Source organism: Vulpes vulpes, chromosome 8 (assembly GCF_048418805.1).
Source record: "Vulpes vulpes isolate BD-2025 chromosome 8, VulVul3, whole genome shotgun sequence".
Classification (NCBI taxonomy): Eukaryota; Metazoa; Chordata; class Mammalia; order Carnivora; family Canidae; genus Vulpes; species Vulpes vulpes.
In genome coordinates, this window is record NC_132787.1 from 104,444,799 (window position 1) to 104,688,775 (window position 243,977).

General features: G+C 52.9%; 2 protein-coding genes and 1 non-coding gene across 8 annotated transcripts; 2 read left to right on the forward strand and 1 right to left on the reverse strand.

Annotated features, from left to right (window-relative positions):
- Positions 1-97,962: 97,962 nt before the first annotated feature.
- On the forward strand, positions 97,963-106,235 carry ODC1 (ornithine decarboxylase 1). Its single transcript, XM_072767720.1, has 12 exons — positions 97,963-98,306; positions 101,027-101,173; positions 101,259-101,392; positions 101,673-101,846; positions 102,046-102,218; positions 102,485-102,619; positions 102,737-102,818; positions 103,006-103,089; positions 104,069-104,231; positions 104,314-104,426; positions 104,517-104,731; positions 105,220-106,235. Exons 3-12 carry the CDS (start codon positions 101,291-101,293, stop codon positions 105,362-105,364), a joined length of 1,386 nt encoding a protein of 461 aa, XP_072623821.1. The 5' UTR covers positions 97,963-98,306; positions 101,027-101,173; positions 101,259-101,290; the 3' UTR covers positions 105,365-106,235.
- LOC112927801 (small nucleolar RNA SNORA42/SNORA80 family) lies at positions 99,764-99,898 on the forward strand. The gene has a single exon (XR_003236636.1). It is a non-coding gene; the product is annotated as a small nucleolar RNA SNORA42/SNORA80 family (small nucleolar RNA).
- An 8,850-nt stretch (positions 106,236-115,085) lies between the features above and the next one.
- On the reverse strand, positions 115,086-228,836 carry HPCAL1 (hippocalcin like 1). 6 transcript variants are annotated; one of them, XM_026009109.2, is made up of 5 exons: positions 228,582-228,836; positions 141,197-141,282; positions 122,105-122,500; positions 119,505-119,610; positions 115,086-115,960 (listed from the first exon to the last, which is right to left on the reverse strand). In XM_026009109.2, the coding sequence occupies exons 3-5, from the start codon at positions 122,480-122,482 to the stop codon at positions 115,863-115,865; spliced, it is 582 nt and encodes a 193-aa protein (XP_025864894.2). In that variant the 5' UTR covers positions 122,483-122,500; positions 141,197-141,282; positions 228,582-228,836; the 3' UTR covers positions 115,086-115,862. The 6 variants fall into 6 exon arrangements, with proteins under 6 accessions (XP_025864894.2, XP_025864893.2, XP_072623823.1 ...); XM_026009108.2 differs by lacking the exon at positions 228,582-228,836 and adding an exon at positions 227,487-227,862; XM_072767722.1 differs by lacking the exon at positions 228,582-228,836 and adding an exon at positions 203,762-203,913.
- Positions 228,837-243,977: the final 15,141 nt, after the last annotated feature.

The following is a 243,977-nucleotide window of genomic DNA, read 5'->3' on the forward strand; positions in this document are numbered from 1 at the left end:
CTCATCTAATGGGTGTTTGCCACCCACGGTCAGGCTCCGGGGATGCGTGCCTTCCTTGTCACTGCTTGGGTTTGAGCTCTTCTGGGAGTAAACCCTTTAGACTCCGGGAGGGCTGGCGAGTGAGAGGTAGTGAGTAGCATGTCAGGGGGAAGATGCAAGCCCCGTTCGGGACGGAAGTGCTTAACACAGCTCGAGGGTGTGATGGGGCCTCTGTGGCTGCGGGGATGAATGCCAGCTCTGTCCCCGTGCTCAGCCCTGCCCACTGAGCAAGACAGCACTGGGCCAGCCTGAGCCACCAGGCATAGGTGCTAGGACCCTGTTCCCCCCACACTTCTGCTTGGTCCTGCTAGTTGCCCCTCGTCTGATGGCTGGTGAGTCACGGTGCCTAATGCCCCTCAGATCGACACCGTGATTTCATATCACAGCTGTTGGGGAGCTCACCTCCTTGGCATAGGAGAACTTGGGGGGCACTCGGGTGGCTCAGTGGTTGAGTGTCTGCCTTCGGCTCAAGCCATGATCCTGGGGTCCTGGGATCGAACCCTGCGTTGGGCTCCACACTCGGGGTGGGGGTGGAGGTCTGCTTCTCTCCCTCTCCCTCTGCCTCTACCCCTGCTTGTACACTCTCTTTCTCAAATAAATAAATAAGATCTTTAAAAAATAAACAAACAAACAACTTTGGGATGCATCCTAACCTCATGTGATACCAAGTGTTTGAACGACCCTCTTGCATTATTCCCAGTGGGCTGTTGACCCCCGAGGAAATCTGGATCTCCCAGAACACCGGCGCTCTCCGTGTCCCCTCCTGTCATGCCAGTAGACAAATCTCTGAGCACCTGCCTCTTTGTGGCTGTGAGCAGCTGGATGTGTGGGGAAGTCCCAGGTGGGGTCCCAGGTGTAGGCCAGGGTTGCTCGTGCATGTTCCTGCTGAAGGGAGGCTCCGGCCTCCGGCCTCCAGCCTCGAGTCAGACGGGCTGAGGTTCCCAGCTTCTCAACTGAGGGAAGGAGGCATGCACTTCCCCGAGGGGACCCACACCTGGGCTAGATTTGGGGGCCCTTTAGCACCCAACAGCCCTCATCCCTCCCTTACCTGCCCCGTGGCCCTTCAGGCTCTCCGTCCCCTTGCTGCACAGTTGGGCAGGCTTGCTCTTCCTCTTGCTCTAACTGGAGAACGTCGGACGTCCCAGCTGTCCCAGGCTCGGAGGTGAAGCTGCCGTCCTGTGTGTGGGATTGGGGGGGCGGATAGGGAGCTGCCACAGAGTTGGGGGGGACCAAGAGACAAGGAGGGACATGAGCAATCTGAGGCTCAGAGGGCAGGTGACCAGCTGGCCCGAGATGGTCCCAGCCTGGGACCGGGCTTGGACCTGGGTCTCTCGCTCACCCCCTGGCTTGTCCCTGAGGTGCACACACACCTGGGAGTGCAAATCCAGCAGAGTCCCAGCCTCCGTTCCTCCCCCCAGAACTGCCCCTCCCTGTCCCGGCCCCAGATGTGGAACGATGCCCATCTGCCTGGCATGTGCAGATACAGGTCCTCACTCCGACTGCCTCATGTCTCCAGGGGAAAAGCATCCTCTTTAAAGCTATTTAGAAGCATCCTATGATTAATCTTTTCATTAAGAGAAGAATCAGCCCACTTCCCTGTTGAGAACATCCGAATTTTTATCGGGGGCGGGGGGTTTGCTTAAAGTTAGGGTTGCCAGTTGGAAGAAAGAAAGAAGGAAGGAAGGAAAGAGAGGAAGGAAGAACAGAGAAGTACAGATCGCTTGGTGAAATCCGAATTTCAGATAAACAACAAATAATTGTGTAGTGTGTGTCCCAACTCCTGCACGGGACACACTGAAATCCACATGCGACCCGGGACCTGTAGCTCATCTTCTGTGGAGGGTTGAGTGTGTCCCCTAAAATGCACATGTTGAGGTCCGACCCTCCAGCACCTTTGAGTGTGGTCTTATTTGAAAAGGTCTTTTCAGAGGTTATCAAATTAAGATGAAGCCATTAGGATGGGAGCTAATCCAGTACGACTGGGTCTTGATAAATGGGGAGACTTGAACGCAGACATGTGCTCGGGGCAGCGCCATGTGAGGATGAAAGGAGACGTCCCCATGATGCTTCTCCAAGCCGAGGACCACCAAGCATGGCCAGCAAACCACGAGCAGCTGCGGGGGCCTCGGAAGGCCCCAACATCACCCACACCTTGACCTTGGACTTCCAGCCTCCAGACCTGTGATGATGAATGTGTGATGTTGGAGCCCCTCAGTGTGGGGTGCTTTGCTCTGGCAGCCCCCGCAAACCAACAAGGGGGGTGCAGCCCTCACTGGAGCCCTGGGTCCGGAACACAGGGGCCTAGGCCCGGGCTGGGGGCGCCAGGATGACGCACCACAGGTTCACGCTCCTGCCATCCTTCCCGCGGCGCTCGGGGCAGGAGAGCCCCACTGGCTGGGTGGGGCCTGTCTCCTAAGTCGGGACGGAATGGAGGGTCCCCGGCGGGCGCGAGCCGGACCCTCGCAGCTGGGGTGTGGGCCAGGCTGTGCGTGCCCGGGCAAGGCCTGGCCTGCGGCCTCTCGGGTCTCGATTGCGGCTGGACGGAGCGCAGTGGCGGCCCCGGGGACCGGCTGCACCCCAGCGTCTGAGGAAGGACGCGAGCGAGCCTCTCTCACGGCCTGAAGAAGAAAGCGGCCGTGAAGTCAGTGATGCCACATTATTGCTTCCTGGCCGTGCGGGCTGGGCTTCCTTCCCGCCACCAGCAGCCCCAGAGCAGCGGCTCCCGCTCTGGAAAAAGGCTGCGACACGTGTATCCTGGACAGCTGGGGCTGGGAGGGCTTCCTCTTCATTGTTTGAAGGAAGACTCAGGGGGAAATATGGAAAAAGCAGGGGGGGGGGGGGCACGCAGGCCGCCTGACCCGGGAGGTCAGGCCTTGGGGAACGTGGGCCGCCTGGCACAGGCCCCGGCCCCCAGATGCCTGGGGAGAGCATCCTCCCCACCTGGGCCTCGGTCCCGAAGGCCTGTGGAGCTGCTGTTCCTGCAGAGCAAGGGCTGGGTCGTTTCAGGGGAGCCTGGGGGCTCCCCACTGCCTATAGCAACATGGGGGCCTGGGGACCCAAGCTGGGGGTGCCCTGCCCGTCCACGGCCCTCACGACAGAGCTGTCGTGTTGGGCTTTCACTCAGTTACCCCGGGGCAGGGGAAAGGGTGCTGCTGCGAAGGGTGGCGGGCCATGGCTTCTCGGGTGTCCGCCCTGCTCACCCACAGGTGAGCACACTCCCGCACACCCGAGACCAGCAGTCATGTACACACCCCGTGCGCCCCAGCACTGGCACAGAACCTGTACCCCATCAGCTTGCTGCATAGTTATTACCACCTGGAAGTCGCCAGCCGGTTTAAGTCCAAGCCGAAGAACCAGGTGAGTCGGGGCGCCTGGGTGGTTCAGTGGTTGGAGCATCTCCCTTTGGCCCAGGGCGTGATCCCAGGGTCTTAGGATCGAGTCCCACATCGGCCTCCCTGCATGGAGCCTGCTTCTCCCTCTGCCTGTGTCTCTGCCTCTCTCTCTGTGTGTCTCTCATTAATAAATAAGTAAATAAATAAAATATTTTAAAAAACCAGATGAGTCAAAGAAATGCAAACTGCGTTAACGGGTGATGACTGCCCGTTGGGGGGTCTGTTCAAACAGAATAGGGGCGGCCACATGCTCCAACGTTGCGTTCATCATCACTGGGGCCGCAGGTATGGGAACTAGGGGTCCTCCAGGGCCTTTCGACTGGAGACCCCAAGAATATTTATAACCAACCAGAGCACCCAGGCCCCTGGGCTGCATTAGACACGTCCTGGGGGGGCCTATGAGCCCAGCTTCTCCCTGGTGCCACTGCCCTCCAAAACACCACCGCTTCCTTTAGGCTTTGGGATTGTAGAATTTCATCTCCCCAACACCTCTTCTCCCCTTCTTCCAGCAGAAATCCCACAAGTCAGCACATGACCCCCAGGAACAAAAAGCACACAGCCCAGCTTCCCTGGGCCAGGTGTGACCACGCCGCCAAGCTCTGGACAAGCGGCTATGACAGAAGTCGTAAGTTCTGCTTCTAGGGATCAGTGTTTCTTAAGGAGGAAGTGTCCCCTCTCATCTCCTGCCCCCTCCCCAGCGGCTGGAATTTCAGCACAGTGGCCGGATTCCAGCAGCCGTCTTGGGCTTGTGAGGACAAAGGATACACCTGAGGGATGAGTCTCTGGAAGCCGGGAGGAGCCCAGGTCCCGGGGATTTTGTGGGCTCCTGTACAGCTTGACCTTCTGGAACATCGGAGGATGCAGCTTTGGGTCTTTCTGCCTCACTTTGCCAAACAGAATGACTAATATATTCAACTGACAGCAAAACCCACCGCTTTGAATTCCCTTGACGGGAGAGACTGTGTCTCACATGTCTCTGTATTCTTTACAGCATCTGGCACATAGTAAATGTTTTGACTTGATTTGATTTGATCCAACCTTTTAGACGCCTGTGAGCCAGGGAGTAACAAAATCTACGCGGCAACTTCCTGCGGTGTCCAGTGACACTTCCCGCTTTCGTTCTAAAAATTACCTCTTTTAGGTTCCAGACAGGCCCTTGGTGAGGGATGCCAAGCTCCCTCTGGACCCAAGTGATGCCAGTGACAGGTCTGGCTGACCTCACTCCTCAGATCCAGTCTTTCCAGATGGGAAGTTCCCTCCAGGGGCCGCTGAATGAAGCCTCTGCCGGAGGCCGTGTGCAGGCCCAGGCCAGGGAGGACAAGGCCTCCAGGAAGGAAGGGCCGGGGTCAGCAGGCCTTCCGGTGGGGCCTGGGGCCGCATGCACGGGGATAACTGGGCGGGGAGCCCCCCAGCCCCACGCCGCCCTCGCCCAGTGGCCCTGGTAGGGACGGAAGGAGCCAGAGCGTGGAGGCCGGCTCCCCTCGGTGGGCTCTAGACGTGGACGAGCAGCGGCTCTTTTTCTGGCAGCCACCATTTCCCCCTAGCCGGGGGCCGCAGGGGATGTTTTAGATCTTCCTTCATACACACCTGCATTGTTTTCATGCTTCCAAGGCCTATTTTTATGTTTTCAAAGCCGACCTCTGTCATCCAGAAGGAAACATTGAAAATCGATTTTTGAGCGCCCGGGGGGCTCAGAGGTTGAGCGTCCGCCTTTGACTCAGGGCGTGACCCCAGGGTCCTGAGATCGAGTCCCGCATCCGCCTCCCCGCAGGGAGCCTGCTTCTCCATCCACCCGTGTCTCTGCCTCTCTCTCCCTCTCTGTGTCTCTCATGAATAAATAAATAAAATGTTAAAAAAAAATAAAATCAATTCTTAAAAAAGAAGCCGTTAGTCATTAGAGATAAAAACCCGGGAATGCCTGTTCACAGCCTTCTCCGGGATTGGGACCCGTTTCCAACTGTGGGGTCAGCCAGACAAGGGGACGCTGGTGAGAAAAGCTTCCAGTGGCCCTGAGGATGCGGCTCTGGGGGGTTCTGACCAGAAGACATCGGACACTCCTGTCCTCAGGGTGCCAGGCAGGTCTGGGGTGCCAGCACGCACCCTTGTCGCCCCGAGACCAGGAGCCCCTGCCCCACACTCAGTTTCGTTTCCAATTCTTTACTTCTTTTTGTTTTTTTAAAGATTTTATTTATTTATTCATGAGAGACACACAGAGAGAGAGAGAGGGAGGCAGAGATACAGGAGAAGGAGAAGCAGGCTCCATGCAGGGAGCCCGATGCAGGACTCGATCCTGGGTCTCCAGGATCACGCCCCGGGCTGAAGGCGGCGCTAAACCGCTGAGCCAGCTGGGCTGCCCCCAATTCTTTACCTCTTTTTGAAATAAGAGTCTGGCGGCAGCGGTGGGTGTGTGGTTTGGTTGGGGATGATGTCAGGCTGTCGCCTTGGTCCGGGAGCCCAGGAGGAGCGACATGCATGTCTCACAGTGAAAGGACTCGAGAACACCTTTATTTCCACACTCCATTTAGTTCTGCAGCTACTAAGTTGGGATCCCATAAGAAAAGGCTAAAAGCACCAAGCTTTGGGGCCGGCTTCACGGGAAGAACCCAAAGTCAAGGTGGGTAAGGGAAGCAGCCCCTGACCGTGGGACGTAGCCGAGTACATCACCAGGGGGAACTCCGCACCTGTAAGGGACAGATACCGCGTAAGGTGCTACTCGTGGTGTCCAGCTGCTGCGCACACTGACCCTGGTGAGCCCACGGTGCTTGCCCATTTCATAGAGGAAGAAACTGAGTCTGACCAAGGTCCCACAGCCAGTAAGTTGTCCGGCTGGAAGTGGTGCCTCCCGACCTTCAGGGCTGAGCTGTGTCTGCCCAGACGGGGCCAGCAGGCACGGTGAGCGCCTACTGAGTAGATCTGAATGTGCAGGGGATGCTGAGGACAAATTATCCTGTGCTCCACACGTTTTCACTTACTGATCGAGCACCTGCTACGTGCGTGGCCCGGTGTGGAGCTCGTCAGAGGCACCGAAGACACACGATGTTGAGTGTTCCCGCAAGAGCCGGCTGCGGGGCTGCCAAGCAAGGGGCCCACGGAGTTAATGCCCAGTGTGCTGGGTCAGATCAGGTGTGCCGCGGGGCCCCAGGAGGCAAGAAAGCCCCCTGCTGGGTTAGATCATCCGGGGGTGCTTCCCAAAGAAAGTCAGGTTTGGGCTGAGCTCCAAGGCATGAGCAGGGCAGGAATAGGTAAGAACAAAGGAAGAACTTTCCAGAAGGGAGAAATGGAATGAACGTAGAGTCGGAGACAGGCACGTGTTGGGCACAACTGGGAGATGATACCCCCACCTGCTTGGAACAGCACAGGGTCCTGCTGGGGTCTGGAGCGACCTCAGCGTGCAGGGCGCACTTCTGACCCACGCCCAGCGTGGACGGACCTTGAAGACATTATTTCTTCACTGAGCAGTGAAATAAAGAAATGGTAGCGAAAAACAAATTGATGAATGAATACAGATCCTCACTGTTTACTCGGGCTGAATCATGTTCCTCTTTTAAACCCGCTGATTATGCAGATTTGTTGTTGTTGTTGTTGTTGTTAAACCCCGGCTAATAGCTTTCCCTCCTCCCTGTTGTCATCTGTTGTTGTTGTTGGCTCCAACTATTTAGCAGGTTTTGCATTTTTAATAAATGTGTTCAAAGTTCACCAAATCTCGTCGTCAGGACGGTGCGTATGCTGGCTGGAGAATTTTGTTCTCAGATTTTTAAACCGCGCAGATACGGAAACTCTTCAGTTGACCGCATGGCCAGCTCGCCCTAACCCTCCACTAAATAAATAAATAAATAAATAAATAAATAAATAAATAAATCACACAGCGGTAACATTTTCAAACATATTTTCCAAAATGCTCAACTGTGCAAGGTAAAGCAATTTCTTGGAATTCTCCGAATGTCCTCTCTGTTCTGAAGGGACAGGTTGTGCGGCCGTGGCCAAAGCACCTGCCGGGGGCTGGTCACCTGCATCCCAGAGAGGGTCACGAAGTTGGGGCCCTAGATTTTTTGCTTGTTTGCAGCTCAATGGGCCTTTTAGCTGTTGTGTCACAAGATCACCTTTAGATCTTCGAGGGACCAAAGGTTCTCTTTTCACTCTGTCATCGCAAAACAATGCAAACGGTCGTACCATGTCTAAGGGTTTTGTTTCTACCCGAGTAGCCGCTGATCCTCGCGGGCACCGCTTTGGCATGGACCCCTTTGCCTTCCTCAACAGTGAAAGGAATGAATTCCCTGCTTCGCTATCTTTGTAACCTGATCCTGAATTCTTTTTTTTTTTTTTAAATTCCGAGTAAAATGCAGCCCTGCTAACTTGCAGAGCGTTTCAATAACACATTGTTTTAAAGAGGTCATTTACAGTTGAGAAGATAAGTTCCTTTAGTGGCTCATTAAAAAAAAAAAAAAGTAGTTCTTTGTGTACTTCGTTTATGGAAACATAATCTTTTCCAGATACAGTCACAGTTACCTGTAGTTTGATCCAATTGTACAACAAACTTCCCAAAGAATAAGCCTTTGAATGAGTGTTCGGATGTTCCCTAGGGCTCTCTAGGCGTTTCCAGCAGTGTTTGTCCGGGAAGGGACGCATTTGTGTTCGTTGTCACCTGCTCTTCCATTATTTAGCCTAGTTAAGCTGTTTGCCTCCCAGGCTTTTTCTTTCTTTCTTTCTTTCTTTCTTTCTTTCTTTCTTTCTTTCTTTCTTTTTTTTAAGATTTATTTATTTATTCATGATAGACACAGAGAGAGAGCGAGAGAGGCAGAGACACAGGAGGAGGGAGAAGCAGGCTCCATGCCAGGAGCCCAATGCGGGACTCAATCCCCCGGACTCCAGGATCATGCCCTGGGCCAAAGGCAGGCACTAAACCGCTGAGCCACCCAGGGATCCCTCCCAGGCTTTTTCTATTAAAGTTGAACTCGAAAGAAGCTTCTAAACATGTTTCCTTAGGTTTGTGAGAGGTTGGATGGACCCGGATGGAGCAGCGCTGCACACACACGTCTGGGGGTGCGGAGATGCCCCGGGGCTCGGGGCGCTTGGCTGCCCAGGAGACGCGTCACGCAGTCCAGGGCCTCGGAGCCTTGGAGGAAGGTCTCTCGTGGGCAAGGGCCGCAGATACCCATCTACCTGCCCAAAGAGCCCGGGTCGGTTTTCAAAACTGGCTGATTTGCTGCCGTGGCAGGTTCGATCTGCATTGTTTTCACTGGGTGTTTATCAGCTCTGCACCCTATTGTGCTCTGCGTCCTGACCTCACTGCAGACGCGAAATGCGCGTTGCTTTTGCACACCAACAGCCAATTCCCCATGTCCTTGACACCAGCTCGTGACCAGCAATTCAATTCCATTCTTTTTTTTTTTTTTTTAAGATTTTATTTATTCATGAGAGACACACACATAGAGGCAGAGACACAGGCAGAGGGAGAAGCAGGCTCCATGTGGGGAGCCCGATGCGGGGTTCGATCTCGGGACCCTGGGATCACACCCTGAGCTGAAGGAAGATGCTCAACCCCTGAGCCACCCAGGTGCCCCAATTCAATTCCTTTCTCATGCTGTTCACCTGGATCTAACGTCAGACACCCCCAAGCGAGAGGCCCGGCCCCGTAAGACTACCTCCGCTTCAGACTTTAGCCACCCCAGAGTCTCTCTTTAGCCACATGGGGCCCCCACACTTCTGTCCAGCTGCTTCCAATGTCGGGGTTCCCACCGTGCTGACAACTCACAAAAATGCCTCCCAGAACCCAGGGTGCTGCCTTCCTTACCATCACGGTTTGTTATCACAACAAGTAGAAAGGAGCAGCCCAGGGCCAGGTCTGGAAGGGCCTGAAGCATGGGAGCCCTGACCCCGGGGAACTGGGGTGTGCGACCCTCCCGGAACGTGCATGCGCTCATCAAACCCCGTCATTTCAGAGGTTCTGCTGGAGGCTTCGTTACATAGCTGTAGTTGACCGATTCGTTGGCTGCTGGGGAAGGGACTCCAGTGCCTCACCCCTCCCTGGAGGGACTGCAAGTTCAAACCCTCTAATTATGGCGGGGTCTTTCTATTGATCAGCACCCACCCTGGAACTTTCTAGCGCCCTTTGGGTCATGTCATTAGCATATACACAAAACACACTCTTTTTTTAAAAGATTTTATTTATTTATTCATGAGAGATACAGAGAGACAGGCAGAGACACAGGCAGTGGAAGAAGCAGGCTCCTCACAGGGAGCCCGATACAGGACTGGATCCCAGGACCCTGGGATCATACCCTGAGCTGAAGGCAGATGCTCAACCACTGAGCCACCCAGATGTCCCACAAAACACACTCTTATCCAGGAGATTCCCGGGGTTTTAGGAACTCTGTGTCAGGGACTGAGGACAAATACCATATCCATTGTCCACTTGGGTTTTATATTAGGATTATTTTCAATTTTAGGGTATTTTTTTTTCCTGAACATTTTGAAGCCATTTCTCCATTTGGAGACAGTTACTTTAATTAAACTCAGATGCCATACAATTCATATGTCCATAATGACTGTTCTGGGTGCGAGTAATCTGCAAATGTCACACAAGGCTAAAAAAAGACAAAATGTCAGGCAAAATGCGAGTGCAGGCTCCCTGTATACTGCATGCAGGAGTAACCTTCTGATGGTGTCAGTTTGAGAAATAAATGTTTGTAAATCTTACTCTCTTAGGAAAACTGAGTCAGTGCGGATTCTTGAGGCTGAGTGATTCATTCACCCATTCACCCCACAGACATGTACATGTACCCAGCTGCCTGGGTTTCAGATGCTGCAGGGACTGGGAAGATGCGGTTGCTCTGAGAAGCCTACGGTTCAGTCATCAGCCCAGAAGGGCAAACAGACGACTCCCCTATCAGGTGTCAGTGTCACACGTGGTGGCAGGTGCTGGGAGCAGAAGAGAGGCACTGAAAGCAGTTGTGAGTCACAGGGAAAAGGGTCAAAGGAGGTGAGACGCAGGCTGAAGTTTGAAGGTCACAGTAGAGATGACTGATGTTAGGACAAGAAGACTCCAGAAACTAGAATGAGTGGGGTGAGAACCCGAAAGAAATCTCCCAAGGTCGAGCTGGGCAGAAGGGAGGTTGGCAAGAGGCCAGGTCATAGGCCTTTGCATGTGGGACCACACACTTTTGACTCTCCTCCCAAGAAAACGGGAGTCAATGACGGGCTCAAGGGAGGTGCCAGGTAATATCTGAGGTTTGGGAAGATCTTTCTGACAGCAGGTTGGAGGATGGGCCAGAGAGAGGGAGACACGGGAGGCAGGGAGCCAGCTGGGGAATGAGCTCCCTGGGGCCAGTCAAACTCAAGGTTAGATACACCTCACCTTAGGCACCAACCACAGGCTCAGGGGGTCCCCGGGATCACCATTTAGAGGCGTTGGCTACGAATTTAGAGGTCCCCATGAACTCTCTTAGGGTTGATAATTCCCTGGAATGACTCACAGAACTAGGAAAGTGCCATACTCAATGGTTACAGCCATATTATAGCCAAAAATACAAATTAGAACTGGCCAGAGGAAGAGGCACACAGGGAGAAGTCAGGAGGGTTCTGAGTGCAGAGCTCCCAACATCGCTGGGGTCACCATCCCTCTCGCATCCAGTGTGACAACACTCCAACAGTCCTGCCCCCCAGGGACGCTCACTCGAGCTTCGGTGTCCAGCACTTCTATTGGTTTTAATTACGTAGGCACAACTTATTGAACCATTGGTTGTGGGATTGACCTCGACTCTGATTCCTCAACCTGCCTCCCAGGGCGGGTCTGATACCGTGTGGCTTAAGCCCCAAGCCTCTACTCACACGGTTGGTCATTCTGGTGTGGCCAGTCCCCGTCCTGAGTCATCTCCTATCATAAACTCTCAGGACTCCCTCATCACCGTGGGAAACAAGACACAATCACTCGGAATCCTGAGGGCTGAGAGGCTCGTCCCAGGAAGTGGGGATACAACCATCGAGGCACAGGGCTCTGTAGGAATGTGTGGACTCCGGGGCCTGGAGCTGGGACCTGCCAGAGAAGGAAGGTGTTTGAGCTGCGGTGGGGGAGGGACGACTGGGGTCCCGACAGGGGGTGGGCTTGGGAAGCAGAGTCTGTTCATCTTTTTATTGCCGATGGTGTGTGCTTTGGGGGTCTTGGTTTTTTTTTATTATTTTTAAAAAAGATTTTATTTATTTATTCATGAGAGACAGAGAGAGAGAGGCAGAGACACAGGCAGAGGGAGAAGCAAGCTCACTACAGGGAGCCCAATGTGGGCTCAGGACCCTGGGATCATAGCCTGAGCCAAAGGCAGACGCTCAACCACTGAGCCACACAGGCATCCCTGGGGTCTTGTTGAGAAAGCATTTTCCAATCTCTAGGTTAACCATATTCCCAATTATATTTTTCTTCTACAGGCATATCTCAGAAATATTGTGGGTTCCGTGCCAGACTATTGCAATGAAGCGCATATTGCAATAAAACGAGTCAAATGAAATGTTTGGTTTCCCAGTGCATGTAAAAGTTATGTTTACACTAGATTGTAGTCTCTTGAGTGTGCAACAGGGCTGTGTCTATACACATATGAACCTTAATTAAAAAGTACTTCCTGGCCAAAAGTTGCTAGCCATCACACGAGCGCTCAGTAGGTCATAATCACTGAATCACGGATCACGGATCACCGTAACACATATGATAACAATGAAAAAGTTTGAAGTACTCACCAAATATTTCCTGACCAAAATGTGAAACAAAGATACAAAGTGAGCCACTGTTGGGAAAATGATGCCGGTCGACTTGCTGGATGCAAGGCTGGCACAAACCTCCAATGTGTAAGGAATACGGGATCTGCGAAGCACGATAAAACGGGGTATGCCTGTGTTAGGCCTGTGATTGAAGTTATTATTTCATCCGGAGTCTTCTGTTTAAGCTGTGCTATAAGACCGAGGAGTCCAGCCCAACTTTGCACAAACGAGGAGCCAGGGTTCTCGACCCACTCGCTGAATGAACGGAGCCATCTAAGAGCTGCGTACTCCGTTCATTGGTTTACTCGTCTATTCCCGACCTAGCACCAGACTGATTTTATTTCTGACTTTCTACTAATGGACTAAGAGAATCTGTTATTCCGAACTCGCGCTGGAGGTGGGGCTGGGGCCTCTGAGCTGGCTTTGCCCATGAGGGCTTGGGTTGGGGGAGAGGATGAGGGGCCTCGGAGTCCTGTCCTCGGGGTGACCCACCCATGCTGAGGTCCCTGAGCCCCGCTCTGTAGGCCACAGGGCTGTCGTGACCCGGGGACTTTGGTGCTAAACCAATCCTGAGCAAACCAGCACCGACTCAATCCAGAAATGAAGCGACGAGGCCCCTCTCGTTCTACAAATCCCGTCCCCAAGATCTGACCTGCCTGCATGGTCTCTCTTCTCAAATATCCTGCCTGAGCCACAATCACTGTCACCGGTTTCAGAAATAAAGGTTTTCCAGACACAAGATCAAAGCTCAAAGCCAGAAGAGTATTAGGTTCCAGGGCAAGGAATTGCCAAACAAGCAGGCTCCACTGTTAGTGTGTCTGCAAAGGCTGGGGCAGGCAAGGCCCTTCCCTTTCTTTCTTTCTTTCTTTCTTTCTTTTTCTTTCTTTCTTTCTTTCTTTCTTTCTTTCTTTCTTTCTTTCTCTCTCTCTCTTTCTTTCTTTCTTTCTTTCTTTCTTTCTTTCTTTCTTTCTTTCTTTCTTTCTTTTTCTGGACCTCCAGTGGAAACGGAGCTAAGCCAGCAGCCACACGGAGTAGCCAGCGAACGTGGGTTTGTCAACAGGGCATGGCCGGGCCAGGACTGGGGAGGTGGGGGGAGTGGCTCTGCCTTTAACAGGCGAGGAGGAGCCGGACAGGAGGCGCCTCTCCCTCTGAGTCCCAGGGTGCAGCCAGGCCAGCCGGGAGGTGCCTGCACCCGAGGGTGCGCTGGGAGGCCTGCCTGCTGCCGCTCGGCCCAGCCCAGCCAGCACCTGCTCTGGGGCCTCCCTCCCATGTCGGGGAGACCACATGCGCCAGATGTCAACTGTGAAGACAGAGAGTCAGGTGATCCGCTTTCCAAATGCCTGAGCCCGGGCAAGGAGCCGCTGTGTACGCCGGAGACCTGGGTGTCATCACTCCCCTGGATGCCTGGTGGTGCTCTCTCGGCGCCCTCACCGGACACAACTCACGTCCTTCGACGGAGGTTCAGGGTGCCGGGCAGGATGGTCCAGGGGCAAATCCAGGTCCCCGTGTCTCTCTGCCAGGCGTCTCCAGCCCAGGGCACATCCCCCTGTGTGTGTGTGTGGGGGGGGCAAAGCTCCTTGCAGCCCGCAGCTGCTCTGATGTTCAGACAGCCTCCCCGCACCCCTGCAACCAGCCACCAGCCTCGGTTTCCCGCTCAGGGTTGCCCTAGACAAGCCAGGCCCTTCTTTTCTCTGCCAGGCCTCCAGCTGTTGGATCGCCACTCCCTTCCCTCTGAGTCTCTCCCCGTTCCCCGAGGTAACACACCCAGCCCTGCAGAGGGTTGCAGGGTGGACGAGGCCCCTCATCAACCCGGCTGGAACCAGCTGCGGAATTTGTAGACACATTCAGTAATTCAGGAAAGCCCCCCGCCTTGTTCCTCCTGGGCCCCTCCACTTGCACGGTGCTGCCCCGCTCAACACTTCTGAGCCCAGCTGGAGGGCCCGGGGCTGAACTCCATTCTGACACCATCCACCTGCCAAGAGCATCAGGTCCCACAGGTCAGTGGCTCAGTCCCACACGACCAGGCCGCCAATGTCAGCTGCCAATGGCAAGTTCAGATGGGCACCTGTGCTTCTGACTGCCTGGCGGCAAACAGCAATTTCCCACAACCTCCTCCTTCGATGAATTTGCTGGAACGGCTCTCAGAAGTCACGAAAACAGCCTACGTGCCGTTTACCACTTTCTCCTAAGCGGATATGACCAAGGATACAGGTGCACGTCTAGCTGGAAGAGGCATGTGGGGTGAGGGTCGTGGGAAGGGGCTTCCCTTGGTGCACGGTGTACCCCCAGCCCCTCCAAGTGCTCCACGGTGTACCCCCAGCCCCTCCACCAGCCCGGAAGCTCCGAGAACCCTGCACTCATGGGATTTGCATGGAGGCTTCATCACATAGGGACGATTGATCATAAACTCCATCCCCACCTCTCTCCCCTTTATGGAAAAGGGATGGTGAGGCAGGAGAATTCCAACCTTTGAATCATGGCTCGGTGTCTGGTGACCGGTCCCATCCGGCAGCCCACCGAGACTCACCTTTGAGCGAGGACATTGCATTCACCCAGAAAATCCCAAGGGGTTTAGGAGCTCTGCGTCAGACTGTGGTCAAAGCCCAAGTATTAGAACAAAAGATGTGCTAGTGCTCTTACCACTTAGGACATGACAAGGGTTTTAGGAGCCCTGCCAAGTACCAGGCCCAGAGACCAATCTCGGTATTTTCTGTCCTCTACCTTTAGTGCAGAATAAAAATGTAAGGCCCTTGTTCGGAAATTATTACACGTTGCAAAATGGCAGCAGCAGAGCATCGAACCAACTCAGGGCCCAGGTCGCACACCCAGGAAGACAGCCCCACCATGGTCACTGCCCCCTGGGGACCCCCTGGCCTGTTGGGTCTTCCTTCAAGGGCAGGGCTCAGGCTCCCTGGGCCTGGTCAGAGTGGGCATCCGACCTGGTCAGGTCTTACTCCCTTGCTTGTCATTGCAGCCTGTGGTCATAGATGAGCCACTGTCCTCTGCACCCCCGCAGGGCTGGCCAGGAATGCAGATTCCAGGCCCCCTCAGCCCCGCCCCCAGACCTCCTGGGTCAGCATCTCGGGTGTGAGCAGGGGCCTCTGCCTTCTAAACCTGGTCCTCGGCAGGAGGTGCTGCAGGAGGGCAAACTGAGAATCAGGGGGTTGGGGGGGCCTGGGGCTTGTTCTGCAGCCTCTGGGGGAGGAGGCTGGGCCATCCCTGGACTTGACGGTGAACTAAATGCCTCCTTCTTTTCCCGAGGACTGTTGGTCAGCCCCATCGGCCCATCCTTGGCATGAGCATGCTCCTTCTGACCTTCTCCTTGCAAGAGCCGGCCTGACCTGACATCATCACTGCCAGGAGGGAAGCAGACGTGGCAGGCCTGAACGCTGCGCAGGTGCCCGAGGTGGAAGACGGAGGGGCCCGGGGCCCGTTCAGCTCCTGCCACGTGCCCAGGAGGCCAGCCGAAGGAGCAGGGCCACCAGGGTGCAGGCAGCTGGGAAGGAGTGTGGACGTCAGCACGTACCCTGGAGGGAGGGGACAAAACACGGGACACCTTTTTGCAGCCACAGCCTCGAAGCTCAGGGGGTTCCCCGGGGGACCGTGCCCCATGGCCGGATCTGTGGCCTTCCTGCCGGCCCTTCTCTTTTCTGGGCCTCCCATCCCGGTTTTCCTTCTCAGTCCCCAGACCAGCTTTCCTTCTGGCATCAGCAGCTCAGCTCAGGGCACGAGGGGGCCTCCTGGGGCCTCCAGCAGGTCAGAGCCCCAGGCTCAGCATTGAACTGAGGTCTGTCTGGGGCCAAATCCAGAGTCAGAGGTGAGCGACGGGCTTCGTGTGTCTCAGGTGCTGACCCCCGACTGCCTCTCTGGGAACGTTTGGGAAAGGAGGTTGGTGGCCTCCCCACCACCATTCCCACCTTTGGGGGATCCTTTCACAGTCCGATGTCATTGCGCCCCTCCGTCTAGGGGACATGATTTCTGGTTTTCAGGAGCAGAAACTGAGTCTTCGCACAGCAGATGGTAAAGCGGCTATGCGGCAGGAGCAGGCCACACCCACATTCTGGGAAGACTGTTAGGGGGGTACCCTGTGCACAGTTACAGAGCAAACCTTTGGGGACAGAGGTTTTCCCCAGGAAGGAAACGGCCCCGGGGACCAAGCCAAGAGGTCTGTGCCCTCTGCGGAGGGGATGTGCAGGTTTCAGGGCCCAGGCGTCTACACCCGGCATTTCAACCCCCATCCTCTGACTGGGCCAGGTCAGGGACTTCTCCTTCCCGCAGCAGAGGGGGCGAGGGTGGCACGAGGGTATTCAGGGAGTGACCCCAGCACAGGGGGGCAGCTCTGGGCACTGCACAAACCACCAACGGGACCGCGGGTTTCCTCCATGAAAGTGGCAGTGGTCTGGGGGCCTGCAGGGCACCGCTCAGGGGTTGTCACTCTGTGGACCCCAGGAAGAGAGTCAGGTGGTGACCAAGTGCTTGGACCCTGCCAGCTGGGCGAGGGCCTGGGCTGGCAACAAGGACCCAGTGAGCCTCCGCGGGCTTGACGTTCTGTAACTGCGTCAGAGGGAGGCCCCAGCGTCGTCTCAGCACACAGACCAGAGCAAGGGGGACAGGAGACCTGCATCCAGAACATTCCTGCTGAAATGTGGCGACAGCATGGCAAGGAGAGACGCTCCAGAGACGGAAACCTCCCAGGGCTGCCTTTGGAGCAAATGTGCACTCCGCAGGCTTAATCCAGGAGGCTTTGTTCTTTTCTTTCTTTTTTGGGGGGTTGTTCTTTCTTGTGTTAATATTCCAGTTCTTTTGTCCTCATCAAAGCCCTACGTGCTTATGTGTCTTGTCTTGCTCGGCCGTTTCTGAGCTGGTTAGACAGAGGCCCGTGTCCCCAGATGAACTCAGGATTTCAAAAAGATCTCTGGCCCCGATCTATCCCCAGTCCTTCCAGAGACGTCCTCCACACGCACGATTTGTTCTCAAGCCTTCATGCCGGTGCGTGATTCGGGGTAATCCCGCTCCCCGTGGGAATGGCAGGGCTGGGAACCAAGGCTGCACGCTGGAATCCCCCGGGGATTGAAAAGGCGACACCAATGCATGGGCCCCGCCCCAGAGACCCTGACTTAGTGGGACTAGAATCTGGTCCCCACCCCCCACCCCACCCCTGTGATTCCAGTGCAGGGCCTGGGCAGGAAGACGGCTCTGCAGCGCAACACAGATGCCAGCCGACCAGCAAGAGGCAGGAAGGCCCTTGGTCGGCACCAGCTGTGTGACTTTGGCAAAGGCTCAGAGCTCCCTGGGCCTTGGGTTCCCCACGCGTGAGTCGGGACAGCAACCACCTCCTAGGTCTTCCAGGACGGGCCAGCTACAGGCCAGCAAGCGGGGGATGCTCTGCTTCTTCAAGGTGGTGCATCGGGGCCGTGAGCTTGACACCTTGCGAAGGGCACCAAGCACGTGGGCTGGAGACACCAAGTGCAGCGTGAAGCCAGGTGGATCTGCCCTCCCGTGGGTTCTGTGACCTCGCTGAGCATCTGTCAGGAGGTGGCGGGGGTGTTCTTTCCAAGGGCTTCTGCAGCGAGCAAGGGCTGGGCCAGGTGGGACCCGGCAGGAACCAGGGAAAATGCGCAGATGTCAGCAGCCTAAGGCCAGGAGGGACCACAGTGTCTCTGGAGGTCCCACCTGGGTGGCGACAGAGAAGCTCCAGGCAGGAGAGGACACAGATCCTGGGCCAGACGGCCTGTGTGAGCTTCCAGCCTCCACCCTGGAGAAGGTGCCTGAGCCTCAGCCTCTCCATCAGAGCAGGGGGCCTAGAGCCACTCTGAGGGCTGAACGAGACTATCCAGACGTGTCGTCAGGATTACCACCTGCCCCGTGGGTGGGACGGTGGCAGCCACTGCACAGGCGCGGCTCCTTTCTTGTCGACAGCAGTCCTGCTGCTCGTCCCTTGCTCCCCGCTTTTCTCGGTCAGACACCTGGGACTCAGGCTGAGTCACTCGCCTGGGGGGATAGAGCCCGTGAGCAGAGGCAGAGCCAGAATTTGAACCCACGTCTGCCTAACGGCGGAGACTGCTGTCCTCGGGCGCCTGGCCTCGTCCAAACAGGCCGTGTTTTAGAGCCGCTTGAAGATGGGAAGGGGGGGGGGGGCCCGGGCAGCTGGGGGAGAGGCAGGTGGCTGCTTGTCGACGGGAGCCCCCGGGCCCCCCAGAGAGGAGCACAGGGCACATCGGTGGGGGTGCAGGAGGCAGGGGGAGCGGGGAGGCCCAGAGAAGCCGCCGCAGGGGATGAGGCCCTGTTAGGCGGGCAACACACCTGCTGAATCGTGGCTCTCACGCTCCGTGGGGCTGTCCCCGAGATCATCTCTGATGGGTGACCGACGAGAGAACGAGCAGGCCCTGCGTCCAGTCCCCGGAAGGGCAGGAAGGGTCGCAGCAGACAGGGGGGTGCTTGCCGCCCTGGACAGGCCCCGAGGGCACCCGGCGCTCATCCTGCCCCGGGGAAGCCGGCCCCGGGGGCCTCTGCAGGCCTGGATCCCCCGCCGGGGGTCCTCCCTCCCCACGCTGGGTCTGTGATCCCCGGGGGGACCGGGCTCTGCCCTCCAGCCTCGCAGCCGTCCTGCCCACCCACGTCCCTCCGTGTCGGCCTGTCCGTGCCTGCGGCTTGGCTGTCCCCCTGTCCAGACTGGAGAGGCCACATGAGGAATGAGACAGAGAGAGGAGACACAGAGAGAGAGAAGAGAGGCCATGAGCTGGGCCTGGGACTCCGACGCCAGGTTGGGGCTATGTCCCCAATGCGGGGGACAAGCCTGCCTGCCGACAGGTTTCTTCGGGAAGCCCTTAAGTGTCTCTCCCATGGGTGCTACTCCTGGGTGGTGACATCCAACCTGGCCCCCTGTTCCCTCAGAAGCTCCGAGCCTCTGTCTCCTAGCGACGGTGGCCTCTGCTGTCTGCACCCTGAGAGCAGACCCTCGGGAAGAGAGGGATCTGGCATTGGCTAGGGCTGCAGGCCAAGCAGCCCCGCCGGCATTACAGGCGGGAGTGTGGCCCACAGTGGAGCCACAGTGACCGAGGTCACAGCCTGTGGTCACCTGGAATGAAGGGCTCGGAGCCCAGCGGTGGTCGCCCGAGTGGCCGCAGGGGTGAACCAGTGTGAAGGGCGTGAGCGTGCGGGCTGCCGCTCTTAATTATGAGCAGAGTTTGGAGAAAGCAGTGAGGCTTAAGGCACGTTAACAGAACCAGAGAGCTTGTCTTTGCAGCCGTGGCTAACGTCACTCAAAATTGAGCAGAGGGGCGCCTGGGGGGCTCCACTGATTGAGTGCTGGACTCTTGATTTCGGCTCAGGTCATGATCTCAGGGTCGTGGGATCGAGCCCCGCCTGGGGCTCCGCACTCAGCAGGGAGTCTGCTTCTGTGCCTCTGTCTCTCCCTCTGCCCGTCCCTCCCCTAAAATGAATAAATAAATCTTAAAAAAAAAAAAAGGATTCACTTGACATTTCATTTTTACAAAACAAAACAGAGTCTGACTTTAACACAGAGCAAACTCCTAGCCCCTCCAGGTCTCTTAAAGGAAAGTGCCAGAACCGTGGGCATAGTTTGGGCACCTTGGGAATGTTGCTGAGATTCCCAAAGCCCCGGAGCCCACAAAGCACCCTCCCAGCTGATAAAGCTGGACCTCTCGTCTCCTCCTCACTCGGCAGCCCTTGTCGCCTGTCCACCTGTCACCATGCAAGATGACAGAGAGGAGCCCAATCCTCAGGAAACAGGAGGGTATGCACCTTCCCCTACCCAAACCCCCAGTATTTGCCTGTTTATTTAATCCCAAACTCAGGGAATCTATGTGAGATTGGATTTGAGAATATTAGCGCTGACTTTATTAATACAGCTGCACTTAGCGAAACTCGGGAGACCCGCAGGGAGTGAGCTGAGAGTGGGGCTGTTGGCTCAGCCACGGACCAGAACGTGGACTCGGTGCGAGCCCAAGATAAAGGAAAGGAAGCTTTCCAAGGTTCCTTGCACTGATGTGGAGCAAAGAATCCACAGCTCTGGGGATGCCTGGGTGGCTCAGCGGTTGAGCACCTGCCTTCGGCCCAGGTCAAGATCCTGGGGTTCTGGGATCGAGTCCCACATTGGGCTCCCTGCATGGAGCCTGCTTCTTCCTCTGCCTCTCTCTGCCTCTCTCTGTGTGTCTCTCATGAATAAATAAATAAAATCTTAAAAAAAAAAAATCCACAACACCCGTCCCCTCCTCCACCCTGAGCCCCCTTCTCGCCCCCAGGTGGACACAGTCCCTTTACCTGCTTGAGAGGAGCTGTCAAGGTTATCACCAGTGTCCTTGAAGAGAGATGAAGTGAATATCCACCCCCTCCACCCCCAGGGGCTGCTGGGACAGCCTAAGGTTTGCTGCCCTGAGAGGGGCTTTCTGATTTCAGAGGGAGTGATGGGACCCCTGAGGGGCCAGGGGACGTCTTCCTGAGATGCGCAGCAGGACCAAGTGGCGATCACGGGGCCGGCCTGCAGAAGTCTTCCACTGATCACAGGAGTCCCAGGACCTAAGTACACGAACCACTGCTCAAGTCCAGCCTCCTTGATTCATATGACCGAAGAAACTTCCAGCCCCAGAAGCAGAGACCCGGCCTGACTCCTCAGGGTGGAGAGTCACGGTGCTTCCTCCACTCTGAAGACCTCAGATTTCCTGGAATTCTCGAGGAAGTTCCCAGAGATAACACTGCAGGTCAGTGACACTACAGGTTAACGCTATAAACCTGCCCAACTGCCTCCTGAGCAACCTGTGGCCCTAGCGGGGAACCATGGAGTGGGCAATGAAGCACCAAGACTTTGGGGGGATTATCTGACACTAATCCTGAGCTCTAATGACCAAGGACCCATTAGTAGGGTCTAGTGGCTACGGCCCACCGGTCTGGACCCTGGTTTACAGGAGTCAGGATAAAACATATTTTTGAAAGCTTCCATCATACATGGGCCTTGTGGATTCAGGACTCTGGGCCTTGGGGGAATTTCTGGGCTGTTTGGCTGGAATCCCCGCTCTGGCTTCCTGGCTCACAGTAAAACCCAGCAAAGCGGATGTCTCCAAACTCCCACTCCTCACAAAAAGTGTCAAAGCATTGCCACATCCCTGCGGAAATCAGAGATACCGTCTTTAACGTCGAGCCTCAAAAAGACGGAGAGACAGTGATTGAAATTCTATCTGGTTTGGGCTTCACAGCGACCTAAGGGTCCCAGGGCACTGCAGGGGATTCGCTGAAGCTTAATCAGGTGAGGTCTCCACCTGCAGCCACGCTCTCCCGGCGCCTCTTTCCTGGAGCAAAAATGGGCAGTGATCACACCTCTGGGCAGCGATGGATGCGGGAAAGGCGCGCTGCAGCCCCACAGGCAGCCGGCACCAGGTGGCTCGTTACCTGGCCGGGCCTGCAGAGTTCTGGCGCTGTAGGGTTGCTCTCTGGCTCCCTGCTATACAACATCATCCACCGGGACTCGAACCCCTCATCGTCGCAGAAGACCTCAGGCTGGACCGTGACACGAATAACAGTGCGCAGCAGGCACCTGCCGAGCAGAAAGTACCGGGATCGTCTAAACAGGTCAGCAAGATACCTGTGCGCCCGAGGGGATGATAAACCCCTCCTGCCTGAGCAGAGTTCCTGGGACTGCGTGGCATCTCCCCTGCAAAATGAACCCTGGAGTCCCCACTGAGAAAGGGGCGCGAAGCATGGTGAGCCCCTGTGGATTCTGGAGACAACAGGTATTACATCTCCTTTGTGGCGAGAGCAAGTGAAGTCTTTCTAGCTGATTCCGGCCTCGGTGCAGAGAGCTGGGCCCCTGATGTGGAGCAAAGAATCCACAACTCCCAGGACGCCTGGGTGGCTCAGCGGTTGAGCACCTGCCTTCAGCCCAGGCATGATCCCAGGGTCCTGGGATCGAGTCCCACATCGGGCCCCCGGCATGGAACCTGCTTCTCCCTCTGCCTGTGTCTCTGCCTCTCTCTGTGCGTCTCTCGTGAATAAATAAATAAAATCTTAAAAAAAGGGGGATCCCTGGGTGGCTCAGCGGTTTGGCGGCTGCCTTTGGCCCAGGGTGTGGTCCTGGGGTCCCGGGATCGAGTCCCACATCGGGCTCCTGGCATGGAGCCTGCTTCTCCCTCTGCCTGTGTCTCTGACTCTCTTTCTCTCTCCCTGTGTCTATCATAAATAAATAAATAAATCTTAAAAAAAAAATCTTAAAAAAAAAAAGGATCCACAACACCCATCTGGAGAGTAAACAGTGTCCTATGGAGCCCCTCCTCCACCCCGAGGCCCAGGGTGCCCTGAGTGTCTATGCCAGACCAGGAGGTGATGGACCAGAGGACCCAGGCCAGCCCCGAGGAAGGGATGGCAGCACAGACGCCCAGCTGCACAGCAGAGCCACACTCCCAACAGCGAGTAATGGTCCTTCACTGAGAAACAGCTCCCGGGCTGAACGTCGGCCGTGGAAGATACCAAGTGACTGTGAACTTGAGTTAGACATCCCGGACTGAGTGTGGGCTGAGCCATCAAGCCACAGGCTGGTGTGTCCAGCGCAGCTGATGACCAGGGGAGGCGGCAGGTTCGGCCTTCGGAAGGTCCCGACGGCACAGGTAAGCCGAATGAGCAGATGGCTCCCGCTCCCGGTGCTCGAGCTCCTGCCACCAGGCTGACGCCGTGTCCTTCTAGGGAAGCCCTGTGGCCAGTTGCTTTAGTTTCCTGGGGCTGCTGACTCAAACCAACCTAATTTATTGTCTCATGCTCCTGGAGGGCCGAGGACCGAAATCACAGTGCCGGCCGAGCCGCGTTCCCTCTGAAACCTGGAGAAGTCCACCTCCCTTGCCTCTACCAGCTTCTGGTGGTTGCTGGCAATCCTTGGCATTCCTTTGCTTCTGGATGCATCCCTCCAATCTCTGCCCCTGTCGTCCCATGCTGTTTGCACTTTGTGTGTTTGTCTCTCTTATAAGGACACCAATCACATTGGATTATGGGCCTACCTACCCCAACGTGGCCTCATCTTCACTAACCACATGTTCTGGAAAGCAGAGAAGCACCTGGGAAGCACAGTGGGGATGAGACCCAGAGGCAAATTCAGGACCCCCCCGCAGTAGGGCTCTGGGCAGCCGGAGACCAGTGTGACCCGGGATGGGGTGGGGGGGTTTCTGTGAAAGGAGCAGGACTGGGGGCCACAGAGAGGGTGGGGTGGGGCCCGGGGTGCAGGGCTGCACAGCCAGGAGGAGAGCCCGGATCTGGGGACCTGCGTCTGCAGGAGCCAGCTGGCCGGTGAGCGCAGGAGAAACTGAGTCTGGCAGGAATACCTTGAGTAAATTAAAGGAACAGATGTGGGGAGGCCGGGAGGGACACTCCTGGCAGCGCGACAGGGAGGAGGTGAGCGCAGGTAAGGCAGGTATTCTGTCCCCGAGGATGGAGGCAGGCAGTCTGTCCCTGAGCCTGGCAGTGGCCAGGGGTTCTGGGCTGGAAAGACGGAGAGAAGAAGGGAATTTGGCCTGAGCGGACTGGTAGGATCAGGGAATCTGAAGGAGAGGAGAGGAGAGAGAGGGGATGGGGAGGGGGAGGGGGAGAGCCCCTGGGCCCACCCTGCCCTCCACCCATTACCAACAAGCCTCGAGGACCTGAGGTCCACACCTCGGTGCACATCACAGAGCCTTAGGAGCTTCTTAAAGACCTTGAAGCCATAATGGGGCCTCCCCAAATGCCGTCCCCCATACCCTACTTGAATGCTCATGTCCCTTGGCTTGTTTTTTTCCCAAAGTGTGTTTTGTCCTTTTTTTTTTTTTTTTTTTTTTAAGATTTTATTTATTTATTTGAGAGACAGTGAAAGCATGAGCAGGGTTGTCTTTATTACCCCCATCCTCATCTGTGTATCAGAGGTTATAGCCAGAGCGTGCAGGCCGGTTCCTGAGGCCTGGGCCCGGTGGCCCCAGGAGCAGGGCTGCCCGCACCCGCCCCAGCTGCACGCCTGCTGGGGAAGGACACCTCTGCCCCTGGGTGCCAACGGCTCCTTTACTCACTGAGCCAGTCAGGGGGCGTTCACCACCCAGCAGGTGCAGAAGCACCTTCACAGATTGGGTGGCGCTACCTCGGCCGCACCCTGGTTCTCTGTGATCTGTCCACTTTCTCCAGAGCACCAGACCTGCCGCACCCCGGGGCGCAGGGTGTGCAGAGATGCAGGCCGCGAGAATTGGCTGAGGGTATGGAAGTGTGTCCTTCAGAGTTGGAGAAATGTCAGTTAAGAAGGGGCTCAGAAGGGGATCCCTGGGTGGCTCAGCGGTTTAGTGCCTGCCTTTGGCCCAGGGCGTGATCCTGGAGTCCCGGGATCGAGTCCCGTATCGGGCTCCCTGCATGGAGCCTGCTTCTCCCTCTGCCTGTGTCTCTGCCTCTCTCTCTCTCTCTCTCTATTATGAATAAATAAATAAAATCTTTTTTTAAAAAATAAAGAAGGGGCTCAGAGGGTGACCAAGTAGCTCTTCCAGCTAAAGGAAGGTGAGTGGTCACCCTGGAGCGGCCAGGGGCTCTGGCTCTGAATCTAGTGACTCTGACCCCAGGGACAGGCCTGCGCCGTCTCAGCAGGAAGAGCCGGGGAAGCGTAGCCTCATCCTGCCCACTGTACAGGTGGGGAGACTGAGGCCCCGAGCTGGATCCAGAGCTCAGCCCTCTGGCACCATCCCCACCCGGTGTCGGGCTGCCCAGCAGGGCCCCCTGTGTCCCGGCCCCCGGCCCTGTGCGAGTCCGTGAGAACCAATATGCCCGGCTCGGGGACAGAGCAGAGCACAGCTCTCGGGAGGGGATGCTCCCGCCCGGGGTCTGGGAAAATGGAGAAACCACTTAGCACAAGGTCCTGCTCGCTAACCTGAGTGTCTGGGATGTCAGTTGGCCTCCAGGCGCGCGGCCCAGGTGTAGGGCTCCTTCCTGCGAACCTGGCAGAGGGACGCCCGCCACGCGCGTGGCCTCCCGTGACCCGGCGCCGCTGTGCTCCTGGTCCGGCTGGCACAAGGCAGCGGGGTCCCCGGGGGCTTGTCCCAGGCCTGAAAGTCAGCCCAGGGCGCGGAGGTACAGGCCGCCTCCGCCTGCCTGGCCGTGGCCTGGATCCCGTGCGCTGAACACTAGTACGTGTCTGTAACGTGAGAAGCTGGGGAAATAGAGCAAAGTCCATGAAGAAGACAGAAATCTCTCATAAGCACGCATCTGAGCAATCCTAGGAGCTGCTTGGAGGCCTGTTTTGTTCTAGGCTTTTCTCAGTGTATAAACGTAACTTTCAAAAGTGGGTGTAACTGGGGTCACACCACCTGCTCTTTCATATACTAGGGTTTTTTTTTAAGATTTTATTTATTTATTAATAAGACACAGAGAGAGAGAGAGAGAGAGAGAGAGGCAGAGACACAAGCAGAGGGAGAAGCAGGCTCCATGCAGGGAGCCCAATGCGGGACTCGATCCCGGGACTCCAGGATCACACCCTGGGCCAAAGGCAGACGCTCAACCGCTGAGCCACCCAGGGATCCCGTTTTTGTTTTTGTTTTTTAACTGAATATAATATTCTGTGGAATCTCCCACATTGGTATACATTATCCAAGAGCAAAATTATGAATTCCCTTAATTTAAACCCATATTTTTAGAGAGGTTAAGTTATCCATGGTGCCCAACCTGGTAAATCCCCACTGGCAAATAAATATCCAAATAAAAAATGCCACTCAGTGGGGCACCCGGGTGGCTCAGCGGTTGAGCATCTGCCTTCGGCTCAGGTCGTGATCCTGGAGACCTGGGATCGAGTCCCACATCAGGCTCCCTGCATGGAGCCTGCTTCTCCCTCTGCCTGTGTCTCTGCCTCTCCCTCTGAGCCTCTCATGAATAAATAAATAAATAAATAAAATAGTTTTTTTTTTTTAAAGTTTTATGTGTATTATTCTATCAACCTACATGACAATGTGTCAGATGGCGCAATTGGGCAGAGATGGGCTATCCCCCCCCCCCCCCCCCGCCGTGTTCCTTCTTCTGGAATAAAAACTACATTCCTCAGAATTCCTGATTGCTGAGTGGGGCCACGTGACAAATTCTGTCTAAAGGTCGGTGAGCTAAAGTGTTGTGTGTGACTCCAAGAAGTGCTCTTTAAAGAGAGGCAGAGAACCCCACAGTGCTCCTTACTCATTTTCGCTACCTGGAAATAAGACATTGGTGGCTGGAGCTTGGCAGCCACATTGAGCCAGGAGGTGAGAGCTTCCTGCAAGGATAGCAGAACAGCTAGAAAAAGGGGGATGATATTCCTGCAGATTATGAAACACCCTGTCAGCCCAGGACTGCTTGCCAGTAGAACTTCACGTGACAGAAAAATAAACTTTTATCTTGTTAAATAAATAAATAAATAAAAAGGCTATGGCAGGCCTTTTAGAGCCCTGGGCTCTTTCCACAGATAGCTCCCTACTATTAGGGAAGATTGTTAACATTTATTGAGTGCCTACCACTTGCCAGACATATTATATACCTTATTTAATTAAATTTAATGTAATTTAGCTTAATTTAATTTCTCCAACAACCCTGCAGTGTTAGTATTATTATCCCATCCTACAGATGAAGAAACTAAGGCTCAAAGAGGCTGAGGAACGTGTTAAGTCGCACAGCCAGTAAATGATAGAGTGCCACTACCCAATCTCTGTGGGACTCTTCCCACTTAGGCTCTCTGCCTCCCAAACCCTTCTGGTTCACTTGCTTGTGCTTCCACCAAGAAGAGCTCCCACCTGAGAAAATGAAGTTGCTAAAGGTGGCTTTGTCTTGTTTTCTGCCAGCCGCACATTTGAGCTGAAGTTCCAGAAACCACGCCATTTCCCAGGGATGTGAAGGAAAATTTAACATGTTTTAATATCAGTAAATTATTTTCTTCACTTAAGGGGGGGGAAGCCCATCGTGAGCTATAATAAATCCAACTCAATTACCCTTATTAGAGTGATGACTGTTCATGCCACTCTAATTGGCTTCTCTCGGCATTTTCATTAAGAACCTGCATCTTCAAAGGTTTATACCTCAGACGCATCTTTACTTGGAGCTGAAATTTGGCGTTAACAGCCAGATGGGGAGCCCAGGCGCCACAGGAAGGAAGAAAGCCCAGCCCCCAGCCCCGGAGCCAACCTTCTGTGCCTCGATGGTGCTGGCAGGTTCGTCTGGGCAGCTTGTCACTGCACGGTTGTCTCCACGAGGACCTGAGTCTTGTTGGGACAGGCCCCTGCACTTGTCAGGTGGCAGTGGGGCCATAGCCTGGCCAAGACTGGGCTCCAGCTGGGATGCTGGCAGCTCATTTCACTGGGAAACAACTCCCCAGGGGACCCCCCGGGGCTGTGGGGTATGGTGGAAGGAGGCCAGGACGAGAAGTCAGACCTGAGTCATGGTCCTCCTTGCTGTCCTGTGGTCTTGGGCAAGGTGCTTGGCCTTTTGAATCCTTTTGAATAGTTTTCATGAGGCTCAAATGAGATCAAGCATGGAAAGCAGTTATGGAAAGCGCTAGAAAGATGTGAATCTCTGTTATGCTGCCTACATAAGTCAACACCAGTTGACTTCTCTCTTAAGTAGGACGCTTGGACAGGCTGGTTTTCAAGACTGGTGGAGACTCAGACTCAAGTCAGTTCTGTGTGCCTGTGTCAGGCCAGCAAGAGTGGCGGCGTGCCCCCTCAGGAGGACGGGCTGAGGGGAAGGGTGCTTTTGTCGGACGGCCCCGGGTTCCAATCCTGCCCACTCCACTTACTCTCCCGGTGACTCTGGGCAGGTCACTCAGCTTCTCTGAGCCCCAGTTTTCACCAGCATAAAGTGCAGGTCATAATTGTGCGAGGTACAGGCCAGCACAGGTCGGCCGTCCACACAGCAGACCTACTGTTATTAGCAGCGGGTAGACTTGCAGGATTCAGAGAACCTGGAGAATGGAGGGGAGCTGCCCAGGCCAGGCGACTGCTCGCGAGGGAAAATAAAAACTGTCCCGCCCAGGGGGACCAGGCCTGTCTGAGGGTGGCTTTTGGGGAGCTCATCTGGAGACCTCAGCCTAGGGATTCCCCACGGACCCTCCGCTCTCCCATCTGCCACCCCCCTGCTGCTTTCCTGCTGCTCGTCCGCACCAGCAGCGACAGAGCCAGCCTGAGTCAAGGGGCGCTCAGCACAGGGGGAGGCTCCTTCCCGCGGCCCAGGTGCAAGGCGGCTGTGGGAACAGGGAGGCTTGACCTCGCCCTCGGCTCCTCCTTTGGCCCCACAGCCCCGCCCTGGGGCACCTCCTTGTGTGACCATCTCCCCCACAGGCTCAGGCCCGACCACGAAGAGACTGCACTGGAACACACGGAGTGTGGCCCTGGGCTCAGCAGCCCATCCTGGCTGGCTCCACCTACCTGCCGGCTGGAGCAACTTCCTGGGCCTCAGTTTCCTCATCTGTGAAATGGGGTAGCAGTGCCTACCGGGCGGGGCTGTGGTCAGGTATCTTTTTTTTTTCTTTTTTTTTTTTTTTAAGATTTATTTGTTTATGATAGAGAAAGAGAGAGAGAGAGAGAGACAGGAGGAGAGAGAAGCAGGCTCCATGCAGGGAGCCCGACATGGGACTCGATCCCGGCACTCCAGGATCGCGCCCTGGGTCAAAGGCAGGCACTAAACCACTGAGCCACCCAGGGATCCCCTGTGGTCAGGTTTCAACGAGGCCGTGTGCTCTGGGGGCTGCACTGGGCTCCGTGCAGTGGGCTTTCAGCAGACAGGCCGGAAGCAGCAGGTCTGGAGCCCCCAGGACCCTGGTGACCACCTGGCCCCGCCGCATCATCTGATGGACCCATGGTCCGGGCATCTGGGGTGAAGGCTGAACCCACAGCTGCCCCCCGCACCCCTTCCATCGAGCCGGCTCCGCTCACCCCTGCTCCAGCGCCTCCCCCACCAGGGCTTTGTCCCGCAAGCTCCTCGTCCGTCTCTCGGCCTCCAGCCCCTCCGTCCCCGTCCCTTCTGTGACCACCGCCTCCGCCGTCCTCCTAAAATCTCTCCTTTCGGAAGTCCTCCGGGCTGCGACGTGTGACTCCAAGTACCCGGCCCTCCGGGAAAGGCAGTGGCGGTTCGGTGGGTGCCGACGGGCGGAAGAGCTGCAGGCCGTGAGCACGCTGCGGGATGCGGTCACGGTGGACACACGACATCAGACGGTCGTCCAGGCCTCTAGGATGCGGGACACCGGGAGGGACCCTGAAGTAAACTACGTGCTCCCTTTAGCAACGCATGAACATCGGTCCGTCGGTTGTAACAGCTGCACCGCGGCAGGGCCCTCTGTTAGCAACTGGAGAGAGTGGTGGGAGCGAGGGGGACACGGGAACTGTGTGCTTTTTGCACTGTTTTCTGCACACTAAGATCACTCAAAAAAAAACAAACACAACTCCTATTACTCTTTTTTTAAAAAGCCTCAATTGTTCTAAACCTCTCAATTTCAACCTCTCCATTGGACCCCGAGGCCCTCTAGGGATGGACTTGGCCTGCACCCCAGTCTCCCACCTCCCGACTCAAACACCCCCGCAGTGCTGGGTCAGTCTCACATCTCCAGAACCCTGGGCCCCGGATCCACCTTCGGGCCAGAGGTCAGCCTGTGTGGGGTCAGAACCAATGTAACTCAGGCCGGGACCCCTGATGGAGATGCACTGGGTACCCCCCAGCTGTGGGGGTCCTCACGCCCACCCCTCCGCTCCTAGAGCTGGTATGAGGGGATCGGCCTCCCCTGGGCCCCCAGGTGCAGTGATGGGCTTGGTTTTGGGGTGCTGAGAGGCACCACAGGGAGGCCTGGGGTTCCGTGTCTTCTAGGGTGCTCCCAGCTGGAGACCCAGGGGCAGAGAGACCCGGGGTCCCTCCTCCCATGTGGTGGGGCAGCCGTGTCACTAGTTCTAAATGTCCCTCACAACGACCCAGGAGATCTAGTTCCCCCTTGGTTCAGACGGGAGCGCCATGAGCTGAATACCTCCCACTGGAGCAGGGGGTCGCTGACTGCAGAAGAGAGACAGGCAGGGAGCAGGTTCTCCCGAAGAAGGAGCCAGCCCCGGGGTCACCCTGGCTTCAGCCCCGAGAGCCGTGCTCCCCATCCCTGGCCTCCAGAGCTGTAACAATAAACTGAGTTTTATTTTTCCCTCCCTGCCCCTACACTCCTCTGTTTGGTTTCTTAAATCCCACATATCATGGGAAACAAACTAAGGGTCGCTGCAGGGGAGGGGCGTGGGGGATGGGGTCACTGGGTGATGGGCATGAAGGAGGGCACGGGATGTGACATAAGAAGAGGAATCCCTGGCCTCCGCCTCGGAAACTAATAATGCATTGTATGTTTGTTAAGTGAATTTAAGTTAAAAAAAATTGAAAAATGAAAAAAAAGAATAAATTGTGTTATGAGTCATTCAATTTGCAATGTTTTTTTTTTTTAAGATTTTATTTATTTATTTGAGAGAGAGAGACAGACTGTGAGTTGGAGGCAGAGGAGAAGCAGACTCTCTGAGGAGCAGGGAGCCTGACACGGGGCTGGATCCCAGGATCTGGGATCACAACCTGAGCCGAAGGCAGACGCTTCACTGAGTGAGCCACCCCCCCACTCTGGTCCGTGCACCCCTGGGTCCCCTGGGTTCCAGGGACTTGTCGTCTGCCACCTGCACCACAAGGCCAAGGGACCACAACGGGCCAGAGTTGCACCTGGCCTCTTGGGTGGGCCGGACTTGACGGGCCGGGCCGCTGCGAGGTAGTCCTGGCCACCTCCGCAGGGTCAGCCCCTTCCAGCCTGGCGCCTCTGGCCTCGGTGTCAGCAACTCCAGCTGCCGCTCGGGCCTCCTTCCCCTGCTGGCCTCACACCGGGCACCTCCTCCTGAGGCCAGACCCCGCACCTCCCCTTTCCCCATCTCCCCTGCATGTGGGTGCCCCTCCCCTCTGCCCACACCCCTGCCCTCCCCCTGCCGGCTTGTGGTCCCGAAGCCCCCTTCCCAGTTCACCTGCAGCCTCCGCCCAGCCTCGCTGCCTGCTTCCCACACCCCTTCCTCCTCATCCCTCCTCCCTTCCAGGGCCCTGACCCCCCGCTGCTCAGTCAGAGGCCCACTAGCTCCCGCAGGACTCGCTTCTTCACCGGTTCTTCCTTCAACAGACTGCAGTCAAACCCCGACAGGTGCCAGGCCGCGGCTGGGGGCTGGGGATACAGCACGAACAAGCCAGAGAAATCCAGGGCACCTGGGGGGGCTCAGGGGTTGAGCGTCCGCCTTGGGCTCAGGTCATGATCCCGGAGTCCTGGGATCGAGTCCCGCATCGGGTTCCCCGCAGAGAGCCTGCTTCTCCCTCTGCCTGTGTCTCTGCCTCTCTGTGTGTCTCTCATGAATAAATACATAAAATCTAAAAAAAAGAAAAGAAAAAAGAAAAATCCTTGCCTTGGTGGGTTCCATTCCAGGGGACAACCCCCCATAAAATACTAAGTGCAGCAGCGGGGAGAGGGCACAGCAGGGCAGGGGTGCTGGGGACTGCTGCAGGGGAGGGGCTGTGCGGCCAGAGGGCAGGGTCCCCTGGACCCAGGCTGAGCCCCCTGGCCCCCCATGTCAGCCTGCTCTGGCTCTCCCTACCTCAAAACCCACAGAAGATGAAAAAAAAAAAAAAAACAAGCAAAATCTTCCTTGATCCTACTCCACCCCACCGCACCCACTCTCTCCCTTTCCTCTCTCCTCCTAACTTCTCACAGGACCCATCTGGGTTCTGGGTCCTCACCTCCCACCCTCCCCCTCGGAGCCTGTGCACCGAGGGGCCCCTCCCACCAGCAGTCAGGGCCGATTAGAGAAGAGCCCCCCACACCCCACCCCCCGGGCATTTCGGGGAATGGAGAACGTAGGAGACGGAGGACCCACCCGAGGGGAAGGGGTGCAGTCAGCAGAATCGGGGGGCTCCAGGGTGCTGCCGGGTTCCAGGCCCGGCTCTTGGGTCCCTGGCTGCAGGCCAGCCCCCGCTGGGGCATCATGGACCCCGTGGATCCCAGGCCCCAACAGCAGACCAGCCTCAGCGAACGTGGGCAAGGGGGTGTGCAGGGTCCCGCCAGCATCACCAGAGCCCAGTGGGAAAGAGCAGGGGCCAACCAGCTCCCCACGCTCCCTCCTGTGTCATCATCTGCTCCTCCTGGTTTGGCTTCTAAATTTGGGGTGGTGGGGGGGGTCTTTTCCTCCCCCTTCCTCACCTCAGGCTCCTCTTACCCAGGTAATTGCAACAGCTTACACTCAAGCTTCCTGCCTCTATCCCACCTCCACACCGCTGCCCGGGTGGCCTGTCCACATCCAAATCCATCAGCATGGACCCTTCTGGAATGGCCCCTCAGCCCCAGCACCCCAGCACCACGAGACGAAGCCCCTGCTCCTCCTCGGGGGGTGCACAGCTGCCTGATGGGGCCCTGGCCTCCCTCCAACACGAGCACTTGTTCCTGGCTGTACGTCTCCGTCACATCGTTCTTGCACCCTGACCTTGGTTCGAGCAGCCCGTCGGTGCCAGGTCCTTCACCTCCTCCCTTTGCTCGGCTAATGCTGACACAGCTTTTTTTCTTTTCTTTTTTTTTTTTTTTAAGATTTTATTTATTTATTCATGAGAGACAGATGGAGAGAGAGAGAGAGGGAGAAAGAGAGGCAGAGGGAGTAGCAGGCTCCATGCAGGGAGCCCGATGTGGGACTCAATCCGGATCTCGGGATCACAACCTGAGCTGAAGGCAGACACTCAACCCCTGAGCCACCAGGTGTCCCAATAGCCTTGAAGACTTGGACCGGGAGTGGCCCTCCACTGGGGCCTTGCAGGTGCTGCTGCGATGTGCCCTTTGGACAGGAAGCAGGGTGTGGGCAGCCTTGACCAAGGGTCTTGACCGGGGCAGGCACCTGTGGCTCTCCGCAGGAAGGGCCCCGGTGGACCTTGCCCTCTCCTCAGCTCCATGGATCACCGGCCACGGGTCAGGCATTGTGTGGTGCTGGGTTCAAATGCTCACCAGGAGACAGACGTGCAGAACAACCCAAAATGCTGGGTAAACCCGGCAACCCCAAGACTCCTCATGGGTGTCCTGGTCTCCAGCCTCCCCTTCCAGCCCTTCCTTCTCTGGGCTCCCGGATGGCTCTTTCCAAAGTCATTTGGAGACTGTGACTTCCCTGCTTAAAGGATCAGTCCATTGGTCTCCAGATACAAAGCCAGAGGCTTGGCATTTCGGGGTCCTCATTATCTGGTTCTGGTCCTGTGTTCCAGTCTCGCCTCTTCACGCCCCTTGATGTGTGGGCTGTCTCTCATGCCAGGCTGTTTCTCTGCCTCACTCCACCATCCACCAGAGGGGTCCTAATGCACAGTGCACAGCCAGGCCCTGAGATTGGCAGTGGGGGTAAAATGATGACCGAGGCGTAGCCCTGCCCTGGGCACGGGGCTCGTGATCTAGGACCACAGCATTTCCCCTTATCTTGTCTGTTGTTCAATGAATAAATGAGCAAGGTGATGGATGCAGTAAGCAGATGGCTGAGACCCCAGACAAGAAGGCATCAATGAGTCTGTAAGTGATGTACTTGGAGGCATTCCTGTCTGGGGGAGAGGGAGGGGAATGACTATGTGATTTCTCCTAGAGGGAGGGGTGAGTGTAGGTTGTCGTGGACTGAATGTTGTGTACCCCTTACCTCTGCCCCCCATATTCAGCCCCAGACCCCAGTGTGATGGTAGTGGGAGGCAGGTCCTTCGGGAGTAATTAGGTTTAGGGAAGGCATGATGGGGGGCCCCATGGTGGGATGAGTGCCGTTAGAATAAAAGGAAGACAGACCATAGTTGTCTCTCCACCACATGAGGTCACATGAGGTCAGCAAGAAGGCGGCCAACTGTCTGCCAACCAGGGAGCCCTTTCTCACTGGGAGCTGTATCCACTGGGACCTTCATCTTGACCTTGCAGCCTAGTCTGTGGTGTTTTGTTACAACAGCTCTCACAGACTAACACACACATGAAACACCAAAATCACACTTGCAGTGAACTGTCTTGCTAACTGACAGATGGCCTCATGTGAAGTGTCCCCGCCTCGGGAGCACATCACGCTCCAAGGCAGGCCTGGGAAATGTGCTCATGGTGGAGCCCAGGGCTCTAGGCCTCGGCCAAAAGTGACTGGGTGAGGCCTGCTGTAGAGAAGAATCCCTGTGACCTAAGGACCAGAGGGGTCACCATGGCCATCCTGCGGGCTACTTGCTCTTCTCCATACCCTCACTGACCGATGCTCCCCCTGCTGGAGCAGCTTTGACCTTGAGCAAATGCCCTCCAAGGTTAACTAGTGTCTTCTTATATTCTGTATGTTGAAGAACTAACATCTTTTTTGGGGGGGGGGGGGAGGCAAACATGAACATTTCAGAGAATTTGAGAATTAAGGAAAGATACGAAAATACCCAGATCACTTGTAGTCACAAGAAAAATCTTGTAAAAGACAGGCAAGGTCCTTTATCTCCCATGAAGAGGAAGACAGCCACCCATGCCTATTCCAAGTGCAGCAGGTATGCCCTCTTGGATCCTTGCCCTATCTGATGTTTATGTGAGGAGAGAAAATGCCTGGGTGTAATTGCCAGAGGGATTGTGAATGGGGAAGAAGCTCCTCTGGTTCCAGTATCACTGTCTACACCTCTTTCTGGCACTGAAGGGCAAACCCTGACGGGTTTCATCACCCAGAGGCCTGGCCCGGAAACTCCATGCTTTCCCTCTCTACCTTGGCAACTGGACTCCCCCACCTTCATCTACATCCAAGCAGAAACTTTTTCAAGGGTTGTCATCTCTCCCAGACATTTTGGGAACTTTTTAAAAATGACAACATTTTGATTGGATCAAGAGAGTGGTCTCCCAGCTGAGAAGCCCGCTTCTGGAGGCTCCTACACAGCAGGCTCTAGTCTCGGTGGATTGCCTTTGTGCTGCTTTGCTGGAAGGTGGGCAGTGAGCGTAGTGAGCTCCAAGCATGACAAGCACTGGATTGCCTGTCCCTTGCCCCCCTGCTCCCCACCTCAGTCTCCTTTTTCCTCTCTAACACGGTCTTTAGAGGAGAAGTGTGCTCAGTCCAAGGGGAGAACCAAGAGTGATTTATGCAATCATGACAATCTGATTCCATTTGCTGGATACTTTGGGTTTCTTAGGGTTCCTTGTAGCTAGGGTTAGTTCTGTGACAACATCTTGGACAATGCGATGCACAGGGAGGGGTGTGCTGGAGAAACTTTGGTCTCCCTGATAAAACAGACAGATGTGACTCTATCTCTTTCCTCTTTTTTTGTCTTAAACATGGGTGTGATATCTAGCGTTATGGCAGCCTTTTTTTTTTTTTTTTTTTTTTACCAATGATATGATCAACATGAAAAAAAGTCAACACACATGAGGGGACATATAGAAAGGACCTGGACTGTCCGCCCCATTCCAAAGGCATTCTTGAGTAGACAACTCAACGTCCCCAAATGTCTACCCCTAGACTTCTATTATATAAGAAAACTAAGCCCCTATCTCTTAGATCTCTTCTTTTTGTAGTTGAAAACATTCCTAACTGATTTACCTTGCTTGTCTAACACCCTTAAAATTCTCAAAAGTTGGTTCTGTAGCATTTATAGTTCCAGGACCTTTAATCAGACCAGATCGTGTCTGGTGCAGCAGAAAGAATGCCATCAGTTTCATTTCAAGGAGCCTTGTCTCCTTTCATAACTTCCTGAGATTTAGCACACCACCAGGAGATTTATCACTATGCTTAGAAGAAGAAAATTATTCTAGAATTCAAAATTCCAAGCCTAGGACCCACATGAGGTGCAAACTCTACTAGAAGATCTTGAACCCACTATACTAGAACTCTAAAGGGCCACACACCCAGGATTAGCATGAACCAGAAATCAATCTTCCCTTCTTCCTCCACTATAGAGATGACTAAGAACAGTTTTTTTGGTACGGAGGAGATTAGGGGGAAAATCTCAGCCCTGGGAAGTTGTGACCACATACTAATCCTTGTGCATACTAGCCCAAATTCACATGACCTGAAGGGTTCAAAAAATCTTTAAGAAGCAGGTAGGTGTACATGAAGGCAATTCTGGAGTGAAAGTTCTACTGCATGGCATCAGCAGGTGCAGATCCTTTCTGGAAAAAAGTCACATTCATCCCATCCCATCCTCAAAAAATTCTTACAAAGTAATTTTTCAAGAACAGTAAGTACACTCAGTGAACTAGAAAAAAGCACAAAGGGAAATAAGGCAACAGGATCAAGAATAAGGAGAAAAAAATAGCTAAGCCAACCCTCAAATGCTTCATATATTGAAATCATGGGAAATAAATCATAAAGCCATTCTTTCTGTTAAGAGAAATAAAATACAAGCTTAAAAATATCTGCAGGAGGATGGTGTGACAGGGTGATAGGCACTGAGGGGGGCACTTGACTGGATAGCACTGGGGGTTATGCTATATGTTGGCAAATCAAATTCCAATAAAAAAATATACCAAAAAATATCTGCAGGAAACAGAACTATTAGAAAAAAAACCTGACCTAGCAGATTTTTTAAAAAGAATCAAATAGGGATCCCTGGGTGGCGCAGCGGTTTGGCGCCTGCCTTTGACCCAGGGCGCGATCCTGGAGACCCAGGATCAAATCCCACGTCAGGCTCCCGGTGCATGGAGCCTGTTTCTCCCTCTGCCTGTGTCTCTGCCTCTCTCTCTCTCTCTCTGTGACTATCATAAATAAATAAAAATTTTTAAAAAATTAAAAAAAAATAAAATAAAAAGAATCAAATAGATCAAAAAAAAGAATCAAATAGATCTTTTTAAAAAAAATAGAAATGAAAACAATAAAAACTAAAATTTGAAATTCAGTAAATGGATTTAATAGATTAAATATAGACAAAGAGAGAATCAGTGAACTGGAATATGGGTCAGAAGAAATCATCAAATGATGGTACAGAGAAACTAAAAGATGAAAAAGAGGTTCAGGGATGGGCAAGAGAGAGTGAGACTGTCCAAAAACATTCTGTTGCAATTCCAGAAGGAAAGGCAAGAGAGAATGGGGCCAGACTATTATTGAAAGAGATAATATCTCAGAATTTTTCAGAACTGTTGAAAGATATCAATCCATAGATTTAAGAAGCCCCACAATGCCAAGGATGAAAAATAAAAAGTGAAAAGGATGTTCAGACTCTGAATGCTCACAACCCGTTCTCTTACAAGCAGAGTAGACCAGTGACATGTCCCAAGGGCAGATGTTACTCAACCCATCCTGGAACGTGGAGCTCCTGCAGGGGCATGAACAAAGCAAGTAGAAGTGCAATAATTGCCTCTGCAAAGTCCATTCCTTCTTTCCTGGCCTAGGTCTACTGAGGGCTATGATCAGAATGACAGCTGAGGTGCCAATCCATCCTGACCCCCCAATTTATTATGTATAGCACAAGACAGATGGAGGAAAAGATGGAAATTCCATTCCTCCAAGACTGGATTCATTTATTATTGGGAAGTCGAGTATAAATTCCTTGTTGACCCCACTCAGCCCTATAGCTCAGTCTCCATGCCCAGCTTTGTAGTGCCATGCACTTAGCATTTGATAGCAAACACTCTGGGATCTCTTGTGTAGCCAAGAGAAAAATTCAGTCTTGTTAATTTTGGAATATCAAAGCTTACATCTCATTTTCAGGTGCAAAAACTGAGGCCAGAGAAGGTCAGGAACGCAGAGGGAGGTCTGAGGTAAGGTCAACCTGGGCCAGGATCTCCTGATGCCCTGTTCAGGGTACTCTCTACTATTTGCATGCCCACTTCTCAGGGAACATGGGGGCTGGCTAGTTCATCTTCCGGGATGCATTCAACAACTGGTCATGACAGCATGTAACAGAGTGTGTGAAAAAGAAGCTTCCTAAAGCTTCCCTGCGGGGACATGGAAATATAGATATGGGCACCCCAAATCCAAACAGCCCAGTTACATAACCGCGACAGCAAATGGTGAATCATTGCCGTGTAATGGAAAAATCAGATTGGTCACTAGGAAAAGTAAAAGGATCACTGCGGTGAGTCACTGGGCCCACCCTCACGTTGAGTCTCCGAAACACTACACCTACCGGTTGATTCAGAGTCTGGGCTTTGTCTTCCTTTCTTCCACATCAGTGTTTCGATATTTCACAATGGAGCTTTGCAAGTGATGTGAATTTCTAAAGACGGCTGGGCCAAAGCCCCACACGTTGTCTCTGGACTGTTCTAATGGGTGGGCTCTGCACCTACACCCAGCAGAGATGACAGCTTAATGTGGAATAATAGCTAATATTGTTGAGTGTCTACTGTGTTCCAAAAAGACCCTCGGACTCTTGAAATTCGTTATACTGATTCAACCTCATTACAACTCTATGAGCTGGGCATTGTCCCCATTTCACAGATGAGACAGCTGAGGCTAAGAAGCATTAAGAACATGCCTGGAGTCTCATAGTTAGCAGGAAATGACAGAGGCAAGAATCATCCCAGGAAAATCCATCTGAAGGCCCACCTGCTTTCTACCGGAATGGCTTTTGTGACCTAGGGGAAAGGCAGACACCCAGGTGGTGGTTGTCATTAGCGGGAGAGGAGAGAATGAATGGAGAGAGCCCCATGCTCCTGGTGCCCACAGTGACTGTACAGTAGGCACGATCCTCCCCTTTGTAGTAGATTGTAAGAACTGAAGTGGGACAAAAAGGCAAGGACAGCTCTTGGAAGAGGACTTTTTGTTCAGTGGAGGGCTATTCCCTTGGTAAAACACGTGGAAAGTTCTGGAAGGCAACTTTTTACTCCACACTGATGAGGAGCACTGGCCTATACTGCGTAGTGGAAACTCACCCAGAATAACATTTTCCAAAGCAGCTGTTCACGTGGTAGGCTGGGTGTGGAGAACGCCTCTTCCGCAGGAAGTTCCAGCTGAGCACACGAAAACACACTATGATGATGGCCTGAAAACACACTATGCTGGTGGCCTGACGAGAAATTCACTTGTTTATATACGTTACTGGTGTGACCCACTTCCTCAGCCACTTCTGCTTTTGGTATTCAAATTAGTCAGCTGGGCAGTTGTCCCAGGGCCTCAAGGACTCCGTTCAAAAGGGCTAGACCCTCTGCCTCCAGCTGTAGAGAAGCTGACTCGGTTTCCCTCTACAGCAGTTTCATCGGGGACTTGACAGATCGTTGCCACGCATGGGTCCATCTCAGTGCTTTTCCCCACTTCTGTCCCAAGGACAGTCCAGTTGGCCTGGAGGGTCTCTGGCGGCCTAGGCTCAGCTGTGACTGTACCCCTGCACCAACCCTCTGCTGTGTGTGGGGCCAAGGGTGCTGGTGCCCATGCTCACTGGGGTCTCCGGGTCCCTGCCCTCAGGGCCTCAGAACCTCTGTCCCAGCGGGCGGTGGCCGGGCCAGCAGTGTGTATGCTCGGGTCGGAGGCCTAAACCAGCCCCTGCCCGGCCACACTTGGTCAAGTGCTCTCCCTCCTGGTGGGGCCTTGTCTCTCCCACCCTCGGAGGTTCTGATGATGCTGAACCTTACTGGCCTCACTCCACACTCTTACAGAAGTCGATTCCAAGTGGGCTGGAGACCTAACTACGGAAGGAGAAACAACGAAGCCTCCAGAAGAGAAAATAGGAGAGCATCCTCATGGCCTTAGGATTAGCAAAGAGTTCTAAAAACACAAAAAGGGCTAACTGTAAAGGGAAAAGCCTAGTAATCAGACTTGATGAAAATTAAGAACTGCCGTTTGGGGGAACCTGGGTGGCTCAGTCAGTTAAGCGTCTGCCTTGGGCTCAGGTCATGATCTTGGGGTCCTGGGATCCAGCCCCTCATGGGGCTCTCCTCAGTGGGGAGTCTGCTTCTCCTTGTCCCTCTGCCTGCTGCTCCCCCTGCTTGTCCTCTCTCTCTCTCTGTTAAATAAATAAATAAAATCTTAAAAAAAAATAAGCTGCCGATCATCAATTAAGATGCCATCACCACAGAGTGTAAAGGCCAGCCACAGAGTGGAAGTCCCTGGCCATACGTATTGGGAATGGGACGTATCTGGGGAATATATTTTTTAAAATTTTCACAAACCACTAATAACCAGACAAGCCAGTAAAAAAAATTGGCGAAGGATCTGAACAGGCTCTTCACTGAAGACTAAATCCATCCAATGGCCAGTAAACAAACAAAATTGCATTCTCCATCAGCCGCCGGGGACGTACAGGAAACCACAACCCTGCCCTAGTGGCTCCTTGGAAAAGACACACGGTGGCTGGTGGTGGCAACAATGCTGGGCGCCTGGAACTGTCATCACTGCTGGTGGGAGGTCTGCAATGGAATAAGTCAGAGGAGAGGTTACCCTTGGAGGAGTTAGTACCTGGGAGAGGTACAAGGTGCCTTCTGGAATATTCCGTGTCTTGTTCCGGGCACCAAGTTGTTCTCTTAGAATTTGTGTGCTTTTCTAATGCAGGTTGTAGTTGATGAAAGTTTTTCTTTAAAAATGTGAAAGGGAAGGGGTCAAGGTGTCTACCTCTTTTCTCCCAGCAAGTGTCTTCCACTGTTTATGAATTTGCCCACCCTTTCGCCTCCGCTGCAACCTTGAACTCTGTGTTTTAAGGATTATATCCAGGAATGGGCATGTGTGTAACTGGACAGCTGGACTCTGGGGCCTCTGCTCAGAATACAGGGCATGAGCTTTGCTTTTCCTGCTGGAGAAGCATCTGGCAACTGTAAAATGACAGCTTCTCTCACCAAAGCAAACAGGTAAGCTTTGCCTGACACCCTGCTACACACACACACACACACACACACACACGCACACACACTCACTCTTGCAGTTTTTCTGTTTATGCAAGCTGCAGGCCCATTGTAGAACACGCAGAAAATACAGAAAAGAATAAGAAGAAAAGTAGAAAAGTCATCTGTGATCCTACTGCCCAAACACAAAAGAACTTCTCATCTTGGCATGTTTTCTTCCATCTTTCTTTACACGTATATTTCGTGACTACATTTTTTTAACAGCTCCCTTGAGGTATAATTTGTACACAGCGAAAGTCACCTGCTTTAAGTGACTTTACTTCTTTACAATACTTCTCAGTAAATTTTCAGAGTTGTGCAACCACGATGACAACGCAGTTGTAGGATATTTCCATCACCCTCAAAGGATGTCTCGTGCCCATTTGTTCTCCTCCCCATCTCCCTCCCCTGCCAGGAGCCGAGATCTGCTTGCTGTAAATGTGTCCTTTCTGGACATTTCATATAAAAGAAATCATACGCTATGCAATTTTCTGCATCTGGTTTATTACACTTACCACAATTTTTTTGAGTTGCATCCATGCTGTAGCAGGAATCAGCAGTTTGATTTTTTTTTTTTTAATTGTTGAGTATCACACCCTCTGTGTGGAGAGATTACATTTTGCTTATCCATCTATCAGTTGAAGAGCATTTGGATTTTCTCTATTTTGGCCATTATGAATAATGCTGCTGTTACACTTGTGTATAACTTTTTGTCCCATCATCTCTTTTCATTTCTCTTGGGTACGTGCTCATGGGGGAAATCCTGGGGCGGATGGTAAACTTATGTGTAACTTTTAAGAAACTGACAAACTGTTCTTTCAAGGTTGGCTGTGCCAATTTACATTTTCAGCAGCCGTGTAGACTCGTGTTCCTGCAAGTTGTTAAGATTATAACCATTCTAGTCGGTGTGAAGTGGTTTTAATTTGCTTTTCCCTAATGACTAATGAGCCATTTGTGTACCTTTTTGGCGAAATGCCTTTTCAAATATATATATTTTAAGATTTTATTTATTTATTCATGAGAGACACACACAGAGAGAGGCAGAGACACAGGCAGAGGGAGAAGCAGGCTCTTTGCAGGGAGCCAGATGCGGGACTTGATCCCAGGACCCTGGAATCACACCCTGAGCCAAAGGCACTTGCTCAACCACTGAGCCACCCTGGCATCCCTGTCTTTTCAGATATTTTGCCTATTTTAAAATTGGATTGTTTGTCTTTCTATTGTGATGTAAGAGTTCTTTATATTCTCTGGGTACATGTCCTTTATCAGGTATATGGTTGACAAATATTTTCTCCCAGTCCATAGCGCGTCTTTTCATTTTCCTAATGGTATCTCCTAAAGCACAAATGTTTTTAATTTTGATGAAGTCAATGTATTCTTTTTTCTTCTTTTACTACTTGCCTTTTTTGGTATCGTATCTAAGAACTATTTACCTAGCCCAAGATCACAAGGTTTTATCCTATGCTTATTCCTAAAATTTTTATAATTTAAACTTTTATACTTATATCTAGGATTTATTTTGAGTTCATATCTGTGTACATTGTGTGTCTAAATTCATCTTTTTGGCATGTGGGTATATAATTATTCCAGTGCCATTTGTTGAAAAACCATTCTTTCCCACTCTTGAATTCTTTTGGCATCTTTGTTGAAAATCAATTGACCACACTGTAAGAGTTGATTTCTGGGCTCTTGATTCTGTTCCAATGATCTACGTGTGTGTGTGTGTGTGTGTATGTTTGTGTGTGTGTGTGTGTGTGTCTTATGTCCGTACCATACTGCCTTAATTATTGTAACATATTTGTAATAAGTTTTAAAATCAGGGAGCATGAATCCTCCAACTCTATTTTTCTTTTTCAAAATTATTTTGACTAGTCTGAGCTCTTTGCATTTCCATATAAATTTTAGGATTAGCTGATCAATTTCTGCAAAAATGCCTGTTGGGTTTTTGATAGGGGCTGCATTGCATCTAGAGCTCCTTTCAAGAGAATTGCCATCTTATTGGTATGGGGTCCTACCATCTACGAACATATAACATCTTCCCATTTTTTTTAAAACTTTAGTTTCTTTTAGGGATGTTTTTGACATACAAGACTTGTACTTCTTTTTGTTTAACTTTTTCCCAAGTATTTTACACTTTTAGATGCCATCATGAGTGAAATTGCTTTCATAATATCATTGTTGGATTGTTATTCGGTTTTTGTAACTGAACTTTAAGTTGTGTCCTTGCTGAGCTTGTTCATTACTTCTAGCAGTGTGTGAGTATGTGAGTGTGTGTGTGTCTTCCTTAGGATTCTCTATGTACAGGATCATGTTTTGCCTCTTAATAAAGACAGTTTTGCTTTACTCTTTTCCAATCTAGATGCCTTTTGTTTCTTTTTCTTGATTGATTGCATTGGCCAGAACCTCCAGTAGAAAGATGAATAGACATGGTGAGAGGGATCATTCTTGCCTTGTTACCAATCTTACGGAGAAAACATTTAAGCATGAACTATCATGTTAGCTGTAGGTTTTTGGTAAAGCAGGTTGAGAAAATTTCCTTCTATTACTAATATGTTGAGAGTTTTTATTATGAATATTAGATTTTTTCAAATATATATTTTGTGCCAACTGACCATGCAGTTTTGTTTTTTATTCTATTGATATGATGTATTACATTAATGGATTTTGCTTGCATTTCTGCAATAAATCCCCAGTGGTCATTGTATAGAATTCCATTTATACACTGTTCGGTTCAGTTCACTAGTTTTTTTTTTTTTTTTTGAGGACATTTGTATCTGTCCTCATAAGAAATATCGATCTTTAGTTTTATCTTCTTGTGATGTCCTTGTTTGGTTTTGGCACAGAGGTAATTCTGGTCTCACAGAGTGAGTTGTTAAGTGTTCCCTCCTCTTCTATTTTCTGGAAGAGTTTGTGGCAGATCAGTATTATTTCTTCTTTAAATGTGAAGTCATCTGGGCCTGGACTTCTCTTCATAGGAAGTTTTTAACTTACAAATTCACTTTTTTTTACATGCTAAAGGTCTATTTAGATGAGCTCTTTCTTTTCAAGTCAGTTTTGGTCATTTATGTTTCTGAAATTTGTCCTTTTCATCTTAGTTGTCTGTTGGCATAAAGTTTTCCATGGTATTCCCTTACGATCCTTTCAATTTGGTCAAGTCTGCAGTGATATCCCCTCTTTCATTCCTGATTTTGGTAAGTTGTGGTATCTTTCCTTTTTTCTAGGTCAGTCCAGAAAAAGGTTGGTCACCATTGCTGATTATTTCAAAGATCAAGAGTTGGTTTCATTGCTTTCCTTTTTGTTTTTATTTAATAGAGTCCACTTTCATCTTTAAAATTTATATATGTATATGAGCAGCCTGGTGGCTCAGTGGTTTAGCGCCGCCTTTGGCCCAGGGCGTGATCCTGGAGACCTGGGATCAAGTCCCACATCCGGCTCCCTGCATGGAGCCTGCTTCTCCCTCTGCGTGTGTCTCTGCTTCTCTCTCTATCTCTGTGTCTCTCATGAATAATTGAATAAAACCTTAAAAAATTAAAAAAATGAAATATATATATATATATATATATATATATATATGTTTTTTTTTTAAGTAGGCTGCATGCCCAGCATGGAGCCCAGTACAGGTCCCAAATCTATGACCCTGAGATCAAGACCTGAGTCAAGATCAAGAGTCGGATGCTTAACTGGCTGAGCCACCCAGGTGCCCTTGATGTATATATTTTTCAATGAAATTCGATTCATAAAGTTTTATATTCTGGTTTTTCTTAAAATTGTCATAAATTTTTTCCCGTCATCAAACATCCCTTGACACTCAGTTTTTGTGGATCCTTCATATTACATTGTGCTTGCTAGTGATTGTTCTATCATTGAACGGTTGAATGGATTTCTAGTTTCTCAAGATTATGAACAATGCCTACAAGAACATCTTTCTACTTACATCTAATTACTTATTGAGAATAGTTTCTCAGACGCAAGTTATCGGGTCAGAGCAGGTGAATACTAATTCCGTTCTGGAAGGTCTTCACCAAGTGATGCTCTCTTGGCTGGGATGAGAACATTTACTTGACAGTACTTCAATTTTACAAATGTTAAAGAAGGAAACCTGGCCCAGGTTTTCTGGGGCTCGGTGACAGTGAGGACCCCAAGGGCTGCAGCAGGGCCGAATCTGAGCATAGGTTCCTTGAGCTGCATGAGGTTGGGGGTGAGTGGAGGGAAAGTGAAAGATGTCCTCTCTCAGGTCTGGTGTCAGGGCCCACAGACCGGTGCTGGCTGGTGATGGTGATTCAACACTTCAAGGCCAGAGATTATCTACTTCAGCCTCTGCAGGGGGAACCTAGAGGCTGGTTCAAGGTCCCCTAAGAGCCACGTGGTTCCCTCAGGCTCAAGGGGCCTGTGTCAGCCCCTCAGCTCAGCTACACACATTACTCACCAGAACAATTTGAGCAACAATGAGGTTGGCTCACCCCACACCCAAAAACTTGCCACTGGTCTGCAGGGAATGAAGTGCAAGCTCTTTAGCCTGAGTTCCACAACTTTCCACAGACTGGCCCAACTTCATTTCCTGGCTTTGTTCATTTTTTTCGTTCATTTATGCAACAAATGGGAGTACCTCCTCTCGGCCAGGCACTTTTCTAAGTACCGGAACACAGCAGTGGTGATAACAGAAAGCCTGCCTTCGGGGAGCTTCCAGCACCCTTGCCCCGCACCCCCCTCCCGGGCACCCAGCTCTCCCCCCCACACCCCTACCTGTAACCACACCAGCCTCCTGCTCATACAGAACACCAGGAAGCATTCTCTCGCCACAGTTCTGCCTGCCTTGCTAGAATGTTCAGGGCCGCCTGGTCGTAAAGCTCTGGCCACCCAGCAAGGCCCTTCAAGTTACCTCCTTAAGACCAGCCTTCCCTGGCTCCATCTGGGCCCGATCCTTTGCTTATACTAGGCCATTAGGAATGTTTATTGAGTTCAAGAGCCCTGGGCTGTGGGCCAGCTCCCAGCAATGCTGTGGAGCTCCTGAATGCAGGGCTGCTTTGATCCGTCCCCGGTCCTTGGGGCCTCCTCGCTGTCTGAGGGTGCCCGGCGGGAGGGGGGTGCAGGTGGGTAGGTCATGGGAGCTAGTACGCAATGGGAGAAGCCTCACTGGACACCAGCTGTGTGCCTCTGGCAGGCTGTGCATCCTCTTGGGGCATTGGGGTGCTGCTCTGGAAGACAAAGGGCTTGGCTAGATGGGGAGTCCCCAGAAAGTAGTGACCCAAACAGTCCCTCCTCTGGGAATTTTGTTACAGGTCAGATTTTGGGTCCTAGCCCTGGAGGCTCTGATTCCTAGCAGGGCCCAGGAATCTGTGTTTTCGATGACCGGCCATCCTTGGCTGCGGAAAGACTGGACAAGGTGAACTGTGAGGTCTCCACAGCTTCCTGAGTCCCTTGGATCTAAATTCAGGTAACTCAGACTGGAAGTTTTGTGAGAGTCTCTAACTAAATCTGCTCCTTAGAAAAATCTGCTGTTTTTCTTCCTTTGAAGACAGGGCCCACTGCTGGGCTGGGCAGGTGACAGGCTTGCCCAGGTATGGGGGAGCCAGGCCAGCTGGAAGCTGTGTGTGCAGCCCTCAGCTTCCACGAGACTAAGTGGCCATGTGTGACGACTGTTCCTCAGAGTCCTGCTGTGCCCAGAGTCTCAGCCTGGGAATCCCTATTGCAGTGGCCCCTCTGCCCTCTGAGCAGGTCTCCCAGCCACAGGCGTCTCCTAGCCTGCAGGGGTGGGTGATGGGGAGCCACCACACCTGGCATGCAGGAGCATCCGCCACTCACTGAGCCTCAGCTTCCTCTTGGGGTCCATGGGGGCCCCTGCCAGCCTGTCTCATAGGGGGACCTAATGAAATGGCCTGAGGCCCCCCCGGTGGGGGGAGCAACGCTCCACATCAGCCCTGATGCTGAGCCTGCAGGGAGAAAGGCAGGACTCAGGTGGGGGCAAGTAGAGGCTGGACTGCCAGACAGTCATCAGGCAAGGCCTGAGCCAGGAGCCAGGCCGAGCGGCAGGTGTGCAGGAATGGGGCAGGTAGCAGCAGCCTTTGGTGCCTGGCCCTGATGCCCGGCCCTGAGTGACGCTGCCTGCCCCATGGAGGTTGGAGGCCCAGGGCCCACCCAGGGTGGCCGTTCCTTGAGGCTGGGCTTCCTCCATCTTCTGTAGCCATGGACAATCTAGGGACCTGCCTGGGAATGCTGCACCTCAGAAAACCCCCACTGGCCAGAAAGGGGAGTCAAAATGGGCCAGAGCAGCCCAAGACTCCGGCCAGCTTCATCTATCTCAGCTGCAGGTTCATGCAAACTACAAATGAGGTCGGAGCCTCACCTAGTCCAACGCGTCCATTTTACAGCTAAGCAAACTGAGGCAAATCAGCTGAACAAGGCCTCCAGGTGCCCCAGCCAGAGAACCGTTTCGGCTCAGCTGTCATCTGCTCCCTTTCATGCCTCCCTGGGCTGGCACAGGACTGGATCCTCCTGGGTGTTGTCCTCCAGAAGTGCAGGGTGAGTCCTGACCCCCCTGAAGGAGCCTCGGCTGCGACGGGACCTGAAAGGAGCTTTTCTTGTCTCTCTTGGCCCCGGCTCCGCCGCCGACCTTTGCTGGCCTTTGCTGGCCTTGAGGGAAGGAAAACAAGCAAGATAAACCTGCGTTTATCTCCCGTGGGGCCCCTGACTCAGGGACAGGGGAGGCTAGGAATGTTATCTCCTCCTCACAAAGGTGAGAAGAGCTGAGTCTCAGAGCCGTCCATGCGGGCCTGGGAGGTGAGCCCGGCCCTCCGACTCCAGGACAGCCCTAGAAAGACAAGAGCACACTGTCTAATGGTGTCACGATTTCCCGGTCAAAGGATGAGACAGTGAGTGGACCCTGGTGATCGCACTGCACCCCCAGCTTTGCAAGCACTTCTCTTTTTTTTAAGATTTTATTTATTTAGAGAGAATAAATATTTATTTATTTATTTATTTATTTATTTATTTATTTATTTATTTAGAGAGACAGAGAGAGAGAGAGAGAGGCAGAGACACAGGCAGAGGGAGAGGCCGGCTCCCTGCGGGGAGCCCTATGTGGGACTCGATCCCAGGACCCCCTGATCACGCCCTGGGCCGAAGGCAGACGTTCAGCCACTGAGCCACCCGGGGGGCGTCCCTGCAAGCACTCTGTATCTGATTTTCATTTCTGGGCTGCGACGGTCCTAGGAGGGGGACGTGACTCTCCCCGTGTGGCAGACAAGGACACTGAGGCACAGGGGAGCACGTGTCCTGCCTGGGGTCATGTAGCTAGCAAGGTCAGGGGCAGAGCTGGAGCTGGGGCTGTCTGACCCCACCTCTATTGTCTCCATCCAGAATCTTCTAGGGAGTAAATAGAGATGAGGGTAGTGCTGGTGCCAGAGCTGCCTGTGCCCTTCCACTTTACAGGCAGGGAAACTGAGGCTGGGAGGGGCACGCTGACTTGTAGGAGGCTGCAGCCAGCCCCAGCGGTCTTTCCCAGACCTGGGACCCCCTTTCCGGTCTCATGGCCAACTATCCCCGGTCTTCCCAGGCCGTCCGTGGGTCTGCCTGCCAGCCCAGCTGGGGACTGGGCGGGGACAGACGCGGCAGGGGGGCGTCCGCAGAGCCCGGCACAGAACGCAGACCTTTGGTACTTGCAGCTTTTTGCAAATCCTGAAATATCACCTTCTAATTGCTTAATTTTCTGCATTCGTTCATTTATTTAGACTAGCCTGGGGCTCTCCCGCCTGGCGTATTAGAGAACTTCTTACTTTTTAATAATAATACTTAGCATTTATATAGTGCGTTTCATGTTCAAAGTGCTTTACAGAGTTCACTAATTAATCAGAACGCTAACTGCCGCCCTGGACAGGTTTGACCAAGTTCTGGGGCTCCTAATTGTGAGGGGTGTAGTTCCTCCTGCCGCCCGACCCCCGCTTCCCAACCCCCCCGGACCCCCAATGCCATCCACAGCCGAGATCCTGGGCCATTGCTCCCAGCTCGGCCCCTGTGGGCTGGGTCACAGCCTGCCACCTCTAGGAGCCCCCTGCCCCCGAGCACGGGAGGAAACAGGCTGTGTGCAGGTGACCCTAGTGCTGGGGTGCACGCCAAAGGGGAGAGAGCCAAGAGACCCATGGAGGGGGCCCAGAGCGGGGCATCTGGGAAGGATGGAGATTTGAGGAATGACAAGAAGATCTCCCTGCGGCGGGGGTGGGGTGGGGTGGGGGGGGGGTGGGCAGGAAGGGCATCAGAGTCAGAGGGAACAGCCCATGCAAAGAGGTGGTGTTGAGGAGCAGGTGTTTAGCGTTGATGCAGGAGGGGAGGGGCACATGGGTACGGAGGCCTGGGGCCAGGCTGCAGGGGCTAAAGGGCCTGCAGAGGAGCTGAGGCCTTATGCACAGACCAAGGGGGCTGTCAGCGTGGCTCTGCTGTTTCCAGGTTATTCGGCCAGTAGGTAGCAATGAGGCTGAGTCAAGGACAGGAGCAAAATGGAGAGGCCTGAACCGGGGAGATGGAAAGGACAGACCCAAGAGTGATACAGGGGAAGATGAACAGGACAGGTGATCAGTCAGGTGGGAGTGGAGGGGCACGTGGCAGTGGGGCGGCCTGAGGTCCCCAGGTCATCTAGGAGGGGTCCAGGAACGTGGTGCCTGCAGACTTCCTCCAGCATAGCTATGGTGAGACTGGCTGTGGGTGAATCCGTGGCTCTAGGGCTCAGAGGAGATTCGGAGAGAGGTCTGGAAGAAGCCAGACTTGGAAGTCACTGGGGTGCAGGTGGCATTTGAGACCTGAGAGTGTCTGGGCTCTCTGGGCTTTCGGGGGTGGGTGGAGGACCTCGAGGCGAGGTGGGCAGAGTGGGGCCATGTCAGCCTCACAGAGCGATGCCACCGAAGCCACGAGGGGAGCAGTTCGGGACAGCAGTGCTGTGGCAAGGCCGGGAAATAAGGCCTGGGGAGCCAGAGCAGCACTGTGCCAAGGGGGCAGGGTGCAGGTGAAGGAGGGGGCCCGGCATGTGCACTGGGGGCGCAGGGGAAGGGTGGCCGGGCAGGGGCCAATGGGAGAAGGGGCAGAAGAGAAACTTATGAGTGTGTCCAGAAAAGAGGCAGGAGACTGGCTGAGGGGGGGAGAGAGCCCAGAGGGGCGTCTGTCTTGTCCTCGGTGGGGCGCGTGGGGATGCACACGGGGTGGGCTGGCAGGAGCCGAGGGGGTTTCCTGCCTGTGCAGGCTGCTTGTGTCGGCGGAGGAGGAGACGGACCTTTCCGTTGGCAGAAGGACCAGGTCCGCAGCTGTGCCCTGGGTCCAGGACCTGCAGAGCTGGTTGGCACCCAGGGGCCACCAGGATGGAGGCAGGTTTGGCCCACGGGGGGCTCGTGGTCTACGTCTTAGGAATAGTCTGTGCCCAGGGAGGGCTCCAGTGTTCCTCCTGGGGTGCCCCGACAGTCCCCCTGTGGCTCCCTGCCCCGAGAGGCTCCCACAAGGACGGGGCCCATGCTCGCGCTCCGTCCCCGCCTGGCCCAGTGCCAGGGCCTGCTCCATCAGGAGCCTTGGAGGGAAGTGGGCTCACTTCCCGTCAACCCTTTGGGCACGGCGCGTGCCAGGGTCAGGTGGCCTGCCCTTACCCCCAATTCCCCATCCAGTCTCCAGCACGAGGGGCAGAGACGAGGCTTGAAGTCCAAAGCCGGGGGCCCAGAGGCCTGCCGAGCCTCGGAGCCGCTTCCCACGGGCCGCCACGCCCCAACGGCTGGATGCAGCCCCACCTGAAGCAGGTGCAGTCCTCTAACCCCAGGAGGCCCAGGAGGGCGGCCCAGAGGCAGGGCTCAGGAGCCAGAGGCAAGGCCTGGGGGCTCCCCCGGGGCAGAGCAGCAGCCGCCCAGCCCCACCAGGGATGGAGAGTGGGGCAGTGGGAGCACGGGGACGGGAGTGGGGCGGAAGGAGAGGAGGGGGCCAAGGCAGGGCCGCTGGTGTCTCCTCTGAGCCTCTGATCATCTTCACTGACAACAACCGGGGCTGGGGCTCCGCCAGGTGTGCGGCCCAGACGTTGCTGCCTCGGGGGGAGGGAGGAGCACGCCGCTTCTCCGTCTCCACTAGGGCTTCTGACTAAGGGGGTGCTCAGCGCCCGGCCCCGGCGGCCGCCTGGGTTCGCAAGTCCTCGGGGCTGGGAAGGCGAGGAAAGTTAATTGAACAGCTAATAGGCCCCGTGCCAAATAATAATAATTAGCTTTTACTGAGCCCTGTGCTTGGCGCTCCCCGTCGCTCTTCACATGAAGCACTGCAGTAAGGTTCGCCGCAGCCCCGGGAGAGAGGTGTCACCAGTGGGGTACCCGCTTCACAGATGGGGAAACTGAGGCAGCCTGCAGGGCAGCAGCATGTGAGGCCACAGCAGCAGGACCCAAGCAGGCCTCTGGGACCGAGCTTTGGGCTGCGCAGAGCCTGCGGTCCCCCGATGCACACAGGCACCAAGGCTGGGATGCCCGGGGGATACGCTGTGTGTGCGGCGTGTGGCGTGTGCGCGACGTGTGTGGTGTGCGGGCACGATGAGTGCATGGTGTGTGTGCAGCATGTGTGTGTGGTAGGGGTGTGGTGGGGGTGTGTGGGAGGAGTGTGTGTGGTGTGGGAGATGGTGTATGTGAGACGTGTGGTGCATGTGTGGGAGGAGCACGGGTGTGAGAAGTGCGTGTGCCGGTGGGGGTGTGCACGGTGCGGGACAGCCGCCTCCTCCCGCAGTCGTGGCCTGCTCATGGCGGAGTGAGCGCCCCGCACCCGAGTAGCCCCTCCTCGGTGACCAGAGTCTTCCTCCACAGCGATGGTACCTGAGATCCTCAGGATGGAAGACACATGGCCGGGAGGGGGAGAGGGAGGGGGAGGGAGGGAGAGAGAGGGGGAGGGAGAGGGAGGGGGAGAGGGGGGAGAGGGAGAGATGGAGGGAGAGAGAGAGAGGGAGGGAGAGGGAGGGGGAGGGGAGAGGAGGGAGAGGGACAGATAGAGAGAGGGGGGGAGGGAGGGAGAGAGAGGGGGAGGGAGAGGGAGGGGGAGAGGGGGGAGAAGGAGGGAGGGAGGGAGAGAGGGAGAAGAAGGGGGAGGGAGGGGAAGGGAGGGGGAAGGAGAGGGAAAGGAAGGGGGCGGGGGAGAGGGAGGGAGGGAGAGGGAAGGGAGGGGGGGAGAGAGAAGGAGGGGGAAGGAGAGGGAGGGAGAGGGAGGGGGAGGGGGGAGAGGGAGGGAGGGAGGGAGAGGGAAAGGAGGGAGAGGGAGGGGGAGAGAGCGAGCTCCCAGGAGGCGCCACCGCTGTGGGGATTTCTGCCCTGGCCACCCCGCGCCCCAGCCACCCCGCGGCCCCCCACAACCGCCAGCCCACCATCTGGGGCCAGCTCCCGCCGAGGGCCTCGGGGCACCCCTGGCCGCGTCCGACCGCCCGGAGCACGGACCACCTGCCCACCCGGACAAGTCGCTGCGCAGAGCAACCCGCACACGCACGACACAGGCAATAGGACCAGCCCCAGCACCAAGACGAACTGTGTTGCCACATGGAGATACACACGTCGCATAATCACGCCACTGCGATTTTTGAACTTACCATTTTGCAGCCTCTCCCAACATGTGACCTGAAACCGAAGCTAGTTTATAGAGAAAAAACCCACCGGCGGCAGCGGAGCTGACAGCTGCGGATCGTGGCTGTCTCCGTCACGTCCCCGGCGCCCAGCTCCCAGCCCGCTGCTGCAAGCCACTCCGGGCTGGGCCTGGCCGTTCTGAAGGCTTTCGGGATCCAGGAGCCCAAGGGCCGAGCGGTGCTGTGCGTGTTTTTCCGTTCATTCGTGTAATTTATGCATATGAATTCAATCCACGTACACCGGGCACTCTCTGCTCCGCTGTGTTGGGTGCTCAGGATCTTGGGGGCTAGGTTGGGGACACCTCTCGTATAGAAGAGCATCCTTACTGTAATGGCCAGTGTAGACATGCTGGGGCGCTTAAGCCTCGCTGGGGGGCCCCTGATCTCCGCTTCTTCCCCCACTTGCCGGGCCGAGGCTTGGGGGTAGATGCTCCGGCAGTGGCAGTGCCAAGGGCCTGCCCGGGCCCCCAGAGAAACGCGCAAACCTGCCAGCTCAGGGGGGACAGCTGCACACGCCTCCTCCAGCCCTCCTTCACTTCCTTCTTCAGGGGCCTGACCTCCGGGGTTCCCGCTGGCATAGTAGGGAATTCTGACACAAGGACTCGATGCAGTCCCCTAAATGGGTTCATCAGGCACATCAGAATCCTTGAGTTGTGCCATTGGAAAGTCCCCTTGATGCAAGCGACACAAACATGGTCTCAACAGGTGGCTAGCCTGGCCTTGCTTGAACACCTCCCACGACGGGGAGCTCACTACGTTTAAGGAAGCCCCTTCCAGTTCTCAATGGCTCTTATCAGAAACATGTTCAATTTTCCCCATAGCGGTTTACACACACACATCCTTAGCGCAGCCCACACCAACCTTTAGGTTTTTCCATGGAACATTTCAGCTGCTAGAGAACAGGACACACATGGACCTACCGAAGCTGCAGTCACGTCTACATGGGATATCGCTCATGCCCCACCACCCGCATGGGCACGGGACCCAGCATTTACTCCTGTCCCTTCCACCGAGCGGGCCCAGCCCCTCGCTCCAGCCTCCAGGCCTCCTGGGCTCATGGACCGCTCGCTGTCCCCCAAGAGCACTTCTGTCTCCTTTTTAAGTCCAGAGACATCTGTCTCAGTTGGTAGAGTCTGCCAGAGAGTCCTTGAAGGTGACCGCCACCACGAGTCCTTTGGCGGCAGGATGTTGGGGGCCCAGGCTGTAGAGCCCACTGGCCAAGGGATGTTGGGGCCAGAGCTGGAGGCTCCTGGCTAAGGGGTCTACTCGCCAAGCCCCATGCCTGGGGGTGCTCCCTTCAGAGCACAGGCATTCGGCTCTCAGCACCAGCTCCAGCCCTGCCTGGGGAGTCAGAGCATCTCTGAGCCTCAGTTTCCTTACCCGTAAAACCACGTGAGTGGTGACACCTAGGAGGTGCTCAGAAATATTTGAGTAAATAATGAACCAACCGAAGGAAACCAGCTCACTGGGCAGCTGTGAAGCCTTGGCGGGCTAACACGGGTGCTGACACCACACTTGGCACCCAGGAGGTACCTGACATATGATCATTTCCTTACTGCACCTCCTTCTCGAGGTCAGAAGCAGAAAGTCCTGCTGCAGACCCACTCCTTTACGCACAGATGCCCCGCTTTGGGGGTCGGCCTCGCATTTCTTCCTCTTTCTACACGGTGCTCTGAGCCAGGGCCGACCAGCGAGGCACCTGGTCCAGGGCTGAGCAGAGCCACGGCTGCTCGCGGAGACTGATCCGTGTGCGGTTGGTGTTCCGTGCCCGGCTGGCTGTCCTGGCAATGGGCCCCGCCACACCCACCCCGTCTCTCAGTGGAGGCGATTACAGGCCGTTGATAGAGGAGGCAAGTTAGTCAGTGGCCCTGCCAGCCGGCAGCGGCAGCAGCCTGTTACATCACAGCCCGCACGCCCGGCCGCCTGTCACCCACCCAGCACGCTGGCCAACGCCCCAGCCCGGTCCGGGCCAGTGATGCATCATGACGGTAACTCCCTGCTGCCTCCCTAAACAGCTGGCGGGCCCCGTCTTGCCTTGGCACCATTGGCTCCTGTTCTTACCCAGATCATTATGGGGAGTGTGGCGTGAGCAGCCTCTCTGTCTCCTGGGGTGAGGTGGCTCAGAATGCTTGCACAGGCTCCGTGGGATCTGGGGTTCTCCCAGCAGGCCTCTGGGACCAGCCACCGGCAGCCCAGGAGACAGCTTCGGATGGTCTTTGGCTTAAGTGATGCAAAGGGACCGGGTAGGGGGTGCATGCCAGCTTGGGAGTTAGCGTCGCCACTGATGAGCTGTAACTCTGGGTGTGTTTCTAGCATCTCTGAGCTGTTCCGTCAGCTGTAGAACTGGGAGGATGATGGCAACTACTTCACACAGCATCTCAAGTTAAATGAGATACTGCTAGGGAGCCCTCGCACCACGTGCCCGATGCAGAACGAGAGCTCATTCATGAGATCACTAGCACCGATTGCCGTCGTGACACTCGACCATTCTTTCCCTTTGCGATCAGTCAGATGGCCAAATGCAAATGTTCTTTTCAGTGACCTATAGTCATGTGGGGAAGAGAAAGAAAAAATCAGCTTCATTTTGAATTATTAAAAAGTCCTCAGGTTGGGGGGCCATGGGTAGCAGAAGGAGGGAAGCGGAAGGAGGGAACAAAGATGATACCTGTGCGAGCGAGGCGAGGGGCACACAGGGTCCTCTCACCATTCTGTCGACTCTGTGTATGTCTGATATTTTTCATAACAAAATGGTTAAATGAATGAAAATCATAGCGTGTGAGTCAGGCCAACACTGGGGTTGGTTCAGGATGCTCATGCTGACCGACGTGGGACAGATTTTCTGAGGACTGATGCCGTGGCAGGCTGCGGAGATGGAGATGAGCGTTTCCAGTGTAATAGAGGAGAGACACGTCCACAGGCCATTTATTAGGGATGAGCACAGAAGGGGGCCTTCCTAAGGAGATGAGGTCTGCTCTAGGTCTGAAGCCACGCTCAAGGCAGGGAAGAGCATTTCAGCAGTGAGCACAGCCTGTACGAATATGCAGGGTGCACGGTGGGCCCCAAGGAGTTCTGGACGAGGGTGACCTGTGACACCATGTGTGGCAGATGACAAAGCCGGGCAGGTGGCAGGCAGCGGGCGACAGCTGTGGCTGCCTGTGTCACTGGGCATTTATCTGGATACAGGAGGAGCCCCGGGGCTCCCATCATCTAGGAGAAGGACTTGCAGTGAGATGTTTTTCAGAAAGTTCATTTCACAGCCATGGCCAGAAGATTCGAGGGAGCCAAAGACCAGCTGGAAAGGTAACATTCGGGAGAAAAATCAGCAGGACGAGGCTTGGATCAGATGGAGGTGGGGGCCAGGCTCTGGGCACCCCCAACCTTGATTCTTGCCTGGGATGATTTGTGGAATCTGAATAGCAGGGAGGAGGGCATGTGGGATGAACCCCAAGGCCAAGTTTGGCTCCCAAAGGACCTGCTATTGAAACTTTCCAGGAGATGGGTGCATCAAGCTCAGTGTTGGCAATGTGAGTGGAGAGGTGATAGCCAAAGCTGATGGGTCACTCAAGTGGAACCTCCAAAGTGAGAAGAGTGGGGGTCAAGTCAAGGGCTCCAGAACATAAAGTGTGAGTGGGGCAGTAGTGGGAAGGATGTCATGGAAACTAAGATGGAAAGAGGGTCTGGGAGCAGTCTCCACGTCAGATGGGGGCTGGCAAGACGTGAAATTTGCTCATCAGATTGACAACACCACCATTGCTGGAGACTTCTGCCTGGATGGAGAAGGCACTACAGCTGAAAACCATGTAGCACACAGGAGGCCAGGTCATGGACCTCATGATGGTGTAGGTGAATCCCGCAAAGAAGGAGGAAGGGGAGAGGGAGGTGGAGCAGGTGGGGCCACAGCGGGGTTTATTTGGGGTGGGCTAAGTTTCTCAGAGACAGCCTCACCCTTCTGCAGGGGACTCTAAGCCTCTCGTCCTAACCACAGGCACACCCACGAGGCCAACGCCAGCCTGGACCCAATCACAACATTGGGCTGTTCACACCATGGACGCCCAGTGACTCAAAGGAGGAGCAACAAGTCATCGAAGGAGGTCACAAAAAGTGTCTAGAGACCTGGATCCTTGACACAGCTCCACCAAGCCTCAATTTTCTCAACAGTGAAATGGGCAGTAAGCGCATTGGGTCATTACCAGGCTTGGGCAAGGTCTCACAGGTGGACGTTCTCCGCGTGTGGTAAAGTCCATATATGTGTAAGGGAAGCCTGAGTCTCGCTAGGCCGTGCTGGCCTCATTTCCATGGGGTGCTCTGCAGGGCTCCGTCCCTTGAATAAATCTCAGTGTGTCAAGGGTCAGTCTCCATGATCCCACTGTGAAGGGCTACAGTGGTCTTCTTTGGGCTGTGGTGAGCCACCAGCTTCAGGGACCTCAGCTGCCACACGGGCGTCTCCAGGACTCACCCGAGTCCACAACACTGTCCCACATTCTGCAGAAAGTAAACACTGCTTAGCCCTGATGGCTCCCTGAATGGTTTCCAGGTGAATCAATGAGACAGTGTACACATCCTGTTAAGTAATCATCCTCTCTCCTGGGGGTTCCCCTCTTTCCAGGATGTCTCTGCTCCCTCTGCATGTGCCCCATCCCAGCGTCATTGCCTGGGTTGCGCAAATAGCCCGTGAGGAGTGCAAACAAAGGCCAGCTGCTGAGGTAGGCACTTCCAGTGAAAGGTTACGTAGGGCCCAGCCCAGGTAGGACACAAGTTCCTGAAACTGCCACTGGTGGTTCTGGCCCATGTGCTTTATGGTTATCTGGGTCTCAAAGAGCCAGCCCAAGGGAAAGACAGACACTGCCTCTGAACCTACAAAGTCGAGTCATTTCCAGGATGAGACATCTGTTCCTTGTAGTTCAAGGGTTCAGTACCTTGAAGACAGCACAAGCTTTAGGGCCTAGAGGGGGAAATTCACGAGCAGCTGGACGCAGCAAACATTGCACGAAACACCTGCTATATGCTCATGAGAGCTTCTCTTACCCTGTCATGAAATTGTAGTGTTTTGTGGTCAGAAAGGACTTGTACGGTCGTCTGGTCCAACCCTGCCTTCCAAACCTGTGCGCGAATTATCTCTCTAGTGGCTCAGCCAGAAAGTGGATTGACCCCTGCCTTGTTAAATCCCTGAGTGCCAGGGATCCCTGGGTGGCTCAGCGGTTTAGCGCCTGCCTTCGGCCCAGGGTATGATCCTGGAGTCCTGGGATTGAGTCCCATGTCAGGGTCCCTACATGGAGCTGGCTTCTTCTTCTGCCTGTGTCTCTGCCTCTCTCTCTCTCTCTCTCTCTCACTCTCTCTCTGTGTGTGTGTGTCTCTCATGAATAAATAAATAAAATCTTAAAAATAAATAAATAAATAAACCCTTCAGTGCCAAGGAACTCACTACCTTACAAAGAGGTCAGAAGCTTACACTGATAGATTTTCTTATTATGTGAATTTTAGTAAATCACCCCAGATAAAGTAAATCACCCCAGAAGGTCTGTTTGGTCCTGTACTGACTCTGTGGAGCCATGGGGCCCTCATCCATCTGCTAGCCCTCCAGGTATTTAAACACAAACCCTTTGGCTGCTGCTTCTCCTTCTCATGATTTCTCTCCAATATTTGGTATTGTCTATTTTTAAAATTATAGCCATCCTAGTTGGTGTGAAGTGGTATCTCATTGTGGTTTTGATTTCCACTTACCTAATGGCTCATGATGTTGAGCATCTTTTCATGTGCTTACTGGCCATTCATATATCTTCCTGAGAGTAATATCTATTCAAAGCCTTGGCCAATTTTAAAACTTGGATTATTTGTCTTTTTGTTGTTGTTGTTGTTGAGTGGTAAGAGCTCTTTATATATTCTGGATACTAAACCCTTATAAAATATATGATTGCAAATAGTTTCTGTCCTTCTATGAGTTTTTTTTTCTGTGAGTTTTTTTTTAACTTTCTTGATAGTATCCTCTGACACACAAAGATTTTATTTTATTTTTCCAGCTCTATTGATGTATGATTGACAATAAATTGTAAGATATTTAAAGTGTACAACATGATGATTTGAAAAATTTTTAATTTTTAAGGCTTTATTTTTTATTTTTTAAAAGATTGTATTTATTCATGAGAGAGAGAGAGAGAGAGAGAGAAAGGAGCAGAGACACAGGCAGAGAGAGAAGCAGGCTTCCTGCAAGGAGCCCCATGTGGGACTTGATCCTTGATCCCGGGATCATGCCCCGAGCTGAAGGTAGATGTTCAACTGCTGAGCCACCCAGGTGTCCCAAATTTATCTAGTTTTTTGTCTTTTGTATTTTTGGCATTACACTTAAGAAACCATTGCCTAATTAAGCTCACAAAGATTTATAGATAAGGGTTTTTTTCCTAAGAGTTTTATAGTTTTAGGTCTTACATTTAAAAATCTTTGATCCATGTTGAGTGATTTTCTGTATATGGTGTGAGGTAGGGGTCCACCTTCATGCCTTCACATGTAGCTATGCATTTGTCTGAGTGCGTTTGTTGAGAAGACTATTCTTTCCCCATTTAATTGTCTTGGAACCATCGTTGAAAATCAATTATTCATATGTATATGGGTTTCTGGTTTCTTTCTATATTCTTAAATTTATCCCATTGATACGTCTGTCCCTTACTAATAGCTTTGTAGTAAGCTTTGAAAGTGGGGAGTGTGAGTCCTCCAGCTCTGTTCCTCCTTACCAATATTGTTTTGGCCATTCAGCAACCCTTGTATTTCCATATGAATTTGAAGATTAGCTTGTCACTTTCTACCAAAAAAAAACCCCAAAAACAAAAACAAAAATCTGCACCTGGCATTTTGATAGGGATTGCACTGAATCTATAGATCAATTTGGGAAGTATTGCCTTCTTAACAATATGAAATCTTCAAATCCTACTACTAAAAACATCTACTAGGATGTTTTTCTATTTATTTACTTAGATTTGCTTTAATTTCTTTCAACAATGTTCTGTCCATCTTTCTGGCCCCACTGAAACTTTTCTTCCAGCCAAAAAACTGCAGTTCCTCCAGGTTACACATACAACGTGGGTATGTATAAGCCCCTCAGCCTCCTGGCTGGTCCTCTGAACGTGTTCCTGTCTGTCCAAGTCCCTCTGATGGTGTGGAGCAGAGAATCCCTGAGCACAGTGCTCTCAGTCTGGCCTGCATGGCAGGGGAAGAGGACTGCTCCTCTGGGAGCCCCTTGGCACCCTAGGATGCCATGCTGACCTCCAATAATGCACCTGCTCCTAGGCACCGGCATGCTGATCCTCAATGTTGACTCATCTGCCTCTCCAAGGACACTGTGAACTAGTTAGAGGCAGTAACCCAGGCTCAGTCACCTCTGTGTCTCCACGGTCTGACTCCAGGGCTTCCGTTAATGTTTGCAGAACAAGGCAGCTCCCTTGTTCTGGATCTAGACAGCCATGGATTCCACCAAAGAGTACACTTGGAGATGCTCCAGGACACCGCTGATCCTATGGCATGTCTGTGAGTTAAAATCCCTCTCTCTCAGGAAACCAAGCAATCTGAGCACTATTGGAGATTCCCATCCCTCTTCTCTCATTCCGTAGCCTACTTCAAACTGAAGACTCAGGACATTTAGCTCTAACTTGGGTTCTTAAATAGGACCATTGTTCACTTTATGAGTACCCAGAGGCTCAGAGATGGAACACTTTAAATGTGATAAATAATAATAATAATAATAATAATAATAATAATACTCTTTTCTCCTGGGGGCTAAGTCTTTAAATTAAATGTTTGGTTTGGGTGGCGCCTTCCAACGCCTGCAGGCAACATGCAACACCTTCAGATTGGAATTGCAAATAGTGAGAACCATGACTCAGTCACAGGAGAGACTCAGGAGAATATTAAGAGTGCTGTTTCTGAGATACAGCGTCTCAGGGGACAGAAATAATCGGAAGTATCCCCAGTAGAGCAGAAATAAGACCAGTCAGAACAGAAGACACTGGATATGTTGTAAACTAGATCCAGAGACTGAATGAATGAGAGACTCCTTGGGGAATCAAGCTGTGAATCATCTGAGATTCTGTCCATGTTCCTCACCTGAGAGGTTCTCACTGAGTTAGGCTACCTAGACAAATCCCACTGGCCAGGTCACTGATGCCCTGTTGGTCTCCAGATACCAAGTGGGTACAGCATGTTCTCTTTTGACTAACAGAAGAGTCTGGATCCTCACTTTATGTTGCTGGGGTGATTTTACTCACCCAATGGAAATTCCAAATTAGGTGTCACTGGCACTACTTGGTCTGGTCCTACATTGTGGAGGTATCTTCCTTTCTTAGAGCACCCCAGAAATCTGGATTTTACAAACATCATGTTTTGTGTGAATCTGCTCTCATACGTTTATTGACAGATTGGCTGAGGATCACACTGTGGCCCTGTGGCCATGCTCTAAAATGGAAAAAGATGGCGAAAAGCCCCCAATTGTATCTTCATACCTCATTGACTTTTGGAATTTCCACCAGTAAAGACCTAAGGATATGCACATGGTTGCCCCTCCTCAAGAAAAACCTAGGACAATGACCCTATAGCCCTGTCTACATGCCAAGGGCTTCTCCTTACCATTTCAGCACCTCAAACAACCAAGGACCCAGGACCTGGAAATGCAGCGACCCAAGCAAATAAGGCAGAAGGAGTAGTCTGTGCATGGAAAAGAAAAAAAAAGTCATTCTTATTAAAATCCTGAGACAGAAATATTCATCCCACTCAAAAAGAAGCAATGACAGAACGCTTGATAGAAGGATGAGAAATTTAAGTTTAGGAACTCTACTAGGAAGTAAAACAAAAGATAAGTGAAGGTACAGGAGAAAAGAAACAAAACTAAACTAAACTAAACTAACAGCCTAGTAGAGGAAGCCAGTTACAATAGAATAGAATACATTCCAGAAAGAAAAGCCAAGAAAAGAGGAGAGGAGGTAACCGACAAAAATAATTCAAGAAAAGTTTCCCAAACTAAAGGCCCGAGTGTCCAGAATGGCACAGAAGTACAGTACAATAAATGCAAATGGACCGATGACCAAGGCTTTCCTGGGAAGATGGCTTAATTTTATTTCTCTGACAAGTTGTAAATAGTCATTTTGCCCTTGAAATGTAAGAGAAGAGAGTTTTGGTGGGTGAGAAGGCTTTGCAGATGGAATTAAAAGGGAGGCTTTGCATGCCTGCCACTCAGGCACAGCACCAGAGCCTGTGCTCTGGGGGCCCCCTAGCAGTTCTTGAAGCATACTCCCTCCTTGAACCCCCCTGGAACCACCTGAGATTTCCCTTGAAACCAAATGTCACGGGAGGAAATGTTGGACTGGAATGGGATCTAATCAGTGGAGAAGTTTACTAAAGAGAAGTGAAGTCCAGCCTGGGCACAGGAACTCCAATAGAGGTCCATGCCCCCTCAAAACCCACCCACCCCCCAATACCTGCTAACTCCCTGGGGACCTGGAGAAAAGAACCAGATTCTGGAACAGGGGCATCAGGAACTATGGTGGAAAGGGACCTTTGAAGACTCCACGGTCAAACTGTGATGGGGTGGGGGAGGGGTGCTTTAAATGAATTTTGGCTGAAAGAACAGATGATACCATGGCATCATCCCTGCCCCCCCTTGGCCTCCTTAAAACCTTTCATCTGTTGTCACACCTGTATGTGAAGCAGTGAGAATATGTGTTTCAGAGCAGGTTGAGCAATCCACCCATACTTACTTTGTGGTTGGGTGTGAAGAGACACCAAGGCAAGGATGAGAAGGCTGAGGGCCTTTCTCCAAGCACAGGATTGATCTGTGATCCCTGAGTCACAAGTGGGTGAATGGGAGAGGCTTTCAAATCGGGGCGTTGGAGAGAATCTCAGGTTATGTAATAGAAGCATGGTGAGCTGTTCTTGATATGATTACCACTCTCAGTAATTATTATTATTATTTGACCTACTCAGATAAATCCAATTAAATAGAATTATTTTGCAATCAATTGTTCAGATGATGGTAAAGAGCTCTCTCTGTGGAGGCAAGAACAATCCCTTGGGTTTGTACTACCCTGGGTGGTGAATAAGACAGCCCCAGCTGTACGGTCTCTTCTAGATTTTGATCCATACAACCAACTGTACAAAGAAGACCAGGTATGATTTCCCCTCTGTTTTATGAGCAAGGAGTTATTTTTGACTCAGAGATGCCAGGTGACTTTCCCAAGGTCACACCAAGAAAAGGACAGAGCCAAGACTGGGCTGGTCTCCTTGATTGAATCTCAGACTTAGCTCTACCATTTCAAGCTAGGTCGTAGAGAGCCTCTTACCAGGTGGCATTGTTTTGGGTTGGAGAGTCAGCAAGTGCTGGAATGAGCAGGATCTCTGGATTAAGTAAAATACTGTAATTTGGGTCTCTATAATGAAACCATTGTGTGGTAGTGAGAGATGGTATGCCCCTGAGCCCTGCAGATCTGTGAGCCTCAATCCTTCACTGAGCTACAACCAGGCTGTATCATGAAAACCCTAGGTGCTGTTTGCACCTGAAGGAGACATCAAAGTCTTGCCATTGTCATCTCAAAATTAAAATATGGTTTTCCTTTTGATTATAATGGCAAGACAAGTTTATTGTAGAAGATCTTGAAAATCCAGTTAACTATAAGGAACAATATAGAAATCATCCGTATTTCTACTAAAATTATGTATTTCCTTCCAGAAATTTTTCTTATATAGATGAGTATGTCTTTTTTAAGGGATCATGTTGTGTAAGGTTTTGCATCCTAGGGTTTTTTTTCCCCACTGTAACTTATTTCACAATTCTCTCCCCATGACATTAGTCTCTGAAAATACCTTTTGCTTGACTTTTGTCTGTGTTAAACCATACAAATGAATTAAAACAAAGAATGAGAAACAGGATATATGCCTGGGTAAATTTCTAAGCATCAAAGTCTGTTCTTGAAAAACAAAGTTTGAGCAATTCAAAGAAAATATCACCAGCCAGGCATGGCTATTTAAAAGTTTAAACTAATTAAAATGAAATATAATTATAAATTTGATTTCTTGGGATGCCTGGGGGGCTCAGTGCTTGAGCATCTGCCTTTGGCTTAGGGCATGATCCCGGGGTCCTGGGATCAATTCTCACATTGGGCTCCCTGCAGGGAGCCTGCTTCTCCCTCTGCCTATGTCTCTGCCTCTCTCTGTGTGTCTCTCATGAATAAATAAATAAAATGTTTTAAAAAATGTATTTGAAAATAAATTCTTAAAAATACCAACTTTTTGAGAGGTGCCTGGGTGGCTCAGTTGGTTAAGCATTCAGCTCAGTTTGGGGTCAGGTCATGATCTCAGGGTTGTGAGCTCCAGCCCCATGTCAGGCTCTATGCTCAGCGTGGAGCCTGTTAAAGATTCTCTCCCTCTGCCCCTCCCCTGCCCCCCCCAACACATATGTGTGTGTGAGTGCACTCTCTCTCTCTTTAAAGAAAAGGAAAAAAAGAATACCAACTTTTTGAAAAAGAATAGAGGAATTTGTTTTTTGGGGTTTTTTAAATTTTATTTATTTGTTCATGAAAGAGAGAGAGAGAGAGGCAGAGACACAGGCAGAGGAAGAAGCAGGCTCAATGCAAGGAGCCCGCCGTGGGACTCGATCCTGGGTCTCCAGGATCACACCCTGGGCTGAAGGTAGGCGCTAAACCACTGAGCCACCAGGGCTGCCCAGGAATTTGTATTTGACGACATACTAGAAAGCCACTCTATTCAAATAAATATGGTATTGGTATAGGAAGAAAACATTATATCTAGAACAAAATGAGAAAGTAGAAATAGAAAGCAAAAAGCAATATAAAAATATAATACATGTAAAAATGGTCTTTTACTAATGGAAAAAGATAAACTGGTCTTCTACTTTACAACTTTACAATGACCTATTTCAGATAAAGACAAATATAAAAAGAAAGACAATAAAAATCTCAGAAAAATATTTTCTTTTCTTTTTTTAGGAAGCTACATGATAATTTAGCAATAAGAAAATTTTTTCCAAGAAACTCAGAAGCTATTAAAAGGAAAAAAAGAGGCTCATTTGTTAATATTAAGCCACTTAAAATTATTTATGCCACAAGATAGCTTAAACAAGTTGCCAATTATATATATTTGCAATTCAGAGAACAGACAGTGGCTTAGTATCTATTACATAGAAATTGATGAGAGATGATTACCCAGTAAAAAATGGATCAAGAATATGGAGAAACAATTCATAGAAGAGCAAATCCAAGTGACTAACAATTGTTAATAAAGATTCTCAAAACTCTCATAGTATAGGAAATGCAACTTATATTAACTGAGATAATTCTCCAAAATGGTAAAACTAGCAAAATCTAAAAACAGCAATCACACCTTTTACTCTTGGGGATATGGAAAAATGAATACTCAGTGACTGGTTACAGCTTAATTGAGAGGCAATGTCATAACTTCTGTTAAAATAATACATATATGTCCTTTCAGCCCAGCAACAATCCCATGTCTCAGAATCCAATGCATAGAAATAAAAGTATCAGCATATTAGGGTTTATATTCAAGAATCGCAGCCCTGAGGACACCTGGGTGGCTCAGTGGTGTGATCCTGGGGTCCTGGGATCCAGTCCTGCATGGGGCTCCCTGCAGGGAGCCTGCTTCTTCCTCTGTCTGTCTCTGCCTCTCTGTGTGAGCCTCTCATGAATAAATTTTTTAAAAAATTAATCTTAAAGAAAGAAATCCTGGAAAAATGTGGGAACAAAGTGAATACAAATCTGCCAATAAGAGAGGTTGAATAGAGCAGAGTAATTCTCACCTTAGAATATAATATAACCATTAATAGGGATCAATTAGGGCTATAACTGTTGACATCTTTGAGAAAACTAAGGAGGTGCTAAAATCTGTATAAAATAGGACCTTGTTTTTGTAAACAGTATGATTAAAATCTTGTATGTGCTTTTATATTACTATATGAGCAAGGAGAATATGTATTTAGGTTGTTAGCATAGACATTCTGGAAAGTTGCTATGGGTAGAGTTAGAAGGGGCATGGAGGGCTGGCAGAAAAAAAGGAAAGGAAAAAAATTAGCACCCCAAAAGAAAAATAAACCAAAGGGTGGGGATGGTATGTTCTGGGCCTTTGCCCTTGGCCTGAGCCCAGGGGAAGTCCAGTGAGATTTGCCATATCTCACAATAAAGACCCAGCATGGAGGCTTTTCCTCTCAGATTTAGCAAGTGGAAACTGGGAGACATAAGCTTATCGGCTTATGCTAGTATGACTCAGACTGGTCAGTACATTCCCACTGTAGCTACCTTAGCAGTAGACAGGTAATGGAAAATCTCACCTCGTCCCTCCCTCCTAAGAGTGAGCGACACCGTGAACGCTTTCTTGGATAACCTCGTTCTCCACAATGCCTGCTGCCCACAAGGACCCCCTGACTTGGGTAGCTTATCCACTGGCAGCTGAGCCAGGCCAACTGGAATCAGGGTGAGGGTGGAAACTGAGGAGACACTAGGACCAGGCATTTGGTGTTTGTAAGCTTTAGCACTGAGAGGTCATGTTGAGCTGGGGTTGGAGTGACTGTATGGGGCTGAGGAGGCAGGATTGCCAAGAGTGATGGCACCTGACTCCAGCCCCCCATGGGTTCTGGAAGAGCAAGGGTCGTGTGCCTCTGATGTCTCCTTCCTCGAAGAATATTGGTACAGAACAGACTCCTGCTGGTGCCGGATACGGCAACAGCCTGTGTCCTGGGCACTGCTGTCACCCTTTCCCTGGAATGTGACATTCATGGATATGGGCTGCAAGGCTCCCATCTCAGCCTTGTGCTTACGAGCTCTGTACCCCAGGTGGTGCTTCATTTGGCTTTCTCATCTGTTAGCTGGTGATCATGACCCCCCCACTCCATGGGCTCTGCTGAGGGGACATGTCTCGGGTACTTAGCACACGGTCTGTGAGTAGCAAGCACTTAGCAAGTGCTCTGTGAACATTCTGGTTATCGGAAGTCAAGTCAGTGCTTGTTTGTTGACCAAACAAAGTGATGAATTGGTTTCCACGACACTGCACATTTGTGTTTATCTGTCTTTCCCCGCTCACCAATAACCTTCACAGGAACTAATAGACTTTAGATCACGTTATGCTACTAAAGGGTATCATGATTTGCTACAGGCAGACTTGTGGGTCAGTCAGCAATTGCACTGCTAGGTATTTACCCCAAAGATACAAATGTAGTGATGCCAAGGGGCTCCTGCACCCGGGGTTCCATAGCAGCCATGTCCACAATAGCCAAACAATGGAAAGAGCCCAGATGTTCATCAATAAAGAAGAGGTGGTGTATATACACAACGGAGTATTACTCAGTCATCAAAAAAATGAAATCTTGCCATTTGCAACAACGTGGATGGAACTAAAGGATATTAAGTTAAATGAAATGTCAGTCAGAAAAAGACAATTATCATATGGTCTCACTCATGTGGAATTTAAGAAACAAAACAGATGAACATAGGGGAAGAGAGGGAAAAATAGAACAAGACGAAATCAGAGAGGGAGGCAAACCAGAAGAGACGCTTAATCATAGGAAGCAAACTGAGGGTCACTGGAGGGAATGGGGTAAGGGAGGAAGTGGGTGATGGACATTAAGGAGGGAATGTGATGGGATGAGCACCGAGTGTTATAAGCAACTGATGAATCACTGACCTCTACCTCTGAACCTAATAATACACTACATGTTAATTAATTAAATTTAAATAAAATAAAATTTTTATAAATTTATAGGTCATTTCACCATCTTGAAAATGCTGATAAATGCTTTCAAGTGAGTATAACTGATGCCAAATTGAGTGGAGTTACAGGCCCCAGAACTACTTAATATTGGTTGTTCTTCTTCAAAAAGTCAAATATTGCGACACCTGGGTGGCTCAGTGGTTGAGCATCTGCCTTTGGCTCAGGTTGTGATCCTGGGGTCCTGGGATCAAGTCCCCCACTGGGGTCTCCCACAGGGGAGCCTGCTTCTCCCTCTGCCTATGTCTCTGCCTCTGTGTGTGTGTGTCTTTCATGAATAAATAAAAATAAAATCTTTAAAAATGAAATAAAATAAAATAAAGTAATTCAAATATCACTTTTAATCAAGAGGAGGCTTAACCTCTGTATGAAGGAATTTATGTGACCATCACTGTTAGCTCTAAATCCAACTCGCATGTAACCAAAGAAATTTATTTCTACTATCTTGAAGAGAATCTCCATTTTTCTGTTCACAAAAAAAATTAGTGATTTTTTTTCAATGGAAACTTCCAGGAGAACATTCCACAGGCACAAAGTTTATGACCTTCACACAGTGGCAACATTTCCCTTTCATCTCTCGTCTCTGATTTCCCACCTCTTCTTCATTTTCCCGCCATTACAGAGTGGCAAGGTCAGGCCAGGGTCAACGGCCGTCATGAGAAAGGTAAGCAGAACCCTCCTCATCTCTTGCTAACAGGAAGACACAGGCAAACACATTATGGTTTCTGGTGGGGTTGATGTGTGGGGCACACACCCACACACTGCTGTGTGGACTTGTTCCCACGAAATGAGTCTTTCATGGTGGGAAGGGAATATTAATTTATTTGATTGGATGACTGTCAGCATTGTTCTAGACAGAAAATGCCAGAACTGCACCAGCAAACAGAGTCATGACAAAGCATCAGCTGAACAGCTTCCCTTTATTTACCTTAGCGTTTCTTCACCATTACTTCTTATTACCCTGCATACTCCAACTGGATTCACTCGCTCATTCATTCCGTACGTACCCAATATCTTCCGCGCATTGAGGATACACAGTGAACCTAGGGCCCCACCTTGAGGAGCTCGCACTGGGGGGAAACAAAGGACCAGTGCCCGGTGTCTTGGAAGAGAGGAGCTCAGGGAGCCTGGCCAGTTTGATGGACAGGTAGGCCACTGACTCAACTTGGGACAGAAGGAGGCTTCCTCAGGTGAGTTGACACTGCCATTGGGTCTGGAAGGATGGGTAGACCTCATCAGGAGAAGAACCAGCAGGTGCAGATGTTGAGAAGAGGGGGAAGGCAGTGGGCTCAGACTCCTCCAGCAGTGGGGTGGGCCGGCAGCACATAGACACACAGAAGAACCCTCGTTGTTTGTTAGGCTGTGTGTCTTGCCCACTGGACTGCGAACTTTAGCGCACAGATGGCCACTTCCTTCCTCTGTGGCAGCTCCAGGTCCCCACGATGGCTTGATACAGGCAGGGCCACTCAGTGAATAGAGAGTGATTCAAACAAAGACCTTCATCCAGCTGGTCCTGCCTGGTTCCATTTTGTCCTGGCCCAGAAGGGACTTAGCATCCCTTCTGCTTTGGCAGAGCCTGAGACTTGGGATTCAGATCTGAGAGCTTCATGGGTCCCTCAAAACTCCACGATTCTTCCTCTCTCTGTACCCATTGATGGAAACAACAGCACAAAACAACAAAAAATATTACAGCATTTTTAAACCTGACTCCGAATGCTAATGCCATCTCTAAAACCGGGATTTTTTTTTTTTTTTGTCCTCCTTTTTGGTCTATCAATTAATGTCAAAGAAAGACATATGGGTAGAAGATCATACCCTTTGAAAAAAATTAATTCCTTGATCAAAGAAGAATGTTTGGTAAACTTGCCCAGAGTTAAACTAATTGGTTTGGAAGCTGATAGAATCTTCCTGAGGTGCTCTGCTGCTAAATTAGTATTGGTCAAGATGTTTGAAGTTCAGAGGAGAGCGGATTCTCAGAGGAGAAGCCCATTTGAATAATTGGCATCACGTGGTGCTCACAAACACAGTCTTCCAGCATCCAACCCTCCTGGAGAGATGAAAGAGGCACTTCCCCTATACCTGACCTGGCTCCGATGCCAATGGAGATGCTCTGGAAAACTTTGAAGAGCAAGTGGCTTACCTGCCCTTGAAAACGAAGTGTTCTGGAACACTAACAAGCAAAAAGAGAAACAGAGGGAGGGCCTCCTGTAGTGTCTGGACCACAGTGGGTTTCTCACTGAACTGTAGCGGTGCTGTTGACGTCAGGGCCCGGTCATTCTTCAACGTGAGGGCTGTTCTGTGCTTTGTGACACATGTGACAGCATCCCTGGCCTCTCCCCAGGGAGACGGCAGGGGCACACCCTACCCCACTGTTGTGACAACCAAGTGTCACCAGACACTGCTGAATGTCCCCTGGGAGGCCAAAAGCACCCTCAGGGGAGAATTCCTGGGCTAGACCCGTAGTCTATTCTTTGGCTCTAAACAAAGTTTGGTCCCTGGAGCCTCAACTCTGGAGACTTCCTTGGTCAGAGAGTGATCCCTCCTCTAGCTAGTTGCTGGCCTCCTCCTAGCCTGTAGTGGGGAGACAGAGATTGAAATTACAAGGCTGCCTGGGTGGTTCAGTTGGTTAAACTTCTGCCTTCAGTTCAGGTCATGATCTCCGGGTCCTGAGATCAAGCCCCATATGGGGCTCCCTGCTCAGAGGGGGGTCTGCTTCTTCCTCTCCCCCTGCTTTGACCATGCTTGATCTCATCCTCTCTCCCTCTCTCTCGAATAAATAAAATCTTTAAAAAGAAAAAGAGAGATTGAAATTCTAATTCTCCGTGGCTCAATTGCAATGTTGTGCCTAATTTGCAGTTATGTCTCCTCATCCTGGGACCTTAGGCAAGCCGCTTCGTCTCTCAGAGCCTTGGTTTTGCCATCTGTGTACAGAGAATGCCTATCCCGTGTGGATGGTGGAGATTCAGTGAGCTAACATAGGTGGCGTCCAGCACAGAGCAGAGCTTAATAAATGGTAGCTTATCTCACCGTGTCTACCCTTCCCTCTTCAGCCGAGGGAGGATGGGGCCAATCCCAGGACAAGAGAATCCAACCTGCTACGAAGTCCTCTCGACATTGGCTTAACTCGTTCACAGCCTGTCTTACACGTTTAGAAGGAGCCAGGAGGCTATGCCCTCTGTGACAGGGACTAAGGGCTCAGGGGAGGAGCATGGGCCTTGGGGTCAGTCAGGTCAAGCTCCATCTCTGGCCGCATTATTGCCCAGCTGGGGCCAGGGCTGGGTCATTTAGCCTTCTCACACTTCCCCACCTCCCCTGAGAAAACAGAGCCCATAATCTCTACTTTACAAGGTCTTGAGGAGGAGGGAGTGGGGAGACAGAACCAGGAGACGTCGGCGTAGGGTTCCAGACTATGGCTCTTCTTTAAGAAAACATTCTTCCAAACTAAGCCATTAGCTCCCCTGAGACTATAAAACCAGCAAAGGCAGTGCTGAGAGCTAGAGGCAGGCGGATGGCGGGATTTGGTCAAAACCTCTAGAGTCTCCCCAGGGAACCTTCAGGTTCGGAGACACACAAGTCTAGAAGCACTTACTTCACGGTTTTGGATTTGGCCTGCAGTTTGCTTCCCTTTTTTTCTGACTCTGAGAACCTTGGTTCTCAACAGCATCGACATGGATCCTACCCCATGTGTTCACGTATGCAGTCATTCTGGAATAACAGAGTCCACCTTAGCACCTCAAGGATGACCACTGGATGTAGTCTGGACCCCTTGGGGCGCCCTTGGCGTGATTGTTAACACCAGCATAGCAGTGTCAATGGAAACCATTCTTCTCTGGGCGTTTGTGCGACCAAGTTCATATACAGACATTTATTTAATTAGTGTTTTATTTTTTATGGATTGCTTTGTGGTTCTTTTTTGCTTACTTTTGGTTTTTTTTCTTCTTAATATCATAAGTTTGTGCAGTTTCCAAAATTAATACAGAAAAGCAAAGCACATCTGGAGAGGTCTGGCTGCCATGCCCGTGCCCCCTCTACACCCCCTCTGTCTCCCTCCGCTGACAGGCCACCCTTTAAAATGAGTGTTTGGCTCACTCTTGTACAATTCTTTGTGAAACATGAGCAAATATATCTCTTGAGTCTATATATTGAATGTGCATCTATATCATACTATGTATATATACATATTATATCATACCTATACATCTTTTATTTTTTATACTTATAATTGTTAAATTAGCATGATATATATATGCACCATACCTCTCTTTCTTGGAACATCTAAAAATCTCTTCCTTAGCAGAACATCAAAGGGTTTTTTTTAGTCCTACAACCAGCACCTACAACGCTTCTGTTCTGACAGGTAAGGATGCTGAGGCCAGATTCCTGTCTGTCCACTGAGCCCAGTATGTGGGGGCCGGAGAGACCACAGGTCCAGCCCAGGACTTTTTCCATTATTCACAGATGGATGGAGTTTGCAGGGCCCACTGAGGTGAACACAGGTCTTCCCAAGGCTACAGGCTGGGTCATATGGGTGCCACCCTCCGCCTTAGGACAGGAGGAGGGTCAGAGCCCCCTGGGGACCTCATCCAGGCCTCATCGTCCAGACCACGGGCCCCAGAATGGTGGCTAGAAAAGACTTAGGGTATCCTCAGCCCCCTCCACAGACAAGCAGCCTGAGGCTGGGAGGGGTAAGTGTCCAGTCGTGGCCCATCATCCCGGCCCCCCCACAGACAGGGATGGACTATGGGGCTCTGCCTTCAGGGGGCAGGGGACAGGGGCAGTGGGGACCTGGCTGAGGTCATGGCTCTGCCATCCCAAGCTGTGTGCCTCAGGTGACTCACCTGACAGCGCTGAGCTTCAGTGCCCTCCCTCACTGTCAAGTGGGAATCCCTCTGCACGTTCCCCTGCAGGATGGGGCAAGGTTGATGAGAATCGAGGCGAGTATTTCCTGCACACGATGGGCGGGCCTGCCTCGAGCAGCAGCACTACGTCTACCAACGTGGCCTTTCGGGTGCAGCCACCCAAAGGTGGAACGCCAGCCGACGGAAAGGGGGTGCAGGGGGTGGGGGGAGCGGATGCAGGCCAGGGAGCGGGGTGATGGCCCCGACCTGCTCCCTCATCAGGAACAGGACTGTGTCAGCTCAGAACCAGGTGCTGGGAATGAACAGAGCCATCAACAGAGGAGGTGAGAGAAGGTGACAAAGTCCTGACGAGGTCCCAGCAGCCCCTCAGTGGCCATTTCTCCAGGAGCAGGCCCAGGAGTACCAGAGCCCCGTCTCCGTCATAGATGATCCCCGCGGCCCTCGCAGCCCCCAAGTGGCCTCTCCACCACCCTGTGGGGCAGGCAGGGGAGCTGTCGTTACCCCAACTTTGCAGATGGGGAAGCCAAGGCCCGAAAGGTCCCCCAAATTATAGAGTCTGTGGGAAATGCAACCAGGGCACCCTGACCTTCCCTGTCCAGGAAGGGCACGTCCCCTACTTTGGTACCTTAGGAAAGTCCCCAGGCCTCTCTGAGGCCCAGCTTCCTTAACTGTAAATTAGACTCTCTTGAAAGTCCCTTGATGCTTAGTTAACTCCTCAAATTCCAAGAATTGGGGAAAAAAGGATTTCCTCCTTCTGGCTCATCTGTGCCAACCCCGCCTTGGGGGTCCGAGCCGCGTCTGGGTGCCCATATATGGTGGGATCGCAGCCCCATTGGCCTGGTCTCCAGGTGCTCTCGCTCCCTGGCTCTTAGTCACCTGCCCGGGAATGCCGGCACTTGTGGGAGATGACAGGGCGTCTCTGCGCCTCTGCCTGCCAGGTGCTCTCCAAACGCAAGCTTCCTGCCCACGTCCTGGCCAGGAGGCTGCTGCGTGCGCTCTGGACACCAGACAGGGATTCACGCCTGTCCCGGGACGTCTCAGATTTTCTCTTGCTCTCTTTCTTTACGAAGAAGATTATTTCTTGAAGGTAAAATTAAGGGGCTAACACTTGACCTCATCATAGATTCCTTGAAGGGAACCGATGAAGTAAGGTTTGTAAAAGCACATCTGGCCAGGAGCTGGCCCGGACAGGGGCGCGGCGGGTCCTTGCGGGGCGGGCACCTGTACGCGGGCGCGTCCCCAAGCGCTGACCCTTTGAGCCATCGCAGCGCTATGGGGTGGGAGGTGCGGGGTGTCCCCGTTCTCCAGAGAAGGAAACGCCCAGAGAAATTAAAATACTCCTGAAGTCACAGAGAACGGGTGGTAAAGCTGACGTTTGAAAAAAGGGATGAGGAACGACTGGCCCTTCATCGCTTGTTGCCCAGAGGAAGCAGTGTGGGTGGCCGTGACCCTGCCGCCGGCCTCAGAGGTCTGCCCTCCCAGGACCCCGCTTTCAGGTTCGCCTCTACGTGCCCCCCGCCTTGTCCTTTCTCAGCTTCCCCCTGCCCTGCAGAGACCTCTCCCCAGACATACAGGGTCCTGGAATGAGCGAAGCGTCTACACTCTTTTCTGTTCTGTGGATGCTCATTCATTTTACAATTTTCAAGTCTCTGTGTTTCTTTTTTTTAATTTGCCAGAGAAGCTGTGAAATCGTATGACTACTCTGCTTACCTTGATTCTCCCATTTCTCTGCGCATCTAATACACAAAAGAATAGGGCACCTGAGTGGTTCAGTGGTTGAGCATCTGCCTTTGGCCCAGGGCGTGATCCGGGGGTCCTGGGATCGAGTCCCGCAACGGGCAGGGAGCCTGCTTCTCCCTCTGCCTGTGTCTCTGCCTCTCTCTCTGTGTCTCTTATTCATAAATAAATAAAATCTTTAAAAAAATTTTTTAAATATACAAAAGAATAATACTTTCTTTTTCAAGATCGGGTGCTTTACAAGCACTGACTACTAGAACCAAGTGCTTAGCCTTCACCCTCAAATCTCACAGCCGATGGGGGCAGTGCTGGAAACGACCTAGGTGTCCTCAGACCCCCAAGCCTGAGGCTACCCCACTCTGCCTCCGCTTCCCCCAAGAAAGAACCAGCCCAAGGGCCTGGATTTGCCTGCCCACCTGCTCCGGGGCTCCCCAGCCTGGGGCTTAATTGCACACATGCAAAGTCTTCAAGTGGAGATGAAAGAACCAGCAATATAGAACTTTCCACACACAGACCTCTCATTTGAAAGCCCTATCTATCTATTTATCGTCTATTAATGTTTTTAAAAGAAGGTAATTGACTCTCCCAACACAGCTGAGAGGCAGGAGGAGACGGTATTTCCTTTTTTTGCTCATGAAGCAAGTAGCCTAGAGGTGCGGGCTGGGCAGCTTTCTCCCAGGAGGGGCGTTTGAACATGAGCTGGGAAGCAGAGTGGCAACAGCTCTGTGTTCCCGGCAGGAACCTGACCCCCGCCTGTCTCTGTTTCTCTTTGTGGCGGTATCTCAGATCTGCTTAAAGACCACCTGCCAAGGGGAATCAGACTGTCACCAAGGCCTCCTCCCAGCTCGAGCAGCAAGAGCAGTGGCCCAGGCCAAGAGAGGATTCTAGAGTTTGTCCTGGAGTCCTCCCCCGGGAGGATGATACTCCCCTCGTGGGATTCCCAGAGATGACTCGGAGAGAATCCCTCACCCAAGGCCCGGCACACATAGTAGAGACACTTACTGTTACGATGTGCTGGCCTCGGACTGTAATCTATAATTATCATGCTGCATTGATTATTGGCAGGGAGCAAACATGGTATAATTTTTAAAAATTATATAAATTATCTTCTAGGCTTTTTTTTTAACTTTCTATGACTATATCTGCCTTTGTTTCTGCTTGTATGGAAATTAAAATTTTGCCTTTTCCTGCAAAATTATCTTTTATAGCCTACTAGATTATGATAATAATACTTTGTACTTTTGTAGGGCCTTTTATCCGGGAATCTCAAAGCACTTCATAAACTTTAATTAATTCTTGCAGCAAGCCCCGTGAGGTAGGTAAGCATTATTAACCCCATTTTACAGATAAGGAGAGCGAGACATTGAGAAGTTAAGTAATTTGCCGAAGGCCCCAAAGCATTTAGTAGCTAAGTCTGAACAAGACCGCAAAACGCCTGTCTCAGGCCTTCCTCGGCCGGCTGGGGCTACCCTGCCGGTCTCCCCAGAGGCCCCCGGGCATGATTGATGAGGAGGCCTCAATTGATTGCAGGGCCCATGTTAAATACATGTTGCTGGGCTTACAGGCGTTATGGGGAATTAATGCAGCTGACTCATGTTTCGCCCCTGGGTACTGGCCTATCTTCAGGTGAGCTGGGCAAAGCCTGCAAACCCACTTCTCAGATCAGAATGCTCCTCTGCTACCAAACTGTCGCAGCCAGTAGACTCCCCATTTCCCCCCTATTTGGACTCATCTAAGCATCTGCTGTGTGCCCGGCGCTGGGATGGAGGCTACTTTACCTGTGGCATCTCCTCTAAATGAATTCTTATGGCCATCCTATGATGATGTTGTGATCCCCACCCCCTTTTACAGATGAGGACACCAGAGGCTCAGGAGGTGGAGGGGTATATCCAAGATCACACAGAAGGACCAGAGCCCCAACCGGGTTCTGGCTCAAAGATGAGTGATCTTGTTGCTCAAGCAGCTGACAACTGGCATCCAGCTGTGTCACAGAGGAAAGGCTGTGGCTTTTCCAAGGGGCATCAGTGGGTGAGTAAAGAGCTTCTCTCTCTCTTTTTTTTTTTTAATTTTTCATTTTATTTATTTATTTTTAAATAAATTTATTTTTTATTGGTGTTCAATTTGCCAACATACAGAATAACACCCAGTGCTCATCCCATCAAGTGCCCACCTCAGTGCCCGCCACCCAGTCACCCCCACCCCCCACCCACCTCCCCTTCCACCACCCCTAGTTCCTTTCCCAGAGTTAGGAGGTTTTCATGTTCTGTCTCCCTTTCTGAGTGGGTGAGTTAAGAGTTTCTATTGTTATTGTAAGCTAATAGGTCAAGCTAATAGCTTCTCTCCTTGGATGTGTGAATTATCAGGGAACTCTCCTAGGGAGGTCTCACTACATGCAAGATTTCAGGAAGGGGGGCACCTGGGTGGGCGGGCTCAGTGGTTGAGCGGCGCCTTCAGCTCAGGGCATGATCCCAGGGTCCTGGGATTAAGTTCCTCATCAGGGTCCCCATGGGGAGCCTGCTTCTCCCTCTGCCTGTGTCTCTGCCTCTCTCTCTCTCTTTCATGAATAAATAAATAAAATCTTTAAAACAAAAACCAAAACAAAACAAGATTTCAGGAAGGGACATGGTTCCTCCAGAGGCCCTTCCCAGAGGATGCCAGCACAAGGCTTTTATTGCCTGCCCCCACCACCCCCTCCTTCCTCATTCAGTGACCTCTCAGCACCAGCAGCAAAACTCCTTCCCTTGGGCTGGAGACACTGGGATGGCTCACCATACTTCACTCTCCTCCACCATCACTCTTGAAGTTGGACAAGCCTGGATTTGAATTCCGGTTTTGTGCTCACTTATGGTTAATCTTGGGCAAGTCCCAACCTCTGCACACCTCAGTCTCCTCATCAGTAGGAGGACGTGTTGCCAGGATTAAATGAGTTGATGAACACAAAAGCCCACGGCACAGGGTCTGGCATATAGTAGGTGCTCATTAATGTCCCCTCTCCCCTCCTCTTCTTGCTGGGTCGTTGCCTACATTCTACCATCGTGGAACTGAATGACTCACACCAGTGCCACCCAATTTTTTTTCCTTGTCGGCTTTGCCGACATCCTGGCTCAGACTCTTGAGGCCCTGGCGTACCTCACCCAGGTCATTGGCACACCCACCAATGGTCACAAGAGCCTCGCTGCAGCCCCCTGTGAGCACCCGCTGCCTCTCATCTGAGATGGATGCTGCTTTTGCCTCTTGCAGCTCCTGAGACTCAGACCCTCCTCCCTAAATTGGAGCGTTGGACTCAATGAGCTCAGTGAGCTTAATGGGCCAGGGCAATTAAGATGTGTCCCTACGTCCCAGGATCCCTTCTGCCCCAGCCGTGTTCGAGCTGCAAGCTAAGGCCAATGCCCCTGGGTGAGGGGTGGACACTTGGGTCCAGTCCCACGGCCTGAACGCTCAGACTTCTCTCAGGGGTGGCAAATCTGAGAAAGCCAAACACAGTTTCCTATTCACAGTTTCTCTGAAAAATAAGAATCGTCACACAACATTTAAGGCTTGAACAAGTTCTAGAATACCCGCCTTACCTTCTCTCTCTTCTTTACCTGTGGGCTCCTCTTAGTTCTTTTAGGCTTAACTGTTGAGTCTTAATTTATCACAAGAGACTCTTCCCCTGACACATCAAGGTCTTGGTCAGCTTGATACTCAGACGTCGTCCTGGACTTGCCCTTGCTCTGGCCCAGCCACAAGCAGGCTGGGTGGCCTGTCCTGTCCTCCACCACACGGAGCAAAGCCAACCTGCACCCAGAGCCTTTGGCCAGGGCCCCCATGGGAGCTGGCAGGGGCAGGGCAGCTTTGAGGCTCTAAGGTGCCTTGAGGAGGTGGAGGGGCCAGGTGGGTGGGGGACAAGGGTCTGGCAGCAAGAGTAGGGAGGCCCGTGAGGAGAGGGGTGAGTACTTCCTCCTTGCCAGAGGGGGGTCCGGAGTCAGCATTGCCAGAGGCACCCGAAGAGTACCCCCCCAGTACTGAGGCTGGAGCGCAGGCCACCAAACACTGCCTTGAAACAACATTAGGCAGGGGCGCTGGAGCCTCAGGGTGGCCCGGAGCCACCAGGCTTCCTAGGCTGGTATCCTGGGCCACCACCCTGCGGTCCCCCTCACTAGACAGTGGGCGCAAGAAGGTCAAGGCTTGGAGGGTGTGTCCTTGTGCACCCAACCTTGCCCAGGGTGACCTATCCAGTGACAGAAGGAGCCAGAATCCAGATGACCTGCCCCTCAGGGGAAAAAAGTGAATACAGTTATCATGCTGACCCCCATGTTTGCCTGTGGGATCCCCAGGCAGCTTCTGACAGAGAGATGCCCCCCGCCGAGGAGAGCCACCCGCCCTGCACCCCGCATACCCACAGCTGCCTCTGGTCCTCTGCTCCCTGGTGGGTCTGCCCACTCCCCCACCCCCTTCCAGCATGGGTTGGCCTGAACCAGCCCCTTGAGCCTTGACAGTGGGGAGCTTCTGGGCTGCAAAATCAGAGACCTGGCCCTGGCCAACCCCACCCAAGTCCACCCCCCAGGGTCCTCCCCGCCCATTCTCTGGGCCATCTGCACTCTGTGACGGCCTTTCTTATTAAATAGTAGCAGAATTAAATAAATATTTGCAAAGCCCTTGTGCCTAGACTGGCCTCGTGAACTCCCACACTGATATCATGTAACCAATCCTTCCAGTCTGATTCCCCAGGTGTCCAGGGAATCAGACTTCTTTACTGCAATGTGTCCTTCTAGAAGTTTCTGGACAATCACGAAGAGTGAGGATGGCGCTCATGTGTGCACATGTGTGTGTGTTTTTGTGTACATACACACCTGTATGTGGCCCCCGGGATCCCATGTGAAGTATCTCATTCAAACCAGATTACAGATATGACCCTGAGACAGCAAAGCCCAGCCCAGCCCAAGGGCCAGGCCTCTCCTCTCAGATGAAGGGAGTGAGGGAGTGAGAAGGGAGATGGGCTCATCCTTGGTCTGGCTTGGAAGTGCTCAGGTCCAAAAGCAACACTGTTTCATCTTTAAATATCGGCCCCTGGCTGGCTCAGTGTTTAGAGCATCCCACTCTTGTTCTCCCAGTGGTGAGTCTGAGCCCCAGTTGGGCAGGAAGATTACTTCTGAAAAAACTCACATTTAGGGGCACCTGGGTGGCTCAGTGGTTGAGCGTCTGCCTTCGGCTCAGGTTATGACCCTGGGGTCCTGGGATCGATTCCCTCATCGGGCTCCCCGCAGGGAGCCTGCTTCTCTCTCTGCCCCCTCTCTGTGTCTCTCATGAATAAATAAATAAAATCTAAAAAAAAGAAAAACAACCCCTCACATTTAGTACTTATGATCGTAAAAGTTACAACTTGATCGTAATAGAAAATTTGGAAAATACAGAGAAATATGAAGAGAAAAATTCAGATAATCTGGAATCCCTCCATCTGAGGGTGATAATGACGGTAACATTTCCTGAGCTCTCCGGCCTGGGTGGGTGCCTGGTCCTTGGGGACAGGTGAGGCTGGGTGGCAGGCTGCAGGCAGGCCCGGAGCCCCCTCCAAAACGATTTATATTCTATGCTTTTCCTTCCAATGTAATATTCTTCTCCACCCCCACCTTTTCAACAAAATTGGGCCCAAGTGGCATTCATTTGTATCCGACTTTCTGTGTTTAAACACTATATTAAACTTTTTTCCCTGGTCTTGAAGCATTTTTGAAGCCATCCTTTCAGTCACTGTGCAGGATTCCAGCCTCTGCAAACCTCTCCCGCCATGTATTTAACCATCCTGCCTGTGGGACTTCGGGGGCAGGCCATGGAAACTTGGTGCCCTCACGAGGTACCCCTTCATGGGGCCTTAGCCAGTTTGCCTCCACTGCCTGGGGAGCCGGAGCAGTGGCTGCAGGTGGCTGGGAGGGGCTCTAGGGACACCCCCATCCCTTGTTGTCACAAGTCATTCTCCTCATTAAAACTGCCAGGCTGCCTAGTGGTTGTGAGGTTTCCTCTTGGGGAGACAAGAAGGTTCTGGAAGGAGAATAGCGGTGCTGGTAACACAACACTGCATATGTCCTGAATGCAGCTGAATTGCAACTTGAAGATGGTAAATGTTGTGTGTATGTTACCAAAAACAAATGTTTTGAACTGTCCAACTGGAACAGTCACCGTGGCACCAGGTCTGGTTCCTGGCTCCTGCACACACACACCCCTGCAGTTGCTCAGGCGGCCTCATTCTCATCAGCAGCAGAATAGAAGGAAGGCTTGGTGCATCACCGAAGGGTCTCAGATACTGTCTTTGGGGTCAGGCGTCAGCTGATTCAAAGCCTCCCAGCGATGGCTGTGTCCCCTCAGCAGAAAGTCTGCCCACCTGGGCAAAGCCACTGGGCATTGCTCACTAGTCACCAGGGTTTTCTGCAGCCACAAGTTCTGTTGCCAGGTCAGTGGTGATGTCACGGCACCTGATAAGGTGCAATGTTTATGGTTGTTGCAGTGGAGGGACTTTTGTACCCAACCTGGCCCAGGTGCTCCTCTTAGTAAATCTTTTCTCCACACTTGCTGCTGGAGCCAAAGCCCTCTGTCCTTGCGTCTCTGTCCTTGTCCCTTTCCACCCTGGGCTGCAATGCTCTCTGCAGAGCTGACCTCCCCTGCTAGATGGCAGCAGTTGTGGAGCAGAAACATGGCATCGGTCCCAGGCCGCCCCCAGTGCCTCCAGCCACGCAGGACTCATTTCTTCATCACACGGTGAGGGGATAGTTAGCGGGGCGCCGAGGCCACAGCGGGGGACCCTGTCCTCCCCACGAAGAGGCTTCCTTCCAATTAGACATGCACAGGCCTTCAGAGTGAGAGTGTGAGCCCAAGGACAGGAGTGGCCAAGCAATCAGTGCTAAGGAGACGTGTCATTCACACAGGTTGGTAGAAGTGGGGTCCGCGTCACTATTTTCAGAGGATGGATGGTGTTCTTTGCAGCGTGGGCAGCCCATCTGCTGCTTTTCCCTCCTTTGTAGCATCTCCTCCACCAACCCTGCCTTCTAGAATTTAGAAGAGGGAGCTGTGTTCTAAGATTTTATTTGGAAGTTAGTTATTTGGAATGTAAGGTGTATTTTACTAGAAACACTCCTGTGAAGGGTACCCTGTTGCCCAAAATCGCCCCCAAGATCAAGTCAGCTCATATGTTTGCAATGCTATGCATTAGTCAGTAAAAAAAAAAAAAAAAAAAAAAGACTATAATGGCCCTAGAACAGTGATGGTCCTAACCTCCTAGGGGTATAGGCAGGTGCAGAATAACAAGTGCCTCCTCAGTAGCTCTTTTTTTTTTTTAATTTTTTTTATTTATGATAGTCACAGAGAGAGAGAGAGAGGCAGAGACATAGGCAGAGGGAGAAGCAGGCTCCATGCACCGGGAGCCCGATGTGGGATTCAATCCCCGGTCTCCAGGATCGCGCCCTGGGCCAACGGCAGGCACCGAACTGCTGCGCCACCCAGGGATCCCTCCTCAGTAGCTCTTACCCCACCTGCTCACACCGGGACCTGCAGCCCCCTAAAAGCGTCCCTTGCCCCGTATCTCTCTCTAGCAGACCCACACTGTGGGTCCTTTCATGCAAGATGGCTGGGGCTGCTGAGCCATAAGCCTACTGCCTGGGGGAGCCCTTGGGCAGCCTTGCCTTGGCACCATCATCTTGAACCTTGCGACCCCTTAGCCCACTGGACCCACCCTCACCCGTGGCCTCTAGGGAAGCTGGGTGGGGCAGGCAGTACAGTGAGGTCCCTTTACAGCTCACCCTAGCAGACTCCAGTCAGATCTGAAAGTTGGCCCACATTCATTGACAGGGGTGGATAAAGCTGGGTCTCACTGGGGGCAAAGGATGCCTTGGGGTGTCTGGTCATTTCTGCTGATGCCATCACAAGAACTTTCCAGAACTCAGGATTGGGGAACCAGAGAGTACCTCTCCCTACCCTTAATTTGTTTGTTCAGCCTATAGCTATTTACTGGGCATTGACCGTGTGCTTGTTCTTCAGCTATAGATCTGGAGAAGCATATTTGTTGGCAGTTATCTTAGAACAGAAGACCTGGATTCACACCCTGCTGTTTGACTAGGAGCGCAGGTTTTTCCCGGCTTTCACCTCCTCATTGTTAACGGGGCCGTGGCAAGAGTTAAAGAAGACCAAGAGCATGAAAGCTCCCTGTGAACTGGAAGGCGCTAGGTACCGGTCAAGTGATAAGTAAACAGGAAGAGTGTAGCCAGATTTCCGAGGTCTCATTGTTGGTTTCTTGATGGCAAAAATTAGTAATCACCCAAATGTGTAGATCCACTGCCGCCTCCGAATGGTGCCTCTCCCCTTCTAACCAAGGTGAACTCAAAAAGAAGAACCAAAAATAAACAAACAAAAGACAGGCTTCTCATAATTTTTTTTAAAAATTCAGAAATATAAAGTGTACAAAGAAAATCCCCTCCTCCCCCCCTGCACAGGTATCCATGTAGTGGCATACAGAGATGACATCACAGCATGGGTGATTTCTTTCCTGTAGATCCTGGATGATTCTTAATTCTGGTTCAAATATGAAGACCTATTGCAGAGGTCCACTGCCCATCATTTGGGTGGGTTCCCAGGGGAGGCCCTGACCCGTGGAAGGGTTCACATGACATCACACAACAGATTCACTCAGGATCCTGCTCTAGATCTTTGTTTCCCAAACACCTGTGCGCCCACAGATCACCTGGGTCTTCTTAAAACACAGATTCTGATTCAGAAAGGCTGGGGAGGGACCTGAGAGTCTGTATTTCTACCAGGCCCCCAGTGCTACGATGAGACCATAGGCCTCCATCTGAAGGGCAGGGCTGTGGAGCTGTGGACTTGTCCCTGGCAGCACGGTAGGACCACCTCAGGGCTTTACAGGTCATGCTTGGGTACCACTCCCCTCAAAATTTCCTGCTCTCATGGTGGAGGTGGGGGTCTGGGCATTGGTGTATCTTGAAAGCTCCCTAATAATCAACTAAGGACATTTCATTTTAGGCCAGCAGACTTCTCAAACAAACACAATTTTTATTTTCTCTTTTTGATTAAGATAAAACATTCACTGAAGGTGTTTGGGAAGCACCTACAAGAGTGAGCATCCGGCACAGAGCTGTTCACAAAGCTTGGCCCACTGTTAATACTCGGGATGACATTACAAATAGTTAACAACCATACAACACAAAAACTGAGCCCTAATGTAGACTTTTAGTTAGTGATAATGTACCGATATCTCAATATTGGGTCATCAGTTGTGACAAATGGACTGCATGAATGTCAGATGTTAATAACAGGGAATAATATAAGGAATGTGGATAGGCAGAGGGGCAGGTATATGAGAACTCTGTGTTTTACGCTGGATTTTTCTATAAACCTAAAACTGTTCTGAAAAACAAAACCTATTAATTTTTTTTAAATTAACAACAGTTATTATGCAGACACTGACCAGTCAGATGGGGTAGGGGGTTAGGCAGCAGCTCTTTCTTTGCTGAATCATGGGGGCTGGGGAAGAGGGTCCCAAGGGAGGGGCTGAGGGGCCAGAAGGCTCAGGACTGCAGGATTACTTCAATACATAAACAACTGGTGTGGTCTCAGCACCAAAATACCAACTCTGATTAATGCTAAATATTATCAGTTATTATATATGAATTAAAGGCAGAACAAAGGGCACCAAGAAGCGATAAGCCTATACAATGGATATTCTTATCCTCATTTTATACACGAGGAAGCAGAGGCACACAGAATTTGTGACTCGTCCAAGGTCACACAACTATTCTATGGCAAGCCTGGGAGCTGAACCCAAGCTTGTCTGCCTCAAAACCTAAGCTCTTCTCCAGCTAAGGTCCCTGGTGTTTGGTGGACATAATCTAAGCTGTACCGACTGGTTTACTTCTCTGTGAAGGTGGATCATGACGCTGGTGTTTGTCAAGTACCAAAAGTACAGCTCTGTTTGTGCACAGGAGGCTGGAGCTCCTGCCCAGATGGGCCACTCACTTTGCGGGGCAGGTCTTTTCCCTCCTTCTGCTTCGCTTCAGACCTGGACAAAGTCAGCATTGTAAAGACCCTAGGGCTCGTTGGTCAGTGGTCCCTCCCTCCCATTTTATAGACCGGAAAAGTGAGGCAGGGTACAGGTCAGAGCACTGTAATTCCCCCCTCTGCAGTCTTTAGGCCACAAGGCCGCTCTGTGAGCTGCGTTCAGTGATGTCACTGGGAGTTGTCCACGTGTGACTTCACAAGGGTGTGACAGTGATGCGAACACTTCCCCTGTGCTTCAAATCTGCAACTCAGCATCCTTCCGGATCCTTCATCCAGGCCAGTGTGTGCTTCACAAAAGTAATGGTTAGATGAGAGTCCATTTAGTGTAATAAGGGGTTTGGTTTTATAAGCAGGAAGACTTGCCTTTGTCCAGCAGCATGAAAAAAGTGGTTTTAAAGTTAAAATTATGTCATGGGGTGGCTCTCAGACTCTGGCATGTATGACACCTCAGGAGAGAGTTACAGGGGTGCTTTCTTCCAAAGGGAGGTCAGGGCTGTGGATGCCCAGCCTGTGGCTCAGGGAGCCGTTCCCACTTGCTTCTAAAGCGCTGAGTCAACAGACTTTCCAAGGAATATCCTGTCCTGGGCCAGAGTCTCATCCTGAGAACACAGTTCCTGGAGGGCCAGGTTGAAAGGGGAGCATGGGCCCAGTAGGTTCAGGTGGTCTTCAAAATGCAAATGCCATTGGGTATTTTGCTATTTGTATGTCTGAAATCAACATTTACAGCTTTCACCTAAGCTTCAGGGTCCAACGTGCTATCCACCAGCCAGGCATGGCTATTTAAAAGTCTAAACTAATTAAAATGAAATATGATTATAAACTTGATTTCTTGGGATGCCTGGGGGGCTCAGTGCTTGAGCATCTGCCTTTGGCTCAGGGCATGATCCCAGAGTTCTGGGATCAATTCTCACATTGGGCTCCCTGCAGGGAGCCTGCTTCTCCCTCTGCCTGTCTCTCTGCCTCTCTCTGTGTGTCTCTCATGAATAAATAAATAAAAGCTTTAAATAAATAAATAAATTTGATTTCACAGTCACTCCAGTCACATTTCAAGAGCCGCAAGCGGCTAGCGGCTCGCCATCCTGGACAGCAGAAATACCCAACACAGCCATCATCACACAATGGATGGTACAGAAGTAGAAAGTGAATGCCATTGGCAGGAGGCAGTGCAAAGAACGCATCATTATAGACCCGGGGAGCCACTAGGAAGGCCCAAACCATAGGAGCACATGAGAAAGTCTGTAAGTCAAGATGTGGTCAGGAAATCTAGACCTGGGGAAAATGACATCATCCTCCGGGGAGAAATCCACCAGCTACATCATGGTGCTGGATTGGTTCTGCCCAGAATGAATTCTTGTGTAGACCTCACGTGGTGGGGACACAAACAAATTACAGGCAGTCTCTTACTTTGCACTTCGCCTGCATTTTTGGTCCTAGAAATGTAACTATGGAGAGATGGTTATAAATCAAATCATGATCTTCCAAGAAAATGTTCCTGTTTATCCCTGGGACATGGTCACTTTCAAGAAGCCAAATCGATCTTGATGAAGCAAAGGGAAATTTATTCTCAGGAGTCTGGGAAATCACATGAGATCTGAGGGAGGCAGCTCTGCCCGACAGTGCTGGCAGTGGCCCCCTGCTAGCCCGAGACAACCCTGTCTCCCTCCTGAGTTCCCTTTGCCCTGCCTTCCCCGCACAGGGTCGTTGCTCTGTGCACAGAGACTCCTGCAGTTTCCTCAGCAGCCTGTGCACAGTTGATCCTGGCTGATCAGACTCCAGGCCTTCTAGCTCCGTTGCACCAGCACTCGTGTCAACACTCTGGGCAGAGGGAATCTGGCCCGGCAGGTTTGGGTCAGGTACCAATCGCTTGAGCCTGAGGGTAGATTTCTTCCAAGGCTGTATGGAAGGCACAGGTGCTCTGGAGAGGGTGGAGATAGAGGAAATAGCTGTCTCTCTGGTACAAATTGGCATGAGATAACTCAGAAATCCTCGGCATCGTCAGAAAAGAGAGAACAAAACAGTGAACATCTCTATGATCTTTTAAGTGATCGAATTCAGCTGGAAATTCAAGACATGAGCCTAAATTTATAGTGTCCAGGTGTTGAGAATGGGCCATGCTACACAAAGCGCTCAATGAATATTTGTACACTGAATGGATCCACTGAACTATAAGAGGGACACAGAGTAGAGGACTTCTGATTTAAAAAGAAAAAATACCCCCTTACTTCCATGCCTAAAATGGACATAAAATTTCCAGTATCCTTCTTTTAAGGGGCATCCACTAAAACCCTACCCTGCATACCACACTGGAACCTGGCAATGAGACAGACCCCAGGCCCCCTCTCTGGGCTCAGTCTGGTGGGGAAAACACAAGTTAAACAGGCAACCATGCTAACATATGTGCACATGTCCCAAACATGACGAAGGAAATCTAAACTCACAATTCTTTACTCTCTTGATAAATTTCACTGTGGCAAAATGGTTCCAGAGTACCGTAGGCAGCGCTCACATGCTATTTTGAAAATGAAGATGGCATTGCTCCCATTAGAAAGCATTTGAAATATGTTTTAAATCAACAAAGTAATTAGCCTGTTAATTAAAAGTTTGATAATATAGGGGCGCCTGGGTGGCTCAGTTGGTGAAGCGTCTGACTCTTGATTCTGGCTCAGGGCGTGAATTCCGGGCGGTGAGATTAAGCCTCGAGTGGGGTTCGCACTGGGCATGGAGCCTGCTTGGGAGTCTCTGTCTCTCCCCCTCCCCTCCTTGCACACACTTCCTCTTTCTTAAAAAAAAAATGATAATATAGAATAGCATAAAAAAAAAGAATAAAAAGGGGATCCCTGGGTGGCGCAGCGGTTTAGCGCCTGCCTTTGGCCCAGGGCGCGATCCTGGAGACCCGGGATCGAATCCCACGTCGGGCTCCCGGTGCATGGAGCCTGCTTCTCCCTCTGCCTATGTCTCTGCCTCTCTCTCTCTCTCTCACTGTGTGCCTATCATAAAAAAAAAAAAGAATAAAAATTCCATCTATTCATATGTATTTATATACAGTGATTGTTTTGGTGAATGGTGGATGGTGAAAAAGTTCTGGAAATGGAGAATAGTGATGGTCACACAACCTTGTGAATGTACTTAATGCTGCTGGATTGCGCACTTAACAATGGTTACAATCGTAGGCTTTAGGAGCTACATTTTGTGCCACAGTGAAAAATGAAAAATAATTCATACCAGATACACAGTTTTATGGAGCTGTTCTCACTTTATCACATAGCACATTTCTCCAAATCATTAAAAACATTAATAAATACACTTGTAAAGACTGAGTACTGTTTTATCTACAGCCACAGCATAATTTTATCACCCTTCCACTCATGTTGGATATATATTTTTTAAGATTTTATTTATTTAATCATGAGAGACACAGAAGGAGAGGCAGAGACACTGGCAGAGGGAGAAGCAGGCTCCCTGCAGGGAGCCCGATGTGGGACTCGATCCCAGGACCCCGGATCACAACCTGGGCCGAAGGCAGATGCTCAACCACTGAGCCACCCAGGTGCCCCTCATGTTGGATAATTGAAGTGTTTCCAATTTTTAAAATTATAAATGACATTTTTCTTGAATACCTTTGTGACTAAAACGTCACCTGCTTTTTAGAGTATATCTGTAGCTAGATAAAGCCCTACAAGTGGGTTTGCTAGATGAAAGGTGCAACATATTTAAGGCTTCTCATCCTACTATGGGATTGTGCTTAGTAAGTGTGATACTGATTTGTACTCCTGGCTGTACGAGAGAGCCACGGTCACACCCACAGCCCAAACAGGTTCATTTGTGAGTGTCCCAGGCAGAGGGAATCTGCCCATGGCTCTCCCCTCCTCCTGCTCTCATCTTGCTTTCAATCTCCAAGCGCTGCTTTTGGCTGAAAGCAGTAACAGTGCCCAGGCCGCTGGCTCAGACCCGTCTGAAAGGTCATTGGCAGTCGAACTCCCAGAATCCCAGAGATGGCAGGTGCATTCTGGAGAGAGACAGTGAAGGAGGAGGTGAGTGCCCATGAGGTCATGAGAAGACTAGGGAGACAAGGCGAGGATCACCTAGAGGGAGGGGACAATGAGACTTCTCAGCCAAACCAGGACACGAGAGAAGGGAACACAATCACTCATTATGTGGGAACAACAGCATAAACCAAAGCTGACTGTCCCAGGCAAACCAGGATTTACACCCACCTGACACGTCATCTGGGACCACATATCTACCCTAAAATCAGCACCAAGAGTCTGTATGGAATGTGACCTCAAACATCAGAAGCGAGGACCTTATCAGGGACTGTGGGTGTTTGGTTTCTAAAGGGAGGCAGCAAAGGGAAAACATGGCCTCATCGTCCAGGAAACATGCGATTCCATGGGGTGACAGGCCAGCAAATGCACCTGAATGCTAATACCCCGCCTTGTTAAAGCAGCAAAGACCAGACAAGACCGGATACGGCCAAGGGACCCGGGAGAAGGGCAGAGGTAAACAGACCTGCAGGAATGTAGTTCCTGGGGTTGCACTGATTTGAGATGAGGCAAATTGCAATCAGCAAAGATCTAAGAGTAAGGCATTCTGGGACGGGAACTGGCTGGGGTAGACATGGAAGCAGATATGAGAGTTCTCAACTGTTGGTGGTTGAGCCCCTCTCAAATGTCAGGGCCAGAGCCAGGCAGGCACCTTATGATCTATGGAATAATTCAGTAACCAACAACCTCGCAGATTCCTACGTCCAACCACCCCACAAAATAACAGCTAGATGCCCCCACTCACAGACGTAGGAAAGACTTTCCCCAAGAGCCCAGGGGCAGCTGTAATGTGAACTAAAGTGTCTGCTCACCGGGAGCTGTTTCAGACGGGACGGACAACCGAGCACCTGCCCGCTCCCCCTCCTCCCGGGTACAGGCAGTAGGGACCTGCAATGTCTGTAGGCAATTTGAAAATAATAATAAAATGGACCAAAAGCTGCCTTGTTTGTCGTTGTCCCTGGGCCCATCAATTCTATCCGAAGTCACAGATGAAATACTCCTCCTTGAAAAAACTCCTTTGTTCTAAACAATCACCACGGTTACAATTGAGTTTTAAGAATACGTTCACATTTTCATTGCTTGCCCGGTCGTAAACGTCCTATTCTGCACCTAGGTTCATTTGGAAAATTCTCTGTTCTATAGTTGGCCCCTGATGCACACAGACGTGACTGCATTGTGTTTGCTCAGTTTCTCGTGGTTTGCAATCCTCCTGGAGGCTAACCAGCCGGTCCCCGATCGCCCAGGACTTTGCTGCTTTTGACAGTGAACATCCCTGCCTTTGAGCTCAGCTCCAGAACAATTCATGTCTCTAGCTCCCCTGACAGATTTGAAATAACAATGTCACAACGTTGTGAATGCAAAGGAACAGAGCTTGAATTATTTCAATTCTATTATTCTACTTGTAGTTTCCTGGTGGAAAGTGTAAGCGGTGGAGGTGCCAACTGCACGATGTGATACTTGTGTCCTGTGGGTACGGATTTTAGTTCATACATGAAACATTTAATCTCGTTTGAATAATACCTGTAGAATTGAAGTTTCTTCTTTTAAAACTATTTTTTGTTGTTGTTTTAAACCTAGAGAACAAATCAAGAAAATAATAATTGCTGCTGGTTTTTACAGACATTATTAGCAGAAAACAATTTTGTTGTATCAAGGAGGAGGGTGTTAAAAAGTTTTCCATTTCAGGTGTCAAATTCAGTAGATTGGTGTTGTGCATAAATCATCTCATTTAATCTCCATGGCAACCCCAAGACGCAACTTCTATTATTTTCCCCATTTAGAGATGAAAAGTCTGAGATTCAAGGTAATGAACCAGGAGGGCTGGGATTCTCATGCGTGTACTATCACCAGGGTGCACTCTGTGCCTCCTGTGCTAGACCCCCAGCTGGGCCCTTCCAGAGAGAGCTGCTCACCAGGGTATGCAGGCCTACCCAGCTCCAAATATTTTTTTAAAAAGATTTATTTATTTTAGATGGGGGGTGGGACGGGGGGGAGAGTGCATCAGTTAAGGGAAGGGCAGAGGGAGAGAGAGAGAATCTCAAGTAGATTCCTTGCTGAGCCCAGAGCCTAACATGGGGCTCGATCCCATGACCCTGATATCATTACCTGAGCCAAAACCAAGAGTCAGACACTTAACCAATGGAACCACCCAGGCACCCCACTCAGAATTTTTTTGTAAGAATATTATAGCTGTCTGTTTCAGTTTTATATGGCTATGGGGGCTTTACCCCCAAACTTTGCTGGGGGTAACACAACCATCTATTACATGTGCAGATTTGGTGGGTCATGGACAGTAGGGCCAGGTTTGTCTTTGCTCTTCGATGTCTGGGTCCTCAGTGGGGAAGAGGTGGCGGCCGAGTGACTCCCTGGCTTGGGGCTGGATTGTATGTGTTGGCATCGGCTATCCGCTCACTGGGAGCCCAGCTTGGCTGTGAGCAGAGCACCTGTACGTGGGTCCTTCACCTGGCCTGGGGTTCCCCCAGCGTGGTGGCCTCCAGACAGCTTCCCACCTTTCAAGGTGACCCAAGGCTCCAAAGGCTAGCATCCCAGCTCGCAAGGTGGAAGCTTCCAGCTGCCCTGCCTTTGCCACATTCTGTAGGTTTAAACAAGCCGCAAGGCAGCCCAGATTCCACTTCACTCTTGAAGGGGGGGCTGACACATTGGAGCCACTGCCTTTGTAAAAAAAATACAATCTGTGTCACTTCTCTTTTTTCTTGTCCAGCTGGTTCTGACTCTTCCCAGCTCAGCTCCCAGCTGGGCTCTTCCTGGGACTTCTGGCTTCCTCCAGACCCAGGTCCTTCAGGTGGCTCCAACCCAGACAGCATTTTCGGGTGTGCCCTGCGAGAGGCAGCAGATAAGAGACACATTTCTAGTGCTAGTGGGTGAATAGAAATCAGTTTAAGTCAACCAGGAAGATCCCACCCTCCCTCCCTCCTAGAGATTGAGAAGGTAAGAGGATGTGATGACCATTCCACCCAACAGGACAGGAAGGGAACTATACTCGGGAGAGTTGTTTCTTGGCTGAAGAGAGATGGAGGAAGAGATGCCCTTTCCCTCTTTCCACGTGCCTTTGCTTTATTGTGTCTGATGCCTGGAACCAGGGCAGCTGTTGAGAACCATGAAGGGAGCTGGGTCCTCACTCTGGGCATGGAAATGAGAAACCAAATAGGACTTGGGTCTTTGGTGTTGTTCCTAAATTTCTCAATGAATGAAGCTGGAGCCTCCCTTCCTTGAGACTTCTTGGTATGTGAGAGGATTACTTTCCCGTCGCTGAAGCCAATAGGAAGCGTGATACTGGGCTTACTGGAACTCTTCTTAGGAAGCGTCCTTCAAGTAGGCAGGAAGAAGATTTTGATACCCTTTGGAAAAGGAACTATGCCTGTCATTAGCCTGCTTGGTCTCACACCTGTCCCCCGATCCCATCAGGGCCGGGCTCTGTTTCTTGGGTGGATGGAGATGGGGGGCTGAGCCCCAAAAATCGCTTGCCAGCTCTCTTGCCAACTAGGAGGCCCTAGTAAGAGAATGGAGGAGGGGAGAAGCTGGGTCCTTCTCTTCCTGTCTCTCTGCTTTGAGCAGCGTCCCTGGCATTGGCTGCTTTCTCTCGGTGGTTCCAGGCCCCTCTTGGTCACTACCTCTCTGGACAGCCCCCAGGTGGCCACAGCTCTGCTGGGGGCCCTTCCTCCCTTTTATGTCGAGCCCTATGGGTGGGAGGAGCTTTGTGCAGCTGTTAGATATTTTGTTATTTCTGTAACTAGTTCCCAAGTTGAATGCACCCTGCTGAACTGCGGGCTGGGGCCCTGCTAAAGGGCATGGCCCATCACAGGGGAGTGTTTAATACCTGCCTATGGTGGCTAGCCCCTCTGCCCGCCCTTCGCCCTTCAAGATCCCTGGGTCCTGTTGTCAGCAAGGATCTGATTGGGCTGATGGGAAATGCAGATGGAGGTCAGTGCTGATCTGTCTACACAACAAAGGAGAGGGCCCCTGGGGGTCAGAGGCTGTCCCCAGAGTGAGTCCCTTCATGTAGCCCTCAGTTCTCTACCCGAGTGAAGCCAGCTACATGGATGGTTACCTCTCTATGAGCCCTTATCATGGGTGCCCTCGGCCCCTCCCCAGCTCAGCCCAGCCCTGGGTGAGCTTTTCCAAGCCCATGTTTCTCTGTTTCTATTACCCAGAGCCTTCTTATGCCTTTGTCCTTGGGCCCCCCGGTGGTACCCTGTGTGGCCACTGTCCTGGTGGCCAGACATACATAGTGCAAGCCTGGGAGCTGGCCTCCCTCTCTGACTGCATGCCCCTTGAGGACAGGGACCTCCCTGACCCATCTCCTCTTTGGCAGCTAGAGGGGGCCTGGCCTAGAATAAGGTTTCACAGATTGTTTGAAAGGGGAGAACATGAAACCCCTTGAGATGCTCCTATAGGCTCTCTTGATAAGCCCAGACACCCATTGCTTTATGCCTACGGACCCAATGGCTCAGCCCAGTACAATACTGTTGGCCCTTCAGTCCTGAGTCTGACTTGGCTGGAATGTGGAGCTCACACCAACCCCAGACAGAGTACATGCTTTCCAGAAGGCCTGTGTGGTGCAAGGCCCCTCCACATGCTATTTCCTGGCATGAGAGGAAGAACTCTGTGGGCTCTGGGGCTTCCCAGAGGTGGGGCCCCTCTATGGTGGAACTCCAGCAAGAAGTAGGCCAGTGGCAAAACCTAGCACAGGTTCTACGACATGTGCGGTCAGAGGCAGTCACCTGAAGCCTAGGAAGAGATCAAAAAAGGCAGTGGGTAAGGCCAGGCCCTTAGCAAGTGTGCTGAGGTGACCAAGAACCCAGCCCAGAGCTGCAGCTCGTGGATCCTCCCTCACCCAGCACATCAACTGCATGTAGGAGACACTCCAGAAAAACACATATTGAGGGGATCCCTGGGTGGCTGGGGATCCCTGGGTGGCTCAGTGGTTTAGCATCTGCCTTCCGCCCAGGGCATGATCCTGGAGTCCCAGGATTGAGTCCCGCATCAGGCTCCCTGCATGGAGCCTGCTTCTCCCTCTGCCTGTGTCTGTGTCTCTCATGAATAAATAAAATCTTTAAAAAAAAAAAAAAAACACATAATGAATGAATGAATGAATGAATGCCCGAAGGAAGAGTATTCAGAATCTTCTCTTCCTCCAATTTTTGACGGCACATAGGAAGAAATTCTCATGAGCTAATCTGTCGTGTAACCACAAGTCACAGATTTCTCAGGGCAGCCCTCATTCCAACCTAACAATGTTGAGTGACTTCTGCATGCCAGGTACTAGAACCTGGACGTATGGAGATAAGTAAATTGTGGTCCTGACTTCAAAGGGAGTAAGAAGGGGGAGGGGACAAGACCCAAAGTGCCCATACTGTGTGATGCATGATGTGATGACAGGAGGGCAGAGTCCACAGAACCAAGCAGTTGAGGACAGCTGGAGCACAGCCCAGCGCAGGAGAGGAGACTGGGAAAGTGAGCGGACCTCTGAGGGTCCTGCGTGCCAGGCTAAGGCGTTCAGACTTTCCCTTCTGGGCCAAAGGCCACCAGTGAAGAGTTTTAAATAAATGAGTAAATAAATGAGTCAGATCTGAAAACTTGTGTGCTGCTGTCAGCCCACATGGGTGGAAGGGGGCCTATGGGAATGCGGGCTCAGCACACGCGTCCCGGGACTCTGTCTTCAGGCCGCTCAGAAGGCAGACTGTGAGGGGCAAAGCATTGCTGACCTCAATTTGCCAGTCAGATGAACTCCTGCTCCTAACATCTGGACAGGAGCCACCTTTTCTCCGCAATGTACCCTGTGGCCACCGACCTGCCATAGGGGGCGCTGTTGGGCTCTGGGGGCGGGGAGGGGCTAGCCCACTTCCGGCCAGATGGCCTTTGTCCCAGCAGCTTCCCAGGGAGCCACACCAGGGCGGGGGCAAGGTGGGGCAGTGATACAACACTTTATAAAACAAACGTCCTGGGACTTCCACATGGGTGTCTTTGGCTTCCAACAGAGGCATTTGGAGGTGCTCCCTTTCTCTGATGATGCCTGTGTTGCTCAGAGCAAGGAGGGCCTCCCGGAAGCTGTCCGTGCCCGGGGCACATCATTTGGATATTGGCAAAGATGGCACACGTTCCACCTTGGAGGGCGGATTGGATTTTTGGAAACACCTCAAGCGATTCAAGGGCAAGGCTAGCGTGCTGGTGAGTGATGGAGCTTCAGAGCACTATTTCTGGCCCAACATCCACATGTGACTAGAGTGTCCCATGGCTGCTTCCCAGGTGGCCCGAGTGATGGCACCCTGGAAGGACAGGCCCTACCGTCTCCCAAGTCCTCATGGACCTGGATGCTGTGAGCCTCACTCCATAGTCAACTCTATGTTTCTGGGAAAAAACTTGGCGCAGTAGCAGATGACCCTGCACATGCGGACAGGACACAGCCTCATTTTCCAGGAAGCCCTCAATGCCTAATGTTCCAACATTCGCTACATGGATATGTAAATGTTTGCTGAGTGTTCTCCTTGATGTTATTTAATTATTTCCAATAAAGATGCCTCCTTAAATTTGCAATCATTATATATACCTTTATAAACCCTTTTGTGTGAGCAGCTCCATCTTCAGATGTGTTCTCATTTTTGGTTCAAAAACCATATACAACAGAGTTATCCATAAGCCTCGTTGTAAAGGGGGAGTTATGGATTCTCAGAAGATCAGAGAGCAAGAGCTTGCATGTTTCTGGATTCTGATCTAGCCAGAGAGCGCTTTACACAAAGAGCCTGAGACCCAGTGAGGGGAAGGGAAGCCCAGGGCTCCAGAATGAGCTTGGTGGTGAGGGTAGCTAAAAAAAAAACGGGAGTTGGTCCCGGAACTTAGGTGGGATGACTAAGGATACAGCTCTTACTGGCACATCCGACGTGGCTTTTGACGTATTTGTTTGCTGCCATTACCTTTTCTGCACCAAACACAAAAATCTCACCTCCGCGTTAGGTGGAGGCCACCACGTAGTTTACAAGGATCTGTTGCTTCTGTCCAAGGAAAGGAAATAGTACCAGAGACGACAGAGTCTACCGAAAACATGCAGAAAGACATTAGTGCCATGCATATGAATAAGGCCAGGTTTAGTCATCACCGATTTATCTTCTCAAATCCAGGTTAGGAGCTGGGTTTAATGACTCAGGCCCTGCTAACTCCCAGACCCAAGGCCAAGGGCCTCTGTCCAAGAGCTTCCCTGTAGCCAGCTTGGCCAGTACTCAAGGAAGCAGCACTGCCTCCTTCTCTTGCTTCTGTTTCTCTAACTGGGTCAGATGGATCATCGGGGCAAGACGTGGCTTCCCCAGAGGAAAGTACGGCATGTGGGCAGGAGTTTGCATGTTCAGTGTGGGTTAGCAGGAGAGGCAGCATATATGGGTGACCTGGGTGTGAGCAGCACGTAGGTACAACAGAGGGACAGACTATCTGGCTTCCTCCATCAAGACATTGCCTCTAATTTCAGTTAATACCTCTAAATCTAAAATATAATCACACAACTGAGCTGAAACGGGATCCTAGATCTGGCCCCAAACTTTCCCTTAATGGTTAGAGAAAGAGAAGCTCAGAGAGTCAGGGAGGCGGCCAGGTCACACTCACACGGCAGTAAGCTGCTGGCAAGACTGGGGCTGACTGTCCTTCCCCCCCAACCATGCCAGGCCGCTACCAGGATCCCATGTGTGGAGACATCCCGTCCCCACTGCCTGGAGTGAGGCTGCAGAGCCAGGACAGTGTTCATCTCGCAGTGACTGGCTGATTGACATGCCAAGGAGAACTGGGGGTGTGGGCACTGATCCCTGTTTGGCCGTAGTGCTGGACAGGGGAGACTTCTGGAATGTGGGAAAAACTCTGTCATTGGGACAAAACGTTTCTTCACAGAGAGGGGGGACAAATCCTTGTGTTCACCATGATTCTAGAGCTTGTCGCATTTAGTGTCTGGGCTGTAACGTTCTCTGATGGGTTCTTTTTTTTTTATTTATTTATGATAGTCACAGAGAGAGAGAGAGGCAGAGACACAGGCAGAGGGAGAAGCAGGCTCCATGCACCGGGAGCCTGATGTGGGATTCGATCCCGGGTCTCCAGGATCGCGCCCTGGGCCAAAGGCAGGTGCCAAACCGCTGCGCCACCCAGGGATCCCCTCTGATGGGTTCTTAATCTCATCCTCCATAGGGTGGAGATAACTCCCTTTCTCTTGAGAAGGACAAGCAGTGTATGTTCTCATTCATTTGGGGAATATAAATAATAGTGAAAGGGAATATAAAGGAAGGGAGAAGAAATGTTGGGAAATATCAGGAAGGGAGACAGAACATAAAGACTCCTAACTCGGGGAAACGAACTAGGGGTGGTGGAAGGGGGGAGGAGGGTGGGTGGTGGAGGGGAATGGGTGACGGGCACTGAGGTGGACACTTGACGGGATGAGCACTGGGTGTTTTTCTGTATGTTGGTAAATTGAACACCAATAAAAATTAATTTAAAAAAAAAAAAAAAGAAGCTAATTCTTGGGACGCCTGGGTGGCTCAGAGGTTGGGCGTCTGCCTTCGGCCCAGGGTGTGATCCTGGAGTCCCGGGTTTGAACCCCACATCAGGCTCCCTGCATGGAGCCTACTTCACCCTCTGCTTGAAAAAAAAAAAAAAAAATGTCCAGTGGTGCCTGGCACCCACCCAGTAGCTGCTCAAGGACTATGTAAAAATAAAGTGTGTGCCCACCCACCACTATGTCCAGTGGTGCCTGGCACCCACCCAGTAGCTGCTCAAGGACTATGTAAAAATAAAGTGTGTGCCCTAGGCCTGCGGGGACACTGCAAGGGAAGCTTTTCAAAACCTCACAGGCTTTTTGCAGCTGCAAAGATCCTTGGGTCATCTAGTCAAACCTCTTCCGAGGCCCAGAAAAGGGAGGTCATTGACCCAAGATCACACAACAAGTGGGCACCAGGGACAGGGGAGAGCGCCCAGCTCCTCTGCAGCCCCTCTGCACCAACGCCCCACCTGGGCCAGCTTCACCCGTCCTTTCCATCCTCACAGGTGGCCCTCAGATAGGTCACACCCCACACTCTAGGGTTGGACGCTGAGTGTTGCATTTCGCCTTCAAGGGGAAGAATGGTAAAATGCAAGACAGGGAAGCCCCCCACATTCCTTCTCCCCTCCCTGGGGCCAGCGGCGGGTGCCTGCCCCCCAGATTGGTGCCCCCCCTGCACCAGAGGGACACGCTCTAAGGGACAGCCGATTTCCCAGGGTTTGGGGTTTTTTGTTTTTGTTTTATGTATTCATCGTGCACTCTTGCTGAGCTGGGCGTACACGGGCCTCAAAGCGAGGCAATCGCAGCCGCCCTCGGAGACTGCCACTGGCGACCCGTGGGTGGGGGCAGCGGAGGGGTTCGCCGCCTTGCAGCCCCTCCACGTCCTTCCCCGAGGCCCTGAGACAAGTCTCTGGCTTAACGCGGCGCGCGGCCTCGCGTGGCCGCCTGCCCCCGGCCGGGGCACACGGGGGTCGGGAGCACAGCTGACCGGGCCAGGCGCCCACCACCTGCCGGGTGGCCCTCAGCACGCGCGCACCTGCCCCTCCGTGGGTCTGCGCCCGGGCGGGGGCGGGGCCGGCGGGGCCGGAGTCCACCTGGCGGGGTCCACGTGGACCTCGGGGCACGAGGCATTTACAGCCAGGCGGGGGTCAGTGCTGCGCGGCGCGGGCGCGGACGCGGGCATCGGTCCGCCGCGGGCCCCACGGTCGTGCGGCGCCCGCTCCCGCCCCAGGCTGAGGTCCTCCGCGCGCGCGGCCGGCGGATGGCGCCCAGGGCCGAGGACCTGCGGCGTCGTGCGCGTGCGCGTGCGCGGCCCGCCGCGGGGCTGGGAAGGGCGCGAGGCCGCCGGGGAGCCCTGCGGCGTCGTGCGCGTGCGCAAGGCCGCGGCGGGGCCGGGAGGGCCGCGGCGGGGGGGGCCGGGCCGAGGGGCGCCGGGAGCCGCTGACGTCGGGTCGCCCGCGCCCCCCCGCCCCTCCGTCCGGCCGCGGGTTGGCCGCCGCCGCCGCGCTCCGCCCCCTTCCTCGGAGGACGCCCGGACGGAACCGATCGCGGCTGGTTTGAGCTGGTGCGTCTCCATGACGACACGCGCGGCGCTATAAGTAGCGGAGCGCCGGCCGGCGGCTTTGTCAGTCCCCTCAGCGTCCGCCGCCGCCGCCCCTCAGCCAGAGCTGCGGCGCCACCTCGGGCCGGCGGTCCTCCGCGGGAGGGAGCGAGGCGGCGGGCGGCCGGCGGACGGGGCGGCGGGGCTGCGCGGTCCTGCGCGCTCGGCGGCGGCATCTCCATGGGACTGGCCCGCGGCGCCCGCGCGCTCTGAGGTGAGGGGGCGCGTCCGGGCGGGGGCGGCGGCGGCGGGGACGGGGCCGGCCACGTGTCCCCGCGCGCCGCGCCGCGCCGCGCCGCGCCGGAGGCCGGGAGGACCCCGGGGCCGCGGGGGACACGTGGTCCCGGCGCCGGCCGCGGCTGCCGACCCTGCGGGGCCTGCTCTCCCCCCGGAAGCGGGGAGCCGAGCCCCGGCCCCGACCCCGCGAGCGCCCGGCGGCCCGAGGGACCGCGGCTCCCGCTCCCGGACCACGTCAGTGGGGCTCGGAGCCGGAAGCTGCCGGGCCGGCCCGTGGTTCCTTCAGCCGCTATAATTTTTTTTTTAAGACTCGTGTGGCAGCAGGTGCAGGAGAGGTAGGAGCGAGCCCGTGCAGGTCTCGGGCTCCCGTCGCTCGGCCCACTTGGGCTGCGATGAGGCGGACCTTCTGCCTCCCCGCGCGCCCGGCGGTTTCGCTCCTCTCGGCTCTCGCACAGAGGACGTGACCCGACCTAGAAGTTGGCCCGAGCGGAGCTAGATGACGGCCGGACCGGAGCCGTGGTGATGCCTTCTCCACCAGCCGCGGCTCGGAACGGTCCGTGGAAGGGATCTTTGCAGGACTCAGAGGTTTAAGCAAGGCCTAGACTATTGAGCCCAGTTCGGGAGAACAGACCTACACGTAGGAGGCAGCCCTTACGGGTTTGCAAAAAAAGGAAAAAACAAAAAAAAGAAAAAACTGATCGTATTGTGGTCGTTTGAGACACCCCCCCCCCCCAATAATTGGTGTAAGTGTGGGAAGCAGAACCTCTCAGAAATGTTTGGGGAGGACAGAATGTGTTGACTTTATTTAAAGCTAAAAGTGGGCATCATTTCGCTGCCTCGTGACATTTTTTTAAGTTGGTCCCTGTCTCCGGCATAATACTCTGCAATTTGGCAGGAAGGGATTTGGTAGCAGAGGAGCGCTGTCTTGTGTTAACCCGCCCGTGACTTTTAAGTCAACTTCGCTATACAGGGCACTACAAAGTGGAATTGCTCTGTGTTGCAAGTTATTCAAATGAAGCTTTAAGAGGTACTTAAGAGCAATTTATTTCAAAGTGGTGACAACTGCCCAAGTTTAAGCTTGAACGCTGCCCTGAAAGCTATTTGACAAGACCCTAACTAACGATCCGGGTCTGTCACTGCACGAGCCTGTGATAAGTGTTAATTATATAGACAGGAAGGGTTTGCTGTCCCTTTAGTCTCTCGACTTCCCCTAGAGGTGCTTCAGGCAACGCAGGAGGTTAACTGCGCCAGAAAGTCACACTAGATCAAGTCTTAAAACGAGTTCTACTAGGGGCGCCCTGCTGGCTCAGGCGGGAGAGCACGCGGCTCTTGATCAGGAGGCTCTAAGTTCGAGCCCCGCGATGGGTGTAGAGATTTAAAAGAAAGTTTTAAAGTCTTAAAAGTCACACAACATCAAAAGACCAATTCTACCACGCATGGGTTTGGATTTATGGCAGGCTCGTCCCCCTGGGCCTCTCATAGTGTCCCATGCCAGAGCAAACCGTGGCCCCGAACCATTGCCCGGCCTCTGTGCCGTAGGCTGCAGGCACTGAAGCGGGTCGCACAGTGGAAAGAAAGTCCTGCCTCACAGAAATTAAAAAGGTCATAAAATCAATAATTTTAAGATAACTCATTTACCAACGTCACGTGTAACAAAGACCGAGGACAGTGGCTCAGAATGTTACAAGCTTTATTTTTGCTTATTCATAATTCCTGTTTGCTTTCTTATTTTTGTTATTCATAAAGTTAGCCAAAAATCATTTCCATGTGATTATTGTCCTAGCTAAGCAAGGATCAGGGTGCCGGTAAGGACAGATGAAATTTGCAGAATCACTGACTTGACACCCAGCCACGCTGGTTTAAGAACGCTGATTTCTGATCAGATCCCACAACTGTATACATTTTGTTGATGTGGTGATTACTCTCTGGAAAAATACGTGCGTGGCATGAAAATAAAATAGCATAAAAATTAGCTCGTGAAATTCTTAAGGAACTGAGGAGTGCTCAGTAAGGTTAGCCTTAAGACATTTCCATGATGCCAGTCATTAAAGATTGTTCCATATAAGATTTAGTGACAACAGAAGATAGCAAGGTGTTTATAAGGCATCTTTCAGAATTACTGAAATGATACTTTAAGGTTCTAAAGAGCTAAAGCTTCTCTGAAATCAAACTGACCATTAAAAAAATTTCCTGTTTTAAAGAACTAAGTGAAGATTCTGAAATGTGCTTTCTTTTTCTCTTTTCTTTTTTTTTTTTTTTTTTAAGATTTTATTTGTTTATGAAAGAGGCAGAGGGAGAAGCAGGCTGCCTTTGGGGAGCCCGTTGTGGGACTTGATCCCAGGAACCTGGGATCACGACCTGAGCCAAAGGCAGAAAGGCAGACGTTCAACCACTGAGCCACTCAGGTGCCCCTGAAACATGCTTTCTATAGGTTTTTTAGCATGAATATTTAAAATGCTTATTTTGGGATATTTAAGTACTACAATGGGATTTTAGCGTGTCACCTTGAGAAAGTTTAGCGTTAAATCTGTGGTGTCTTTAGATAGTGCAGAGCTTTATGGAATCCTGTGACCTATCCCTGGAATAATGGGATTCCCAAATCCAGTGAGTGAGCTATCTACAGAGTGTGTGTAAGTGGCCTTGCTTCCTGTGTATGTGCAGTCAGTGCCTGATCTTTCAATTTGATATGTTCCTAAGGTGGACAGCAAATTCTCTGCTGATCAGGACATTTTCACGGCGGCCCCAGGGACACACGCATTTTCAGTGGGACTTGGAATTCCAGAGAATTGGCTTTTGTGAGAAACTGGCAATAATTTCTTTAAATTCCATCTCCTAGTTTTCTGTGTAAGTATTTGTGGTAGTTTGCAGGTTTTTGTTACGAAGTACTGGGTATGGCTATGGCTTCTAAATACCTCCATCCTATTTGCAGTTTGTTAGGTTTCGGGGGAGCATCGAGAAACCATGAACAACTTTAATAATGCAGAGTTCGACTGCCATTTCCTCGATGAAGGCTTTACTGCCAAGGATATTCTGGACCAAAAAATTAATGAAGTTTCATCCTCTGTAAGTATCTTAAGTCCATGCTGGCCATGCAGCTTTGAAAATGCTGGGCAGATGACTGAGAAACTTCATTGGGATCCTCAGGAAATGTAATGGAACTCACACGGTTAGGGAATACAGAATTTATTCGCTGTGGATCATTCCATATGATAGTGACATTCGTGTCCATGCCCAGGCTAAAAACTTGAGCTTCCGTGGAGACTGGTGGGAATGAGAGTTGAGGCTGCCTGTGGGATGTGAGATTAGGCAGCCAACAAGTTCCCTGTACCCACTTTTGCTGTAGGATGATAAGGATGCCTTCTATGTTGCTGACCTGGGAGACATTCTAAAGAAACATCTGAGATGGTTAAAAGCTCTTCCTCGGGTCACCCCCTTTTATGCAGTCAAATGCAATGATAGCAGAACCATAGTGAAGACCCTCGCTGCCATCGGGACAGGATTTGACTGTGCCAGCAAGGTAAGCAAAAACAGCAGGACTCCAAAATGATCTGAAATGGCCCTGGTGCTCCCAACAGGGCAGATCAAAATTGTGTTTCTTGGGCAATAGATAGTAATGAAAATTGGGGGTGGGGGGGGGGGGGACTGTGAACTCCAGTGTTACTCGGTTTCATTCATTGATGAACTATGTATATATAATATACTCTCATCTTTTTCAGACTGAAATACAATTGGTACAGAGTCTCGGGGTGCCTCCAGAGAGGATTATCTATGCAAATCCTTGTAAACAAGTGTCTCAGATTAAGTACGCTTCAAATAATGGAGTCCAGATGATGACTTTTGATAGTGAAGTAGAATTGATGAAAGTTGCCAGGGCACATCCAAAGGCAAAGTGAGTTACTCCTCCATTTAAGGGCAGGGTCACATACGGAACCTGCATATTGTCAAATTCAGATTTTCAGTTTTGAGATTCCTATGCTTTAAGTAAAATATAAAAATGTCCTGGGTCAGGGGCAGAGTAGAAAATCTTAAATCCTCTTGATGAATAAAACTGTGAGATTCCAACCATGGGGTATCAGAGCCACGGATTTTTATCTTAATCATGGCTGTAAGTGGTCTTCTGTCATGGGAAGTGTAATACCATTTTTCCGATTCTAGGTTGGTTTTGAGGATTGCCACTGATGATTCCAAAGCAGTCTGTCGCCTCAGTGTTAAGTTTGGTGCCACACTCAAAACCAGTAGGCTTCTTTTGGAACGGGCAAGAGAGCTAAATATTGACGTCATTGGTGTCAGGTGAGATCTTGGTGGTGGCGTAGAGGCTAAGATACTAGACAATGCATGTTTTACAAGTTTTCTCCTGCTGTAAGTAGTAATTTTCAAAAATAGCATAATCTCCTTTCTTTGCCCCAGCTTCCACGTGGGAAGTGGCTGTACTGATCCTGAGACCTTTGTGCAAGCCATCTCTGATGCCCGTTGTGTCTTTGACATGGGAGTGAGTATATAAACTCAAGCATGCTGGGGAGGGGACCCCAGGGCTGACAGTAACTAGGCTGGGCTCTAGAATTAACCTTTTGCAAAAGTCATTCCTTATGCCAGAGGATTAAACCCATCTGTTGCATACATTTTCATGACTTGTTATCAGTCTGGCTATCCGATTGACTTCATTTTCTTGACTCTAGGCTGAGGTTGGTTTCAACATGTATCTGCTTGATATCGGTGGTGGCTTTCCTGGATCTGAGGATGTAAAGCTTAAATTTGAAGAGGTAATTTATAACAAAAACCTGTAACAGCTATTTTAGCAAATTCCATTTTGGAGTATTTCAGAACTTAAGTGTTTTAACTAATTTCAAAAGAAATCGTACAAACCTAGAAATAGTGTCTTGGTAGGATATTTTCAGTGAGTTCTGTGTTATTTAAAATTGTATTTTGGGATGTCTGGGTGGCTCAGTGCTTGAGCGTCTGCCTTTGACTCAGGGTGTGATCCTAGGGTCCTGCAATTTGAGTCCCAAGTCGAGCTCCCCACGGGGAGCCTGCTTCTCCCTCTGCCTCTCTCTGTGTCTCTCATGAATAAATAGTCTTTTTTTTTTTTTTTTAATGTATTTTAATGTGCTTTGGCATTCCAAACTGAAATGAGTCTCTTGCCCCCACCCAATCGTGGAAAACAATTGATTACTTTAGGAAATGTTGCTGTGCAAAGTGTACGGACTTCATCATATGTCGTTACCCCAAGTGTGCTCTTCTAGATACTGTATTTTCCTTTAAACATTTTAATTACGAAATTTTTTTTTTGTTTGTTTGTTTTTAATTACGAAGTTAAATACTTCATATCTTATGAAGTGGACCCTTATGTGGTGGTTGAATTTATGAAACAGATCACCTTCTTACTGAGATTTTGTGAGATAGACAAGAATTAAGAGTTTTATCCTATTGGTGTGAGTTTGATAGGTTAAAGTACTTGGTACCTTGATATCTCGGTAAGAGGTGATTTATTGTTGGGGAGAATCCTACGCATAACATCTTACAAAGGAGGGGAGGTATCCAGAGGGGAATCTAAGTGAAACCACAGGGTTTTTTTTAGGGAGATGCTGGTTTGTTTTTCTTCTGTGGTTGCTTGATAATAAACCTCCCTGCTGGTGGCTGCTTTCAACGTTTTTTTATCCTGTCCTATCACAGCACTGGTTTCTGCTCTTTGCTGTTAGTTCCCCCTGATAATGACTGTCCTTGTCTGTCTCACTCTTGTAGATCACCAGTGTTATCAACCCAGCCCTGGACAAGTACTTCCCGGCCGACTCGGGGGTAAGGGTCATAGCCGAGCCCGGCAGATACTACGTTGCATCAGCCTTCACGCTCGCAGTTAACATCATTGCCAAAAAACTAGTCTTAAAGGAACAGACAGGTTCCGATGGTACGTATAAAGGATGAATCACTGCACACATAGTTGTAAGTTGGTACAGAAAGTGGTAATTGAGACTACTCTGCCTTTCTAGATGAAGATGAGTCGAGTGAACAAACCTTTATGTATTACGTGAACGATGGAGTGTATGGATCATTTAATTGCATCCTCTATGATCATGCCCACGTGAAGCCCCTTCTGCAGAAGGTACCTTCTGAACATAGTATATGCAGCAGTTAAGATGTGTGGTCATAATAACAAGGGTAACTAGTTATGTTTCTCTCTCTTCGAATGTAGAGACCTAAACCAGACGAGAAGTACTACTCCACTAGCATATGGGGACCCACGTGTGATGGTCTGGATCGCATTGTTGAGCGCTGCGACTTGCCGGAGATACATGTGGGTGATTGGATGCTCTTTGAAAACATGGGTGCTTACACTGTTGCTGCTGCTTCTACTTTCAATGGATTCCAGAGGCCAACTATCTACTATGTGATGTCGGGGCCAACATGGTTAGTGATGGCAACACATGTTTATGGTTTAATAAGAACAGATTTCCTCAGGTTTCTGCTGGCTGTTGTCTGGTTTAAAAGGAAATTGTCTCGTTTAGATTTAAACACTAACCAGGTTTTTAAAAATAGTTTCCTTTCTGCCTTAAGAATGTATGCTGTCAAATTCAGAAAATACAAATGGAAAGAAAATCCTTCTGGGAATACTGATCTGTATTTGGTTTCAGATTTTTGCAAAGGTATAATTATTTTTTAAAAAATTAGTGTATTTATATATAAATAGAATAGTTTAATGAATGCACGTGACTTGTGGTTTCCCTGTGACGGAAATGATGATCCTGAAGAAAGGCTTGCTTTAGAAACATTGAGTTGCTTCCTGATGACCTAGTAACCAAGGAAGTAAATAGGCTCATTTATAAGTGATTCTTGTGTGAAGCTGCCCAGTTACAGGGTGACTCAGGGTTTCTGAATATGCTACTTCTGTCCCTCAGGCAACTGATGCAGCAGATCCAGAACCACGACTTCCCGCCCGAAGTAGAGGAGCAAGACGTCAGCACTCTGCCAGTGTCCTGTGCTTGGGAGAGCGGGATGAAACGTCCCCCCGCTGCCTGTGCTTCAGCTAGCATTAACGTGTAGGTGCCACTCCTGTAGCTGTTAACTTCGAGTTTAGCTTGAATTGTGGGATTTGGGGGGACCGTTTAACTTAATTACTGCTAGTTTTGAGATGTCTGTAAGTAGGGTTGGCATGAATGCAACAGTATGGAAGACTAGGAGATGGGGTCACTTATCTGTGTTCCTATGGAAACTATTTGAATATTTGTTTTATATGGATTTTTATTCAATTTTCAAACATGCTACTAAGGAGTGCCCCTCAGCTGCTGAGCAAGCGTTTGTAGCTTGTACGTTGGCAGAATGGGCCAAAAGCTTAGTGTTGTGACCTGTTTTGAAAATAAAGTATCTTGAAATAATTAGGCATTGGGGAATTTTTAGTGTGTCCATTCCAGACGGCTCACCTTGAATGTGTTTTGTAAGTGGAGATTGTCCCACTGGCTGAGAAAATTATCCCAGAGGATTTAGGAGTTGGTGGTTTTCAATATTTTGAAAATCCATCAAAATGCCATCATCCTAGTCAACATTTTTATTTCAAGTACACGAGTCTTGTACAGCGTTTGCTGTGGTTTCTCACAGAGCACAGTGAATTTAGCCCACATGTAGGTAGAAGGAAAAGCGAGGATGAGACAGGCCATACCCCCTGCTGCTGTCCCAGCTCAGCCCGCCCCGAGTGTCCACAGAAGTGGCTGTGATGGAGTGCTCAGGGCCCTTTGTTTAACTGCCTTGTGTCAGGGCTGGGGCCTAGGGAAGGCCCATGGAGCCCCCTGAGTGCTGCCTGCAGGACAGATGTTCCTTCCCACTTGTCTTCTCTCCTGGACAAGTTGCATAGCTGCAAGTTAGGAATGTGGTACAACATTTGGCAGTCAACTTATTTTAATAAATTCAACAATAATTATCCTGTGTTGTAGCTCTCTACCTTCTTTGACTTTGACCACTGGCCTTTTACGTTCCCTTACTCAACTCCTAAACCCACTCCCCAAAATAGGACATCAGGCTCTCATACTGTGTGTAACCCCGAAGATGAGAATGTCAAATCCCTGCAGTAGCTATATGTGGGGAAGGCTGGCTGTGCAAGAGCCGGATATGGTTCTAGGAAGCCACTGGTTACTCACCTGTTGCTGCGCAGCACCAAGCGTCACCAGCTACAGTACAGGGCCAGGGAAGCCTGTACACAGTCCAGCTAGGAGGGAATGCTGCGGCTCCTTTCACCTCGGGGAGTAAGGAGCCAAGCCCTGCCGCTGGTGCTGTATTCACTCAGCAAACGATCTTGAGGGGGATGACTGCGGTTTCTTAAGCCACTTTTCCCTCCCAACACCTGAATTGCACATGACTGACTGCATTGCTGTGATCACGGAATTAGCTCGTCCTTGGCTGCTCAGCCAGACTCGGGCCTGGCACGTCACCAGTTCCGCTCTCCCCTCCTGGATCTGAGAATACGGTTTTCCTTGCCGTAGGTGAACGTGGTTTCTCAGGAGCTATAAACAAAACAGGTCTGACTGGAGCGGGGGCCAAGGGGAGGGACAAACCTCTGCAACTGACGGTTTGTCTCACTTCTCTGAGCATGTCCTTTTATGATTCCTCGGGATGTTCAGAATAAAGGAATTGGTGAGAGACGGGAGCTAGTCACCACGCTGCATGTTGGCGAATGAGGCCTACTTGAGCAGGAAGGGAAGGGGAGCTTGGAGTAGAGGCAGGGAGCTTAGACGGGGAAGAAGATGGGGGGAGGTCCTTTCCACTCTGAATGCCAAGGACTTGGAGAGAGCTCTTCCCTCCGCCAGTTGGGTGAAATGCAGCCTGCCCAGCTTTCCGTGCCAGGGTCCTGTCCCCTCGAGAGCCTCCTGCAGCACCTGTGAGTCCCCAGTGTCTGGGCTTTGCCAAGGCCACGCTTGGGCCTGGAGGGGCAGGTGGGCTGGCCCAGGCCAAATGGCCTCTGGTCCTTACACCTGGGAGTGAGTTTAGTCCAAGAGGATGGAGAGCTCAGATGCTGGGTGTGTGTCGACGCTCCTCCAACACCCTCTTAAGTCCTAGTTTGCCGTGTGCGGTTACCTGTTGCCACTGATAAGGTTGGCACTGCCTAGGGGCGCCTGGGTACCTCAGTTGACCTGGCTCATTATGATCTTGGGGTGGAGATCAAGCCCCACGTTGGGTTCCCTGCTCCATCGAGGAGTCTGCTTCTCCCTCTCCCTCTGCTGCTCCTCCTGCTGGGTCACCTGTGCTCTCAAAAAAAAAAAAAAAAAAAAAAAAAGGCATAGTCTAGTCATTCACAGAAACCTGACACTTCAGGCTTACTGTGTGAAGTGAGCGACTATGGCTCTGGGCCTCCACCAAGGAAGGCAGCCGGTGAATTTTCCCTCCTGAAGGTGCTGGAGACTCCAGACAGGGCCCCTGGTGGGGAGGGACCTGGGGATCCCAAGCTATCGGTCCAGGATGAAGGCAGCGGTCTCAGCCCGGCAGGCTCTGCCTCAGTGCACTCAGGGAGCATCTCGAGCTCAGATGGCAGGCGCACCCCCTGCTCCAGAGACGGGGTGATGTGGGGAAGGCGGGCAAACCTGGAAAGAGCCGGAGCTCCCCAACTCCTGATGTGAAGCATTGGAGGTGAACGTTGGGACAGAGCAGACTGCAAAACCGAAATGTGACGTTAGGGCAGCCCCAGTGGCGCAGCGGTTTAGCGCCGCCTGCAGCCCGGGGTGTGATCCTGGAGACCCCGGATAGAGTCCCACGTCGGGCTCCCTGCATGGGGCCTGCTTCTCTCTCTGCCTCTGAATAAATTTTAAAAAATAAATAAATAAAATAAGAAAATAAAATGTGATGTTAAAAAGGTAACAGGGAGGGACACCCAGGTGGCTCAGCGGTTGAGCGTCTGCCTTCGGCCCAGGGCGTGATCCCAGAGTCCCCAGATCGAGTACTGCATCGAGCTCCCTGCAGGGAGCCTGCTTCTCCCTCTGCCTGTGTCTCTCTGTCTCGTGAATAAATAAAGTCTTCAAGAAAAAAAAAAGTAACGGGGAACCACAGGAACAGGGCTGACCGTTCATGTTAGAGGAGCTCCGGTCAATAAAAGGACAACGTGGTAGAAAGTAGGCAAGACAGGAACACGGTTCCCAGAAAGGCTCTTTGAGCATGAGATTTTCAAACTCGAGAAAGGCACCGCGTCGCATGTCAGGGAGGCAGATGGAGGGGTTCCGAGGTTGACGGCTAAGCAGGCCTGCTCACACCCCAGACGCCGACGGGATGGTGGGAATAATCTGGAGGCAGCTTGGCAACATTCCAGATCATCCAAACTCCGACCCAGCAATTCTAAGAATTTTCTGACCCAAACCCCCTTACAGGCTTCGCACTGTGCACGTAAGGGCACACAGAGACGCCCCTCGCGTCCATCGAAGGGACTGGCGAGATGATCCCTGGGCCGGACTGTGGCCGCTTGAACACACACCTGCAGGAACCCACGGCCCGGCTCCGGGCTGCGGGGAGAGGAGCTGGGGAAGCGCGTGTGTGCAGGCACGTACGCCCGTGTGCACAGAGCCTTTCTGGAAGACTGACAAACTGGGGGCACGAGGGGAGTGGAGACTGCATAGACACGTCTCCACGTGTCCGCATTACTGATTGTAAAGAAATTCCAAGCCTCCCAAGGGAGGAGAGAGGCTCCGAAGTAAATGGCTCACGTCTCATCCCACGGCGGAGGGCAGCGGAAGGCCAGGGGCTCCCGCACCTGCTCCGTGCTTCTCCTGAACTTGAAGCCAGAGAGGCCAAGAGACTCGACTGGGGGAGGCGGGCGAGTCAGGAGGACCTGAGAGTACGTAGGTCTCTGCTTCCCTGGCCCGTCTGTGCCCCTGGAGGAAGGGCCACCGAGGGAATGAGCCTCCTCTCCCAGCAGGGGCGGGGACGGGGCTCCCAAGCCCCGCACAGGGGGGCACCCGCTAGTGGGCCTCCAGCCCCGAGAAGCGAGGCCTTGGACTCCCTCACGGGTCGCGAGGGAGGGTCGGAGAAGCTCAGGATTTAGTGCCGAGGGGAAAATCTGAGAAATCCTTGCTGCCTCCATTTCTGGAAGTGGAGGCTTTTTTTCCATCCTCGCTGCTGACTCTCGAATGGGGAGGGTCGTGACCGGACGTGCCCCAGGGGCGGCCTGGGAGGGGGCCTGGCGCCTGCAGCTCTAACCTGCCCGGGGACTGTGCGGGGACTGTGCGCACTCAGCTCCCTGGCTTGACAGGTGGAGGTGCCAGGCTCGGCAGATAAAAATACCTGCTGTGTGTCTGAGCTTTAAATTTGGGCAACCATGGAAGGGCCTCCGAGCCCTGGCTGCAGGCCCCGCCCCGCCTGGACGCCGCGGGGCTCCCCGGACCCTCGGTCTCCCTACGGCTCCAGTGCAGCAGGGACCGGGGGCTCTGGGAAGCGGCCCCTCCGCTGGGCGGCCCACCTGGGAGGCCTGGGGACCCGCGCGCCCGAGCCGGAGCGCCCTCCCGGCCGCGGCCACCAGGGGGCAGCAGCACCCCGCGCGCCGGGCTCCTCGGCCAGGTTGGGCGCTGCGACCAAACTGGCAGGTCACAGGGTCACTGAGCAAACGCGTGGCCAAGAGCCCTGACTGTGCCAGGAGGGCCGTGGGAACAGGAGCATGCTCTGGCTCAGACGGAGATCCAGGGCCGGCCACAGGGGCTCCAGGCAGCTGCGGCCACCACCAGGCCCCTGCTCCCCAAAACTTCCCGAGCCCCAGCAGGTGGAGCCCCTCCTGCCTCACACCTGCTGTGCCAGCCAGTGAACAGCCTTGCGGCCCTTGCCTGTCCGGAGGGGGTAGCACCCCAGCCACCTCCGGAGGGGACCCAGTGACCCTGCCCGCTTGTCCCTCTCTCCCTGGACGCCGTCCACAGCCCGCACCCTGCCCTGGCAGCGCCGGCAGGCTCCCCTGAATGTGGGTGGCTGTGGGCAGCAGGGGGCGCTGCTCCCGTGGGACCCACACCCCCACCCCACCCACTGGCTATCCTTGGAGCCGGGGTCCAGGTCCCACTGGTCTCGTGCATCGGCACCTATGGCACCAGTGTCGCCCTGCCCCATCCTGGCATGGCCCCAGGCCCATGCTCTTCCCCCACAAGAGCTGCCCCCTGGGGGCGTCTGGTCCTAACCCTGGCTCTGGCCCCCGTGACCCCACATCTGGGGGATCGAGGAGCCACTGAGTAGCCCTCGCTCTGAGCTGGAGAGCCTACGGGGCAGGTGTCGACCCAGGGGGGTTCACCCTACCCCAAGGCCCTGCAGGCCTTCCCTCTGCAGCTGACATGCAGGGCCAACGTCACAGTCCTCGGGGAGGACAGGGAGGGCCTTGTCCGGGGCCACAGGGCTCATGAGTGGCCGAGCTAGGACTCGTACCTCTGCCCCCGTGTCCAGGGCCGTTGTGGGTACGGATGGGCCCCCTGCTGACTCTCAGTCATCATCCCCCCAGCAGCTGGGCCTGTGCGGGGCCTGGCACTGGATCCAGGGGCAAAGGCCACCGCAAGGAGATGAGTTGACAATATAAGGTCAATATGAGGGCAGCGGCGCTTGAGTGAGGGGAGCGTGGGTGGGGCTATAGCCACTCTCTGGGGAGAGGCGGGGGTGGCTCTCTGGAGGAAGGGACGTTGGCACCTCGTCTCAGAAAGGCTCTGGAGTGTGGGTGAGTATGAGGTTCAGGGCGGAGGCCGGAAGGCCACTGTCACTCAAATTGGGGACGGGAACAGGGTGGATGCCCTGCTGCTGGCAGCAGAGCTGGGCCGGCTGAGGGCCAGGGGCAGGGTGGTCTCCACCGCACCCACCCAGCAGGGGCTACCAGGGGCGCCACTCAACACAGCCTCTCCCACGTCTTCAGGAGCCACCCGTCGCCAACACGGGCCCAGATGCATCGGACTCTGGATGCCGCGTCTCTGCGTGGAACGTGCCTGGATGTGTGTCCGTGACACCCCCACCTAGGACAGACACGCTCTCCAGACGACCTGCCAAATCCTCATCTGCAGAGACCCAGGCTCGGTCTGTGGTCCCCAAGCACACCCAGACCCATCCCCCCACCACGTACAGACAGACACACAATGTGTGCACGTGCACACATGCACACACATGCACACACAGTGCAAGGGGCACGGTCTGGGGGTCCTGATCTGGCAGGTTGTGATTCTGCTACTGACTTCCTGGGACCCGAGCGAGCCTGAGGGGCCTGGCTGATGGCTAGTGGAGTCCTGGGAGGTGGGGGGTCTGCGGGGCCGGTCCCCTCCCTCCCCCGGGCCTCTTGAGCCTGCAGGTGGAGCAGGATCAGCACAAAGGCCCTTGTAGACAAAACAGTCCTGTAGGAGCGATGACCGGAGCATGCGAGCTTGGAGAGTGTGTGCACGGGCTATGGGCACACGCAGCCACAGGCAGGGGAGACCGGCCAGGATGGGCCCAAGGGAGCCCTTTCGTGGACAGCAAGGGTCAGGTGGCCCACAGGTCCTCAGAGATGACTCCTCTTTGGGGCTGAGCCTAGGGACACCCACCCCCCAGCCCAGCCTTGGAAGCTGCTAGAGCGAGCCTCAAGCCGATGGAAGAGGAGAGGCCCACTCTTTGCCCTCCAGGGGCAGCTGCTTTTCCTCCCCTGGACCCCGCGCTGGTCAGGTGGCCCCCACCCCGCCCCACACTCCCCCTGTGGCTCCTCTGGCCCCTGGTCCTGGGTGGTGTCCTGCTGGGCCATGGCCCAGGCTCGCGCCCTGGGGACTATCTGCTCCATAAACTCGCCTCCCTTCAGGGCCAAGCTCACAGGGCTCCTGCACCACTGAGTCCACCTTCACCCCTTCTCCTCTGAGAGGCCTTCTGGATACCTCCCAGGCCAAGGAGAAGGCCGTGCCACGGGACTCGGACTTCGAACCCCCACTGCACCCAGCCCGAGGCGCCAGGCCTGCTCTGCCCGCAGCCCCAGGGATCCAGGACCCCGCCTCCACCTGCCCGCACGGGGCCCACTGAAGTCCGAGCCCAGCACCAGCACAGTCAGGCTGCCCGAGGCTGGTGGCGGGTGGGAGGCCCAGTTGTGATCTCGGGGGGCCGTCTGCCTCACAGGCTGAGGCCTGCCGCTGCCCCTCCCGGCGGCCCGCTTCCCCTTGGCCCCTGAGGGGCAGTCAGCCTGGTTCGGAGCCGAGGTCTCTTCTAGATGCCTGGGTCTCCCCTCGGGTCAGTGGGCTCCTCGAAGACTGTTCACTGCTGGCCCACCACCAGGGGTGCATTCGGATCCTATTTTCTGGGCAGAGTCATAGGAAATGCAGACCAGCCCAGGGTCATTTTCTTGAAGATTTGCTTGAGACACAAACCTCACTAGGTGTGCAGTCTAGAGTCTAAGGGATACATAAGAAACCCCTAAGAACATTAGCCAACTTGAGGTGCCCATGCGGGATGGAGAGGGTCTGGGCTCCCCAGGGCAGGGAGAAGGCAGGATGAGACCCTTGTAGGAGGATGGGGAGCCGGGAAGAAGGGGCAGGCCCAGGCCTATACTGCGAATCACCAGGGAGGGGCAGGAGACTCAGGGCAGCTCCGCTCCAAGAAGGGGACTCCCGCTGGGAAGCTGGCTTGGACCAGGCGGTTTTGAGTTCAAGTCTAGATTCTTTCCTCCTCTGATGAGCTGAGCTTTCCTGGCACATGGATACCACCTTTGGGGCTGCTTCGTCTCCCTCTCAGGCAGCAGAGGACTCCCTAGGCCACACTGACCTCGGTGAGCTCTGCAGGGGCAGGGTCGACTAGGACCCCCAGATCCACATCTACCAAGTTTGGGCAGAAGCACTTGTGATACTCTGTTTTTGTTTTGTTTTTGAAAGATTTATTCATTTTAGAGACAGAAAGAGCATGCAGGGGGTAAGGGCAGTGGGAGACGGACAGAGAAACTCAAGAAGACCCTGTGCTGAGCGTGGAGCCTGATGTGGGGCTCGATCTCACAACCCTGAGATCATGACCTGAGCTGAAAGCAAGAGTCACTTAACCGACGGGGCCACCCAGGCTCCCCCCTCAATAGCTTTATGTGCCATTTTGACTGGGTCATGGGTGCCCAGATATTGGGTTAAACACGATTCTGGGTGTGTGCACGTGGGTGTTTCTGGATGACATTAACATTTCAGGGGGTCCAGTAAAGCGCGTGGCCCTTCCCAGTGTGGGTGGGCCTCATCCAGCCCGTTGAATAGAACAAGACTCAGGAAGGGAAATTCTGCTCCGAGGGTCTTGAACGGGGATGTTGACCTCTTGCCTTCAGGCCCGTTCTGGAATTGTGCCTTCGGCTCTCCGGGGCAGAGCTCCAGCTTACGGATCTTGGGACTGTGCAGCCTCCAGAATCACGGGAGCCAATTCCTTAGAATAACTCTGTGTGTGTAGAGCTTATCGAGCTCCTATCGGTTCTGCGTCTCTGGAGAATCCTGCGAGGACAGTCGCCTCCATTCATGCCTCCCCATTCCTAACACGGAAGCCCTCCCCCACAAGCAGTATATGCATTTAACCTATTTTTGTAAAATTCAAGTCCCTCCCTGAGTGGGGGGAGATTCCACTGGGCCAGGCCGAGTTGCCAAGGCACCCTCTTGCCATTTTGTAGCAACGGAGGGTGCTGCCCACCAAGGCCCACAGCTGTGGCTGCATGGGGAGCTGCACCGCCAACTAGGCCCTGGCAGTGCCACCGGCTCAGAGGGCACTTACAGACGGCTCGTTGTTTGTGCTCGGAGGCGCGGGCCTTGAAAGATCACTAAATTCAACAAAATAGCCACAGTCCCTGACAGCCTGTGAGGCGGGCTCTGAGCTGCATGCGCGGCCCACGTACCTTGACCACCTGCCTCTGCGTTGCACCCCCTTCCACTAGTGAAGATCCTGAAGCTCTGAGAGGTCCCGCAGCCCACAGCAGGGGTGACAGACACACGGAATGCCAATCCTCCTCCCCCCTCTGCCCGCCACACTCTTTGGGGAAGGTAGGCCCTCCTCAGCCAAGGGTGCATCTTGACCGGCCCTTCACAGTCACCTCACACCCCCACCTAAGGCACTGATGTGGGTTTCAGCCACTGAGAGGTGAAGCTGGTGAGGAGGGGGCAGGGGAGAGAATTCTGGAAAGTTCTCTCTCTCCAGGAAGAAGAGAAGAGAGGGTTGCTCCTCTTCCAGCCTGTGGAATGCTGCATCAGCTGTACTGTGGGGACCCACAGGAGCTAAGCGTGAGGACCAAAGTTAATGTGAGACTCGGGGGCGGGGGGAGGCAGGGCGGTGGGGAAGGTGGAGGGAACCTGGGAGCCCCGGGGATGCTCTCGCCAGCTGCTGAACTGGCCAAGCCTACAGAGCGCTGCCTTTGGAATCAAACATTCCTGTGATGGAAGCACCTCTTGCTAGGTTTTCTGCTCCTGGGACCAGAAGTGTCCTTCCAGTCACCAGGTCTCCCTCCCGGCCCACGCTGAAGCCCCTGGTGCCCGCTCTGTCCTCGGGGGGCATGTGCTGTCCTGTGACCTTGCTGATGACATGGGCGCAGGGTGGGACAGGTGGGGAGGGAGGCACGCAGAAGCCTGACCGTCTGACCTGCCAGGGACGGTCATGTTATTTCCACGAATATTTCTTGGCATGAATGGGGCGGATCCTGGAGAACAGGCTGCCCGGGATTTACAGACAGAGGGAGAGCTACAGGGACACGAGAGAGGAGCGGAGTTTACCAACGGCAACCCGACCCGCTGCATCTACCTTGACCCCAGAGTCCTGAGCGCCGCGGACGGCAACGGGGGCTCTCACGGGCCAACACAAAACTCAGAGAATTCCGTTTATTTGATCATTTTTAATACGGGAAATGCCAGACCAATCAACAGGGAGGACAGACCCTACACAGATGCCTGCGCTCACTACGTGGACGGGACGGTCTCCACGGCACTGGGCACGCATGCATTTCCTTGGAAACGGGCAGATTGAGAGCGCATAAATACCACAACATAACCAGGCTCGGGGGCGATCACAGGCCACGAGGGAACCACGCTTTCACGGGCAACGGAGGCATGAAATACGGGACCTACACGGGCACATCTCACTTCACCAGAGGCATAATTTACACATGAGAAGAAAGGAGGCCACAGTATATGTACGTGCAAGCAGCTTTGGTCGGAGGAAACGGACGAGCGAGGTGGAGCCATGCACGGGGAGGGCTTGCCCGTCTGCTCTCGCTCCATCCTTGTCCCCCACCTTTCCCACGGTCACCTGCGAGATCACAAAACAGAATAGCTGGCCTTGTCTCGATCTTAGGAAGTCCCATCAGTGTCCCCAGAGGCGTTCTCTGGGCTCCCGGGGAGGAGAGGTGCCCCAGGAGCCAGATCTGTGAGCCCTGCGTGTAAACACATCCCCGGGGGGCGCCCTGGGGGGGGCAGGGGGGCAGGAGGAGGCCCGAGTGGGGAGGAGGGAGGCGCAGCCACCAGGCCAGGGCAGGTGCCGTGTCGCCCGGGCCCGGCCGGAGAGCAGGAATGGTGGAGGAGGCATCCACTTCTGCAAGCAAAGCTGAAACGGCGAGACAAGCCTGTGTTTCTCCGCCACTGTCCGGACGCCCGGCCCCTCAGAACTGACTGGCGCTGCTGGGGTCGCACTGCAACAACCGGACGATGGACGGGTCGCTCTTGGCACCTTTAATGAACTCTTCCAGGGACAGCTTGCCTGTGGCAGGGGAGAGAGGAGAGATGGGGTGAGCCGGTGCTCGGGGGTCTTCCCGCTTCCCGAGGTCAGGGATGCTGCTCCCGTGGCGGGGGTGCCCCGTCTGGTCTAAGTCTCGCACCTTCCGGGAGCTGGACGGCAGTGAGCCTCCGCTCACTTGGCACGCGTTTCTGGAAAATCCCTTTTGGCTTCCACGGCTCACAGCAAGGCACTGGACGGCTTAAAGGACACCCCACCTAGCTGGACCGGGGCTGTGGCTTGTGGGACAATTTCGATCCTATTAGAAGCCACCCCAGGCTTTACACAAGAGAGCTGTGGCTTGGGGAGCCTGGGGGGCTCAGAGGTTGAGCGTCTGCCTTCGGCCCAGGGCATGATCCCGGGGCTCCCTGCAGGGAGCCTGCTTCTCCCTCTGCTGTGTCTCTGCCTCTCTCTGTATTTCTCATGAATAAATAAATAAAATCTTGAAAAGAAAAAGAAAGCTGTGGCTTGCCTGGAAAGAACATGAGAGGCCTCTGTGTCTCATCCATAACTGATTCAGCTGAGGGGACCATGGCTCAAGGGGGCGGGGGGTGCGGGGGGACAGCTGGGGTCCCCCTCCCTCACTGCCCAGCGCCTGGTCTCCCCTGGAGGCAGCAGGCCCTGGCTGCTCGCTGGCAGGATCGCTCTGTGCTGCGTACTATCGCCCTTTGGGGTGAGGGACTAGGGCAGGCTGGCGCGCTATGGGTCCAGCTGGGGCTCCCTCCCTGCTCTCCCTCCTGCACCACCAACCCTGTGACTGCTGGGACCAAGAGCAGGAAAGCGGGTTTTAAAACTGAAGCGCGTTCCGGAGGAGCCGATGCTGGGGACACATGCGTGTCCCCCTCGGTGGCCCCTCTCCCAGGACACACACGGGGAAGGACCTAGGCTTCAAGCTGGCTCTGTTCTGGCGGCTGTGAGCCGTGCTGACGTGGATCCCACAGGACAGCAGTTTAGGGAATAAGGAGCTCGTGGCCCTCACCACGCCACCCCGGGCCAGCTACCACCCTCTCCCGTCTCAGGATCCTCAGCCCCAACCTGTCCCAGAGGACGCACTCAGCGAGCCGCTGCCAGGGATCCAGGTGAGGGATCTGGGATCTGGAAGGGGGATCCAGACTACCAGGCAAAGACCTCCCAGCAGCCCACTGCCCAAGAGGTGACTGCATCCTCCTAGGTTGGGGGGCAAGCAGCAAGGGGCCGGCAGGCTGGCTCCAGGGGAGATGAAACAACACCCGGGCTGAAGGATGGGCTGGGAAGCACCCCCTTCAACGGAGGAGAAATTCTCCAGGACCCTCTGCTTACTTACACGGCTGGGGGGCAGGGGGCTATTGGGCTCTGCTGCTTTCCTACGGTTGGTGGGGACGTTTACTCCCCCACCCTCTGACCACTCAGGGCGAGGAGCTCCTGAAAGCACAGCCCCCTCCTCCTGGCAGACAGCAGGGCGGGTGAGGGACCGAGGGGGGCTCTGAAGGGCTCTGGGGGTTCCTGAGCACGGTCTGGGGCTGTTCGGCGGCCGTCAGGGTGTTCCCTCGCTCGCTGATCTCAGCTCACGGGTACGGCCAGGACGGGTGTGAACAGGAGAGGGCTGTGCTGGAGAACACCTGCCAGGTGCCCCGACCCCTGGGGGAGGCAGGGAAGGTGAGGCAAAGCACAGGGCCCCACCCGCACCCCTGCCTTCACCCTTCTCTCTCCATTGACTCTCCCTTCCCTCCCCAAGCTCCAGGACAGACGGACACTGGGGCCCACACAGGTGCCCCAACTCCCTACGTCAGACTCAAGTTCACAAGGAGCCGGGGAAGGTGCAGGCCCAGCTGGCTCTCGGAGGGGCGGGTGGGCGGTCTCAGGCAGGGGAGCGGGCCAGGGGAGGGGGGGCTGGGGCGCAGTGCCCAGGGCCCTGGGCTCACACTTTCTGGGCATCACCTCACTGCATCCTCACAACCGCATGAGCCTGGCTTTGTCACCCCCTTTCACAGACGAGCAAAGCAAGGCTCAGGAGAGCCAAGGCTCGGGGCAGGCCTGTGGGCACCCGGGCCCACACCTTGCTACCCTGGAGGGGGCGGACAGGTTTTAAATCCGCCCAAGAGTGATGCCGGGCACAAGGCTGTCTTGTTTTACACGTGAGCACGTTTGGAAAGCCTGGAAAGCCATCTGCCGTCCGGTGTACTTTCTGTGGCCTGTGGTCACACAGTGAACCCGTCCCCGGGCTGTCTCGGTCCTTGAGCTGTTTGCTGAAAGCACTTGAGAGTTTACAGAGCACTTCCTCCTGCATTAGCTTACTTTGCATCTCCAGCACCAGCCGGGGGGCATTGCCTTTTCTTCTCTAAAGGTCCCATTTCTTTATTGTTTGAAAGCAAATCAGACCTGTCTCCGGGGCTGCACTTGACAGAGCCCCACAAGGCACAGAAGCTCCCCGCTACGGCAGAGGGAGAAAGGGGGGCATGTGATCCCTGCGCCAGCAGCGCCACCACGGCCTGTCCCGCACCTGCCAGTTCTGCGGCAGCGCGGCCCCGGGGGTCCTGGCACAGCTGCTGAAGGCCACTGAAGAGCCCCCGGGGGCCAGCGGGGAGCCTGCAGTCTCAGGATGACAGCAAGGGTCCCACCATCCGTCCTTTGATCCTTCACCACCCCCCTGACCTGAACAGGGCCCAGGTGCCCCAGGACCCCTGCCTCCCTCCCCTGAGACAGAGACACACCCATACGGTGCCTCAGTTTCATGCAGAAAGTTATTTATTAGGTCAACAAAGCCTTTTGTTTTCAGGGATGCCCCTTTCAAAGAACAAAAAGTCAATATATGCAATGATATACACAACACTCCCTAAATGTCAAGCCAAAGACTGATAATAAAACTTTTCAACTCCTTTCTTTAACAGAGAGGATCAAGAAGGGACCTGTTTCCTTCCTATAAGGGGTATGAATTCCATTTTACTCAATCTTTCTTTAAATTTTCTTAGCAACTTCTTAACTTCTCCACTTCCAGAGAACGTAGCCAATTTGGTAGTAGTTAATTAACTCAGGAAAGCTTGCTGGGATTCACAGAAATCATTTTCATGAGCATATAATGATCTGATATATGTGACAGTCTCCCCTGTTTTAGAAGCGGGGACACTCCGGCTCACGGTGGACAGACCATGGCTTGAGGACAGAGCCAGGATGCAGGCCCGTGTCTCCCTCCCTGACCCTGAATCCCAGCTCTTCCCGCCGTCCAGCTGCCCTGGCTGCGCAAGGCCAGCGGTGAGCCGGGGGAGGCCTGGGAAGCTGCTGACGGGGAGGGAAGGGTCCCCCAACACACTGCAGCTCTCAGCGGCCCCCTCCCCTCCTTTTTTTTTTTTAAACTTTATTTTTTTTTTAAGATTTTATTTATTTATTCATGAGAGACACAGAGAGAAAGAGAGGCAGAGACACAGGCAGAGGGAGAAGCAGGCTCCATGCAGGGAGCCTGACATGGGACTCGATCCTGGGTCGCCAGGATCAGGCCCTGGGCTGAAGGCGGCGCTAAACCGCTGAGCCACCTGGGCTGCCCGCCCCTCCTTACCGTCATTGTTGGTGTCCATCTGTCTGAAGATCTTGTCCGTTCGTTTCTCCGGAGTGGACTCATCCTCGGGCATTTTCATCACAGAGGACACCATTTTGTATATAGCCTGCAAAGAGACACACAGAAGCATGTGCTCCAAGATTCTGGAATGTTCCTGGGCCGATGGGGCAGGGGTGAGCTTCTGCCCAGCCCACAGCAAGGCACGAAGGGATGGGGATGCGAGAGGCCTTCGGGACCCTTCCTCAGCTTTCTAGAGGAACATTTCTAGGAATGTTCCATGGTGACTATCGCAGATGGCCTGCTGGGCAAAGGAAGCCAGACCCATTTATGTGAAATTCGAGAGCAAGGAAAACACCACCACAGTGACGGCCCTGAGACTGGGGGCTGTCTGGGGCAGGGGGCAGGAAGGTGGGAGGTGGGATAGTGCAGAGGAAGGTTCCTGAGGGAGCCTTTGGGGGGGGGGGGGCTGGGAATGTCTGTAACTCACGAGGGTGGTGGTCATACGGGTCATACGGGCGTATATGCACATGACCCACTCCACACTTAGCTGTGAGCATTTTACTCTGTGACTGTTATACCTCCTTGTAAATATTTAATTTATTCCTGAGAGACACAGAGAAAGGCAGAGACACAGGCAGAGGGAGAAGCAGGCTCCCTGCGGGGAGCCCGATACGGGACTTGATGCCAGGACCCCAGGATCACGCCCTGGGCCGAAGGCAGACGCTCGACCACTGAGCCACCCAGGTGTACACAGAGTTGTGCCTCCGTTTAAAACAAGAAAGATTTCACCCCTGAGACCCATAGGGAGAACCACATCACGGGCCCCAGAAAGGCCAGGCAGCAGGGTGACCAGGTGTCTCCAGAAGGATGGAAAACCTGTTTAGAGCACCTCACAGCACAGGCAGCGTGGGTCTCCGGGCCTGGTGGCACCCAGGTGCATCTCCCTGGGCCAGGACATCCCCCTGGGACCGGGCCATACAGCATGCCCAAGTGCAGAGCCAGGGGCAGCACCAAGCCCCTCCAAGGTTTTGGTGGGCTTCTCAAGTACTTAAAACACAGTCCATGCTGAGAAAGGTATAGGAGGTGGGTGTCCCAGCCAACAGGCTGAGGCACCATGTGAGGGGCCAGCGGAAGGGTCTCAGGCTTTTGGGGCCTAGCAGCCAGATCCTATTTGGACAGGCATGGTGCCCGGCCCCCACCCCATACGTGCTGTTTTGAACAATCCCACTTGTGTGTTCAGCTTTGCCCAGGCCGGTCTGCCCACCCAGACAGGCATGCCCGTTCGCTGGGCAGGCTAGGGTTCTAGGGAGAAAGATTTCTTACTTCTATCCCCTTATAGCTAAGAACCAAAGTGGCCATTGAGCCACAGAGTTCCCAAACCTGTGTTGATTTATTCTACATGAAAACCACCTATTAGGGCAATGGGTTGGTCACTGTTCAGGCCAGCAGAGGCTGGTTTAGTTCACGGGTTTGACGTTCTTTGCTCAAGACTTAGCCTTGAGCTAAGTCCTTTACGTGTAGAGAATGTACTCCAGGAGTGGGGGAGCAAGGGGGACACCAGGGCAGCAGCTCTGGGGTCCTCCACTCTAACACATGCGTAGGCACCCGGTGAAGTGAACAAAACTTGGTTTCTCTCCGAAGAACAGCCTCACCCGCCAGAGCGGTGTGAAGGTGAGGACAAAAGGTCTCACAAAGAGGTGCTCCTCCAGTGTCAGAGCTTATTCTGGGGCGCTAGCGTGTCAGGCTTCCTTCACAAGGGCATGGAACGTCCTGGGGACGTGACAAGCTGAGTGTTGCATTCTCAAACACGGGGATTTGAGAAGGTCTAGTAGGTGCCTTCTGCAAGTATTGAAGGACCTTGCTGTCATAATTTTCAGCTCTAGCTGAAAATTTTTTCCAGCACCTCTCTGAGCCTCAGACTTTGTGAAATGCAGAGAGGGACCGCGCCCCACCCCAGGGGTGTGAAGAAGACGGATCAAAGCCCTTAGGCCAGGCCTGATCCAGAAACACTGGCTCTCAACATTCCAATGGCAAGGACCTTCCTGGTCAGGTGACTGGTGGTCACTTTCAAAGGTACACGGGGAGGGGACCCCTGGGTGGCTCGGTTGGTTAAGCATTTGCCTTTGGCTCAGGTCATGACCCCGGGGTCCTGGGATGGAGCCCCACATCAAGCTCTCTGCTCAGCTGGGGCCGGGGGTGTGTACTTCTCCCTCTCCCCAGCCCTGCTCAGGTGCTAACAGGTAAATAAAATCTTTAAAAATAAGAAAACCTGGGCCCAAGTGGCTCAGTGGTTCAGCGCCTCCTTCAGCCCGGGGCCTGATCCTAGAGACCCGGGATCGAGTCCCACGTCAGGCTCCCTGTATGGAGCCTGCTTCTCCCTCTGCCTATGTCTCTGCCTCTCTCTCTCTCTCTCTTTCTCTCATGAATAAATAAATAAAAATAAAATCTTAAAAAAAAAAAACCTGCATGAGGCGTAGCAGGTGGCACCGGGCGGGGAGTGAGCCCATGTGGCAGTGAAGGTTCAAGACTAGGGTGGGGGCGGGGGGACCCAGGGGACGGGGTGGGGGGACCCCAGGCCGCCAGCGCTCCCGGGGCCCTACCTGCACGATCTCCAGCATCTCGCTGCGGCTGATGTAGCCGTTGCCGTCCAGGTCGTACATGCTGAAGGCCCACTTGAGCTTCTGCTCCAGCTTGCCCCGGGACGTGACGCTCAGCGCGATGATGAACTCCCGGAAGTCGATGGTGCCATCCCCGTTGGTGTCGAACGTGCGGAAGACGTGCTCGGCGAACTTGGAGGCGTCGCCGTAGGGGAAGAAGTTGGCGTAGATCTTCTTGAACTCGTCCACGGTCAGGTGGCCGGTGGGGCAGTCCTTGAGGAAGCCCTTGTACCACTCCTGCAGCTCGTGGTCCGTGAACTCCGTGTTCTCACGCAGGTCCTGCAGCACCTCGGGCCGCAGCTTGCTGTTCTGCTTGCCCATGGCAGTGGCCGGCTACACCTGCGGGACGGGGGGGCGTCAGCGGGGGGCCGAGGAGTGGGCCCTGGGTGTCCCGCACCCGGGCCCAGAGCCCCCCCAGCCGTGCACGGGGTATCTCAGCCCGCCCGGGACACCCTGCAGGAAGAGGGGCGCGTCGTGCGGCACCGGGGCAAGATGTGGGGGGGGGGGGGCAACTTAAAATCAGTGGGATGAGGGGTTTATCTGGGGCTGTACAAGATTGGAGGATCCAATCCTCACTCTCCTGAGCCTCACCAGCTCCGGGCACAGCGCCTGCTGAGCTGAGGGCACCCCCAGAGCCCTGGGTTCTGCACAATTCTTTCCTCTCTTAGGCGCCACATTCTGTTTTTAGAACCGGTGTCCAGAACTGGTGTCCAGAACCTTTTAAGGAGCCTCCTATTTTGCCTCTGAGAGACTCCCCAGGGCCGAGGGGTGGCTCTAGAATTAGCACCAGGCAGCCCAGGATGTCTCGCATGTTGGCAGTGGAAGGCCAGGTGCCCCTGGGAGCGCAGAACCTGTCCCCCCACAGCAGCTTCCCACACGGCAGGACAGAGGACTGACCCTGGAGAGGCAGCACCTCTAGACGCTAACGCGGATCTCACTTCACCGCCTCATTTCACGTTCCAGCTCCGACAGTAACACAGGACAGTCATCATTTTTCAAGCGTACAGAAGAACAGACAATAAATGTAAAGTGTCTCCTGCCCCCGTCCCAGAGGTGTCCACTTTGAACCGCTTCTGTTATTTATAAGCTCCCCCCCCCCCGCACCCCCATTAGGAAAGGGAACAGATGCAGTTTGTCTATTGTCCCCGGCGCTTCCTCCATTGGCCCCTCCTGGGTTTTATTAACTTTATAATACACACCCCTGTTTGTACTTATCTTTATGGCTCTATTTTTTTTTAAGATTTTATTTATTTATTTGAGAGAGAGTGAGCGCGCAGGTGCACGGGCAGGGGTGGGGGAGAGACAGAGGACTAGGGAGAGAGACTCTCAAGCAGACTCCCCACTGAGCACCAAACTCAATGCCGCCTCAATCTGAGGATCCTGAGATCATGACCTGAGCTGAAACCACCAAGATGCGGTAAGATCTCTGTCCTATTGGAAGAAAGCTCTAGGCCAGGTTGGAGCTCCTGCATTTTCTGTAATCGCTCTTGGGGGCCCACCCAGATGAGCTCCCGGGTCCTTCCAGGTGTCACCTTGGAGGACCTGATGACGGCACTCCAGGATGGCTCTGTGCCCAGAGAGCCCCTCTGGGTGGACAGGGCCATGTGTCCCAGGACCCTGCAGTGCAGGGTGTCCAGGACGAACCCGTGTGGCAGGTGTGTCTCCTCAGGCACAGTCAGCTTATGGTTGAACTGTGGCCCCCACAACCAAAAAAACAAAAAAAGATGTTGAGGTTTAACCCCTAATACCTGTGAACAGGACATTAGTTGTAAATAGAGACTCTGTAGATGATCAAATTAGGATGAGGTTATTGGGGTGTCCTTATCGAAAGAGGACATTTGGACACGGCACAGAAGGAAGACATGGGAAGAGACAGGGAGGAGACACACAGCCACGTACAAGCCAAGGAAGGCCAGAGGCCTTCAGGAGCTAGAACAGATGCTTCCCCGCAGCCCTCAAGGACCCTGCCCACACCTTTGTTCCTGACTTCCAGCCTCCAGTGCTTCGAGGGAAAACATTCCTGCCGTTTAAGCCGCCAGGTATGTGGCATCGTCGGGGCAGCTGAGTACGACAGCAGCCAGCAGGGAGGTGCATGGCTTCGCTGGGTCAGGCGCCTCTCAGCCCACAGCCGAAGCCCCTTGCCCGCCGAACCTGTGGACCGGAGCTGAGGGCACCGGAGGAAGCCAGCTGGGTGCTGCCGGGACGTGAGGCCAGGTGCCATCCTCCTCTGCCCGTCCATCTGTCCATCCACAGGCTCTCTACCCACACTCCAAGGTGCCACCCAGATCCAGGCAGCTTTGGGCGAGACCCCAAGACCCACTCCCAGAGGCTGGGCCCCTCACTGAGACACCTGTGCCCACGCCAGCCTCTCAGGGGCATGTTCTCATGCACACACGTCTACACAGCAGGGGAACCTCAGAGTCCACGATCCCTTTATCCTGCTAATTGCACCCCTGCTTCTGTCGCTTCTGTTTCAACAGCCTCCCGGCCTCCTCCGGGTCCTGCCACCTAGGACTTTTGAATGACAGTCCAGACTGTCAAACTGGGGCCTGAGACCCCCCCACACGGGGCGACTTGCTGTGCGCCTTCTTGCGGGCAGCCCCACGTCTCTGTGTCTGCAGAGCAATCGGGTGGGTGATGGTCTGTGGAACCCCGAGCAGCACCCACCCCGGGGCTCCCAGATGTGACCTGGGACACCCTGAAAACGTCGCACGCTTCCAGGCCAGTGTTGCCTGTGCTTCCAATCCTTTAATCCATTCATTTGCTCTCAAAGCAGCGTATTTTCCACGCTGCTCCCGAAAACTGTGGACGGGTGCTAGTCAGCATCTAGGGGGGCGGGGGGCACACGAACAGCTGGCCTGAGGCCTCCCGTTGGACCTCCTATCCAAGGCTTCAAGGGCGCAGAGCCAGGCGCACAGCAGCGTGTGGCCCCGTGTCCTCCAAGGGGGCGCATCTCTTGCGTAGCACACAGCCAGAGGGGACAGGTATGAGCAGGGCGGGCTGCCTCTCCTCTGCTCTGCACTGAACCGGGCCCCCCAAATTCACCTCGGAATGTGGCTGGATGTGGAGAAGGGGCCTTTAAGAGGTAACTGAGGTAAAACGAGGTCATGGGGGTGGGTCCTCATCCAACCTGACCGGTGGCCTGGGACACAGACACAGAGGGATGGGCCCCATGAGGTCACAGCAAGACAACGGCCGTCTGCGAGCCAAGGAGAGGCCTCCGAAGGAACCAGACCTGCCGACACCTTGATCACAGATTTCTGGCCTCTGGAATTGTGAAAAAACCAATTCCTGTTTTGGAAGCTGCCAGGCCTGCTGACAGGGCCAGGTGGCCAGGCTCCGAGGAGGTTCCCAAGGCCCCGATGTGACCCGCCAGCAGCAGGGACAGCCAGAAGGTCCGTGGACTGGGGGACACTTCGGCCTCTTGTCAGACAAGCCACATAGATCAGTTCCACCCTCAGCAGCGAAGAAGAAACAGCCCCGGGGGCTCTGGAGGCCAGGCCAGCACCCCGCCCAGGTCGGTCTGGCCCATGGGAGGCTGGTCCAGGGGAGGCCAGCGTGCTCGCCAACAGGCCGCCTTGGATCCTTAACGGCACATCCTTTGCCTGGTTAGCGTCCTGCCCTTTTCACCATGGAGACAAGCGTCCTTCTGTGAAGTTCAGGACCGGTCCCCTTAGAATCCACTCACCTGACTGCGACCAAATCACAGCTCAGAATGACGTATCAGTAGCCTCAGAACGTATCTGTGTCCTAGGTTCTTTCAGATTCCACAGAAATACCAAACTCCTCACACCTCTTCTGCCCGAGATGACAAATGTTTATGGAAAGGAAGGTACCAGGTTGGGAAGAGGGACAAGCGAGGTCAACCTGAAGCTAGAAGGTCACAGCAGGCAGAGGGTGTGCCCGGGAAGCCGCTTCACGCTTTCCCAACTCCTTTCCACGTGGTGTGTCCCTGGAAGGTGATACACGAGACTGAGAATCTCGCCTCCCGACTCGTGTTCCTTCCTGGGCTGATAGCCTAAGATCCCTGGGTCTGGAGGCCCCAGGCTAAAGATTCCTGCATCTGCGTTTGAGGTGGGGGAGCACCTCATACAAGAGGTGATGACGTCAAAGGAGTCCAGGACGGTGGTACAGCGTTCCCTGGAAGAAACTTGGAGACATGTGGTCTGCAAATCTGTGTGCCTCACCACGCCCTGCACCGTGTCCTGAGTCATTTAACCGTGGGATGCTTGCCCACATGTGTCCCCCTGCCGGTGGTCTGCTCCTGCAAAGCCCAAGCCCAGGAGTGCAGGCCATCCTTGCCCTCAGCATGTTCTCAGGGCCTGGCGCCAGGCTGGGTGCATAGTGGGTGTGCAGTCTACTCTAGTCCCACTGGGCCGTCTGAATGCCCAGGGACGCACCTCCTGGTTCTCAGTGCTCTGGGCTGCTTATGACACAGGTGCCTATGAATGGGGCGCAGAACAGTGACTCATGGTGGGGGGGTGCTCCAGGGAGGAATGAGTGATTCCTCATTCCCGTGGGGGTGTAGGTAGTCTGCCTAGGAAGACAGCATGAGGAATCAAAGCTGAACAAGGACTTTATTTTTTTTATTTTTATTTTTTTAAGATTTTATTTATTTACTCATGAGAGACAGAGAGAGAGAGAGGCAGAGACACAGGCAGAGGGAGAAGCAGGCTCCATGCAGGGAGCCCAACGTGGGACTCGATCCCGGGTCTCCAGGATCACCCCCTGGACTAAAGGCGGTGCCAAACTGTTGAGCCACCCGGGCTGTCCCAAGGAGGACTTTAAAAGGCACTGGAGGTTGGGGCAGCTGGGTGCCTCAGTTGGCTAAAAGTCCAACTCTTGACCTCAGCTCAGGTCTTGATCACAGGGTTGTGAGCTCAAGCCCCACAGTGGGCTCCACGCCGGGCATGGAGCCTACTAAAACAACAACAACAACAACAAGCCCAAAACCCAAACCAAAAAGCCATGGAGGTCAACCCTCAAAGGCCACCTCTAGGCAGGTTCCAGGCACTGGGAAGGTGGGGGCCATGCTTGGCCAGGGTAGGAGGGTGCAACATTATCTCCATCTTAGAGACAAGTTATCTTGTCTTAGAGACAAGTGAGGTTTCTAGGGGGGGCACATGCTGGTCTGTGACCTTCCCGGGGGCCTCCTTCATTGCCCAGGTCAGTGGGCAGTGATGAGGCCACCATGGTGCTCCCAGCTGGTATCCACCCCACCATGAAGCGGAGCCCATGAATATGAAATAAAGCCCCACGTACACTGCCAGTCCCTCACTGAGCCAGCTCACATGTGCTTACCAAAGACTCAGATGAAATAGTTAATACAAAGAGCCTCATTTTAACTCTCTCCTGGAGGCTCTCGGCCCAAAGCACGCAGCCTCGCAGGGACCCAGGATGGTGGGACGCTACATGCACGGTGACCCCTATCTTTACTGATTAAGTCAAGGAGCCGTTATTGACGACTGGCTGGCTGGGAAGATGGATGATAAAAAGCCAGCCTTTCTGCAAAAACAAAGCAACCACCCCGTTTCTCAGCAGAAATGCACCCCCCCCCCCCAGCCCTGGTGGTCAGGGCTCATCCTTCATCTGTAGACCAGAAAATCTTGCTTTCATCTCCACTGATGGATGGAGTGAAGAATGGGGCGTGCCAGGAAGGGCGATCAATTCGGGATCAGAGCCACCTCTCACTTGGCTTGAAAAGCCTCGTGACCACGCAGGGCTTGGATGAGACAGGCAACAGCCTTCTGAGCATGTCAAAGATAACATTTTAATTCCCAGTAATGAAAGAATGGGGAGAGAGTTAATGTAGCACTTACATCCATCCATCTCTCTGGCTCTTGGTTACTCTGTTATTTGTTCTTAATGTGCTAAACTGTAAAGAAGGAAAAAAAAAGTGCGGACGTGTAGCTGGGGAGCCTTATGAAAATATTTAACCCGAAGTAGGTATTGCCTGCAAATTAAAGCTTGTTTAATGGCGTAATTCTCCCAACCACTCGGTGAGGCTCCTGGGAACCCAATACTTGAATGTGTCATTAATCACCGCTCCACACCAGCTGCTGGTGTGGGTCGACATTTCATCCATTGCCTTAAAATGCTTCCATCAGGTTCGATCTCCAGAGCTCACTGGGCCAAGCCGACTTCCAAACACTTGGAGTGAAAGTGATGGAAAAGATGGAAGGAACCAAGTCCTTAGATAAAGGCCAAAGCTCAGGATGAGGCTGGAAGCACATCCCTGGGGAATCTGACCTTCAGGGAACCAGAGGGCTCTCCTGAGACGAGCACTTATCCTGCCCGGGGTAGGACAGCAGAGTAGAGGCTGGAAGGACAAGAGGGAAACAGGCCTTTGGGGCTGTTCCTCATGCGTCACAAGACCCACGGTTCTTTCTCCTGGTGACCCATTAAGAAATGGGTAAATGCTGAGAATTTTCTGCAAGTAAGTGGGTGAGAGGCAAGCAGCATGCAGCCTTGGCTTCTAGTGCAGCTGCTTTGAGGAGGGGCTAGTCCCATGCCATGGGGTCTGGGACCAGGCCAGGGCCCCCCCAGAGGGACCCGCATGCTTGGGGCGGCGCTAGGGGGCGCAGGCACCAGGCTTCCCGGCCCCGCCCCCGCCACGCCTCCTCCACCCCGCAGGTGCCTCAGTTTCTCTGTCCATAAACCAGATTCGTCCAATACATAATCACCAGCCCCACGTGGCCATGGAGCTCGTAAAATGTGGCCCGTCTGACTTCGTGTATGTGCCCTACGAGTAAAAATACATGCTGGCTTTCGACAGCTTAGTACATAAAAATAATGTAAAATATCTCATGGTAATTTTCCTATCCTGCTGACATAGGGAATGATAAGTGACACCGTTTGAGATATCGTGAGTGAAGTGGATCATGTGGGTAACATTAATCTCTCTCTTTTTTTTTTTACCTTCTTCTTGTGGCTACTAGAAAAGTTAAAATTACATATGAATGTGGCCCGTACTCTATTTCTACCGGCTGCTCAGCCCTGGGTAGATCCTTGGGACACTGGATCTGGGGCCACCGACATGGACTCTGGAAGCTCATTAGCACTCTGTTTTCAGGCCCCCTTGGCTAACGGCAGCCCTGCGGGGGGGAGATGCCCATGAATGAAGGATCACGGCATTTGCATTTCCCGATTTCCCAGTTTCTATTTTCAGCAGCTTCAAGAACTTTCCTGGAGGCCAGCTGCAGTGATGGTGCAGGTCCCTAAGGTGTACGGTGCACGGTCAGGAGTGGCAGATAGTGTCCTCTGAGGGAGGACAGCTGAAGCCCCCGAGCAAGATCTGGGCAAAGAGGCAGGAGGTCAGTGACAGTTATAGGGTGGGCCCAGGTCCAAATTCAGCCCACTGACTTCCAGGAGCCTGTTTTCAGGCGGTTTCCTGAATACCTGCTGCATCCAGTTTCATCAGCCAGATGGGCTCCAGGCCAGTGACCTCTGGTTGAGAAATCTAACTGAAAACCCTCTTGACTTCTGTACCCATCCCAGCAGCTTAAATCCTCAGGGCTCCCCAAAGCTTAAAAAAATAACACATAAAAGAAGGGAGGGAGAGAAGGAGGGAGGGAGGGGAGGAAGCTGGCCAAGACCTAGAATTCCCCTTCCCGCCTAGACCCTTCCTCTCTACTTAGCAGAGGTTGAAATGCTCTACATGAGCCTGGGTGAAAGGAAAAGGTGGAGAAAAGGAGAGAAAACCCCCAAGAGAATGTTCTTTCCCTCGCAGAAGCTAATACAACAGGAAGAGGAACTGTGCGTGCCTCTCCCCACACACCTCGTGCCTTTGAAAACACAGGCTCATCCATTCGGCTGCTCGCCTCAGCTGCCCAGCAAACTTCTACTCAACCACCAAAGCCCAATTCACATGCAATCTATTCAGGATGTACATCCCAGCCCCCAGCAATTGCTCTCCCTCCGCATCCCAATGCCATTTTTTTGACCTATTTCTATCATGATCTCAACTTTTGTAACATTATTTACTTGTGTTTTCTCCCCCCTCAGCCTGAGCTTATTGAGGAAAGAGAATGCCTCATTCATGCCACAGCATGTTCTAGCCTCAGGGCCTTTGCATCTGCTGTTCCCTCCACCTGGTCTCAAGGTACATTCCCTCAACGTTTATATCTTTGCTGGAATCCTCTTGGGGGTTGCCTCATCCAAGGAACTCATCTCAAATAGCATCGGCCCTCACACCCTAGTCCCTCCCCCTGCCCCCTGGTCATAGCATTTCCTGCTACCTGGCACTGTACTGACACATTTATTGACCCTGCCTCCTTTTGTTCACCACAGTATCCCCACATTGCCCAGAACGAGGCCTGGCACACAATGAGTGCTCGGTTAATATATCTGAAGCAATGGTTGTGTGCTCCAAGGGCCTAGCACAGGGCCTGGATGGACGAGCGGATGAATGAGTGAATGTGTTTCTTCCAGGACCCTCTTGCTCTAACATTTTGTGACTTCTCCAGTATTAGGGATACAGAAAGGAACATCATGGCTCAGGATGGCAAAGCGCTCTCTTGCTCAGCTTTGAAGCTCCAAGAAGGAATGTTCTGTAATTCAGACTTGGGTATTTTGAAAAGCTCCATTTAGGGCAGCCCGGGTGGCTCAGCGGCTTTGCACCGGCTTTTCACCGCCTTCGGCCCGGGGTGTGATCCTAGAGACCCGGGATCGAGTCCCACATCGGGACTCCTGCATGGAGCCTGCTTCTCCTTCTGCCTGTGTCTCTGCCTCTCTCTCTCTCTCTCTCTCTCTCTCTCTCTCATTAATGAATAAATAAAATCTTAAAAAAAAGAAAAGAAAGAAAGAAAAGCTCCATTTACTGGCACGAGAGCAGCCATAGCAGAGGAGAGGGCCTGCCTGGGGCAGGTCAGACCCGGGCATCCATTCATCAAACCAGTGCCATCTCCTCCCAGCCCCATGAACACGCCCCCAGCTACGTGGCCTGGCCAGGGTCCTCTCCGCCCCCTCCAGCTGGGATCTTTCACCCAGAACAACATCACTGCTACTTGAGTCTCCAGGGAAGGAGCTCTTCGAGCTGCTTGCCCAGTGGAGGAAGATAGGTTAGTAGAATAGACATAAATGAGCCTCTGGGGAGAAAAGGAGGAGGAGAGAGGAAGAGGAAATGCTCAGGAGGATGATCTTCCCCTTGTAGAATCTGTTAACACAACAGGAAAAAAACTCTAGGCAGGATCCAAAACAAGACCATGGGATTTTTCTTAACACCCAAACCACCACATACGACCATCCGTATGTGAGTTCCAGAGTTTGAGGCTCCCGGGGGCAGAGCCCCACTGCCAGGCTGGGGTGGGAGTGAAGTCTCTGAATCTCCCTTCTGTGCCAGGTGTGGGATCACCTGGATGAACAACAGAGACCCTTCCCAGTGCCCAAAGCCCCCCTGGCCCCCTACCCTCCATGAGCCCTGGGGGCAACGTGTGCAATGAGGCTGACTTAGGGGGGGACCCGGAGTGCAGGGCGGGAGCAGAATCAGCCTGTCCCCAAGCATCGGCTGGGAGGTCTGATAGGCGAGGTCTGAGCCAGGCCTCCAGGCTCCAGGGGCTCTCCAGGTGGGCGGATGAAGGAACAGCGTGTGCCAGGGCACGGAGGCCGGGAGAGAGCCCAGCAAAGGCCACACAGCGACATGCTCGGTGAGCAGGACTGTAGAACAGGGCAGCCCTGAGGACAGGGTGCGGGGGAGGGGGGGCCGGGAGAGGGCCGGCAGGTGAGGCTTGCAGCGCCCCTCACCATCCCCAGCAAATACCCAAGCCCCACGGGGCGCTCAGGATGAGACAGGCAGCCGAGGACTCAGAGGCTATGACTATTCGATGGCCCACACGATCGAGCGAACCCACCAAAATCCCCCTTGCAGGGATCGGAGCCCAGCAGGGCCAACTGCTCTTTCAACGGAAGCTGCCTTGGCAGGCTGAAGGCTCAATCTCAATTCTGAGATTTCAGAAGCCCCCTGACCATCCCCTCCATAGATCTGATCCCGCTTCAGCCAGGCCTGGGAGCACAGAGCTGGTGGAGGGGTCCCCACCCCGCTCAGCTGAGCTTCTCACGCGTGGAGATTTGGGACACCAGCCCCCACACATCCCCAGGTTCCTTGTGTCCAGCTGCAGAAGGTCTCCAGCAGTGACCAAGCCTGCGTGCGACAGACCCACGTGGCCTGTGGCAGAGCGAGTCTGCGATTCCACGCTGACACTCCCGGCCAGGATGTGAACCCCAGTACTTCCACCCCTGCAGGAGGGAAACGCACCCTAGCAGGCTGCACCTACACACCCTGACCAGGGGTGCAGCTCTTGGGGGGCAGAGGGTACACTGGGCCAGGCCCTGGGGTGCGGGGGTTCCCAGCCTCAGGGACCTCAGATCAAGCGTCTGCTTGCTCCTCTGTCATGGGACCAGAATGCCTGCTCGGGTGGCAGCTGCACAGAAGGGGCCACACGGGGTAGCAGGTGCAAAGAGCACGGCCAACCCTTCCTAGGCTCCCCTACCTGGCCTTACAGTCTTGGCTGTCTCCTAACTTCTCTGGGCCTCAGTTTCCTGAACTGTAAATGGGAAGAACAGCCCATGCCTGCTGGTGTCACCATGTAGCCATGAGGATAAAGGGAAACGATGGGCGTAAAGGGACTGACCAATTTAAAGCATCACACAAATATCTGGAGGTTACGTCACAGCTTTTAGGAAACAAGAAATGTGTGAGGCACTTAATGAGTTTAATTGCGGTATTGAGAAGAGCCAGGCTGGAGGCTGAGGCTGAGGCTGAGGCTGAGGCTGGAGGCTGAGGCTGAGGCTGAGCTGAGGCTGAGGCTGAGGCTGAGGCTGAGGCTGAGGCTGAGGCTGAGGCTGCGGCTGAGGCTGAGGCTGAGACTGAGGCTGAGACTGAGGCTGGAGGCTGGAGGCTGAGGCTGGAGGCTGCGGCTGAGGCTGGCCAGAGCTTGGAGCTCGTGGGTCGTCTGCATTTCTTGCAGACACTTCTTGCCCGCATGCCCAGCACCAAGCATGAAAACCTGGGATCCCAGAGGCACAGACACATCCAGTGCGGGTGAGGGTCAGTGACCTCTAATTCCTGTTCTTCAGAGAAAGTGAGGGAAAAGGACAGAAGAAGGGGAGGTCCTCTGATGGCACAGCAGAGCCTCCAGCCAGCTCGTGCTGCCCGAGGTGCAAGTCTGGCAAAGCCGCCTGAGGACCGGTGGGTTCTCTGCCCTAGGTGGCCTCGGGGCCCTGTGAACCACCCCACCCCGGGGGAGACAGAGGCAGGGGGAGCCCCTCAGGGAGCAGATGGGCCCTTCTCTAAGGGCAAGACGTCTCCTGGGGAGTCTGTGGCTTCTCCGTGGTTCGGGCCCGTTTAAGCAGGTACATGGAGGGGCCTGTTTCTTCACAAGACAAATGCCCTGAGGGACAGGGAGCTTTGCAGATACTGAGGCACAGGTCTGGAACTCGCCCAGAGCAAAACCCAGCATTCCGAGAAGGCTGAGCTGCTCCGATCTGTGAGGACGGGGTGTGCACACACAGGTCGCACACAGCACACGTCCCTCAGCAGATACCACACACACACACACACACACACGCACACACACCACACCCTGCCATACCGCAGGCACCCCCACACACTGATCATATCTTTGATGCACGCACACCACGCGAACCACACCACATACCACATGCCACACAGCACATACACCACACACACACACACACACACAACACACACCCCGCATATATATAATCATGAATGCACACAGCACACATAACATGCCCCCCCTCCGTCCATACTGGGTGTGGTACCCCACTACTGACTGTCCAAATGCCTCAGTCTGTTCACTGGCCCCCAGTGGAAGAGAACCCAGGCCTGGGTGGGCACGGGTGGAGGGTGTTGCCAGGACGAGGGCCTTACCAACAATCAGTGGGATTTCACTCCTGGGAATGTTCTTAGCTTAGAGAAAATAGTAGGGGCGCTTGGGTGGCTCAGTCGGTTACATGTCTGACTTTGGCTCAGGTCATGATCCTGGGGTCCTGGGATTGAGACCCGCGTGGGGCTCCCTGCCCAGCGGGGACTCTGCTTCTCCCTCTCCCTCTGTCCCTCCCCCAGCCTGTGCTCTCTCGTTATCTCTCTCTCTCAAATAAATAAATACATAAAATCTTTTAAAAACACAATTAAAAAGAAAAGAAAATAGGATGGGCCACGTTCACCATTCACTCATTCACTCCATGGCCATCTGACCCTCGCTGAACTTGCACAGAATCGTTACGCACCAGGACCCGAGGCTGTAAAAAGGGAGCTGTGGGCCCAACACGAAGAGCAGGCCAGAGCATATGATGCGGCAGGTGGGGGACAGGCCTCGGAGCTGCTGTCTGGGGAGATGTTCTCCGAGTGGGGAAGGGTTGAAGGCGGCGTCCGAGGAGGAGCCCACAGTGTTCGAAGAGGTGTGGGTGAGAGCGTGAAATAGCACATTGTGGCTGGAGAAAGGCTGGCTCAGGGCACGGCAGAGAGCTGGGCAGGGCCAGCCTTGCGACTTTATCCTGGGGGTGTAGGGAGAACCACCAGCAAGTACCTGGGCCCTACCTCCCGGACCTGGGGCTGTTACCTCTTGAGGCACCTTCATGAGCAACGACTGGCCCAGCAGTGTAACGGTACTGAACAGTATAGGACAGTATGGGACAAATGGTTAGATGAACAAATGTAGGGTATGGGGAGGAGGGGCAGCTAGGGGACAGAAGAAAAAATACCATCAAATCCTAGGAATTCAGACTAATTAGTCAAAGGGTAGTTCACATTTGTCATGTTCGAGTCAAAAAACACCAAAAAAGTGTCTCTGAGTTCTTTCTCAGGTAACGGGCAAGGGCTGGACCCGACAGCTCAGCAAGGCAGATGAGTAGGCACATGTAGCAAGGAGAGAAGTTAGTTGCTATGAGCACAGCTGTCATTCCCAACCTCAGATCAGAGGCCGGGGAGGCCCTGTGCCTCGAAGCGCTGCTTTCTTCGTCTGTGGATGATGACTTTGGACTACGTGGCCCCGAGGCACGTTTGAGCCCCGTGGAAGCTTATACAGCACCTGGCAAATCCACTAGCTTGGCTGGAATGTATGTCCTTCTCCCCAGGATCTTGGTTGGCAGATCCATCGGCTTAGCTCCCTCCCCAGTAGATGGTGGAAAGCTAATTCCTGCCAGGTTCCCGCTTGAGTGACACCAGAATTCACCCCTCATGGGCCCCAAACGAACGGCTCCCAAACTTTGAATTCACGTGCCCCAAATGAAGGAGCTCTCGCCACCTTCTAAGACATCTGGGATAGAAACTGTCGGTAAGAAATGTCATCATAGATGTTAGATTTCCACGTTTTCAAGACACGTGTGGGCCCCGGGGGCTCTGTGGGCACCGACAAGTGGCTCCGTCCACAGGAAAGTCCACCCAAGGGGGTGCTGCCTGCAGCAGAGCTCCCGGGGGGCCAGCCGCCGCCAAAGGCCGGTTTGGTGCCGCTTACTTATGGCTCAGCTCACTAATCCAGAAATTTTTTTTGTTTTTTAACTTGGAAGGAAACTTCCAGTGAAGCATATCATATGCTATTTGATTCATGTTTAATGTCTTTGGGAAGAAACAAAAACGGTAGGTCCTTCTCTACATAAATGGCATCAGCCCGGCTAAAACGAAGGCGCTCGAACGGTGACGGGCCAGCCGCCCTTCCTGACCACAGAGGGTGCAGCCTTGACCTGCGTGACGGGGGCAGTGTTTAGAATCAGGAGCGCAGGCGGCTCATAAAAGCGGCCCTTTGCCATTCTTCCTCTTTAAATCCCAACATCAGAAGCCAGAGATTGTGCAGGGAGAGCCAGGAGCGAGTGAGAGACGCGGGGCCAGGTGCTGGGGGTACCAGGACAGGGTGCTCGCGGGCTGCTTACGGTCTACTGGGGAGGCAAGGCACGAGTTCCTTCTTGCTCCTCTAGGTTGTGGGAGCTCCGGGCCTGGGTGGAAGGAGGGGCAGGGCTCCAGGAGGAACCCCAGACTCTGGGTTTCAGGCGGAGGCCCACGTCCTTTCCTGAGCCCTTCCCCAAGGACGCAGAGCTGAGTTGCACTCACGCAGAGCGCGGCTGGGAATAAGCCTGTAGCCAGTGAGCACAGCGCCTGGTACCCGGGGAGGCCCCAGTGCGTGGCCCTTGGTAAGAAGAAGGAAGTCAGGGAGCGAGGGAGCCAAGGGAGGGGGCGCTGAGGACCCCCAACACCTCGGCAGGCCTGGCCCCATGGAGCCCATCTTCCTGGGATTCTAGGTCTCCGGATTTCCCATCCAAGACTTTCCGACCCAGAGAGTCTAGAACTTCAGGGAAAGAGCCAGTCTCCTGGAGACCCCCGGAGGTCCCAGGTGCAGGCGCCAGAGCAAACCTTTGCTGACTATGTTCCCAGACTTCTCAGCTACAAATCTGCACATACGGCCTGACGGGTCCAAGAATATAGTCAAGGGGTCCACAGCACAGAAAACATGCAATCCGGGTTGACCCGGCAATCTGGGCTTTGGGGCGTGAGAAGGATCAGTGCAGGAGGGCCTGAGAGGCCTGCATCATGGAGCGGGAGGACCTGCGTGGATGCGGACTGCCAGCCCGGGGGGAGCCAGGAAGCAACGAGATCTTGGGGTCATCGATCATTCATTCATTTGTTCGATGTGTCCTGCTCTTTCGTCGCCGAGCAAGGGCGGACTTGGAAGCTAAGACACCCTTCTTTTTATTTCCACCTTTCATCTTCCCAACACAACACAGAAACCTCCGCCCCGGGGTGCTGAGGGGCAGTGATTCCCTTGCCCGGTGCTGGCAGTCCCTCCACCGATTCCCCAGCGGCTGAGAATGTCAAGCCAAGTCATGCATGCCCACAATGTGTGTGTGTGTGTGTGTGTGTGTGTGTGTGTGTGTGAGCGTGCACACAGGTGCACACACTGTGCAGGCATCTGCCCACAAGGCCTGCCGTGCAGGATCCGCCCCTGTGGCTGAGGCCCGAAGGGGACGCCCACAGGAAGCGATATTGCAAAGTCATCGCAAGTCACTATAAAAATAACCCTCCCCTTACAACACAGGAAGGATTTCCCCCTTCCAATGTCCTGCCTCAGAACCGTAGCCCTTTCTGCTTTGCGGGCCGCCTCACAAGGGCCTGGGGACGGCTCTCTGAGGCCCGCCCGGGACCTGCAGGCCAGCGACACTTCAATGGGCTGCAAGCCCAGCGCCCAGAGGAGAGGCTAACCCGGCAGCATGCTTTCCTGTCCAGTTCTGCAGGACCCCAAGTCCCCGTGCCCCTGGTCCCCGAACATCTTCCAGCAGAATTGTGGCTACATAGATCCCTGCGGGCAACAATTATGAAATTTTTGAGGAGGGGGTCACTACGTAAAGGACGAGGAGGTCCATTGTCCGGCCCCATGTTGGAAGCACTGAGATGCTGCTTATCACCCCGATTCCTCATTGGGTCAGTGCTGCAAGTGTCCGGCCCCTCGTGTCTGACCTACACCTGCTCCCACCTGCCTGGCCTGACTCCTATCCTGCACTTGCCCATCCCCACAATGCGACGCTAATCTCGCTGCTCCTTAATGACTTGGGTGCATTTCTGCCACAGGCCCTTTGCACCGGCTGTTCCCCAGATATCAAACTGCTCCCTTACAATCCTCAGGTCTTTTCCAACACACTTCCCACCGAGGACTTCCCTTGGACCATGTCCAAGCCCAAACCCCAACACGCATTCTTTATCCTCCTAACTTGATTTTTTTCTCTATATTTTGTTGAGTTCAGTGTCTCTCTCCCCCCAGCACTCTTCTACCCCGTCTGGGCCCCTGTGTCTGCTTCAGCATCCTGACATCTGGCTCCTAGCCTCCGCAGGACCTGACCTGGCCAGGAGCATCCCTGCCAACCCCAACCCAGTATACCTGTGCCAACCCCCGAGCCTCAGCTGGGATACCTGTACAGGTATACCTCGGTTGTGCTTTGCTTTCTTGCACCTCCTGGATAACCCATTTTTCACACACTGAAGGTTTGTGGCAACCCGGCATCAAGTAAGTCTATCGGTGGCATTTCCCAAGAGCATTTGTTCACCTCGTGTCTCTGTGTCACATTTTGGTAATTCTTGCAAGATTTCAAACTGCTTCATTACGATCATATTTGTGGCGGTGATCTCTGATCAGCGATTACGACTCGCTGGAAGCTCGGACGGTGATCAGCCTCTTTTAGCCACGGAGTTCGTTTTTTTTTTAAGATTTTATTTATTTATTCATGAGAGACACACACACACAGAGGCAGAGACACAGGCAGAGGGAGAAGCAGGCTCCATGCAGGGAGCCCGAGTGGGACTCAATCCCGGGTCTCCAGGGTCACGCCCTGGGCTGAAGGTGGCGCTCAACCACTGAGCCACCCGGGCTGCCCACCACAGAGTATTTTGAAAATAAGGTACCTACGTTGTTTTTTTAGACGTGATGCTATTTCACACTTAACAGTATAGCACACACGTAACTTTTATATGTGCTGGGAAACCAGGCACGCATCGACTTGCTTTCTTGCTGTGGTCTGGAACCGAACCTGCGGTGTGGGCCGAGGTGTGCCTGCCCGCGATGTCCACTTGACACAGAGCCGATTCTCTGCCATTCCCAGCCCCCACGGGGCGGGGGGAAGCAGATGGACCTGATGAAAGCAGCAGCCTCCCCGCTCCACTATCCTGAGGCAGAGGCCCTGCCTGAGGCTCGTGTCCCAACCCGAGGGGGGGGGGGGGCACTTTCACAAAGGTGAACAGGTCACACGAGAGATGGCAGGGAGAGGCAGAGGGCACACCCCCAACAACCACACGAAGGGGGGGGGTCCTGCATGTGAGGGAGACTTCCTGGGGGGGACAGGCAGCAGGGAGGAGTGCCGCGGTGCCCGGGCCTGGCCTGAAAGCCTGAAAGCAATTCTCTTTGGGGGTTGCCGCTGGGGGTCTGATGGTCTGACCCGCCTGCCGACTCCTGCATCTGCTGGCGGGATCGTGGAATGAGCAGCTTGGCACCTGCCCTCCTCGCCTGCTGCCCCCTCAGACCCCTCAGAACCTCCAGACTCCTGAGACCCCCTCAGACCCCACAGGCCCCTCAAACTCCCTCAGACCCACCCCAGACCCAAGAGACCCCCTCAGGTCCTTCAGAACCTGTCAGAACCAAGACCCCCTCAGACCCTCTGAGACCTCTCAGGTCCCTGAGACTCCCTGAGACCCCTCAGGCCTCTAAGACCCCCTCAGACCCCTCCCCAAACCCCTCAGACCCCCCAAACCACTCCGACCCCCTCAAACCCTTCAATACCCTTCAGACCCCCTGAGGGCTATTATGCTGGGCACCCAGGAACCTTAAGATCACTTATTAAGGTGGTAATTAAGGTGGTGACACTTCAGTAGGTTTTGGGTCCAAATCTTAGCCCCACAGCTGAGCCCTAAAGGTGATTCCTGGGTGGGAAGGTGAGAATTATGTGCCTCGAGGGCCTAGAAACGCCAGACTTCCTGTAAGGGCTCTGAGGCGGGCTCTCCAGGGCTGGGCCTGGCCCCACAGGGCTGAGCCCCAAGCGCCCCCACCCCACACTGCTCCCTCCTGTCGTGGGCAACAGGCCCCACACTCCCGGCCTCAAATGGGGCTTGCAGTTCTGGGGTGGGCTGGCCAAGCAGGGCAGGGCCAATGACTAATGACAGCCACTGTGATGATTACCAGAAATTGGGCAGGAGGAGGAAGAGGAAGGGACGTCGGGCAGCTGAGGCCTCCCCACACCTCAGCTCTTGCAACCACCCCAAGATGGAGGTGTGACTGACCCTCTTACAGGCGAGACGGGGAGGCTGTGAAGTGGGCCCAGCGGGATCCTGTGTGCACAAACCCGAGGTCAGAGGTTTTCTCCCACCACCACCTACTTCCTCACTTGGGAACAGAACCCAGCACTGAACTCAGCAAGAGGAACAGCCGCACAGCAGAGGCAGCCGGGTCCTGGGCCCCCAGGAGCGCTTGTTCAGTGCGCAGCCAGCACCTCCCGGTGGGAGAGCCATCTGCTGGCAAGGGAGCCCTACGGAGTGCCTCTCGGGGACAGAGGACGGGCACTGGGCTCAGCCCCAGGGTCAGAAAGGCTTTGAGAAAGAATGAAACCCTCTGAGCTTGGCTGGATGGGATGGCCAGGAGTGGGCCAGGCTAAGAAAGAGGAAAGTGTTCTGAGCAGAGGCCACTGGGGAGCAAAGGCCTGGGGGCTGGACAGCACATTCAAACATCATAGGCACATTGCCGTCACTACAGCCTCCCTGGATCCCAAAGCCGGCAGTGAGGCTTGAGATGGGGTCAGGAGGGTGGTGGGTCCAGACCAAGGGCTTGTGGATCATGCTAATTACTGTGGACTTGACCCCTTGTCTGAGACGACAGCAGCTGGTTCCAGGTTTGGGGGCCAGGCCTGGTCAGGGAAGGCAGGAGGGGCCTGGGGTTGTGGGTGAGGAAGCGGGTCCCATGGCCAGTCTGCTTGGGAGGCAGGAAAGGCAGCAAAGTAGACAGGCTGGGACAAGTGGAGAGGCCAGAGAAAAGTCTGGGAGGACAGGGGTGTGGCCAGAGAGGTGGGGGGGGTGTTTGAACCCAAGTTTAGTGAGGCCACGGGGGATGGTTGGGGGAAGAGGGAGGGAAGGAGAGGGGAGCAAGAGATGTGGGGGGAGGTTCAGCCCCGGGGCCCTGGGAAGACAGTTCTTTTGCCTCTGCGGGGGGTGGGAGATAGGAGCTTTCAGGTAAGTTCTAATTCCCAAATCAAAGCACCCAAGGACAAATGACCTACAGGAAGGCCTGGCCAGCTTCAGGCCAGAACAGGGAACAGAGAACCGAGAACCGAGAGGATCACAGGATGTCAGTGGGTGCTTTACATCCCAGAGTCTGTTTCCTGATACCTCATGGGTGTGCTGGGTAGGCTGGCCCTCGACTCCCGGATATCCCTGCTTTTCCCACTGAGCTGGGTGAAATCCTCACCAGCCACAGCCAGGTCCCCTACCCCACCCCCACCCTCTGGCCCTCACCTGCTTCCAGGCCCAGGTGGCCTCCCACAGCGACTTACCCAAGGCCGAGTGGAGGTGGAGACAGTTGGGACCAGAAGCTCTGGGGGCTGGTTCCACGTCCCTGTCTGGGCTGCTAGACCATGCCCTGGAAGAGAGAAACAACAGGTCACCTAGGATGTGGACTCTCTGGGACCAGAGCTCACTGCCTTTCTGGTGTCTTCTGTGTGCCTATCGGCGGGGACTACGGCTTCTGCAAGCCCCACAATAAGTACAGGAGAGCCCTGGCTCCTGGGCCCCTGGCCAGCCATCGAGGGCAGGGGCCATGAGCACATGTACCCCCTGCACTGGGAGGAAGGAAAGCCTGCCACAGTACCAATAGGGGACATCTCCCAGGGAGACCCTGGCCACCCCGTGTGAGGTCACCAGCCATCACGAGCTGGAGCAAAAGCCAGGCCTGGCCGGGAGCCCATGGCCTCTGTGGTCTTCACACCCAGAGCCTGAGCACTGGCAGCATCACTGAGTCACTGTGGCCTGTCACCAGGCTGCTGGCGACAGTGACCCCACAGGGTCACTGTAAGGGCCCAGGGGATTGTGCACACCACGACCCAGCCCAGGGCGGGCTCATGGGAGCTCCCCCAGCCAAGTTCCCAGCCCTGCATGCAAAAACGGTCAGAAGGCATCACCGACCTCTAGGCATCGGCTCACAGAGTCACACAGTCACTATGAGAAGAGAACTCCACGCACGGTGGGCATCCTGGGTGCCCCGACCACTCCCTTTCCCCATCTTTAACCATCACCGCCAGCTCCACACATTCCACACACCCTGCCTCATGCTTGATGGATGGCTGACCGCCTCTTTCACTCCCTTCTGTGAACGAGCTGCACCGTGTATGTGGTGTGTAATTATAATAGTCTCATGGTCACCGTCCCTACACCGCCGGGTGCCCCCCAAAAGCTTCCTATACGTTTACGTCACTATCCAATTCAATCCTCCTAGCAGCCCTATGAGGCAGGCATAATGATGAACCCCATTTGCCACATGTGGAGACTGAGGCTTAGAGAAGCTAACTACTTGCTCAAGGGCGTGTGTCTTCCAAGTGACAGAGCCAGAATGGAGCCTGGACAGTGCCGGGCTCTCACACCCCGGAAGGGTTACCCGCCTTCCCCTCTGGCCGGGTCCTTCTCACCCCCCAAGCCCCTGTCATGTGTCTCTTCACCTGAGAGCCCACCCCTCCTCCTAAACGCATGTCCTGGCTATTTTATTATAACACATGGTGATCTCCTGCAATGATCATGATTTATACCCACTCGCTGGAGTGGCTCATTTGACCCAGAAAAATCTGACAGGGTGATTTTCTGTAGGGTAGGGTGCAGATGCCAACAGGGCTCCCCTCGCTCCTTTGCTCCTGCAAAACGAGGTGCTGCATCTCCTCCAGTGGCCTCTGAGCTCCAGGACGGCGGGGCAGCACTGTCTCTGCCTCTGTGCCGCAGGTACGCAAGTGGCACTCGATAAGTAATCGATGTTTGACCAATGAAGGCCCCCAGATGCATCACATGGACATTACTAGAAAATTCTGTCCTTTTCCACCAATATAGAACTTATAAGCCAACTACATTATTTAGACTCACTGCTGGGATCTAAGACCTCGAGTAGAAAAGCCATACATCTTCCCACCAGAAATTCTCACTGGAAGGTCACTGTACTTTTAGACAGCACCACACACACACACGTACATATACACACATATATATGTGCATATATAAAATATTTTATGTATACATTTTATTTCATCATATAATGTATATTTTTAAAAACAGACTTTCTTTTTAGAGCAGTTTAATGTTCACAGCAAACTTGGGCAGAAAGCACAGAGCTCCTGCCCCCGCCCCCTCATGCCCAGCCTTCCCTATTATCAACACACCCCACTAGAGACCAGGGCACATTTACCACGGTTGTGAACCTACTCTCACACACATTATCGCCCCAAATCCATAGTTCACATGGCTCACTCTTGGTGGCATACCTTCTGTGGGTCTGGACAAGGGTATGATGATGTGTATCCACCATTACAGTATCACGGAGAGACGTTTTACTGCCCTAAAAGTGCTCCGTGCTCCCCTCATCCTGTATTTTTTTTAGGTGCTTTCAAGTCCATGATCTTGGCTAAGCCATCTTGCAGCTCTGTAAGCCCTGCTTTGACACTCGGGGAAATCAGGCCCAGATAGGGTCAAGGGTCCTCCCCGGGGTTGCCTTTGCCAAACCCAGCAGTAGCCAGCAGCAGAATGTACAGGAAGCTTTGTGTCGGGGCACAATGTTATCATCCTACCCTTTTCATGGTCCTGGCACAGAGGGCCTATTCTGACGCCCAGTTCACAGAGGAGCAAACATACTTGGGGACACCTGCCATGGTCACACGTGGCTAAGAGGGATGGCAAAAATGCCAACTCCTAAACCCATTCTTGTTCTTTCCATTAGTTACAGGAGCTTTCAGGAGACGGTGGGAATGCAGTGAGCAAGCACCCCCTCGGGCCAGGGGGGCTCTGGAGCCAGAGCAGGTGCTCCCCCAGCCCTCAGCCCTCTTAGTGGGACCCTGCCCTCCCAGACACGCCACACTGCGTGACTAGTGCCACCGGACCTCGCTCAGGTGCAGGTGAGCCGGCTGTCCGCTATAAGGCCCTACCATTTCCAGCCTCCTGGGGGCAGTCCTCAACAATCAACATGCTCAGTGACCAGCTCAGTGTCAGGAGTGCCAGGTGAGAATACTGCTAGTCCACACAGACACCTTCTGGGGAGGCCACAGCCCTTCCTGTCTCACTGAGACACACACCAGCTCTTCCGGGGAAAGTACTGGGTGGCAGTAGAGCAGAGGAGGAGAAGCTCTGGTTCTGGGTGTGTGTCTGCTGCTGAGTGGCCCTGTGACTTGGGCATGCCCTGTCATCTCTGCCATTCTGTTTCCCCCTCTTGGACAAAGCCCGTGGGCTGCATCCCCCCTCAGGGATGAGCTCCGACATCAGGCATCCTAGCAGAAGGGGGTCCATCATTGCAGAGGCCTTGAAGGCTCTGGCTCCCTGGCTGCTCGGGAACACTCCATTAACTCAAATTGCAAATTTCCTTCTGGTTCTATCGCTAAGCCACAGGGGCTTCCCGGCCACCAGCTTTCCTGTGACAGATAAAGATTACAGTCATTGCTCAAGACTGAATCAAGTAGCAGAAGTCATTATGCAGAAATAATTATGTTGAGTTATGTCTGGTTGCTCCTGATTTCTGTCTAGCAATTGTTTTGCAAATGGTCTGCTTCTTCCTCTCCAGAAGAGCTGACTGCCGAGGCCTGGGTGATTCCAATAGACATAGTGGACACAATCCCACTGCTCCCAACTCCTGAGGGCGGGGAGAGCACATAAGCATCCAGGGTAATGTTGTCTGTGAGGCCCTTTGGCCGAGCCCTTGGGAGAGAGGAGATGTGAGAGACAGAAGCCCGGGAGGGGGCACACTCACACCTCAGCCTCATGCACCCCTGCACAGGACCCTCCTTCAAAGCCTGCTTCACACATCGCTTGCTCCATGGGGCCCTTCCTGACACCCCAACTTCCCCAGCCCCTTGCTCATGTTAGACATAAGACAGCTCCTTCTCTTAGGTTTGGGGGCCTCCAGAGAGTGACCTGCGCAGGTCAGAGCAGGTCTGACCCGTTCTTGTACTCTCCCAGCTCCGAGCACAAAGCAAGGCCTCAGGAGAGCAGAGAGAAGGACAGCACAGAGGGCTGTGTGGCCAGACTGCCGGGGCTCCAACCCTAGCTCTACAATAGTAGATTAGGCAATAGTATTGGCAGTAGTAGCAGTATTGGCAATAATAGAAGGCAATAGTACTGCCTGGCTGTGGGCCCCTGACCCATGGTTTAACTTCTCTCTGTCTCAGTTCCTAGGTATGTAAAATGGAGATGATAATCACCCTACCTAGTTCATCAAGTTCTTGTAACACCTAAATGAGCTAATGCACAAAATGCTTGGCACATAGGAAGAACTCACGTGTCAACAGTGACTGAAAGAGCAGAAGGAACAGACTTATAAGAATCTAAGCCACTATGGGACTCCTGGGTGGCTCAGTGGTTGAGCGTCTGCCTTCTGCTCAGGTCGTGATCCTGGAGTCCTGGGATCAAGCCCCACATTGGGCTTCCCACAGGGAACCTGTTCCTCCCTCTACCTATGTCTCTGCCTCTCTCTGTCTCTCAGGAATACATTTTTTAAAATCTCAAAAATAAATAAATAAATAAATAAATCTAAGCCAGTAGAAAGACACAAACTACCAGTCCTTACTCAAGAAAAATAGACAATCTGAAATAAAGAGACAATCTGAAATGCCTATAACAAGGCAACAGATTGAATTAGTAATCAATATATTACACACAAAAAAGCCCAGAACCAGATGGCTTCACTGCTGAATCCTACAAACATTTAAAGAATCAATACCAATTTTCATAAATTCTTCCAAAAAAAAAAAAAAAGAAAAGAAAAGAAAATAGAGGAGGGAACACTTCCCAACTTGTCAGTACTACCCTGATATCAAAATCAGAAAGACTTCACAAGAGAAGAAAGGCATAAACCAGTGTCCCTAATGGACATGGATGCAAAAACAAACAGATAAATCAACAAAATACTAGCATACCAAATCCAGCAACATAAAGAATAGAAAGAATTATACACCCTGACCCAGTGAAATTTATCTCAGGAATGCAAGATTGGTTTACCATCTGAAAATCAATGCACGTAGTACATCATAACAACAAAAATAAAAAGCAAAAGTCACATGCTTATCTCAACTGATGCAGAAACAGTACTTGACAAAATCCAACAGTTTCATAACAAAAACACTACATAATCTCGGAGTAGAAGGGAACTTCTTCAACCTGACAGAGTATCTGTGAAAAACTCACAGCTAACATCACACTTAATGGTGAAAGACGAGATAGATGCTTTCTACCTCAGATCAGGAATGAGACAAGGACGCCTGCTCTCACCGCTTCTATTCAACAATCTACTAGAAGTTCTAACCAGGCCAAAAAGGCAAGAAAAAAAGTACAAGATGAGAAAAGAAGAAAAAAACATAGGCTAAATCTTCATAATCTTGGATTTGGCAAAGGATTCTTAGATATGACACCAAAAGCCCAAATAACTAGATAAGATAAATAAATTGGGATTCATCAAAATTTAAGACCGGTGCTTCAGAGGATACAGACAAGACAATGAGAAGACCACCCACAAAATGGGTGAAAATATTTGCATATCTTATAACTGATAAAGGACTTGTATCTAGAATACATAAGGAACCCTTACAATTCAATAGAAAGACTTATAATCCAATTAAGTATGGGCAAAGGATGTGAAGAGACATTCCTCTCAAGAAGATATGCAAAGACCAATAAAACCCATGAAAATATGCTCCACATCATTAGTTATTAGAGAGACACAAATCAAAAGCACAATGAGATACCACTTTACATCCACGAAGATTTCTAGAATCAAAAAGAGCGATACAAGCGTTGACAAGGATTTGGAAAAATCACAACCCTCCTACACTGCTGTTGGGAATTTAATGGTGGAGCTGCTGTGGAAAACAGTTTGGGAGTTCCTCAAGTGATTAAACATATAGTTGCCATGTAACCCAGAAACTCATGTCTTGGTATATTCCCAAGATATGAAAACCTATGGCCACACAAAGACTCATACACAATGTTCACAGCAGCATTGTTCATAACAATGAAATGGTGGAAACAACCCAAATGTCCATCGACAGATGAATGAGAACAAAATGTGGTATATTCATATGGTGGAGTATTATTCAGCCATAAAAAAGAAATGAAGTATTGACACCTGTTCCAACATAGATGAACCTTGACAAGACTACACTAAGTGAAGAAACTAGATACACAGGGGCGTGGGGGTGGCTCAGTCGGTTAAGCATCTGCCTTTGGCTCAGATCATGATCTTCGGGTCCTGGGATCGAGCCCCACGTCAGGCTCTCTGCCCAGCAGGGGAGTCTGATTCTCCTTCTCCTTCTGCCTCTGCTCGTGCTCTCTCTCTCCCTCTCACTCTCTCTCTCAAAATAAATAAATAAAATCTTTAAAAAGAAAAAGAAAAAAAAAAAGAAACCAGACACAGAAGGATAAATATGACATGATCTCATTAAATATAAAATATCCAGAATAAGCAATCTATAGAGACAGTAGGTAGATTCATGGTTGCTTAGGCTGGGGGGTGGGGAGATAGAAGATGAGAGCTAAAAGGTATGGGGTTTCCTTTCAGGGTGATAGAAATATTTTAAAATTGTAGTGATGGTGGCACATATGTGTAAATGTACTAAAACCCACTGCCTTGTGTACTTTAAATGGATGAATTATACGGCGTGTGAGTTACATCTCAAAAAAGCTGTTGGGGGGACAAAAAAGGAATCTAAGTCAGGGTCTTTGGACAGAAGGGTAAAGAGCAGGCTGGCAAACTGTAGGGCTTCCCAGGGCTGGTGCTTCAGTTCTTGTCACCCCAGCTTGCCACCAGAACCCAGTGGCCTCTGGTCTGGGGATGTGGCCCCTAGGAACGCGCTGCAGGTGGAGGTGCAAAACCACCATGGAGACACCCCCCCAACCCACTGATGCAGTATGTGTTCCAGATGCATGCTGTGAACCCAACACGTGTGTCAGGTGTGGGGACCACAGCCCCCCTCTTGAGGAGCCCACGGCCAGTGGGGTACACCCAGGTATGCGCCAGATGTCAGGGCTGGGCACACAGACACAAGTGCTGTCTCTGCAGCCAAGGGGGTGATCCAGCCCAGCACAGGGAGGGGTGGGGTGGGGGGTGGGGTCCCTAGGACACACACTCAGGGATGGAGGTTCCATTGGCTGCTCAACTCAGCTCCTGAAATGGCCCAGGCGGCCACCCCAGAGCACTGTGGGCACCACCGAAGGAATTACAGTTCTGGGGCCTCTCGGGGGCCAGTTCCTGGACCCAGGCACTGAGGGACTCAGCACCCACTGTCCTCACTGGCCAGTCCTGGGGAAAACAGCTAGAAAAGCATCTTCCTTCCGTGCCCGATGCCTCCTCACACCCAGGCGCAGGCTTCCCCCACCCCGACTGTGCTCTGCGCCTCTCCTGCCGGCTCCCACCAGGGGCGGATGTGTGCTCCAGAGCTGACAAATTATTTTAATATATCCTGAAATCTAACTTAATTAGAGAGCAAAGTCCTCGAGGGAGAAAAATAGAGTGGGGTCTGAAGTCAAGATGGATGGGTTTTGGATTATGACTGTTTCGGAGATGACTGCAGATTATGACTATTTCGGAGGTGACTAATCCCACCACGGTCCCCAAGTCTCAGGGCAGATGCTCACAGAATACTTTCATGCAGACGTTTCACACAACCACCACTTAGTAGAGGCATGTTCCTCCACGGCTCAGTTCAAGCACTAAGGGGCTGCATGTCCTGCAGATGTGAGGTCGCCCAGGCTGCAGATTTCGCAACAGGGAACAGGGCTGGAGGAGATACCAGTGGAACATCTAAGTGAACCCTGAGCCCCGCACAACCATGACCGCTGCCCAGCACCCTCCCTGGCTACCTGGGCCACCCGGTGGTGGCCCACCCCATCCCTGACTTCCGGTGAGTGTGTGCCATGTTTGATTGTAGCTCCCATGGCCATCCCCATGACCAGGTGTTTGTGATTGTGCCACAAAACCAAAGGGGCCTATCTCTGACCCCTCTGAAAAACTGTTCATCTTACATGCTAAAGATGACCACACACATCCCATTAAACTAAGATTTCAACTTCTTGCTATACCCCCGATGGAAAGATTGGAACGTGTCCACCAAAAAAAACATGCAGGGGTGCTCGTAGCTGCAGGACTGGTAACAGCCTCCACTGGAAACTCCCCACGTCCATCTGCAGCAGATCGATTAATGAACTACAGTGTGTCCATACGACAGAAGGCCACGGAGGAACAGAAGGAACCTCAGTGACACAACACAGGTGAATCTCCAAACATGACATTGTGTGAAGCGGCCAGGCACAAAACACTTCACACTGTATGATTCCATTTACAAAAAAGAATAAAAACAGGCAAAATAAATGCACGGTGGTGGAAATCAAGATCAGCTAGTCTTGGTGGGGGTGTTGATTAGAAATAAGTCAATTGGAGAAAGACAATTATCCTATGGTCTCACTCATATGTGGGATGTAAGAAACCATAAGGGAAGGAGGGGAAACTGAGTGGGGAAAAATTAGAGAGGGAGAGACTCCTAACTCTGGGGAACAAACAAAGGGTTGTGAAAGGGGGGGTGGGGGTAGGGTAACTGGGTGACAGGCTCTGAGGAGGGCACATGATGGGATGAGCACTGGGTGTTATAGTATATGTTGGCAAATTGAATTTAAATTAAAAAAAAAAAGGAAGAAAGAGTCATGAGGGGACTCAGGTCTGCTCCTCTTGTGAAAATGCACACTTTAATGCAGACAGGTGAAACTTCAGTGAAAAGCTAAGCAAAGATAACGAAGCAGCCACTGTCACCCCTGCATCCATCCCCTGCCCACCTGGGGCAGGTCCCAGCACTCCCCAGCCTGGCTGATGCCCAGTGGTAACTTCTGGAAGCCCGAGGATGTCTTTGGGTCACTTGTAAAACCCCATCTTCCTCACCACATCTGTCCAGGGAGGCTCTAGGGGATGTGAATTTTCACAAAGTAAGGACCCTGTGGGACCAGCACCCAGCCTGCCCTCCCCGCACTGTCAGCCCATGCATGAGCAGCTACTCTGTGCCACCGGGGATCCCTGAGTATTGGCAAGCACCCTGCCTTCAAAGGGCTTGCCTTCCAGTAACAAGACGCAAATGGAGAGGGGGCAGGAAAAATGTGTAAAGGGGGTCAAAAGGTAAAAAAAAAAAAAAAAAAAAAAAAATTTACACACACAGACTGCACCTGCACACACACATACGTACTGCCATGATTGTCACGGCGGGGAGGAGGGAAATCACACTGACTACCACCTCGGATTGCAAGGCAAGTATCTCCCCCCTTTATAATAAATCACAATTCGTGTGCCACCTCTCAGCAGGCACCAGAAATAAGGGGCGTCTTAGAACCAAGCCACGGAGGCCAGGGGTCATGTGCGATCATTCGTAAAGACCGGGATTCTCCGAGATCTGGAAGGAAAAGGAGGACCAGCAAAGACCAGGAGGGCTGGGGTGACCCTCGGGGTGCTCCTGCGAGTGCAAACTACTCGCTCTTTCTTCCAAGAGCGTCTGCCTTCTGATCCCCCCAGCGACGACGGGTCTCTCTCCAGTTCGCCCAGTGCAACAGGGGAACTGGGCCAGTGTGCAGCCCACTCCTCCTGCCTCCCGCTCAGGCCGGCGTCCTGCGCGTTGGTTGGTGCATGTTCCGAGAGCTGCTCCTCCAGCTTCCCCCCTCTAGCCCCGCCAGCACGGCACCAAAAGGAACCAGGGAAATGCCCTAGATGATGGTTCTGGCACTGTGACAGTGCCCCCCGCCCCCCTTCCACCCCGTTCCCTCCTAAAGCCACAATCCTCAGTTCCTCTTAGGAGTCCACACTGCCCCATTCCCAACTCACTGCACCCGATGGGGACCCCTGCCTTTTGCACCACAGAGGGGGCTCTGTCCCCACAACATGAGTGGCTGGGCCGCCTGCTGCCATCGGCCACGGTGGGTGGGCCCGCGCCAGCGCACAGGGGCTCTGCACACGGGCGCAGCGCGGCGCGGCCGAACCCATCGACCCTGGCCCCTCAGCGCCGTGCGGCATTAAATCCCCCGTGTTGGCTTTAACCCACTGGGAGACAGTCTGTCCACCTCTTCCACCAGCGTGGGAGCCACGGTAAGATGCTTGTCACTCTTCAGAAGGTAAGTACGCCCGCACCCCCCCTCCCGCCAGGCTCGCTGTTCTGCCGAAGGACCTGTGAAGGCTGAAATGTCTTCCTCTCCCTGCTCCCGTTTACACACGGTATCCCCAAAAACACCTTCCAAGGAAAATGAGATTGGGCTGTTGTGCCCTACAGGACGCAGAAGGCAAGAGATGCTCCACGGTCACAGAAACGTGCAAATTACTTCGTGCCGCAGTTACGTTGGTGTCTAAGCTGCAGGACTTCTCAGACCCTTTAACGTACGGCCGATTTATTTCACTTCAATCTCTGTGACTGAGATTTCTTTTTGTTTTTTTTATTGAAGTTCAATTTGCCAACACATAGCATAACACCCAGTGCTCATCCCGTCAAGTGCCCCCCTCAGCTCCCGTCACCCAGTCACCCCCACTCCCCGCCCACCTCCTTTTCCACCACCCCTTGTTCGTTTCCCAGAGTTTGGAGTCTCTCGTGGTCTGTGTGACTAAGATTTCTGTGCTAAATCTTTCTGGGGGTGTAACGGCACGCCTGAGTCCTCCCGCCGTGTGTTTAGCTGTAGAAATCTTACTTTCATGGAGTAACTACAGGACAAGAGGATGTGAACTACATTTCTGAAAATGGATCCAGCTGGAATTCCAGACTTTTTCAATTCCAAACTGCTTAGCATTTAGGGGTCTCTTGATGTTCCCACCTGAGCCTTTCAGTTAAAAAAAAAAAATTTTTTTTTATATATATTTGATTTTAAGCACAGTTGTGGCAGAAGAATTTTTGAAAAGCAGAGAGTGCTGCTAAAATACCAGGCACTGGGAAGGGACTGTAAGAGCCCCTGGACCGAGGGCAGCAAGGAAGTGAGGTCCCTTCGCCAGCTGCATTTCCTTGAGACAGAAAACTCAAGTTTGTTCACTCTCGACTCTTCAGGGAAGAAAATAAAATGGCTCAATGCCCACTAACAGAATTCTTGGAGCCTCCTGAGCCCGGCTGCTGCCACCCCTACTCCCATGCCTCCCCGATGCCACTGACCTCTGGACCAGAGGCCACAGAATCCCTGCCCTGGTGTTCTTCTTGGGCGGCGTCTACGGCGCGTCCTGTTCCGGACAGAGGAAGAAAAAGTGGGCCTTTGCCAACATCACAACAATGAGGCAGCCAGAGGGGAAACACGAGTGGACCCCGGGGAGGGGAGAGCAAGAAACCCCAACCTGATCCCTGGTTTCTATTTGGGGGCCTGTGTCTCGCCGGCTCAGCTGGAAAACAGGCCTCACCCTTCAGAAAGTCTGGGGTGCAGGGACCCAGGCCAGCACCCAACTGTCCCTCCACTCTGCAGAGCCACCTCACGTGCCCCACCCACTGACCTCGTCCATGATTCTGCTTGGGAGAGAAAAGGTTCAGCGGCAAAGAAGAAAAAGAAGAGCAAAGCCACGCTTCTTGTCCATCCCCTTCATTCTGCAGTTGAGCAAGAGGGGTCTCGGCCCAGAGCACAGAGCCAGGGACGAGCCGCCCCAAACTCCTGGAGGGATGCATGCACTTTGGTTTGCTGGGCAGGCTGTGTGTCACCTGACTCCTGCCAGTCATGCGTCCCATGAGCCAGGCCACGGGCCTCTCCCTTAAGCCCTGAGAGTTTCGTTAATCAGGATGTTGGACAAGAGAGAGAAAGGGTTGGGGACAAGCTGTCGGTACTGCCCATGAAAGCCCATGGCACAGGAGAGCACGGGAAGTGCACAACAGGCGAATGGCAGCCAAGGGTCCACACGCATGACCCCAGGTGGCCTCTGTGACAGCCCGGGGACCCGGCTTCATGCCTGAGGATGCTGAGGCCCAGAGAAGTTCAAGGTCCTGCCTGGGGCCACAGGGCCAGGAAGAGGAGGAGAGTGTGGGCTCCCGACTCCAACCCAGGGAACTGTGGTGAGGCGCTGCCACCCCCAGAGGAGGCAACCTGGTGTCCAACCGGGGTTGCCCACACCAGGCAGCTGCTCCTGCCAGGACGGAGTCTGGTCCCAGACTTGCGGTGGGAGCTGCCTCCGGCCAGTCCATCTGCCTCTCTGCCCCTCTCCGCCATGCATTCCTCCATCCCTCACCCAACAGCCCACAAGCCAGTGGCCATCCAGGTGCAGACAGCCCCAGACCCAGTGCCCTGCCCTCCTGCGTGGCTCATACCACATATTGCAGGTGCTGTGGGGGGAGAAACAGGGGGGCATGTCACTCTAAGCAGGATCCAAGGAAGAGGTCACCAGGTGACAGTGGGCCAAGCCTTGTAGTACGGGGGCATCTCTGCTCTCTAGATGGAGGCCCAGGTGTGCAGAGGGGGCATGAGGGGCACCTGCCAAAGTCCCATGCTCCCATAACCACGGTGGCCATGGCCAGGTGGCAGAGGTCGGGAAACCTACTCCCTGACAGGTTGTCCCTGGGCCCGCCTGGATGCCTCTGGGACAGCAGATGCTCAGAGCACAAGGAGTGCTGGGGGTGGAGGGACACCAAGCACCCCTTCACGTGCAAGTGGCCCAAAGCATGTCAGATTTGGACTCTGATGTACTGCCCTGTGGCCCGGGGCAAGTGACCTCTCCTTCTGGGGCTGCTTCCTGCTTTTGAGAGCCTGCGGCCCTGCGGCCCTCGGGAAGCAATGAATCACATGGACACTACCAGTCCCTGCGCCTAACCCTGGAGTCTAAATGCGGCGTTTAAAGCTCAGGACCTCTGGGCAAAACCGCACTCGTCTCACTCTTGGGGTCACCGCCCCCAACTACAGATGGGGAAATCAAGGCTCAGAAACAGGAAGCCACTTCTCCAAGGTCACACAGCCAGGCAGGAGACTTCCCCCATGGGCCACAGGGATGCCAGAGACCAAACTCTGCCCTCAGGGGTCGACAAAGGAATGAGGAAAGCAGCCCAATTCAGTATCTACGTGTAATTAAGCAATGAGAGTGGAAGCCAGTGCAAAGGGCAGGCCTGCGGTGGGGTCTGTGCAGAGGTGGGTGGATGGAGGGGTTCTGGGCCAGGCCGCCTGCAGGGTGGTCTCCTCAGGCCAGGCTCCAGGAGCCAGACTCTGGGTCCCACAGAAGCCCCTGGGGGGCACGAGATGCCCCCCAGCATCTGCAGTTTAGCACTGGAGGCTCCAGTTCTGCCATGTGTGGCAAGTTAAAGATGCCAAAAATTCTGAGACTCCCTCCCACAAAGCCTGCTTGGTCCCCACCATTCCAGGGCCCCAGGGTTCTGGGAGGCCTGCCTGTGACCCATCTGCTGGGGCTCCTGGCCCCGCTGAACTTCTGGTCCCTGCTCAGAGGGCAGGGTCGTGCTCCCACGTCTTCCAGCAAGCCCCCTGCATGGCACCTGGGGCGTGGGGGGCTCTCCATCAACTAACCAATGGTCAGGAGGCTGGCAGCCCCGAGAAAAAGTGAGATGGGGCTGCAGAGAAACCACAAGAGCCAGAACACGGAGGCCTTTGAACACTGGGCTTCACGTCGCTTTTGGCAACAGGGTGCCACGGGGGTGGTGCTCTCGGGCACGGATTTGGAGCAAGAGCAGCCTGGCAGGCTGGACAGGAAGGACGGCAGCACAAAGTCCACTCTCAGGAGCAGTGGGGACGAGCCACCGGGGCACATGCATTTGTAAAAATGGACATTTTCAATGGTGACTGTGACCACACACGGCTTGCAGCCGGTCACACACAAACTGGAAACAAAGCCCCACCGAGACAGAACTCACTGCATGGCTGGTCTCAATGTCCCAGTTGCCAGTGGACTCCAAGGACCCCGGGGTCAGCCAATGCTCGGGGACCGTGCTTCCTGAAGCAGGTGACCAGCAGAGAAAGGACAACTGCCCCACAGAAAGGGAAGTGCCCAGAAGGGGCGCAGACTGACTCCCCTGAAATGCAGCCAGTGACCGCCAGCCGGGAAACGGGCACCCAGGGCCCTGGGATTAAGGCTAGTTCTCCTGCGAAAGCCACTTACTCAGGAGCCGACGGAGCATGCCGAGCTCGGCTGCCGTCTCTGTGATGAAGGAATAAGTCATCTGAAAACACAAATAAATTATTCATTCCCCACAAATGAGCAGCCCCTGGGTTCCTGCAACAGCCACTGCGCCACAAACACCCCAAAGGCTCAGCGAATCCTATTTGTGACACCGCTCTGCGGGGCGGACGCCGGATTCCGCATGTAGACAGCTCCCGCCCGACACCTGCCCACACCGCTTTCCACTTTGCAGCCACGAGTGACATCAGTCCAGCATCAAATGGAAAATCACAGCCTGGCCCGGCCCGGCCTAGGAGATGCGGGGCTTCTGTGCAGAGCGTGTCTGGCGGTTACGCATAGCCTGCGGACCGCTCCCATGCCCCAGGGAGCCGAGTCACTGTCCCCATCAGGGACGCCAGCCTGGAGCTGGCCTGCTGGCCCGCATGCAGACTTCTGGGCCCGGACCACCTCCCGGGCTCTGGCTGGGTGGGACACTGCATCTCCCAACTGGGGCCCCCGGGAGGAATCACCCCAATCAATCACAGCCCAGCTAGCCTTGCACCACCGGGCAGCCCTGGGTCGGGTTCTTCCCTCTGGGGGCCCAGGTGCTCTGATGGCTTTTGGGGGGATGGCAAGAAAGAACACTTGCAAAGCACTTTCACGCACTGGCGCTCCGCAGAGGCCACTCCCAGCTGGGTCTTTGCATAGCCTCACGCTTCCAATTTTCTATGTGATTCCCGTCTCCTCAGCTCAGGTCAAAACTGGGACGGGAAGAGCCCGTGAGGTTTATCTGGGTGCCAACACCCCTCCCAAACGAGCTATTGTGCTTGCCTAGAACGCCCCCTGTGTGCCCAGAGAACCCCACGACCCTTTGGACCCCTCCCCAAAGAGGCCCCGGAGCTCCGGGCAGGTGCTCACTTTCACAGCACCACACTCTGCTGGGATTGCTGCCTGCGTCTGTAGCCCCACGAGGGAAGGGACAGCAGAAGGACCGATGTCTTACCCCAGGGCTCACAGCTCCAGAGTCAGTGTAGAGCGTGAAAACCAACCACTTTCTCTTTGCAGAGTTGTCACGTGTGATGTGAGCAGATGGGCTTTGCCCCTTCCCAACAGATCTGTGCAAGAACCACCCTTGCAGGTTTCTAGCCCCCCACCTCCGTGGGGGAAGAAGTGGCTTTCTGACCTGCCTGAAGAAATGACATCCCAGCCTGGGGGTCCCCATCTCCTCTACTCTGCCCCCAGAGGGTGCAGGCCACCAGTTGCTCGGCTGTCTATGAAAGGGAAATTCGTTTTTAAGAGCGTGGGCAAAGGGGATCCCTGGGTGGCTCAGCGGTTTAGCGCCTGCCTTAGGCCCAGGGCATGATCCTGGAGTCCTGGGGTCAAGTCCCGCATCGGGCTCCCTGCATGGAGCCTGCTTCTCCCTCTGCCTGTGTCTCTGCCTCTCTCTCTCTGTGTGTGTGTGTGTGTGTGTGTGTGTCTCTCATGAATAAATAAATAAATAAAATTTTTAAAAAAGATTTTATTTATTCATAGAGACAGAGAGAAAGAGAGAGAGGCAGAGACACAGGCAGAGGGAGAAGCAGGCTCCATGCAGGAAGCCTGACGTGGGACTCGATCCCGGGTCTCCAGGATCACACCCCAGGCTGCAGGCAGCGCTAAACCACTGAGCCACCGGGGCTGCCCTTAAAAAAAAAAAAAAAAAAAAAGAGTGTGGACAAGTAACAGGAAGCTGACTTGACCATAGAGCAGGCTTGCCCATCCACAGCTACCTGCCAAGAGGCATGTGTGGGTGTGTCTGTGTGTGTGTACGTGCACACTCTTGCACACTCAACATACATAATTTAGTGGTTCTCAACTATGCATGATTTTGCCCCCCTGGGGCATCTGGAAGTGTCTGCAGACATTTTTGGTTACTACAGCTGGAGTGTGGGGGTCATCTCCAGGCATCTAGTAGGCGGGGGCCAACGATGCCCCTGAACCTCCCTACAATGCTCTCCCGCCCCAACAAAGAATGATGCAGCCAGAGCCTCAGCAGCACCAGAGGGCCAGAGCCCCTGATGCAGACACACTCCCCTGTTGGTCACGTCTTTGCTCCCCAACTGGTGACAGACTCTCGCCCTGAGCCAGGAGTTCCCTGATGGAAGCACACTCCTCCCCCAAATAAAGCACCAAAGGTCCTGCAGGGCACAGAGCCACCCCACACGCCCACTGTTCTAGAACGTGCAGAAGCAAGCCCACACTCCCCATGCTCTTGGAAGCCAGGTTTTGATGGTTCAGGACTGGTGTCGGCTGCAGCGGGGCCCGTTGTGTGGCCGGGCAGGAACAGGAAGGTGTGCAGCCTTTGCGGCCGGTTGGCGCAGACCACGCTCAGCAGCAACAGCAGGTACCCACGCTTTACGCTCGTCCCCCGCGGGCCAGGGTCTGTATGCTGGCCAGGGTCTGTATGCTGCCCGGGGCCTCTGCTCCAACTGACGCGTTTGAGGAAGCTCGGCCTTAGTGCAAGACTTGGCACGTGGTCATTTCTTTCTGAGCCCGGTTTGTTTGTTAAAGATCATATAGGACGGGGTCTTTTCTGCAAAGTCTCAAATGTTCTATTTGAGAGCTCTAGGGACATTAGGTCCTGTCATTGGGAGAGACACCCCATTTAGACACCACACCTTAGTTCTGCCCAACAAGAGAATCTACACCTGGTATCGAACCACAGGTATGGACGGATGCAGCATTCAGCATGCACAGCAGTCTAGAGAGAGTGTCACATTCACGCTGTCACTTGGCCCTCTCTACCTGGACGCCTGGGCTGGAGAAGGTGGGCGGCTGGAAGAGGTCTGAGTGGGAGGGGAGATTCAAGGTCCCTGCGCAAGACTTCTCCTGGGGCTCAGAGGACTCTGGCCTGCACTGTTGTTCAAAGTGCAATATTCGGTCTTTAAGGAGCAGCACGTGGCTTCTTGCTTGGGCCAAGGGCTACCTGGAATTTCACAGGTGGAAGCACCCGGGCTCCTCAGAGAGACAGCAGCAGCCCCCCTGCCTGGCCCTCTCGTTCTGCCCATTAACCCCCAAGAGGACGGGGGCTGCCTCTGTCAGGGACAAGCAGTGACGCAGGTGACCTGGGCCAAACAAGATGCCCAGGGTGTCAGGGTGATGGGCTGGTCTCTGAGCTGGAACTGAAGTCCCCTTTAAGCATTCGTTCACTTATTCGAAATACATTTAAAGGAAATCCTAGAGGCCAGGCACTGTCCTGTGTGTTACAAATGCAACAAAGAGTGACCAAGAACAATTCCTGCTTTGAAGGTGCTCACGAAAGTGCCCCAGGAGATTATAGGGCAATGTGACCTGTGCCATGAGCAAGGGACGTGCAGGACGCTGGCGGCCATGGGCACTGAGAGGCCTGCAGCCCTACCTAAGGATCTGGGAAGGCTTCTTGGAGGTGGCGACATCTAAACAGAGACCTTGTCTAAAAAAAGAGCCATGCAGAGAGAGGAAAGGCAGAGGGGTGGGCTGTAGGAAGCCCCTCACCCAGGCTGGGGTAACTTAGGCCCTAGAGGCCCAGGCACTCTACAGACAGACCACGGCCAGTGGGCCTCTGCGGTCAGGGCCCCCAGCTCCCATGTGAAAGGCACCTGGGTGGATCACAGTCAGGGAGGCTCACAGCCAGGCGCCCGCAGGCTTGTTCCAGCAGGGCTGGCCTGCTAAAGACGCAAACAGCCCTCCACCCCCGCCCTGCCCACAGCAGCACCCCTGCCTAGATCCTCTCTGGTTCTCACGGCCGCTGCGCCCACTACGAGGGCAGGCTGAAACCCGGGGCTTTTCCACCCACCTGCCCAGGCACCTTCTTGCCAGCCCCGGAGCGAAGGAGCCTGGTGTCTCCAGACCCGGAGCTCACCTCACGCACTTCCTGAGAGCTGGATGCTTCTTTTTAATTGCAAGTTTACTGTGGCCCAGGGAAAAGCAGCACCAGAGGAGCACACCCAGCTTCCACAGACCCCTTCGGCTGGTGGGGTGCAGGGCAGCTAACATTGTGCAGAGCTTGTCGGAGGTGATTACAATTCCTGTCTGGACCTCCAGGTGGACCCGGGGCAGGGAGTCCACCTTCCCTTACAAGAGACTTGGCCCAGGGGCCCCTGGGTGGTTCAGGTCATGATCCTGGGGTCCTGGGATCAAGTACTGCATCAGGCTCCCTGCTCCACAAGGAGTCTGTTCTCCCCCTCCCTCTGTGGCTCCTGCTGCTCTCTCTCTCTCTCTCTCTCTCTCAGTCAAATAAATAAATAAAATCTTAAAAGATTTTATATTAAAAAAGAGACCTTGCCCAAGGGACACACGCCACCGGGCGCACTCCCAATTCCAGCGTGGGGGCCGCGATGCACCCTGTGCAGCCTGACGGGGAAGAGCTGCTGACTCCGGGGCGTGCACTCGCCTCCCACGTCTTTTTCTTTTCTTCTCAAACCTGTACACTATGAATGAACGAATCTACACTTAAACCAAAATGCAAAGCTGGCCTTTGACCCTGTTAAATTTCATCTTACTTGCCACTCTCTCTTTAACCCAGCAGAGGTTCTGGTGGGCAATGCCCCCACCCCCAGTTTTTACCCCCAGACCCCATGACGTAGGTACCACATCATGCACAGCAGCGGGTAACCATGTTGACACAGTTGCGGCAGAGCCACAGAGCACCTGTGAGAGACGTCCAGGGCCACCCGGGGTCCCACAGCTCAAGGCCTGAGGGGTGGGTCATGCCACTGTCCCTGAGGCCCACTGCTCAGCTGCCACTGCCAGGGGCCCCTCTGCACCCCCCTAGAGAGGGAGGGCAAGGTCACAGCCCAGCCGGCCAAGAACGGAGCCCGGTCCGTGTGCCCTCCTGGGCGGCCACCCTCAGACCCCCTCCAGGGCCGCGCACCATCAGAGTAACCTCCAGAACTAACACCTCGCCCACCTCCACAGTATTTCTGAGAAACACACAGTGAAGGACATTTTGCAAACAGAAAGCGGGAGGCAGGGTTTGGGAGAAGCAGCTAGACTGATAATCTGGTCTCTGGACTCCCTGACTTGTGCAGGTGGCCTGCGGTCACGGCCTATGTACTGGAGACTCGAAGGTGCTCCAGCGGGAGGTGACAGGCGGGCAGGTGGGGAGTTCCCAACCTTGGCTCCAGGCCCACACCCCGCGCTCCCCTGATGTCCCGAGGAGGCCGCCACGGGCACAAGGCTTGCCTCCCATGAAACAAGAGGCTGAACTGAATCATGTCCATGTCCAGAACCTTCTGTGATTTGCCATTAAAAGTCAAGTCTATAAATACTTGTTATTGACACGGGGAAATGGGACAGGATGCCAACTGGAAACGGTGGGATATGAAGTGAATAAGTAGTATGGGATCAATCACGACGTGCCTCTGTGTCCCTTCACCGCCCTGGACGCGACTAAATACTGACCGGAGGAAGCGGCCCAGATGTTGGCTGTGATTTCTCTGAATTGCAGGACTGCGGGCTAGATTGGCTTTCTTTTTTTTTTTTTTTTTTTCTGCATTTTTCACCTTTTTCACAATGAGCGTCTAACATATATAACCAGACCAAAAATACTTTGAAGGACACGGTTCTCCACCACAGGTGCCTAACAGACCGCAACCTCCCCCCAGCCACTGGGTCCTGGCAGGCAGCACTCTACTTTGGGGGCAGGGGCTTAACACACAGCTGCAACCAAATTTCCCCGGCCCTGAGCACCTTGGAAATGCTGATTATTCACACAAATGCGTCCCACACCTCCCTTCAAAGCAGCCTCTAAAAACAACAACAAAAAACCCAAACATGAAATTGTATCTTTGGCGTGGACAAGGCAGATGCAAAGCGACACTGGCAGATGCTGGGGAATTCAGACAGCTGAATCCACCCTCAGGATCCCACTAAGTCACAAATCCCACTGAGAGACCCGAAACCAAACAAGACCAGTGTCATCCTGGCCCACCAGCATCCACACTGACAGGAGGCCAAGGGCCTGGAAGTGAGCACTTGGCTCAATGAGGCCCTGCGCCTCCCCTCCTGCAGCCCCGTCTCTGCACACTGCTCAGACGCCCTCTCCTCTGAGACACCAGGCCGCCCCTGCCCCGTCACAGGGCAGCTTGCTGTGCCCAGGAGGACCGTGCATGAGCTCATGTGTGTATCCGTTCACCTTCCACACCAGGCTGACTGTTCCACAGAAGAAAACACCCGAATAACTCTATACTTTGGTGCCAAACCCAATGCTTGGGCCGAAAGGAAGAAGTGAGAGGGGCCGGCAGGCCTGGTTCATGTGTGATGGTAACTTGGCCCTGGCCTACACCGTTCAGGTAGGCGGAGGGATGATGTGAGCCGAGATGAAGGGCACCTTCCAGGATGTGGGCTTGCATGTGGGCCAGGAGGAGTGCAGAGCATTCAGGGTGGGGGAAGCGCACGTGACAGGACCAGAAGGGGACGTGTCCATCAGGGGCAGGATGTGTGTGCATGGGGAATCCGGCATGGCTGGGGACTCAGGTGCCAGAGTCCACATCCACCCATGAGCCGTAGGGCAGTGACATTCTCAAGTCCTATCCATACACCTCTCCGGTGAAGCACTAAAGCAGTGGAAGAAAAAAAAAAAAAGAATAAATCCCGAGTGCCCAGCAGGTCTGGACATACAGGGTACCATGCTTCAGCTGTGGTTCAGCTCAACCACCTCCCACCGGCCATCCAGGTTGGGAGGGTGTGGCCTATGCTCTACAACTCACCCCACCTCTCCATGGTGCCTTCTAGAAGGACCAAGCGCTGAACGGCAGGAGGGTGTTAGTTAAGTAAGCAGCACGTGCCCAGGAATGAAATACAGCTAAAGCCTATAGAATCGGGCCACAAAGGATGATTTTAATAAAATGGAAGAATGTTTTCAGTAAGTTATGCTAAACAGGTTACAACGCAGTATGTAAAAAAACACAGTCTCATTATACTGAACTTTAACGAGACGTGCATTTTCTGACATTCGTGAGACTAGAAACTATAAGGCAGTGTGATCCGGGGCTACCCTGTCAGGCTGGGAGGCCCACTCTCAGCCTGGGTCTTTCACTGGCTCTGCCTGGACATCCTCCGGGGCAGGTGTCCCCACATTTGGTCCAATATCTCTTTTTTTTTTTCTTAGAGATTTTATTTATTTATTTGAGACAGAGAAAGAGCATGAGTGAAGGGAGGGGCAGGGGAAGACGGACAAGCAGACTCCCGGCTGACTGTGGAACCCCACGTGGGGCTCGATCCCACGACCCTGAGATCAAGACCTGAGCTGAAATCAAGAGTCAGAGGCTCAACCAGCTGCACCATCCAGACGCCCCTCAAGTATCACCTTCTTAACGAGGTCGGCCACTACCAACTTATCTCAAATTGCAAGCCCCTACCCCCAAAGTCCCCCTCCCCATTTCCCCATTACCTTGCTCAGCTCCCTCCCAACATGATGGAATTTGCTCAATTACCATGTTGGCCGCCTACTAGATGCCTCATCCTTGAGGCAAGAGCTTTGTTATTTTTTTTTTCATGAACATCCTCGGAACCTGAAACGGTGCCTGGCACGTAGTAGGCATTCAACAGACACCGGTTCAAGTCACGTGTCTATCTTTTGTAATAAGAGAAGAAACAACAATAGCAAAATATTTAAATGTCAAAAAAATTTAAATATCGGGTTTTTTTTTTCTTTATCTGGACCAGGCATGTTTCCCCTTAATGCTAGACGTGGGTATTTTTCATATGCTTTGTTGGCATTAAGAACGGGATCTTTTTTCGTAAAGGCAAGATCTTTAAGGTATCATTTACATATACTAAAATTCATCCCTTTAAGGTACACAGTTCAGTGAGTTTTGACAAATGTCTATAGTTGGGTGACCACCAACTTAACATTTTCAGCACAAGAATGGGATCCTTGAAAATTCTATATTCATAAGCAGTCACGGCTAATAGGAATATTTATCTTCTCTCCAACTACTCTCCTGATTATTTCACTAATTGATAGTTCTGCAACTGATTCTTCTCTTTTTTTCCCCTGGATACAAAAGAAGGGCAAGAAAGGAAGCCAAGGCTTGCTAAGTGCCTCACAGGCGTAAGGCGCTGTCATGGAGACTTTTTCCTGGGCCCCATTTTCTCCTGGAACCTTCCGAGGGAGGTGCTACGTCCAGGTACAAGTAAGGAAACCACGGTCGGAAAGTGGTCTATCCTGCCCAAGGTCGCAGAGCCGTGAAGAGGACAATCTGGGACTTCCACCCATCAGGTGGATTCTGACTTCAGAAGTCACTTTCATTCCAGCAAACAAGGAGGGGGTCACCACTGTAACCATGAACCACAACGGATGGGGTGGCTGTAATCTGTTCTTTCTGCATCTTGTGAGACCACCTTGCTGTGAGTTTCCTGCACCATATGAAATAGGGTGGCTGTCGATCCCATGCCCTCTGCCCTGTTTGCTTCTGTACTTCCTCCTTCACCCTGACGCCTCCGACTCAGAGCTCTGGGGTTGAGAAAAGCCCCGGAGAGCCCCCCCCCCCCCCCCCCCCGCCCCAGGACGAGGAGCGGAATGTCCAGGCAGGAGAGAAATGCTCCTTGTTGATCCCATCCAGCCTGGGGAGTTCTACAGAGAACAAAGTGTCACTGAATAAATTAAAAAAAAAAAAAACAGGTTTTCAAACAGTACATGAGGAACGACCTCATGTATGAAACTACATCTATAGGACCATGTACCTGCTAGGGGCACTGGGGTAGGACATACACCAGAATGCTACCTCTTGTGCTGGGATTACCGGTAGGAGTTCTCTACCCTCTGCCACTCACTACCTCTTTGTTCTTGTAGGATTTTCTTCTCTAAAGACAGCTAATTAGGGAAGATCTGCCCCCCAAAGACCTCTGGGCCCAGAGCCCCCCAAACCCTCCCAAAGACCCTGTAGGCTCAGATCTCCCAAAGACCACCTTTGTGTGGCCAGCCCATGGGCACCTGCCTGTCTGCCCACCTTTCCATTTAATACTTCAAGGCACCTTGTTCCAGGGACAGACCAACAAAGTCCTGTCCTGTGGAGTTTCTGCTCTGGTGAGGAGACGGCGCCAGGACGCCACCTCTATGCCACCAGACAGAAAGGTCTGCCCACCTCCCCTCGGACCACGAGAACGGTCAGGTCAGGGGTCAGTGGGCAACCCCACAAGGCAGGGGCCACCATCATAATGATGACAAACAAGACCAGAAGGGACCACACAGAGGGGAGCACCTGTGTTGGAAGGCCACGATCGGTGAACTTTTTTTGCCCTATATCTCGCTAACTTTCTGATACGTTGTTACATAACTTTTCTAATTAAAGTAAGGGTTATATGCAGTCCAGTGTCCCCTGGGCTCTGGTGTTCTGGCCCACTGGCCTTGAGCACATGGCCCAGAGAGTCAGGGAGACGATCTAGGACACCCTGAAGGAGGGAGGGAAGGAAGGACGGATAGAAGAAAGGCAGACAGGCCAGCCTGGAATCATGGGGAGCAGGCAACCTTGCTGACCAGGTGGCCCAGTTGCCTTGAGCTCCTGGAATAGCCAGTCAGGAGACTTGGGGACTTGAGGACCTGTCTAGGCTCTGCTGCCAGGCCAGCGGGGCTCCCAACGCACCCAAAGGCCCAGACACACCGAGCCTGGGAGGCTTTTCTGGTCCCAGAAGGCTGAGGGCCAGTGGGAAGAGAGCCAGCTTCTCAAGACTAGTGGGGAATACGGGCAAGAAGGGCCTCAGGTCCTATGTGCCAGCTCCAGGGGTCCAGGGTCGGGGGTCCCAGGGCACCAGCTGCAGGAAGACCAGGGGACCAGAGGCTTACGGTCCCAGGGCTCCAGCTCCAGGGGCCCAGGGGCCTGAGGTCCTAGGGTACCAGCTCCAGGGGTCCAGGGGCCTGGCGTCCCAGGATGCCAGCTCCAGGGGCCCAGGAGCCTGGGGTCCTAGGATACTAGCTCCAGGGGTCCAGGGGCCTGGGGTCCCAGGGTGCCAGCTCCAGGGGATCAGGGTGCCAGCTCCAGGGGCCCAGGGGCTTACGGTCCCAGGGTCCAGCTCCAGGGGTCCAGGGGCCTGGGGTCCCAGGGTGCCAACTCCAGGGGTCCAGGGGCCTGGGGTCCCAGGGTGCCAGCTCCAAGGGCCCAGGGGCCCAGGGCTGCAGAGACTCCACTCAAGAAGCAACCCTGTGCTGTGACTCTGATCCCTGAGCTAGGGCACAAGGTGGCGAAGACTAAGGGACTCCCACCACCTCCAAAATCAAGAGACCTTATTTCTTTCTTGGTTTAAAAAAAAAAAAAAAATTCCAAAACATTAAAACCGCACTGACCGCAGGGGGTTTTGTGATGGTATCATCTACACTGAGATCCGCTCCGGCACCCAATCTCATCTCTGGTTTCTAGGAACACTCCCGTCACTTGTCACTGTAGATCATTTTAAATTTTAATCTTCCTATTATCAGCCCGATGATAACGAAGATACTTCCAGGCCCCGCCCACCACATGTCTTATTCATGGACAGGCTGGCACAGAGTGGAGAAGGGTGAGCTTGCTCGCAGGCCCCCTCTGCCCCTTCCTGGACGAGCGTCTCCGCCAGGGCCTCAGTTTCCTGTCCTGCCTCCCCTTCGTCAGGGAATCTTGCCCACCTGTCCCCCCGACCCCCCGGGTCCGCGGCCCCACTGGCCATGGGCCATTCTTCCCAGGGCATCCTCGGCCACTCAGGCCTGCTGCCCTCATAGGCCCAGTCCGTGGCTGTTGCTCTGGGGCGCCCTGTGTCACATCTGTTCAAGACCTTCTGACCCGGAGGAGAGAGCAAGGCGGCACTCCCTTCCTGGGGGCCCGTGTCACTGCCCCGTTCACTGGGGAGGGCACTGAGGGAGAGGGAGGGAATGAGTGGGGGCCCCAGCAGGCTTCCTGAAGTGGGGGGGGGACCCCAAAGCTGGCTACCCTCTCAGGACCAGCCTTGGCTTCTGGGCCAGGGAGTTGCACTGCCGCCCTAGTGACCTGTCTCCCTGCCACCCAACTGGAGGCTCCCAGGCATCGAGCCTCACCTATTATGTTTCCCCCACATGGAACACGGTGTCTGGAACACAACAGGTGCTTAGTAATGGATGCAGAACACTGAGTGGGTGCTCCACACACTCAAGTGGCGTCACACCGCGCCCCGATCGAGTGCCTCTCACGCGATTTCTCCCCCTCTCCTCGGCCAGCACAACCCACGGGGCCACTGGGCCCTCTTGGTGTGGTTCATGCCGGGGACATGCAGTGCTGCTGCTCGTAGCCCCAGATGGGGAATGACCAGAAGCAGAGACAAAGCAGAAGTGAAATCAGAGCCGCTCGTGACACTGGGCCGAGACCTCGGGGGGCTCCCATCTCAGCAGTGCGCTGCCGCTGCTTTGCCCCAAGAGCAAGGCTGCCACCGTGTATTCCTTCTTCTTTGAGGCTTGCCAGGAAGAAGCAAAGAAGGTGAAACAGGCCTCTGAGGGAGAGAGGAAAGTGCAAAGTGCCAGCAGGCCCCGTCGTGACCCGAGGAGGGGGCGGCTGGCCTGTACCTTGAGGTCCCCATGTCACCCAGGAGTACCTGTGTCAGTTTCTTGAACAGGACCAGGAGGAGCCCTGGGGCAGCCAAGGAGCATCGCAGGAAGCCCGGCCCCTGTCCTGCACGGCACGCTGCCTCCTGGGGGTGAGACAGGCCTGGCCGGGCAGAGGCAACTTCCTGGGTGCCTCACCTGGTCACTCAGGTGGGTCTCCAGATGAACAGAGAAGCCATCCAGGGAAAATGGGGAGCATGGGGAGAGGAAATGGAGCAGAACGCCGCCCAAAAACAAAGGCTAGTACTCACTGGCCCCGGGAAGAAGGACACGGTCCCTCCCCGGTCCCCTCTCCCTGCTGGGGACCCCAGGGCCACGGCTGAGGGCTGTAGGTGGGCCAGCACCCTGGGACTGCCTTCCCCAGCCGGGCCATTCAGTCCGAGATGACCCCTGCCTGCCCCAGAACCAGACGAGCTGCCTGGGCCTCGAAGCCCCGGGGAAACTGCGTTCAGGGGATGTAGGGACGCAGAGCCACAGAGCGAACGAGGGGAACAGTTTGCTAAGAAAAGCTCTTCTCAGAGGAGAACCTAGAAACGGGTCACTCCTGGGGCAGATGCGGATGGCAGTGCCACCTGTCTGCCCGGCTCCAGGGGCGGATGGATATTCAGACTGGCTTCCCCTTCCAGCCCAGTAGCCAGCCACACCCCCAAACCCCCAAACTGCAAACAACAGGGCCACACACACACCGTGCTGTTGCCTAAACCTGCCTTACCGGTTCCGGCATGGCACAAGGGCCACTCCAGGGCCCGGGGTAACACCCCTCCCTGCCCACCAGCCCCGCTCACCACCAGCTCCTGTATCCCAGGGGCACCAGCTCAGGCCCCCACAGGCAAAGGGCTCAGCCCCATAACATGTCTAATTCGGTAATGGCCTCACATGGGCCCTTCGCCTTACAGGTGGGGAGACTGAGGACCACAGGGATGGAGGTCAGAATTGGAACCCAGTCCTCCCTGGATGTGGCCGCCACCAGCAAGCCCTTCAAGAAGCAAAGGAACAAGGGAATGCACCCTCGGGACTTCTCAGCAGCTGAGGGGGCTCTGGTGGGCCTCTTGGGTACCCCTGGATCACATCCTCGGGCAGGCTCCTGTGGCCTGCGAGGGGCCAGTGCCAGTGGTCCCCTCAAGTCCGGAGGCCGACCTCAGTGTCCAAGCATCACAGGGGAGCCTGTCCAAGCACCAGCTCACAGCCACCCTTCCGTCCTACACGAGGGACCCTGCTTGGAGTCAGACAGAACCACCCAACCTGAGGCCAGCGCGTCCGCCACTCCTTGGAGCCTCTTCCTGCCAGCAACAAACTAACCTTTCTCGAGGAGACAGTCCAGTTCTGCGCGAGGACCTAGGATGCCACAGGTGGGGGAAAAGACACAAAACAGGCCAGAAGCCCGCCAGGCCGAAACCCTAACCCCCAAGACCGGTCCCCCATCCAACTGCCATGTGTGCACCTGCAAGCACACGGGGATGACACGAGCTGGCCCTCTCTCCTCCATCGCCAACCCCGCCAGGCCCTAGGTCTGCAGGAAAGTCGTCCCCTCGAAGGGGAAGGAGAAACTCGGGCATGGAAGTCGTAGAGGTCTCCTCGCCCTCTCCAGCAAGGGCCCAAAGGCAAGCGTTTAGCTCTGCCCGGGCAGCATGCCAAATCCAATACCCATGTCCCCACCGCCCCCCGGGGCCCAACCCAGTAGTTTGCTGAAGATAAGTGGACCAGGTATGCGTCTGCACGTCCAGATAAGGACTATATATAGAAGGAGAAAGTTGTTTTTTCCAGAACGGCAAGAAGCACATTTCAAGGAGGGAAAAGGTTTCAAGGACACACGGGGGGTGGCCTAATGAGGCCAGAGCCTTCTCCTTTCTCAAAACCATAAACTGAGCGTCTTAAAGTCTGAGTAATTCTGGCCTGCATGAGTTCACGTTGCCTTTTAGCTCACCTTCCGCTTTCCCTGGTAGATCCAAGCACAGCATATTCATTATTATTTGATTCATAGAGAATTGTTTCCCATGGATAAAATGGGCTTGCCCAGTTGCCACCTCACCCTGGGAGCCCTTCGAGGGTTCCCGCCACACTGGGACCCCCCACCCCAGGGGGCAGGGCAGGGCCTGCAGTTCTAGAACTAGCTCTGGTACCAGGTGGAGCTGAAGGGACCAGGAGGCCCACGGGCACATGCATCTAGAACTACCCACACATACACACATCCAGAACTATCCACATGTACACGCATCCAGAACTATCCACACGTACATGTATCCAGAACTAGCCACAGGCACATGCATCTAGAACTATCCACACGTACACGCATCGAACTATCCACATATACACGCATCCAGAACTAGGCATGGGCACACGCATCTAGAACTATGCACGGGCACATGCATCTAGAACTATCCATTGGCACATGTATCTAGAACTACTTGTTAAAACCACAACACACAAAAGCACGTTTTTATCAACTATCGGACTTCCCTGTTGACCTGATTCTCATTTCCTAGGGTGACACCAGGCAGAGGCCCCGGTGGGAGACAAATCAGAGGCCTGGCCATTGGCCTTGATCTCTTGGGAGTCTGACCCTACACACGAATTACCCCAGAATCCCACCCGGGCTTCCTCAGGCCGACAGCAAGGGTGGTAATAGAGAAGCCCCGCGCTGGAGCAAGGGAAGGGGCAGAGGAGCCGGCACAGGGCTGGCAGTTGGCTTTCTGGAGGAGCGGCCCTCTCCTCTGAAGCTCCTTGGGAAACCACTTCTCTCTGGAAGCAGCAGGAGTAGCAGGCACACGGGAGGAGCTGAACCCCACTTCCTGCCCACTGCTCCCACCTCTCTGCAGCGGCACGCAGCTCTGGATTCGTACCTTGGAGCCGTGCCCAGCTCCACGGAGAACCCAAATGGGAGCACAGGGCAAGTGGCTACACTCACCAGCCCCCGGCCTCCTGGCTCTGCCGCCACCAAGCACCTGGGCCGCAGGAAGGCAGATGCCCTGCAGGGCCAGGAGGGGCATCCCGAGATTTCTACAGATTCTCCCAATACCGTGAGGCTGGGAAAACCCAGAGAGAATTTCCAAGGGGTCGAGAGAAGAGCAGCGAGGCACGATGGCTGCGGGGGGCCGGGCAAAGTGTGAGCCCCGAGAAACACACCCCTAGAAGCCAGGTGGGGCAGGGCAATCAGGCACAGGCAGGCGGAAGAGACGGGTCCCTCCCCGGCCGGCCCCACGGAGCTCCCTGGCCCAGCCACGGCGAAGTGACACCTTCAGTGGGACTGGGCCGCCGTGTGTTGGGCAGGTCCTGCCACTGAGGCAGGCCGGACAGGCGTGCACGCGGGGCAGTGCCGGTCTGGGTCCTGCCTGGAGGCGGCCCCAGTGCCGTCTGGGGGGGAGCATGGCCCGCCGCCAGCCCGGGAGACGTGCTTTGGGGAAAATCCGGACATGATGGCATTCCTCTGCCACGTCTCCCCACTCGGGATAGATGTTGGCTAAGAAAATGAAGCCGGTTGTGGCGATGACTTCCAACAGATACAATCAAATGATCTATTCCTGGATTCTGCAAGCACTGAAATGTAATTCAATTCCTGAAATGTCATTTGGAGCTGCTGGCGCAGGCGGCAGAGAAGCTCAGTAAACACATCATCGTTCAAGCCCAAACACCCCCGCTGACCCGCAGCCCCGGTGCCGGGCCTTGTGCTGGAGCCCGCGCCCGAGGAAGCCACGGCCGGCAGGCCCCGAGGGACCGCGGTCCCCAGGGACGAAGGCCGGGCCACAGGGAAGCACTGACAACGCCACACGAGGTGTGCCGCTGGGGAAACGCTGAGGACCACACTGAGCTCTAGGAAAGGGGGCTCCCGGATATCTGGGGGAATCAGGAGGCTCCCAAGAGAGGCCACAGGTGTCACCAAAGCTCCACCGCCCCGTCCTCAGGGAGCTCTAGTAAATGTGGATGCACATCTGTCTGTCATCCACCCACATGCGCACGCTGACACAGATGTGCACACACAGACACGCGTGCACATGCACACACATGCACACAGAAGCACGCACACACATATGCATGCCCTCCTGTACACAGCTGCATACATACACATGCTGACGTGAATGTGTGACCTGTAGACACACAAGCATGCACATAAACACACATGCACACACGCACCTGTGCACACAGATGCCCGCATAAACATATGTGCACACACCACACACGTACACACGGTCCCATGATACAGAGGGCAAGGACCATATGAGGCATGAGGATCCCACGCGGAACAGGGCCCAGGCTGAGTGGCAGACGGCCGCGCCGGCTCCAGGGAGGCTGCGTCGACATGCCCCACCCGGCACGGGGTTCACTGTGACCACAGTTCCACAGTTTTCTGTGGCAGCTTTAGTCAGGGGGCTGTGGGAGGGGACAGGGGCTTTTCTGGCACTTTGACTCATTTATGCCAGGAAGCCTACAATTTACATCAGAACTGACACGTGAGATTATGGTGATTATTTTTTTGCTTTACTGGTTTCTTTCTAAAGCTGAGGAATTTTCCATAGGAAAGAGATGAAAATTTTAGTTTAAATTATGACAGCAAAGTGCCCCCTGAAAACAACACCCGTATCTGCCCTCCCTCCGTGGATTAAATATCTCATATAATGGGATGAAGTTCTCCTTAGGTCCCTGGCAGATGACAATAAACTAGAGAAACAACTGGTAATAGCTAGACAGAGTCATGCCCTTTGGGCTCCCCACTGCAACTCGGGGGGCTCTCAGCCACCCTGTGTGGTTCCAGGCACCCCTTGCCCGGCCGAACACCCCATCCTCAGACACTGAGGGGCCCAGTGTCTGCCCTGCAGCTGGCTGCCCCCCTGGAAAGTCCCAGGACGATACAGCCTCTCAAACAAGGGCACCATGAGATGTACTCGGGGCTCCCATGGCCTCCAACATCCTCTGACAGTCAAACTGGGGTGCTTTCTTGGCACTCTGAGGGCTCCCTGTGCTGCTGGAGGCTGATGCAGCGGTGTCCACGTCTAGGAGTGGAAACGAGGACAGCAGCCGGGGTGGGGAGCCCGAGGCAGGCAGGGTGGGCATCGGAGGCCTCCCGAGGTGACACCTGAGCCCTCTGGTGACAGAATGGGGCTGCAGGTGGGCTGGGGAGGAGGGCACCAGGACGGGCCAAGGCCACGAGCTCGGCATGGGTGGTTCTCCTGGTGCTGGGCAGATGTGCTCTTGGAAAACTAGATCTCAGAGTGAACTGGGAGGCTGTGCTATTTATGGGAGCCGTGCAGAGAGCTCCTGCGGTACATGCAGCGCCCCTCCCCAGTCCACATTCGGGTCTGGCTTGAGCCCAGGGGGAGGGCCTGCAGGACACAGCGAGGGAGACTCACATCCCGCAGGTGAGGCCACCTCTGCAGAAAGCAGAAGACCTGGGGCTGGTCCAGACCAACAGCTCAGTGTTCTCATTCTCCACCTTCTGAGAGCCCGTTTGTGAGGCGAGGACAAGAGGCCACTCACATGAGTGGGAGCCTGAGTGAGGGCGGGTATACCCGGCAAGGCCTGAGGCCAGTTAGCTGCTGTGATGACTTACACGGAGGCAGGGGAGGGAGGTGAAGACTACGGGGCCGGGTGGGATCCACTGTAGTCGATATAGAAGGGATGAAGAACCATCCAGATCGGGTGGGAAGAGAAGGAATGGATCCCAGCAGCAACCCCCAGAAATAGCCATCTCTGAGGAAGACCCGCCTGTCCCTCCCCAGGCCAGCATCAGCTCCACTCCGTCTCCCTCATGGGCTATGAGCTGTCTGTTCACATAGCAGACACCCCACCCATGCACCCCGGTGCTGGAGGGTGCGTTTATTTCCAAGCATGTCCCAGTGTCGGGGCTCAGTCCCTCGCAAATACCTCCCCCCACACACACTCCACCCACTGAGATAACCAGGATCCTACTGTCCTAGAGCATCATCTGACAAGAGCAGGAGCAGGGTTAGGGAACCTGAGTGCTGGTTCAAGACATCAGTTTCCTCACCTGGAAACCATGTGGATGAGCAAGTTCTGGAGCGTGGGGACAGCCCTGCTCACGAGTGCCTCTGGGGGCTGGGCCTGTGTGTGTGCGCACACACATGTACAGGAAGGAACCACAAACCTCTTGCATCCAGCTCCCTAGGTCTCGGGGTCATTTTCAGGCCAGGGGTCAGAGGAGCAGGATGCACACCCCTGGTGACACCCGGGTGACCTCACATAGGAGCATGTGGCTGGGGCTATGGCCGCCTTTCGTGTGCCTGGGGCCCCAGCCATAAAAAGACAAGCACTGAGCACAGGTGAGGGAGTGGGAAGGGCCTCCTCTCCTTCAAACAGCCCCTCCTTACAGGGGGAGCTGCACCTGCTGGGGGGTGGGGGAGGGCAGCAGCCAGAGGAGAGGGAGAACTGACCTGGCGGGAGGAGATTCCTCGGCAAGAAGTCAGGGGAGGAAAGGGAAGTTTCTCGAAACCCAGCCAACAGGAAAGGGAGCATCTCCTTCCAGTAATCAGCGGACGGCCCTGAGGGTGCCTCCCATGGGACTTACCAGATCCGTCTCCCCAGTGTCCCCCACCCCTGGCCCTTGCTCACACATCCTCCCACTCCTAGTCTCTGTCTTCCTGGCAACACCCCGCCACTCCATCCGGAAGGCAAGCATGTAGGCTCTGGGCCCAGCTTTGACACGGCCACCCCAAACACGACACCCATTCTGGGTGCCCCCTGGAACCTGGGCTCTGAAGCCTGTGCCCTGGGGCAGAAGCAAAGAAGATACCATTTCCCAGTATCACTACAGCCTCTTCCCTGCTCCCACAGGCCCACACTCCCCCAGCAGGGCCCCTGCCAATCCTGGCCAGGCACCCTCCCGGCAGGGACGACCCGCAGCCCAGGCGCCTGCATCCCCCTCCACACCCTGCCCACTTGGCAGACCCTGTAAAGGCCACCACTCGCTGGGCACTGAACGCGGTCTCCACATTAGGTGACTGTGACCTCAAACGGTAGGTGTGGCATATCCACCTTTCAGGCCAGAAGCCCAGGGCCCAGGGATGGGAAACCGCTCACTCGAAGTGACCTCAGAGCCTGTTGACAATGCAGATTCCTCGTCCCGCCCTGGAGATTCTGATCAGGAGGCCTGAGAGGACCCAGGAGTCTGCATCACGACCCGCCAGCGGCCTGGTGGTTCCAGTAGAAGGTGGGCCACACCTTTCAGAAACGTAAGGACACCCCCACATGTCACTGAACTGGATGGAATGCCACAAGTAGAGGTTACACACCTGACTGTGCGCTGGCACATCCGGAAAGGTCCTTCCTAGCAGCTCCTACGAACAGTCAAAAAAAGTCCCAGGTATCTCTCGCACCACCTAAGTTTCAGGGCAGCAGGAATGGGGCTGCAGGGGCACAGACCTCCGGGCACCCCCACGCCAGGGCGCATTGCTTGCTCCACACGGCAGAGGTCTCCAGAGTCAGTCCACGGTGTCACGGCGACCTCCGAAGAACAGTGCTAGGAGAAATCTGTTTCTCTGCTGCCCTGCTCCTTCACTGAATTTATAAAAAATTAAAAAACCTTCTCATCTTCAAGTCTACTTCAGGGGGAAAAAAAATAGACACAGCATGGGCTGGAGTAAGACTGGGGCTCTGTGACTCGGGGGATACCGCTTTCCCCCTCTGAGCCCGAGATTCTCTGTTCAGGAATTACCCGACCTGATGCAGGCCCTGGTTGTGCAAAAGTCACGGTTCAAATCAGTCCCATTAGTGGGCACTTCCCTCTGGCCCAGGACCACCAGGGACCTCAGCGTCGCCCTTCAGAGCGCGGCCGGGGGAAAGGCCGGTGAGCCCCTCGGTACACAAGGGCGCAGTCTGCACGGCCTCCGGGCTGCCCTCCCTTCACTCCCACAGCAGCAGAAACGGGACCTCGTATCTGCAGACAGGCGCCCGGGACTGCTATGTCCCTCGTCGGGTTGCCAGCTGGCCAAAGGACAGGACACGGCGGAGGCCTCGGCTGCCCTCCATCCATCCCCAGGGCCCGCTTCTCTTTCCAGAAGGAACAAAGATGCATCAAAATAAGGGAACAGAGGGAGAAGCAGAAACGGTCCTCCTGGGTTCTCTCCAGTACCGGAGGCTCCGTCCTGCACACCCCCCTGAGCGTCTCTCTGCAGACAGAACCCCTGAGAACTCCGGCCTGACCTCGCAGGGAAGCAGGACCCAGGACCCATGTCACACTCCCTAGGATGTCCCGCCGCCAAGGGCTCCTCCCAGCCGTCTGGGTCCACCACCCACAGCTGTCGCCCTCCCTCTGTCGATGCCACGCCCAAGCACTGCTGGCTCCTGCCTCACCCGCTCATGTGCCCGCTCTCCACGGTAATGCTAGCATACAGCAGGTGCTCAATAAAGACCACTGGTTGAGCAACTCAAATTCAACGAGGCAAAGTCAAGGGGAACCGGCCTTAGGGCCCTTCTCCACCAGTCGCTGGCTGTGTGACCTTGTGCACATTCCTTACCCTCTCTGAGCCTCAGTTTCCCTGGTACGAGAGAGATGGTAACTCCAGGGCATGGGACTCTCACGGGAATAAGTTAGCTGAAGTACAGGAAAGCGATCGGCAAGCTTTCAAGACCTACAGAAATGTCATCGATGTTATTATGAAAAGATAACAGTCACCATAACGGAGATCCTGGCCGTCTGACGTACTAGAGCAATCGTGGCCAGATGGAAAGAGCTTTAATCGTAATGGTCAGCACCGTGGACACAGCGTAAGGAATCGGTTTAAAATAATCTGTGACTCGCTCATCTCAAGTCCCTAAACACGACGGTTTCACAGCACCAAGGACGACGAGGCAGGACAAACATCCAGATAGCTGAGACTTTGGTTAGAGATCCCGTCTTCTGATAATCTGAAGGCAAGTAGGGTAACGGACTCAAATTTCAGGGATGCGACGGCGCCCTGGGGTGGCCCTACATGCCGGGTTTTCCAGGGGAGTCTCACCCATCCTCAGTTCGTATTCTAGAACTAGAGGCCCCCGGCCAACAGGCTGCACGGTGAGCTCCTCGAGAGCAGGGCCCACATCTGGTCACCTCGTTCCCACATACCCCTGGCGCTCGGCACATGCGCGGCACACGCCAGGATCCCAGATGTCTCTACTGATGCTGAAGGACAAGGGCTGAAGGGTGCAATTAAGAAAGTTCAAAGGGAAAGAGAGAAAGGGAGGGAGGAAGGAGGGGAGAGAAGAGGAGAGGGAAAAAATCCCAAAGACCTCTCCTGGAATATGCACAGGCCTTGGCTCTGGTACGGGGAAGATGGCTGGCCTCCTGTCACACAGGATTTGTTTTCCAAAGGAAATTTTGATGAAAGGATTGTTTTATTTTTGGTTTTGCTTTCCATTGTTCCTCTTTCGGAGCTGGCCACTCAGTAACTTGGCGAAAAAGTCTCTCTTGAAACAGGACAGGCAACGCCCTGGGCTCACAGGTCCAGCTCACAGGTGCTGGGTGTCTGGGGACCTTGGTCTCCTGGGTGAGGCTTCCCAAGGCCAAACACCCTCCCTGCCTGCCCCCTCCTGCCCCCCAGGGCCCCAGGGGGCCCTTGCTAGTGTCCCACACCCCGCAGTGCCAGATGCAAGTCAGGGTCACGGGAGGCAAGGAAGCCAGGGCTGCAGTTTGTCTGGGTGGAGAGTGAGGCCCCAGCCACTCAGTGGGCCTGGGAGGTGGGGTCAGCGTTCATGGTCTGACACCTTCTTTCCACAGCCCCAGGGCTGTAGGGCACCTCCACCTTGGGAGAGGGCCAGAGAGACACGGCCCCATGGCTTAGGGACTTCCCAAGAAGCAGAGGGCAGAAGAAAAGTCCCCTGTGCCAATGCGGGCACTCGCGGCTGCCATGTAGGGCGCAGGACGGGGACAGGAGACACTGGGGACAGAGGCGCCTGGTTTCAGTTTCTCAGTCACCGCCCTGCAGTATCTCACCTGCAGGAGCTACTAGGAAAAACAGGTGTGGGAGAAGCCAGGTAAGAAGCAGCCCCACTGACTCTTCGAAAGTTCGAGGCCGGGGACGCCAGATTGCCTGGAGGCTGGACTCTATCCCAAGGGCCACCGGTCCAACCCCATTGGTGGCCAGTCTGCACCTCTGCCGCTCTCTGGCCACCATCTCCGTCACCTGGAATTTTCCAAAGACCATAATTCCAAAGCCACTTTAGATGGTCACCGCACTGCTTCATCCTGTTTCTCTCCCCACGCTCTCTATGTAAAAAAAAGAGGGCTCATCCCAGTGATCCCAACACCCTGACATCACATCTGTCCCCCATGTATAAAGGGGGACCAGAGTTATTGCAATCAGGGCCTCGTGTAGGCCAGAAACTGGAGCCAAACACTCTTCTTTCTTGCAGCAAACCCCCCGGGCCTAGGAGAAGGCCTCCGTTACTCAGGGCCGCACACGGCAAGCCCCGAGAGGCGTCCTGTGTTTGAAACGTGAAAGGAAGCGGGTTCGGGGGAAGGTGATGGGCAGGTGCTACGGCTCCGAATCACAGCCGCGTTCCCCACCCCCCAAGGGGCAGAAGCTCTGGGGGTGGGGGGTGCAGGCCTGGGGAGGCCCGGCCGTGCCCCTCCACCTCCAGCTGCTCCTTAGGCTGTCTCCCTCCTCGGCAAACACAACACACACTTTCTCTGCCTGAAGCCGACGCACCATGTCGTAACAGGAAGGCAGCCCCGCTCTTATTACGGGTGGGGACGGGATTGTGTGGTGGAGAAAAACACTGTTTCTGGATTTTCTCCTCTCCACTGCAGGCGGGGAAAGAACAGACGCAAATACCATTGCTCTGCAGACACCTCATGGGGAGGGAAGGTCGTGAGGTTTCAAAGAACCTGCTGCTTCTGTGTCGATCTCGATCTAGGGTGATCTAATAACGATGCGAGAGGCGCCTCTGCTCTTCCCAACACACTCCTTGGAGGAAACGCATCGCGGGCCACGGCGTGAACGAATCAGGGCAGGACCGCGCCGCGCAGGGCCTCCCGCCCGCCTCCATCTGGGGTCGTACTGGCACCAGTGGCAGCTTCCCGGCCACCGCAGCGCCACAGAAGGTACGAGACTCGGCCTCACGGCGCACAGCTCAAGCCGCAGAAGTAAGACAAGCAAATGCTGCAACATAATAAGGAAAATGCATGAACGCCAAGGAGCCAAGCCTGACCGTGCAGAGCCCGGGCTAGAGCTGGGCTAGCCGGGGAGCTGTGAATGCCATCCCGGGGCCCTCACCCGCCGCGGCTCTCCTTCCTCTCCCCTCCCCCGCCCCCCAGCTGCCTGGGCTCTTCCGTGTCCCCAGCACACCACCTTCGGCCCCGTCTGCCACCTGGACCTCAGGACGCAGTCCCTGACTGCACGGCACGGGTACTTCGGGGGAGCAGGAGGTGCCTATCACCCAAGTACAGAGATCACTACTATTTTACACAGTTTTGCAGATGAGGACATGCAGCTCGGGTTTGCAGGATGGTTGCAGGTGCCAACCCCCAAATGTGGTCCAGCCGGAGGTGTGTGTAGTGGGGAGGCCCGCATGGGGGCAGAGCAGGAGCTAGACCTGGGGGAAGGCCGGGGCTGGGGCCAGAACCCCATGGGAGACCTCAGAGAACAAAGGTGCGGGTTTTTCTGGACACCTGCTGCTCACTTTGTGCCACCAACACTGAAGGGCCCTTGCCTGCTGGCCTAGCCCCAGGGTGGTGTGGCATCCAGGACACGGATGTGCCATGGCACCAGACAGTGCTGGGTCCCCATTCTACCTTTACACCTTGGACCAGTTACTTAGCCCTTCTGGCTGGCTACAGGACGAAGGGGACAGTACGTGTGATGCCGCATCCGGGCGCCAGCACAGAGCAGCCCTCCCACTGGCCCCCACTGCCCTACGTGCTCCTCCCCACCTCCAGCTTTTCGGCTGAATTCAAGGCCTAATTCAAGCCATCCTTCCAACCCCCTAAGCTAGAAGGGGCATCCCACCATGAACTTAGGCGCTGTGCGTCTTTAGGGAAGTTACCTAACCTTGCTGGGCATCAATTTATGCATAAAACAAAGACCATAATACCTGCCTCGGAGGGTTGTTTCTGGAATCAGAAGAGCAAATGAGTGAATGAGTAAACAAACAAGGAAAGGGCCTGGCACTGAGAGAGCAGGTGGGAGGTGTCAGCAATTATCAGGGCTGAGCCCCTCATGGGCTGGGGGCACGCCAACGCGGCCATGCATGGAGTGCAGGCACGGGGTGCTCCTGTCGCAGCGTTTGGTGCAGGGCAAATGCTCGGTGATGTGGATGCAGGAGGGAGCTCTCCATGCACATGATTTAACTGCCCCTCATGGGAGTGGAAGGCAGACTTCCCAGCCCGGCGGAAGCCTGGAACATGGGAGCTGGCAACTGCAGATGGCCGGGGAGTCCCACCGTGGAGGGTGGAGGGTGGAGGGTGGAGGGTGACCCCTCCTCAGAGAGAGGGACAGCCGGCCCCTGCAGCTGGGAGACCACTATCCCGTCCCAGATGTGAGGCAGAGGCGCTGGGGATCTAGGGCCTGGGGGCCCCCCTACCCCAAAGGGTGCTTCCCATGGAGATAGGAAAGGCAGGTGGGGGCGAACTCAGGGCACCGGCCAATCTCCCTCTGTCTCCTCAGCTCCCCTCCCCACCTTCTTTCTCTCTGTCTCCCTCTCTGCTTACCCCTCTCTCTGTGGCTCCCACACACACCCCCCAATAGCATCCCTCTCCCCACCTCCCTCCCCGCTATTTGGAGAGCCCCGCAGGACCTCCTCTGTGACCATGCAGTAAGGCTTTGCGCAGAACGTCTCCAGGCTGCTCCTCTTGCCAGTTATGAACAAGTATGTTTTGCCAAAGGCCCACAAATCACTATCATCCCAGTCTGTGCAGTTCCTGGGATAAATTACTGTTTCATGACTAATGTTCTTGGGGAAGAGAACGCACTCTCCGAGATGGCCCAGCACCTCAACCAGGAACTCCCCTCTCCCAATAAGAGAAAACAGGTACCCATGTCCGAGCCCCTCTGAGTGATGCCAGCAGGCCCCTCCTCCACGTGGAGCCAAAAGCAACCTGCATACGGTCATTTATCTACTTAGAAAAAATACATATGTCTAACGTGGAACTTAATGTTCCCAGGCTTTTGGGAAACTAGCTTCTCCATCTCCTTGAGCCCTGGGTGGTGGTAAGCAGATAAAGGAAGTCAGACCGTTACTGATTTTCCCAGGCATTCGGCGGATGTTTCTGCACAAACTAACAAAGTTGCAAATAGTCACCAGGAAAAGTTGTCATGACCAAACACCCATTGTCACTCCCCACTTTTTACTGATCAGTTCACTGTGTGGCTGTCCCACAAACTCCTACGCACCCTTCAACACCCAATCCAAAAGGCCTCTCTCTTTGCTGCCACCACACACCCCAGGAAGGTCCCGAGGCTCGCGCCCCCCCCCCCCCCCCGCTCCTGGGGCGGCTTTCAGAAGGCTGAGTGCACAGGTGTGTCTGCCTCCTGGCCTTCCTCGCCTGCGAGCTCCTGGGCCACAAGGACACCGTCTGTCCCACCATGTGCTCTGGAGTACTTAACACCGTGCCTGGTTCACGGATGAGGCTCAGCGGGTTTGTCAGGTAAAGGAGCTAGGAGGAGCCAACGAGAGTTTGCAAAACAAAGGTCACATCACAAGTTCTCACACTGGGCCCATGCACGGTACTGCACATTTAGTATCAGAAGCTCTTGGGAAATCTAGGTCCCTTGTACAATAAGCCCCCATCCACAATCTCCATCTCCGGAGCTACGCAAGAACCCAGAGAGAGGCAGAAAGGAGTTCTGAGTAGTCAGAAGCCCATCCCCGCCCTGACATTGTGAAGCCACGGAAAGCATGTGAGGCTTGCAGCCAAGACCTGGCTTGGAGCCGGGGTGCCTCGGCCTCTGGCTGTGCACTGAGCTGGCGAGCCTCAGTTTACTCCTCCTCACAAGGAGCACAGTGATGCCTCCAGAACACCTTGGCAATGGAACCTGTAAGGCGGCTGACCCTGATCCTGCCTTAACGTGGCAAGGTCAGCCTCGGAATTTCTGAGATCTGAGGCCCTGTTCAAGTGAGAGGTGCAGTGGAGTGGCCACTTACAGTGAAGGGGAGAACAAAGGCATTACAAGGCTCCCAAGATGCCTTTTAACAGCCTGGCAGTAGAAGGCACTCAGAAAACATCTGTGGAATGAAGGAGGGAACGGAGGAGAATGAGAATGAGTGCACAGCTGGAGGCTGAAGGACTGTGCATGGGGAGGGGGTTGCAGAGGCCCACAGGGGCTACCAACAAAGACCTGTGAGCTGAGGAAAAATAAGGAAAAGATTTGCATGATGATGGAACTTGCTGCTGCTGGAGGGTGAGCACCCTGTCACAGGAAGAATGCAAGCCCTGAGCATATGACAAATCATTTCACAAAACTATAGTAATAAAAAGAATCCAAGCATTGGGTGGATGCTAGAATAAAAACTTTCTCAGTCCCTTTCCACTTGGCTTCTAGCATTCTACATGGTAAGCCAGGTGTCAGCAAACTTCTGTAAAGGGCCAGAGAGTAAACATTTGGGGCTTTACAGGCCATGGATCTCTGTCCTAACTCTGCATCTCTGCCTGCTGAGTAAGAATTGCCAAAGACAACGGCATAAATGACAAATGAACATGGCTATGCCAATAAAACTTTATTTTTCAACACAAGCAGGGGGCCAGATTCGGCCCATGGGCCCCTAGTTCTAGACTGACGGTCTCATCAAGTGAAGCAGGAGGTAACTGCTGGTGTTGGCTCCACCGGCCACCCTGAGTCTCTAGCAGGTCTCAGGCCCAATTTAAACCACCCCAGGCACCCCCTCAATTTCTTTCAACTTCAACCATTCATTTTCTATGTTTGCTGAATTTGCATATGTTTGGAATTTTTTGCAATAAAAAAAAGATTAAACATGAAAAAAAAGAAAAAGAAAGCTTTCCAGACTCCAGACCTACTTAGAAAGCTGACCATCCTTGCCCTGCCCTGTCTAAAACCACCATAGGCCATGAGGTCCTGAGCCAGCATCCCCACACCAGGCTCCCCACATGCCAGCTCTGGGACCAGACACGGCAGAGAGAGGAAGGAGGACCATGTCAGAGGTTTCTCTACGATTGAGGGCACCCTTTCAGAGGACTATATTTCCTTCCAAGATCATGCTTCCCCTTATAAATGTTGCTATGAAAATGTCTCTTCTATCACAAAAGAATAATAATATGGTGAGAATGTTCTATGTCCTTATTTGACAAAAGTTAAAGGTAGCAACCCTATATTGGCCCTGACTGATGGATTGATTGACTGAGTTGCCAATTCACAGAACCCTAAATCCCAGGAACCCTTGCCCCCTCCTTGGGTCTTAAAAATTAACTTCTCTTCAGTCTTCCCTTCACCACCACCCCACCAGCCTCACCCCTGCAAGACCCAATCTCCCACATGAAGCACCTGTGTGATGCCCCTACATCCTCTGCTAGACTTCAGGATGGCTGAAGCCCCATGGTGGGCGCCCATGGTGGAGGCAAGGGAGGGTAGGGGACCTGCCTTGCCATGGGATGCCACCCCGACCTCATGGTCCCATACCCAACATGCACACAGGCCTTTGTTGGTTCTCAAATAAACCTTTGAGGCTAGTGAGGCAGAAAACTGAAATAGAGAAAGGCCAAGTGACCTTTCCTTGGTCCTCCAGGAAACCTACTGCAGGCAGAGAAGCATAGTTGTGACGTGACCACCAGCCCAGGGCAGTGGGGAGTATCTCTGCTTTCATCGTAACCTGATCAACCGCACACCCAACCACCCCTCTGCTGGCAGACTGACAAAGCATAATCTTTGAGAAGTCTGTGTTTTCAGTGACCAGTTGGGATCGAAAAGAGTCAAACCTGCTCACAATTTTTTTTTTTTAATGTGAAGAAAGGTACCTGCCTTTAAAGAACTTACTAGCTGGCCAGAAAGACTAGAAGTTTCTTTTAATTGTGCTCCAGAGAGCGCAGAGAGGTGGAACGCTCCACATCTGGGCAGAAGGCCTGGCAGCGAGGGATGACTCCGCAGCGCTCCTGCTGGGAGTGCCAGGCCTTGAGCTCCTTCCCCACCTCCTTGTGGGGGCCCGGAGCTCTCGTGACCCCCCAGGATTGAAACCAGATCCCCAGAAGACCAGAGAGTAAGGGACATGCCTGGGTCTTGCCCCGGCATGCATGACCTGTGCCAATGGAACCAGCTGCCAACAGGGTATGAAGTCAATTGCTTCCAAGATAATTAATTTAGAATCAGACACAAACCTACTGGGAAATCAGTCCATTAAGAAAGAGATTCAAGACCAGAATAGGAAAGTTTCAGGAACACATGGGTGGGGATCAGAGTATATTCTACAACCTCAGGGGCTTAAGGGATTAGGGAAGGGGAAAGGGAGGGTCCCAAACACCGCAAGTGGAACTTGATGCAGAACCTCCCTCTACTAGAAATCTGAGATGTTTGGGAAGGGGGCGGTCAGAGAGCGGAGGTGGGGGACATAGTGTGGACAGGCAGCAGGGCTCCTGGTGTTTTGTTCATTTTTAAAATAGTAGCTTTATTGAGACATAATTCACAAGGCACACAAGTCACAAATCTAAAGTACATAAATAAGTTGTTGCGAGTTGTGCAACCATCACCACAATCAATTTTAGGGACATTTTCGTCTCCCCCAAAAGAAACGCCACACCTATTAATAGTCACTCCCATTTCCCTCCAAACCGCCAGCCCCAGCCCTGGGTGACCACGAGCCTACTTTCTGTCTCTACAGGTTTGCCATTCTGGACACTGCATATAAATGAAATCACACAATCTGATTCTTCCGTGGCTCACTTCATTCACTCAGCATATCGGATGCAAGCTTCTGTGTTATAGCATGTGACGGGACTTCCTTCTCATTGCCAGATAATATTCCACTGCATGGATCTACCACATTTTGTTTACTCATTCATCAGGTCATGGACACTTGGGTTGTCTCCACATGTACGTGCACATTTCATGTGGATGTAAGTTTTCCTTTCCTTGGGGCTTACACCTGGGAGTGGAATTGCTACGTCATGTGGTAACTCTCTGTTCAACCTTGTGAGGAACCACCAGACTATTGTGCAAAGCAACTGCACCATTTACATTCCCACTAAGGGTACTGAAGAATTCCAATTTCTCCGAATCCTCGCTAACACTTAGATTTATCTGACTTGTTGATTGTAGAAATCTCTGTGGGTGTGAACTGGTATCTTGTGGTTTTGATTTGCATCTCCCTGATGACTAATGATGCTGAGCATCTTCTCATGGACTTGTATATCTCCTTTGGAGAATGTCTATTCAAGGTCTTTGCCCTACTTTTAATTGGTTTTTTTTTTTAATACTAAATTCTAAGAGTTCTTTATCTATTCTAGATACAAGTGTAGAATACATATGACTTGCAAATATTGTGTTCCATTTTGTAAGCTGTCTCCTCGCTTTCTTGGTGGTGTCTTATGAAGCACAAAAGTTTTAAATTTTTTTTTAAGATTTTTATTTATTTATTCATGAGAGACACACACACACAGAGACAGAGGCAGAGACACAGGCAGAGGGAGAAGCAGGCTCCATGCAAGGAGTCCAATGTGGGACTCGATTCCAGATTCTGGGATCACGTCCTGAGCTGAAGGCAGACGCTCAACTGCTGAGCCACCTGGGTGTCCCAAAAGTTTTTAATTTTGATGAAGTCCAATTCACCTATTTTTTCCTTTAGTCATTTACACGTTTGGTATCATATTCAAGAAACAGTTACCTAATTAGAGGTCAAGAAGATCTACATCTATTTTTCTCCTAAGAGTTTTATAGTTTTCACTCTTACATTTAGGTCTTTGATCCATTTTGAGTTAATATTTCTAAGTGGTGTGAGGTAGGGGTTCAACTTCATTCTTTTACATTGTACCAGTTGAAAAGTCTATTCTTTCTCTATTGAATTATTTGCTACCTTTGAAAATCAATTGACCGAAAATATGAGGGTTTATTTCTGGACTCTGAATTCCATTCTATTGATTTGTATGTTTCTCTGTGTGCCAGCATCAAACTATATTGATTACTATTGCTTTGTAATAAGTTTTGAAATCAGGAAGTATAAGCCCTCCTACTTAGTTTCTCTTTTTCAAGACGGTTTTGGCTATTCTGGGCTCCTTGAATTACCAGATGAATTTTAGAATCAGCTTGTCAATTTCTGCAAGGAATTCAGCTGGAATTTTCATAGGGAGTTGTGCGAAATCTGTAAATTAATTTGGGAGCAATGCCATCTTCACAATACTAAGCCTTCTGATCCATGAACATGGGATGTCTTTCCATTTACTTAGGTTGTTACTTCTTTCAAGGTATGTTGTCAGTTTCAGAATGAGCCTTGCACTTCTTTTGCTAAGTGTATGCCTAAGTATTCTATTCTTTTTGATGCTATGCAAATGGATTTATTTTCTTCATTTATTTTTCAGGTTGTTCGTTACAAGTGCTAAAAATGCAATTCATTTTTTATACTGGTCTTCTATCACACAACCTTACTGAACTTGTTTATAAGCTCTGATAATGTTTTTAGTGGATTCCTTAGGATCTTCTATTTGTAAAATCACCTTGTCTGTAAATAGTTTTAATTCTTACTTCTCAATGTAGATGTCTTTTATTTAATTATGGTTTTTTGTGTGGTTGGTTTTTTGTTTGTTTGCCTAACTGCTATCTATGGCTAGAACTTCCAGTACAATGTTGAATTAAAGTGGGAATGGTGGCCAATTTTATCTCATTCCTGATCTTAGGGAGAAAGCTTGTAGTATTTCACCATTAAGTATGACATTAGCTGTTATGTGTTTAAGTGTAAAAATTTCAGCCTGGAATTGATAACATTATAAGACTTCTCTTAAGCAGTTAAGAGAAGGTGTCACACAAAATGTTCTATGTGTAAAGTGAGCACAGATGTTTTCCCTAAACTGCCTTTGGATTAAGGGATGCTCAGCATTCCCTGTAAGAAACAGGGCCTGCTGGATACTTGGGGTGGGCTGCTCTCTGAATTCACCAAGACTTAGCTGCACTTGTTCTCAAACCTGCCAGCATAGGCTGTTCTTATGTAATTACATAACTTAATTAAATTTTATGAAAACCACTGGAATAGGAGTTAAAAAGAATTGTTTTTATGAAACAAATGCTGAATGTTCGGAGAAGATCACTGTTAAACTAGGCATGGATAAAATCTCTGTCGGATATTAGGCAGTGTATGAAAATCTGCAAGTAGTGGGTTCTCAGTCCCTATTTCACTTGATAGGAACAGAAACTGAGAATCAGAAAAAGTGGGGGGGGGGGCATTAAAGAATGATACCAAAAAGATAATATGGACATCCTCCAGTAGACCCATAATTCAAGAAAGGCTTCAGTCTTAAATCAGGGGACAGGTGGAATGAATGCATGTTTTATGTTGAAATATAATGTTCAAGGGAGGTCTGCATTATCTTTATGATCCTCTCTTTACTAATCTTTTTCAATCAAGCAACTCACTGCAGGGATCAATGGCACCAGAACAGGGCTTCTTCTGGACACAAATACAAAGATGATTACCCAGGCAGGTGTGACAAGATGTCACTTTTTTCCTACCTCCTTTTTACCATTTGGTTTCTTCTCAAGACATTCTAATGAGTGCGTATTGCTTTTACAGCAGAGAAAATGTACAATAAAATACCTTTTTTAAGATTCAGATTCTATTACTTTCTGCTAACAATGGGAAGGAATCTAGAAATCCCACACTGCCCTGGCCAGCATTATCTCTGGAGCCAATGAAGCGTCCCTACACTACGAAGGTAAACAAGAAATATGGAAAAGGAACAACACAGAACACAAAACTAATCAGGACTCCTTGGCTTGAGTGCACTGCCACTTTCTTTGAGAGTTAATTAACACCGAAACAGACTCCTTAATTTGGCGAAAGCTGAGACAGGCCCCTTCACAGAGCCCTTTGGTTCATCTGCTGAAAGGCAGGCTTGCTTTCAGAAGAAGGTTCAAGTAACACCACAGCAGGCAAATCTCGGTTTCCTGGGAGATGAGAATTCAGAGTATTTTTTACAGAAACACAGCATTTCTGGGGTGCCTGGGTGGCTCAGTCAGTGAAGCGACTGCCTTTAGCTCAAGTCATGATCCTGGGGTCCCAGGACTGAGCCCTGTGTTGGGCTCCTCATCAGCGTGGAGTCTGCTCCAGGATTCTCCTTCTCCCTCTCCCTCTGCCGCTCTCTCTCTCTCAAATGAATAAATAAAATCTGAAAGAAAGAAAGAAAAAAGAAAAGAAAAAAGAAAGAAAAAAGAAAAGAAAAGGAAAGAAAATAAAAGAAAAGAAATGCAGTGTTTCTGCTTCACTATGCACAGGATAAGGGGCCTGAGAGGTGCATCTCCTGGACCTAAATACTTCCACCACCACCAACCTAGCGCCATGCTAGGTTGACCGTATATCTATTAACGGAATGGAATGAATGTGCACCTAAGAGTTGTTTATCAGGACGCTGGGCCTTCTCTTGCAGCCCGGGGCTTCTCCAACAGCAGAGGCTGCTGGAGCTTGCACACACATACACACACACCCCACCCCATGCCCACAGCCCCACATTCTTATAATTACCAGCTCTTATGTTTGAACCCCGAGGACACAGAAATGAAGGGTCTAGGTAGCAGAAAGCAAGTCGATGTGGCCAATGCCCTGTGCCAGGCACACAGTGGATCCCAAGGGTAGGAAGGGGGCCTCTGGGAACTCGCAACCTCCCTGAGACACAAAGAAATGGCCCCAGTGCTATGGAAAGGGGTGATAACCAAGCTGTGTTGAAACCTGTAGGGAAACGAGGACCAGCAGGACCCAGAGAGTCTAAGTGGGGCTTGAAGGAAAGGAAAGATGTAGTTTGGGAATGACACCCCCAAATCAGATCCAGAAACCCTAGGTAGCAAGAGGCGCTTCCAAACGAGGGTGGTAGGTGTGGCCGTTTAAAAGGTGTGCCTCCCTGACCTCTGTCCCACCTCGATCCACACCTGCGGCTGGAGCTTCAGGGGAAGGAGCATTCTCAGGTGTCAAGAGGCACATCTTATACCGAACATGAAATCATTGTGATCCAAGCCAGCTACCAGCTTGGGAGGAACCTTTCTCTGGATGTCCTGCCCGCTGCAGTCCAGATGCAGCTGAGCCTGGCACAGAGGCATTGCTCTGAGAGGTGGGCTGCTAGTCACCAGACCAAACCAAAGAACACCAAGCAAGGTGTCTTAAAGAGGACCCCCAGAGCCAGTTGGTCAGACACATTCCTTCTCGTTGATGCTGGCTTGCATGTCAGGCTGAACTCCTGGAAACAGCTTCCACCGCTGGCCAGCCCCAGGGGCAGGGGTTCTAGAAACTTCTGAGAGTGAATTCCAGCAATGCAATACTCGGGTTTCTCTAGGAGTGCTCTGTTCCTATGAGGATGAAAACACTTTGCACCACTTTACAAGCAGATATAAATGTCTTAGAAAATGGTCTGGGTGGGTGGGTGGGGGTGGTGGAGAGGGAGAAACAAATGCTTTTTGTTTTGTTTTTTTAAAGCTTTTATTTATTTGAAAGAAAGAGAGTGAGAGAGAGATCATGAGCAGGGAGGAAGGGTACTTGTCATAGGAGGTAGACTCCCTGTGAGCAGGGAGCTCGATTCAGAACTCGATCCCAGGACCCTGGGATCATGATCTGAGCCAAAGGCAGATGCTTAACCGACTGAGCCACTCAAGCACCAGAAAAACAAATGCTTAAAATTGAATGATATCAGAGTGGTCCTGTCTCCAACGGGAAGGAGAAACAAGGTGGAGGGAGGAGCAGGGCCAGTGCCTATGGGTGTATTGGGGAAGGGTGGGAGCCTAATAGATATATTCTAACAAAGGGGAGGAGGAGAGAAAGTGATACACTGTCATCTTCTCACTTTTATATGATCCAGTTGAAATACAGTATAGGCGACCCTTGCAAAATGCAGGGGTGTGCAGGGCTGACCTCCACCTCCCAAGAGTCAAAAATCTGTGTATAACTCCCCTGCCCCAAAACTTGACTACTAATTGCCTACTGTTGACTGGAAAACCTACTGATAATATAAGCAGTCGATTCACACATATTTCGTATGCTGTATGTATTAGATCCCGTATTCTTACAATAAAGCCACTTAGAGAGAAGAAAATGTTATTAAGAAAATCACAAGAGAAAATCCATTTGACAGCACAGTGCTGTATTTATGAAAAACCCCCGCCTACAAGTGGACTCGCTCCTGTGCAGCGCAAACCCGTCCTGTTCAAGGGCCAACTTCTGCTTGATGATGACCCTGAGCGCTCTCCCCACAGGTCAGGTGCCCAGTTACCCCAATGTGGGGGACTTTCTAGGAGGATCATTCACAACAACTGGCTCAGGACTTAATCTCAGCAGGTATAAGGAGGTTTGTTTTGTTTAACTGTCTCAAGAGGACAGATCTGACTCTTGACCCAAAAATAAAAGTCAGGGGCACCTGGGTGGCTGAGTGGTTGAGCATCTGCCTTTGGCCAGGGCGTGATCCCAGGGTCCTGGGATCGAGTCCTGCATCGAGCTCCCTGCAAGGAGCCTGTTTCTCCCTCTACCTGTGTCTCTGTGTCTCTGATGAATAAATAAAATCTTAAAAAAAAAATAGAAGTCACAAAGGGTGGTGTGCGGTGGGGGGCCAGGCAGACAAAGTTAGCATTTGGGGATGAGGAAACTCTTCCTCCAAAGGCTGGTCCTGAACAAGACACATGGGCATGTGTGGGTCTGTCCCCTTCTACCCACCGGCAATCCCAGGGTGAGGGTTCCTTCCCCGTCTGGCCTCTGCTGAGTCTGACCACGTCGTCTGCAGCACTGCTGAGAAAGAACAGGGGAGGCCAGCCTTGGCCCCCCTGTGTCCCTCTGCACCACCGGCATCCCCACTTTCTCTCAGAGAAAGGCACAAATGGAACCGCACCAGTGCCCTGCTCTGGCCCAGGGAGCTCCGAGGACCCTACACGTGCGCGTGCGCGCGCACGCGCGCACGCACACACACACACACACACACTCAGACATGCACTCAGACTCACACTTCCATTTGTGTCCACAATTACTCCTTGTGGTTTAGGAGACAGACCGTGTGTGTGTGTGTGTGTGTGTGTGTGTGTGTGCAAGCTACAACAGAAACCATCCCAAATGTGGCCAAATGTTCTCAGTGGTCACCCCTTTGGAGGGAGGGGGTATTATACAGAATTCATTTTCTACTTTATTTTCTAAATATTCTTTTTTGTAAAGATTTTATTTATTTATTCAAGAGAGAGAGAGAGAGAAAACAGAGGCAGAGGGAGAAACAGATTCCCCACTGAGCAGGGAGCCCGAAGCAGGATTCGATCCCAGGACCTGACCCAAGCCAAAGACAGATGCTTAACTGACTGAGCCACCAGGCACCCCTATTTTCTAAATATTCTACAGTGAACAGGCATATATCACATTTATATTCAGAAAAAGTTCAAGTGTACAATTTTACAAGCCTTTCTAACACAAGTCGTGTGTACAGCCTCATAGCTGGACACACGCATTAACCTCACCTTGACTGGAGTCCCTTTACAGCCCTGGGCACAAGTGCCTCCACGTCACAAAGGGACAGAGATCAAGGATGAGAGAGCCCACAGAGGGGCCCAAGGTCACCGGCCAGCCCACGGCCAAAGCGGAAAAAGCGGTGTCCTCACGCCTGGGAAAAGGCTTCTCTAATGTTTCCCAAAGCCAGCAGAGAGTGCGCAGGAGGAGAGGGAAGGGGGGGAGCCACGCACGCACGGCGTGCCAGATGCCTGTCCATCTTACTCATTTGATTATAAAATATTTCTGAGCCACCAGATGGTATAATAGCGGCCGTGGATGCCCCGATCCTGTTCTTAATGTCTTTGCACGGGGCTCCATTTCAGGGACTGAAGGGTGATACCCAAGAAGCCATTCTGCAGTTCCACAAAGACAATGACCGTAGAATTTAAGAAAGGCCGTTCGGTGCACCTGCTTGACAGATGTGCGTGCGTCCTGCTGCCCAGGTCAGCGGGCCGCGGGCTAATCCCGGGGCACCCGGGGCACTTGGGCCCAGCCTGCCAGGGCCCCTTTGTGGCTCGGCTCGGCCAGCCAGGATCTGAGCTCCAGGATCTGAGCTCCGTTACATAATTAATCCCCGGCTGGGAGGCGCACACTCCCGGAGGCGGCAGGGCGGCACGGCGGCACGGTGAAGGCCTCCGAGGGGGCGACATCAAAGCCTGCGTCCTCCCCGCCTCCCAAGATCAAAGCCGCAGGGTCGATGAGTTCACCAGAGCACTCAGGCTCCCGCTCGGCTGGTTTTGCCTTTTTTGTTTCTTGTTTAGTTTTTAATAAGAGACCCCTCATCCCCAGTCCCTCACAACTCAATAACCTAGTTTTTTTTTAAAAAAAAAAAAAAAAAAAGCAAAACCCAGCAACAACAGGTCAGGGCTGGTGCAGATGGGCTCCGGGGCCCTGGGCTCGCTGGCTCTGCACTTCAAAGAGCGGGTGCGCTCCTGTTCTCAATAAGCCGGAGAGCAGCGGGCCTCTCGGGGCCAGAGGCTGGCTCTCAAATTACTTGCTTAGGAAGAGTGTGGCCACGGGCCATTCGTCCAGCCTGCGCCAGCCGCACGGAGAGACTGCAGACTGACCCTTCTACTCTCTTCTCTGGTCTCTCCTCTCCCCACCTCCCAACGGGAGAACAGCACCAAGACCTCATGTGCCACCGAGGCCGATCTGAATGCCCCTCTCTAAGGATGTGTTTTGGTCCTGGCCTTCAAACTTGGTTTTAGATGCTTCCAGCTGGATCACTCTGAGCCAGTGGTGGCCTCACTCAGGCCAGGGTCTACGGTCAAAGGCAGCTGCAGCTTGCAAACTGTTCACCAGATCCCCTAGCCCAAGCCACCTCTCACCCTGAAAAGGGTACAGACTTCAAGAAACCTCCAAATCCAGAAGCAAAAGAAAGAACCACCCTGGGAACAGCAGGAGTAGTTTACGTGGAAGTCTGGGGGCAGATGCCAGGCTGGCTCACCTGCCTGCCTGGCGGCCCATCATTCAAACATTCACATGGGGGAGATATGGCGCCATCAGCCCTTCACATGCTAGTGAGAACTACCAGCAAGTTGCATTCGTCTTGCTCCAGAAGAGAGCCACTCTCTGAGGATGGGCCTTCTTAGTGAAGGATCAGGGGACAGGGGGACAAGTAACGAGTGTGCTATGTTTGAAGGAGTGTGACAGGCCTCTGTGGGTTGCTGCAGAGCATCTTGGAGTAGAAGAGTCTTTGGCGGGATGCACAAATTGGGGGGAGGAGGTGCAACGAGGGATAAAAAGGAATGACTGTCTCTCTGGTCCTAAAACCCTGCCATCCTCAACCATGACCTTAGGGAGGGAGAAGGAAACAGTTCCTCCTTCTCCCTCCTTTCCCATGTGGGACCCTGGTCAGGAGTGGGCCATCTAGATAGCCCGCGTCTCTGCTGTGTGGCTCAGCCACACCCTGGCTTGAGCATCAGCCCACCCATGAGGGGGATGAAGGGGGCGAGGGGAGACACATGGCCACTTTTACGCCACAGCCTTGGATTCAGGCCACAGGACAGACAGACAGAATCATCAGAGGCCGGGCCAGAACGTTCTGGCCCAGCCCCTGGAGGGCAGCCGGCCCAGCCCAGGAACAGATTGTGCTTCTCCTTGACCAGTGACAAAACAAAACTCAACTAGAGAACGAGTGCCGCGGAAAGGAGCTTCCTGAGTGGCTTCAACATATCTGGCTCTTTACAGCCCAGATGCCTTAGCACATGCTGTTCCTTATGCCTGGAATGTACTTGCCCCAATTTCTTCCTATGCCAAAAATCCAGCATCCTTAAAAGACCCGGCAAGCGTATCTCCCTGGGAGGCCTCCCCGAGCCCCTCCCAGGCTGGGTTAATTACTCCCTCCTGGAGCTCTCTGGGCACTTGTCCCTGTGGGCTGTATTATTTATGTCCCCCCCCCCCCCGCCCCATTGCCCCCCCCATATAGGGCTGGAGGCCAGGGGCTGTAGCTCTTTATCTCCCTAGCCTGGGGCCCAGAACTGTGCGGCCTTGTACACGGGATGCAGGAGCCTGACCTTGGGGAGAATGCAGTGGGCCCCCTGGGGAGAAGCAGCACAGCCCCTGCCCCCACCAACACCCCCACCACCACCACACTCAATCCGTGTGGAGTCAGGCTTTCCTCGCCAGCAATGAAATTCCATCTTGAATCTTACCATTGTCTAAATCAAACAGCACCACTTAAAAACAAAGGACCCCTTCCTTAAAGTCCAAACCTCGGGATCTTTTTGAAATATCTGCATTCTCTCCAGGCGATCGGGAGGGTGCTGCCCCTAAAACCGTGGCATCTGTCAGGAAGCAGAGGGGCCCCAACCCGGCCCCACCCTCCCTTGGGGGTTACAACACAACCAGGCGGCCACAGGATCACTTCCCAATTCGAACAAAGCTCACGGCTCCCATTTAGGGTTCTGGGCATGTGGGCAGTTGCCAGCGTATCCGGGAGTTCCTGCTTCGGGACCCCAGCCCTGCAGGCCCTCACCCCGCGGTCCCAGCCACGCCCGACAGAGAGGGCCTGACGGCACGTGGGTAGTTCAGTCTCCACCACGGTTCCGGTTATGGAGCTAGACCCCCGGGTGTGAACCCAGACAGTAAGAAAAACTGCCAGGACGGGCCTTTTAAAGCATGACCCTGCTGAAATCCTGCCTCTGGATGCATTACAGTGTAGCGGACCATCACATGTAATTTATTTGCAGTTTATTACGGCTCCAATACAGCATCTAGAATTTATAACAGATGTTTGGGGTGGGACGGCTGATTAAGCCCAGAGAACAGAAGGCTGAGGGTTAATTTAGTAAAATCATCAGGATTATAAAAGCTCTTTCTTACCCAGAGGACAGTCAACAGGGAGGCACCGGGGTGGCCGGGGACACAGCAAGGAGTACCCGTGCGGGGCCGTGTAGGAAGCAGGGTGTCTTCTCCAACAGCCGAAGGCCCAGAGGAGCCTCCCTGGGACCAAAGAAAGGGGCACCACCCCTCCAGGGGCATCCCGTGCCCACCTACGGCTGGTCTCTCCCAATTCACCTCCCTTCTATCGTAAGCGGCGTTCTGGGGTATCCGACAGCAAAGACACTAATAACCAGAACATTTCTCTGCCAACTTCTGCAAGACATTATCCTTTACCGAGACTGTAGTTTTTAGCAACAGGGCCCCTACGACAGAACAGCTCTATTCTTTATGTGGTCAGAACAGTCTCGAAGCCCACACGGAGGAGCTCCAGATATCAGTAAAGGAAGCATTAAAAGTTTTTCTGTTCAAGAGAAGAAACTGGGCTCAGAGAGGTTAAGCTACTTCTCCAAAGCCGCACAGCAGGTGAGGGACTAAATTTCACACCGAGGTATGAATATGTCTTGCTTCTGCTCCGCAGGGAAGAGAACGGCGGGGGAGAGGGCAGGGCAGGTACGCACCCACCTCCTCTTCGGTGCTAACATTTTTTAAAAATCACAGTATGAGAAGCCAAGCGATGTCGTGTGCCCACAGGTTCCCCCAGATTGATATAATCTAGTGAATGAACCCCCGACATCGTGAAGTCCAGAACAACCAAGAATCCCCGAATTGAGGCATTTGCGCTCTCCGGCCCCTCCCACACATCTGCCCAGCCTAGATCTCTCGCGACAGAAAAAGAGGGCAGAGTACCAGCCGGGCTGGGGATGCAGGAACCCTCCAGGCATCTGGCAGGAGAAAGCACCAGTCTCAGGAAACCCCAGGAGGACCACTGGCCCAGGGGACCTGCTTCGCCCCCCTGGATGCTAAGCCTCACCTCATCCACAAGAGCGGAGTCTCGCTGTGCAACGTTGCACACCCTGTACCTCGATTTCCCCTTCTGTAAAAGGAAGATCATGGCATCTTACCTCACCATGTTGGTTTTGAAACTTTTTTTTTCTTTAAGATTTTATTTATTCATGAGAGACACAGAAAGAGAGGCAGAGACATAGGCAAAGGGAGAAGCAGGCTCCCTGCAGGGAGCCCGATGCGGGACTCGATCCCAGGACCCCAGGATCACGCCCTGAGCTGAAGGCAGATGCTCAACCGCTGAGCCGCCCAGGGGTCCCTAAACTTTTTCTTATAAAAAACTTCCAATACATATAAAACAGAGAGACTCGAATAATGAGTGACGGGTACCCATGACCTGGCTTCAGATGCCAGCACATGGTGAACCGTGTTCCCTCCCTTTCTGCAACACTCTAGGCCCACACCCCACGTTCCCCGGCAAGCACATCCCCAATCCATCACTAGCTGTCTCCGCCGGCTGCAGAGCTGCTTTAAGAATTAAAAGAGACGGTACAAATAATGCACTCAGACCCCAGTAGCCTGTCTAGTAAGTACTCAAGAACCAGCAGCTCGTCTTCCTTGCTATTATTAAATAAATGAGCCGACACGAGCACTGCACCATCCGGGCCACACTTCAGGCAGTCTGGGCTACTATGATCTCCATGCATCCCTGGTTTTCCCACAGAGGGGGGGGGGCGGCCACTGTCACCTGCCTCAGCCACTTCATGGGTAGGCATCAAAGCTCTATGGAACACAGCCGGGCCCTGACTTAGGATGACAGCACTAACAATTTCTGACTGTATGGCTGTGTCAAAGCGAGAAGCATTCACTAGAGACCGGACTTCAGATTTGGAATTTGGATCTTTGCCGGGGTAGCAAACAAGCACTACGAAGCTCTCGTGACGCTGGGTAGCGGCCACAGCGCCCAGGCAGGCCCACGATCGCGAGGGCAAATGCTAACAGCCACGCTGCACCCACGCAGCCATTCTGTTTTTCACTTTCAGGACAGGGCTCTATAACTACATGAGATGTTTAACCCTTTATACTAAAATAGGCTTCGTGTGGGAGGCTTTGCCAACTATAAACTAATGGAAGTGTTCTGTGCGTGTTTCAGGGAGCCCAGGCTAAGTGACAATGTTTGGTAGGTTAGGTGTATTAAATGCATTTTCGACTCACAGCATTTTCAACTTGAGATGGGTTTATCAGGGACAGAACCTCATTGTGAGTGGAGAGAGATCATACTGGGGTGGGTTCTTTGAACAGTACCCTCTGAGCACATGGTGTCAAGAGGTCTCACCAAGTTGACTCAGTGCCTGGGTGTGCTCCGCAGGTGGAGACTGTGCCTTATGGTCTTCATGCACCTGCTGCCCACACAGAACTGAGCACCCACCAGTGCCCAGCGAGGCAAACATCACCCTGCCGAGTCCGTACTCCACCCCAAAGTGGCAACTCCCCCACTTTACAAGTGGGAAGACTGAGGCTCAAAAAGACAAAAATCACACAACTAATATCCAGGCTTGTATGACTCCAATAACTCATCGCAATATTGTCCATTATTGTTTCCTGTTTTGTTTTGAAAGGATACAGTTCCGTGGTTCCTCGCATATCCACAAGGTTGCACAGCATCACCAACTGTCTAATTCGAAGTGTTCTCGCCATGCCTGAAGACGCCCCAAACCCTGTGCCAGCCACTCCCGAGCACCCGCCCTCACCTCCAGCCCTAGAAACCCTTAATCCACTGTCTGTCCCTTTAGACTTGCCTATTCTGGATGTTTCATATAAATGAAGTCATACGAGATGTGGCCTTTTGCTTTTGGCATCTTCCACACCGCATCATGCCTTCCAGGCTCATCCATGTCAAAGCATGAGCAGCACTTCATTCCTTTTTATGGCTCACTAACATTCCATTGCCTGGATAGACTACATTTTTTTTATCCATTCACCAGCTGAGGGACATCTGGATTGTTCCACTCTTAGCTGTTATGAATAATGCTGCTGTGAACAGCCATGTACACGTTTTGTGTGGACATGTGCTTTCTATTCTCCTGGGCACATACCTGTGAATGGAGCTGTGGGTCATATGGTAACTCTATGTTTAATTGAGGAACGCTGCTAGATTGTTTCCCCAAAGTGGTGCCTCAGTGTACACTCCCACCACCAATGAGAGTTCTAATTTCTCCCCATCTTCACCAACACTTGTTATTGTCCATCTTTTGGGTCTGGCCATCCCAGTGGGTATATCCATTTATAGTCTGGGCATTTACAGCTCACACTGCACTTCTGTGAAATCTCACAGGCTCCCACAGTAAGCACAGGAAGGAGGCAGGAAAGAATTTTACATTTTTTTAAAAGAATTTTTATTTATTCATTTGAGAGAAAGCGAAAGTATGAGTGGGGAAGGGGGGAGAGGCAGAGGGAGAGGGAGAAGCAGACTCCCTGCTGACAGGGAGCCTGACACAGGACTCGATCCCAGATCCCCGGGATCAAGACTTGAGCCGAAGGCAGAGGCTTAACCATCCAAGCCACCCAGGTGCCCCAAATTTTACATCTGACAGATGAGCAAACTGCAGGCCCAAAGACAATGAATAACCTGACTCAAAGACAACAGCATGTCATATCAGTCTCAAAGCAATCAAGAGCACAAGGCACTATTCCTAGATCAGCTTCTCCTCTGGTCTAGAGACCAAGCAGACCCTTGAGGTCCCACAAGGGGCCAAGGAAGGAATCCTGTCATTTAGATTGGCCCTGCTGTGAGCATTACCTAGATTTCAGCACTCACCCATCACAAAAACCAGCCCACCAGTCTAAAATGTGCCATTCCTATGAAAGACTCATCCTCCTCAATAAACAAGCATGCCTCTTCAGTTCCGCCGACTAACAGGATTTACAACGCTCCCTTACATTTTTCTAAAAATAGTAAATCCCCTCCCCAAGTCCAAAGATGGTCAGTGATACCTTAATGCAGATTAAGCCAATACCGTGGTGGTTGGCTCATCCTCAGACAGCAGGCTCTGATGGGCTTCCTCAGCACGGGGCCTGGGCCTGGTGCTTCTCTGAGGACCACACAACCAGCCACCAGGCACATCTAGAAATGGACACAGGAGCAGGGGCTGGGGGTGTGGGAACAATGGGGTTTGGGGGATTTTAGTTACAGACTCCAAAAACTGGAGTAACAGAGAAAGAGTCCAGGACTGAGCAGAAGTCACGGCCTCTTCTCGTTACCTGCTGTGCAATCATGGGCAAATTTCTCAACCTCTCTGAGCCTCAGGCTTCTTACTTGTAGAAACACCTGCACCACCAAACTTCACAAAGCAGCTATGAGAAGTAAGTTGTTACAGTCATGGGGGTGGGAGTGTGTGCAGGGGAGTATTTCCAAGCAATAGTATTTTTTCCCTTAAAAATTAGTCATTGGGACTAATAATTATTTCTAATTTCACAGCAGGAATGCAGTAATAGTTAAAACCTAATATAATAAAGAGCAAAAGCTTTACAAATGTGAATGTTCCTAACCTAGCAATTCTACTTCTGAGAATTAATCCTGAGGCATAATTACACAAACTAGTGAGGGCAAAGGGTATAGAAATGTTCATCACAGCATGTGGAAAACTTCATTACTCAAAATCGTCATCATCCCTCTCGATGGGGGGGGGGGGGAGGGGGATGATACTTTTTGGCCCACTAACATCAAGCCCTGCCATATGGCTTACTTTAGCTAGTGAAATATGAAGGGGAATAGAGCTATCCTATGATCCAGCAACTGCACTACTAGGTATTTACCCAAAGGATACAAAGATACAGATTCAAAAGGGTATGTTTGGAGCAGCATTATCCACAGTAGCCAAACTATGGAGAGAGCCCAAATGTCCATCAATTGATGAATAGATAAAGAAGTTGTGGTGTATTTATACACAATGGAATATTACTCAGCCATCAAAAAAATGAAATCTAACCATTTGCAATGACACAGACGGAGCTAGAGTGTATTATGCTAAATGAAATAAGTTAGAGAAAGACAAATACCTATGATCTCACTCATATATGGAATTTAAGAAAGAAAACAGCTGAATATATGGGAAGTGCGGGGGGGGTGGAGGAAAGAGGGAAACAAGCCATAAGAGACTCAACAACAGAGAACAAACATTTGCTGGAGGGATGTGGAGGAGGGTTGGGGCTAGACAGGGGATGGGGATTGAGGAGGGCACTTGTTATGAGCACCGGGTGTTGTATGTAAGTGATGAATCACTGAATTCTATTCCAGAAACCAATACTGCACTGTATGTTAACTTGCTGAAATGAAAAAAAGAAAGAAAGAAAGAAAGAAAGAAAGAAAGAAAGAAAGAAAGAAGAAAGAAAGAAAGAAAGAAAGAAAGAAAGAAAGAAAGAAAGAAAGAAAAAGAAAGTTAAGTTGAGGGGGATCGACAAGCAGTACAAGCAATTTCCACTCTGGGAAGTTTAACCATCATCTTGTACCACCACATTTTCTCTCTCCATCGTGAGAACAGCAACATCTCACACAGGCTGCTCTGTCAGTCTGAGTCCCAGGGGGATGAGGGCAGAGAGCAGAGCCATAGCCAAGAGCCAATGGTCATGTAACTTGAGCAAGAAAAAAACCTACGTTGTTGCAAACCAAAAGATTTAGGGGGTCATTTGTTACCAGAGAATAATCTAGCTGACTGATACACACCCATGTTCCCATTAAGGCAAAACTGAAAAGAACCTAAATGACCAGCTAAATAACATAATACACACAAGTACTAACAAATAACACACTATATGTTGTACAATATATACAATGTTTATATATGTTGTATACGTGCTATATACAATATATGTTTATATATAAATATACTCTATCTTATTATGTATCTGTGTATACATATGTATCTCTACAATATGATGCCAATAAAATGTTCATAGCTCATAGCCAAAAATGTGTTCACCAGCATAGAAAAACATTCTCAATATGCTGTTAACTTAAAAAGGCAAAGGATAAAATAGTATAACTGATCAAGGATTAGTCTCCAAAACATAAAAATATCTACAAATCCATAGGAAAAAGATAATTTACCCCCAAAAAAAGAAACTGGACAAAGGAAACAAACATGCCAGTCACAGCAGAGGAAACCAGAAAGGGCAATAAATATGTTGAGGGATGACTGCAGTGGCTCAGTGGTTGAGCAGCTGCCTTCAGCTCAGAGCATCATGATCCTAGGATCCTGGGACCGAGTCCCACATGGGGCTCCCCACAGGGAGTCTGCTTCTCCCTCTGCCTATGTCTCTGCTCTCTTGCTGTGTCTCTCATGAATAAATAAAATCTTTAAAAAATATATATGTTGAAACAGTGTTCAACCTCGCTAGAACTCGGGATGTACAAATTAAAAGCCCATGAGATACTGTTGTACATCCATCAGAAAAATGAGTCAACACACTAACATCGGAGAACACAAGTGCTGGAGAGGTGTGGGGAAAGGAACTTGCTTATCCTTGTAGTGGGGACAATAAACTGCCACAAACACTGTGAAGATTGATTTAATAGAAACAGTAACAGTGAGCAGGAACCCAGCACAGGCTCCAGCGATTCCACTGCTAGAGTCTATACAGCTTCAGGAATTCTCACAGTATGCTTTGCAAGTTGCTGCTATGTAACAAAATATCCCCCAAACTTTGCAATATTTAAAACAAACATTCCTATTTCTTTTCTTTCCTGTTTTTTTTTTTTAAGATTTTATTTATTCATGAGATAAAGAGAAAGAGAGAGAAGGAGGCAGAGGCAGAGGGAGAAGCAGGCCCCCCACTGAGCAGGGAGCCCGACATGGGACTCAATCCCAGGACCCCGGGATCATGACCCAAGCCCAAGGCAGATGCTTAACCAACTGAGCCACCCAGGCGCCCAAACAAACATCCCTACTTTACAGGTTCTTCGGGCAAGAATCTGGCTGCAGCATAGCTGGGGGCCTCTGGTGGAAAGTCTTCCCTGTGGGTCCAGCCGGGTTTCTGTCCAGGGCTGTTTGGCTGGGGTGGAGCTCTGTCTCCAGGCCCACTCACATGGGTGTTGGCAGCCTCCCCACAGGAGCCCTCACAGTGTGGCAGCTGGTCTGCTCCAGGGCAAGAGAACCACCACGTCGGCAGCCACAGCTCTTTTATAACCTAATAAAGTGATATGGAACCCTCTGCTATTTTCCATCTTAGAATCAAATCCCTAAGTCCAGTCCACACCCGAGGGCAGGGAATCGATCACACAGGATTGCAGGGGTCACTGGGTGCCGCATCCAACACTGCCTTCCAAGGCACTCCAGAAAAATACAGAGCTCTTTACAGCCTTCTCCGGGATGGTAAGAAAAAAAGCCCCAGAAACAACCTAACTGTACATGACCTGGGAAATGGGGAAATGTGCTTTATTGAGACAATGAAACTCTAGGCTGCAATTCACAAACGAAAGGGAAAAGAAGACCACGAACCACATCTACGTGTCACTATGATTAACCCCAAAGACAGTGTTGGATACGTTGTCAAAGGCCAAGCTATGGAACGGTATGAATAATAAGTAGAGTTAGAACAGATGAGTATATGTAACACCTAAAAATGAATGTTTGTTTAAAGCTCTTACCGCACGTGTGGCAAGAACACAAAACACGGGTGGACAGAGCCCTAATCCCTGGGCAGAGGGGAGCCCTGGCGGAGGGGTGAGCAGAGGAGGAGAGGTTGGGCTTTGGCTGCTCTGTCATGCTTCCAGGTCTTTATACAACAAGTAGTCAGAATGAAATGAAATCATGATCTCATTTTGCTAAAATACATACAATTTGGGGGTGGGTTAAGTCGGTTAAGCATCTGCCTTCAGCTCAGGTCCTGATCCCAGGGTCCTGGGGTGGAGCCCCACGTCGGGCTCCCTGCTCGGTGGGGAGTCTGCTTCTCCCCCCAACCCCTCAACCCCTGCTAGTGCTCTCTCTCTCTCTCTCTCTCTGAAATGAACAAATAAAATCTGTAAAAAATAAAATCCATACAATTTTAATTATATGTCTGTACAGGACATCTGTAACATCTGGACACAGAGGACATTCTTCTATTCCTTTACAGACTGAAGAGGACGCTGTATCTACCTGCCTACGTTTGCAGACACCACGGACACCTTCCAGCGAGAGTAGCTCGTCCCGGGGGGTATACCACGGAACCCTAACAAGGTTGGGGGGCGGGGAGGGGGGAGGTTTACAATTTTACGCAGGATTTTTTTTTCCCTTTGTTTTCCTGTGTTTGCCCATCTTACCGAAACGGATGCAGAATTCTGTGCAGGAAAATGAATCGTTTCTTCAAAGATTAAGTCAAGCACAAAAGCAAAATGGACACAGCTGAATACGGAGCCCACGAGTTCTGGGGGCATAACGCAATTCCAGCTTGCAGGGGAGGCTTTGGGGAGAAAACACCTGCCTCCCGCGAAGACAGGACCCAGGGCCCGGGAAGCTCATCCTAGGCGGCGGTGCCCTGCGTCGCGGTGGCCCGGGGACGTGGCACCTGACGTCAGGCCCCCGGCCAGCTCCCGCCTCCCACCCCTGGAGGGAAGGGCTCCCTGCTGCCGGTGCCCGGAGACCCGAGGCTGCTGACACCCGGGGGCTGGCTCCTGGGCCCCAAGCACAGGCTGGATCCCCGTCCCCACGCCCACGGCTCACAGATTCGCAAGGAGTCAAAAGGAAAACCGCCAAACCGCCTTCCTGAGCACAGGCTCGGGCGGCGACAATTAGCCATGACCGCCTGGTTTATGCCCCTCCCTACTTCCTGAGTCTACGGTGAACACACATGGCTGTCAGCACTGGGGAACAAGTGACTTTAAAAAGAGAAATACCTTTGTCTGCATCCACAAGCCCAGGAGGCTGATGCAAGAGCGAGCCCAGCGAGACCCCTCCCGCGGAGACCCGGTTTAGGGAGGCCAGGTTAGGGGCCTGCACCCTCCCCATGTCCACCCATGGCCCTAACCGCATTCCCCGCCCCGACCTTTGATGCTTTGTTACTCCTTGGCCTGTCTTGAGCAACAAGCTCAATGAGAATCCTCCAGCTGGAGGAGGCGTGGGGAAAAGTGGTGACAGGACAGGGCTCCAGTCCCTGCGCGGTCTCAACTCTGTGACCTTGGGCAAGTCACTATTCCAGAATGGCACTCTGTCACCTCCACAGAAGTAGGAAGAGAAAGGACACCAGATAAGGAACTCCCGTCCTGGCAACGTGAGCCACCCCACTCTCCTGTCCGTCCATCCGTTCATCCATCCGGCGGAGGGGCCTCGTCTGCCCCGGGAGGGGGGCACACTCAGGATGCTCAGTGCATGACACAGGAAATCCACGTAGAGCTGCCTGTCTCCACTGACCGCCGGGCAAATCCACACTCAGAACTAAACTTTTGAGGTCAGCAGGCTTTATGAGACTTAACACACTTTGGAAAGCCCATCGCAGCTCACTGGCAGGCTGCGATTTCTGTCTCAGGTTTGGTCAGCAGGATGACCAGGGGCCCTTGCTGACCGGCCACAGACGCCCAGGGCGCTAAGCCTCCGGCACCTGCCACGGCCCATCAGCTGGGGAGTGGACCCCCACATGTCACCCTGCTCCCCAAAGCTGTGGCCCCATCAGGCTGAGGCCCGAGGCTCAGCCGTTGGCCGAGAGCAAGCTCCCTGCCTGCCCCCTCTGCCAAGAGTGACCAGTGGGGGAACACTGTGGATGCCCAAGGCCGGTACAAATGCCAGCCCCCCCACCATGCCCCATGTTCAGCCATTCTCACCCGCCCTTTCTGGGCAGCCACGATGGCTCTTAGGGGCAGCCGGGACAGGCCTACCTGACCTTAGTGACCTCTACTGAATCCAGCCACAGTTATGAAGGGATTTGTTCCATAAGCCAAAGAAGGTTAGCACTGGAAGGCCTTAGAGACTTCCTGGGTTAGTGTTTTCAGACACTTTGCTGAAAGGATTTTTAAATGAAACTTCACCCAGAACCTCAATAAAATGCATGCATGGGGGGTTGGGGGGGCTGAGCTAGTAAGGCAGCTAGAGCTGCCCACCCCTCACTCCGCCCCAGCTATCCCCACCCTCCTGCATCCCCAGGGGCTGCTGTGCAGAGCAGTGACCTACAGCTCAACCAGACCCCACGCCTGCCTGGAGCAGGACTCACGCTGAGGCTCGGGGCCGGTGGCCCATGTGTGCACCGGGTTATAGCACAGCAAGAAGCCAAGGGCGTGAAATGACGACAGGTGTCACAGGGCTACCTCCTGAGATGACACAGGTGACACAGAGCTCCCTCCTAAAATGACAACAGGTGACACTGGGCTCCCTGGTGAATTGACAAGTGACATAGACCTCCCTTGTGAAATGACAAGTGACACAGAGCCTCCCTGGTGAAACGACAACAGGTGACACCGGGCTCACTCACCAAGTCCTGTCAAGGGCGCTTCACCAACACCGGCAGCCAGCTCAGTCAGGGGCCACCACCATGTGGCCAGTGTGGCTAAGCAACCGATGGCAGCGTACTTCCAAGTTCACAGGAGACGGGAAGCAACACGTCAGATGGGGAGGAAGGAGCAGCTGGAGGTAACACGAGAGCCGTGAGCAAAGGAGACAGAAATGGTACAAAATCTGTGAACTCACAAAAGTCTGGGGACGGTCGGTGGAAGGCAAGCCCAGCCTGGCCTGAAGAACACGCCTAAAAAAAGACAGGCTGTCCGTCTCGGCTTGGCCACTGGCCATGACGCAGCCTCAAAAAAGTGATGGGAGTTCATTTCCTACCCGGGCAAATCCCTTCTTGTATCCACTCAGCCAACAGACGTTTCCTGAGTGTCTCCAGGTTCGGAAATGGTGCTCAGGACCATAAAGGACACGAAGGAGGGCCCAGCCCCGAGCTTGAGAACACAGGCAGGAGGAAACGCGGGAGGAGCGGTGCTGGGGAGGGGTGCCAGGGAGGGGTGCTGGGTGCAAGGAAGGGCACACGCGAAGTCGAGGAGGCAAGAGAGGTGCCGGGCTCAGCAGATGGCACTTGGCTCTCGAAGCCTGGGAGGTGGGCAGGAGCCCGGGTGGTCCCCTGGGCTTGAGCTGCCCTCTGCAGACTACTGGCAAGTCCTCGAAGCGTGTGGCAGGAGGGCGGGGAGGCTGCGTGTGGCTCTGAGAAGTCACCCCTGCAGCCAGGAGAACAGACAAGCGTGTGAGATGGAAATGGAGCCAGCCAGGGAAGTGACACAGCCCGGCCCACGGGAGAGGCCGCAGGAGAGGGACAAGCCTGGACAATGATGATGACAAGGCAGCAGGCCAGAGGGCCGAGGACGGAGTGCGGTTCTCAGACTGCAGTTAGCGGACTGGGAGTGCTCACAAAGCGGGTTCCCAGGCCCTGGCCCAGCGGCTTCTGACTCCAAAAGCCTGGTGGGACCCCAGGAATCTATAATCTCTGATAGATGGTCATGACCCACATTTTGAGACACACAGCACAGACGGCCCCTGCCGGTGCATTAAGCAAGTTAATGTCTAGCAAGAACCCAGCCCTGGCATGCAAGAGGCACTCCAGAAGAATCCCTCAAATCTTCCACAGCTAGCGCTGGCTGCCACCTCTTGAGTGTGCTAAGCACTTAAATGCATCAGCATCTAAACCAATCTCCTACCAAGCGTATTAGGTGAGCACCATAATTCCCATGTGAATAGGAACCCAGCTATGGGCTGAGGTGTATGTATCCCCCCACCCCAAATTCATATGGGGACGCCCTAAGCCCGGGACCTCAGAATGTGACTGTGCTTGGAGACCGGTTCTGTACAGAAGTGATTAAAATGACCTAACCCAGGCAGCCCGGGTGGCTCAGTGGTTTAGCGCCGCCTTCAGCCCAGGGCATGATCCTGGAGACCCGGGATCGAGTCCCACGTCAGGCTCCCTGCATGGAGCCTGCTTCTCCCTCTGCCTGTGACTCTGCCTCTCTCTCTCCCTGTCTCTCATGAATAAATACATAAAATCTTTAAAAAAAAAAAAAAGACCTAATCCAATCTGACAGGTATCCTTACCCAAAGAGGAAGTCAGGGCAGAGCCACACACAGAGGGAAACCGTGTGAGGACCCAGTCAGGAGGCGGCTGTCTACAAGCCCAGGATGGAGGCCTCAGAGGGCTCAGAATCCTCAGGAGGCCTCCAGGACCATGAGAAGACTTTTGTGATGTGGAAGCCCCGGCCAGCGAGTGGCATGGTCAAGGAACTTACCAGTAAGAGGCAGGAAGGAACAGCATGGACCCCAAGACTCCCCTCCTAATGCTCCCAACCACTGTCCTCAAAGGACTAAGACTATTTCCTGAGAGAATATTCTGTACCCAGTTAACATCCATCCAAAAGTTCAAGACTAATCATCTTTCATCCTCACCAGGGGTGTCTACACAGGGACCACCCAGTGGGCCTACCAGACACCCCCCACCCCCACCCTCACCCCACCCCACCCCCCCACCCCCGTTCCGCAGGCCCTCCTCGCACAGAGATCACCGGGCCACTTGGAAAAAGCAAACCTGTGTGGCTCACCACAAAAATTGTAGTCAAGTGTTTAGTTTAAAAGGAAAAAAAATCAAAAGGACCAAGGTTTAAATAACAGGAAATGTTCTGAGGGCTGCAGACTATGTGTGCAGGTAGGAGAGTGTGCGCTACAGAGAAGGAGCCAGACTCCTGGAACCCTGCTCTGCCTGACACAGCCAGGGCCGCACCCCCGCTCAGTCGGACCACTTTGTTCAGAAAAAAGGCGACAGGCTGAGGCCAAGATGTTGGGACCAGCACCACTTCAAATGCACTTTGTTAGTGAGATCTTTAAGTTCCGAGTTCCTGTGGCTGGAATTTGGGCGGCATGGGCTGGGGTGGGACCTGGGGGGGAGGGGGGAGGCCAAGGGGGCAGGGGTGGGACCCAGGGGTCAGGGGTGGGGTCGAGGGGCAAGAGTGAGACCCAGGGGGCAGGGGTGGGACCCAGGGGGCAGGGTTGGGGCCAAGGGGGCAGGGGTGGGGCCAAGGGGGCAGGGGTGGGACCTGGGGGCAGGGTTGAGACCCAGGGGGCAGGTGTGGGACCCCAAGGGTAGGGGTGGGACCCAGGGGGCAGAGATGGGACCCAGGGGGCAGGGGTCAGACCCAGGGGGCAGGGGTGGGACCCAGGGGGCAGGGGTGGAACCAGCAGGCAGGGGTGATGGGAAGGGTTAACACCAGAAGGAAAGTATGGAGTGATGAGGAAGAGACGGTCTGGAGCGGAGGTGCCACAGGGCTGCCTCTGCTCTGGAGGCTCCCAGGGGACTCCACTTCCCTGCCTTTCCCAGCCTCCAAGGGCCGCCCTCATCCTTGGCGGGTGGCCCCGTCCTCCTCCACAAAGCCAGTCGCGGTGGCCTGTTCTTACTCACATCTCCGTCACTCTGATTGCAGCTGGGGGAGGCTCCTCCCTCTCGAGGGCTCAGGTGACGCCACTGGGCCCACCCGGATTATCCGGGCTACTGTCCCTGAGCCAAGATCCCCAATCTTTTTTTTTTTTTTAAGATTTTATTTATTTATTCATGAGAGACACACAGAGAGAGAGGTAGAGACATAGGCAGAGGGAGAAGCAGGCTCCCTGCAGGGAGCCCAATGTGGGACTTGATCCTGAAATCCAAGGATCATGCCCTGAGCCAAAGGCAGATGCTCAACTGATGACCCACCCAGGTGTCCCAAGATCCCCAATCTTAATCCACACTGCAAAGCCCTTTACCATGTAAGGGGGCACAGTCAGCCTTCCAGGGTGGGGGTTCCTGCCCTCCAGGAGACCCTTAAGGGGATGGATTCTCCAAAGCCAGAGCAGTGGCTTTTCACTTCTGGGGGCACAGAAAGCCCCAGGGTAGCTCAGAGGCATTTGGAGGCTCACTCCTATCGCCCCTGATGCTGGAGGGGTGCGCTGGGGCCAGGAGGCTGCATTTCAATCATCTGCCCCAACACCCCCAACCCAGCCCACAACAGGAACGAACATCTGGGATACAGAGCGTCCAGGTGGGCCAGTAAACCAGATCATGGACAACAAATTTAACCGAGCACCTGGTCCAAGCTAGGCAGTGGGTCGGACGTACCCAAGCCCCAGTGCATACGGTCACTTCCGAGCCACGAACCCTCGGAGGCATCGCTTAACCTCTCTGGGCCTGAGCGTCCTCGCTGTGAGGCGGGATCCTGGCCATCACCCGCTTACCGTGGAGAGTGCCTGAAGCCACACACACAGCCAAGTACGCGGGGGGCCAGGCTGCTCCAGGAGTACACGAACAGCTGGGGAGAGAAATGGCCCCAACTTCTGTCTTTCACACTCACTAAGTCGTACAGGTCACCACGAACAAAGCTTCTGATACATCAGTCAGGAAATGAGAAGTTACGGGCCAGATGTCAACCATAAATTACCCGCCTGTGAATATGTAGACAGTAAGGCATTAGCTCAGTTAACGCCACCTGCAGAGAATGCCACCCAGAGAATTCAGTCCCGTACAACCGGGCTCTGGATAACACCATTCTCTAGCGGAACCAGACCAGGCTCTCGGCCAAAATTAAGGGCTTGTCTGAAGGTGAGAGTACTTACACCCACTGACGACTGGCAAGTTGGTTCTGGGCCGGCCTTAAAAGTGCTTCAGAAAATCAACGGAGCCCTGATGTGAATAAACTAGCAGGAACGTAGCACCCTAATATAAACCTGGGCATTTGATCCTCAAGGCAGCCTTTCCAGGTCAGTACAATTTACACACCAAGTGTGGAAACTGAGGCTCAGGGCAGCTAAGTGACCAGTGTGGGGTTCACAGGGCCCAGAAATGGAGCCAAGGTCTAAACTGGGGATCCCTGGGTGGCGCAGTGGTTTAGCGCTTGCCTTTGGCCCAGGGCACGATCCTGTAGACCCGGGATTGAATCCCATGTAGGGCTCCCGGTGCATGGAGCCTGCTTCTCCCTCTGCCTGTGTCTCTGCCTCTCTCTCTCTCTCTCTCTCTCTCTCTCTCTCTCTCTGTGTGTGTGTGTGTGTGACTATCATAAATAAATAAAAATTTTAAAAAATAAAAAATAAAAATAAACCCTCTACTGGTCATCGCAAGGGATCAAGAAAAGCAAGGGGCGTGGTCCCTCCTATAACAGGCCCACAATACCCCCTGGGGAGCTTCATACCTTTTGGGGTGACAGGACCCTTATCCACAAAACACTCATACTGCAATCCTAACATAATCTAGAACCCTGCCAAGTGTCTCTCCAGCTCTTAGCCATGGCTGCAAATCACAGGAGTGATGGGAAAGTGAAGCGGGATTCCAGGTAGACTCTGGCGACAGGAGCCCTTCCTTCCACATGTTGGATGGGGCGAGGATGAGCCCCAGCTCGGGCCCCAGACGGCCTCAGCTCAGTCCTTGGGGACGCTGCAGCAGAGGGGCTCTGGCACCATCACCCTCTAAGGTATGGGGCCCACAGGCTAGTGTAGGGATCAGCCCCATGTGCTCTGGCCACCTGGACAAAAAGCTCACGCTAGCTTAGCGGGGGAGGGACAACGGAAGACAAAAGAGCTGGAGGCCAGAAGGACACACCGATGTGTGTGTTTGCGGGATGGCGACAGTCCAACCCAGCTGGAACGCAGGGTGGATCTGGGGGAGGACACGGTGGCCAGCGGCCCAGGCTGAGAGCCCGGAGCATCTGTTAGCAAGCACCAGCCAACTTCAAAATGCACGGGAGGAGGAAGAGGGGCAAGTGTTCTCGAAAAGACGGAATATGTGTCAAGTGACACTGCCCCAATTCTCCCCAAAGGGAGAAACGACTGGTCTCATATATTTATCAGCGGCGCCGCTGACAAGGAGAGAGGATCCCTCACGTGGGGCACCAGGGGCTTGAAGCCAGCCTCACCCCCCACCCCCCCACCCCGAGTCACAGAAAGCGGGCAGGGCCTAACTCACAGATGACAGCACTGGGCCTTGGGGTGAAGGTGGAGGCACATGGGGCAGCACAACCCCAGCTCGCTGGCTCCTGGCCCGAGAGTCCCACCTACAGCCCCTGACCCCCTCCCTAAGGTTCTAGAGGTCAAGGAAAAGAGTTTCAAAGGTCAAGGGTCCCTGAAAGCAGGATCACCCACAAGGTTCCCACCACCTACCTTCAGAGCCTGAGGATGACGAAGAGGACACGCCAGGCTCCTTCGACCTCCCACCTCCCCATCGACTACAGGGGAGGCGGGCAGCATCTGCTAGTGGCCGTGTGAGGCAGAGAGATCCTCTCAGCATTTACTTTGAGAAGCAACTCCAAGAAAACGTGGCTAATTAAGCTTTAGGCCCCCTGCACCCCCCCTCCCCCCAGCTAGGAGTGCACCTGTCTCCTCCAGCACCACCTGCTGCCTTCTGGGGTCATGTTCCCCCAAGGTGGTCCGTGGGCACTGGCAGGCAGTCACCCCCAGGGGAATTCTGGCCAGGGCACAGAGAGGACGCGTGGTGGCCCACGGCACACACGCAGCCCTCGATCTCATGCCCTCTGCCTTCTCCAGGGTCTCCCGTTCCACCGGATGGTCACACTGTCACTCTGTTTTGGGTGTGAACAGTCACACTGTTCTGTGGAGGGTAAAATACTGTCAGGGCAGCAACCTAGTTCCTACAGAGTTTAAAAATCCCCAGCTGCTACATCATTTCCCAACCATTGTCCCCCGTCGAGTCCCATTCCATAAGGACCTGGACAGAGGCACTAATTAGCCGCAGAGCTGGAGCGTGGGGCAGGGATGGTGAGTAGGCCAGGTGGCACCAAGCAGATGCTTCTGAGCCCTCCTCCCAGCGAAGAGAGCAGAGGCTTCATCTGCATTCACAGTTCTGGATCTCGATGTCCCAAAAGCACATACCATGTGCTTCTTCTTTGCAGGGACACCCCAAAAAACACATCATGGTGACTCTGGGCCCCGTGTTAGGGATTAAGAGAGCTGGTCAGTGGGAATCTGGAGAAGGAGGGGTGGCTAGGACCAGCTCTGGGCAAGCCTCTGCAGAAGCAGATACGGGGAAAGGCCCAGAAGTGTGGACTCCTCCAGGCCTCCCTGGGACACAGCACCCTCTCTGCCTGGTCCTCAGGAGCCCGTGGAAATCCTGACACGGCCACCTTAGGGCCCTGACACCTTCAACAGGGAGCCCTCTGAACCCCAACACGTCTGTAAATCCCTCACCTGAAACATGATAATGGCCCCAGAGGCTGGTGGGTCAAATCCCAACAACTCCTGCCTCCCCTACATACACACCCCAAAAACAGAGCAATGAAGCAGGTAGGTTCTCGCTGACCAGTAGCCAAGATGACAAAGGATGGCACCTGCAGCCAAGGTCAGCGCAGACAGACAGAGCAGGACCAGGATGCAGCTCCTCCACCCTCCCTCGGCTCTCCCCAAAAGGAAAACCAGCATGCCAATCCGGAATCCCCAAAACTAGCGCGGCCACTTCTGAGAGGTGCTGCAGGACTGTGTGACACTGGGAGCCACCGAGTGGCTGCCCCTAAGGGGAGGATACTGAGGCCCGGGGCAAGTGGCTTTCTTCCTAAGATCAGGAGACAGGTAGCCTGGCGGGCCTCCAGAGAGCTCGGCGCCGGCCCCCAGGGATGCAGTCACTGCCGGAGCCAGGCCCAGGCCCAGAATTCCCGGGGAACAGACCACTCACGACAGAGCACTGTTGTCATGGCAACCAAAGTCTTAACAACTTTGGCATTTCCACAACCTTTGATTGATCCGGTTCTCAGAATTTACATTACAATGACACCGTATTTGCATTTAATTTATTTTAATTGGCTTTTACATAACTAAACGTCTTGGTTTCACCCTTAATAACAACAGGGTGAGTGAGTTTTTTAAATCAGGGGACCCTTACAGCAGCATGAAGGAAGCTAGTAATTTCGCATTTTCCTGTTTGGAAAAATCCTTCACTGACTTTCTGAAAGTACCTTTTGGCTTAATCCTCTCTCTCTCTCTCTCTCTCTCTCTCTCTCTTTTTTTTTCTGAGAAGACGGGAGGACCTTTTGCACGTTGAAGTTCATCCTTTAGATCATCCTCGTGTCACATTAAGAAATAAATCTGATTAGGATGCTCTGTGTGTTAGTTCAGGGTGTGCGGGAGTGGCGACGATGGAAGCATACGTGAGTTCCAAGAGATTTCTTTTTCCTGTGGACAGACACGTCCCTGGTGCCTCGCATCCCTGGCATATAGGGGGCACCCGTGGTAACTGCATGTTGAATGAATGAATGAGGGCTCATTCTCACTGCCTGCGGCAAAGGGCCATTTAGGGGGTGCCAGTTACCTGGGTTTCTACTATTTTCATTCTAAGTGAGCTGCAGCTCCAGGCTGGAGAGGGTGGCACGTTTCTGGGGCTGTAAGAATAAGGGGTGCAAGTGTGGGGGGCTCACCTGGGGGCCTTCACCTGGAGCTCACTACTGACAACTCTACTGTCTGTCCCTCCATGGCAAGGGCCAGTTACAGCCGCAATACCAAGCTTAAGGTGGAATGGAGATGAATGGGGTCGTGTTTGGTCTCCACTCTCCAGGGGACCCTGTCTGCTGGGAAAACAGACTTATTTTTTAATGTCATTGCCTCTAAAAGACACTGATAATGACAGTCGAGTACAGGGGCACAGGGCACAGGCCAGGGAAAAGGCATCAACCAGCACATGAAGCCCCACTAGCTTCTTGGAAGGATGTGTGGGTGCTCGCCAGGTTGCGGGAGGAAGGTTTCTCTTCTCAAATGATGCGAACGACGAGAGTCAAGGTGCGTGTTCTCTTTCCCCATGAGCCAAGACCCAAGATCCAAGATGGGGAGCACTCTGCACCCCAGGACCAGCTCCACTTAGCAGGCAAAAGTCAGACGTGAAAAAAATCCCTGAGAGTCTTATAACCCCAGTCCCTGCCCCACTCACACCAACCCTCACCCCTGGTCCCCAACAAAGGTGACCACACAGCTGGCTGTAAGCCGGGAGCAGGTTTATGGGGGAGCTGCTTGCTAGATACATACTCTGATACGAGCCACGCTGGACTGTCTGTATTTGAACAAGTGTTTTTAATCTGACCAGTAAGTTTCCAGGCTGCCCGACACACACTCAGCCGGTGACTCCCCTGCCTGGCAGGCAGAAAGATGGAGCTGATCGGACAGTCCCAGAGGATGAGCGAGCAAGTACAAATTTCCATGTCTTTTGTGAGTCTCGGACAATCTGCTCTCTGGGCCTCTTCTGTGGGCTGACACCTCGCAGGAGAGAAAGGAGAACCACAGGTTGACCCCAGACTAGGAGAAAAGAAAAGATCAGAAGACTCAGAATTCAGTTTCCATAGGGGGTGGGAGTGGGGTGGGGATAAAGACCCAGCAAGGAGACCTGTCCTGTTAGACCATCCGGTATTCAGGGGCTGCAGGATGTGAATATAAAAAGATCAATGATGATAATGATGACGATGATGATGATGATGATGATGATGGCAACAGCCCTTCCACAAATACAGCACTCTAGAGTTTACAAGAGGTCTAATGGCTATTTCTTACAACAATCCTGGGAGAGAGGTTTTATAATTCCCATTTCAGATGAAGAACGAGATGCTCCCGGGCAGTGCTCCAGCAGACCCAAGGGACCTGCGTGGGGAAGGCGATGGTGGCTGCTGACCAAGTCCATACAGGTGCCTTTTTTCTTTTTGAAAACAACAGTCTGTTTACTTCCATTAGAAAAGAAGTCAGTCCAGTGTTAAGAAGAGACATCTCTAGGGCCGCTCAGCTATCTCTATGGTAGCTCAGTCGGTTAAGCATCTAACTATTGATTTTGGCTCAGGTCTTGATCTCAGGGTTATGGGTTCAAGCCCCGCGTTGGGCTCCATGCTGGGTGTGGAGCCTATTTTCAAAAAAAAAAAAAAAAAAAGACAAAAAAACAAGAAGAAACATCTCTAGTCTGGAGTCACCCTCTGTGGCTCGGTGAGACAGGAAGTCCTCGAAGCCCAGGCCACTGGGGGCCTGAGGATTGTTTTCTTGTTCAGATGACAGCATCCTCTGCGGCCATGAAGACCAAGCTCACTGATCAAATCACGGCACGCAAAGAGGCTGGAGCCTGCCACGCCCTCAACATCACCAACGTCCAGTGTGGCCACCAGCTCTTCCCCGTGCCCACATGTAGCCTCTTCAGGCTGTGACGAGCCCACTTGAGGTCCCTGCCAGAAGGGAGGGACACAGACCTGCAGAAGGGAGGACAAAGAGTGGACGTGCCTTCCTCTGCCGAAGTGGCCACAAAGAAACATTTGGCAAGAGAGACAGAGACAGAGACAGAGACAGAGGCAGGCCAGGGATGCCGGCCACGAGCCTCCAGCTGCTGATGCTGTGGGGGGCTGGCTGCCAGAGTGAGCCAGGAGTGGATGGGCCCAGGACCCCTCCTTGGCTTCATGCTGTTCTATTATGAGTCAAAACCATAGCATAAGCTCAAGGGGCAGGACCCCCAACATCCCACTCACTGTTGTTCCCCAGGGCCTGGAGCCCAGCTTGGCGCACAATATAAAAGGGTTGAACTAATTTGCCGAATTGTACTGAGTAGTCATCGTTCACACTAAAGAGAGAGTCCTTAGCTTTATTAAAAGATTTTGTTCTGGCTGTTGTTTCGGGTAGGTGTTCTCTTGATGCATTTTTAAGTTTCTGGCAGGAAAGGTAGGGTACACAGCATTAATAATTAGGCAACCAGAAAGGAGGGCAAAATTATGTCAGAAATCACCAGTGTAAGTCCACAAAACGTATGACCTTTGTTTAGAAAAATTTCGTTCACGCGCACAATTTCAGAAATAGAAGTCAGGCTTATTCCTTCTCCAGGACAACTGGGATACCCAGGAAACCACAGGGACACACCCAGTCTCCATGGTAACCTACCTGTTTCCAGTGACTGGAGGGTTTCCTTCCTGCTTCTGTGCCGAATCCTACAATAAACTGAGGACCCAGCTTTCAAAAATAATAATTTCTGAACACTGTAGCCATCCTAATTTTTTTTTAACATGGTTTCCTTATGGTTCAGATCCTGAAATAGTTTACCAGATGTGTGTGGAATTTTGCTGACAAGTATTTTCTTGCTCAAGATCAGAAATATGGACAGCAGACTATAAAGATGGGATTTTTTTTTTTTATTTCAAATCCAAGAAACTAGACGCAGACACTGAGCTAGGAGCAAAGGCAACCTCTAGTTTTTCACATTATATAGCGGTATTATTTGCCTGGAAAGCCGGCCCAGCCACCAGTGTCTCTCCCTCATTCACCCTGAAATTAATTATTCATATCAGCCAAGTTCTCTGATGATTGGCCTCAACTCCATACTCTTCCACTGCTGACTCAGACAGATCAAACCTCCAAAAAAATAACAGCCTAAGAAGCCTCTGGAAGGATGCCACCAAAAGTCAGGCATGGCCCTAACAAGGACTGAGAGGATCCTGCTTCTCAGCCAGTAAATAAAGAGTCAACCCAACACCAACCCAACATTAACCCAAGTCAACGCAAGGTCCAAGGCAGGAGCAGCACAGGGAGTGGTGAAGGGTCTGCCAAGTAAAAAAGAAGAAACATATTCTAGACGATAAACAAACTCCACCCTCTGCCATGTTGAAATGGCAAGTTTCTAGGAAGGCTCAGAATATTTTTCTTCATATTCTTGTTAATAAAGTTACTCAACATCGAATTTAGATGAAATTAGCAAATTCTAATGATGCATTATGATAAGTTCCATTAATCCAAACCATCACAACTATGGAATTTGTGGGTTCCAGCCAGTCTGGCTATATTAAAAAGAAAGTTTGCTAAGCAAATAATAAGGTAAACAAGGTTATCAGAGGAATGTGTCCTTGGGGGTTCCTTTTAAAACCTTTTTTTTTCTCAGTGCAAGAGTGATACACACCCATTGGTAAAAATTCAGAATGTAGAGAAATATGAGAAACCGAGAAAGAAAAATCACTAATGATCCCATCAACCACTGTTAAAAGTTTGGTGTGTGCCCTTCTCATCTGTTTTCTCTAACTTTTTTCCCCCTCCCAAACATAACTGGAATGAAACTGTCTAAATAGTTCTATACCTGGCTTCCCAGTCACATATTTAGGAGAAATGTTTAAATTGCTCATTTTCAACCCCTTTAGCAAAAACCTACCAGCCTATAACCACAAATGTGTTCACTTCAAAGAACTCTTTTTTAAGATTTTATTTATTTATTTGTTTGTTTGTTTATCTATTTATAATGCAGGGGAGGGACAGAGAAAGAAGAGAATCTCAAGCAGACTCTGCCCTGAACTCACAGCACCACACAGGCCTCGATCTCATGACCTGAGATCATGACCTGAGCCAAAACCAAGAGTTGGATGCTTAACTGATTGAGCCAGTCAGGCGCCCCTCAAAGAATTCTTAATAATTCATTAACTCAATTCAGGAGTTTGCATTAATACATACTTTTGTCTATAACACAATTCCCTGTCTTCTCTAATATTCCCTAATTCCCCCTAATTCACAGTTAGTCAAAACAAAAAGTTCAGGGGCGCCTGGGTGGCTCAGTCTGGTTAAGCATGTGCTTTGGGCTCAGGTCAGGATCCCAGGGTTCTGGGATGGAATCCTGCATCAGGCTCCGTGCTCAGCGGGGAGTCTGCTTCTCTCCCTCTGCCCTCCCTCCTGCTTGTGCTCTCTCTCTCTCTCTCTCTCTCTCTCAAATAAATAAAATCTTTTAAAAAACAACAATAAAAAGTTCAGTTCACCAGTTTCTTGCTAATCAGTGGGCTTCCCAGAAAGAAGAGAGTCGCACCATGACAAAGAGGAGGGCTGCATCCTCAGCACTGGTTTTCCTTGGGCGTGTCCTCTCAAAGGGATAGTGAACAGCTTCTAAATCAGGCACCGGATCCAGAGCCTAAGAACTTAGCTCGGCTGCCAGCCTTCTGTGCTCCCCTTGACATCACTCACCTCCTCTGTACACAAGCCCATCCTCTTCATCTCAGCTTCTTTCACATACAACACCGGTCCTGGGACACATACATGAACCTGCTGAATGGACGGAGGGGTGGATGAAACGCACAGAGCTCACCCCCTCAACCTCAGTATCTCTGACCCTTCCCCTTCCTTCTCATTGGTGCTCCACAAATTTGTTCCTTGACACGCTCAGCTTCTTCTGAATTATGGTGCCGGCTCTTGAGATGGCAGTTGCTAAGGTATCTGTGTGTTCTAAAATGTTCTTTTTCTCCTTTTTTTTTTTTTTTTTTTTTTTTTGCAGTCAGTTTAGCTAAGAAAATTCTCTTTGCTTCATGTTGGATGTGTCCTAAAATTCAAGTTTACATTTTTTTTAAGATGTTATTTTAAGTCATCTCTACACCCAACATGGGGCTCAAACTCATGACCCCGAGATCAAGAGTTACATGTTCGAGGGACGGAGCCAGTCAGGAGCCCCTCAAGTATACATTTTTAAACATTTCTCCTGGCCCACAGAGCTGACAGAGAATGTAGAGGTTACCCAGTCCTGAGCTCCAACTGATAAGGAAACTGAGATCTGGAGAAGAAAAACTACACACACACCAAGTTAGAGCCAGACATGGATAATCAGATGGGGATCGTTCTGTCAGCCCAGAAAGCCTCGATGGCTTCTATACCACCATGTTGCAATTTTAGCAAACGGGTAAAACATTCACCACTCGGTGATGAGCATGGGAAACAACACTGACCTGCCAATCCCACATTCAGGCCTGCAAAAGCAAGTCCCTCTGGCGAAGGTGTTAAGGATAAATACTTCAATTATCCCACCATCCTACAGTCAAGGGAAGGGAGTGGTGGTTTAGCCACACATCTGGACATCCATTGTTCCAGGCTCTGTGCCAGGAATGGGGGGGGCCACGGAGGAGAAATCACAAGGTCTTACATGCAAAAAGGCCCACTGTCCTGGGAGAGGCAGACAAGCACAGTGTCCAGCGAGCAAGGTCAGGCTCTGGCCAGCACTGGTAAAGAGGGGCAACAAAGGGCCTGGAGAATACAATAGGGAGCCAAATTTGTCCTCCCTGGAAGGGCAATGGGGAGCTCAACAGAATAGGTACCACTGGCTCTCTCCTTGGCCTGCAGAATAGGTGGTTTATCAGTCAAGGTTCTCCAGAAAAACAAAACCAATAAGAGATTCACATATGAGGATACTTATCAGAATTAACTCATGTGACTTTGGAGGCTGAGAAGTCCCACAACCTGTCATCTGCAAGCCAGAGACCCAGGAAAGCTGGTGTTATTGAGTCCAAGTCCAAAGGCCTGAGAATCAAGGCAGCCAATGGTGTAAGTCTCAGTTAGAGTCCAAAGACCTGAGAACCAAGGACAACGGAAGACAGACACACCAACTCAAGCAGACAAAGTAAATCCCACCTTCCACTGCCTTTTTGTTCCATTCAGGCCCTCAGTGGATTGAATGATGCCTGCACACATTGTTGGGGGTGGGGGTGGGGGGGTCTTCTTTAATCAATTCAAATGCTAATCCCTTCTAGAAACACCCTCATAGACACACCTAGAAATAAAGTTTTACCAGTTATCTGGGCATCCCATAGCCAAGTCAAAGTGACATATAAAATTAACTAGCACAGGTGGGATTTTCCAAGACTACTCCAGATTAGTGAGTCTCATAAGGCCTCTTTTAGAGTAACATTCCATCATCCACTCCATACCTACCATCATCTTGTACTAATTCCCCCTCATTACCCTCCTCACAGTAGGTGTGCTCCCACTACCTGCCAGCAAAGAACCCTTAATTCAACAGAAATGGGCTATGTGAAGCAGTGAACCAAAGGTAGAGACTGGATGGTGGTGGTGATGGTGGTGGTAAAGGTGATGATGATTACAGTGATGCTGATGATGGTGGTTGATAGTTATGATTATGATAAGGAAGATGACGATGGTGATGGCAGTGATGGTGGTGGTGATGGTAATGGTGATGATGGTAAAGGTGGTAATGATGGTGATGAAGAGGAGAAGGAGGAGGATGGTGATAGTAACGATAGTGATGGTGATGATGATGAGGAGGAGGAGGAAGAGAATGATGGTGATGGTGATGGTGGTGATGGTGACAGTGGTGATGGTGAGGAGGATAGTGATGATAGTGATGGTAGTAATGATGCTGATGGCTATGAGGAGAAGGATGACGATGGTGGTGATGACAGTGATGGTGATGGTGAGGAGAAAGAGGATGATAGTAATGGTGTTGATTGTGAGGAGGAGTAGAATGGTGATGACAGCAATGGTGGTGATGGTGGTGATGATGGTGATGCCTATGATGAGGAGGATGATAGTGATAGTGGTGATGATGAGGAGGGGACAAAGATGGTGATAGAGGCAATGGTGGTGATGATGGGGATAGCTATGATGAGGAGGAGGATGATAGTGATGGTGGTGATGATGGGGGTGGTGATAGTGAAAATGATAATGTGGATGCACTCGGAAGCCGGCATGTGACCCAGGACAAAGCACAGGGAGAAGGAGCAATGGGCCGCAGTGAGATCTTCACACTGCTTGGGGGGCCCCGGCCGAGAAAACCTGGACTTCACCTGTACTACAACTCGCCTCCCCCTACTTCCTCCAGTGATAGTAAAAATCATTCCCAAATGCATAAGCTGTCACCTTACAGCTAGCTCTGAAAACAATCACTGAGGCCATATTGTTTTGAGGGCAGATAATAGCATATTATCAAGAACATATGCTAATAAAAGTAGCAATTTTTCATCCCATCTTCAGAGAGAAAGAAGAGGGACAAACACTCCCCGGAGAATAGGAATGGATCATAAGTGCCAAAGGTCCAGCATGAAAGAAAGCCAAGCGTCAACATCTGTCCGAGGCCTCTTTCTACCTTCACTCACTGAAAGGAAAGACACCCAAAGAAGCCAAAGCAGCCACCACATTTCATCTCCCACCCTTGGAAGCTGAGCCAGACTGTCCAGGCTGCGTCATCAAGCATGGGATTGGCACTGCATGACTGAGGATTTTTAATAAAGTCTTATTCCTGCCACTGCCACCCCACGCTTTGGAGAGGGCTGAGAGAGAGAGAGAGAGAGAGAAAGAGAGAGAGAGAGAGAGAGAGCCACCAGTCCTGCCCACCCACAGCCCTGCCTCGGGCCCATGGTTGGGGCACAGGCTTTTCTAGACATCGCACACTCACTCTGGCAGGACTGACTCCCCAGCCCCACTCGTAAATATGGAAAATTGTACAGTGTTGGGAATGATTTGTTTTTAAACCCAGGTGATTGATCTTGAGAGGTTCTCACTTCCCTCCAAAAATGGATTACAGCACAGCAAAGAGAGAGGATGGGAGTGACAGGGAGGGGTGGGGAGCTGTCGTCAATTCTGTTTTCTGGAAATGTCTAATAAATGCACAGGAAGGAAGCAGAGACTTGAGCATTTTGCTGCCGGAGGGGGAAAAAAGTGCTGTGATCCATACACACGGCCGCGCAGAATCGTGGTTCTGCCGGGGTTCCCAAGAGTCCCCGGGCAGCCCATAGGCACATGAGCACACTCACAAGCAAACTCAAGAAATGCTTCCAAGTGTTCTAGAAGGCAGGGGGTCAAGAGGTCGGGACCTCACTGGGTCTGAGGAATGACTTCACCTCTATGTCTTCGTGCAGCCCCCTGAACTGGGGTCACCTCGACTGTGTCGGCGACCCTCAGAGAGGCTTCTCAGAAGGCATGAGCTGGGCAATCCAAAATGGCGGCTCCTCAGCCCCCAGTCAGGGCCCACAGCAGCTCCCCTCCGGGAGCCTTCACACACAGTCACAGGCTCTCACATCAAACGCTTTGCTACTACAGTCTGGGTCAAAAAGATGCCTAATAAACCTGAATATGAAAAGAAATCCTTAGTGACAGAGGAGGCACTGCCACCCAAGAACGTTATTTTTTTTTTTTAAGATTTATTTATTTATTCGTGAGTGACAGAGAGAGAGAGAGACACATAGGCTGAGGGAGAGGCAGGCTCCTTGCAGACAGCCCGACACTAAACCACTGAGCCACCCAGGGGTCCCTCCAAGAACGTTTAAATAGCAACAATGGCCACCACCACTTACCACAGACATGTGACCAGCCAAAGACTCCACGGGTTCGCTACGTCCAGGTTCCATGTGATAGTCTAACGCGGCCCCGGAACCCCGTCCTGCGTATGAGCAAACGAGCTCAGAGAGCATCACCCAGCTGATAAGTGACAAGAGCAGAGCCTGACTCAAACCAGGGCTGCTGGACCCCAACACCCCTGATCTTCAGAAAGAAACAAGACACTCTTGCTGCCCACTGTGAATGTTCTCTGCCTCGCTAGGAGAGAGGGGCTATTTGTGTTTTCTGTTTTGTGTTGTTTTGCCTCTTATAGGAGTGTTTCTTTTTTGTCTGGGTTGTCTTTTTAATTTTGTTAGTTAACATACAGTGGAGAGCAACCATTTGTGACCTGGTCTCCACACACCAGGCCCAGATCTACCTGTCTACACTGCGTAGGCAATTTCTGTGACTCAATCTGCAATCTGTAAAATGGGGTCTCCTCCTCTGCTTTTTCCTATTTATTTTACAAAAATAACCCAAGAAGAGAAGGTCTTCTGAAATGTACAAGCCGGGCAAGTGCACCCCCTTCCCAGGGCTTCTTCCGTCTGTCTCCCAGGAGACCCTGCACCCACGCATACTTAAGTCACTCCTACCTGGTCAGCTGTGAGCCAAGCACTGGGGCAAATGAAGATGTGCCACGTACCGCTCGTGCCCTACACAGAATTTATGTGGCTTGGAGACTATGACAAGAAAAACTAAACACTCCAGGAAGAGCCCCAGAAGGGCAGATCCTTACTACCAAACGGGGGTGGGAGAGAAAGTAACCTGGCTTAATTCTTGGTTCCTCTACTTCTTGCCGACGGCTTTGGGTGAGCTGTTGTGCTCTGGGCATCCTGGATTTTTTTGTTTAAAAAATGGGTTTGGGGGATCCCTGGGTGGCGCAGCGGTTTGGCGCCTGCCTTTGGCCCAGGGCGCGATCCTGGAGACCCGGGATCGAATCCCACATCGGACTCCCGGTGCATGGAGCCGAGCCTGCTTCTCCCTCTGCCTGTGTCTCTGCCTCTCTCTCTCTCTCTGTGACTATCATAAATAAATAAAAAGTAACCCCCTTTCTAAAAAAAAAAAAAATGGGTTTGGGGGGATCCCTGGGTGGCTCAGTGGTTTAGCACCTGCCTTTGGCTCAGGGCGTGATCCTGGAGACCCGAGATTGAGTCCCACGTCGGGCTCCCGGCATGGAGCCTGCTTCTCCTGCCCATGTCTCTGCCTCTCTCTATGTCTATCATAAATAAATAAAATACTTAAAAATAAATAAATAAATAAATAGATAAATAAATAAATAAATAAATAAATAAAATTTTAAAAATGGGTTTGGGGGCACCTGGGTGCCTCAGTGGTTGAGCATCTGCCTTTGGCTCAGGTTGTGATCTGGGAGTTCTGGGATCGAGTCCCACATCGGGCTCCCTGCATGGAGCCTGCCTCTCCCTCTGCCTGTGTCTCTGCCTGTCTCTGTGTGTCTCTTATGAATAAATAAAATATTTTTAAAAAATAATGGGTTTGACCTCTTCTGCCTCACATGTTCTTGCCCCACATCATCATTACTCCCCCACCCCCACCTCGTACTTTAAATTTTAACTCGTTGCTGGATACTCAGGAGCTGACAAAAGAAATGTGAGGGAAGCAACTTCACCGAGCGCAGCCAACAGGCCCTGTGTGCACCCCAGGCACCCAGCGCTGTGCTAGGGGAGGAAAGGGGGCCAGATGGACACAGTCACTGTGTCACAGAGCTGGCCATCCCACAGGTGGGCAACCACCCAGGCTATTTGATCAGCCTGAGGGAGCAATCAACTCTCACTGGAAAACCCCAGGAAAGCCTCAGGGAAGAGGCCCTGGAGCCATATCTATAAAATGAGAGGCAGGAAGAAAAGGCAAATCTAGAAGCACAAAGCCCATTGGCTGGTGGCCTGGGGGTAGGAGCGGGACAGAGAGTGACAGTAAATGGGCAGGAGGGAGCTTTCTGGGGTAATGCAAAGGTTCTAAAACCGGATTGTGGTGAAGGTTTCACAATTCTGTAAGTTTACTGAAAATTCCTGAATTGTACATTTGAAATGGGTATACTTCACAGTATATAAATTATATCTCAATAAAGCTGTTAAAAAATTTTTTTTCAAGTATGAGTAAGAGTTTAGCACATAGAGAAGTCTGGGTGGGAGAGAAGGCAGGTGCTGTGGCAACCCGGCTACCCTCACCCTCGCGGTCCCCCCACCCGCCAGACACCTGCACCCCTCCCAGCACAGCTTGGAAGGTTAGCTCCCAAGCCCACATCATGCCCCCTCTGCCCAGGGGGTGGAGCTTCCCCGGAGCCCCTGTCAAGCTCTGAGGTCTTCCCAGCCCCCAGCCCAAGCTGAGCTCTGGCAGGAAGCCTGTATGGAGCTTTCAGAGTTCTGCTCAGAGCAAGGCTCACAGCAGGTGTTCAGAGGAACACTTACTGAGCAAGAGCATGAACTCGGAGTGGATGGTTGGCCGGCGGGCTGGGTGAGATGACAAAATCTGTCTTCAGCATGGACCTGATGACAGCAATGACTGGACTGGAAGTGGGTCTCCAGGACCCAGGATAAGGGATGAGACAGCTCTGCTCTGCAGGAACAGGGGGGCCCTGGGGACAGAGAGAAGGAACTAGGACAACAGAGGACTGACCGCATCATGATTTACGGACAGAGGAAGAGGGGGCAAGAGCCCAGAAACACTCCTGAGATTTCTAGCTGTAATGATGGAGGAGGCAAGTCCTTCACTACAACAGGTAGAGGGACCGGCTTGGGGGTGGCAGGAAGTTCTGGGCTCTGCTTTGATGTGCAGTAGCGTGGAGCCTGCATGATGAGGGCCATGGGTCTGGGTGTAGGGAGAGCTCAGGTTTGCTCGGCCGCCAATGCACAGCGTGAGCCCAGTTGAAAGGGAAGCACTAGAAGAGCACCTAAGGGACACCCCCGTGGCCAAAAGAGGCACGCAGCGAGGGCGGATTTCAGCTGGGGCCACCGTACTGAGGCAATCTCGGGAGACTTCCACGAGGAGAACCACACACCCCCAAAAGCCTTCTCCCTGTCTTCAGAATCACGGCGGCTTCCTCCAGGGAGTACGAATTTAACAATCCCAAGTGTTTCTCAGCCAAGGGTCACAGACCCATCACTGGCTCCTCAGAAACTTCTCATCTAGTGAGGCAGGTGGGACGGATGCCAGCACCCCGACCCAGCTCCTGGCTTCCTGCCAACCTGAGCTGCACCTCAAGAGCTGAAAAGCAACAGATATCCGGAAAACACAGCTGCTGGATTAGCAGGTGTCGGGGGTGCGCTTGGCTTATAAAGGTAAATGAAAAGAGCCCCAAGAAGGCATCTTTGCCCACCTGCTGCTGGCAGGGGAGGGCTGCCACAGGAAGAGAGCCTGAGATCTCTCGGAAAGTGTCTTCAGTTAGTCATGCCTCATAAATGCAGAGATATGAAGCTTTGCCTCTGAAATTCAATTATACTTGAAAGGACATGGCCAAGGCAGGGCTCTCCTAAAGGATTTACTGTGCTTTCCTGATGATGGAAAAAAAAAAATCTTTAGACTTGCACCTTGCTCATCAGTGCCTAAGAAATTGTTCACCTGTCAAACTGTATCGATTACCGGAAGCTACATTAAAACCCATGTCACCAGATTCCATTCTCTGTTGTTGTTGTTTGGTACCAAGTGATTTGAAAGAAACATTTTTCCCCCATGGAGCAAGAATCACCAAAATGGCCCCTAAGCCATCTCCATACACCACGACCTGTCGTCCCCTGTTTAGAAACTCAACCCAAAAGGAAGAGAACAAAAGCCACGTGAGATGCACAGATGCACAGCCCTACACGTGGGCATGAAAACACCAAAGAAACCCACTGAGACTGTGGGAGGATGGTGAATCCCAAAGTAGACAGAGCATGATTAAAGTTTACAAGTGCCCTCCCTCCACATACAATGACATCCAGGGCTGACAAACTAGCAAAATACACATAATCCCCCATCAGGCCTGGGCGGGCGACTCACAAATTAGAAGCATTATCCCATAACAAACAAGCTTGGTTTCAGGCTTGCTGGAATGCTAAATTCTAACACAAACCTGATCCTGATCTAGATAAAATTTCAGCTGCCAAATAGCTTACTCTCCGGTGCCAAATAAACTCTGGGGCTCCTTAGTAGTATCAGGGATTAACACTGGTTCCTAAGTGACCTGGGCACTTCACCACTTATGACTGGCAATACTAGGTCTTAGAAGAAGTTTAGAGGAAGGACGGTAGGCATAAGGGGGAGACAGACTACCTCACACACAAATACACAATAGAGTATTTTCTGCGAAAAAGCAACCCTTGGAACCATGCATGTGGAGCCACAAAGGCAGTGGGTCTGAGCCCAGAAAGACAGCACTACTGCTTTACCATGATGAAACTCCAGAGCAGCTCCAGGTGGAGACAGAGCTCGGTAAGGAGGAGGCCTGGATGGGGACTGTATGCAGAGGTGAGTCCACTCCTGTCACTCAACAGCTTGTATTTCTAATTCTGCACAACCCAGTGGCCAGAAAGGGGCATTAAGATAAATTCTGAAGGAATTAGTCCAAGCTCCTTTATATCTCACAGAGTTTCCCTCTAGAAGGCTTATTGGAAATGAATGGATCACTGGCTAGGGTTTGGGCAAATCTCTGTTCTTCTGGGGTTTTGACCTGTTGTGTCTCCACAAGTCTGAGCTTCCAGGCATCTGATTCCCAATGCCAGGTGTCCCAAGTTATTATCACACGTTCACATCTATTTTCCACCTTATGAAAAGCATCAAAGTGGAACCCAAAGGGAGCAGGCAAGGCTACAACGCACCACATCCCACGGCAAGCAAGAGCCAGAGCCCCTGGGCCTTCCCTCTGGCACATTATCCAATAAAACCTCAAGAGCTCAGTAATTACAGGCGCTCTCAAAAGTGAAACAGAAATAGATCTAGGGCCAAAACACTGCTTTGCTTGAGACAAAGGACTGGTTTTAAGCAGGAAAATACAGAACAACAACGACAACAACAAATACCCCAGCTTTTGATCTGTCTTCTGAGCTGACGAAGCCAGCCTGATTTTTTTTTCAATATTATTCAATCTGATTATGGGAAAGAGAGTAGGATTCAGATGAAAAGCCCTTTTCTCCTCTTGGATATAAAATCATCTTATGAAACAGAAAAAGCAGCTTGCATTCTAAGTGTGCCCTGACACCAAATCGGATGAAAATTTGGCTTATCCAGGTCCCCTGATCCCCTGGCCTGCCATTACCACTGAGGCCTCAGCAGAAGGTGCTGGTAAAGACAGACCAAGCAAGAGGTTTCTGCCCCTGTGTCATCAAAGCCTGCAAAGGATTCCAGCTCCCTGAGCACACCCACCGGGAGCAGGTGATCCCAGGAAATGCATCCCACGCCTCCGCACAGCCCAGTTGATGATCTCCATGCCCCCAGCCCCATCCCATGCAGATGCTCCATTTTGAGAGCAGCACGCACCATGAGGTCCACAGCTCTCTTGGTGAAAGGTTATTTGTGTTTCCGACTGGGAAGGGTCCTGAGAGGAAGAAAAAAACCACAGCGAGGGAGGGAAGGAATCACCAGCTTTGGCAGAAGGCAGCAGGGCAGCCAGGGCCAGCTGGCCCCGCTGGGTCTGAGCAAGCGATATGCTGCGGTTGGCAGGACTCTCCCTGAGAGTGAATCGTGCTTAGAGGGTGCGCACATTCACTGCAGTTCAATGTTACACGGCCGTAGGCTTCAAACTAAATATTTTAAAAATTAAGGTGTAGGACTAGGAGGAAGGATCCCACCGGCCCTTGGCCTCCTCTGCGCAAGGCTGATCCAAGAGAGCTGCAGTTGGATGGGTGGGGGTAGGGTCAGAGGGTGTCCAGCGCCCAGGCCCCAATGCAGGACTGGCGGTCCTGGCAAACACCCCCCCCCCCAGGGGGAGTCGGCGTTGGCCGGGAGCAGAGGGGATGCCTTCTGCTTGGCCGGGCGGCCGGGATGCCCTGGGAGCCCAAGGTCCGTCTCTGCGGGGAGTGCCACTGTCACGCCCTTGCCGCCGGACTCCGCGAGCTGCAAGCCCCAGGGACTAGGCACTTGTTGAACAAAAAGGCTCCCGATTCCAGCAGCCGCCGCCGCAGTTGGCCAGGAGAGGGACCCCCAGCTCGGGCGCCGGAGCCTTCGCGGCTGGGCGCTGCGCGCTCCTGCAGACCCGAGGCGGCGCCGCCCGGGAGGTGCGCAGAGCTGGCGGCGCACCCGGCAGCCCAAACTTTCTCGAATCTCGGTGCTTCGCGGTTAAGTTAGGGCCGTGAGGGAGGCACACAACGTTCGCGGGAGGGGGCTGTCATAGCACCACCCACGATAAAGTGGGGAAAAAAGGATTTAAAAAGAGACAGACACTCATTGACACTAATGCAATTAACTTAAGCACCTACTGTGTGCCAAGCGCTGGGCCAAGCGCTATCTTTAGCGCGTTCTCGTTTTAAATGTCATGAGAGACCCCGAGGGAGGAACTGTCCCCATTTGATAGAGAAGCAAACCTCAACCAGAGAAGGTGGCGTGCCTGGCTCAGGTCGCAGTGCGGGTCACGGCGAGGCCAGGGCTCCTAACTGCGGAGCAGGGCTCGGCCGTCGCCCCTGGGCCTAGTGAGCAGGGAGAGGTTGGCCGCCGCCCCCTACCCCGGCCGGAGCGCACCTGCCACCCACGTGGGCTGCGGGACCTGCCCCCCGGCGGGGCGAACCCAGGCTGCCCCAGAGGCCCGCGCTAGCTCCCCGGGATCCGGGGGGGGGGGCCTGAAGCTCCGCACTGCGCCGGCCGGCGGGGGCCAGAGGCTCCGCACGCAGGGCTGGCCCGCCCACGCCCACCCCGCCACCCGCGCCCCACGCGCAGCCGCTCACACCAGCAACTGCGCCCCGACACACAATTCCACAAACGCAGCCCAAAATGTGCACACCCACTGTACACACGGCCCCCACTAGGACACGCCATTCCGGGGCCACAGCCGGGTCCGCGGGCGTCCACAACTCCACCACGCAGGCAGAGGCACCCCCAGCACGCGCGCGCACGCAGAGCCCGGCCGCAGCTCGCAGCTCGCAGCTCGCAGCTCAGGCCGGTGCACACGCCCGCACTCCCCGCAGCCCTACCTGCTCCGGCGCAGGACGCGGTCCGCCGGCTTCCCGAGCCCAAGTTCGGCGCGGCTGGCGCTGGGGCGGGCGCGGGCCGCTGCCCGGGACGAGCGCGCCGAGGCCGGGAGGGGTGGCTAGGAGCGCGGGCCTCCGTGCGCCCGCAGCCTCCGCGCCGGCCCTGCGCTCATCGCCTCCCAGAAAAACAAAAGGAAGCCGGCGGCGAGGGAGCGAGCGAGGTGGAGGCGCCCGCCCGTCCGCCGGCCCGCCCGTCCGCCGCCTGCAGCCGCCGCGGCCCGCCTGCCAGCGCCGGGAAGGAAGGGACTGGAAGGCGGGACCCGGAGGCGGGGGCCGGGGGCGGGGCGTGCGGCGGGGCCGAGCTCGAGGTCCCTGCGGCCCCGCCCCCGCCAGGCCCCGCCCCCGCCAGGCCCCGCCCCCAGGCTCGGCCCCGCCCACCTGCCTGCGTGGGTCGCGCCCCCGGCCCTGGCCACGCCCCTCCCGGCCCCCGGGTGCGGGCCTCCGAGCCGCCTCCCCGCGCCCCGCGGTGCTCCCCGCTGCACCCTCCGCCCCGCCCGGGCCCCAGCCCGGCCCCGGCCCCGGTCCCGGCGGATCTCGGGGCCGGAGCGGAGCCGAGCACCGGTGCCGCCTCCCTAACCCTTGGCCTCTGGCCTGCGGGCGTGGGAGAGGCGGGAGGCGGCACCGGGAGGGGCCAGCCCCGCGCCCACCCCCCGCCTCCCCGGCCCCTGCAGGAAGTGCGGCCCGGGTGGCCCAGAAAGGGAAGAGGCCGGAGTCGCCCCAGGCTGTCTCCCGGGGCCCTCTGGCACCCTCACCGCCAGTCCCCTGCGCGGATACACCCCACCAACCGCGCCTCTTTCGGGGAAGGAGCGGAGGACCGGGAGGAGGGGCGCCTGAGTTCCAGTTCTGCTTGCCTTTGCCAATTCTGGGCGATTTCAGCAAGTCCCTGAGACTCCCGCGGCCTTGGTTTCCCCACCTATAAAATGCACAGGCGGCGGAGCAGGCTTCTCCCGGGGCCCTTCCCTCCCTCGCGGGCTGCGGGTCCTTGGTTGACATCCTGGTCCCAGACACAGGCGGCCTGGGTGGCAGGGAGAGACAAACCTGTGTTCCCTGTAGACTTCCTCTGTCCCCCTCCGAAGGCACCTCCCTGAGGGAAGGAATGAGGGACTGTGCTTCCCAGAACCCCTCGCCCCAGTAGCTCCTGAAAATCTGGGCCCTGGAAAAAGCAAATATATACACACACCCACCACTACCACCACCCACCCACCCCAAACATCCCCGAAGAAAGGTAACCACAGAAACAGCCCTGAATGTGGAGCTGGGCGTTAGTGTTAGGCTGAGACAGACTGTCTTTCTGGCGTCTCTAGGGGAAAACTCAAATCCTCCTGCAAATCCTCCTCCACAAAAACACGGTGAGTGAACTCCCACTACACAGGAGGCTGCAGGGAGCAATGCTGGGGGGCGGCTTGAGGGGGGGAGCGCTGCGCTGGCTGGCAAGGTGGTCTGAGCCCAGACCCCTCTCTCAGCAAGCAAATGGCAAAGGCAACCCCAGAGGGAGTTAGTCTCCTAGGCAGCCCTGCTGTGGGGATTAAATACAATAATGACTGTGAGCGCCCGCGTCACCGGTATGGGGCTGTGGTGAAGTCACACAGAGCAGCTCTGGTACCCAGGGGCAGCATCCTTTTTTCTCAGCAGACCAGGGGCCAGGGTCATTGAGCAGGTTTCCCTGAGTATGTCCGTGCAGAGGGTGGGGTTACAGGTGAGAGGCCCCCAGCCACGTGTCAAGCCCAGGCCCATGAGCAGGGGGACTGCAGATACTGGGATGATTGGCATAGGCTAGTGCTGCTGGGGTCACACGTAAGACCCACTTCTCACTCAGGCTGCGGTTCAGGGCTAGGTCAGAGGGCTGGGGGAAGACTCCTCCGGGAACACGCCCGATGTTCAGGAACTCCAGGCGCTTCCATCTGGAGATTCCGCCAGAATCTCTCCCATCTAGAGATTCTTCCCTCAGGGCATCTGAGGTCTCCCCCAGCCCCTTGACTTCCAGCCAGCCACAAGGGAGGGGATAGTGTGAGCTGGGGGTCTCCGGGTAGGGGTGGGAGGTCACTGGGAGCCAGGCCCGGAGGAGGCACACATCACGTGGGTCAGCAGTCAATGACCAGAACTGGTGCCACCGGGCTGCAAGGGGTCCGGCAATCACAGCCTTCCTCTGTGCCCAGGAGGAAACGGTCATTTGGGTGAGCACATCACAGTGTCTCTGCCACAGATTCAGAGCACGGGTCTCCCCAGCCCAGTCACAGGGCAACAGACAGACATCCGTATAGGACATGATAACATCGTCATCGAGGACTGCGCTATAGCTCGCCGTGCCTCTCCCCCGCTCCCCCCGCAAAATCAGCTCATGGGGAGAGGGTCAGGAATGGCTCACAGAGCAGGTGACGGTTTCACTGGGTCTTGAAATATAAGGAGGAGGGGAGAGCTCAGAGCGAGGCAGGTAGAGGAATCTCAAGGTGAGTACAGAGGTAGGTGGAGGCACATCCTGGACCCCGCCTATCAGTGGGCCTCGGGGGGCCTTTGCCTGGGCCCTTCTCTCCCACCCATCTGGAACCCACCTACCCCTCAGGGCTCTGCTCAGATTTCACCGCCTCTGACCTCTCAGCTCCTATGCATTTCCCTTCCCTGAACTTTTTTCCCCCTTCCCTGAACTTCAAAAGGAGCAGGGTCTCCCTCAGGTGAGATACAACCTGACCTCTTCCTTTCATTCTTTCAGAGGAAGGGCAGATAGTAGTTACTCGATAAGTACTTTTGAATTTCATGAACTAGAGCAAAGCAAAAAACAAATTCGGGGTATGGTGTTCTGTTAGGTTCCTGGGGCTGCCACGACAGAGTACTACAAGCTGGCTGGCTCAAACCAAGACGTGTTGTCTCAGAGTTCTGGAAGCTGGGAAATCCGAGATCAATGCATCAGCAAGGTTGGTTCCTTCTGAGGGACCTGGTGGGGAATCTTTCCCGAGCCTGTCCCCTGCTCCTGTAGGCTCAGGTGCTTCGTGGCTTAGAGATGGCCGTCTTCTCCCCATACCTTCATAATACCTTTCCTCTGTGTGTGTCTGCCTCTGTTTCCAATTCTCCCCAATAAGGACACCAGTCCTATTGGACAAGAGCCCATTCTAATGGCCTTAACTTGGTCACGTGCAAAGACACTGTTTCCAAATAGGGTCAGGTTCACAGGTACCGGAGATTAGGACCTCAACATCTTTATGGGGGAACAGTTCAACACCTAACAGGTGGCACGCTGTATATACAGTGTGCCTTCTATTTACAGTTACATGGCTGTAAACACTAAAAGTCAGGAGTGAGTCTGACTATTCTTAATACTATCTGACTTAGTTTTATGACATTACTGTTCTCGAAGCACTTTTACATATGCTATTCCCAACATTCTTGAGATTATTACTACATTTTACAGATGAGATCACACTCTTGGAGAAAGGAAATGTCCAAGGACACATATTAGCATCAGGGGCAGCCAAGTCCAAAAGCCAGATTCAGTGTCACTGGGCTGGGCCCATACAGGCTTTGGAAAAATACTATTTAAAAATAATGGTAAAATAGTATAAAAATAGTAAAAATAATAAAAAATATAGTAAAAAAATACTATTTAAAAAAAAATCATTCACAGTCCTTTGATGAACTTGAATGCACATCCTACTAAGGAGGTTCTTTCCAATAAACATGGTTCTAGCTCACAAACTCCTGCTCCTGAATGCTTCGGGAAGTAAAGGCCCACTTGTCTCCAGGTCCTCTTTTGATTCTGTCCCTCTGTGTCATTACAACTACAGAGGGGAGAAGTGTGGCTGCTGGGACTAGAGTGGGCCGTGTTCCCTTAGGCTAGAGGCAGCACCACTGGCTACACACCCTTCCCCTCACCCCAGAACCTCATACTGGAGGAAATGGTCGGAAAACTTGCTAGCAGCACCAACAGCAAGAATTTCTGGAATCGCTGCATCCTGCCTCAGGTCAGTAGGGATCAGAGGTGGGGAAGTTGGATGATGAGGCCAGCCTGCTTCTCCCTGAGGTCCACCAGTGTTCGCGGAGGCCCCTGAAGCAGATACTGTGACCCATGGCTTACCTAGGGAGCGTGACTCAGAGGCATTTTCAGATGGCTCCCCCTTCCTCCTTGCAAAGCTCCAAGGGGTCAAGGTAAACTAGACTGACCCTTCTCCTAGAGCAACTCCCCTGCTATGGACTGAGGCATGTCCCTCCAAAAGTCATACCCCAAGCCCTGACACACTCAGAGCACCTGTATTTGGAAAGAAGACTTTTAAGAAGTAATTAAGGTTAATGAGGTCATAAGGATGGGACCCTAATCCAATAGGATTGGGGCCTTTGTAAGAAGAGAAAGAGGGAATGAGATCTCTCCCTCCGCCCACAGAGGCCTTGTGAGGACACAGAGAGAAGGCAGCCATATGCAAGCCGGGAAAGGAGCCCTCCCCGGATTCTGAATCTGCCAACACCTTGATCTTGGACTTCCAGCCTCTGGAGCTGTGAGAGATAAATGTCTTCGGTAAGCCCCTCAGCCTTGGGATTTTGTTATGGCAGCACAAGCTAAGACATGCCAATATATCTTCTCATCCTCTGTTTCCTGCCCAGCTGCCCAGCTGCCCCCACCTCTAGCTGCAAGGGTGGGTCCCCCGGATCCAGTCCTCAGGACCAGGGTCTTTCAGGACCTTGTTTTGTACCTAGAGCAGTGCCTCTTCCACTTGCCCCTGCTCCCTGGGAAAGGGAGTGAGGGTGTGGGAGGGAGCCCGGCTTGCCTGTAAGGGCTCAGGAGCTGGGCTGTCTCTCAGCATCACCAAAGGCACACCTGCTGCTGAGGTCCAGGGGCAGTGAGGGGGCTTCCGGGTCAGGCAGACCAAGAGACAGGTCTGTTCCTGCAGTCACCACCATCGGGACCTTGGAAATAACTCCCTTCCTCCTTCATGTCCTGCTCCTTCCTCCTTCAACTTTAGCAAATCCAGAACATTCTCTCCAGCAATCCCAACTGAGTCCTAACCCAGGGTTCCGATTTCCTCATTTATAAAATGTGGGTATTCGTGTCTCCCTTGGACTAGAAGAGACAATGAGTGTAAAGGACCCCAAGGCACGATCGGTACCCAGTAAGTGATAAGGACCTTCCCTTTACATCGTCAGCAGCATCACCAAAGACGGACTGACTCAGTACAAATGTATAGAGGAAAGCATCCCAGTGAATCTCAGGAGACCCCCGGTCAAGTCCCAGTTCTGACACGTTCAGGCTATGTCACCTGAACAAGATAACTAAATCCCGGGAGCTTGTTTCCTCAGGACAGCACTGCCCTCAGGTGACCAGAGCAAAGAGGAGGTCAGATGGTGGCCTGGTACCCTGCTGAAGTACCTGCCTGCCTGCCTGCCTGGTTCTGTGAATGCTGATCTTGAAGTCATGGCTCCACCAGGAGTGGTCATGGTGCATTGGACTGGAGCCCCTGGGACAGGGGTACCTTGCTGGTTTGTGCAACTGGATCGATGGGGGCCTGTGTCCGTGCCCTGCACGATTACCTGGTGTAGAAGGAGCACACCCCAGCAGCAGCTTGCCAGGCCCCCCCGCCCCCCCGCATGTAAAGCCAAAGCCCCCCACCTGGGGAGCTGCACACCAGGCCTGACATCTTTTCCATGTTGGTGAACCATGAGGGAAGCAGCCAAGAGTCTTTTTGGCTGCTTGACACTCCTGCTAAAGCAAGAAACCCAAAGCCAAACACAAACAGTGGCTTTGACCGCTGTTTCCAACCAGTCTGAACCGGAAAGGGCTTCTTGCCTTTCCAGCTCTGCTCCTGATGGCTTCTCTGCTGAGAACTAGAGCTCCTGGAGCCTGAGAAATCGGTACATGACCTGAGCAGGGCAGTAGGTGAGCATCCGCTCTGAAACAGTTCAGCGGCTAATGTGGAGTGGAAGTAACACCCCCACAGCCCTGCTTGTCTCTCATTTCACCTTCTAGCCAACTGTCCAAGTTCCAACAGAAAGAAAATGTGACCCACATATGCAGGCACATTTTTAAACATAAAAAGACACAGGCAAAATTAATTTTAATGATACATTCTTTTAACTCAATGTATAGGAAATGTCATTCAACATGTCACTCTAAAAATTATGAATAAGATATTTTGCCTTCTTTTTTTTTCATGTTAAGTCTTTGACATTCAGTATGTGTTCTATATTTATAGCACATCTCAATTCAAACTAGCGCAATTCAAGTGCTTAATAGCCATATGCGACCAGTGGCTGTCATCTGGATGGTGCAGATATAGAGCAATGGATCCCCAACTTTAGTGTAAATCAGAATCCCCTGAAGAGCTCACAAAAAACAGATTGCTAAGTCCCACCCCCAGAGTTAATGATTCATAAAGTCTGGGGTGTTGCCTGAGAATTTACATTTCTAACAAATTACCAGCTGATGATCATGTTGCTGGTCAGGAATCCACATTTTGAGAACCACTGGCCTCGGCAGTCTTCTGAGGCAGATGAAACATGCTTTATAATTTACATCTGGGAAAACTATATCATTACAACAAAGCTATAGTAATCAGGAGAGTGTGGTACTTGCATAAGGTTACATATATAGATGAATGGAATAAATTAAAAGTCCAGAAATAAACCCTCACATTTATAACCAACTGGCATTTTGACAAGCGTGCCAAGAACGATTCAGTGAGAGAAAGCATAGGCTTTCGAACAAGTCATTTTGGAACAACTGGGTGGTCCCAGATGGTCACCTGTAGAAGAATGAAGTTGGGCCCCTACCTCACACCATTTACAAAAAGTAACTCCAAATGGATCAAAGACCTAAATGTAAGAGCTAAGGCTATGAAGTCTTAGAAGAAAACACAGGCATAAATCTTTGGAACCTCGGATCAGGCAACGGCTCCTTATGACAGCAAGTGTACAGGCAATCAAAGGAAAAGTCGACAAAATGTAAAACTTTGGTGCTTCAAAGGGCACCATCAAGAAAATGAAAGACAATCCACAGAAAGGGAAAAAATATTTGCAAACTGTATATCTAATAAGGAACCTCTGTTGCATATATATAATGAACTCCTACAACTCAACAATAAAAAGACAAATTACCCAATTTAAAAATGGAAAAGGATTCGGATAGACGTCTCTCTAAGGAAGATGTACACAGGGCCAGTAGGCACGTGAAAAGATGGCCAACATCATTAGTCACCAGGGAGATACAAAGCAAAAACTCCGGGAGACGACTTCACATACACCAGGGTTGTCATAATCCCAAAGACAAACAATAACAAATGTCGGCAGAGATTTGGAGAAACTGGAGCCCACCCACATCCATTGCTGGTGGTAACATAAAACAGTGTGCTGGCTGTGGAGAACAGCCTGGCAATTCTTCCAAAAGTTAAACATAGAGTTTACAGTGTGACCTGACAGTTCTACCCCGAGGTGTATACGGGAGAGGATGGAAAATACATCTCCACTCCAAAACTTGGGCATGAATGTTGATAGCAGCACTCTTCACAATAGCTACAGAGTAATGGAGAGGATGGGGGGTAAGGGCCCTCAGAGGCTCTAAGGGGAGAGGATAAGTGGCAATGGTTGCTTTGGAGAATGATTTGCCAATATCTGGTGAAGGTGGAGAGACAAATACCCTTCAGCCACTCTGGTTACTCACCCCAAGAAAACTTCTGTGTGTAAGCCAAAAGGCCATGTGCAAGAACACATCACAACATAGGAGGAGTGAGAAGCAGCCTCAATGTGCCTTGTGGGGGGGATGGAGTGAACAAAACAGGTGGATATTCATACGAGGGTTTACTATAAATGGCAGTAAAATCAGCTCAATACGTCTGAATCGACATGGATAGATCTTAAAAAAAATCGGATTTTTTAAAAAAGATAAGGAACGGAAACAGAATGGCATGTTACTGTTAATGTTCACCTACAACAATACAAAGTACATTTGTGTAAATGTGTACAAACATAGCAAAAGTATCAAAATGGACTGAAAGGGAGCCCATTGATTCCTGTTAGTGATTGCTCGTGGCCCAGGGCAAGATGGGAAAGAGAGTACAGTACAGTACAGTGCTAATCCAGGGTACCTGACGTGCAGTATTTCTAAAAATATGAAGCCAATCTGTTCAGATAGAAACTCTGTTGCAGATATGTATGTGTCTGAGATATTATTCTCTATATTTATCTGTGTTTTACAATATTTCTCATTTTAAAAAAAGTAACACGAGCAGTATCCCTTGTCCCTCATTTTGTCTTTCTCGAAGTCTGGATTCTAATTTACGATCGTGCCCAGCGAATTTAAAAGTCAAAGTGCCAGGAACCCCGACTTTGGGAACTCAGCGCTGAAAACCAAGTAGAGGGAAGAGCTCTTGCCATGGAGGGGAAGTTCATTATGCAGCCCAGGTCCTGAATTCTGTAGATGCCTCTCAGCCTTAGTAGGTAAAATGAGGCAGAATCATGGAACATGGTGAGCTATTCTCAGAGCGGAGAAATGCCAGTAGCTCAGAAGGATGCTAAACCTCATGTCTCTGGACCAGAGACCAGTGAAATCAACGTGAAGCTCAAAATAAGGAAGGGCCAGGACACAGGGAGGCACTGCCAAAGTCAGTGTGTGGAGAGACAGCCCAGCAAGGGGGCAGCTGGAGAGAAAGGGAGAGAAATCGTCTGACACCACAGCTTCCCAGGTGTGAGGGGACCCTGTGCAGAGGGAAGCCAGGAGAGACAGCCTCAGAGCTGTCCCTGCAGAGGGACAGAGCCAGGCGTCTGCCCCGTCAATGGCATGAGGTCTTGCAGGCAGGTACAGGCTGCTCCCACACAGCTAAGGAACCCCTGAGGACAACTCACTGTGTCACGGCTGCCGTGACATGCCTCTCAGATTCCCCATCAGGGCTGAGACAGGCACCCCTCAGCTGCTGGGAGTGATGGCTGCTCGTGGCTCTTGGCTGATTCTTCTCTGGAAATTGCCCTTGAGTGAAAAGAGCTGCCTGGCCTAAGGTTCCTTGCTCCCCAGGGTCAGCCCCCACCCAGTGACTGGCAACTTGGGGACCTAGCCCAGGACATCTCTGAAGGTCTCCCTCAGCCTCAGAGCTCCCTGTGGGGACAGCTGAGGCTCTGATGCAGCCGCCCTCACCCTGTGGCCCTTCTTGCAGGGGTGTGTGCCCAAGAGCACTCCCTAATAAACCTCTGGTTCGAAGATCTCATCTCCAAATCTGTTTCCTAGGGAACAATCTAGAACATGGGATCTCTAACAAGGGTCAAGACAATATTACAATGTGTTTAGGAGCCTCTTTTTGAGGCTGCGTGTAATATATCTATGTTCACTTCTATGTTAGAATCAGCTAAATCATAAAGATCCCAAAAATATTGGCTTCAGCAAATAGATATTTAGTTCTTCCTTGTTTAGAAGCAGCCCAGGGTGGGGCACCTGAGTGGCTCAGTTGGTTAAGCATCTGCCTTTGGCTCAGATCATGACCCCAGAGTCTGGGGCTCAAGCCCCACATTGGGCTCCCTGCTCAGTTTCTCTCTCTCCCTCTGCCCCTACCACACCCACCCACCCTCACCATGCACTCACTATCTCAAATAAATAAATAAAATCATAAAAAAGAGGAAGAAGAAGAAGAAGCAGCCCAAGGCAAAACTGTTCCATAAGACAAAATGCAGATAGGTGGTGCCCGGGACAAGTGTATTGAGATCTGGGGGAGCAAAGATGGAATGTAAAGAGGTACAAGAAAACTTTAAAGTTTTTTTTTTTTTTTTAATACTTCTAAGTAGTCCAGAAACAGGATGTCTGGGCTTAAAATGGTCCCAGATGACAGGAATCCATTCTTCTTTTCTTGTGTTTCTCCATCTTCCCTGATCTTTGGTCTTAAAGTCACCTCATGGCTCAGAACAGCTGCAAAAGCTCCAGCATTTATATCCTTTGTCTAGGCAGAATGAAGAAGAAAAGGGAAAAGGCCAGCCCTTGCTTTTAAAGAGAAGGCAAGTGCCACCAATGCTTCTGCTCACATCTCATTGGCCAGAACACAGTCATACGGCTACACCTCAGCAAGGAAGCCGGAAAATGTGTAGCTCTTAAAGGGGTCTTTGCAGTTCCAAATAAATTTGGGATCCTGTTGTTAAGGAACAAGAGGAATCACTGTTGGGCCGATTTTCACAATATCTTAGAAAGATTTCCATGACAAAATGCTTTAAATAAAAGAATATGTTGCATGCTTAAAAGGGAAAGCTTCAAACCAGAAAATTGACCATGTGAAGGTCTCAGGGCTCTCCCAATGAAGGTGCAAGATCAAAATGTCAGCATAACTCTGTATCTATACCACTGAGACAGGTTTAGGATCTGCAAAGATCAAACATCCAAAGTAAAAATCACTTTATTTTCTTAGTAAACTTCTGGCTTCCTAGAGCTGGAGGCAGTGATCAGAGTGAAATGCAGGCTATCTGCTAAAGGGGATGGGTTTCATTCTTGGGGTGATGACCATGTTCTAAAATTGGTCGTGGTGATGGTTACACAACTCTGTGAACAACAGAAACCATTGAATTGTGCACTTAAATGGGTGAATTGCATACTGTGTATTATATCTCAATAAAGCTGTTACCAAAAAAAAAAAAAAAAAAAAGACTTCAGTTTCCTGTATCCTCTTGGCAGTCCACTGCAATGACATTCCTGCCCCCAGGCCTTTGCAGACCCTGTGCCCTCTGCCTGAGGCACTCCCAGTACCCCCTCCATCCAGAAACCCATTTAGCCTCCAGAAGCTCCTCAGGAGTCCTGAGCCACACCACAGCCTCGGGCTGAAGGGCTGAAGGGAAGATGCGTGTCCCTCTGTACACTCATCACAATTCCTCCCATTTCTGAATGCCTATGGGAAGAGAAGCTCTACACTCAGAAGCCATGGCTGTGGGGAGAGCCTTGAGTGGCTCAGTCCTTCTGCCACTGTCAAATCTGTCCAGGGGACAAGGTGACATGGCCGTGACCTTGGGTGGATTGGACACACTTGTTCCATTGCTCAATAGCGTAGGTTCGTACGAAAAGCAGCAGCCGGTCTCTGTTTAAATTTTTGACATTTTATTCACCATGGATTTTTTTTTTTTTTACATCAATTTGGAGTTTTCAAAACATGACGTTAAAATGGAATTGTCCTGGTGAGTCTTCGGTGCCCGTTCACATTTGGGCGTGAGCCGAGCGTCTCCCTCTCCCTGCCCGGGCCCTGGCTCCGTGGGAAGCCTTCCCTCTGCGCTTGCCCCGCTCCTTTGGGCGTCTGTCCCGCGGCTTTGTCACAAGCTCAACATCTGCCTGTCTCCACCACCAAACTGTGAGCTCCCTGGGGGCAGGACGTTTCTTGTACGTTCATTTCTATACCTAGAGCCTGGATACAGGCCGTGCCAGCGGCAGGCTGTCGCAGACCGACCCGCTCTTGGCCAATCCTCCCTTCCACGCTGAAAGAACAGAGCCAGAGAACCCAGTCTCCCTGCCTGCCTCCCCACGTCCTAGAAAGTAAAACAAAGAAGTAACCTACGTTCCTTTTAGCTCCCGGGGAAAGCTGCGTGGAGGCTGAGAGGCATCGTGGGCCCTGCCAGGCTGTATCTTCTGGCCTGGCCTGGGCTGGCTGGGCAGCGCTGGGTTTTGCCTCGGAGAGGAGACAGCCCCTTCTATGCCCAGTGTCCCTGGATTCAGAGCAGGTGCCACCAGAACCCCCAGCTTTGAGATATTAGCGTGAAAGTCTCAGGCACGTGGTGGAGAGGCTCACAGGAGGTGGCTCCAGGGAGTCTGGGTCTGGAATATTCCACCTACGTCTGTCACAGGTGAAGGAGGGCGAGAGTTCCCAGGCCCCTCCCTGTGCCAGTGACAGTTGTAGCTGAGAGACTGGGGCTCTGGACCCCACCCAGCCCACGGCTGGTCCTCCCCACCCGATGCTGTGCCCTCCTTCTGTTGCTTTGCCCCAAAGCCCAGGGCAGACGCTGTCTCCCCATCACTGTCTTCGAGTAGGACTGTGGACAAGACACCAGCAAGAAAAGGAACTTGAAAGCTTTGCAGGCAATAGAACACCTCATTTTGTTTCTCTTTTCAGGGCTGCAGACTGTGCTAGGTCAGCGGGAAGGGTGCCAGGCTCTGCTCGGAATGCCCTGGTGACAGGTGACCTGCCGGTTTGCATTCGGGGGGCTGTTCCTGCTTCGACCGCCTTCCCAGGACGCCCCCACGGGCCTGGTTTGCCAGAGAAAGCACCTGCCCAGAGAGAGCAGGGGACTGTGCCCACTGACCAGCTGAAGCCAGCCTCACTGCCCCAGCTGAGAGCAGAGGCAAGTGGAGGGCAGGGCCTGCCCGCGGGGAGGCAGGAAGGCCTGGCACTCTCCCTGCCCTGTCAGGCCTGCTCTCCAGAAGGGACTCCCCACCAGAGCTGTACCTCCAGGAAAGATCCTACAAGGTAGGAACCCTCTGCCCCCAGGGGATTCGCACCCAAGACTGTTTTCTGAGCTCAGGAAACTATTTGCAGACCTTTCCAGCTCCGGATCCTGCCCAGAGCCCTGCCGGCCTTCCTTGCTCAAGAGTCTACCCAGCCCTGTTAAGAGTGGAGTGGCTGAGAGTTCAGGGCCCACCACCACAGCAGGCGTGGGCGGCCAGAGAATTGGCCTCGTCTCTCCCTTGCCCCCCTGCAGGCCCTTCTGCTCAGGCCCACCCTGGAATTCCTTCTGCACTGGCCCGTGCCAGCCTTCCCCACCCCTCCCTGCCAGGAAAGCCGTCCCCACATTCCCTACTTATCGAGCACCTTTCACCCCGCAGAATTTGTCTCAGAGCTGGATGCCACATCCCTAGGCATCTCTCCTGCAGCCAGGGTGCTGCCTGGCCTGGGCTTTGTGATACCTGGTGACTTGGCAGTACCCCCACCATCATCCTGAGAGCACGCTGGGGTGGGGGCTCCCTCATCCACATGCAGCAGCCCTCACCCAGTAAAAATGCAGCAGTGGAGGCCGGGTCGGGCCTCCCGAGGCCCTGCAGGGGTGCGTGGGTTGCCTTGTACACAGCAGCGCAGGCCCCACAGGGCTGCTGGGCAGCTCCCTTCCTCCTGCCCCCGTACCAGCCAGGGGCCAGAGTGACTCAGCACTGGAGGCAGGCTTCCTGCTGAGAACCCCGGCCACTTCCTCCTGCCAAGCCAGCAGGGAGCTCTCGTGCCTTCTAGGGCCTGGGGCTGCCAGCCCCCAACCAGGGGCCAGACTTGAGCTTCCAATAAACCATTTGCAGCTGGGTAGCCTTGGGCATGTTGCACAACCTCTCTGGGTCTGAGTTTGCTCATTTCTGGGAAGTAGGGACTGGGTCTCAGCATTCCTCCTGGAGCTGATTCAGGAATTAAGTGACCATGACCTCTGCCCTGGATGTCCTGTCCCTTGTCTGCAGGTGCCATGCTCTCTTACCTCTGCAGAGGTGCTCCTGCTGTGGCCTCTCCAGGCAGCCCATCCAGCGAGAGTCCCTGAGAACCTTCCTCCCCAGAACCCTGTGTCCCCACGAGCGGAGGTGTGGCTCCCCAGCACTGTGCACCCTCTCCCTATAGCCCCTAGGTATCCCCTGGTGCCCCTCTGGGTGCCTGCCCTGCCGTGTCCCCACGGAGGGCCCAGGGAAGGCGCCCTGTAAGTTTTCCTTCTTACAAGAGGGCAGGCTCAGTGGTGGCAAAAGAAAAGCAACAGACTGCAGGTCCCTCACTGAAGTTCAAACTCAAATATAAATTCCTGCTTTTGCCATATGCCCTGAGGCAGAGCCCTCACTTCTGTCCATCTCTGGCTTCAGAAGGCGGCTTTGACTGCACAGGCCTCCTCTCATGGGCGTTGTGGGGAGCAAAGGAGTCCACCTTTTGGAAGGTTCTCTGTGAGAGGGAAGCTTGCAAAGGTTAGTGCAGTTGAGATAAATAGGTTGCACAGGTCCCATGTGACCTGCTTCCCTGTCCAGGTCTTGCGGCACAATGGTGGTTGTGTTTTCCAAACCCCGAATCAGGACACCCAGACCGATGGTGGGAAAAGGTGCTCATCCTGGACAATCTGAATCTGGGTCCTGAGGCTGCTGCGGTGGCGGCGGGGGGCTGGTGGTGGCTGCAAGGCATGCAGGCAGGATGTGTGTGTGTGTGTATGTGTGTGTGTGTGTGTGTGTGTGTGTGTGTGTGTGTTGGGGGGTGGTGTACTCAGATCTCGGGTGGGGGGGGTGGGGAGGGAGGCTGCTTAGCTGCTAATGGAGCTGGTGGAAGCATCCATCCACCGGTGCCAGCCCCCCTCAGCTCCATTCTTGTTTTCGGCTGGCTGCACGGGGTCCATTAGCTCCTGCCAGAGGACACAATGTGGCTTTGTACTCACCCTGGCATCTGTGCCAGGCTCTCACAAAGCAAACCCATCACAGGCCTCGGCTCCCTGCTCGCCCTGCTTGCCCCTCCCGAAAGGCTGAAGCACCTCCTGCCTCTGCGCTTCAAGGCCGTGGGTCATGAGGCACCCCCCACCCCCCACCCCGGGCCAGGGAAGCCCTCGCCCCTCCCTTGCTGGGCCAGCCAGAGCTGCTGGGGCCCAGAGGAACCTTCCAGCCAGCACTACCTGTGCTGTGATGCCGGCCTCAGCCCAAGGAGAGCTGAGGGCAGGGACTGCTCTTATTCTCCTTCGTAGCCCCAGCTTATTGTTAGGGCCCTGACAACAAATGTCTGGCTGACGTGATACAGGAAATAAATGTACAACCTAGTTTGATATGGAAACTATGATTTTTTTTTCCTCTTCATTTTCTTTGTTGCACAAAAAGGATACAACCCATTTCGGGGTTGAATGCACCACCCAGGAGAAAATGCAAATATTTTCCCTTATATCCAGGAAGCGTCTGGAAGTTAAGCCATCCTGGCCTTTGTAGAGAGGCGGATCTAGGCTCTCAGGGTCTGAGGTGAAAGAAAAAGGAGAGAATAGGGCTTCAAGGTGGAAAGAGAAAACAGACAAGGGTGAAAGACAAGACAGGCGCCACACCTCCAGGTGCCCATTTTGGAGGGGTGAGTGGGGATGAGGAGCTTCTTGTGGGGGAAGAGACCATGAGTGGGCCTTGAGATTGGGGGTCCAGCAGCTGGCCGTGAGGAACAAACCTTTCCCCGCAGACTGGCTCTTACGGAAGCCTCGCTGAAGGGCCCAGAATATCAGCCAGCCAGGCAGGGGGCTGGGCTGATGACAGGCTTCTAGCTGGGTGATGCTTGGTGACACCTCCTGACAGCTGAGTTAGTGGGGGACGGCTGATGAGGAGAGGCGATGTGGGGGCCCTTGGAGGGCAGCCCAAGGCTCTGTTGGCTTCATGGGGCTGTAACCCCCCCTACCTTTTCCCTACCTTTCCTAGCTCCTCTGCCAAACCCATGTCATGGCCTGAGGCCCTCCTGTCCCCGGGATGTGCGGGGTGAGAACACCCAGGGAGAAGGCCTTGGAGCCCTCATTGCACATGGATGGGCTCCTCCCCACGGAGGAGGAGGGACACAGCTCATTCATCTCCTCCTTCGGACACTTTTAGGCCTGGCACCCAGTCAGGGACTGTGCAAGAAGCAGAGGTGAATTTAACCCCATGCTCACGGTATTGGTCACAACCCTGGCTGTGTCTCAGAAAAAATCCTCGGTTCCATCTGCTCACAGAGTACTGTGCATCCCAGAATCCCAGACCTATGGGTTTCCCCCACATCAAGCAATTCTATAGCACCTCTACAGCACCGATCAGTCAATCCCAGCATTATCTACCTGGAGACAGAGGCAGGTCCCACCTGGCTAAGGCCTCAGCCCCACCAGACCACCCCAACCCCCTTCAGACACCAGCCACAGGTTCAGGCTGTCACCTGCACTTCTGACCGAGCTGCTGGAAGTTCCCATGACCCTCTCTTATGGCTGACGAATTTGCTAGAGCTGCTCATGGAACTCAGAAAAATAGTCCACTTGCTAGATTACCAGTTCGTTGTAAAAGGATACAACTCAGAACAGCGAGATGGAAGAGATGCCCAGGGCCAGGATGTGGGAAGGGGTGTGGAGCTCCCATGGTCTCTCCAGATGCACCACCCTCCCAGCACCTCCACAGGTTCCCCAACCTGGAACTCTCTGAATCTCATCCTTTGGGGGGTTTATGGAGGCTTCATTATAGAGGCATCATTGGTTCGATCATTGGCCATTGGTGAGTGAACTCAATCTCCAGCCCCATCCCCTCCCAGAGTTCCAAGCCTCTAATGGTTTGGTTGGTTTCCCTGGCAACTAGCCCCCATCCTCAAGGGCTTTCCAAAAGTCGCCTCAACAACATGAACTCAGGTGTGGTTGAAAGAGGCTTTTATCTCTCTTATCACTTAGTAAATTCCTAGGGTTTAGGAGCTCTGTGCCAGGAAGTAGGGTGGGGAGGGGTGGGAGAAATGAAGACCAAATATATCTATTCCTTATTAAAAATCACAATATCACAGGCTGCCGTAACAAAATACCACAGAGTGGGTGATTTCA

Bases quoted from the DNA above. Each gene is read 5' to 3' on its own strand.
- ODC1 (XM_072767720.1), top strand. From the start codon at position 101,291: ATGAACAACTTTAATAATGCAGAGTTCGACTGCCATTTCCTCGATGAA. The intron at 102,819-103,005 runs GTGAGTATATAA...TCTTGACTCTAG, and splicing joins GTTGTGTCTTTGACATGGGA to GCTGAGGTTGGTTTCAACAT. The intron at 104,732-105,219 runs GTTAGTGATGGC...TCTGTCCCTCAG, and splicing joins GTGATGTCGGGGCCAACATG to GCAACTGATGCAGCAGATCC.
- HPCAL1 (XM_026009109.2), bottom strand. From the start codon at position 122,482: ATGGGCAAGCAGAACAGCAAGCTGCGGCCCGAGGTGCTGCAGGACCTG. The intron at 119,611-122,104 runs GTAGGGCCCCGG...GTCTCTTTGCAG, and splicing joins AGATGCTGGAGATCGTGCAG to GCTATATACAAAATGGTGTC. The intron at 115,961-119,504 runs GTAAGGAGGGGC...CCCCTGCCACAG, and splicing joins GATGGACACCAACAATGACG to GCAAGCTGTCCCTGGAAGAG.